We start from the raw sequence: 288,358 nt of genomic DNA, 5'->3' as shown, positions 1-288,358 counted from the left end.
TAAAGAGACAATGTTTTTATTGCGCTGGTGAACAATCATTTCATTTTCTGGAAAGCTTTGATCAGCATTGTGTAAAAACTGCACAAACCTCATTACACGCCGGTATATTAAACCTTCTGCGATCAGCTTGATCTGTAAGTCTAAATAAAAGCTTTACGTGTGGTGGGGGTAACCCTTGGGCAGAAGTTAACAGATTCATTTCGTCCTCTACTTCTCACATCATTATATATCCCGAATGATGAACTCCAATAACTTAATCATTGAGGTAGTAATTCCAGAATTAAGTGAATGGTTAACTCTTTCATTAACGGCTTCATCAGGGTCTAAAAAGTATAGTTGCCCGTACAGTGGCCATTCAAAGACACCAACATTATTTTGCGTCGGGTGAGCTGTCATATTCATTTTATGATATACTTGTCCGCAAACAATAAAACTATAAATGTCATGGCTATTTATTGTTCTGTCATCTTCTACATTGAAGGATGCTAGAGCAAAAGATGCGTTTATCTTTCTTATTTTTTTATGAAATTCTTCCTAATGTGGGCGACAGTTTAAAAAGATACGTACAAATTCATTTGAAAATTTTGGTTGCTCCATTAAAATTCGTCCATGCAAACAACAGTCACCAAAGAATTTCTATTTGAACGATTACAAACGCGTTCCTCAGGGAAATGCAATGCACCACAATGGATAAACAAAATTTCAAATGGTCTTAAGGCGTGATATTGCACAGCTGCAAGTCGGTAAAAAATTATTAAGTTCTAAAGCCCTACGACGTCTTCCGTCTCGACGTCTTTGTTCTTCTAATCGGTATTCTCGTTGTTCGTCATTTTCATTAGCTACACGTGCCGCACGCTGCCGCAAATCTCTCAGACGTCGCTCTCGTTGTTCGTCATTTTCAGCGGCCACACGTTGTGACGCACGCTCTCGTGAAACATCTAAATCATAAGACCTTTCTGCTCGTATAATGTTAGTCAACTTTGCAAGCATCTTACTTTAGCAGCACGCGTGGGACGAGCGGAAACCTGATTATTTTCATGAAGGTTTTCTTGAAATGAGTCTTCACTGTGTGAAGTTTGAGAAACCTGAACAGTTTGATGACGATGTTCTTCAAGGTGTTCTTGAGACGAGTTGCGGCTTCCTGAAGTTAGATTGTTTATAAGCGGTTTTTTTCAAAGATCGTTTAGGCATTTATAAGTGAACGCATGAGTTAAAAAGACACAAGTTACATGAGTAAACAATTGATTTTCTTGGTCTATCCTCAAACCAAACACTCATTGGCTTAGTGTTGCTTAACAACGCCATCTACTGGAGTAGCTTTAGTGTTGTTGTGTCGTTAAAGCAGTTAGCTGCTCCCAATTAAAAAAAATGGTATTATTACTTTCCAATAGATGTCAGGAAGAGTCGTTTATGTTTAAGTTGATTGCCGATAAAGTTGATTATTGAAAATATGGATAAAACGACATTTTCTAAAAATGAATCCTAGCTAGATCTATTTATCGCCCCCGAAACCTCCTGCATACTAAATTTCATGAACATCTTTGGAGCCGTTTCCGAGATTCAGATTATATATAGGTATATATATTATATATATATATACAAGAATTGCTCCTTTAAAGATTTAAGATAAGCATTAGTCAAAAAGGAGCATTCGTTTATAGGTTACACTATTCACCGTTTGTAACAATTTATTTAGCTTATATGACTGGTTCTTATATATTACTATATTGAGTCGTTGGTGATTAAATTAAATTAGCGACCCGCCCCTGCTTCGCACGGATGCGATCTACTAATGTGGCATCATTTACATTTCATTAGTAAGTACTTTTAATTATCAAGTTCTCGTAAGTGCCCGGTGTTTTCAATAATTAACTAAAAACATTATTTGTAAACAATGTTGACTGTTTTTTCTCATGAGACACACAAACAGATTTCGATTAGAAATCACTCAAGAAAAAGCTACATAGAGCAATCAAAGGTCAATATTATTTCTGCAACATTGAATGTTCGACCCTGCGTTTTAATTATTGTCATCAATAAAGACTGTTGTACTGGGAACTGAAGTCATTTAAATTGAAATAATAGTTCTGTTTATATTAATGGAATCCGAGGAATAAAAATTATGTATCACACATGATATGGTGTACAGATCCAATTTTAACTAATTTAAATGATAAGTTAACCAACATATTTAAACTGATAAATATTAATATTATGTTGGTCAAAATAGCTTCTAAAATAACTCATGATTTTTAAACCAATTTTGAAATAAATCAATAGTTACTGTGAGTCATCCTTCGAAGGTGTAAACATGCTATTGCGGAATTTTCTGGGGGTCTTTTTAGATCTCCAACTATGTAGTACTTCTATATTAAGTGCCAGTCATGTATAAGTTAGCGTAAATCATGTAAGCGACCTAAAAGCGTATTTTAAGACCTGATTTAAAAACATCGAGTTCTCTCTACTCTCTTTCTGTTTAATACTCTACACATTAACCTTTCGGAATAAATTTTATAAATGATGGCGAAAACCGCTTCAAAATCCATTTTGTAGTTTAGGAGAATAAGCGAACCAATAGACAGACACCGATAATGACTTTGTTTTTTTACCACATAAAGATAACTTTATGAATATTAACTTCAAAGGGTATATTTTTCTTTAAAAAAATCCCTGGTCATATTTCGTATCGATTCAGCGATTTGCCACGCATAGCGCTCGAGAATGCCCATATATGGAACTTCCTGCGCGACTCTCAGATGACGACCTGTTGCGCGGGATGTCCGTCGTTAAGGTTCATTTTCCCGCCCGAGCTGCCCGCGCCACGCGCCGACGCTGGTCGAGGAACCTCAATGGATTCACGCTGATCTGAACCACTCCGAGCACAGCTGTCACTCAACTCTGCAGCGAAGTCGGATTGGAATCAGGCACTAATCTCTGAATCGGTTCAAAATATAACAAGCAGTTTATTTTAACGAAATTACAATTGAAAAGATAAATTCATGAAGTTTTCTGTATACAGTAAAAAAGAAGTCTCTATCCGCGTCTATTGGTTTGCTAATTTCTCCTAAACTACAAAATGGATTTTGATGCGGTTTTTACTTTCATTTAGAAAATTTATCAAGGATATTTTTGGTAGTGTATTAAATATAAATATATTAGAGAAATCTCGATGGTTTTTTAATAAGGTCTTAAACAAACGCTTTTAGTACGCTTACATGACTTACAGACAAATTTTATTTTCTAGAGAATTGTATATTTTAAAAATGCCTGTAGAAAAGTACGCAATAGCGTGTGTACCTATATCTTCTAAGGATGACTCACGTTACCATACCTATCTTTCGGAATTGGTTAAAAAATTAAAGTTATTTGCTAAGATATTTTGAAAGACGTATTGATTACTATCCAATGATACTATTGCGTACATATGACTTGCGATTAAACTTGTATCGAGGCAAACAGTTAATAGAGGCATTACAAGGTAAACACGATTTACATACAAATAATTGATTTAAAAAGTATGTGAAAAGCTATATTTGACGATTTTTTCCAGACAGACTTTGAAGTAATAACACCATTCCAGGTTTACAGAGGCATAATATTGTAACTGGCAATATACACAGTCGCTTCGTCTCACGTCGTCACATCGGGACATTCCAAGAAATAATCCTACTACAAACAAACAGCGAAAGTTTCTGAATTACTGTGGTGCTATGTAATTGCTACGTATCCGAAAATAAACGATTTATGCTTTGTATCGAAAAGAATGGTAATTTAGTTGGTAACAGTAAAGCAAGGAGATTTTCTATAAGAAATACGGGGTCTGATATGTTGTACGCCTTTAATCACTGGTAAGAATACTGGCAGATAAATTATTTAAAACTAGCTGCAGTACCCGGCGTTGCCCGGGCTGAACACAGGGTGAAGGGGACCTTTTTCTAAATCAGATGTAGTTAGTAATTGTCTTATTAATTTGAATGTCAAGTGTGCAAAATAATTTATATCACTTTCAGATCCCGACAGACGTTCTGCCAGAGTATATTTATTTAACTGTATATATCTCAAAATTGGTGGCCTGTATGTAATATAGACTCTATAAAGAACTATAGAAAAAAGCTGAAAAATAAGAGATTACTAAAATAGAAAAGATTCCATTATCTAGCTAATGCTTGGCCTGCATTGCAATGCCTCATTCAGTTTTGTTTTGTAATATGTTTGACGTAGTTACGCATATTCAAATCATCTATCCATCTCTCTAAATATATATTTATCTCTATCTACATCTATATACATGTATGTCTCTATCTCTATTTATCTCTTTATATTTACATATATACCTCCCACTATATCTATCTCTTCTATTTATAAATCTCTTTATAGCTCTATACATCTATATATCTCTCTGTATCTAACCCATTTCATTCTCTATACCTCGCTCTATCTCAAATTATCTCTCTGTATCTCTATATCTCCATCTCTCTTTTATATTTAAATAAATTGTGTCATGCGTGAGCACTTTATCAACAAAAACAGACGAAGTGCCGCTATATAATATGAAATGAACAAATTTTTTGAAACGATTCGTGCTCCAACTATTGCAAAATAGTTATACCGTCTCAGAACCCTTCACGGGCATGCGCCTAACAACTCACCAAGATTTCATCGAAATCGGATGAACGCATACGGCACAAACAAACGAAAATTAAAGACATGACAAACGCATCAAACGATAGTGCGTTTAAAATTCAAGGCAACTCTATGTATTGACGCAGTTAACAACGAAACTGTTATTAGCGCCTTTATTTTGCTAGTCGCTGCGAGCTCGACTAAGCGGGCTGGTCTCACCAAGGAGAAAAATTTGAATTAGCCAGACCTTACTATGCGTATGATCGTATGTCAGACATAGAGAAATGACATTCACTCACTATTTGTATGTCTATGACCTATGTTTTTTTGGTTATAAAATGAAATTATCACTTTTTCACTTCCTTAGGGCTGGAATTTGATATTAATATGTGGCCAATGTGTTAATCCAGGTTATGAGCTCGCTGTAGGCCAAATTTCATCCAGATCCGTTCAGTCGTGCTGGCTTGATTGAGTAACAAACATCCATCCATCCATACTTACAAACTTTCGCGTTTATAATATTAGTAGGATGTCATTTGAGTTTTGTAAGTGTTTTATTTAGTAGTGACACTAACATTTTTACATAAGAGAAAACTGGTAATTATATGGAATAATTGCACACTTTTGCACAATAGCTTCTTTGAATTGGATTGGAAGTAATGATACTTTTGCCTAAAGGCAGAAGGGTTACATGCGTTAAGGAAATCTTCTCTAAGCAAGCCTTCGTGTGCTGTTTGTTTAACAGTGCATCAACTACTGCAGTTTTGAATCCTAAAGCTTAACCAAAGAATCATTAATATTGAAAGCTGCATTCAGTGAGTAACAAGCCGTTAAAGGATATCTGGATCCGTTCGTGTTAACACAATTTGGTTTACCAACAAATAAACACATTTTTTTTTAGTGTTTACAGATACTTCACACTTAGTTTTAAGGTAGTTTTCATTTTCACATTTTGGCGATTCTGTAAGGATACTCTTACTTTTTGGAAGGAAAACAAAAATGGTTGACATCCTACTAGGACACACTTTAAATATATAATTTAGGATACAGGGACTTTAGAGGAGAAATTCAGGAAAAGCCTAGATCACACAACTATGGTTCTTCGGGCCGTATGGCAGTCTAGTTCAGGGAAGAACAGAAACCTTCTTATCGCAAGCTCACGCGCCTCATATCGGTTATATAAGTACACTAGTTCACGTGCATTATGCATTTTTCAGGGTTGTCTTTTTGGCGTCCTGATTCCATTTTAAAACAGATAAAAATAAAATCGTATCGGCCATATAATATTTGTTTGAAATTTAACTTGTCACATGGTTTTAGTATATATTTTGTTGATGTTATAAGAACTGCTTTTTACGGAGTAAAACAATTATTTCTTTAATATCACTTACAAGTTATTTTTAATACACTTGAAAACTTACCTTAAAATACCATAATGTTGCTTGCTCTAAATTATTCGTATATTTGGTTAATTTTTAATTTATAGTTATTTTTACAACATGATAAAATAACGATTGTAGTGTTTAGCGAAAATGTTACAATCCTGTTCCTATAAACGAACTGAAAATAATTTTTTATCACATACATCTTCTATACTCAGGCTTCGATTTCCGACCACCCCCATATTTTTATTCAGTTCCCCCAAGATTCATAAAATTTTAACAAATTTAAGCTTATTTATTATCAGAATTAAAACTGAACATTATGCAGCTTAATACTATGTTTATTCAAAGACATGGGATGTTTGTCATTTTTCTTATTAATTTTTATATAAATGGTCGTTGCAACTTTAAACGGTTTTTGTAACTGCAGTAATAAAACATGAGTTATAGTAAACCGTTCTTGATAAATGAGTTTTAAATAAATTTCTATAGTATGGTGTTAAAGTTTAATATTTTTAAGCGCACTGCAATAGTTAGTATAAACTAACATTTCCCCTTTAATCTGTCAATGGAAATACTCGATTATAACAAATGCTATTTGTACAAAAAATAGAAGAAAATAAAAAAAATAATGTTTCTGTTTTGATTAAAGTTATATAATTTGACATGTTTTTCTGAAAATCAAATCATTACCGTACGATAAAAACAAAACTTATTTTTCCGGTTCCTCAATTTTTTTATTATTATTTTTTTCTAATACTCAAATTCTGGCGCCTCTCAAAAACTGGCGCTCTGGGAAAAGGTTGGCCTGTTTGTAAATCGGCCATTCCATACTAAGAAAACTTGACTCGGAAACTTTTTTTTTGAAAATTACTTCATATGGAGGAACATACAGAGATTGTGTAATGTAAAATTACTGTAACTGGGTCAGAAATCGTGGTACCTACGTAAGTTTAGATTCTCCGTGGTTTCCCAAGTCCAGCCAGGTGGAATGGAATCTTGCCACTGATCATGACTGATTTCTTACCCTATTTCTCTAAATAACTATTTTACAAATTTCGCCTTATGGACATTCTTTAAAAAATATTTCTAAAGAATTGGTTTGTTATTTTTTGTTATTTAAAAAGTGTGTTTTTTTTAACAAGTTATAGTTATTGCATTCTTTGAATGAATCTTGTTATACAAAAGATTTATTTAAATCATTATTTATGCCATTGCTAGTTTGTCTGTATGCATGAGAGAAAATCTGAAGAACTGACAAAGAAAAATGAATACACAAACACCCAAAAAACAAGCAAAAATCAGCCGATGTCGAATGTTAAATATATAGATAGCACAGATAATTCCGTGGACTTAATTAGAACAATATCACAGAACAGACAAAATCAGTGGGCTAACAGCAACAAAAAAATGTAACAAAAATAGTAAATGCAGGCAAACAACAACCTTGGACAACACAGCGACAGACACAGAAACCAAACGAAAATACTGAACAGATAATCTGGACAACACTCTGACAATACAACGACTCACATAAGAACCCAGCGATAAAATTAAAAACGACACAACGATGACAGCACAGACGAACATAATATGCTTCCTAAGACAAAACTGTTGCGACTTTTGGGGACTTGAGATCTGTTTCCGTTATCAGGAATAATAATGATTTACATAATTATTATTTCAATATCACCATAATATCTATAAAAATTATTGAAATAGTTTAAGTGTAGTGTTAATTACATTATGTCTGTTAATACTATGTAAAGTGTGGTTGTTTGGGAAGGATTCTATATAAAATTATTATATTTTTTTCAGTCATAAAGAGATGAAAACTCAGGAAGAAAAACACGCGGATGAACACCACAAAGAGAGGTAAGTAACTTAAAAACCATTATAATCAATACCGATTCCTATACATGTTAAATTTTGTTATTTCGCCAAATATTTACAAGTAATAGTTTTGCATTTTAAGAAGGCAAATGAAAAACAAATAGACATTAAAAATAATCAACCAACATGTTATATATAAAGGATAAGAATGATGGTAACGTAAGTTATGTCTACAACAATATATGAACTAAATATTTCTAAAATCGTATAAACTTATATATCTTTCTCTTTATGGAATAACTGAGTACAAACCGTCAAGAGATTTGTCAGTGCTTATGGAATATTGTTGAAGTAAACAGTAATTTATTTAATACCATTCAGTTCGTATTTATACACTGACAACACTCTAAAGAAAAAAAATGGTTTTATTTTACCGAACACGGTCCATCAGTCAGCTAAAATAGAAACAGAAAAATAATTTTTCTAATATATAATTTTGTGGCAATAATTACAACAATGCGTTGGTTTTTCCTGTTGTAAGCATGGCTATGTAGCTTAAATATTTATTTTAGAGTTTATGAACGCATAAATCGTATGCCGGAGAGCTAAGCGGGAGCGATTCACATAAACTAATCCTCAATATAGGTATGATGGGACCCGAACTTACAGTACACACATTCGATCCTTACAAACGAAGGATTGACTTCAAATAAACAAATTGTTATTGTTCGTGATTTTATTGGAATTTGCGTTTTTATAAACTACGTTGAATTCAGACGTCAGAGTCGTGTACTCTGTTGTAAAAATACATACATAGTTTGTGTAGGGCCGGCGCGACCATATAGGCGAACTAGGCAACCGCCTAGGGCGCCAAGTAGCTGGGGGCGGCGCAGCACGACTCATAACAGCTGATGTAATATGTTTAACGATTATTGAAACTAGATGAAAATGGATTTTTGTAACAGTTTGGAATGTTTATATTGATATAAGTAATTATTTAAAGTCCACGGTGACCTGTTTATGATTTGTAATAAGTAAAAAAGTAAAAAAAAAACACAAGCCTGCTTACATTTGATTGTTGACAAAATCTTAGGCTTACGTGATGTATTTTGAGGCAAGGAAAATTTTTTTTGGTGTATCCATGGGGGGGGGGGGATATAGGGTTTTTCGCCTAGGGCGACAATTTACCTTGCACCGGCCCTGAGATTGTGTAGATTTGGCAAGTCTCTGAAGGTTCTCTGAACGCCCCGTGATGATTCTTGCGAGTTTAAGTTCCGTAACTTTGCGAACATTTTTTAACCGTGTTCTTCCTACATTACAGGAGAACATTTCCAACAGTGTAGTAGTCAAGCACGCCTAACCGCTTCTGCCTTCCCATGAGTGATGACTGCGACCAGTCTACAACTCCTCGGGGATTGGTGTGTAACCGCCGTTAGGGACAAACCAAGATCTTTACTCAAGGAGATACCCTCCCCCCCAATAATGAATTGCGTCACCGAATCATCTAACCGCTGCACACCTCATTAGCATCTAATGATATCCGATTTGCTTGATTCGTGTTGTATATACCTCACAAGCAAGTTTTTCAAAGATCAGCTTTCCGTGAATGTCACAATGAACACACGTAAATATAATCCATTGACTTTTGAGGTTGAGCCGCACTGGCAGTGTTAGTGTGTGCCGACGTTTCGATCTGCGTTACCGCGGGCATCTCCAGGGTTGGAGATCCTCAACCCAGCAGATTTCTGCGACGCGGTTGAACCTGAAAAACCAAAATGAGATATGAGAAAATGGCAACGAGAACTTGGAATATACTTTGTGTGTATGTTTTTTTAGAAAATATATAGCATTCTTTTGCAGGAGAGAAGCAGTCGACAGCGACAGTGACAGTGACAGTGACGATGATGTCGAATCCCATGAAAGGTGTGTAAAAATTATTATATAGTGCATTCAAACTAAAGAACATTTAAAGAAATAGCCCGTGCACAAAACATTAACTCCTCCTCATAACTGCAAGTGATGTTGCAGCTGCGATAAATTTTTATTGATTTATTTTGAAGATAACGCTTTATCAGCGCCTTACTCGTCACAACTGTACGTTGGTATTTCTAAGAATAAGTATTGGTTCACATGAGCAGTGAAATAAATCGATATTTTTTTAGTCTGAGCTGGTACAGGTTGTGTGGTGTGTTATGCCTTCAAAAAAAGAAAGTGACAGTCTGATTCGCTGTTATCAGTCTGTTGAAGGAAGATTGATGTGATAGTACACGCTCGTATACAGCGTATGAGCTCTGTCAGTGCTGTGTTGGGCAGTTATCAGTAGAAACTACAAAATTCGAGTTATTTTCTGGTGCCAAGCTGGGTTTCACAAACTTGTGCATAATCAAGTCATAATGTATTATTTGACTGCTGCCTCATATTACGTTCTCTCTGGGTCTCACATGGTTAGATAAGATATTATTTCAGAGTTTTTCATTTACTTATAGACCTCCAAAGCGTGAAAAATAACCCGTTACCTTATGAGAATAGTCATTCGAGAGTATACACAGTTGCATTCTAAGCTGTCTCCAAGTATTAACGCGAAATTTTCAGGTCTCTAGTTATCAGTCGTTCGAGATTTGGGCAATTGGCGTAATCACGCTACAGTGCCGCTAGGAGCAGGTGTCATAGAATAAAATAAGTTAATTTATCTTAGTTAAGAACCAACATATCTCAAATTTATGCCATTCACATTTCAGCATGATCCTCATCGCGATTTTCTCAACTTACCGATTGTTTTTCCAATGAAGTCTTTCAATCGAGCAAGTGACTTGTTAATAAATTGGTTGAGATATTTACTATTCAAATTATTTTCAGGACAAATTATTTCAATAAATTTACTATCTCTTTTTGGGGCCGGAGTTGTTACTTAAAGATGACATTACTTTTAAGCATACACAAAAATAAAATTAAAATTTTTTCGGATAGTGAAAAGACAATACAAAACAAACGCCAAACTAGCCAGATAAAAATTAGAGATGAAACTTCTATAAAGAAAAAAATCTCGACTTTACCCAATATTTAATTTGTGAAACTGGCCCTAAAGGCTTGTTGTCTGTTCAAAACAAGGATCAAACCGATATTTGCGGTGGGAACCACGTCTGCACACGTATGTAAACGAAAGCTAAGCATGTATATTATATTTGTTAGACAAAAAAACAGTACCGCAGTGCTGTACGTGGGATGTTTGTGCATGCTACAGAATGTCCAGTGGCACTATGCTACATATATTACATGAATAAATATGGGTACTTATTAACCTTACCATCAGCTAAAATCAGAGATGTTAGAATAGAACATTGAACTTAAACTTAACAGATTTTTGCTGATTTCAAGACATTAAAATACAACGTATTTTTAAAGCCATATATATTTGAAGCTAAATATTTTGCATATTAATTTATTTTTATTTTCACGCTAAATTATACTTTTGTTTTGTGTTTAGCTATTGAACATGGTATTTATAATGCATTTATGAAATTTCATAATGTAGTAGCTTTATTTGCTAAAAGTTATTTTGTCTTCGAAATTAATTTTTTCCTGTAAAATCACTTTATTTCACTTTGATAGTATCTTTATTTCCTTCTCATTTGTACTGTTTTATTTCACTATATATATTTCTATAGATTTGCGACCAATTGAAGACTTTCCACATCCCTACAGAACACGACCATGTGATAATATTAATTACATTATGTTTTCCTAGTGTCCTTCCACTGTAAAAATTATTGTCATACAGTATTTTTCATCACCTTGCAATCATAATTTCCTATTTAAATCTAAATTAAGTCACACGTTTCCACTTACATTCCTGACACATCAATTCGTTCCCAAACCCTCACATTTTCTTAGCGTATATTGACAGATAATTTTCTCTTTAAAATTATTGCCTTCAATGTTTCTATTCGACTATCCTTCACATTTTACTTGTTACTTATAAAGAAGTGTAAAAATTAACGAGTGGAAATATGCTATCACCTGAAAGGTTCGTTTTGTTTTAAATATTTGATGCATTTGTATCTTAGAAAACAACTTAGATGTTTTGACAGGGAGTATAAGGTTGTAATATATTATTAAAACTAGACATACCTAATGTTGAAATGTTTCTGTTATCTTGTAGGCGCTAAACTTGAAACATGAAGACTCTGCCTGGTCATCAAGAACTGCCGATACTGCCGTCTTTGCTTCAACTCTTCTGCATTAATCAGTTCTTCTACAAATTACTTTCTCCTTGCTTTGTATGTTGTAGGTATTGCATGGTAAATTCAATGCATATGTATACATGCCTTGTAGATATAATGATTCGATGTAATTAAAAGTATGAATAAAAAGTTTTAAAAAATGATATAACCTGAAAATAAAATCAAGAAATTTAAACTTGAAGTAAGTGTTATTTACATTAATGGAATGCAAACTTTTTTAAGGGAAGAATAAAATTACACTTACATGATACACTGCACATGTTGTTACACGCAATGCAAAGTTTTCCTTGCTTCTTAATACTTAAACCGGGGGCGATTATTTTTCTCAAGCCGTTTAATTATAATGAATAAAGCAAAAGTTTTTAACTTAAGAGGCCTATCTAGTAACGGGCGTATTTTTGTAAGGTAGGACGCTCGCTGGTGTTTCTAGCGCGGTATCGTCCCTATGCACAAGGCTCTGAACTGGCGCGCAGTCTTCTCGTCGTGCATAGGGCAACTGGGAGATTTGAGCGGTGACCATAATATTTTATGGCGAAGAAATGAAGATAAAGTTACAATGCAAATCCCTTTAGTGCTTTCAAGAGTATGTACCGTAGGTTTCATGCCTAACAATTGTTCTAAAATCACGCATTTCAGCAATTTTTCATTCTTCTGAAAATATAGTTTGAAAACGAAATCCGAAAACAGAATTTTTTCATCCACTCTCAGCGTGTTCTTAAATAATTTTTGCAAACAGATCCTACTCGGATATTTTTAACCATTTTCAAATCACACGACTTCTTCTGAAGCTTTGCACATCGTATGTGTGTCCAGGTAGACGGGGCCGTTGATGTTATAGTAACAAATTTAACACAGAAGAATTGAACGATACTTTCATTTCCATTGAAAGTAATCTTCAAATAACTTCAAAGTCAATATGAATACGTAAGCTACTTCATACTGGTTGTTAGTCAAACAAGCCTACTACAGTAAGCTAACAGGCTGATAAAAATAAATGTTCACTACATTTTCCTCGAATTTACTTTAGGCCTACCACATAACAATAAATGTTCGCTACATTTTCTTAGAATTTACATTACAACGTGCGTAGAAATCATCTAGAGCCAAACACTCTCTGAATGTACTCCCTTAAAGTGGTGGAGTGACGAGACAATGTATCTGAATTCCAGAGGACACGGGTTCAAATCTTGGGCCGAACATAGTGATTTCGATTTTTCCACGGCGCCCCGAAATCCTTTCAGGAAAATGCTGGAGTGGCTCCTTAGGCTACCACAGGTCATTTACCGGGTCCTTCCCCAAGAGTCCTTGAACTGTTTTGTTAAGAATAACCGTCTCTGATGAACTAGCTGTTGACGAGAGTTGAAACCCAAATAAAATAAAAGTTTATTTATTAGGATAGTTACAAGTATAAACTATTATTTAAATACTGTCACATGCCAGTATTATGTATTGTCACTTACTAACCCTAACCTGAAATCCGGTAAAGAGAAATGCAAAATTAATCTTTAACTATTTTTCGTGCTGGAAAAACAAATAAACATTCGAAGTTGAGTGACTTTAAATGTTTGTAAATATTGCCTTTGTATTTGCAAGTAACCAATTTTGATAGTACATTTAACTAGAAAACAAATGTTAGTGGTTATTTTAACATAAATTTAGCCAGGCTTTTTAAACTTCTTCAACGATTTCATTAGAGACAGAAACACACAACACTAGGTGATTGATGTTTGGAAGCTGCTCATATCTTAATGACTCTACAGTAGTACCTAATACATATACCAACCATGCATAAACAAAATTTATTCACAAACGTCTTGGAAATGTTCTATGTAAAATTCATCAGAAAAGTTTGTGTGCATAAGGAATTGATATTTGAAATTTGAGTGACACCAGGAATTTTACCCGTGTGAGCGGCCAAGTTTTGATTTATTTCCCCATCAGAAATCGCAATTGCTACTGTGCTTAGTTTATGTGGCAATCTGGAACCGCAATCTATCATTGCTACATAGTGACGAATCCAAACCCTCGAATCGACACTACTGCCAACATTATTGCTCAGTGTAATGTAGGGTTACCATGCGAGTAGCTCATATAAAGAGGAATTTCCGAATAAAAGAGGGCATGTCCTAGTAAAGGAGTATTTTCCGGGTAAAAATTGGCATGTCCGTATAAAAACGGCATGTTCGTGTATTAGAGTATATTTCCGGGTAAAACAGTTCTTGTTCAGGTTAAAGAGGGCATGTCCGCATAAACTAAGACGTTTGCGAGTAAAGAATGAAACGTCTGGGTAAAAGAGGATGTCTGGTAACCCTGAGAAAAGGGTGATATGATAAGAATACCCATTGCTTTGGACCAATGACTTCGACGTAATGAACGATATGAAGTTTAGCGGTTATCTGGGAGAGTTTTATCCATAATAATTACAGTGAACCCCCAGATGAAATAATTGTTTTCAAATATGCGATGTCAGCATTGATTTAACGATAGCCACGGAAGGTGAGTAAAATTGATGATAACGATATGAATGATGTTTGACTCATAGCAGTGCATTATGTAATAACTATTTACACCTACATGAAGCTGTTTAACATACCAAATGTCTTTCTTCATACATAGCAGCTTATTATGTGGTCTACTTAAAAACTTTTTAAATATTTTATTTTCTCGAAAATGAAGAATCTTATTTTCACATTACCTTTATACAACGTAATTCGGTATTATACATCGTTCCGTCATTTGAAATCTAAAACTTTCGACCATTTAGTTTTCTATAACTTTCCACAATTTTGAATTAATACATTACACCCACGAACTCTGAATCGAGTGCCCCACTCATATGTGTTGCACTTTTCATTACGACGACATCATCATTATCGAATCCCATTCCTATCTGTCACACTTGTCGTTAATGTCGCCATATTATATTCTAGAATGTTTGACTTTTCGTTACAACCGTCATATTTGTTTTCATTTTATCATGTTCTTAAAGTTTCACATATGCAGCTTAAACTATATCATTATTACCTTTGACCTATAATATCATTTTCCGCCGGATTCTTAGAGTACGTCACTATTGATTAGCCCTGTGACTTGTATCTTCGGATTTAGGATTTTAACATTACCGTCACCATCTTGGATTCATTTTTCTCATACTCTATCATTCCACTTATTATGTAGTCATCATGTGTTATGCAATTTACGTCGGCCATCCTCGATTCAATTTTCACATGCTCTATCATTCCACTGATTTTGGAACCATCTTGTATATATGTAATTTTCTTCCGCCATATTGTACTCTAGAACTTTCTGACAATATTAATTAGGAAATCACACCCACCATATATATCGTAATCAAATACCCCACAACTATGTGTTGCACTTTTCGTTACAATGAAATCATCAAGCACCAAAACTCATGTGTGTTGCACCTTTTGTTATTGTTATTTCACCGTATAGATATAATCTGATGGAGGCAGTCATATTGAATTTTTTATTATAACGTTTTACTTATGACATCACTGACACCATTTTGGAATATATTGTCATACCAGTCCAATATTGACTTATGTCATTTTGGATGAAGTCATCAACACCCTTGACCTATGAAATCACTGTAGCCACCTTGAACTTGTCTCCATCTTATAGAACGTTTTCATCACCTTTGACTTATGACATTACTGCGGTCATCTTGGACTATGTCGTTATCACTAGCACCATATTTACCTATGACATCTTGGGCTATGTTATCATCACGTTTGATCTAAGACATCGCTGCCTTCCTCTTGGATTACATCATTTCCTTTATTTTGAATTCTATAACTTCCTACCATCTTGGATTACATCGTCGTAATTACCTTTGACTTGTATATCACCGATATAACCTCCTCTTCCTCTTCATAGTCATCATAGTCTTCCTCCTCCCATTCCGCTAATAAACCCAACATCTTGGATTAATTTATTTTATGCTCTCCCATTTAATTTATAAATCTACCATCTTGTATTTAATTACCTCATGCTCTCCCATTTCACTTACTCAACCAACATCTTGTATTACTTTTCCCAAACTCTCATTTTTATAACCACAATTTTGGATTATATAATCATAAACTATATCATGAAATTTTATTATTTATACGAGCAGAAAAAATACCTTCATGTATTATTCGTTCTTTAAGTACTGTTAGTTGAATAAGAATGTATTGCATGCAGTTATCAAATTTTACATACCAGAGATATTTAATTTCTTCTTTCACCAAAGCAGTGTATAAAATATGAGTGCATCACCTGATAATCCTAAAAACTTATTAAAAATCTTTTATACCAAGGATAGTAGGCTTAGATCACTTAACATCAAAACAAGAATAAGTACCAAGCATTTGACATCACAGAAAAACTTCAAAAATAATACAAAAATATTATTACATTATTTATTCGACTTTAATTAAAAATAATTCTTCACTTTAATTGAATTGAAAACCAGTGTCTCATTTTCTTTTCGATTGACATTTTAACTAGGAATCAAAATAATGTTTGAAAAATTACATAATGACTGTAGTAGTCATATATGTAAGTACATATTATACAGGAACACACCATTATTAGCTATTAATATCCATATATACATATATATTAATTAGTATATTTACTCATTTTGTATCAAAACTAAATATTAATATTTCGGATCGGTATAGGTAAACTGTCCGTCTGCTACACTGTACGCCACATTTTAGTGGTGGTTCCTGATGTCCAATAGCATTGAAGAGTTTTTAGCTCTCTTGAATGACCAAATAAAATAAAGGAGCGTGCAGTAAGCAATTTTAAGTAGTCAGCTGACCAAATAACACTAGTTCTTGATGTTGACGTCATTTATGTGTTCAAGTTAAAAAAATCCACAAGCGTCTTGTTATTTAAAGGCCCGGTGAACTGTTTAAGGCTAAGATACATAGTTTTGCAGCCACCAGGGAAATTATTTCTCCCGTGAATATCATTGTAGATAAACCAACGTAACAGCCATAGTTTTGTAAAAAAATCTTTGAATTATTAAAACGTGATAAAAATGTTCTCAAAAAATATTTTTTTATTAAATTTGATTTAAGAAAATTTTAAAACTAAATATTAGGTATTTTTAAAAACGTACAAGGCTTTTGCTTTGAACACAATGCAAATTAAGTATCCTGAACAATACTATGTCGCTTAAATGATTGCTTCCCGTACAGAATTTAAATTATTTAGGTTCAAAACTTGTTATTTAACCGACGCGTGCAGTTCGTGAAATAAACGAATGTTGTGTGAGTTCAGCATTACGCCGCTAGACGTCAGGCATAGTTTTCCACGATGGGTTCAAAGTTTGTCCGCTTATGTCCCAACTATCACAGAGGAGTTCTGGAGGGAATAACAATGTTTTGAAACGATCGATTACAAAACGGGTGTCGGTGACAGTAAGTCGTTGTATTTTGAAGATAGAAAGAAGCTGATCGACGGAAACTCTTCCATTTCCTTCGAACTATATTGAACACTGAAACATTTATTTCCTAATATTTCACTGATTTGATATGACGGTACTATTTAGAACTTTAATTTTTAACATTTTATTCTCTATCAGTTTTCACTATGGCAAGATTTATTGTATTTTAAATAATAGTCCTATTGCGTGAACCAAAGGTGACCTATAATATACATTCAAAATATATTATACGTAAGAGCGTAAATGATACCTATCTGTGAAATCTAGGCAAATTATGTGGTTAGGAATCTGATATATTTACTAGCAAAACCAATGTAGCAGTTGTACGCTTACAAGCGTGCAGGGTTTGCTAACTCATTTGAATTATTTAGTTTTAAAAGAGCATAAATGTATTTTCCTTATTTTACTTTTGACAGCAACACGCGTCCTCTTTCGCTCTATGGTCCGCTGTGTGAATATCAGGTCAAGCAATATTTTGAATGTTATTGTAATTTTGGCAATTTTAAATCTGTTATTTATGTGTAGTAAAGTAATTATTAATTTTTATAATTTAATTTTTTTTAGTTGGTTGGTTTTCTAATAGTATATTATGTTCCTTTATTTCATATAATAAACTCATATTTAACTACTGAAATATTTTTATAATATATTCAAACTGCAAGAACTATTTCTCTGCATAAGAAAGGTAATAAATCCAATATATAAAATTATCGTCTGATAACAGTTACATCTAGTTTCGCAACTATATTTAAACACTATGTTAAATTATATGTATTAAAATAATAAAATATTATCAAATATACATCAGCTAGAAGTACTGAAACAGCTTTTCCTGGTTTTCAATAAACGATACCGATACATAGCAATTGATGATGAATCACTAGGAATTTTTTGTAAAGCATCTAAGACATTTGACACTTTGAATCAAAATATAATGTTGAATAAAAAAAATAAATTTAACTGAGAATAGTATAAAAACACACAAATTATTACAATCTTATCTTAATGACATTAAGCATATAGTACCCATTCAGATCAACCTGAATGATTGGGTTCACATTGTCAATTCTGATATACAAAAAACAAATATCGGGGTTTCCCTTAGGAAGCATTCTCATTTCTGTCATATTAATGAATACCGTAAAACGGGGTGAATATAAACGGTCCATTTAGAGATTCAGAAAAACTAAATCTTCAATGAAAAATCATTCTTAACAATGTTGGCAAATTACTTTAAAAATATAAGGATTAAAAATTAATGGTTTTATTCATAAATACCTTCTTAGCAGACTGTTTCTATTCACCCCGTTTTACGGTACGTGAATGATGCGGAAGAACCAGTAAAAATAAGTACATATCTTATTATCTTTGCAGATGATTCCAACATAATTATTTAAAAAAATCAAATATTCTCAAATGTACGAAAGTTTGTTTCAAAGAAACGTTTTATATACTATTTAGTAGATTTACGATAAATTGTATCAGATTTGGTAGTATATTTAGTAAGGTAGTTAAGAAATGTTCTGTTCCTTAGCCACTGTTTTTTCAAATCCCTTACTGTATTGGTTGGTCGTATAAAGTATTATTACAGACGAAAGTTGTAGATAATATTTATTAAGTTTGCAGAAAATAAGAATGTATTTTATACTTTATATGGCAATAATATTATAATTTTTGTTTGTATTTCAATTCCAATCGTTTGAACTCCTTGCAAAAATATTTATACCTATCAAAAATCGCTTTATAAACATTTTTTAGATAACATCTAAAGTTTACAAACAATTTGAACTGATTTGATGGCGTGCCTGCTATTGAAATTAAGAAAACTTTTTTGACCTTTAACTCCTTTTATTATTCCTTGAAGTTATTTTGACAAAAGTTTTTGGTATGAATTTAACGAGGTATAATAACTTTTCATACGGATGCGGGGGTTATAGCAATGGTCCTATTGAAAAAAATAATACTTCCCCATTTATGCCCCATTGGTCGGACTTTTCCCATTAACAAAATCGACCGAGATTTCCCAATGCTTTTTTTTTTAATTAGTTTGGAAATGTTTTGTGCAAAATTACCTCAATTATCGTGTTCATTAAAATTTAAGTGTGTGTATATATATAGAGGAACTTCGGGTATTATGGAATACCAACTACTTTTTACGAAATATTTTTGGTTTATATTTACTTTAACTCAGTTTCGTTGCAGAGCAGTAACAAATAAGAAAGTGTGAAGCTGTTAATGACCATACAATGATTTCAACACTCTTTACTTTAAAGAAAAAAAATTATACCGAAAAAGGTAAATGGAGGCTAATATGGAATACAGCGGGTAATATGGAATACAAACATTTCTATTAGCAAAAAAATGTTTTTTATCACTATATTTATACAATTATACAAAGTGCATGTCTGGAACAACAGTTTTCAATTACTTATCATTATATTTGTCATTGCAAAAATCGCAAAGGTATGCTTTGTTGCTTTCCTCTTCGGATGTACAGTCCAAATGAGCTCCACTGATTGCACAGAATACACTGGACCCATGTTTCCCCTCTTGTGTCCTCAGAAAAATGTCCACAACAAAACATGCATTGTGCATCGTCGTCGTCTTCATTCCTGTTGGGGTTGTCACTGTCAGAAACTGAGGAGGCATCTGAAAGGATGGAATCGTTGTGACTACTACTCATTGGGCGTGCTTTCAGGAATTTCTTCTTTTTATCGTCTTCCTTAGATGTTCTGCTTGCTTCTTGTCTAGAGTGCTTCTTCTGTGATACCTTCGCCAGGGACTCTACAAGTCTTTTTTTAAATGGAGACCCAGTGATGACTGCTGATGTTCCGGGTCTTCTACCTCTGTTTGATCCCTTCTTTTTCTTAGGTGGAGGCGTGATATCATGTGTAAGGATAAGACAAGCACTTTTTGGAGTTTCTAACCTTTGTTCAAAGGAATACCTGTTTAAAGTAGAGGCTATTATGGAATACCTGCGGGTAATATGGAATAGTATTCCATATTGCCCTTCTCGCCATTTTGCCATTTGCAGCATTATTTACAAATTACAGCACACTCCTACATATTGGTTATTATATCATATTCTACATTGATCTTTTAACTATTTAACCCTATATAGCAGCATAATAAAATACATAAATATGTAGTGTAAAAATTACTCAAAATACATATACCTAATAAAGTTTTCGAAACATGAAAAACAGACAAACTGCAATAGAACAACTATACATTACCGCTGATTGTTGGCGCGTCTGCCGGCGCTTACTGGCTGTATGGGGAAGTAGTTCAGGCGGTTACCGCTAGATGAAGACCCTTGTACTACGAAACAAAGGGGTATTCCATATTACCCCCATATTCCATAATACCCGTAGTTCCTCTATACCTATAATATATAAAGTTTTCAGATAACGATTTTGGGGACACTGAACCATGTAACGAAAAACTTTATAAAATTTTTCGGAAGTCGCACAGTTGTAACTGCTACAATAGGGAGTCTTTCTCCGAAATCTACCTAACTATAAATAAATTGATTACTTTTATTTCAATGATTTAAAGGCTAGCAAAATTATGCCAATTCATTTGCTAATGAACAGCATATTTTTCTTTTATTCATTATATTAGTTGCGGCATTTATTTTTAGAGCTATAAACAAATTTAACTTTAATAAAAAAATGAACAGTATCTACCTAAGGATTTAAATGAATAAACCACCTCAGAGTCACTACAGAGAACTATTTAAATCTTTAAGATTCATCCTGTTCCTTGTATTTTAATCTTCGTATTAATTTTATATATCAAAACAACATGAAAAAAAAACTTCATTACCGAACCAGAAACAACCACAAAATACACATGCAGAGAACCAAAAATAATACTGCCTTTGCAAGTGTTTCTGCAGTGGATGTAAACTTTATAATAGCCTTCCGTGTTCCATAAAATGAATTTTAAACTCTATTAAATTTAAATTAATTATTCTAGATAAACTGAAGCATGTAAGGCCGTGTCCGTATTCGCTTGAAGTATATAATACTATAGGTACGTACTTTTCCCTGGAAGTGACATCAAAAGGGCTGAATAACGGGAAGTTAAGTATATACAAGTACGCAAGTAAACAAAATCTGTGTACTTCTCACATACTTCCAGTTGAAAACACGTCACCATTTTGAAAAACGTTTTCTAGGTTATATTTGATATTAAAAATTTAAGAACTCTTAAAATCCTACACCTTATTTTATTATAAATTTAATGAAAACATTAATTTATACACCTTTACAAAGAAGTTTAAACAAATACCTACATGCACATACACAGCCTACCGTTGGTAACTACAAAACGTAGGTAAAATAATAAATTAAATTGCCGTAAATTCGCGGGATAGCAATTAAGTGTTATAAATAACTATATTTTGCTAACAAAATTTTCTCAATAAAAATTGTGTCAAAAAATAAAATGTAAACATCCTTTTTGGTTGGATAGTATCATGTGAAGAGGCCAAACATTAAACCCGTCCGGATTCGTCAAGGGCAAGTGAAGTACCCAAAGTTGCAAGCACATAACGACTTAATTTAATTCGGATCGGCCTAAATAAACATGTTAGTAAAAGTATAGTTTGGTTCCTCCGAGCCCAAGCTTGATGCTCAGGAATGAGGATTGGATCACTGACCGATTGCTCTGACGTCACAAAAATTCCCAAAAATTCCTAAAAAAATGACTCCAAATGATTCAAAATTTAAAAAAAACCTATTTCGAGGGAAAATGTCCCATGTTAGTGCTCAAAACTATCATTGGCTTTCAAATTCCTAAAAGCGGCTTTAATTACTTAGCGTCAAGCCGCTCTAAGCTGCCGAGGTCATGACCTTGACAATTAGGATGACATCACCGCCATTTTTAATTATGTCGTAACTGTTGCAATTATCGTAATTATGTATACAATTTAAAGTAACACGATGGTAGCGCACTCTAGCAGACGTAAACAAGATGACTACTGTGATGTCTTAATCCAAAATGGTGGACGTGACGTCATACTAGCTGGCATTAGTGGTGGGAAGTCAGTCTGCCGGCGGCTTCCATGGAGGAAGGATCGGTCGCCATTTTGTATTTTTGTACTCACAGGGTTCGAACCAAGGATTCCGAGCTCCATGATGTAAGTACGTTTTTAAATAATAATTTATTAAAATTTTATTAATTACTTTTTATAATATGTAAACCTTTTCTTATTAAAATCTGAAAATAATTACAGATATTCTATAATGTGGTAGTGATCTCATAATCCAAGATGGCAAAATGATATTAATTAAATTTTTATTATTTTTATAATTTAAAAAAATTCCAAATTTTTGGATAGTAATTACGGTTTTTCAAGATGGCAGCCGTAACGATAATTGCAACGATCTATAATCCAAGATGGTAGGCATAATGAAAAGTGCAACGATAAAGTTATACACGTCCAATATGGCGGGCGTAAAGAAACATGCAACATTTCTAGAATCCATAATGGCTGCCGTAACTATATGTGAAACAGTGTTTTTAATTTTCTTTTAATTTTAAAGTTTTTCCCGATTTCCTAGCATAAAAAAACTGATTTTCAAGATGGTGGTCATAATGATAATTGCAACAGTTACGATATAATATAAAATCGCGGTGATGTCATCCTAATTGTCAAGGTCATGACCTCGGTGGCTTAGAGCAACTTGACGCTAGGAATTTAAGCAGCTTTTAGGAATTTTAAAGCCGTTGACATTTTTGAGGACTAAAACGGGAAATTTTCCCTCAAACGGAAATTTTCTCTTGAAATAGGGTATTATTTTTTTTTCTTTCGGAAATATGAGTCATTTTGAGTCATTTTAGAGGAAATTTTGACACTAAATATGGCCGCCGTGACGTCAGAGCAATTGGTCATTGACCCCATCCTCAATTCTCAGCCTGAAGCCTGGGCTCGGAGGAACCAAACTATAGTATTGATGTTGTAATGCTATTATAGCCTACTTCAATTTCAGAGTAATTTTAATAAAATTATGTTTACCTCCAAAAGAGTTTGTTCAAATTAGTATTGTATTGGTGTTTGTATGCTATGTAAACAGGGTAGATTTTAGTGTAAATCATTTAATATTTGTTGTTTATTATGCCTCATACGTTTATGCCCATATTTATTCTTGAATAAAAAGTTAAAATGTATAGTTGACAGGGCCCATAGTATAATTATGTGCACCAGTTGACGAAAATGAAATGTAATGATACTTGTATTTCTAAGAAAAAAAACTATTTTTTTTATTAATTTACAATGAATGCGTCATTTTTTTACATATTTTTTTATATTTAATACAGTGCTATTTAAATAAATAACTTGTCCTCAAAATGTTTTTTTTTTTATTTGGGCGAAGACATTTAATTACATACTAAGTTGCACAATTCATAAAATTTACAAACACTTTCGTGACTTAAAAAGTGTGTTTCCACTGAGGCGACATTTAGGCTGGACTCTGACCCCTTACCAGTCATTGGTTGCCTTCAGGTCGGTCCTGTGGGCTTTGCCGAGGGTGCGCAGTGGGATTTCTACCGGGCCGACTGGCGGCAGTTTCGTGCTGATTATTCTTGGCAATATTTTTTATGGTTTTCACTTAGTGCTTCTGATTATTCCCGACTAGACATCAATAGTTTTCTCCGAGTGCTTCTGATTATTCCTGACTAGACATCTGATGATTTTCTCCGAGAGCTTCTGGTTACAGATGAGAAATTGATCTCTGCATGAAGGATTTTTTACTTAATGAGACAAGTCATTTTATTCAAGGTTACATTTAATTAGTGAATTTCTGCTAGTTAATCAAAACTTGCAATATTTTTATTAGGTGGAAATTAAAAAAAAAAATCATTACTCAGTCAAATAATAATAAGCTCTGAGAAATCTGAGAAGCACTAACAGGAAGGATGAACTTCCTTCTCCTTGGAGTCTAGCGAAGCCATCCTTCTTTTGCGATCGTTTGTGAGCATCCTGCATCCCGCATAAAATAAATAAATATTATTGCCCTGCAAGAAACGCGTGGCATCATCTGTTGTTGAAAAGCATAACTACTTGCGACAAGTACCTTTGCATGAGATAAATTAACTCTAGCAGACGAAATAATTAAAAAATTCTATTTAAGTAATGGTTGCAATTTAAAACTCTTAGTTTTGCATCTAAAATTAGTCACAGAAGCTACCATGGATCATGGGTTGTTATTTGCAGCTGTATCGGAAGGCAACCGCTGTATATACCTACTGTAGCAAGGTGTTTACCTTGAGAAATAATATTAAACGGTATGAGAAGAATGATTCTGTTGAAAACCCACTACGCAAAATGTTAAGCTGTGATCGGTGTATCAGGTTGTTAACACGAATTGACAGCTTAAAAAGTGATGGTAGAACATGTAAAGCCAAGCCTACTTACGACATGGAGGACATCGATGGATCTACTAGACCAAAGAAGAATGATCTGTATTACGACAATAATTTTCCTTGTCCTGAGCGTGATGGTATTAGCTCACCCGATCGTGACGAAGAACATAAATTGAAGGATGCTGATGGCTTCGGGAAGACTAAAACTAATGGAAGTAACAACACCGTGAAAAGCGAGAATACATTCAAGCCCATATTCAGTAGATCCTCCATACTTTGTAATAATGATGGACTCCTAACAAGGAAGCATGAAGACGATGAAGACACTTCGACATCAACGATATCGAATTCTTACGGTAATCTGGGTGAAGACGATGACTTCTACGGTGATTGCTACAGTAACTCTGAAGCTGGTGACGTGATCGAAGACTGTGCTGAAGCAGCTAAAGCAGTCAAGATCGAAGACTGTGATGGTGTCCTGAGATCAAAACCTTGGAAACGTCGTGATATATTAAATAAATCTGATCAAGCTTGTGATGATCAGTGGCTCGATGATGACAGTTACTCTGAGGTTGGTGTTAAAACGGAAGACACGTGCAAGGAAGATGGTGGCAGAAGAGATTGATTACACATCATGGAAAGTTTCAAACATATTGGTTGACCGGCTTAGACTGTTGGTGGAATCTGTTCGTAGAGGAAACTACTCGCATATCGAGGAAGTATCGTCCATTCTTAAAGAACTGCGGAAAGCTGGCTACATATAATAATCATTTGTTTAACTGTCACGTGTGTACAATTGAAAAATTAATGAATTATTTATATTTAAAAAAAGTATGTTTTATTTCTTGTATTCTGATTTCCAACTAAGCCTGTGTTTCCGCTACTGTATGTGTGATCATTCCGTTTCCTCTATGTTCGTTCCGTTTCCTTTGTGTACTGTGTGTACGTTCCGTTTCCTGTGTGTACTGTCTGTACATTCCGTTTTTTCCTATGTGTACTATTTCTTCATTTCGTTTACTGTGTGTACTGTGTGATCATTACATTTATTGTGCGTAAATTCCATGTATTGTACGTACATTGCGTACATTGTGTGTTGGAGCTGATGGAGCATTTGGAGCTGATGGAGGTTTTGAGCTGTTGGAGCGGTTGGAGCTGATGGCCAATTGAAGCATAGGAGCCAATTGTGGATGGATCTGATGGCGCGAATTGTAGCTCTTGAAGCCAAATGTAGATGGATATGATGGCACAAATTGAAGCTCTTGGAGCCTAGCGCATATTGGTGAGATTGAATTCATGACACGAGAACGTACCATACTTCATCGAATTTTTACGATCATATGATCCTCTTTTTAAATGTTGTTTTGACTCGTGCATTATAGTAAATGTTTCTTGATTTGACTAGCGTATTATTCCATCGGGTGCATGTATATAAGCGAGTCCTAGACAGCAGGTCGCTGAGTTTGTTACTGTCATCGACGGTGTAGGGATCACCTAGTTTGTTTCATCTGGCGCATAAGTCGCGTAATTTCATGTTCTTGCGAACTCGATGGTATCTTTACTGACTTTAACGACGAACTTTATGGACGTTGTACCATCGTATACGGGTACCAATACGTCATCGACGACGGTGGTGGAGCAGATCCCATTGGCAACGAAGACGTCAACACTGGAGGAGACTTCAACAGTCACGATACCACCGTCAGAAGAGAGCTTAATGACTACAGAGCTGGCTGTGCAGGAAACCATGGTGAACGACGATTCGACCTCGATGGAGACTTCAATGGATGCTGATTTGACAACAACTAACGAACATCGGTGCTGTTACTGTGACAAGATTTTCTCAAACAACAGGAATGCTCGACGACACGAGGAGAGCGAATGTGCCAAGAACCTATATCGTTAAATTTTTGCTTGTGATAAATGTCATAAGCAGTTTGCCAGAAAAGATAATATGAAAACGGACATGAAGACATGTAAAGGTCATGCTGTGCGGCAGAAAGTAAAGGTTTCGGTGCAACAACGATGCATCAATGTGCAAAGGAGTATGTCTGGAAATGGTACTACTTTTGCAATACCAGTGTTCCTGTAGTAGAATATGAAATTATGTAATAAATATTATGTTCGTAAAAGAACTTGTGGTGTTTTATTTTCGAACCTGTAATTTTTGAGGTATTTTTACATAAAAATTTAGAATATTTGTATCGACCAGGGATCGAACCATGTTTCGAACCAATAATTACTTTAATGAGAGAATTTTTTTTATTAATTTTGGATTTTTCCCCGAATTTCTAGCATTAAAATTGTGAATTTTCAAGATGGCGGACATAACGAAACATGCAGCATTAATAGGATCAAATATGGCTGTCCAAACGTAAAGTGTAACGATGTTATCGTACTCACCCAAGATGGCGGGTGTAGCAAAACATTCAACAATTATATAATCCAATATGGCGAAATATAACGATATGTGCAACAGTGGTTTTAAGTAATATTTTAATTTTTTTAATGATTTTTAAAATTTTCCCCGTTTTTATAAAATAAAATGTACGGATTTTCAAAATGGCGGACATGACGTCATACTATGTGTGCCGCTATATATACTTTGACATAAGTGGCGGGGGTCAGTCTGCCAGCAGCCACTGTGAGGACAGGATAGGTCACCATTTTTTTTGCACTCATCGGGTTCGAACCGAGGACTCCGGGCTCTTTGCCGTAAATTATTGTTTTTTTTATTTTTTATTAAAATTTTATTTGAATTTTTTTATATATATTAATTTTTTTCATTAAAATCAGATACTAAAAAAACAAGTTAAAGATGGTGTGCGTAACGGAAATTGCAACGGTGATGTCATACTTAAAATTGGCGGAAAACACAACGCCGGAATGTTCGAGAAAACATGATGTCATCCAAAATGGCGGATCCAAGATGGCGGATCCAAAATAGCCGCTGGGGTCAAGGTCAAGGTCAAAGGTCAAGGTCACGACTATCCAAGATGGCCGCCATGACGTCACAATACAATATGGCGGTCGGCAACTCGTCACCTCACCCTAGAGCCTGTGCCCGGAGCCCCTATTCTATACTACTTATGTTATTTCGTGCTTGTCAGAACTGCAGTACATAAATAAATACAAGGAGAACTACTGGTGATGGTTGACGTCACCCATAGGGATATCATGAAGGCACTCTCCATTTCGTCAGACGCAACAGCTGTAAATTATATTTACCCCAATATTTATGTTGCAATAATAAATAACTACAGGATAGCTTATTTTGTAAATTTTAATTACGTATTTGTAAAAGAACAATTTTTGACGGATGCCAGGGTCATTGAGCACCTAATAACATATTTCAAACATCATACATCTATCTTCTATCTATCTATCTATCTATACTATAATAAAACAGTAGTTTTTTTCTGTCTGACTGTCTGTCTGTCTGTTTGTACGCGGTGTTCTACAAAACTACCATAGGAATTTTAATGGGGTTTTCAAGTTAACTTGAGCGTAGCAGAGAAAGAAATATAAGCTTTATTTCATCAAAATCGGCTCAAGGAAAGAAAAGAAATCTTAATTTTATGACATAAAATATAATCATTATAAGAAGCCATTAAGTTTTGCTATTGTAAGGAACTAAGTAGAGAGTAAGAAAAAATAAAGATCCTGACAGTTTGTAGTGTTGCCATATTTGTTTCAATTTTCAATACCCTTTTTTGTATATTACAATTTAAATTGCAGAAAAAAATCATGTTTCACAGACACATGAATAGTGAGTGTGTGTCATTTCTCTATGTCCACGAGGTCTCGCCGCGTCAATTTTCTCCTTGGGGCGAACCCGTCCGCTTGATTAAATAAACAGCTTTTATCATTGAATGATTTAATTATTTATTTCATGACAATCTGCTCTCATAAAAAAGTTAGTTTTATAGACATTCAATAGGTGTCTCTCTCGCTCTCTCTCTGAAAATCAATCTATGAATCATTACAAATTTATATCCTTTATTCATATCAGGATTATTGTTTGTTGTGATTGCGTGTTTTTCTGGGAATTGTTACAATATGTAAGGTTGTGTTAAGTTGCAAGTTTGTGTTTTATTATTGTGTAAGTTTTCGGGTTGGTTTCCATCTCTTCAAGCTGCCAGCAAAGATAAGAAATAATAGCTGAAATGAATGAGTACGTAAAGTATGTTTCATTGTTTAATATTCACCAATAATGTTACACATTATCTATTTTCCAATTCGATACAACCAAAACATTATGTCTAAGTGTTTTATCTTTTGTTTTAAAGCTTGAAATCTGCATAGCTGCTGAGTACATGTTGAGAATAACTTTAATAATATCTCACCAATAAACTATATACCTTGTAAATCTTTCTATAAATGTGGATGGTTACGAATTTATCTTTGTAGTTTTGTTAATTTTTTCTGGATTTAATGTAATATATTTTTAAAGGTAACATGGATTTATATATTTTTGGTTTGTTTTACAGGTTTGTAAAAAAAATTACTCGAAAAAGGTCTAATCTGTCTTCTAATACTAGAGCAGCAAAAAGATTGAAAACTATTAGATATCAAGAAACTAATGATGAAAGAAACGAACGACTAAGCTCTCAGCGGGAACGTCAGTCATCGTCTCGCGCCTCCGAGACTTTCACTGAAAGAGAATGCAGGTTGAGCACTGACCGTGAACGCCACAGGTTGTCTCGCACTTCGGAAACATTTACAGAGAGCGAATCCCGACTGACAGTTGACCGTGAGCACCAGTAGTATGTAAATGGGCATACTAGATCAGGGTTCAGGGTGTGGATTGAAGATTGTAGGTCCGCCATCTTGGATTCTGACGTCACGGCGGCCATCTTGGATGGTTGTGACCTTGACCTTTGACCTTGACCTTGAATTTGATCCTCAAAATCCGCCAAAATTGGGCAAAATTTACCCAAAATTCTTCAAAAATCGCCAAAATTTCCATTTCTGTGGAAAAAAGTTCCGCCAAAAAATTTCAAAAAATTCCACAAATTAAAAATTACTCTTTTCGAGGGAAAAATTTCCCGTTTCGAGGGAAAAATTCCCGTTTTTAGTCCTTAAAAATCCCAGCGGCTGAAAATTCCTAAAACTGGCTTAAGCATCCTTAACTCAAGCCTCAGTTAAGCCATTTCTAGGAATAAGGATACCATGACCGCCATCTTGGATTATGTCGCCACCGTTGCAATTTTAGTTACGGTCGCCATCTTTAAAATCTTCATTTACTATCCGATTTTAATAAAAAAAATTCAAATAATAAAATTTTAATAAAAATATTTCCAAAACATACATTAACGACACGGAGCTCAAAGTCCTCGGTTCGAACCCGACGAATGCAAAAAAATGAAAATGGTGACCGATCCTTCCCCCTAGGTGGCTGCTGGCAGACTGACCCCCACCACTTTTACCAATGCACATATACCATCAGGTAGTATGACGTCATGTCCGCCATCTTGTCTTCGATGCTGGAAGCCAACATCATTGTATCGTCGGCTAGAGTGCGCTGACACCATGCTAGTTTAATTCTTACCCACTAGAGTGCAGTAATCATTTATTACTGTGACACCCGCCATCTTGTCATTTGGCCGCCATCTTGAAAATCCGTAATTATTTAGCTAGAAATTCGGGAAAAGTTCCAAAATTCATTAAATAAATCACTCATTAATTTACATATTGATTCGATCGATTCCCGTCCTCGGTTCGATACCCGATCGTTGCAATAATGTTTAATCTTATGTAAAAAAAATAATTTAAATAAACCATGTTCAACATTCGTAAAGAGACTCTAAATCCTCTACGACCACCATCCTATCAGACATCAAGACCACCATATTGGAAATGTGTAATTTTAATGCTAGAGATCCGGGAAAAAGTTCAGAAATCATTAAATAAATTTCCGATCAATATACTGATTAATTTGAGCGACTAATGTCCTTGGTACGATCTAGGATGATGCAAAAAAAAATTAAATATAACATCAATTTAACATAAAAGTAACAGGTTCGAGGAATTAAACACCGCAAGTTCTTTTACAAACATAATATTTATTACATAATTTCTATTATACTACAGGATCACTTACGAAAGCCAGCAATCTTATAATCATTTAGTTCCGCAGCGGTGTGAAATGACTAATTCTTAGCTCCAATCGGTTTATACTAGACAGAGTCCAGCCAGAACCTTTACAGACATAGTCCACCTCTTCTTGACAGAGTTTCTGGATACCGTTTTTAACAGTTTGCTTCACATCGTTAGAACTGTAAATTACTGCAGCCGATGTCTTGAATGCACACTTCTTCACTTTGTCATCGAACGGATATGGCTTTCCATATATACAGTCCAACCACAAGTTATATTTCAAAGGTCCGTTTGTTGCTACATCATCAGTAAGCTGATTGATTATCTTCTGTCTGATATCGTCAAGAAAATTACAACTGTCCTTCGACTCACCGAACGTATTTAGATAATAGTAGTCTTTCAACGTTCCACGAAATGCAGACTGCGCCAAGTAGAAGCCATTTCGTTCACTTGTAATGCTCCGAACACAGTCTTAGGTTTAGTTCCATGTTCAGACGTCATAACAATCGGTTGCTGGGCATCTGTTTTTTTGGTTGTACACTTTCATGTCTCCAATCTAAAGCGAGGAGTCGAAATGTCGGCAGGTAGTTCAGCAGTAGGAGCACAGACTCCACCTTTACATTTTTTCGCATGATGTCGCAAACTATCGATTCGAGTAAACCATTCATGACAATCATCACATCGAAACTTTATACGAGAAGGATTCTTTTTGCATTTGCTCCGCTCATGTCTTCGTGCATCATGGAAAAATGCGAACGACGTATCACAGTAGCTGCAAGGATACCGTGCTGATGTAGACGAACCTTTCAGACCCGATCCAGATATGGACGTTGCAACAGTAGTACCATTTCCAGGCATACTCTTATGAACATCGATGCATCGCTGTTGCACCGAAACCTTTACTTTCTGCCGCACAGCAGGACCTTTACATGCCTTCATGTGCGTTTTCATATTATCTTTTCTGGCAAACTGCTTATGACATTTCTCACAAACAAACATTTTACGATATAGGTTCTTGACACATTCGCTCCTCTCGTGTCGCCGAGCATTGCTGTTGTTTGAGAAAATCTTGTCGCAGTAACAGCACCGATGTTCGCTAGTTGTCAAATCAGCATCCATTGAAGTCTCCATCGAGGTCGTATCGTCGATCGTCGTGGTTTCCTGCACATCCAGCTCAGTAGTTATTAAGCTATCTTCTGCTGGTGGTATCACATCTATTGAAATCTCCTCCAATGTTGACGTCGTCGTCGTTGCCAACGAGATCTGCTCCACCATTGTCGTCGCTGACGTCAAGGTTCCCGTAGACGATGGTACAACGTCCATCGAGTTCGACGTTAAAGTCGGTAAAGATGCCATCGAGTTCTCAAGAACAGGTAATTACGCGACTTATGCACCAGATGAAATAATCTAGGTGATCCTTACACCGTCGACGACAGTAACAAACTGACCGACCTGCTGTCTAGGACTCGCTTATATACATGCACCGGATGGAATAATACGCTAGTCAAATCAAGAATCATTTACAATAATACTAGAGTCAAAACAACATTAAAAAAAAATAGAAGGACCATCAACGAAAAGGCAGCACATTTGGAAGCACCGACAACGAAAAGGCAGCACCGTCAACGAAAAGGCAGCACATTTGGAAGCACCGACAACGAAAAGGCAGCACCGACAACGAAAAGGCAGCACATTTGGAAGCACCGACAACGAAAAGGCAGCACCGACAACGAAAAGGCAACACATTTGGAAGCACCGACAAAGAAAAGGCCGCACCGACAACGAAAAGGCAGCACATTTGGAAGCACCGACAACGAAAAGGCCGCACCGCCAACGAAAAGGAAGCACATTTGGAAGCACCGACAACGAAAAGGTCGCACCGCCAACGAAAAGGAAGCACATTTGGAAGCACCGACAACGAAAAGGAAGCACCATCAACGAAAAGGCCGCACCGCCAACGAAAAGGAAGCACATTTGGAAGCACCGACAACGAAAAGGCAGCGCCGACAACGAAAAGGAAGCACATTTGGAAGCACCGACAAAGAAAAGGCAGCACCGCCAACGAAAAGGAAGCACATTTGGAAGCACCGACAACGAAAAGGCAGCACCATCGACGAAAAGGAAGCACATTAATTTGTCATTGACTCCAATATTCATTGGCCCCAATATTCATTAGCTCCAATATTCATTGGCTCCAATATTCATTGACTCCAATATCCATGAGCTCCAATATCAATTGGCTCGAATTGCTCCAAAAGGTTCCATCAGCCTTTTGGCTCCAACAGTTTTTTGGCTCCGATAGTCATTGGCTCCAATAGTCTTTGGCTACAATATTCATTGGCTCCAATAATCATTGACTGCAATATTCATTGGTTCCAATATTCATTGGCTCCAATATTCATTGGTTCCAATATTCAATGGCTCCAATATTCATTGACTCCAATATTCATTGGCTCCATCAGTCATTGACAACTACAGTCTTTTGGTCCCAAAAGTCTTTTGGCTCCAAATATATTAGGCTAGAATTCTTCGAGTCTAAGAGACTATGAGACCACATGGTTACAGAACTACGTGACTACGAATCTTCAAGTTTACGAGACTGCGAGGCTACAGAGCTACGAAGCCTCTAGTACACAGGTTTACGTGACTGCGAGGATACAGGACTACCAGTCTGCATGAGTACTTGACTACGAAGCTACTCGTCTACAAGGCTACAATTACAGCATCTGTTTTCGTCAGAATTTTCTCTTTTGCTCCAACTGCACCACCAGCATTATGTTATAAGATTACAAGGCCGCTTGCTTACGTAGCTTCAAGTCTACGAGGATACTTGGATACGTAGCTTCAATTCTACGAGGTCCTAAGACTTCATGACTACGCGACTTCGAGCCATGAGGTTACGAGATTACGTGACTACGAATCTTCATGTTTACGAGACTGCGAGGCTACAGAGCTACGAAGCCTCTAGAAAACGAGTTTACGTGACTGCGTGGATACAGGAATACAAGTCTGCATGAGTTCTTGACTACGAAGCTACTCGTCTGCAAGGCTCCAATTGACACATCTGTCTTCGATGGAATTTTCTCTTTTGCTACATCTACACCATCAGCATTATGTTATAAGATTACAAAGCTACTTGCTTACGTAGCTTCAAGTCTACGAGGCTCCAATACATCATGACTACGAGACTACGAACCATGAGGTTACGAGACTATGCGATTGCAAGTCTTCAAGGTTACGTCATCGCGAGGCTATAGGACTACGAAGCTTCCAGAACGCATGGTTACGAGAATGCATGACTAATTGACCGCATGGCTACGAAACTTTATGTCTCTAACTGACTACAATAGCACTATTCAGTGGTGAGAGTTAATTTATTTCATGCAAAGGTACTTGCTGCAAGCAGTTCCGCTTTTCAACATCAGATGACGTCATGTTTTGCTTGCAGGTAAAATAATATTTATTTATTTTATGCGGGATGCGGGTTGTTCACTATCGGTCGCATAAGAAGAATGGCATCGATAGTCTTCAAGGAGAAGGAAGTTCGTCCTTCCTGCTTCTCAGATTTCTCACGGTCCGCCATCTTGGATTGCGACGTCACGGCTGCCATCTTGGATGGGTGTGACTTTGACCTTTGACCGAAACCGCAGGAATGATCGCAAGCACACGGATTAACCATCATAATATTGATAAGAATAATCAGGAGCACACGGAGAAAACCATCATAATATTAGCAAGAATAATCAGGAACACACGGAGAAAAACGACACATGTTTTCTTTGATATCATAAAATTACAGGAAAAAAAAATATTTAAAAATAAAAATAAATTAATAAAAAAAAATTAAAATAAAAAACAAAAAATACATAAAATTCTGGCTTGTACTAGAACTCTATCTTTGCTCAACAATGATAAGTTTACAAGCTAGCAGAATCAGTTTATGTATTTTTTGTTTTTATTTTAATTTTTTTTATTAATTTATTTTTATTTTTAAATATTTTTTTTTTCCTGTAATTTTATGATATCAAAGAAAACATGTGTCGTTTTTCTCCGTGTGTTCCTGATTATTCTTGCCAATATTATGATGGTTTTCTCCGTGTGCTCCTGATTATTCTTATCAATATTATGATGGTTAATCCGTGTGCTTGCGATCATTCCTGCGGTTTCGGTCAAAGGTCAAAGTCACACCCATCCAAGATGGCAGCCGTGACGTCGCAATCCAAGATGGCGGACCGTGAGAAATCTGAGAAGCAGGAAGGACGAACTTCCTTCTCCTTGAAGACTATCGATGCCATTCTTCTTATGCGACCGATAGTGAACAACCCGCATCCCGCATAAAATAAATAAATATTATTTTACCTGCAAGCAAAACATGACGTCATCTGATGTTGAAAAGCGGAACTGCTTGCAGCAAGTACCTTTGCATGAAATAAATTAACTCTCACCACTGAATAGTGCTATTGTAGTCAGTTAGAGACATAAAGTTTCGTAGCCATGCGGTCAATTAGTCATGCATTCTCGTAACCATGCGTTCTGGAAGCTTCGTAGTCCTATAGCCTCGCGATGACGTAACCTTGAAGACTTGCAATCGCATAGTCTCGTAACCTCATGGTTCGTAGTCTCGTAGTCATGATGTATTGGAGCCTCGTAGACTTGAAGCTACGTAAGCAAGTAGCTTTGTAATCTTATAACATAATGCTGATGGTGTAGATGTAGCAAAAGAGAAAATTCCATCGAAGACAGATGTGTCAATTGGAGCCTTGCAGACGAGTAGCTTCGTAGTCAAGAACTCATGCAGACTTGTATTCCTGTATCCACGCAGTCACGTAAACTCGTTTTCTAGAGGCTTCGTAGCTCTGTAGCCTCGCAGTCTCGTAAACATGAAGATTCGTAGTCACGTAATCTCGTAACCTCATGGCTCGAAGTCGCGTAGTCATGAAGTCTTAGGACCTCGTAGAATTGAAGCTACGTATCCAAGTATCCTCGTAGACTTGAAGCTACGTAAGCAAGCGGCCTTGTAATCTTATAACATAATGCTGGTGGTGCAGTTGGAGCAAAAGAGAAAATTCTGACGAAAACAGATGCTGTAATTGTAGCCTTGTAGACGAGTAGCTTCGTAGTCAAGTACTCATGCAGACTGGTAGTCCTGTATCCTCGCAGTCACGTAAACCTGTGTACTAGAGGCTTCGTAGCTCTGTAGCCTCGCAGTCTCGTAAACTTGAAGATTCGTAGTCACGTAGTTCTGTAACCATGTGGTCTCATAGTCTCTTAGACTCGAAGAATTCTAGCCTAATATATTTGGAGCCAAAAGACTTTTGGGACCAAAAGACTGTAGTTGTCAATGACTGATGGAGCCAATGAATATTGGAGTCAATGAATATTGGAGCCATTGAATATTGGAACCAATGAATATTGGAGCCAATGAATATTGGAACCAATGAATATTGCAGTCAATGATTATTGGAGCCAATGAATATTGTAGCCAAAGACTATTGGAGCCAATGACTATCGGAGCCAAAAAACTGTTGGAGCCAAAAGGCTGATGGAACCTTTTGGAGCAATTCGAGCCAATTGATATTGGAGCTCATGGATATTGGAGTCAATGAATATTGGAGCCAATGAATATTGGAGCTAATGAATATTGGGGCCAATGAATATTGGAGTCAATGACAAATTAATGTGCTTCCTTTTCGTCGATGGTGCTGCCTTTTCGTTGTCGGTGCTTCCAAATGTGCTTCCTTTTCGTTGGCGGTGCTGCCTTTTCTTTGTCGGTGCTTCCAAATGTGCTTCCTTTTCGTTGTCGGCGCTGCCTTTTCGTTGTCGGTGCTTCCAAATGTGCTTCCTTTTCGTTGGCGGTGCGGCCTTTTCGTTGATGGTGCTTCCTTTTCGTTGTCGGTGCTTCCAAATGTGCTTCCTTTTCGTTGGCGGTGCGACCTTTTCGTTGTCGGTGCTTCCAAATGTGCTTCCTTTTCGTTGGCGGTGCGGCCTTTTCGTTGTCGGTGCTTCCAAATGTGCTGCCTTTTCGTTGTCGGTGCGGCCTTTTCTTTGTCGGTGCTTCCAAATGTGTTGCCTTTTCGTTGTCGGTGCTGCCTTTTCGTTGTCGGTGCTTCCAAATGTGCTGCCTTTTCGTTGTCGGTGCTGCCTTTTCGTTGTCGGTGCTTCCAAATGTGCTGCCTTTTCGTTGACGGTGCTGCCTTTTCGTTGTCGGTGCTTCCAAATGTGCTGCCTTTTCGTTGATGGTCCTTCTATTTTTTTTTAATGTTGTTTTGACTCTAGTATTATTGTAAATGATTCTTGATTTGACTAGCGTATTATTCCATCCGGTGCATGTATATAAGCGAGTCCTAGACAGCAGGTCGGTCAGTTTGTTACTGTCGTCGACGGTGTAAGGATCACCTAGATTATTTCATCTGGTGCATATGTCGCGTAATTACCTGTTCTTGAGAACTCGATGGCATCTTTACCGACTTTAACGTCGAACTCGATGGACGTTGTACCATCGTCTACGGGAACCTTGACGTCAGCGACGACAATGGTGGAGCAGATCTCGTTGGCAACGACGACGACGTCAACATTGGAGGAGATTTCAATAGATGTGATACCACCAGCAGAAGATAGCTTAATAACTACTGAGCTGGATGTGCAGGAAACCACGACGATCGACGATACGACCTCGATGGAGACTTCAATGGATGCTGATTTGACAACTAGCGAACATCGGTGCTGTTACTGCGACAAGATTTTCTCAAACAACAGCAATGCTCGGCGACACGAGAGGAGCGAATGTGTCAAGAACCTATATCGTAAAATGTTTGTTTGTGAGAAATGTCATAAGCAGTTTGCCAGAAAAGATAATATGAAAACGCACATGAAGGCATGTAAAGGTCCTGCTGTGCGGCAGAAAGTAAAGGTTTCGGTGCAACAGCGATGCATCGATGTTCATAAGAGTATGCCTGGAAATGGTACTACTGTTGCAACGTCCATATCTGGATCGGGTCTGAAAGGTTCGTCTACATCAGCACGGTATCCTTGCAGCTACTGTGATACGTCGTTCGCATTTTTCCATGATGCACGAAGACATGAGCGGAGCAAATGCAAAAAGAATCCTTCTCGTATAAAGTTTCGATGTGATGATTGTCATGAATGGTTTACTCGAATCGATAGTTTGCGACATCATGCGAAAAAATGTAAAGGTGGAGTCTGTGCTCCTACTGCTGAACTACCTGCCGACATTTCGACTCCTCGCTTTAGATTGGAGACATGAAAGTGTACAACCAAAAAAACAGATGCCCAGCAACCGATTGTTATGACGTCTGAACATGGAACTAAACCTAAGACTGTGTTCGGAGCATTACAAGTGAACGAAATGGCTTCTACTTGGCGCAGTCTGCATTTCGTGGAACGTTGAAAGACTACTATTATCTAAATACGTTCGGTGAGTCGAAGGACAGTTGTAATTTTCTTGACGATATCAGACAGAAGATAATCAATCAGCTTACTGATGATGTAGCAACAAACGGACCTTTGAAATATAACTTGTGGTTGGACTGTATATATGGAAAGCCATATCCGTTCGATGACAAAGTGAAGAAGTGTGCATTCAAGACATCGGCTGCAGTAATTTACAGTTCTAACGATGTGAAGCAAACTGTTAAAAACGGTATCCAGAAACTCTGTCAAGAAGAGGTGGACTATGTCTGTAAAGGTTCTGGCTGGACTCTGTCTAGTATAAACCGATTGGAGCTAAGAATTAGTCATTTCACACCGCTGCGGAACTAAATGATTATAAGATTGCTGGCTTTCGTAAGTGATCCTGTAGTATAATAGAAATTATGTAATAAATATTATGTTTGTAAAAGAACTTGCGGTGTTTAATTCCTCGAACCTGTTACTTTTATGTTAAATTGATGTTATATTTAATTTTTTTTTGCATCATCCTAGATCGTACCAAGGACATTAGTCGCTCAAATTAATCAGTATATTGATCGGAAATTTATTTAATGATTTCTGAACTTTTTCCCGGATCTCTAGCATTAAAATTACACATTTCCAATATGGTGGTCTTGATGTCTGATAGGATGGTGGTCGTAGAGGATTTAGAGTCTCTTTACGAATGTTGAACATGGTTTATTTAAATTATTTTTTTTACATAAGATTAAACATTATTGCAACGATCGGGTATCGAACCGAGGACGGGAATCGATCGAATCAATATGTAAATTAATGAGTGATTTATTTAATGAATTTTGGAACTTTTCCCGAATTTCTAGCTAAATAATTACGGATTTTCAAGATGGCGGCCAAATGACAAGATGGCGGGTGTCACAGTAATAAATGATTACTGCACTCTAGTGGGTAAGAATTAAACTAGCATGGTGTCAGCGCACTCTAGCCGACGATACAATGATGTTGGCTTCCAGCATCGAAGACAAGATGGCGGACATGACGTCATACTACCTGATGGTATATGTGCATTGGTAAAAGTGGTGGGGGTCAGTCTGCCAGCAGCCACCTAGGGGGAAGGATCGGTCACCATTTTCATTTTTTTGCATTCGTCGGGTTCGAACCGAGGACTTTGAGCTCCGTGTCGTTAATGTATGTTTTGGAAATATTTTTATTAAAATTTTATTATTTGAATTTTTTTTATTAAAATCGGATAGTAAATGAAGATTTTAAAGATGGCGACCGTAACTAAAATTGCAACGGTGGCGACATAATCCAAGATGGCGGTCATGGTATCCTTATTCCTAGAAATGGCTTAACTGAGGCTTGAGTTAAGGATGCTTAAGCCAGTTTTAGGAATTTTCAGCCGCTGGGATTTTTAAGGACTAAAAACGGGAATTTTTCCCTCGAAACGGGAAATTTTTCCCTCGAAAAGAGTAATTTTTAATTTGTGGAATTTTTTGAAATTTTTTGGCGGAACTTTTTTCCACAGAAATGGAAATTTTGGCGATTTTTGAAGAATTTTGGGTAAATTTTGCCCAATTTTGGCGGATTTTGAGGATCAAATTCAAGGTCAAGGTCAAAGGTCAAGGTCACAACCATCCAAGATGGCCGCCGTGACGTCAGAATCCAAGATGGCGGACCTACAATCTTCAATCCACACCCTGAACCCTGATCTAGTATGCCCATTTACATACTACTAGCACCATAGGTTGTCTCACGCCTCCGAGACTTTTACTGAAAGAGAATGCAGGTTGAGCACTGACCGTGAGTGCCACACGTTGTCTCGCGCTTCGAAAACATTTACAAAACGCGAATCACGACTGACGGTTGACCGTGAGCGCCATAGGTTGTCTCGCGCCTCCGAGACTTTCACAGAAAGAGAATGCAGGTTGAGCACTGACCGTGAGCGCCACTTGAATGTTGATCAATTACGGTACTCGCTAACAGAATTTCCTTTTCATCTGAAGACTCTGATGATACCCAAGAAGCAGTAACGGAGCATGAAGTCCTTCATTGGATTGATTAAGAAAAGAGTTCATTTACTTATACAGAAATGATTAACTATGCTAGCTTTGCTTCAATCGGGGGAATGATTGTTATCTGTCCGTTTTGTAAAGCTATGAAGTGGCAAAAAGAAACAAGTGGGATGTGTTGCTCTAATGGAAAAGTGAATATCGAAATTTTTAACAACCCCCCTGAGATCTTGAAAGCACTACTAAATGGTGACCATCCACAATCACGACACTTTTTAGGAAATGTTCAAGCATTCAATAGTGACTTCAAATGACATCCTTTGGAGTAAAACAAATATCAGAGGGAAATTTCATGCCTACCTTCCAGATTCAGGGTCAGGTTTGCCATCTTATAGGTTCGCTGCTGCCTGAAAATGAGCCAAAGTTTCTTCAGATATATTTTGTGTCAGACTATAAAAACAGGCAAATATTAGGAACCAAAACTTTCCACAGTTAAATGGTACCCTTATAAATATTCTTCAAAATATGCTGCATCAAGTGAATCCATATATGCAAAATTTTAAATCCGCATTGGACTGTATTCCACCAGGAAAAAACAATTATTACAAATTTGTCATAAACGCAGACAACCGACCCACTACTGAACATCGTGGCAGATACAATGCTCCAGTCACAAATGAGGTTGCAGCTATTTTAGTAGATCAAGAATGTGAACATCGTGATATCGTGTTGCGCACTCGAGACGATTGCCTTCAACGCATCTGCGAAACACACCGGGCTTATGACACATTGCAGTACCCATTACTATATTGCCATGGCGAAAATGGATACAACTTTGGGATACCTCAATTTAACCCCAGCACAAGAGGGCCCAAGTCGAATAAAAAAGTATCAGCGCAACAGTTATATGCTTTTCTTCTGCAAGTAAGACACGATAGCTTTGTCTACTTGCAAAGATTTCGAGGGTTGTTCAGTCAGTTTATTGTCGATATGTATGTCAAAATCGAGACGGAGAGCTTAGTGTACATATGGACCAACCAAAAACAGTTGCGCGCTGAAGAATATGTGCATTTACGAGATGCTATGCAACAAGATGCTGACTTAGAGAATATCGGCCGTTTATTAATCCTTCCATCCAGCTTCACAGGCGGGCCACATTATATGTACGAGCGTACGCAAGCTGCATTCTGCTATGTCCGAAAATATGGCCGCCCAGATCTATTCATCACGTTTACCACAAACCCAAAATGGCCTGAAATCACACAAGAACTTTTGACAGGTCAAGCATCTTACGATCGTCATGATGTGGTGGCGAGAGTATTCCATTTAAAATTAAAATTATTGGTGGATTTACTCACTAAAGAAAATGTTTTTGGGTCAGCATTGTGTTTTATGTACAGTGTCGAATGGCAAAAAAGCGGCCTTCCTCACGCACATATCCTACTCTGGTTGCATAAAAAATACATCCCATTGATATCAACAGTTTGATAAGTGCCGAATTTTTTGATCCCAAAGAGAACCCAGTGCTTTACCACATCGTAAAAACACATATGGTGCATGGCCCCTGTGGTACCATAAAAAGAAGCTCTCCCTGCATGAAAGGTGGCCGCTGTACGAAAATGTATCCCCGCGCACTTACAGAGCACACACTAACAGGTGAAAATGGATATCCCATGTATCGACGTCGTTCCCCAGAACAGGGCGGGTTCACTGGAGAAAGTAGAGTATGCGTACAGTAAATTACAATCAATAATAGCTGAGTAGTATATAATAGAGCATCCGAGATCAGGCTTCAGGCTGTGGTGGTGGTGTCGGCGTCCGCCATCTTGGATTTGTGACGTCACGACGGCAAAAATTCCTCAAAATTCCTCAAAAATGACTCAAAATGACTCAAAATTACCCGTTTTAAGAAAAAAATTCCCGTTTTCGAGGGAAAAATTCCCGTTTCGAGGGAAAATTTCCCGTTTTATTCCTTAAAAATCCCAGCAGCTAGAAATGTCCTGATAGAGGCTTAAGCATCCTTAACTCAAGCCTCAGTTAAGCCTCTATCAGGATGTGACCTTGACCTTTGACCTTGACCCCGACGGCCATCTTGGATCCACCATTTTGGATGACGTCATTTAGTTTTCTAGAAAATTCCGGCATTGTGTTATCGGCCATTTTGAATTATGACGTCACCGTTGCAATTTCCGTTACGGCCGCCATCTTTAAATTTATTATCCGATTTTAATGAAAAAAATTTAAAAATTATAAAAAAATTAAATAATAAAATTTTTAATAAAATATTTAAAAAACAAACATTTACGACACGGAGCTCGGAGTCCTCGGTTCAAACCCGACGAGTGCAAAAAAATAAAAATGGCGACCGATCCTTCCCCCGCGGTGGCTGCAGGCATACTGACTCCCAACACTTTTTTTTTCAAAGCATATATATCTTCAGGTAGTATGACGTCATGTCCGCCATCTTGTCCTCGTCTGCTGGAAGCCATCATCAGTGTATCGTCGGCGATAGTGCGCTGACGCCATGTTAGTTTAATTATTATCCGCTAGAGTGCAGTAATCATTTATTATTGCTGTGACACCCGACATCTTGTCATTTGGCCGCCATCTTGAAAATCCGTAATTATTTAGCTAGAAATTCGGGAAAAACTCCAAAATTTATTAAATAAATTTGTAATCTATATACTGATTGATTAGGTCGACTAAGGTCCTTGGTACGATCTAGGACGATGCAAAAATATTAAATATAACATCAATTTAACATAATAGTAACAGGTTCGAGGAATTAAACACCACAAGTTCTTTTACAAATATAATATTTATTACATAATTTCTATTCTACTACAGGATCATTTGCGAAAGCCAGCAATATTATAATCATTTAGTTCCGCAGCGGTGTGAAATGACTAATTCTTAGCTCCAATCGGTTTATACTAGACAGAGTCCAGCCAGACCTTTACAGACATAGTCCACCTCTTCTTGACAGAGTTTCTGGATACCGTCTTTAACAGTTTGCTTCACATCGTTAGAACTGTAAATTACAGCAGCCGATGTCTTGAATGCACACTTCTTCACTTTGTCATCGAACGGATATGGCTTTCCATATATACAGTCCAACCACAAGTTATATTTCAAAGGTCTGTTTGTTGCTACATCATCAGTAAGCTGATTGATTATGTCCTCTCTGATATCATCAAGAAAATTACAAATGTCTTTCGACTCACCTTACGTATTTAAATAATAGTAGTCCTTCAATGTTCCACGAAATGCAGACTGCGCCAAGTAGAACCCATTATCGTTCACTTGTAATACGCCGAACACAGTCTTAGGTTTATTTTCCTGTTCAGACGTCATACCAATCGGTTGCTGCACATCGGTTTTCTTGCTTGTACGCTCACGAGCCTTCAACCTAAACCGAGGAGTCGAAATTTCTACAGGTAGTTCAGCAGTAGGCACACGGACTTCATGTTTACAGTTTTTCGCATGTCGTCGCAAATTATCAATTCGAGTAAACCATTCATGACACTCATCACATCGTAACTTCATGCGAGAAGGATTCTTCGTGCATTTGCTCCGCTCATGTCTTCGTGCATCATCGGAAAATGCGAACGACGTATCACAGTAGCTGCAAGGATACCGTGGTGATGAAGACGATCCTTTCAGACCCGATCCAGATACAGGCGTTGCAACAATAGTACCATTTCCAGGCATACTCTTATGAACATCAATGCATCGTTGTTGCGCCGAAACCTTTACTTTCTGCCGCACAGCAGGACCTTTGCATGCCTTCATGTGCGTTTTCATATTATCTTTTCTGGCAAACTGCTTATGACATTTCTCACAAACAAACATTTTACGATATAGGTTCTTGACACATTCGCTCCACTCGTGTCGCCGAGCATTGCTGTTGTTTGAGAAAATCTTGTCGCAGTAACAGCACCGATGTTCGCTTGTTGTCAAATCAGCATCCATTGAAGTCTCCATCGAGGTCGTATCGTCGATCGTCGTGGTTTCCTGCACATCCAGCTCAGTAGTCATTAAGCACTCTTCTGCTGGTGGTATCACATCTGTTGAAATCTCCTCCAATTTTGACGTCGTCGTTGCCAACGGGATCTGCACCTTCTCCATCGTAGCTGTCGTCAAAATCCCCGTAGACGATGGTACAACCTCCGAGTTCGTCGTTAAAGACGGTAAAGATGCCATCGAGGTCTCAAGAACTGCTAATTGACACGACTTATGCACCAGAAGAAACAAACTAGGTGATCCTTACACCGCCGACGTCAGTAACAAACTGAGCGTTCTGCTGTCTAGGACTCGCTTATATACATGCACCGTATGGAATAATACGCTAGTCAAATCAAGAACCATTTACAATAATACTAGAGTCAAATCTACAAATTAAAAAATAGGATCATTTGATCGAAAAAAATATCGATCTCTCCAATACACGCCAGGTTCCAAGAGCTACAATTCACGTCATCAGATCCATCTACATTTTGCTCCTATGCTTAAATTGACCATTAGCTGCAAGTGCTCCAACAGCTCCATCAGCTTCAACACGTAATGTACGCAATGTACACGCAATACATGCAATTTACACGCAATACATGTAATGATTACACAGTACACACAGGAAACGGAATGTACACACAGTACACACAGGAAACTAAACGGACACACAGTACACACAGGAAACTAAACGGACACACAGTACACACAGGAAACTAAACGAACACACAGTACACACAGGAAACTGAACGTACACACAGTACACACACCAAACTGAACGTACACACAGTACACACAGGAAACTGAACGTACACACAGTACACACAGGAAACTAAACGTACACACAGAACACACAGGAAACGGAACGTACACACAGTACACACAGGAAACGGGACGTACACACAGGAAACGGAATATACAGTACACACAGGAAACGGGACGTACACACAGTACACACAGGAAACGGGACGTACACCCAGTACACACAGGAAACGGAACATACACACAGTACACACAGGAAACGGGACGTACACACAGTACACACAGGAAACGGGACGTACACACAGGAAATCGAAATGTACACACAGTACACACACAGGAAACGGGACGTACACACAGTACACACAGGAAACTGAACGTACACACAGTACACACAGGAAACGGAACGTACATACAGTACACACAGGAAACGGGACGTACACACAGTACAACCAGGAAACGGAATGTACACACAGTACACACAGGAAACGGAACGTACACACAGTACACACAGAAAACGGAACGTACACACAGTGCACACATGAAACTAAACGTACACACAGTGCACACAGGAAACTGAACGTACACACAGTACACACAGGAAACGTAATGATCACACATACAGTAGCGGAAACACACACAGGCTTAGTTGGAAATCAGAATACAAAAAATAAAAACATTAAATTTTTACTTTCAATATTTTATTACTTCTCAACATTACACAAATACAAGTAAAAGAAGCCATTATTGTATGTAGCCAGCTTTCCTCAGTTCTTTGAGTATGAAGGATATTTCTTTGATGCACGGATAGTTTCCTGCACAAAGCGAGCCATGTAGAAGTCTTAGCCGGTCAACCAATATGTTTGGATCTTTCCATGATGTGTAATCAATCTCTTCTACCACCATCTTACTTGCTTGTTTATTATAAATACTTTTAATATCACAATCATCCCAGTGATCATAATAAGCATTATCAGATTTATTTATTATAACACGACGTTTCCATCGTTTCGGTCTCAGGACATCGCCACATTCTTCGATCTTGTCAGCTCTAGGTGCTTCATCACAGTCTATGCCTTTGTCAACAGCCTCAGAGTCACTGTAACAATCACTGTAGAAGACATCCTCTTCACCCAGATTACCGTATGAATTCGCTATCGATGATGTCGAAGTGTCTTCATCGTCTTCATGCTTCCTTTTTAGGAGTCCATCATTTTTACAAAGAATGGATGATCTACTGAATATAGGCTTGAATGTATTCTCACTTTTCACGGTGTTGATACTTCCATTAGTTTCAGTCTTCCCGAAGCCATTAGCATCCTTCAATTTATGTTCTTCCTCACTATCGGGTGAGCTAATACCATCACGCTCAGGACAAGGAAAATTATTGTCATAATGCAGATCACTCTTCTTTAGTCTAGTGGATCCATCGGTGTCCTCTATGCCGTAAGTAGTCTTGACTTTACATGTTCTACCATGTCTTTTTAAGCTGTCAATTCGTGTTAACAACCTGCTACAACGATTACAGCTTAACATGTTGCGTAGTGTGTTTCTAGCACAATCATTCTTCTCATGACGTCTAGCATTCCTTCTCATGACAAAATCCTTGCCACAGTATCTACAGCGGCTTCCTTCCGATTCAGCTATAGATAACAAACCACGATCCATGGTAGCTTCTGTGACTAATGTTAGATACAAACTGTCAGTTTTCTCCAATTGGAACCATTTCTTAAATAGAGTTTTTGAAATATTTCATCAGCGAGAGTTAAGTTATCTAATGCAAAGCAAATTGATGCAAGTAGTTCCGGCTGTCGTCAACAGATGGCGCCACGTGTTGCTTGCAGGTAAATAATATATATTTCATTAATGTGGGATGCGGAACGCTCACTATCGATCGCAAAGGGAGGTTGGCTTCGATAGTATCCAAGGAGAAAAAAGTTCGTCCTTCCTGCTAGTGCTTCTCAGATTTCTCACGGTCCACAATCTTGGATTACGACGTCACAGCGGCCATATTGGATGGGTGTGACCTTGACCTTTGACCGAAACCACAGGAATGATCGCAAGCACGCGGATTAACCATCAAAATATAGATAAGAATAAACAGGAGCACACAGAGAAAACCATCATAATATTGGCAAGAATAATCAGGAGCACACGGAGAAAACCGCCACAAGTTTTCTTTGATATCATTAAAATAAAAAAAATTAATAAAAAATAAAAACGAAAAAAAATTCAAACATTCTGCTAGCTTGTGAACTTCTCATTGTTGAGCAAAGATAGAGTTCTAGTACAAGCCAGAATGTTTATTTTTTTTTTCGTTTTTATTTTTTATTTATTTTTTTTATTTTAATGATATCAAAGAAAGCTTGTGGCGGTTTTCTCCGTGTGCTCCTGATTATTCTTGCCAATATTATGATGGTTTTCTCTGTGTGCTCCTGATTATTCTTATCTATATTTTGATGGTTAATCCGCGTGCTGGCGATCATTCCTGCGGTTTCGGTCAAAGGTCAAGGTCACATCCATCCAATATGGCCGCTGTGACGTCGTAATCCAAGATTGAGGACCGTGAGAAATCTGAGAAGCACTAGCAGGAAGGACGAACCTTTTTTCTCCTTGGATACTATCGAAGCCAACCTCCCTTTGCGATCGATAGTGAGCGTTCCGCAACCCACATTAATGAAATATATATTATTTACCTGCAAGCAACACGTGGCGCCATCTGTTGACGACAGCCGGAACTACTTGCATCAATTTGCTTTGCATTAGATAACTTAACTCTCGCTGATGAAATATTTCAAAAACTCTATTTAAGAAATGGTTCCAATTGGAGAAAACTGACAGTTTGTATCTAACATTAGTCACAGAAGCTACCATGGATCGTGGTTTGTTATCTATAGCTGAATCGGAACGAAGCCGCTGTAGATACTGTGGCAAGGATTTTGTCATGAGAAGGAATGCTAGACGTCATGAGAAGAATGATTGTGCTAGAAACCTACTACGCAACATGTTAAGCTGTAATCGTTGTAGCAGGTTGTTAACACGAATTGACAGCTTAAAAAGACATGGTAGAACATGTAAAGTCAAGACTACTTACGGCATAGAGGACACCGATGGATCCACTAGACTAAAGAAGAGTGATCTGCATTATGACAATAATTTTCCTTGTCCTGAGCGTGATGGTATTAGCTCACCCGATCGTGAGGAAGAACATAAATTGAAGGATGCTAATGGCTTCGGGAAGACTGAAACTAATGGAAGTATCAACACCGTGAAAAGTGAGAATACATTCAAGCCTATATTCAGTAGATCATCCATTCTTTGTAAAAATGATGGACTCCTAAAAAGGAAGCATGAAGACGATGAAGACACTTCGACATCATCGACAGCGAATTCATACGGTAATCTGGGTGAAGAGGATGTCTTCTACAGTGATTGTTACAGTGACTCTGAGGCTGTTGACAAAGGCATAGACTGTGATGAAGCACCTAGAGCTGACAAGATCGAAGAATTTGGCGATGTCCTGAGACCGAAACGATGGAAACGTCGTGTTATAATAAATAAATCTGATAATGCTTATTATGATCACTGGGATGATTGTGATATTAAAAGTATTTATAATAAACAAGCAAGTAAGATGGTGGTAGAAGAGATTGATTACACATCATGGAAAGATCCAAACATATTGGTTGACCGGCTAAGACTTCTACGTGGCTCGCTTTGTGCAGGAAACTATCCGTGCATCAAAGAAATATCCTTCATACTCAAAGAACTGAGGAAAGCTGGCTACATACAATAATGGCTTCTTTTACTTGTATTTGTGTAATGTTGAGAAGTAATAAAATATTGAAAGTAAAAATTTAATGTTTTTATTTTTTGTATTCTGATTTCCAACTAAGCCTGTGTGTGTTTCCGCTACTGTATGTGTGATCATTACGTTTACTGTGTGTACTGTGTGAACGTTCAGTTTCCTGTGTGCACTGTGTGTACGTTTAGTTTCCTGTGTGCACTGTGTGTACGTTTAGTTTCCTGTGTGCACTGTGTGTACGTTCCGTTTTCTGTGTGTGCTGTGTGTACGTTCCGTTTCCTGTGTGTACTGTGTGTACGTTCCGTTTCCTGGTTGTACTGTGTGTACGTCCCGTTTCCTGTGTGTACTGTATGTACGTTCCGTTTCCTGTGTGTACTGTGTGTACGTTCAGTTTCCTGTGTGTACTGTGTGTACGTCCCGTTTCCTGTGTGTGTACTGTGTGTACGTTTCGATTTCCTGTGTGTACGTCCCGTTTCCTGTGTGTACTGTGTGTACGTCCCGTTTCCTGTGTGTACTGTGTGTATGTTCCGTTTCCTGTGTGTACTGGGTGTACGTCCCGTTTCCTGTGTGTACTGTGTGTACGTCCCGTTTCCTGTGTGTACTGTATGTTCCGTTTCCTGTGTGTACGTCCCGTTTCCTGTGTGTACTGTGTGTACGTTCAGTTTCCTGTGTGTACTGTGTGTACGTTTAGTTTCCTGTGTGTACTGTGTGTACGTTCAGTTTCCTGTGCGTACTGTGTGTACGTTAAGTTTCCTGTGTGTACTGTGTGTACATTCCGTTTCCTGTGTGTACTGTGTAATCATTACATTTATTGCGTGTAAATTGCATGTATTGCGTGTACATTGCGTACATTACGTGTTGAAGCTGATGGAGCTGTTGGAGCACTTGCAGCTAATGGTCAATTGAAGCATAGGAGCAAAATGTAGATGGATCTGATGACGTGAATTGTAGCTCTTGGAACCTGGCGTATATTGGAGAGAAATATATTTTTTTATATCAAATGATCCTATTTTTTATTTTGTAGATTTGACTCTAGTATTATTGTAAATGGTTCTTGATTTGACTAGCGTATTATTCCATACGGTGCATGTATATAAGCGAGTCCTAGACAGCAGAACGCTCAGTTTGTTACTGATGTCGGCGGTGTAAGGATAACCTAGTTTGTTTCTTCTGGTGCATAAGTCGTGTTAATTAGCTGTTCTTGAGACCTCGATGGCATCATTACCGTCTTTAACGACGAACTCGGAGGTTGTACCATCGTCTACGGGGACCTTGACGACAGCTACGATGGAGAAGGTGCAGATCCCGTTGGCAACGACGACGTCAACATTGGAGGAGATTTCAACAGATGTGATACCACCAGCAGAAGAGAGCTTAATGACTACTGAGCTGGATGTGCAGGAAACCACGACGATCGACGATACGACCTCGATGGAGACTTCAATGGATGCTGATTTGACAACAAGCGAACATCGGTGCTGTTACTGCGACAAGATTTTCTCAAACAACAGCAATGCTCGGCGACACGAGAGGAGCGAATGTGTCAAGAACCTATATCGTAAAATGTTTGTTTGTGAGAAATGTCATAAGCAATTTGCCAGAAAAGATAATATGAAAACGCACATGAAGGCATGCAAAGGTCCTGCTGTGCGGCAGAAAGTAAAGGTTTCGGCGCAACAACGATGCATTGATGTTCATAAGAGTATGCCTGGAAATGGTACTATTGTTGCAACGCCTGTATCTGGATCGGGTCTGAAAGGATCGTCTTCATCACCACGGTATCCTTGCAGCTACTGTGATACGTCGTTCGCATTTTCCCATGATGCACGAAGACATGAGCGGAGCAAATGCACGAAGAATCCTTTTCGCATGAAGTTACGATGTGATGAGTGTCATGAATGGTTTACTCGAATTGATAATTTGCGACGACATGCAAAAAACTGTAAAGGTGAAGTCCGTGTGCCTACTGCTGAACTACCTGTAGAAATTTCGACTCCTCGGTTTAGGTTGAAGGCTCGTGAGCGTACAAGCAAGAAAACCGATGTGCAGCAACCGATTGGTATGACGTCTGAACAGGAAAATAAACCTAAGACTGTGTTCGGCGTATTACAAGTGAACGATAATGGGTTCTACTTGGCGCAGTCTGCATTTCGTGGAACATTGAAGGACTACTATTATTTAAATACGTTAGGTGAGTCGAAAGACATTTGTAATTTTCTTGATGATATCAGAGAGGACATAATCAATCAGCTTACTGATGATGTAGCAACAAACGGACCTTTGAAATATAACTTGTGGTTGGACTGTATATATGGAAAGCCATATCCGTTCGATGACAAAGTGAAGAAGTGTGCATTCAAGACATCGGCTGCTGTAATTTACAGTTCTAACGATGTGAAGCAAACTGTTAAAAACGGTATCCAGAAACTCTGTCAAGAAGAGGTGGACTATGTCTGTAAAGGTTCTGGCTGGACTCTGTCTAGTACAAACCGATTGGAGCTAAGAATTAGTCATTTCACACCGCTGCGGAACTAAATGATTATAAGATTGCTGGCTTTCGCAAATGATCCTGTAGTAGAATAGAAATTATGTAATAAATATTATATTTGTAAAAGAACTTGTGGTGTTTAATTCCTCGAACCTGTTACTATTATGTTAAATTGATGTTATATTTAATTTTTTTGCATCGTCCTAGATCGTACCAAGGACCTTAGTCGACCTAATCAATCAGTATATAGATTACAAATTTATTTAATAAATTTTGGAATTTTTCCCGAATTTCTAGCTAAATAATTACGGATTTTCAAGATGGCGGCCAAATGACAAGATGTCGGGTGTCACAGCAATAATAAATGATTACTGCACTCTTGCGGATAATAATTAAACTAACATGGCGTCAGCGCACTATCGCCGACGATACACTGATGATGGCTTCCAGCAGACGAGGACAAGATGGCGGACATGACGTCATACTACCTGAAGATATATATGCTTTGAAAAAAAAAGTGTTGGGTGTCAGTATGCCTGCAGCCACCGCGGGGGAAGGATCGGTCGCCATTTTTATTTTTTTGCACTCGGGTTTGAACCGAGGACTCCGAGCTCCGTGTCGTAAATGTTTGTTTTTTAAATATTTTATTAAAAATTTTATTATTTAATTTTTTTATAATTTTTAAATTTTTTTCATTAAAATCGGATAATAAATTTAAAGATGGCGGCCGTAACGGAAATTGCAACGGTGACGTCATAATTCAAAATGGCCGATAACACAATGCCGGAATTTTCTAGAAAACAAAATGACGTCATCCAAAATGGTGGATCCAAGATGGCCGTCGGGGTCAAGGTTAAAGGTCAAGGTCACATCCTGATAGAGGCTTAACTGAGGCTTGAGTTAAGGATGCTTAAGCCTCTATCAGGACATTTCTAGCTGCTGGGATTTTTAAGGAATAAAACGGTAAATTTTCCCTCGAAACGGGAATTTTTCCCTCGAAAACGGGAAATTTTTTCTTAAAACGGGAAATTTTGAGTCATTTTGAGTCATTTTTGAGGAATTTTGAGGAATTTTTGCCGTCGTGAAGTCACAAGTCCAAGATGGCGGACGCCGACACCACCACCACAGCCTGAAGCCTGATCTCGGATGCCCTATTATATACTACTTAGCTGGATTGTTTCTTAGTCGCCCTTACTCTCTAAAACTTTTGTGCACACTTCAACGTGGAAATTTGCAACAGTGTTTCAGCAATAAAGTTCATTTGTAAATATGTAAACAAAGGGAGCGACTAAGCGGCATTTGCTCTGCAAGGAACCGACCGAGACGAAGTTACCAGGTACCGAACCGGATGCTACATAAGTACCTCTGAAGCCATATGGCGAATACTAGGATTCTCTATACACGAGCGACATCCCACGGTCATGCATCTGGATGTTCATCTGCAAAATGGTCAACGCATATATTTTGACCCTGGAAATGTAAGTGACCATGTGGAAAATCCTAGGCAAACCTCACTTTTGGCTTTTTTCAAGCTGTGTCAAGAAGATGACTATGCAAAATCGCTAACCTACGAAGAAGAACCATCTTATTACACTTTTGACAAGCGAAGACGTGTTTTCAATCGTCGACGACGCGGTTAGCTGGTGGAGGGATTTCCAGGAGTGTGTAGAGATGCTGCTTTAGGGCGAGTGTACACCGTTCACCCCAACAATGGCGAATGTTATTACTTGCGCATGTTGTTGCATACTGTTCGAGGGCCCACTTCATTTACCTTTTTGAAAACAGTCAATGGCAAAGAGCATGCAACATTTCATGCAGCTTGCAGGGCACTCCATTTGCTTGAAGAAGACCAACATTGGGACGAAACTCTTGAAGAGGTCTGTGTCAGCGATAGTCCCAAACACTTGCGTCATTTGTTCGCTGTGATGTTGGTGTTCTGTGGTGTTTCAGATCCTTTGGCATTTTGGCAAAAATACAAGACATATCTTTCTGAAGACTTCATATGCCTCCTACAACACAATTCAGACAAGGAAATTGATACGAATGACGAAAGAGCAATCAATAGTTGCCTTTGTTCCATTCAAGATATTGTGTTTACGATTGGGGGCAACTCCGTAAGTGAATATGGCCTTCCTGTTCCCCAAATTCTACCCGATCAACCACGCCTCAATGGCGAATATGTTGCTGAGACTAGCTACAGTACGACCACCACAGTAAATGACCAGTGTGGTAGTTTCAATCTAGAACAAATGGATATATTTCAAACAGTCACACGAAGCGTACTTCATAATGAAGTGAAGCTATTTTTCTTGGACGCCCCCCGTGGTACTGGTAAAACCTTCGTGAAAACAGCAATTCTCGCTGAGATCAGGCGACAAGGTAAGATTGCCCTGGCAGTGGCTTCATCAGGAATTGCAGCCACTTTACTCCCTGGTGGAAAAACAGCTCATGCTATGTTAAAAATTCCAATAGGTTTAGACACTAATGAAATCCCAACATGTTCGATAACAAGAAATTGTGATATGGAAAAAGTGTTACAAGATTACTCTCTAATCGTTTGGGATGAATGCACGACGGCGAATAAAAAAGCAGTTGAAACTGTGGACAGGACACTACAGGACATTAGGCGCGATGAAAGGCCAATGGGGAATGTCACACTACTCTTTTCTGGAGATTTTCGGCAAAGTCTACCAGTTGTAAGTCGAGGGACTAGAGCCGATGAAATCAAAGCTTCACTGAAGAATTCTTACCTCTGGCCTCTAATAAAAAAACTGCAATTAACAATTAACATGAGAGCACAGCTGGGTGGTAATTCTCATGCGGAAGAATTTTCCTGTGTTCTATTAAGTAAAAGTTGGAGAAGGTGCCCTCTCTGAGCAACACGGTCAGGTGACGCTTCCAGAAATACTTGGACGAGTCGTATCTTCGGAAGACGAACTCATACGTTCGGTATTCGGTGATCTGTCAAACATACAATATCAGGAACATACGTGGTTATGTGAACGTGCCATACTCACTCCAAGAAATTACCAAGCTGCTGCAATCAATAAAAAAATTTTAAACGAATTGAATGGGGCTGAAGTGGTTTACACATCGTTTAACAGCGTCCTTAATCAGGACGACGCCACTAATTATCCAGTTGAGTTTTTGAGTTCTCTCACTGCAAGTGGTCTTCCTGTTCACAAAATTGTTCTCAAAGTCGGTGTTCCAATAATGCTTCTGAGGAACCTAACTCCCCCAAAATTGTGCAATGGAACCCAACTTAAAGTAACTGCTCTACAACGAAATATAATCGAAGCTGAGATTTTTACTGGATGTGGCTCAGGTGAAACTGTTTTCATACCACGCATACTGATCATCCCGAATAACTTCCTGTTCGGCTTCAAGCGCACACCGTTTCCAATAGCAGTTTGTTTCGCGATGACAATAAATAAGTCTCAGGGTCAGAGCCTTAAGGAAGCTGGTGTAGACTTAGGTCTTATTGTTTTTCCCATAGACAGATGTATGTGGCTTGCTCGCGGGTCAGTAATGCAGACAATCTTTACATTATAGCTCAAGAAGGGAAAACTGTAAATGGGTATTCTCATGGAAACTCGAAATTCCTGTCCTAGCGATTTTTACAATAATCCTAAGCGATTTAGGATGGTATTTTTTTTTTTCGGAAAGAATATCATCAAGGCTAAAAATGTTGGTCATAACTTAGGAACCGTACGGGCATTTGTGAAGAATAATAAATATATAGTACTCTGAAAATCATTCCCTCACTATGTCCCAAACTCCAGATTAAAACATTGTCTAAAGTTTTTATCGAAAATTTCTTAAAAAATCTGTTTGCAACTATGGCTTGTCTATTGTAAATACAACAACTTTTCAAAATTTCTCTGAGTTTAGGATCATAAGTCATGAAAAAGTTGTCTAATGTTGACTTAACATGTGTCCCATGAAAAATTATCATTCCCTCACATCATTACCAACAGTCGATAAGTATGTATATTCTTGAGGACTTTAGTAATAGTCAAATTAGTTTTTGATAGTTGGTAGTATGGTCACTTGTTCGAAATGGCAAATTGACTTCAAGCTTGTTAAAGTACTTGTTGGAAGAAGATGTCATTGTAATTTTTTAAAGATTACATTTTAAACAATCATTCCATCACAGCGAAGAATAAAGAAGGTAATTGTAATATTTGAATTTTGATGACGTAGTAAAGTAAGTTTTTAATGGTAGAAAGCGTAGAGAAAAGTTAGATGGTTACAAAAGGTTATGTTGCGAGATTTTTTAGGTTTTGGTTTATTTTGTCATTCCCTCACCGTAATTCCCTCACATTTGATTATTTTCAGTTATATTATAAGTTTGTTCAAAATAATGTTCAAGAATCTCACTAAGAGATTTTAAAAATCTCTAAAGAAGTACAACATTTTTGGTAATTTTATATTGATAGTTTATTGTTGTAATTGAACTGTGATTACTACTACGATAAGAAAAAGTTTTGGTTTAAGTATTGTTTTACTCATCTTCAAGTTGCAATATGTGTTTTAATTCATAATTTTTAAGTTAATGTAACCTAGTAGAATTCTAAAAATAAATAATATGATTTCATATGAGAAATGAATATAAACATCATTTCCTCACCTCAGTCATCATTCCCTCACATTTGATTATTTTCAGTGCTCATAAATTCGCTCAAAACATTTTTATTCTGGGGACCACGATATTTTTCACTTCTAGTAACATGAGTACTACAAATTTAAGACAAAACGAAGATGAATTTATTTAATTATTTTTCATTAATTTATTGATAGGTAATTACGGGATTTCATGAGAATCACCCAAATGTGGTTTACAAAGAAATTTTATGAAGTGTCTTCCCGACATTACATTTTGAAATTAGAAACATTTAACCAAAATTTAGGTAGTAACATATTTTTATTGCAAAGACTGAAATAGAGGTGAGAAAAATTATCATTTGTGAACATAAGAAAACTACTACAACTGTATCAACTGTTATGTTATAATGTTTAAATTTATAAATGGTGCAAGAAATACAAAATTTCATGCGGAAAAATTCGTGGGCAGCAGCTACGTAAGTTATAGGTATAGGGTTATGTATGCTGATTTTTCATATACTGCATGGATGCGAACATGTAAGAATAATCTATCTATCTTACTATAATAAAACAGTAGTTATTTTTTTTATCTGTCTGTCTGTTTGTACGCGGTGTTCTACACAACTACTATACGAATTTTAATGGGGTCTTGCATATAACAGTCATTACTTAATTATTTGTCTTCAATGCAATTACCTTATTTCACGTCCAGCTAAGCGGGTGGGTTCGGCTAGTGATAAATAAATAATGGGGTCATCGAAAGCCACAAGTGCAGGTCGGCTAAAAAAGCAAACCAAAAAATGTTCCAGCTCTATCCTCATGTATATATACTTACATGCATAATACATTCAAACAACTAAAATTAGTGCAATAAGTTGCAATATTTTGTGGACATATATTCAGCTACAAATATAAATTGATTGTATAAAAAGGTCACCTTTTATATCGTTGTACAGAAAACTATAAATTTGAATCATATTTCAAAAATTACCGTTTTACAACAGAAGGTCACGTAATTATATGTTCAATGATATAGCTGTGACAAAATGTGTAAAGCAAGAAAACCTGTAGAAGCGCAAAACTTTTATCGTACAGTATATAACAAAACATTTTTTTTGTTCACGGGAAGGAAAACTACATTACTGGCCAACCTCACTGATTGTAGTGGTCGGCTGTGTAAAAGAGTTCTTGTGTCATCTCGTGGATTAGCTTATTTAGTATAAGCATGCTATACTGGTAGAATATGTTATAATAAATAACTAAAATCTTTATCTTGCTTAACTAGCGGAAGAGACAAAATCTAAGAATATTGCCGCCAATCCACCGCGGTAAAACGTACAATATGGTTATCGTATAAGCGAAGTGTTCTTTATACGAGGGTTATTTTTTTTTTCAACCTCCGATCGGCTGTAATAAAAAAACGGGAATGAATTGGGAAATTATTTTAATGTCAAAAGAAACGTACATCTTTACTCTATTTTTTCACATAATCACCGTGCAGATTGAGGTGTTTGTCGTACCGATGCACCAGCTTTCCAATACCCTCAACATAAAATGATGCCAGTAGTATGTAAATGTTCCTCCTGCGCCAGGCGCTGGCGCGTGGATTGTGATTGTTGGTCTGCCATCTTAAATTGTGACGTCACGGCGGCCATTTTTGACTCAAAATTACTCAAAATTCCTCAAAAATGACTCAAAATGACTCAAAACTTCCCGGTTTCGAGGGAAAACTTCCCGTTTTCGAGGGAAAAATTCCCGTTTCGAAGAAAAATTAGGATTTCGTAAAACCACAAAAGTCGTTTTGCCTTAGAAACCACAAAATTCCTAAAAGAGGCTTAAGAATCCTTGTCTACAGCCTCTGATAAGCCTATGACGTCATCTAGGATTATGACGTCACCGTTGCAATTTCCGTTACGGTCGCCATCTTGAAAATCAGTAATTTTTATGTTAGAAAATCGGGAACATTTTTAAAAATCATTAAAAAATTAAATAATCGAATAAATAATAAAAATATTAAAAACCACTGTTGCACTTATCGTTACGGTCGCCATCTTGGATTATATAAATGTTGCATATTTCGTTACACCCGCCATCTTGGTTGAGTACTGTGTCATCGTTACACTTTATGTTATGACCGTCATATTGGATCATATTTATGTTGCAATTACCGTTATGGTCACCATCTTGAAATTTAGACGCCATCTTGGAAATCCGTAATTTTTATGTTAGAAAATCGGGAAAAATTCCAAAATCCATCAAATAATTAAGTTAATAGAATTCTGATTGATTATATCGATTCCCATCATTGGTTCGAAACCGGCGAGGGAAAAAATAAAAAAAAAACATCAGATCCTTCCTCCACAGAAGCCACCTACAGACTGACCTACCACCAATATCAAGGTATATATTGTCAGCTGGTATGACGTCATGACCGCCCTCTTGTCTTCGTCCGCTGGAGTCCGTCATCTTGTTTTCGTCTGCTAGAGTGTGCTGGCATCATGTTTATATAATTTTCTGATCAACATACCTTTAACCTTGTCTATTTGCATTGAACATTGTCATTGACCTTTAACTTTGACCTTGACCTTGAACCTTGACCTTGAACTTTGACCTTGACCTTGAAATTTGACCTTGTCCTTGAAATTTGACCTTGAACTTAGACTTTGACCTTGACCTTGCTATTTGACCTTGACCTTTGACCTAGACCTACACCTTGATCTTTGAACTTGACCTTTAATCTTTGACTTTGACCTTGACATCCATCATGGATCCGTCATTTTATGTTCAGTACATGCTACCAGGAGCTACCACCTGCTAGTGGTCATTGCAACCATCATGTTTTCGTCTTCTGGAGGACACCATATTGTGTGTACTCGTCTTACCATCATGATAGTTTTATTCTAACCTGCTACAGTGCAGAAATTATTATTACTTAGGTGCCCGCCATCTTGTTATTTGGGCGCCATCTTAAATCATGTAATTATTTAGCATGAAATGCGGGAAAAATTTCAAAAGTCTCCGAAAAATCTATTATTAATTTACAAATTGAATCAATGGATTAGTGTCCTCGGTTATATTCTTGACCAGTCACAGTTGTAACTAATTATTAAATAAATTTTAGGTTCTGTTTTCCGTTACCTTTCACGGAGTTTATTAATCATTCACTCTATGAAAATCAACTCAGGACAATATACCTGACCAACGAATTAAACACAGTATCGATTAGCCTAACATGAAAGTCTAATTTTTCATTAATCTGAATAAAATATAAGCCGTTCAAGTACAAAGCCACACATACAAGCCAATTGTCTTCATACCATGAGACCGAGTCATGTCAATATCAAACGTATTGGATAGTCATTTCAGGACTGCATAACCATCTTCTTCGTTAGCTAATTATATTCAATTAGTCCATCGTGACATTTTTTAGACATTGTATCCAAGTAGCCTCGTAAACTTGAAGCTACATAATCAAGTAGCCATGTAATCTTATAACATAATGCTGATGGTGCAGATGTAGCAAAAGAGAAAATTCCGTCAAAGACAGATGTGGCAATTGGAGCCTTGTAGACGAGTAGCTTCGTAGTAAAGAACTCAAGCAGACTTGTAGACCTCTATCCTCGCGGTCACGTAAACTCGTTTTCTAGAGGCTACGTAGCTCTGTAGCCACGCAGTCTCGTAAACTTGAAGATTCGTAGTCACGTAGTCTCGTAACCTCATGGCTCGTAGTCGCGTAGACATGATGTATTAGGACCTCGTAGAATTGTAGCCTCGCAGTCTCGTAACCATGCGTTCTGGGAGCTTCGTAGTCCTATAGCGTCGGAATCACGTAACCTTGAAGATTCGCAATGGCATAGACTCGTAACCTCATGGCTCGTAGTCTCGTAGACTTGAAGCTGCGTAAGCAAGCAGCCTTGTAATCTTATAACATAAGGCTGATGGAGCAGATGGAGCAAAAGAGAAAATTTCTTCGAAGACAGATGCGGCAACTGGAGCCTTGTAGACGAGTAGCTTCGTAGTCAAGTACTCATGCAGACTTGTAGTCCTGTATCCTCGCAGTCACGTAAACTTGTGTACTAGAAGCTTCGTAGCTCTGTAGCCTCGCAAGCCATGTATAACTCGTAACCAGCTATATCATTTTAGACTCGTAGACATGTGGCCTCATAGTCTCTTAGACTCGAAGAATTCTAGGCAAATATATTTGAAGCCAAAAGACTTTTGGAACCAAAAGACTGTTGGTGTCATGACTGATGGAGCCAATGAATATTGGAGCCAATGAATATTGGAGCCAATTAATATTGGAGCCAACGAATATTGGATCCAAAGAATATTGTAGCCAATGACTATTGGAGCCAATGACTATAGGAGCGAAAAAAATGTTGGAGCCAAAAGACTGATGGAGCCATTTGGAGCCTGTTGGATAATTTGGAGCAATTGGAGCAAATTGATATTGGAGCCCATGAATATTGGAACCGATGAATATTTGAGTCAATGAATATTGGTGCCAATGAATATTCGAGCCAATGACTATTGGAGACAATAACAATAGGAGCCAACGGACTGTTGGAGCCAAAAGAGTGATGGAGCCTTTTGAAAAGACTTTTGGAACCAAAAGACTGATGGTGTCAATGACTGATGGAGCCAATGAATATTGGAGCCGATGAATATTGGAGCCGATGACTATTGTAGCCAATGAATATTGAAGCCAACGAATATTGTAGCCAATGACTATTGGAGCCAATGACTATAGGACCCAAACGACTGTTGGAGCCAAAAGACTGATGGAGACTTTTGGAGCCTGTTGGAGCATTTCGAGCAATTGGAATCAATTGATATTGGAGCCCATGAATATTGGAGCCAATGAATATCGGAGGCAATGTATATTGGAGCCAATGAATATTGGAGTCAATGAATATTGGAGCCAATAAACTATTGGAGCCAATGACTATAGGAGCCAAAAGACTGATGGAATCAAAAGACTGATGGAATCAAAAGACTGATGTAGTCTTTTGGAGCCTGTTGGAGCATTTGGAGAATTTGGAGCCTATGAATATTGGAGCCAATGAATATTGGAGCCAGTGAATATTGGAGCCAATGAATATTGGACCCAATGAAAATTGGAGACAATGAATATTGGAGCCAATGAATATTGGAGCCAATGAAAATTGGAGACAATGAATATTGGAGCCAATGAATATTGGAGCCAATGAATTTTAGAGCCAATGAATATTGGAGCCAATAAATATTGGAGCTAATGAATATTGAAGCCAATGACTATTGGGGCCAATGACTATAGGAACAAAAATACTGTTGGAGCCTTGTGGAGCCTGTTGGAGCATTTGGAGCAATTGGAGCCAATTGATATTAGAGACCATGAATATTGGAGACCATGAATATTGGAGCCAATGAATATTGGAGCCAATGACTATTGGAGCCAATAAATTTTGGAGTCAATGACAAATGTGCTGCCTTTTCGTTGTCGGTGCTTCCAAATGTGCCGCCTTTTGGATGTCGGTGCTTCCAAAATTGTTGCCTTTTCTTTGGCGGTGCTGCCTTTTAGTTGTCGGTGCTTCCAAATGAGCTGCCTTTTTTTGGCGGTGCTGCTTTTCTTTGTCGGTGCTGCCTTTTCGTTGTCGGTGCTTCTAAATGTGCCGCCTTTTCGATGTCGGTGCTTCCAAATGTTTTGCCTTTTCGTTGGCGGTGCTGCCTTTTAGTTGTCGGTGCTTTCAAATGAGCTGCCTTTTCGTTGGCTGTGCTGCCTTTTTGTTGATTGCACGTAGTACAAAATGTAGTGATAGAATATTTACTGGTTTAAAACCTCTTGGCGTGACTAAAATATTTTTCAAGGTCACTTGGTCCTTTAGTATGTATAAAAAATGTCACGATGGATTAATTGAATATAATTAGCTAACGGCGAAGGTCATGCGGTCCTAAAATGACTATCCTATACGTCTGATAATGACATGACTCGGTCTCGTGGACTGAAGACAATTGGTCTATATGTGTGGCTTTGTACATGAACGGCTTATAGGTTATTCAGATTATTGAAAAATTAGTCTTTCATAATAGGCTAAACGGTACTGTATTAATTCGTTGGTCTGGTGTATTGACTTGAGGTGATTTTCGTAGAGTGAATGATTAATAAACTCCGCGAAAGTTAATGGAAAACAGAATCTAAAATTTATTTAAAAATTAGTTACAACTGTCACTGGTCTAGAATCGATTCGTGGACAGGAATCCATCGATTCAATTTGTAAATTAATAATTGATTTTTTCGGAGACTTTTGAAAATTTTCCCGCATTTCTAGCTAAATAATTACATGATTTCAAGATGGCGCCTAAATTTAAAGATGGTGGGCACTTCAGTAATAATAAATGATTACTGCACTGTAGAAGGTTAGAATAAAACTATCATGATGGTAAGACGAGTTTACACACAATATGGTGTCCTCCAGCAGACGAAAACATGATGGTGGCAATGACCACTAGCAGGCGGTAGCTCCTGGTAGCATGTACTGAACATAAAATGATGGATCCATGATGGACTTCAAGGTCAAATTCAAAGAATAAGGTCAAGGTCAAATTTCAAGGTCAAGGTTCAAGGTCAAGGTAAAGGTTCAAGGTTAAGGTTCAAGGTCAAAGTTCAAGTTCAAGGTCAAAGTTCAAGTTCAAGGTCAAAGTTCAAGGTCAAGGTCATTGACAAAGTTAAATGCCAACAGACGAGGTTAAAGGTATGGTGAACAGAAAATTATACTAACATGTCGCCAGCACACTCTAGCAGACGAAAACAAGATGACTGTCTCCAGCGGATGAAGACAAGATGGCGGACATGACCTCATACCAGCTGACGATATATATACCTTGATATTGGTGGTAGGTCAGTCTGTAGATGGCTTCTGTGGAGGAAGGTTATGATGTTTTTTTTTATTTTTTGCCCTCACCGGTTTTGAACCAAGGACGGGAATCAATCTAATCAATCAGAATTCTATTAGGTTAATTTTTGATGAATTCTGGAATTTTTCCTGATTTTCTAACATAAAAATTACGGATTTCCAAGATGGCGTCTAAATTTCAAAATGGCGACCATAACGGTAGTTGAAACATTAATAGGATCCAATATGAAGGATGTAACATAAAGTGTAACGATGACATAGTACTCAACCAAGATGACTGGCATAATGAAACATGCAACATCTATATAAACCAAGATGGCGACCATAACGATAAGTGAAACAGTGGTTTTTTAGTAATATTTTATGAAATTGTATTATTCAATTCGAATAAATAATTTTTTTATGTTTTTTTTTTAAATTTTTCCCGATTTTCTAACATTAAAATTGCGGATTTTAAAGATGGCGGGCGTAACGGAAATTGCAACGGTGACCTCATAATCCTAAAAGAGGCTTATTGGAGGCTGAAGACATGGATGCTTAAGCCTATATCAGGAATTTCGTGGTTTTTAAGGAAAAACGATTTTTGTGGTTTTTCGAAATCCTAATTTTCCCTCGAACCGGGAATTTTTCCTTCGAAAACGGGAATTTTTTTCTTAAAACGGGAATTTTCGAGTCATTTTGAGCCATTTTTGAGGAATTTTGAGGAATTTTTGAGTCCAAGATGGCCGCCGTGACGTCACAATCCAAGATGGCTGACCGGCACCAGGCACCACAGCCAGAAGCCAGTTTCCGGAGCCCCATTTACACACTACTGGTAAAAAAAAAGCGCAGGACTCTACTTGCGTTCTCACAAATTATGTCGAGGTTTGAAAAAGAAACGAATGAAAAAGTCCTAAATTGTTTACCGAAACGTCCGCTCACCAATATAGATTTAATCAAGTACGCACGCAAACTGAATATATCAAATTTCCGCTGCGTGTTTATGCGAGACACTTTGCCCAGCAAACCAAAAACGAAATAACGCGCCATCATTAATTTAGACACGTCGTCGGGTCGTGGCACGCACTGGGTGACGTAGCCTACATAAATTCTGGAAAAATGGCCGCCTACTACGATAGTTTTGGAAATTTACGGCCTCCGCCAGAACTAAGGCGGTACCTGGGCCGGACCACTACATTGTTCTACAATTACAAAACCGAACAGTCACCTAATCAAACCAACTGCGGACACTTGTGTCTTCGCTTTTTAACGAAAAAAAATTAGCTGACAAAAACAATTGCTACTTAAATGTTGTGCAGTGATGATAATTTATTAGTCATGTCGATAACACTAACCTTGACAGGTCACGCATCTGAGCTGCGGGCGGTTCATTTTCCGCCTCTGGATTTAGACGGAGAATGGTGTATCGGACTCGTAGATTTTCAAACGTATAATGCCATACCGAATATCAACGAAGAAAATTGCAAGATCTGCTTTCTGAAAAGCGATGTGACCGCTTATGTTGGCTCTTACGAAATTGACGACATTGCAAATTACACCAGGGATATGTTACCACAGGATGTAGACTTTCAACTGCGTGGAAATCCAAAACTCAAAAAAGCATTCTAACATTCAGTGAAAATGTCAACATTACGAAACCTGGGACCATAGGTACGATGCTCGGATTCGAATCAAAGGTATATGATACAGGAAATAAACTGTAATTTGGCAAGTGGAACGTATCTCAACGGAAGACTAAGCAACATGCTGCACGAGTTTTCGCCAATGGTCCCGCCAGAATAAACTGGTCGAAGTACCGCAGAGCATCATTTACGTTCCAGTTGACGTGAAGTGCGCACACGAAGTCATCGTCAGAATTGTTGAACAGCGAGGACGATTGGAGAATTTTCAAGACGAAGAAATTACATTACGTCTGCACTTGAAGCGATGGGCATACAGTTCGTAACACCGAACTGTTATAAAAGATATCGCATTGGCGTGAATTGGAACAGTTCTCTACCAGACATCGGTGCATTAACACCTGACAGCATAAAGTATCTTTTTAGTATTGGACAAGTGCCGAATAAATATGGAAGATGAAATCCTCAACGTGGAAGATCCGGTCATTTTTAATGACAGCATTATTAAAATGGTATTGCACGAGTACCAGCCTTTCCTGCTCGGACCATACGCACTACCATCAGAAGTATGCATTGCTGTACTACATAGGCTAATTACTAACTAATACGTTTTTCCAATGTACATTTATTGTGTGTCATTCTTCTATGTCGGTCTGGCACCTTCTCCTTGGAAAAAAACAAATATTTTTTGTTGTTGTTTATTTAGATATTAGAATAGTATTTTTTGTTAGTTTAAGAATAATGGTTAGTTTGGTTACATACTGTGCAGCATACTGTGACCAATAAAAGCAACAGAGAACAATCTCCGTCGGAGGATTATACAACCGGCTGAGGATATATAAGTTATGAACATAAATATGTTTTAAAAAAATTGTCAAAGAACATTTCGCCCTAAAATTGGTTAGTTCCTGCCTATTATAAAGTAGTTGGTTAGTTTAGTTGTGTGCTTTTGTAATTAAATTATTTTAAGGTTAATTAAATTTTCCGTGCCTACAGGTTTAAGTACATTGTTCTTAGGTTAGTAATAATTTGTGTGATTTGTTTATTATGTGGTAGTTTTTCGAAATAACCTTCACTCGTCTCCATTATTTTTAAAAGTCTCTATCGATAAATACGGACTTGATTTAGATTTATTATTTTGCTGTTTTGTTTTAGTTGTCGTAGTCTTTCGAAATGCCCCGAAAAGCAAATATAATCTTTCGCAGAGGAGTAATAAAGCTCGGGCTATGAAAGTAGCTAGAATTCGAGAGACGACTCCTCAAGCGGAGCTTAGAAGAATTGAGCAAGTGGAGCGACAACTTACTTCTAGATCAGCTGAAATGCCGGAGCAGTCAGAAATGAGGCGAATACAGCATGCTGAATATTTGGCAAGTGAACGTGCTGCTGAAACTCTGGAGCAAACCCAACTACGGCAACTACAGCACGCAGTATATTTGGCAGCTCAACATGCTGCTGAAACGCCGGAGCAGTCACAACTGAGACGGCTACAGCACGCACAATATTTGGCATCGCTACGTGCTAATGAATCTATTGAAGAGGCAGAAAATCGTCGACGAGCCATTGCTGACTGGATATAGGCTTATAAAAATGCAGACGGTAAATAAAGAGTGTAGGTTTTGCAGGGCACTTAAATGGAAGGAAGAAACTGCAGGAATGTGTTGTTCTGGAGGAAAAGTTTCTATTCCTTCAATAGAAGAGCCGGTAGAGCCTTTAAAACAGTTATTTTTTTTACGAGAATGAGGAATCACGACGTTTCTTGAATAACATTACTTCCATATATCTTTTGGTACTGATAGAGTGATTGCGATGCCAGGGTTTTCAGTGAATTTTACCATTCAAGGTCAAGTGTATCATAGAATTGGTTCTCTACGTCCTACCTCGAACATGCAACCACAGTTCTTATAGGTGTATTTCATGGGTGACGAGGAAGCCGTAATTGAAGGACGGTCTAGGCTTATGCAAGGGGTCGATAGAGAGACGGTCCGTAAAATACAACGAGTACTGAACGGCAATAACACTTTAGTCAAGGAATTAAAAATGGCACTTGAGAACATGCCCGATGAAAGCTGTAAGGTAGTAGTCCACCCCGACCGTGTGCCGGGCGGACAACACGAGCGACACTGCAATGCTCCAACGAGCAACGAAATAGCAGTCGTGATTGCAGGCAGAGAGCAGACCACAGCTTGGGACATTGTTCTATAAGCAGGCGATGGCACACTCTCCAGAATTACCAACACACACCGGTTCTACGATGCTTTAGAATACCCGCTCATATTTTGGAAAGGGCAGGAGGGGTATCACTTTGACATCCAATTAATTATCTAGCTACTAGCCGTCCAATACCAAACCAAAAGGTATCCTGCATGGACTTTTACGCATTCCACATGATGTTCCGGCAAAATGATTTTAATTTACTGCTGTGGAGTAGGCAACCTTTGCTTCAATTTCTGGTGGACATGTATGTCAAAATAGAGAGTGAGCGCTTGAGATAAATAGCGCTTAATCAGAGCACGCTTCGAGCAGAGAGCTATATACATTTACAGGACGCCATAAGAACCGATGGTAACATCGACCCTAACAATTTAGGACAAATGGTAATCCTGCCCTCATCATTTATATATAGCCCAAGGTATCTCCACTTGTACACACAGGACACATTCGTGTACGTTTGCAACTACGGGCGACCAGACCTGTTCATTACGTTGACGTGCAACCCTGCCTGGACAGAAATAACTGAAGCGCTTGTGCCTGGCCAGAAAGCAAACGACAGACACGATCTCATAGCTAGAGTGTTTTTGAATAAAAGTCCAAAAATTAGTCACTCTACTTACTAAAGGCCAAATATTTGGGGAGGTACAATGATTTTTGTACTCGATTGAGTTGCATAAATGTGGATTGCCCCACGTTTATTTATTGCTGTGGCTGAAAGAAAAATTATGTCCCAATCAAATTGACGACATTATAAGTGCCCAGATTCCTGACCTGAATACGGACAAAAACTTGCATGATATAATTTTGAAAAACATGATTCACGGACCCTGCGGTGTACAAAACCAATCGTCTCCTTGCATGAAGGACGGAAAGTGCACGAAAAAGTATCCCCGGCTACTATTGATGGATACGCAGACAATTAACAATGGATATCCCCAATACAGGTGGAGAGCCTCCGAGCATGGTGCTACGACTACTAAAATTAGAATTCGTGGTGGCCGTTTAGAAGTTGAAGTGGAAAACAGCTGGATTGTGCCTTATTTGCCCCTATTGTCTAAAATATTTAACGCACATTTAAATGTTGAATTCTGCAGTTCTTTTCAAGCTATTAAATACATTTGTAAATATTTTTGCAAAGGAAATGACCAAGCGGTTTTTAGTGTCCAACAAGGTAACGCCGGTATTAACACCAGAGATGAAATGCAAACGTTTAAGGCAGGTAGATACATTAGCAGCAAGGAAGCAGCGTGGATGATCTTGGTCTTACCCCTGCACGAGAGACACCCCACAGTCACCCATGTGGCAGTCCACTTACTCAATGGCGAGCGAGTGTACTTCACTTCGCAGAATTTCCGAGATATAGTGGAGACACCTCCAAAAACAACACTGACTGCATTCTTCCAACTGTGCAAAAATGAAAATTTTGCAAAAACTCTGCTCTATCCTGAAGTACCACGATACTATTCATGGAATACAAGAAGGAAGGAATGGAAGCGTCGTGTACAGGGAACACCGGTTGAAAACTGGCCAGGTGTGAAGGCAGGAGACGCATTGGGTCGGATATATACTGTGAACGTCAGCAGCTTTGAATGTTATTGCATGCGAATGTGGCTTAATGAGGTTCGGGGCCCATCAAGTTTCCAGATTCTTAAAATCGTAGATGGTCAAGAGCGAGTAACTTTCAGGGAAGCATGCGAGGCCCATGGGCTATTAGAAAACGACAAACACTGGGATGCGGAAGCCGGCCATTGTTACTCAGCGACCAAAGTTAGTGACCTGTTCGCAATTTTAGTGAGCACTTGAGGACTATCCAATTCCCTCCAGCTGTATGATAAATACAAGAAAGCTTTATCAGAAGATATCGTGCATAGGCTGGATGGCGGTCACAATGACTTAATCATTAAGGGGCCCGCCTACCTGGGCACACATACGGTGTGCAGAGCTTCAGGAAAAACAACGCGATTTCAAAACTACTCAAGATATCCGAGTGGGGCCTATTTACGAATAGCATTTAAGAGTTCGCTGAGGACCGAAAAGTACTTTTAATTTCGGATTAAGTTTTTAAACTGTATTTTTAGAAGCGTTAAAATGCCTAAAACGCGTGTTTTCAGAGTAATTTTTAGGCATAAAACAATCAGTACAGATTCTTGAAAGCACTTAAGGGGCTTGCATAACACCTTTATCTTCATTTCTCCGCCATATAATGTTACGGTCACCGCTCAAATTTCACAGTTATCCTGTGACGACGAGACGAATGCGCGCCAGTTCAGAGACTTGCGCTTAGAGGCTATACCGCGCTGGAAGCACCAGCGAGCGTCGCGCTTATCATCCCGCCTCACTAACACACATACACCCCTGACGAGGCGGGCCCCTTAACGAAACTTTGATATTGATTGAGGATAAAATGATTTCCATATCTGGAAAACGTCTTGCTGATTTTGGCCTACCCACACCGCAGCGAAGAGGGGAATTGTCAAGCGATGTTGTGAATGAGCTAAATTATGATACTGCCATTTTAGAAGCCCAGGTCAATGAAATGGCACCACGATTGCTTCCCGAGCAGAGTCAAGTCTACGAAACGATTCTGCGCCGAGTAAATAGAGGAGAGGGAGGATTATGTTTTCTTGATGCACCAGGGTGTACTGGTAAGACATTTGTGCTGAATCTTCTGCTGGCCCAACTCCGCAAGGATCGTAATATAGATCTGGCTGTGGCTTCTTTGGGCATCGCTGCAACTATGGTTAACGGTGGCAGGACTGCACATTCCGTTTTGAAATTGCCACTTAATCGTGCAATCGAAGATACCCCAACATGCTACATCACTAAAAGCAGCGGTCGTGGAGTCTTTTTGCAGCAGTGCAAGTTGATAGTATGGGACGAGTGCACAATGTCGCACAAGCATGCATTAGAGGCATTAAACCGCAGCCTTCAGGACATCCGCGGCAACCAGGCGCTAATGGGTGGCATTGTCGTTTTGCTCGCAGGTGATTTTAGACAGACACTGCCAGTTATAGAGAGGGGCACACCGGCGGATGAAATAAACACATGTCTTAAGGCGTCGCCACTGTGGTCCAGGATCGAGAAGCTACATCTTACGTGCAACATGCGCGTCCACCTGTACAACGACCACGAATCAGGTGTCTTTGCGAATAAGCTACTGCAAATTGGAGAGGGTCGTCTAGAATTGGACTCAAATAGGAAAATTCTATTTTCCGAATAGTTTTCCCATCCAGTGGCTACAGAGGATGAACTTATCATGCAAGTTTTTCCCAAAACTGGTTTGGAGGTTAATATAAATAACGAAGAGTGGTTGTATGAGAGGGCAGTGCTGTCGCCAAACAACGAGTGGGTCAATAAAATAAACAAAAAAATTTTAAACATGATCGTCGGCGATTCAAAAGTATACACATCTACAGACACTGTGATGGCTAATGACGATAATGCTGCCTACCCCATTGAATTTATCAACTCCCTGGAGTTAACGGGCGTGCCATCCCATAAGCTGGAGCTTAAAGTTGGTGTTCCAGTTCTGCTGATGCGAAAACTTGATGCACCCAGACTGTGCAACGCAACGTCACCAAACTTCGTATCACAGAGCTCGGCATTACTATTATAAAAGCCACTATTATGACAGGAGCTGCTAAAGGAGAGAGTGTTTTAATTCCTCGCATACCCATTATTCCAAATAACTTGCCGTTTCAATTTAAGAGGTAGCCATTTCCCTTAAAATTAGCTTTCACAATGACCATCAACAAATCCTAGGGCCAAACCTTAAAAGTGGCAGGCATTCATTTGGGCACTCCATGCTTCTCACACGGTCAATTATATTTTGGTTGTTCGTCATTTAATGTTTTTTACAGAACGGTATTGGAATCCTAATCCTATCTTCTTAACTCTGTTTTTAACATTAAACATTTTTACAATAAATAAATAATACTAAATTTAAATGCGACAGTGAGTTTTGTTTGTTTGTTTGTTTTTAACGCTTTCACTCCCTATACTACTCAACCGATCATCATGAAATTATGCATACAAGGGGTACAGAAAAGGACATGCTTTTAAATCGCGGGTAACACCGTGGGGCACAGCTAGTAAAAATAAATGCGAAAGTAACTCTGTCTGTCTGTCTCTCTGTCGCGCTTTCACACCAAAACTACTGACCCGATTTAAATGAAATTTGGTATACAGATAGTCAAGAGCCTGAGAAAGGACATAGGCTATTATTTAATGTGAAGAAAAAAAATGGTTGTAAGGTTTTGAAAGGGGGGGGATGAAAAGTTGTATGGAAGTATCGTCATTTTTAGAGTTAGAAGCTTGAAACTTATTTTTTAGGCTGTTGATTCGTTATAAATAAATATGACATCCAAAGTTTATAAAAGTTTTACCTTCAAGGGTGTAAAATAACAATAGGGAATAGAGGATGAAAGTTTGTATGGAAATATGTAAGGTTTATGTGAATATGTTATAAGTTTGCGACATGAGACAAAATATTAGTGAGTAGTATAAAATAGGGCATCCGAGATCAGGCCTCAGGCGGTGGAGCCGAGAGCCGACTCCGCCATCTTGGATTTGTGACGTCACGGCGGCAAAAATTCCTCAAAATTCCTCAAAAATGACTCAAAATGACTCAAAAATTTCCCTTTTTCGAGGGAAAAATTCCCGTTTCGAGGGAAAATTTCCCGATTTAGTCCTTAAAAATCCCAACGGCTAGAAATGTCCTGATAGAGGCTTAAGCATCCTTAACTCAAGCCTCAGTTAAGCCTCTATCAGGATGTGACCTTGACCTTTGACCTTGACCCCGACGGCCATCTTGGATCCACCATCTTGGATGACGTCATTTCGTTTTCTCGAACATTCTGGCATTGTGTTATCGGCCATTTTGAATTATGACGTCACCATTGCAATTTCCGTTACGGCCGCCATCTTTAAATTTATTATCCGATTTTAATGAAAAAAATTTAAAAATTATAAAAAAATTAAATAATAAAAAATTTAATAAAATATTTAAAAAACAAACATTTACGACACGGAGCTCGGAGTCCTCGGTTCAAACCCGACGAGTGCAAAAAAAATAAAAATGGCGACCGATCCTTCCCCCGCGGTGGCTGCAGGCATACTGACTCCCTCCACTTTTTTTTCAAAGCATATATATATATCGTCAGGTAGTATGACGTCATGGCCGCCATCTTGTCCTCGTCTGCTGGAAGCCATCATCAGTGTATCGTCGGCGAGAGTGCACTGACGCCATGTTAGTTTAATTCTTATCCGCTAGAGTGCAGTAATCATTTATTATTGCTGTGACACCCGACATCTTGTCATTTGGCCGCCATCTTGAAAATCCATAATTATTTAGCTAGAAATTCGGGAAAAATTCCAAAATTCATTAAATAAATTTGTAATCTATATACTGCTCGATTAGGTCGACTAAGGTCCTTGGTACGATCTAGGACGATGCAAAAAAATTAAATATAACATCAATTTAACACAATAGTAACAGGTTCGAGGAATTAGACACCACAAGTTCTTTTACAAACATAATATTTACTACATAATTTCTATTCTACTACAGGATCATTTGCGAAAGCCAGCAATCTTATAATCATTTAGTTCCGCAGCGGTGTGAAATGACTAATTCTTAGCTCCAATCGGTTTATACTAGACAGAGTCCAGCCAGAACCTTTACAGACATAGTCCACCTCTTCTTGACAGAGTTTCTGGATACTGTTTTTAACAGTTTGCTTCACATCGTTAGAACTGTAAATTACTGCAGCCGATGTCTTGAATGCACACTTCTTCCCTTTGTCATCGAATGGATATGGCTTTCCATATATACAGTCCAACCACAAGTTATATTTCAAAGGTCCGTTTGTTGCTACATCATCAGTAAGCTGATTGATTATCTTCTGTCTGATATCGTCAAGAAAATTACAAATGTCCTTCGACTCACCGAACGTATTTAGATAATAGTAGTCTTTCAACGTTCCACGAAATGCAGACTGCGTCAAGTAGAAGCCATTATCGTTCACTTGTAATGCTCCGAACACAGTCTTAGGTTTAGTTCCATGTTCAGACGTCATACCAATCGGTTGCTGCACATCGGTTTTTTTGGTTGTACGCTTTCGTGTCTCCAATCTAAAGCGAGGAGTCGAAATGTCGGCAGGTAGTTCAGCAGTAGGAGCACAGACTCCACCTTTACATTTTTTCGCATGATGTCGCAAACTGTCAATTCGAGCAAACCATTTAAGGCACTCATCACATCGAAACTTCATGCGAGAAGGATTCTTCGTGCATTTGCTCCGCTCATGTCTTCGTGCATCATGGGAAAATGCGAACGACGTATCACAGTAGCTGCAAGGATACCGTGGTGATGAAGACGATCCTTTCAGACCCGATCCAGATACAGGCGTTGCAACAATAGTACCATTTCCAGGCATACTCTTATGAACATCAATGCATCGTTGTTGCGCCGAAACCTTTACTTTCTGCCGCACAGCAGGACCTTTGCATGCCTTCATGTGCGTTTTCATATTATCTTTTCTGGCAAACTGTTTATGACATTTCTCACAAACAAACATTTTACGATATAGGTTCTTGACACATTCGCTCCTCTCGTGTCGCCGAGCATTGCTGTTGTTTGAGAAAATCTTGTCGCAGTAACAGCACCGATGTTCGCTTGTTGTCAAATCAGCATCCATTGAAGTCTCCATCGAGGTCGTATCGTCGATCGTCGTGGTTTCCTGCACATCCAGCTCAGTAGTCATTAAGCTCTCTTCTGCTGGTGGTATCACATCTGTTGAAATCTCCTCCAATGTTGACGTCGTCGTTGCCAACGGGATCTGCACCTTCTCCATCGTAGCTGTCGTCTAGGTCCCCGTAGACGATGGTACAACCTCCGAGTTCGTCGTTAAAGACGGTATTGATGCCATCGAGTTCGCAAGAACAGGTAATTACGTGATTAATGTACCAGAAGAAACAAACTAGGTGATCCTTACACCGACGACGTCAGTAACAAACTAAGCATCCTGTTGTCTAGAGCTCGCTTATATATACATGCACCGTATGGAATAATACGCTAGTCAAATCAAGAACCATTTACAATAATACTAGAGTCAAAACAACATTAAAAATAAAAGCACCGACAACGAAAAGGCAGCACATTTGGAAGCACCGACAACGAAAAGGCAGCACATTTGGAAGCACCGACAACGAAAAGGCAGCACATTTGGAAGCACCGACAACGAAATGGCAGCACATTTGGAAACACCGACAACGAAATGGCAGCACATTTGGAAGCACCGACAACGAAATGGCAGCACATTTGGAAGCACCGACTACGAAAAGGCAGCACATTTGGAAGCACCGTCACGAAAAGGCAGCACATTTGGAAGCACCGACAACGTAAAGGCAGCACATTTGGAAGCACCGACAACGAAAAGGCAGCACATTTGGAAGCACCGACAACGAAAAGGCAGCACATTTGGAAGCACCGACAACGAAAAGGCAGCACATTTGGAAGCACCGACAACGAAAAGGCAGCACATTAAAAGCACCGACAACGAAAAGGCAGCACATTTGGAAGCACCGACAACGGAAAGGCAGCACATTTGGAAGCACCGACAACGAAAAGGCAGCACATTTGGAAGCACCGACAACGAAAAGGCAGCACATTTGGAAGCACCGACTACGAAAAGGCAGCACATTTGGAAGCACCGACTACGAAAAGGCAGCACATTTGGAAGTACCGACAACGAAAAGGCAGCACATTTGGAAGCACCGACAATGTAAAGGCAGCACATTTAGAAGCACCGACAATGTAAAGGCAGCACATTTGGAAGCACCGACAACGAAAAGGCAGCACATTTGGAAGCACCGACAACGAAAAGGCAGCACATTTGGAAGCACCGCCAACGAAAAGGCAGCACATTTTGGATGCATCATCGAAAAAGGAAGCACATTTGGAAGCTCCATCAACTAAAAAAGGCAAAAAGGAAGCACAAGTTACGAGATCTAAGTCTTAGTAAGAAATCATAATACAAGAAATAAAAACATTACATTCTTATAATTTAAATTATTTTATTGCTTTACATTATACAAATGCAAGTAAAACAAGTCAATATTGTATGTAGCCAGCATTCCTCAGTTCCTTGAGTATGAAGGATATTTCTTTGATGCACGAATAGTTTCCTGCACAAAGCGAACCATGTAGAAGTCTTAGCCGGTCAACCAATATGTTTGGATCTTTCCATGATGTGTAATCATTCTCTTGTACCACCATCTTCCTTGCACCTTTATAATAAATATTATGATCTCTGGTGTCTTCCGTTTTACCACCAACCTCAGGGTAACTTTCATGTTGGAGACGGTGATCATCACAAGCTTGATCAGATTTATTTAATATATCACGTCGTTTCCATCGTTTCGGTCTCAGGACACCGCCACATTCTTCGATCTTGACAGCTTTAGGTTCTTCATCATAGTCTATGTCTTTGTCAACAGCCTCAGAGTCACTGTAACAATCACCGTAGAAGGAATCGTCTTCACCCAATTTACCGTAATAATTCGATGTTGATGATGTTGAAGTGTCTTCATCGTCTTCATGCTTCATTTTTAGGAGTCCATCATTTTTACAAAGTAGGAAAGATCTACTTGAATTCGGCTGGAATATATTCTCACTTTTCACGTTAAGGATTCTTCCACTGTCTTCATTCTTCCGTAAATCATCAACCTTCTTCAATTTAAGTTCTTTGTCGAGATCGGAAGAGCCAAGAAAATTATTGTCGTAATGCAGATCACTCTTCCTTAGGCTAGTAGATTCATCGTCCTCTAGCTTGTACGCAGGCTTGGCGCTACAAGTTCTGCCATGTCTTTTTAGGCTCTCTCTCCGCGTAAACGACTTGCTACATCGAACACAACTTATCATATTGCGCAGTGGATTTTTAACACAGTCATTCTTCTCGTGTTGTCTTTTATTCTTTCTCAAGATAAACTCTTTACTGCAAAACTTACACCTATGTTCTTTCGATACAGCGTCAGATCCCAAATCGGAATTCATATTAGTTACTGAGACTAATGCCAGATACCAATTGAGTGTTTTAAATTAGATTCAATACTTAAATAGAAATTTTTTCATATTTCATCAGCGAGAATTAATATATCTCATGCAAAAGTACTTTATGCATGTAGTTCTGCTTTTCAACAACAGATGTCGCCACATGTTGCTTGCAGGTAAATAATATTTAGTTATTTTATGCGGGATGCGGGATGCTCACTATCGATCGCAAAAGAAGGATGGCTTCGTTAGACTCCAAGGAAAAGGAAGTTCGTCTTGCATGTTGGTGCTCCACAGATGTCTCATGGCGTAATATTAATTTGACTGAGTAATGATATTTGTTAATTCCACCTGATAAAAATATTGCAAGTTTTGATTTAGTAGCAGAAATTATCGAATTAAATGTAACTCCAAATAAAATGACATGTCTCATTAGAACAAAAAAAAATCCATGCAGAGAGCGGTTTCTCAGAATAGTCAGAAACACTTGAAGAAACCACAGGAATGATTGCAAGAACACGGGAAAAACCATCAAAATATTGTCAAGAATAATCAGGAGCACACTGAGAAAACCACCATAATATTAACAATAATAATCGGAAGCACACGGAGAAAACCATCATAATATTGACCAGATTAATCGGAAGCACACAGAGAAAACCACCTCATGTTTTTACAAGAAAAAATATTTAAAAATAAAAATAAATTAATAAAAAATTAAAAAAAATAAAAAAAAAAATTATAAATTTCTGGCTTGTACAAGAACTCTATCTTTGCTCAACAATGATAAGTTTACAAGCTAGCAGAAACTGTTTATGCATTTTTTTTATTTTTTTAAATTTTTTATTAATTTATTTTTATTTTTAAATATTTTTTCTTGTAATTTTATGATATCAAAGAAAACATGTGGTGGTTTTCTCCGTGTGCTTCCGATTAATCTGGTCAATATTATGATGGTTTTCTCCGTGTGCTTCCGATTATTATTGTTAATATTATGGTGGTTTTCTCAGTGTGCTCCTGATTATTCTTGACAATATTTTGATGGTTTTTCCCGTGTTCTTGCAATCATTCCTGTGGTTTCTTCAAGTGTTTCTGACTATTCTGAGAAACCGCTCTCTGCATGGATTTTTTTTTGTTCTAATGAGACATGTCATTTTATTTGGAGTTACATTTAATTCGATAATTTCTGCTACTAAATCAAAACTTGCAATATTTTTATCAGGTGGAATTAACAAATATCATTACTCAGTCAAATTAATATTACGCCATGAGACATCTGTGGAGCACCAACATGCAAGACGAACTTCCTTTTCCTTGGAGTCTAACGAAGCCATCCTTCTTTTGCGATCGATAGTGAGCATCCCGCATCCCGCATAAAATAACTAAATATTATTTACCTGCAAGCAACATGTGGCGACATCTGTTGTTGAAAAGCAGAACTACATGCATAAAGTACTTTTGCATGAGATATATTAATTCTCGCTGATGAAATATGAAAAAATTTCTATTTAAGTATTGAATCTAATTTAAAACACTCAATTGGTATCTGGCATTAGTCTCAGTAACTAATATGAATTCCGATTTGGGATCTGACGCTGTATCGAAAGAACATAGGTGTAAGTTTTGCAGTAAAGAGTTTATCTTGAGAAAGAATAAAAGACAACACGAGAAGAATGACTGTGTTAAAAATCCACTGCGCAATATGATAAGTTGTGTTCGATGTAGCAAGTCGTTTACGCGGAGAGAGAGCCTAAAAAGACATGGCAGAACTTGTAGCGCCAAGCCTGCGTACAAGCTAGAGGACGATGAATCTACTAGCCTAAGGAAGAGTGATCTGCATTACGACAATAATTTTCTTGGCTCTTCCGATCTCGACAAAGAACTTAAATTGAAGAAGGTTGATGATTTACGGAAGAATGAAGACAGTGGAAGAATCCTTAACGTGAAAAGTGAGAATATATTCCAGCCGAATTCAAGTAGATCTTTCCTACTTTGTAAAAATGATGGACTCCTAAAAATGAAGCATGAAGACGATGAAGACACTTCAACATCATCAACATCGAATTATTACGGTAAATTGGGTGAAGACGATTCCTTCTACGGTGATTGTTACAGTGACTCTGAGGCTGTTGACAAAGACATAGACTATGATGAAGAACCTAAAGCTGTCAAGATCGAAGAATGTGGCGGTGTCCTGAGACCGAAACGATGGAAACGACGTGATATATTAAATAAATCTGATCAAGCTTGTGATGATCACCGTCTCCAACATGAAAGTTACCCTGAGGTTGGTGGTAAAACGGAAGACACCAGAGATCATAATATTTATTATAAAGGTGCAAGGAAGATGGTGGTACAAGAGAATGATTACACATCATGGAAAGATCCAAACATATTGGTTGACCGGCTAAGACTTCTACATGGTTCGCTTTGTGCAGGAAACTATTCGTGCATCAAAGAAATATCCTTCATACTCAAGGAACTGAGGAATGCTGGCTACATACAATATTGACTTGTTTTACTTGCATTTGTATAATGTAAAGCAATAAAATAATTTAAATTATAAGAATGTAATGTTTTTATTTCTTGTATTATGATTTCTTACTAAGACTTAGATCTCGTAACTTGTGCTTCCTTTTTGCCTTTTTTAGTTGATGGAGCTTCCAAATGTGCTTCCTTTTTCGATGATGCATCCAAAATGTGCTGCCTTTTCGTTGGCGGTGCTTCCAAATGTGCTGCCTTTTCGTTGTCGGTGCTTCCAAATGTGCTGCCTTTTCGTTGTCGGTGCTTCTAAATGTGCTGCCTTTACATTGTCGGTGCTTCTAAATGTGCTGCCTTTACATTATCGGTATTCCAAATGTGCTGCCTTTTCGTTGTCGGTGCTTCCAAATGTGCTGCCTTTTCGTAGTCGGTGCTTCCAAATGTGCTGCCTTTTCGTAGTCGGTGCTTCCAAATGTGCTGCCTTTTCGTTGTCGGTGCTTCCAAATGTGCTGCCTTTTCGTTGTCGGTGCTTCCAAATGTGCTGCCTTTCCGTTGTCGGTGCTTCCAAATGTGCTGCCTTTTCGTTGTCGGTGCTTCCAAATGTGCTGCCTTTTCGTTGTCGGTGCTTCCAAATGTGCTGCCTTTTCGTTGTCGGTGCTTCCAAATGTGCTGCCTTTTCGTTGTCGGTGCTTCCAAATGTGCTGCCTTTTCGTTGTCGGTGCTTCCAAATGTGCTGCCTTTACGTTGTCGGTGCTTCCAAATGTGCTGCCTTTTCGTGACGGTGCTTCCAAATGTGCTGCCTTTTCGTAGTCGGTGCTTCCAAATGTGCTGCCATTTCGTTGTCGGTGCTTCCAAATGTGCTGCCATTTCGTTGTCGGTGCTTCCAAATGTGCTGCCTTTTCGTTGTCGGTGCTTCCAAATGTGCTGCCTTTTCGTTGTCGGTGCTTCCAAATGTGCTGCCTTTTCGTTGTCGGTGCTTCCAAATGTGCTGCCTTTTCGTTGTCGGTGCTTCTATTTTTAATGTTGTTTTGACTCTAGTATTATTGTAAATGGTTCTTGATTTGACTAGCGTATTATTCCATACGGTGCATGTATATATAAGCGAGCTCTAGACAACAGGATGCTTAGTTTGTTACTGACGTCGTCGTTGTAAGGATCACCTAGTTTGTTTCTTCTGGTGCATTAATCACGTAATTACCTGTTCTTGCGAACTCGATGGCATCTTTATCGACTTTAACGACGAACTCGATGGAAGTTGTACCATCGACTGTGGGAACCTTGACGTCAGCGTCGACGATGGTGGAGCAGATCCCGTTGGCAACGTCGATGTCAACACTGGAGGAGTCTTCAACAGACGTGGTTCCGCCAGCAGAAGAGACTTTAATGCCTCTAGTGCTGGCTGCACAGGGAAACTCGGCGAACGCTGGTTCGCCATCAATGGAGACTTCAATGGATGCTGATTTGACAACTAGCGAACATCGGTGCTGTTACTGCGACAAGATTTTCTCAAACAACAGCAATGCTCGGCGACACGAGAGGAGCGAATGTGTCAAGAACCTATATCGTAAAATGTTTGTTTGTGAGAAATGTCATAAGCAGTTTGCCAGAAAAGATAATATGAAAACGCACATGAAGGCATGCAAAGGTCCTGCTGTGCGGCAGAAAGTAAAGGTTTCGGCGCAACAACGATGCATTGATGTTCATAAGAGTATGCCTGGAAATGGTACTATTGTTGCAACGCCTGTATCTGGATCGGGTCTGAAAGGATCGTCTTCATCACCACGGTATCCTTGCAGCTACTGTGATACGTCGTTCGCATTTTCCCATGATGCACGAAGACATGAGCGGAGCAAATGCACGAAGAATCCTTCTCGCATGAAGTTTCGATGTGATGAGTGCCTTAAATGGTTTACTCGAATTGACAGTTTGCGACATCATGCGAAAAAATGTAAAGGTGGAGTCTGTGCTCCTACTGCTGAACTACCTGCCGACATTTCGACTCCTCGCTTTAGAATGGAGACACGAAAGCGTACAACCAAAAAAACCGATGTGTAGCAACCGATTGGTATGACGTCTGAACATGGAACTAAACCTAAGACTGTGTTCGGAGCATTACAAGTGAACGATAATGGCTTCTACTTGACGCAGTCTGCATTTCGTGGAACGTTGAAAGACTACTATTATCTAAATACGTTCGGTGAGTCGAAGGACATTTGTAATTTTCTTGACGATATCAGACAGAAGATAATCAATCAGCTTACTGATGATGTAGCAACAAACGGACCTTTGAAATATAACTTGTGGTTGGACTGTATATATGGAAAGCCATATCCGTTCGATGACAAAGTGAAGAAGTGTGCATTCAAGACATCGGCTGCAGTAATTTACAGTTCTAACGATGTGAAGCAAACTGTTAAAAACAGTATCCAGAAACTCTGTCAAGAAGAGGTGGACTATGTCTGTAAAGGTTCTGGCTGGACTCTGTCTAGTATAAACCGATTGGAGCTAAGAATTAGTCATTTCACACCGCTGCGGAACTAAATGATTATAAGATTGCTGGCTTTCGCAAATGATCCTGTAGTAGAATAGAAATTATGTAATAAATATTATGTTTGTAAAAGAACTTGTGGTGTCTAATTCCTCGAACCTGTTACTATTGTGTTAAATTGATGTTATATTTAATTTTTTGCATCGTCCTAGATCGTACCAAGGACCTTAGTCGACCTAATCGAGCAGTATATAGATTACAAATTTATTTAATGAATTTTGGAATTTTTCCCGAATTTCTAGCTAAATAATTTTGGTTTTTTAAGATGGCGGGCAAATGACAAGATGTCGGGTGTCACAGCAATAATAAATGATTACTGCACTCTAGCGGATAAGAATTAAACTAACATGGCGTCAGCGCTCTCTCGCCGACGATACACTGATGATGGCTTCCAGCAGACGAGGACAAGATGGCGGCCATGACGTCATACTACCTGACGATATATATATATGCTTTGAAAAAAAAGTGGAGGGAGTCAGTATGCCTGCAGCCACCGCGGGGGAAGGATCGGTCGCCATTTTTATTTTTTTTGCACTCGTCGGGTTTGAACCGAGGACTCCGAGCTCCGTGTCGTAAATGTTTGTTTTTTAAATATTTTATTAAATTTTTTATTATTTAATTTTTTTTATAATTTTTAAATTTTTTTCATTAAAATCGGATAATAAATTTAAAGATGGCGGCCGTAACGGAAATTGCAATGGTGACGTCATAATTCAAAATGGCCGATAACACAATGCCAGAATGTTCGAGAAAACGAAATGACGTCATCCAAGATGGTGGATCCAAGATGGCCGTCGGGGTCAAGGTCAAAGGTCAAGGTCACATCCTGATAGAGGCTTAACTGAGGCTTGAGTTAAGGATGCTTAAGCCTCTATCAGGACATTTCTAGCCGTTGGGATTTTTAAGGACTAAATCGGGAAATTTTCCCTCGAAACGGGAATTTTTCCCTCGAAAAAGGGAAATTTTTTCTTAAAACGGGAAATTTTGAGTCATTTTGAGTCATTTTTGAGGAATTTTGAGGAATTTTTGCCGCCGTGACGTCACAAATCCAAGATGGCGGAGTCGGCTCTCGGCTCCACCGCCTGAGGCCTGATCTTGGATGCCCTATTATATACTACTTTAGTGCTACTCTGATGTAACATTTACGGAATAATTACAAAATGTGAAACTGAAGTGAATGCGAGTTAGAAACTTGCCAAGCACCGCGCCGTACACAATGAGCCCTTTGCATTATCGCTGGGGGGGGGGGGGGGAGGGTGGGTGGTGCGCTAGCGCCGCGTGGTACGGCACGGTGTAGGTGGGTAAATAGGCCTAAGTGTGCTTATCCGAACGGGCAGACACGTGAGGGCAGACGACTGTGCCACACGCATGCGGATACTGATTTTTTTCCGCTGCAAATTCATTATTATTCACTGCAAATTGATTACAACTCGATTTGCTTACACGATTTTTTGTTTATTTGATTAATGTTCTTCGGGAAATACAAAAAACTTAAAATAATTTAATAACCTCTTTGCAGTGAAACACTGTAAACAGCTCATTAAAGTATTTATACGTATGTGTCTTATTTGTAAAATAATTAGACTTAATAATTAAAAATGCTACCCAAAGACACTATTCAACGCGGACGAAGTCGCGGGCACAGCTAGTTTTTAATACGAAAGTAAGTACTTATAACTTCTAACTCAAGTACATAAACACACACACCTATTTTTTTATTCCTTACGGGATTCAACTATCAACATATAAATGTTTGTTGCAGCAACTGTAAATAAACCACCTTTTTCTCAATGCAGTTAATGTTTCTGATGGTTTGTATGTGAAAAACAGTCCGCCTGACCGTTCGAAAGATTTTATCTACACCAGAAAAGAGAACGATGCCTGGACATAGTTGCTGCTATCTAGCGGGAATACTAAAATGTAAAGTTCTTTAGTGTAGGTCAGTAAAATAAAATTCAAGTGTTTAGTTAATGTTCTCGCCTATAGGTGGTGCGTTGGTCCACCACTAAACCGTGGCGATCAGTTCAACAGTATAACAGTTTAACATTGGTATAAACTGTTAGACTGTTAAACTGATCACCTAAGTTTCCGGGTTCTTCTTAGCCCTTTCCTTAGGTGCTTCTTCCCCGGACTACTAGAGGGCATGAGTCATTGGTGAAGTCATTTTCATTGGCTGAAAAGATGAATACCCGCCCCATAAACTAGATCCCCCTAAAACGTGTTGAAGTGGGGGTTAACAGAGTCTCTGTTGGCTTACCAGAAAAAAACGTGTTGCTGGGCGGGGGCTGCCTGTCTCTATTGACTCGTAGAATAGTAGGCGTGTCTTCGAAACACTGGCGAACAGTTCAACAGTCTGACAGTTGGTACCGGCCCCATATTTCAACATAGGTATGGTAGAATATTCTTTATAACCATCATTATTATTCATAATAGTAATCACCGTAAATTATTAATCAGGCAAAATTAAGCGAAATAAAACAGTAATAACAATATGTAAATAATTGTACGAGCCCTGGGTTCTGGGTGTGGAGGCGGCACCGATATACCCCATCTTATTGTATTTGACGTCAAGGTGGCCATATTGGATGGCATTGACCTTGACCTTTGACCTGAACTTGACCCCTGATTCTACCATCCTAGATTCTGCCATATTGGATACAGCCATCTCTTTCCCGGCATCTTGGATTCCATCATCTTTGATTTCACATCCGTCATTTAGCTTTCTAGAAATTTCCACAATATTGATTTAACCATTTTGTTTTCTAGTACTGTCCACCATTTTCGATTATGACATCACAGTTGCACTTTTAATTATGCACACCATCTTGGATGTGTATAATGTCGTTGGTTTTTCGTTATGGCCACCATCTAAGATTATATAATGCTGTAATTTTCGTTACAGCCACCATATTGAATTCTAATAACATGTCCGCCATCTTGGTTCTGATGTCATAGCCACGTTTTTAGATTCTGACATCATGTACGCCATTTTGTTTTCGTCTGCTGGAGGCCGCCAACTTGGATGATGTCACTGCTGTCATATTTTTTTCTGTACTGCTGGAGGCCACCATCTTGGATACCGACATCTTTGTTTCCGCTGTTTACTCATAGAGGGTGCCAGCATCGCTCTGTCTCATTACATAAGGTCGGTGTAAACATTTACCTACTAGAGCTGTTATGGTCTTTAATGGCACATTACATTTATTTGTTTGCAAATTTAAATGGAAGCGCTGTGATTCGAACCAACACAGCTCTGACATCTAAGTTAGAAAACACACGCCTTTAACCACCCAGCCATCTTATTTATTTTTATTGACAAGTTTAGTGCTGGTACATTCACATAACAAACATAGTTAAACATAAGGGTATACAAAATGGTTACATTCTCTCATACCAACGAACCAACAGGTTTTGCCATTACAGTGTTCAAAACAGGAAAAGGTAACATCAAAATCGTCTTCGTAAGGTGTTGTTTTTGACCATCAACCATCTGTCACGTCGTAACTGGGCGATGAAGTCCCGTAGTAGATATGGTTCCGGCGTTTGGAGCACGAAAGCAATCAAGTTCGTCATGAGCCACACAGCAGACCACCACTGTCGGAAACGTTATTATGTCGAGGAACCACATCCTGTCCGCACACACGTCTCTCTGAAGTGTGCCTAGAAGTCCGGCAAGCATTCGATGACACCACTCCCACAACGGGCGCTAGAAAGGGAAGTCATACACTCGATGTATAGCAGTGTCACGATAGCCACAGAGTTCACAATGGTCGTCCTGGGTCAGCGATATTGTTTCCTGCGATATTTGGTGGAAGTCAGATCATTTACGAAAGAAAAGGCTGCTGCACGGAGATGAGTGGGTAATTGAGGGTCCGCGACATTTTTCCATATTTGCGACTAACGAAATGTGATAATCTTGGTCTGGATTTTCGGTATGTGGGTTGTTGTTCTTCGAAAAAATCATAGAGGAAACGAGTTGATATATTAGTAGTATGTGTGGTATGTCCTGCGCCAGGCGCCAGGCGCGTGGTGGTGGTGGGGTCAAAGACCGACCGACCTCTGACGGCATGGCGGCCATCTTGGACACAAAAATTCCTCAAAATTCCTCACAAATGACTCAAAATGACTCAAAATGACTCAAAATTACCCGTTCTCGAGGGAAAATTACTCGTTTTCTTCCTCAAATATTCGAAAATTAGGATTTCAAAAAACCTCAAAAGTCTTTTGCCTTAGAAAGAACACAAATTCCAAAAAGAGGCTTAAACATCCATGTCTACAGCCTCCGATAAGTCTCTGACGTCATGTAGCATTATGACGTCACCGTTGCAATTTACATTACGGCCGCCATCTTTAAAATCTTTATTTATTAACCGATTTTAATAAAAACATTTAAAATTCATAAAAAATTCAAAAATAAAATTTTAATAAAAATAAAAAACGTACATTTATGACTTGGAGATTGGAGTCCTCGGTTCGTACCCGGTGAGGGCAAAAAAAAAAATGGTGACTGATTCTTCTTCCACGGAAGCCACTGGTAGACTGACCTCCCACCACTTATGTCAAGATAAATATCGTCATGTAGTATCACGTCAAGTGCGCCATATTGAAAATCCGTAATGTTATAAAATTGGAAAAATTTTTAAAAATCATTTAAAAAAATAATAATTCGACTTTAAATAATAAAAATTTAATAAAATATTACTTAAAATCCACTGTTGCACATATCATCATGGTCGCCATCTTGGATTCTATGAATGTTGCTTGTTTCGTTATGGCAGCCATCTTGAAAATCAGTAATTTCAATGCTAGAAATTCCGAACAAATTCCACAAAATATTTTAAAAATTTCTTAATTCAAATGTTAAGTTCTTTAAACGATTTTGGTCCTCGGTTTGATTTCCGGCGAGAGTAAATCAGTAATTTATAAATATATTGTAAAAATTCTCAATAAAAGTAATAAATACATCTTACACCACACTCGACATTTTGAATTGTGACCACAGTATCAATTACTGTTACGGACGCCATTTTGAAAATACTTAATTACTATCCGATTTTAATAAAAAAAGGTTTGCAATTCATAAAAAATCACTTATTAAAATACTAATTGATTAGATCGATTCCCGTCCTTAGTTCGAAAACAGTAAGAGCAAAAATCAAAATCATGAGATCATTCCTCCCCACAAGCCACCTACAAACTGACCTCCCTCCACCAGTACCAAGGTATAAACATTTCAGCTGTTATGGCGTCACGACAGCCATATTGTTTTCGTCTACTGGAGGCCACCACCATCTTGTTTTCAGCTACTTAGACTGTGCCACCATCATGTTAGTGTAATTTTTACACCCTAGAGTACAGTAATCAATTATTATTACTGAGGCGCCCGCCATCTTTAAATTTGGAAACAATCTTGAAAATCCGTAATTTTTAAAGCTGGAGATTCGGGAAAAAATACTAAATTCATAAAAAATCCTTATTTATATACTGATTGATTCTATCGATTCCCGAACTTAGTTCGAACCCTGGGCGATGCAAAACATCTTAATTTTATATAAATTTATCAACTTCAATATAAAATGAATAAATTCCGAAAAGATTCATAGATTCCAAATCAACCATCATCCTATAAGCCATTACGATCACCTTTATTGATATTTGTATTTATTGACCTAAAATTCAGGAAAGATTCCAAAATTTACCGAAAAAACACACATTACTTTAATGTATTTAATCGATACTTGGTTCGATCAATGGACGAAGCAAAAAATAAATTTAATTTAAATAGCAGAAAAGTGTCAGGTACGAGAAATAAAACACCGCAAGTTCTTTTACAGACATAATATTTATTACATAATTTCTCTTCTATTACAGGATCACTTGCGAAAGCCAGCAATCTTATAAACATTTAGCCCTGCATAGGCGCGAAATTACTAATTCTTAGCCCCAATCGGAGACAGAGACCAACCAGAACCTTTAATGACATAGTTCTCCTCTTCTTCACAGAGTTTCTCGATACCATGTTTAACAGTTTGCTTCACATCTTCAGAACTGTAAATTACTGCAGCTGATGTTTTGAATGCACACTTATCTACTTTGTCATCAAATGTATATGGCTTTCCATATAAACAGTCCAGCCACAAGTTATATTTGAAAGGTCCGTTTGTTGCTACGTCATCAGTAAGCTGATTGATTATGCTCTGTATGATATAGTCAAGAAAATTAACAAATGTATTTCGACTCACTAAGCGTATTTAGATAATATTAGTCTTTCAATGTTCCACGAAATGCAGACTGTGACAAATATCTATCATTCACCTGTAATGCACCGAACACAGTCATAGGTTTAGTTCCATGTCCAGAAGCCATAGCAATCGGTTGCTGCACAATTGTTTTTTTTTTGCTTGTACACTTACGAGTCTCCAATATAAAGTGGGGAGTTGAAATTTCTGTAGATAGTTCAGCAGTAGGCACACGGAATTCACCTTTAGAGTTTTTCGCATGTCGACGCAAATTATCAATTCGAGTAAACCATTCATGACACTCGTCGCAGCGAAACTTCATGCGAGAAGTATTCTGTGTACATTTAATACTCTCATGTCTTCGTACATCATGGGAAAATGCGAACAACATATCACAGTAGCTGTAAGGATACCGAGGTGATGAAGACGAGCCTTTCAGACTTGATCCAGATACTGACATTGCCGCAGTTGTACCATTTCCAGGCATACTCTTATAAACACCAATGCATCATTGTTGTATAGAAACCTTTACATTCTGCCAAACAGCCGGACCTTTGCATATCTTCATGTGTGTTTTCATATTTCAAGGTCAAGGTCAATGTTCAAGGTTAAGGTCAATGTTCAAGGCCTATGCCAATGTTCAATACCAACAGTTGAGGTTATAGGTATGGTGAACAGAAAATTATACTAACATGACGCCAGCACACTCTAGCAGACTAAAACAATATGACGGTCTCCAGCGGACGAAGACAAGATGGCTGACATGACGTAATAGCAGCTGACGATATATACCTTTGTATTGGTGGTGGTAGGTCAATCTGAAGGTGGCTTCTGTGGAGGAAGGATCTGATGTTTTTTGCTCTTATCGGTTTCTAACTAAGGACGAAAATCGATCTAATCAATCATAATTCTAATAAGTTAATTTTTTGATGAATTTTGGAATTTTTTTCATTAAAATCGGATAATAAATAAAGATTTTTAAGATGGCGTCTAAATTTCAAGATGGCGGACATGATGTCATACTTGGAGTCTAGCGAAGCCATCCTTCTTTTGCGATCGTTAGTGAGCATCCCGCATAAAAGAAATAAATATTATTTACCTGCAAGCAACGAATGGCATCATCTGTTGTTGAAAAGCAGAACTACTTGCAACAAGTACCTTTGAATGAGATAAATTAACTATCGCTGACGAAATAATTAAAAAATTATATCTAAGTAATGGTTGCAATTTAAAACTCTTAGTTTTGCATCTAACATTAGTCACAGTAGCTACCATGGATCATGGTTTGTTATCTGCAGCTGAATCGGAAGGTAGCCGATGTAGATACTGTAGCAAGGTGTTTACCTTGAGAAATAATGTTAAACGGCATGAGAAGAATGATTCTGTTAAAAACCCACTACGCAAAATGTTAAGCTGTGATCGGTGTATCAGGTTGTTAACACGAATTGACAGCTTAAAAAGACATGGTAGAACATGTAAAGCCAAGCCTACTTACGGCATAGAGGACTACGAGGGATCCACTAGACTAAAGAAGAGTGATCTGCATTACGACAATAATTTTCCTTGTCCTGAGCGTGATGGTATTAAATCACCCGATCGTGACGAATAACATAAATTGAAGGATGCTGATGGCTTCGTGAACACTGAAACTAATGGATGTAACAACACCGTGAAAAGTGAGAATACATTCAAGCTGATATTCAGTAGATCCACCATACTTTGTAAAAGTGATGGACTCCTAAAAAGGAAGCATGGAGACGATGAAGACACTTCGACATCAACGTTATCGAATTCTAACGGTAATCTGGGTGATGACGATGCCTTCTACGGTGATTGCTACAGTGACTCTGAAGCTTGTGGCGTGATCGAATTCTGTGCTGAAGCAGGTAAAGCAGGCAAGATCGAAGACTGGGTTCGTGGCTTGAGACCAAAACGATGGAAACGACATAATAAAATAAATTATCCTGATCAAGCTTGTGATAATTACTGTTTCTATGACGAAAGTAACCTTGTGGTTGACGATAAAACGGAAGACATCAAAGATAATATTTATTTTATAAGTGCAAGGAACATGGTGGCAGAAGAGATTGATTATACCTCATGGGAAGATCCAAACATATTGGTTGACAGGCTACTACATGGGACGCTTTGTGCAGGAAACTATTCGAACATCAAAGAAATATCATTCATACTCAAAGAACTGAGGGAAGCTGGCTACATACAATAATGGCTTAAATTAAATATAAGTGTATAAACTTGAAGAAAATTTAATAATTTTTTTCAAGACGGTATCTACTATTTCTCGAAATCTTATTTCTAAATAAAACTTATAACTTAAAGGTGTAAAAAACGACACCACTGCCAGCCAAAATGTATACTAATAAAGACATGAAAATAATCATGTCAAGTTCGATAAAAAGTAATTGAAATCAGTTGGAGCCAAATGAAGATGGAGCATTTAGAGCAGTTCGAGCTGATGGAGCATTTGGAGCCTTTTGTAGCAGTTGGAACATTTGGAGCTGTTGCAGCATTGGGAGCCTTTTGTAGCCTTTTGGAGCAGTTGGAGCATTTGGAGCTGTTAGAGCAATTAGAGCCTTTTGGAGCTTTTGGAGAATTTTGGAGCATTTTGAGGCGGTTGGATCATTTGGAGCCTTTTGGAGCTGATGGAGCATTTGGAGCCTTTTGGAGCTGTTGGAGCATTTGGAGCTTTTGGAGCAATTGAAGCCTTTTGGAGCCTGTTTGAGCATTTGGAGCCTTTGGAGCCTTTTGGAGCCTTTTGGAGCTGTTGGAGCATTTTGAGCATTTTGAGCATTTGGAGCTGTTGGAGCTTTGGAGACAAGTAGACTTGTATCCTTGTAGCTTCATAGACATGCAGTTTCGTAGCCACGCGGTCTTTTAGCCATGCAGTCTCGCAGCCATGTATAACTCGTAACCAGCTAGATCCTTTTAGACTCGTAGCCTTGTAGCCTCATAGTCTCTTAGACTCGCAGCATTCTAGTCAAATATCATTGTAGCTGTTGAACAAAAGGCAGTTGGAGCCAATGACTGTAAAAGCCAATGACTTTTGGAGTCAAAAGACTGTTGGAGTCAATGACGGATGGAGACAATGACTATTGGAGCCAATGAATATTGAAGCCAATGACTTATGGAACTACAAACTTATAGATTCATAGACTGATGGAGATTTTATATCCTAACTTAACATTGACGATCGCATCCTACCGAGTTGAATGTACGTGTGAATGTAACTCCTTTTCGTTCAATGAGCTTTCGTTTGGTAAATGTGCTTCCTTTTTTTTTACGGTGCGTCCAAAATGGGCTGCCTTTTCGTTGATAGTGCTTCCTTTTTGTTGATTGCGCGTAGTAAAATATGTAGTGACTGAATATTTACTAGTTCATAACCTCTTGGTGTTACTAAAATATTTTTAAAAGTCACTTGATCCTTTAGTATGTATAAAAATGTCACGATGGTCTAATTGAATATAATTTACTAACGACGAAGAAGGTCATGCGGTCCGCAAATGACTAGCCTATACGTCTGATATTGTTTATGAGCCGGTCTCATGGTCCGGAGACACTTGGTCTATATGTATGGGTGGCTTTGTCATGAACTGCTTATGGGTTATTCAGACTATCGAAAAATTAGACTTACGTGTTAGGTATAATCGGCACTGTATTTAATTCGTTGGTCAAGTATATTGACATAAGTTGTTTTTCGTAGAGTGAATGATTAATAAACTCCGCGAAAGGTAATGGCAAACAGAATATAAAATTCATTTAATATTTGGTTACAACAGTCACTGGACAAGAATCTAACCAAGGACAGGAAGTGATCTAATCAATTTGTTAATTAATAATTGATTTTTACGGAGTATTTTGGAATTTTTCACGCATTTCTAGCTAAAAAATTACATGATTTCAAGATGGCGCCCAAATTAAAAGATGGCGGGCACCTCAGTAATAATAAATGATTACTGAACTGTAGCAGGTTATAATAAAACCTACATGATGGTAAGACGAGTACACACAAGATGGTGTCCTCCAGCAGATGAAAACGAGATGGTGGTAATGACCGCTAGCAGGGGGTAACTTCTGGTAGCATGTACTGAACATAAAATGTCGGATCCATAATGGTCGTCAAGGTAAAAGTCAAAGACCAAGGTCAAGGTCAAATTTAAAGCTCAAGGTCAAATTTCAATGTCAAGGTCAAATGTCAAGGCCAAGTCCAAATTTCAAGGTCAAGGCCAAAGTTCAAGGCCAAGGTAAAAATTCAAGGTCAAGGTCAAATTTCATGTTCAAGGTCAAATTTCATGGTCAAAGTTAAAGTTCAAGGTCAAGTTCAAGGTCAAAGTTCAAGGCCAATACCAAAGTTCAATATTTCAATCCTAACAGTCGAGGTTAAAGGTATGGCGAACAGAAAATTATACTAACATAATGCCAGCACACTCTAGCAGACTTAAACAATATGGTCTCCAGTGGACGAAGACAAGATGGCTGACATGACGTAATACCAGCTGACGATATATACCTTGGTATTGGTGGGGGTAGGTCAATCTGAAGGTGGCTTCTGTGAAGGAAGGATCTGATGGTTTTTTTTGCTCTTATTGGTTTCTAACTAAGGACGAAAATCGATCTAATTTATCAGAATTATAACAAGTTAATTTTTTGATGAATTTTGGAATTTTTTTCATTAAAATCGGATAATAAATAAAGATTTTCAAGATGGCGTCTAAATTTTAAGTTGGCGGACATGACGTCATACTACCTGATGATATATGCATGGTAAAAAGTGGTGGTGGTCAGTCTGCCTGCAGCCACTGTGAGGGAAGGATCGGTCACAATTTTTTGCCCTCACCGGCTTTGAACTGAGGACTCCAAGCTCCGTGCTGTAAATGTATATTTTTAAAATATTTTTATTAAAATTTTATAAATAGAATTTTTTATACAATTTAATTTATTTCATTAAAATTGGATAGTAAATAAAAAATTTAAAGATGGCGGGCATAACAGAAATTGCAACGGTGACGTCATAATCCTATATGCCAGTCATGGTATCCTTATTCCTATAAATGGCTTATCGGAGGCTGTAGACATGAAAGCTTAAGACTTTTTTTTTTTTTTTTTAGGAATTTTGTGGTTTCTAAGGCAAAACGACTTATTAGGTTTTTCGAAATCCTAATTTTCGAATTTTTGTGGAAGAAAACGGGAATTTTTGAGTCATTTTGAGTCATTTTTGAGGAATTTAAAGGAATTTTTGATTCCAAGATGGCCACCGTGACATCACAATCTAAGATGGCGGGCCGGCTCCCGGCTCCACAGCCTGAAGCCTGTTTCAGGACCGCCTATTGCACACTACTTACAAGACTTACAAGCTTACAGAACACAAGGTTACGTGATTACGAGGCTACAGGACTACAAAACTTCCAGGACACGAGGCTACGTGGCAACGAAACTATTTTACTCTGACTACAATAGTACCATTCAGCGGTGAGAATTAATTTATCTCATGCAAAATAACCGGTTTAAAGTAGTGTCGATTCTTGTCAACAGATGACATCACATGCTGCTCACAGGTAAATATTATTTAGTTATTTTATGCGGGATACAGGATGCTCACTTACGATTACAACAGAAGGATGGCTTCGCTAAGCGTCAAAGCGAAGGAAGTTCGTCTTGCTTATTAGTGATTTTCAGATGTCTCAGAGCTTATTATAATATATGACTCAGTAATGGTTTTGTCGTTTGAAATCCCCCCGATAAAAAAATATTACAAGTGATGATTTTGCAGCAGAAATTCAATAAATTAAATTTAAATCTGAATAAAATGACATAACTCATTAAGTATATAATCCTTCATGCATAGAATGGTTTTCAGAAACAACCATAAGCACTTGGAGAAAACACAGGAATAATTAGGAGCACACAGAGAAAACCATCAAAATATATTGTCAAGAATAATCGGGAGCACACGGAAAAAAACCATCACACATATTTATTTGATATCAAAAAATCACTGAAAAAATACAATAATAATAATAAAAATAAAACAATAAATTCAAAAAATTCTGGTTTGTGCTAGAAACTCTAAACTTGTTCTACAAATTAGAAGTTCACAAGCTGACAGAAGCGGTTTTTGTATATTGCAGCCTCATATCCTCGTAGACTCGTAGCATTCTAGTCAAATATCATTGGACCTGTTGAAGCAAAGGGCAGTTTGAGTCCTGTTTACTAGTAGTTTCGTGGTCAAGTACTCATGTAGACATGTAGTCCTGTAGTCTCGTAGCTTCATAGAATTCTAATCTTGTAGACAAATAGCGCTAGGCTTAAGACTATTTGAAGTCAAATACTTTTGACGTCATTGATTGTTGGAGCCTAAGACAGTTGGAGCAAATGACTGATGGAACGTAAACTTAACGAACGCGACCTACTGAGTTGAAAATGTGCGTCCTTTTCGTTAGGTGTGCTTCTTGTTTGTTGAATGTGCTTCCTGTTTGTTGAGTGTGCTTTCAAATGTGCTTCCTTTTTGTTTATGATGCTTCCTTTTTGTTGATTGTGCTTCCAAAATGTGCAGCCTTTTTGATTGTGCTTCCAAAATGTGCAGCCTTTTTGATTGTGCTTCCAAAATGTGCTGCCTTTTTGATTTTGCTTCCAAACGGTCTTACCTTTGTGATTGTGCTTCCAAAAGTGCTTCTTTTTTCGTTGAATGGACTTCTATTTTAAATGTTATTTTGACTCTAGTATTATAGTAAATGCTTCTTGATTTGACTAGCATATTATTCTATCCGGTGAATGTATATATGCGAGTCCTAGACAGCAGGTCGCTCAGTTTGTTACTCACGGCGACGGTATAAATCTCACCTAGTTTGTTTCTTCTGGTGCATATGTCACGTAACTAGATGTTCTTGTGAACTCGATGGCATATTTACCGTCTTTAATGTCGAACTCGATGGATGTTGTACCATCGTCTACAGGAACCCTGACGTCAGCGGTGACGAAGAAGGAGCAGATCCCATTGGCAACGACGACGACAACATTGGAGGAGACTTCAACAGTCGTAGTACCACCAGCAGAAGAGACTTAAATCCCGGTAGTGCTGGCTGCACAGGAAAACTCGGCAAACGCTGGTACGCTATCGATGGAGACTTCAATTTGTGGTGATTCGTCAACAACTAACGAACATCGGTGCCGTTACTGCGAAACGATTTTTACAAACAACAGCAATGCTCGTCAACACGAGAAGAGAGAATGTGCTAAGAACCCTCCTCGCATAATGTTGGCTGTGAGAAATGTCACAAGCAATTTGCAAGACATGATAATATGAAAACACACATGAAGATATGCAAAGGTCCTGCAGTTCGGCAGAAAGAAAAGCTTTCTATACAACACCGATAGTAGTATATAATAGATCCTCCTGGCACTGGGTTCTGGGTGTGGATTGAAGATTGTTTACATTGTGACATCACGACGGCCATCTTGGATGAGCGTAACGGGACACAGCGTAACGGGACAAGTAGTTCCGTGACCTTGACCTTGACTTTGACCCTCAAACTTGTCAAAATTGGGCCATATTTGCCCAAAATTTCCCTTTTTTTTTGAAAAAATTTCTGTCAAAAAAAATTTAAATTTTGATAAATTAAAAAAATTCTCTTTTCGAGGGAAAAATTCCCTAATTTTGCACTACAATGAGATGTTTACAAGATAGCAGAATTAGTTTTTTTTTTGTTTTTGCTATAATTTTTTTTATTTTTTATTTTATGATATCAAAGAAAACTTTTGATGGTTTCTCCGTGTGCTTCCGATTATTCTTGTCAATATTATGGTGGTTTTCTCCGTGTGCTCCTGATTATTCTTGACAATATTTTGATGGTTTTTTCCGAGTGCTTCTGATTATTCCTGACTAGACATCTGATGGTTTTCTCCGAGTGCTTCTGATTATTCCTGACTAGACATCTTATGGTTTTCTCCGAGTGCTTCTGGTTACAGATGAGATATTGATCTCTGCATGAAGGATTTTTTTACTTAATGAGGCATGTCATTTTATTCAAGGTTGCATTTAATTAGTGAATTTCTGCTACTTAATCAACACTTGTAATATTTTTATCAGGTGAAATTAAAAAAATATCATTACTCAGTCAAATAATTATAATCACTGAGAAATCTAAGAAGCACTAACAGGATGGACGAACTTCCTTCTCCTTGGAGTCTAGCGAAGCCATCCTTCTTTTGCGATCGTAAGTGAGCATCCCACATCCCGCCTAAAATAAGTAAATATTATTTACCTGCAAGCAACATGTGGCGACATCTGTTATTGAAAAGCAGAACTACATGCATCAAGTACCTTTGCATGAGATATATTAATTCTCGCTGATGAAATATGAAAAAATTTCTATTTAATAATGGATCTAATTTAAAACACTCAATTGGTATCTGGCATTAGTCTCAGTAACTAATATGAATTCCGATTTGGGATCTGACGCTGTATCGAAAGAACATAGGTGTAAGTTTTGCAGCAAAGAATTTATCTTGAGAATGAATAAAATACAACATGAGAAGAATGACTGTGTTAAAAATCCACTACGCATTATGATAAGTTGTGTTCGATGTAGCAAGTCGTTTACGCGTAGAGAGAGCTTAAAAAGACATCGCAGAACTTGTAACGCCAAGTCTGCGTACAAGCTAGAGGACAACGATGAATCTACTAGACTAAGGAAGAGTGATCTGCATTACGACAATAATTTTCCTGGCTCTTCCGATCTCAACAAAGAACAGAAATTGAAGGGGGTTGATGATTTATGGAAGAATGAAGACAATGAAAGAATCCTTATTGTGAAAAGTGAGAATATATTCCAGCCGAATTCAAGTAGATCTTTCCTACTTTGTAAAAATGATGGACTCCTAAAAAGGAAGCATGAAGACGATGCAGACACTTCGTCATCATCAACATCGAATTCTTACGGTAATCTGGGTGAAGACGATGCCTTCTACAGTGATTGTTACAGTGACTCTGAGACTGTTGACAAAGACATAGACTGTGATGAAGCACCTAAATCTGATAAGATCGAAAGATGTAGCGGTGTCCTGAGACCGAAACGACGGAAACGTCGTGATATATTAAATAAATTTGATCAAGATTGTGATGATCACTGTCTCAAAAATGAACGTTACCCTGAGGTTGGTGGTAAAACGGAAGACACCAGAGATCATAATATTTATTATAAACGTGTTAGGAAGATGGTGGTAGAAGAGAATGATTACACATCATGGAAAGATCCAAACATATTGGTTGACCGGCTATGACTTCTACATGACTCGCTTTGTGTAGGAAACTATTCGTGCATCAAAGAAATATCCTTCATACTCAAAGAACTGAGGAAAGCTGGTTACATACAATAATGACTTGTTTTACTTGCATTTGTATAATGTATAGAAATAGTTTAAATTATAAAAATATAATGTTTTTATTTCTTGTATTCTGATTTCTAACTAAGACTTAGGGCGGAATTCATAGTGGTGATATAAGCAATACTTGAAAAAAGTACTGCTTATATGCATGCTTAAGTATGGCATTAAATTCATAGCGAACAAAAAGAGCACTGCTTATTAGGACTACTTCAAGTAATACTTCACGAAGCACTGCGTCAAATAAGTACTGCTCAATACGAATTCACAGCCATGAAATAAGTTTGCCTTGTTTCGCAAGTATTCATAATCAAATAAGCCGTGCTTATTCATTGATATAAGTAATACTTCATGAAGTCGTCTATCTAGGTGACTCAAGTACTGGTACGCCGTCAAGATGGCGGACCCACGTGTTGCAATATAACCCCGTATATAGTCTGTATTGTCAACATTAAGGGACGTAACAAATGTAATGGTATGCCAAATGAAACTTTATAATAGTAAAACTACTATGGAATATATTTGTTAAGCTGAAATTGCCACAGAAAGAAGTAATCGGAAATTTTAAAATACGTTATGAAAATACGTTGCTTGTATATTACCCATTATCTCCTATCACATGAGTAGAAGTTGCGGTAGCGTAGTGGCGAAGGGCACGATGGCAGCGGTAGAAGGGTGATTTTGAATGTGGTTCGAATCCTCATCAGTCCAATTTTTTTTTAGTTTTTTTTTTAAATAACAGATAATTAAATTGTACATACTGTGCTTTCTGCAAATATAAATTATTATAATTAATTTATGATATAATATTATTAACTACATTTAGGTGTCTCAGTCCATTGATTTTATTCATAGTACTACGTACCTAGATTTATTTTTACTTTTAAAAAAGTAAAGTAAAATCACATGTTCACAAATAATTTAAACTAAAAGTTAATTTGATAATTAAAACGCCAACGTTTATTAAGAAACGAGTGTCCATAAATTAATAATGAATAAACTGATACTTCATAGCGACACACCTGTGAGGGTAAAAAAAAACATGCAACATGCAAAATGTTTTTCTTCACCTAAGATTTAAATTTATTACGCGGTATGTGCGTGTTTATTTGTCTCACTGGGTTACAAAAAATATTAGTTACAATTCCTCTAATTATGTAGTTAAATATATAAGTAATCAATAAATCTTATATATAACATATATGAATCGGTAGCATTTTTTTTACTATTACAATGAAATTAGCTTGATTAACTGTATAATTAAATAAATATTAGAATTTAAATCGTACATAAACTACATTTAGTAAACCTAATGTCCCTTGTATCATTTAAATTTATATATTTTTAGATTTTGAAATTAACCTACAACTTAAAAATATATTTGTAATTCCAAAATTTCTCTTAATTTGTTTTTAAATACTAAACCAATTTTGTTATTTATTTGCAAATGAAAAATATAAGATAAAATATCAAATAATATTTCCGCAAGTTACATAATTTTTAACACAAACAGGTGTAACTTTCACTTTTTTTTCTTCAGTATTTTGATAAGTTGACTTCGACAGGTTTATCCTCCCCTGATATGTTTGCTTTGGTCGGCAACTGCGTTGGCTGGTTTTCTGTTAGCATTCTAGGTATCGTGTGTATGGAGTTAAGAAATCTTTCTGCGGTTCTGCTATACAAATTTTTATGAAAATTTTTATACCCATGGGTATAACAGAAGTTATAGCAGAAAATGGGCATCGTGTGGGGTGTTGTAAGGAATAGGTTATGTAAGTTATTAATTCCCGTTAATTTTTCCATATATTTAATTAAAATTGAGAGAGTAAACAAATTCAATTTGGGGAAAGAAACGAAACAAATCGTTGCCGCTTAGTTTTGTAAACAATACAGGCTACATACATAACCTCTTCTGCATCTAGCGTGATGGATTTTGGTGATTGGGACGATTTTGAACAATTTGCGGATGAAGTTTACGAGGACCATGTCAATGTACGGACACCAAAGCGCTACGTACAAGATGCATTAAACCCTTTCGAATGGTATAGTGATTCTGAGTTCAAGCGACGTTTCAGGTTCAGCAAGAACACAGTCATCCAAATTATCATGCCGTTAATTGAACCTGCACTGAGGAAAGAATCTACTGCTTTGTATTTTAAGACCAACTGCTTAAACAAAATTCTTTCCGAATCAGTATAATGTTTTCCTCTCTTTTCTTTCCCACTAGCCATCACGAATCATGAAAGTTGTTTCGCTACCACGTGGTTAACTTCACCTGCTTATAGATCACAAACACAATATGGCCAACATAATTTAACAACACAAAGATTCAAAACATATTTATGTAGTTGTAAGTTCGTTTTTAATACATGTTCATATTTATGTTATTCAAGTTCACTATCAAATAAAGTATAAATATCATCTTACGTATTAATTTCATTATTTTAAACGCATATATGGTTTGAAACTTGGGCATTTTTATTTTCAAACAGGTAAACTATGTATTTACAGCGGTATATTTGCTTGCGTTACTTTGACACCAAATTCGTCCTTTACTTTTTGAGATACTTCATCAAGTACAGCATGGCCAATATAAGTAGTGCTTGTTCAAGTATTACTTCGTCAAGTATAGGTTTATGAATTCATTGCTGGAATAAGTACTACTTGAAGAATAAGCACTACTTTATAAAGTATTACTTATTCGCCAAACAAGCCTTCGACTATGAATCCTGCCCTTAGTTCTCGTAACTTGTGCTTCATTTTTGCCTTTTTGTTGATGGAGCTTCCAAATGTGCTTCCTTTTTTGATGGTGCTTCCTAAATGTTATGCCTTTATGGTGGTGCATCCAAAATGTGCTGCATTTTTGATTATGGTGCTTGTAAATGTGCTGTCTTTTTTGTTGATGGTGCTTCCAATTGTGCTTCCTTTTTTGATGGTGCTTCCAAATTTGCTGCCTTTTTGTTGATGGCGCTTCCAAATTTGCTGCTTTTTTTGATGGTGCTTCCAAATGTGCTTCCTATTTTGATGGTGATTCCAAATATGCTGCCTTTTTGTTTATTGTGCTTCCAAAATGTGCTTCCTTTTTGTTGATGGTGCTTCCAAAATGTGCTTGCTTTTTTGATAGTGCTTCCAAATGTGCTTCCTTTTTTTATGGTGCTTCCAAAATGTGCTTCCTTTTTTGATGTTGCTTCCAAATGTGCTGCCTTTTTGTTGATGGTGCTTCCAATTGTGCTTCCTTTTTTGATGGTGCTTCCAAATGTGCTTCCTTTTTGTTAATGGTCCTGCCTTTTTGATTGGATTCTTGGTCCTCTTGCAAGCGTAAAAAACATGATCCGTTGGTTCAATTGAATATAATTAGCTGACGATGAGGACGGTCGTGAGGTTCTGAAATAACTGGTCTATACGTCTGACATTGATTATGACCCGGTCTCTCAGTCCGAAGACGCTTGGTCTATATGTATGTATGGCTTTGTACATGAACGGTTTAGAGGTTATTCTAAGTATCGAAAAAACTAGACTTACATGTTAGGCTTATCGGCAACGTATTTAATTCGTCGAACATTGTCGTACATTGACTTGTGTTTTATTTTTGAAGAGAGTATAATCTATACACTCCGCGAAAGGTAATGGAAAAACAGAATATTAAATTTATTTAATATTTAGTTGCCCTTGTCACTGTTCAAGTATCGATACGAGGCAGGAATCCAGTGATTCAATATGTAAATTAATGAGTGATTTTTTTGATAAATTTGGGATTTTTTCCCGAATTTCTAGCTAAATAATTACACGATTTCAAGATGTCGCCCAAATTTCAAGATGGTGGGGGCACCTCGGTAATAAATGATTACTGCACTGTAGCGGGTTAGAATAAAATCATCCAGATGGAAATGTACTCTATAAGACGAGTACACACACAAGATGGTGTACTCCAGCAGGTGGTAGCTCCTGGTAGCATGTACTGAACATAACATGTTGGATCCATGATGTTCGACAATGACAAAGTCAAATTTCAAGGTCAAGGTCAAATTTCAAGGTTAAGGTCAAAGTTCAAGGTCAAGGTCAAAGTTCAAGGTCAAGGTCAAAGTTCAATGCCAACAGTTGAGGGCAAAGATATATTGACCAGAAAATTATACTAACATGGTATCAGCACACTCTAGCGGACGAAAACAAGATGGTGGTCTCCAGCGGATGAAGACAAGATGGCGGACATATTATCATACCAGCTGATGGTATATATACCTGCATACCTTTGTATTGGTGGCGGTAGATCAGTCTGTAGGTGGCTTCTGTGGAGGAAGGATCTGTTGTTTTTTTGCTCTTAGCGGTTTCGAACCAAGGACGGGAATAGAACTAATCAATCGGTATTCTAATAAGTAATTTTTTTGATGGTTTTTTGGAATTTTTTACTCGAATCTCTAGCATTAAAATTACGGATTTTCAAGATGGCAGTCGTCACGAAAAGTGCAACGGTGGATTTAAGTATTTTTATTATTTAATTCGGTTGATTAATTTTTTTTAATGATTTTTAAATTTTTCCCGATTTTCTAACATAAAAATTTCGGATTTTCAAGATGGTGGACATGACATTATACTAGGTGACGATATATACTTTGACATAAGTGGTGGGGGTCAGTCTGCTAGCGTCTACTGTGAGGGAAGGATCTGTCGCCATTTTTATTTTTTTGCCCTCACCGGGTTCGAATCGAGGACTCCGAGCTCCGTGCCGTAAAAGTTTGTTTTTTAATATTTTTATTAATATTTAATTAATTAATTTTTTATACATTTTAATTTTTTTCCATTAAAATCTGATAATAAATAAAGATTTTTAAAATTGCGGCCGTAACGATAATTTCAACGGTGACGTCATTATCCATGATGACGTCAGAGTCTTATCGGAGGCTGTAGACATGGATGCTTAAGCCTATATATGGACATTTCTAGGCGCTGGGATTTTTAAGGACTAAAAACGTGAAATTTTCCCTCGAAACGGGAATTTTTCCTTTTAAAAGAGAATTTTTTAATTTATCAAAGTTTTGAGATTTTTTGGCGGAATTTTTTTTCATAAAAATGGAAATTTTGGCGGTTTTGGAGGAATTTTGGGCAAATTTGGCCCAATTTTGACAAGTTTTGAGGGTCAAAGTCAAGGTAAAGTTCACGGAACTACTTGTCCCTTTACGCTGTGTCCTGTTACGCTCATCCAAGATGGCCGTCGTGACGTCACAATGTAAACAATCTTCAATCCACACCCAGAACCCAGTGCCAGGAGGAACTATTATATACTTACTACTACCGATGATTTTATGTTCATAAGAGTATGCCTGGAAAGGTTTGAAAGGCTCGTCTTCATCACCTCGGTATCCTTGCGCTACTGTGATATGTTGTTCGCATTTTCCCATGATGTACGAAGACATGAGAGTATTAAATGTACGAAGAATAGTAGTATATAATAGTTCCTCCTGAAACAAAAAAAAAAATACATACAATTCTGGCTTGTACTAGAACTCTTTCTTTGCTCAACAATGATAAGTTTACAAGCTAGCAGATTCTGATAATGTATTTTTTTTATTTTTTTTATAAATTTTTTATTAATTTATTTTTATTTAAAATGTTTTTTTCCTGTAATTTTATGATATCAAAGAAAACATGTGTCGTTTTTCTCCATGTGCTTCTGATTATTCTTGTCAATTATGGTGGTATTCTCCGTGTGCTCCTGATTATTCTTGCCAATATTATGATGGTTATTCCGTGTGCTTGCGATCATTCCTGGGGTTTTGGTCAAAGGTCAAGGTCACACCCATCCAAGATGGCCGCTGTGACGTCACAAACCAAGATGGCGGACCGTGAGAAATCTGAGAAGCACTATTAGTAAGGACGAACTTCCTTCTCCTTGGAGACTAACGAAGCTATCCTTCTTATGCGATCGTTAGTGAGCATCCCGCATCCCGCATAAAAGAAATAAATATTATCTACCTGCAAGCAACACGTGACGTTATCTGATGTTGAAAAGCGGAACTACTTGTAGCAAGTACCTTTGCATGAGATAAATTAACTCTCACCACTGAATAGTGCTATTGTAGTCAGTTAAAGACATTAAGTTTCGTAGCCACGCGGCTAATTAGTCATGCAATCTCGTAACCATGCGTTCTGGAAGCTTCGTAGTCCTATAGACTCGCGATCACGTAACCTTGAAGACTTGCAATCACATAGTCTCGTAACCTCATGGATCGTATTGTCGTAGTCATGATGCATTGGAGCCTCGTAGACTTGAAGCTACGTAAGCAAGTAGCCTTGTAATCTTATAACATAATGCTGATGGTGCAGATGTACCAAAAGAGAAAATTCCGTCGAAGACAGATGTGTCAATTGGAGCCTTGTAGACTAGTAGCTTCGTAGTCAAGAACTCTTGTAGACTTGTATTCCTGTATCCACGCAGTCATGCAAACTCGTTTTCTAGAGGCTTCGTAGCTCTGTAACCTCGCAGTCTCGTAAACTTGAAGATTAGTAGTCACGTAATCTCGTAACCTCATGGCTCGAAGACGCGTAGTCATAAAGTCTTGGGACCTCGTAGAATTGTAGCTACGTATCCAAGTAGCCTCGTAGACTTGAAGCTACATAAGCAAGTAGCCATGTAATCTTATAACATAATGCTGGTGGTGCAGTTGGAGCAAAAGAGAAAATTCCGACGAATACAGATGCTGCAATTGGAGCCTTGTAGACGAGTAGCTTCGCAGTCAAGTACTCGTGCAGACTTGTAGAGCTCTATCCTCGCAGTCACGTAAACTCGTTTTCTAGAGGCTTCGTAGCTCTGTAGCCTCGCAGTCTCGTAAACTTGAAGATTCGTAGTCATGTAGTCTCGTAACCTCATGGCTCGTAGTCGCGTAGACATGATGTCTTGGGACCTCGTAGAATTGTAGCTTCGCAGTCTCGTAACCATTCGTTTTGGAAGCTTCGTAGTCCTATAGCCTCGCGATCACGTAACCTTGAAGACTCGCAATCGCATAGACTCGTAACCTCATGGCTCTTAGTCTCGTAGTCATGATGCATTGGAGCCTCGTAGACTTGAAGCTATGTAAGCAAGTAGCCATGTAATCTTATAACATAATGCTGATGGAGCAGTTGGAGCAAAAGAGAAAATTCCGTCGAAGACAGATGCTTCAACTGGAGCCTTGTAGACGAAAAGCTTCGTAGTCAAGTACTCATGCAGACTTGTATTCCTGTATCCTTGCAGTCACATAAACTTGTGTACTAGCAGCTTCGTCGCTCTGTAGCCTCGCAAACTATGTATAACTCGTAACCCGCTAGATCATTTTAGACTCGTAACCATGTGGCCTCATAGTCTCTTAGACTCAAAGAATTCTAGCCAAATATATTTGGAGCCAAAAGACTTTTGGAACCAAAAGACTGCTGGTGTCAATGACTGATGGAGCCAATGAATATTGGAGCCAACGACTATTGGAGTCAATGACTATAGAAGCCAAAAGACTGATGGAGCCTTTTGGAGGCTTTTGGAGCATTTGGAGCATTTTGGAGCATTTGGAGCTTTTTGGAGCAATTGGAGCTTTTGGAACATTTTGGAACATTTTGGAGTATTTGGAGCTTTTTGGAGCAATTGGAGCCTTTGGAGCCTTTTGGAACATTTGGAGCCTTTTGGAGCATTTGGAGCATTTGGAGCCTTTTGGATCATTAGGAGCCATTTGGAGCATTTGGAGTCTTTTGGAGCATTTGGAGCCTTTTGGAGCATTTGGAGCTTTTTGGAGCAATTGATATTGGAGCCCATGAATATTGGAGCTAATGTATATAGGAGCCAATGAATATTGGAGCCAATGAATATTGTAGCCAATGACTATTGGAGCTAATGACTATAGGAGTCAAAAGAATGTTGGAGCATTTGGAGCAATTAAAACCAATTGGTTTTGGGGCCCATGAATAATGGATCCAATGAATATTGGAGCCAATGAATATTGGAGCAAATAAATATTGGAGCCAATGAATATTGTAGCCAATGACTATTGGAGCCAATGACTATAGGAGTCAATGAATATTGGAGCCAATGACAAATGTGCTACCTTTTCGTTGATGGTGTTTCCTTTTTGCTGTCTGTGCTTCCAAATGTGCCGCCTTTCGATGGCGGTGCTTCCAAATGTGCTGTCTTTTCGTTGGCGGTGCTGCCTTTTCGTTGTCGGTGCTTCCAAATGAGCTGCCTTTTCGTTGGTGGTGCTTCCTTTACGTTGTCGGTGCTGCCTTTTCGATGTCGGTGCTTCCAAATGTGCTGCCTTTTCGTTGGCGGTGCTGCCTTTTCGTTGTCAGTGCTTCCATATGTGCTGCCTTTTCTTTGTCGGTGCTGCCTTTTCGTTGTCGGTGCTTCCAAATGTGCTGCCTTTTCGTTGGCGGTGCTTCCTTTTAGTTGTCGGTGCTTCCAAATGAGCTGCTTTTTCGTTGGCGGTGCTGCCTTTTCGTTGTCGATGCTTCCTTTTTGTTGATTGCGTGAAGTACAAAATGTAGTGATTGAATATTTACTACTAGTTTAAAACCTCTTCGTGTAACTAAAAATTATTTCAAGGTCACTTGGACCTTTAGTATGTATACAAAAATGTCACGATGGATTAATTGAATATAATTAGCTAATGACGAAGGTCATGCGGTCCTGAAATGACTAACCTATACATCTGATAATGACATGACGAGTATTCACAAGATGGTTTTCTCCAGCAGACGAAAACATAATGGTGTCAATGACCACTAGCATGTGGTAGCTCCTGGTAGCATGTACTGAACATAAAAAGACGGATCCATGATGGACGTCAAGGTCAAAGTCAAAGATCAAGGTCAAGGCCAAATTTCAAGGTCAAGGTCAAAGTTCAATGTCAAGGTCAAAGTTCAAGGTCAAGGTCAAAGTTCAAAGTCAAGGTCAAAGTTCAAGGTCAAGGTCTCATTTCAAGGTCAATGATACAGTTCAATGCCAATAGACAAGATTAAAGGTATTTTGAATAGAAAATTATATTAACATGATGCCAGCACACTCTAGCAGACGAAAACAAGATGACGGACTCCAGCGGACGAAGATAAGATGGCGGTCATGACGTCATACCAGCTGACGATATATACCTTGATATTGGTGGTAGGTCAGTCTGTAGGTGGCTGATGTGGAGAAAGGATCTGATGGATTTTTTATTTTTTTTCCTCACCGGTTTCGAACCAAGGACAGGGATCGATATAATCAATCAGAATTCTATTAAGTAATTTTTTCGATGAATTTTGGAATTGTTACCGATTTTCTAACATAAAAATTACGGATTTCCAAGATGGCGACTAAATTTCAATATGGCAACCATAATGGTAATTGCAACATTAATAGGATCCAATATGATGGTCATAATATAAAATGTAACGATGACATATTACTCAACAAAGATGGCGGGTGTAACAAAACATGCAACCTTTATATAATCCAAGATGGCGACCGTAACGATAAGTGTAACAGTGGCTTTTAAGATTGTTATTATATTATTTGATTATTTAAATTTTTTATGATTTTTAAAAATTTTCCCGATTTTCAAACATAAAAATTGCGGATTTTCAAGATGGCGGACGTAACCGAAATTGCAACGGTGACATCATAATCCTAGATGACGTCAGAGGCTTATTGGAGGCTGTAGACAAGGATTCTTAAGCCTCTTTTTAGGAATTTTGTGGTTCCTAAGGCAAAACGACTTTTGTGGTTTTACGAAATCCTATTTTTCTCTTGAAACGGGAATTTTACCATCGAAAACGGGAAATTTTTCCTCAAAACGGGAAATTTTGAGTCATTTTGAGTCATTTTTGAGGAATTTTTGAGTCCAAGATGGCCGCAGGGACGTCACAAATCCAAGATGGCGGACTAGCACCAAGCACCACATCCTGAATCCTGTTTCAGGAGGAACTATTATATATACTACTATTCTTCGTACATTTAATACTCTCATGTCTTCGTACATCATGGGAAAATGCGAACAACATATCACAGTAGCTGCAAGGATACCGAGGTGATGAAGACGAGCCTTTCAAACCTTTCCAGGCATACTCTTATGAACATAAATTCATCGGTAGTAGTAAGTATATACTAGTTCGTCCTGGCACTGGGTTCTGGGTGTGGATTGAAGATTGTTTATATTGTGACGTCACGACGGCCATCTTGGATGAGCGTAACAGGACACAGCGTAAAGGGACAAGTAGTTCCGTGACCTTGACTTTGTCTTTGACCCTCAAAACTTGTCAAAATTGGGCCAAATTTGCCCAAAATTCCTCCAAAACCGCCAAAATTTCAATTTTTTTGGAAAAAAATTCCGCCAAAAAATCTCAAAACTTTGATAAATTAAAAAATTCTCTTTTAGAAGGAAAAATTCCTGTTTCAAGGGAAAATGTCCCATTTTTAGTCCTTAAAAATCCCAGCGGCTAGAAATGTCCATATATAGGCTTAATCATCCATGTTTACAGCCTCCGATAAGCCTCTGACATCATCATGGATAATGACGTCACCGTTGCAATCATCGTTACGGCCGCCATATTTAAAATCTTTATTTATTATTGGATTTTAATGGAAAAAAATTAATATTTATAAAAAAAATTAATTAAATATTAATAAAAAATATTAAAAAAACAAACTTTTACGTATATATACTTTTATATACTTTGTTACGTACTAAGGACGGGTATCGATCTAATCAATCAGTATTCTAATAAGTTTTTTTTAATTTTAACTTCTTTTTCATTAAAATTTGAAATTAAATGAAGATTTTCTAGATGGCATCCGTAACGATAATTGATACAGTGGTGACAATTCAAAATGTCGGGTGCGGTGTCAGACGTAATAATTACTATTAATTAATATTACTTTTTATTAAGAACTTTTTAAATATATTTATAAATTACTGATTTACTCTCGCCGGAAATCGAACCGAAGACCGAAATCGTTTAAATAACTAAACATTTGAAGTGAGTAATTTTTAAAATATTTTTTGGATTTTTTTCGGAATTTCTAGCATTGAAATTACTAATTTTCAAGATGGCTGCCATAATGAAAAAAGCAACATTAATAGAATTCAAGATGGCGGCCATGATGGTATGTGCAACAGTTGATTTTAAGTCATATTTTATTTAATTTTTATTATTTAATGTCGAATGATTAATTTTTTAATGATTTTTAAAATTTTTCCCGATTTTATAACATAAAAATTACGGATTTTCAAAATGGCGCACTTGACGTGATACTAGATGACGATTTTTATCTTGACATAAGTGGTGGGAGGTCAGTCTGCCAGTGGCTTTCGTGGAGGAAGGATCAGTCACCATTTTTTTTTTGCCCTCACCGGGTACGAACCGAGGACTCCGAGCTCCAAGTCGTAAACGAAGGTTTTTTTTATTAAAATTTTAATATTGAATATTTTTATGAATTTTAAATTTGTTTATTAAAATCGGTTAATAAGTAAAGATTTTAAAGATGGTGGCCGTAACGTAAATTGCAACGGTGACATCATAATCCTAGATGACGTCAGAGGCTTATCGTAGGTTGTAGACATGGATGTTTAAACCTCTTTTTTGGAATTTGTGTGCTTTCTAAGGCAAAAGACTTTTGAGGTTTTTTGAAATCATAATTTTAGAATATTTGAGGAAGAAAACGAGAAATTTTTCCTCGAAAACAGGTAATTTTGATTCATTTTGAGTCGTTTTTGAGGAATTTTGGGGAATATTTGTGTTCAAGATGGCCACCATGCCGTCAGAGGTCGGTCGGTCATTGATCCCACTGCCACCATGCGCCTTGCGCCTGGCGCAGGACATACCAACACATACTACTTTCATTCGTTACATCTGGGAGCTCGGAGATGGTGTTCCTTAGATGCTCTGCGTCGCCCTGTAGTGCCGTGGAAGCCTCCCCTAAAGCATTCTACGCTTCTGTCTACAAAGCTGATGAACGTCCACCCTTTAAGACATGCTGTATGATGGACTTCTGGAATAGAGCTCTCGCTATCTTCTTTTGTTCAATGAGTCCTAGACCTCCTTTGAGAGCAGAAATTGTTAGTTGATTTATGCTGACTTTAAAAAGGGAACCTTTCCAAATGAACCATCCGACATACTGCCTGATGCGAGCTTCAATAGATACTGGCAGTGGGAACACCTGCCCCATGTACCATAGTTGCGACAGTGAGTAGGTGTTGATAATGTATATTCTCTGAATAATATCAAGATTTCGGAGGCGGGATTCCAACAGGCTGCCACGGACCTTTTGAGCAACTGTACCCCAATTCTCTTTAATTGTCTGCCCTATGTTGCTGTTAAGGAGTATTTCAAGTGCTCGAATTGCATCCATGGATTGGAAAGGATGCGGTGGAGTGATCACATCGGATTCTGCTTTCAGGTTAAGTACGTGCGTTTTCGAGAAGTTGCATCGAGCCTGCGTAGCTTTGTGATATCCGGAGAGAATATTATGAACCGATGCTATTTCCGCCTCATTGCGCACAATGATCGTGACGTCGTCGACGTAGCCAATGCATATTAATTTATGCCCAGTAATACTCAGGCCCGAGAGAGTGGCAGAGAACATCCTTATAATGGGCTCGATGTATATCACGAAAAGCGCCATTGAGAGTGGGCACCCTTGTCTCACCGATGACAGGATCGGGAATGAGCCACCAAATCTGCCGTTCATAGACAACCTCGAAGTTAGATCCCCACGGAACGTACGTAATGTTGTCAAAAGCATTGGGGGTAAGCGTAGATTCTCAAGTACCCTGTCCAAGAACGTTCAAATCACCCTGTCAAAAGCCTTCTCGAGTTCAATGTTCAGTAGAGCTACAGCACCCGGTGTATTCTGTGCCAGCATCTGAACATCCCAAAGAGCGGTGGTGGCATGCGCATTGGAAGTTACCAGAACTGCACAGTGTTGATCAGGTCCAATAAAATCCGAGAGTACTGTTTTGATTCAATTAATATATACCTATGCAATTAATATGTAGTCAGCACAAAGAATAGTGACAGGCCTGTAATGAGTGATCTCATCCTTAGGAAGGAGAACAAAAATTCCTTCTGCCTGTGTGCGTCCCAAGTGTCCTCGTCGGACAACTGTTCGAGCCATTTCGCAGAATTGACCCTCAATTATCTGCCAATAATGCTGATAAATTTCATACAGTATACCATCTACACCAAAGGAACTTTGTTTTCGGAGCTCGACGAACAATGTGAGTGATCTCTTCCTCTGTTGGTTCTGCCACCAGTCCATTCCATGCTACGTCCCTGAGGCCGCTGTCCTAGACTTCGAGAAATCAATTTCCTGCATCAAAGTCAATGGCATGTTCGGCATAAATCTCCTTGAATAAACCCGTACATGCATCTAGAATTGCTGCTGAATCCCTAATCACTGTACCATCCGCATTCGTTATAGCGCCTATGTGTCTTTTGGTCCGCATCTTCCGCTCCCGCATGAGGGAGTGAATACTAAGCCGTTCGTGTTGGAGGGCACTCTGGGTGTTATTGAAGCTTAGTCGACTCTCCATGTCAGCTCTGTGTATAGACAATACTTTTTCCTTCAGTTGATGGGATTTCTCCCTTACGTTCGTATCCAACACTGAATGCGCACAGAGTTCTCTCAGTGCCCTTTCGTACAAGTAGAGAAAAGAGTCTAGTTCCCGACGGCGTCGTGCGCTGTGGTATTTAAACAATCTGGTGATGCCCAATTTTGACACAGTTTTCCCACCACTCAACCGCGTCCGCATATCGATGCTTGTACTGCAACCATTGTTGCCATCGCCTTCGGAAATCATCGTCCACTTCCGTTTGCCCCAGTAATCGCGTCTGTAGTCGCCAATAATTCCGTCCTGGCATTGGAGAAAATTCGGGGGCCGCCACTGTGCATACTACCGAGGCATGATCAGTCACCACCTCCAGTACCACATCATAAGTTCTGCATTGTGCCGCTGAGTTCGTGACAAATAAAAGCTGTCCAAGAGGGAGCTAGAAGAATATGCATGGAACAAATAATGCGGTGTTGGTATGTAGAGTATATCTACCATGTCTACCACCTCTATAGCTGCAACAAGTTCTTGCAGTGCGGTGTTTATTGGATAGTGGCCACCAATGTGGTCAATGGGGTTAATAATGCAATTGACATCCCCGCCTAAAATAAATCCCGTGCCATCATTCTGGATAAATGGAAAAAAATTCTGTTCTAAAAAATTCCTGCCGCTCCGCTCGGTGTTGCGTATCTGATGGAGCATAAACATTGATGCACTGACCGATAATGCTCTGTCCGGACGCACCTGAAGAGTTCAGCGCTACGAGCGTGCCAGCGATTATTCTACCGGACGTATGCTCCCTGATGTGTGTAAGCTCTAAGTGCTTATTCGTGACAATGATTGTGCCTCGACGATGAGTGCCAATGTTGGGGTAGACATTGTATTGATCAAAATATGGAAGCTGAGCTATGGCGCATTCTTGTAGAAATGACATGTCGATAGCTTGTGCACGTACAATGCAGTGTAGCACCAGGAATTTATATGAAGCTTCGATTGCGCAAATGTTAACCATCGCAATCGTTAGAACTCTGGTCTTTTACCTTTTCTCTAGTTGACATTCTTCCACTCCTACTCTGGCCCCTGGCATTGTGAGAATTGTCTTTGCATTGCTCGATCGCTAGTTTGGCAATGTGGAGCGAATGTACACGTTGTGACCGCGGACTATCTGGTGTAATGTTTTCGCAGCTTGTGGGGCTGTGACTCGCGTGAAGAGCCTTCTTATCCTTGCGCTCGCGCGAGGGCCTGTCTCTGCCACCTGCCTTCCTACGTGTGTTAGGCTTGCTTGTGTGAATCTCCTGGGAGCACTCGAACATGTCGTCACCCTCTACTTCAGTGGGTGTTCCTATGTGGGAGTCAGGGGTGGCGTTTTCGCGTTCTGTTCGGCCGTGAGGCTGTGTTGTGGTTGCGGGAGTTAGGTTGTTTAATATGACCGTCTCGTGTTTCCGTTCCATCCTATCATCCAAACTCAAAGTTTGAACCGGCATCGTTAGTGAGACGCCAAAAGTGGAGGGCCTGTCCTGTGTCTCATGCGCCTCTATAGAGTGATTGCTCTGTGCGCCACCCTGCAGTCGCTGTGCCCACGTGAGTGGCTTTGCCGCCCGCTCGCGCGGCAAAGTGGGGCAGGCCGCGCGGTGGTGGCCCGCCTGAGAACAGTTGCTGCATGTTGATATTTGGCCATCGTAAACAACAAAGCCTTTATGCCCATCGACTGTCATCGTGAGGGGAGGTGTTTATCATGTTCCATTTTCACAATGCGGACCCCGGTCTTTACTTTGAACTTCCGGTAAACACCCCACAGTTCGTAGGTTAGCGAGTGAATTTTTCCCATATGGTGTGAGAGAGTATACAATCTGTTCGTTAACTACTTATACTGGAATGTTGACTACGCGGACCAATTTCAAGTTGTCCAGAGCTAGGTCAATGTCGACATTAATGGACTCACATTAGCAGTGTGGATCTGGGACATTCCGCCGGTGTCTCTGATAATCCATTCGCAGTACAGCATAGGCGTTAATTTGACGGAGATCATCTTTGGCGCCCGTCAACTTCTACAGCATCTAACTCGTCGTCGTGAAGGCCGAGTACCTCGTTCATCCATCGTAGCAGGTCCACCGCGAGTGGCTTGGTGTGGCACTTCACCTGTAGAGTATTGGTACGCGGCGTATGCTGGCATGTGTCCATGATGACACGTAAAAATACTTGACGTTTCTGAGCGTATACTACATGTCCGGTCGCACGAAACTTAACCCGGTCTTGCACTCACAGTACGAGAGACCAGTCAGACTGAGAATTAAATAAGGTATATAAATATAAGACACATATTTAAAATTGAATATTTTTAATTTGAAGGAATAATAGCGTCACTTGTTCGAGACGGAACCGCTATTTTTTTCAGAACTATGAGGATCATGTTTCTTCGAATTGGTTCCTAAAATATCTAAGTAGTGTTAGCAGCATCATATAAATATGGGATTAATGAAATAATAACTCGTTAATATTGTGTTATTAAATACCTATATATGTAAGAGAGCTCTGCTTCCTTTGATTGGTTAATCTAATGTGATAATGGATTCAGAAGTAAATAAAGTCCAATGCCAATTGCAATCCATCAGTTTGTTACTGGACTTTAAGTAGTGCAGACTCTTTGGAATAGCCTTCTCGGGTTAATTTTTTCTGAAATGGGCCAAACATTTAGGTGTAGATCATTGACGATGAATCATTATACTTCACCGGAAATAAAGTTTAAGTCATCGCGTCCATCATCAACTAAACCCACATCACATATAGAGCCGCCAATAGCAACGCATGCTGAAAAACATGAGTGTGTGAATAATTTATCCGATATAATACTTCTATGTGACAGCTGTGGAATGTTGTTGGCGCGACGAGAACATTTTAATATCCATTGTGTGAGTTATTTCGGGATAGCTAAATGCAAATCTGAAATTTTGCGTGAATATTGTGGGCAGAAGTTGGCAAGCAGCAGTAGTGCTAGGCAAAATGAAGAGCATCATTATCTTGTGAATCCTACGTCCAAGTCACATCAGTGTGACAGATGTGGAAAGCTGTTTATACGAAAAGAAACAGTTTTAATGGACACATGAGTCACTACAATGTGTAATTTTATTCTTATTTGAGAATAACATATCTATGAAAACATCCAGCAGTTACTTATATAGGACTAGCCTTCAGTTTACGAGATATCTTCGGCTTTCAGATAATTACGACATGATATATAAGTGATGCTTTTGGAAATTATTGATCCTTAACAGCATTTAATAGATATTTACCTAAAGAGTTTATGCTCGTCGATTCATCACATGAAGTAATGTCTGACTACAAAAACCTACCAAAACACTGATAAAAATATTGTCTTCTAAGATATTTATGTTTTCGCAACTGCACTATAATTCCATAATCACCGAAGATCGACGGTCGTAATAATAAGTGTAAGAACTTTTTCCTGGTAACATGTGAGAAAACTTATTATTGGTTGTATCATATATATATATATATCGTCAAATAAAGCAGATTGTTAAATTTCTGCATTTGTTGATTCTAGCTCCTCTCATTTCATCTTCTTCTCCTTGGCTGACATCATAGCATGTAAGAATTCTATTAAATTGATTAATAGGAAATTATCACTTTATTTAAGATATGACTTCAAGACTAGAATGTTTTTCAATAATTGAATGGGAACTTTTTGGGGGGAAATGGGAAATTTTGAGGAAAAAAGGGAAAATTTCTAGGAAATTCAGGGAAAATAGTGAAATTTCCGATTAAGTGGTGACATTAGAAGTCAAAGGTCATGAGTCCTGAATACTGCTCCTGGCTCCTATGACCTCGGAGGTACATAATCATACTACTCACCTTATTAGGCGATTGTTGATTTTTAAATTTCATTCTTTCACATGGCTACTGTGCAAGAATCCGAGACGGCTCATTAATAAGCTGGTGGATTCGGAAGATCGTAAAGCGAGAAGGGGTTAATGTTTATGTTGTTTATTGTTATATTTTTTTTCAGATATCTAACTTATATATCCTGCTCGAAAGCAATCCCAAGAATTAAAAGGGATGCAGTCCATCAAGGGGCCACCTAGTCAGGTATTTGTGTTAGTGAGGACTGGTGATAAGATCGTCGCTCGCTGGTGCTTCTAGCGCAGTATCGCCCTGAGTGCAAGGTTGTGGACCGACACGCCGTCTTCTCGTCATGGATAGAGAAACTATGAGATTTCAGTGGTAATCATAACATTTTATGACAAAGAAATTAAGATGAATTTGTAAAGCAAGTCCCTTGAGTGCTTTCAAGGATTCTTTAGCAGGGTTCTAATGGCTAAATATTATTCAGAAAACGAGCTTTTTATTCATTATCAATCTTTAAAAAATACCGTTTAAAAACGAAATATGGAATTATATATGTATTCACAGGGCCGGTGCAAGGTAAATTGGCGCCCTAGGCGAAAAACCTTACTGGCGCTTCCTCCCCCCCCCCCCCCCCCGGGCCGACCACCAGCAAAAAAATTTTCCTTGCCTCAAAATACATCACGTAAGCCTAAGATTTTGTCAACAATCAAATGTAAGCAGGCTTGAGTTTTTTTATTATTTAGCTTTATAATTCTTACACACTTCAATGGAAAATACTATTTTTTTTTTTTTACAAATTCATAATTTAAAAAAATATATAACATATTAACTGCCAGAGAATCACAGTAAAGGTAGCGGCAGTACATCAATGGTTGAACTCTTAAATTACTAACACGATTACGTGCAAAATTAAAATGATCCATTTTTCATGTTCCAACAACCGTAACGTTAGTTTAAAACTGTATAAAATCATAATATTATACCGACTCTCTCTTAGTAATAGAAAATGAAAATGAAATAAATGTATTATTTAAAAATATTCCACTATAAAACATTAAGTCTATTTAAGTATGTGAGTGAATGACAGATTTTTGTTAGTGCCTAAGCGGCCCGCCTCCCTTGCTTTTGAGCTGCGTTGCAGTTGGTTAGGAATATCAGTTTATTTAGAGAGTTGCTATACTTTTTTTCAATGTACCTGTATATAAAAAGAAAACACATTCCAGAGAAGGGTTATTAAGTACATTGAAAAAACTTAATGGGCATTGGAAATGCTATTTCCGAGCCCTCCAACATGACTAGAAATTACCTTTCGCGCAGCTATATCACAAAATCTCTTATTGAGGTTGATACGATATAATTTAAACCTACAGTGAACTTTAGTACATACTTTTTTTCCAGCAATAAAATTATAGTATGACCGCTTTTCCAGCGATACAATGGCAACAATGCATGCCAGTTTAGCACCTTGCGCATAGGGGCGAAATGACACTAGGCGCGCGCGTCTGGTGGTTCTTATTGCTGCCTCGAATCTGAGCCTCCAACGTGTAAAACAGCACGAGGGAGGCAGGCCTTAGGCCTGTAGCGTTGGTGTGATGTGACATGAGATTAAGTACTGAGCAGCACTGGAATTAAAGGGTTAGGGTAAATGGGGAGATCCCCGAGAAAACCAGCACGACCAACGGCACACCTTTATGTTATAAATTAATAAATTCAAGTGCAAGAATAAATTGACAATGTTTTAACCAACCATGCATAATGAGTAAAATTTAAACCAACCATACCTGTTCCACTGTACGAAAATGTCACGTCTTCAGAGCTACTTCCATCTTGGCTTAATACACACTAAAATACGAAAACAGCCTAAACAAAATAATTTTGGATGTCAAAATTGCCTTAGGTCAACCAGTGGCACCTAAATGTACCTTTTAGGAAGAATAAAGCTCATCGGCAACTGAGAAAACTGGATGCGCATTCACTTCAAAATACAGACTGAGTCTTGTGTAGGAGCTACAGCTGGCAGCCTGGCAGTGATAACACGTATACAGTTACTGTTTGAAGGGTGTTATTCAAGATTCTGATAAAAATGTGTGATACTCTATCACGAGAAACACGAGAAAAAGAAAGGTAGTGGGGTGCCTCGCCGGTACACCTGCTGCTGCGACAAAGGACAGCACATTTAAAGTCACAACCGATGAGGGGGTGGAGGGTGGAGGCTGGAGGTATTGCCCTCCTTGGCGCCCATCCTCTAAGTTACACCATGCCCCAGTCAATTAATACCTACCACGATAAATGAGTAAAATAAGCAAAAAGAGTTCATAATTACCCCCGTCCTTGCTTTCCGGCGCCGCTTCCTGCTCGAATTACTACCCTCATCGTCTTTCAAGCATATTGATATTCATAGCCACCCAAATCACTCTCAACTTTACTTTTTTACTTATTACAAATAATAAACAGTTCACCGTGGACTATCAATAATTACTTATATCAATATAATTATTCCCAACTGTTACAAAAATCCATTTTCATCTAGTTTCAATAATCGTTTAACATATTATATCAGCTGTTATGAATCGTTCTGCGCCGCCCCCAGCTACTTGGCGCCCTAGGCGGTTGCCTAGTTTGCCTATATGGACGCGCCGGCCCTGTAGTATTCATACTCCCGCAGTGTATTCTTAAATTACTGTCGTAAACTGTCTCTGTAAGGTGCCAAAACATTATGTTTTATTTTGTTTTGTCTTATGTTTAAATATTATCTTTATTATTTTAATGGGAAAATGTTTTATTTACAACTTTTCATGGGAATAACATAACCTAATGTGTAAAATTAATTAAAAAGAAAAAAAAACTATCTCGGCATCGTGGACGCTCTGCTGTTACTAAGGGGAAGAGGAAGTTAGCGGAGGGCTGTGATTGGTCGTCAGTCGGGGAGAGGGGATCAGCCCTCGGAGGGCCTGGTATCCCAGCTCTGACGCGGCTGGCAGGATGTCAGAGACATAACTAGACTAGTTTCCACCCGGGGCAAGAAATCATCTTAGAGGCCCCCACCCCCTAAAAAAAAAAGAAAAAAAAACTAAACCAAATCCTTTTCCGACAACACCTCATATTGCCACCACATATTAATTCCACCATTGAATTAAAAAAAAAAATAGATGGTAATAAAGAGATTTGTTTGTAGTCATTTAGTTATTAATTCATCGAAAATTGGATAGTAGGCGAAAAATACAATTTATTTGACGATAAACATCTATGAATCTTTCAATAAAAATAATTATGTTCATCTGTCTTCCAACCTTTTTTTTTGTGTTCTAACACTACGATATTCAAGTAAATATCTAAATAAAAATGACTCTGCCAGTTTAACCCCCCCTCCCCTTCCTCCTAAAATGCGACTCCCAGAGCACAATCACCCTCTGCCCTCCTCTAGGACGTCACTTAGTGTTCGTCGGTGAAGGAGCTGCATGACTGGTCCGGGGCGTGACGTCGCTGTGTGTTGATGGGAAACGTATTGGTTTTCTCATCGGCGAGCTTCGCCGGACACCCACGACGGGGCGACGGCCAGGCAGTGGACTGGCCTGTCGCGACGAACTAAATATTTTTCTAGTAGCAACGGTGGAATGGATAAATTGGTGAAATAGAAACTTTTTAAATTTCGACTGTATGTAAGTTCAAAGCCCCGAAAACAGCCATGCGCATCCGCGTTTCCGTGGTGCAAAACCGAAACAATTTATTTATTTTTATTTTCCCGACTTGCACCAACTCCACGCGGATATTTTGAGCAGTTGTCAATTCAAAGGGGTTTTTATTTTCTGAAGGTCTGCACACCGTTTGTGTGACCCGATAGGGCGGGTTTTAAGGCCCTGTCTTCTCGATTGTTTGATTTTACATTTTATTGTCATTATTATAATTATTATTTTTTAAGGGCTCTTTATGCAATTATAATTCACTACTTCTCATGCATTTGTGTTCCGTCACTAACATTTTCAACATATATTGCGACACGTTTTACTTAGCGGATATATATTTAAAACAGCAATGTCCAAACAGCAAATGCATGGGATGTATCGAGATAGAATTTCAGAAAGAGCTTTCAAATAATAATAAAATGTAAAAAAAATTCAACATGGCATATCAGACCATTCCTTAAGGCCATTCTTCTTGGCTCCCCCACTGCTCATGTCCGAGAATTGTTTGGGGAGTATATCCCAGGGAGGAGGGGAAATTGGGTAAGGGGGCCTCCGTCCCCTAAAACAAAAAATTTCTCTACCTGGGGAGAGGGGGGCGCTGCATGTAAATATTTATTTTATCTCCCCTTTTTATGGTTACTAACAATTAATGGTAAAAATAAATGCTCTTATGTTTATTTTACACAGTCAACATAAAGCGTGCGCAAATTGTGTTATTCTAAAAACAAGGAAAGAACACACTATTCAAGCATCCTATCCACAGATGACTTGTTTCGGATGCCCCCACTGTGCAAAGCATCCGGAGCCAAGATTCCGCGGCCCATCGTGGGAATCCTAACAAAAGTTTAAGACCACAGGCTTAAATCAGATAAAAGTACCCTAGTTATCGAATTTCTTAGTTATAATTACATTAACATTTTGTGAATAGAGTAGACTATGACATATATATATATATATATACATATACATATACATATATATATACATATATATACACACACACATACAAACACCCAAAAAGCATTGGGATACGACAATTAGTTTTTAAATACAATTTCTTTTGAAATTAACAATGTTAATTACAAATACTTAGGGGTACGTTTTTAATAATAAAATATTTTGTAAATATTAAACTGTTTGGTTAGTTTTAGTTTGAATTTTTACCAAGTATTATGCGATACCTTATTTTTTTCCACATAATTATTTTTTCGTACATTTTGAAAACTATTGGGTATAAAAAATTAAGTAAATGATACAGATATACGCCCCTAAGGAAACACAGGAGTAGTGGAGTTGTAATTCGGGCGTGCAGGTGAACACCAGTGGACGCTGGGACCGGATTTTAGAGTTACGAAACAAGTCTACCGTCTCTCTTCTGGAGTCGCCTGTTTCTTCCCTCCAACCCTGATGAACACTGTGCTCTAATTGGTCAGGAGACTGGTTGGGCCATCCAAGTTTCAGTGTTACGTGGTTTCCAGAGTTCACTCTACAATCACGTACCGGGTCTGAAGTATGAGTTACTCTTCAGTGGGATGCGGTAGTTTATAGTGACTGGCTTCTCCCGTGAAGTCTGGCGTTTAGTATTGAGTTCATTTTTGGGAAACTGTTATACTGTAGAAAGACAATTCTTTGCTGTGGTCACTGAAAAACTTTTAGTATCAGACCCCTGTTTTAACAAAGGAAAATTTTTAATACTAAACTGAAAAAAATAAATTTTTGGCATAAAAAACAGTAAAAACCAATATGGCACTTTTATGTTTCTATTATCCTCCCTTAATTAACCATTAATTTTAAGCACGAACAGCCGGATGTGGCAATAAAACCCCAACTGACTGAGTTCGGAGTGAAACGAGATTTTTCAAGAGCAACTTTGATAAACGGTGGGATACCGTTATCTGCTTCATACGAAGCGTTATCACGCGTCACTGGGGGAAGGAAACTTCACAGATACGTTATCTGCGGCACAATGCAGCAAGACACAAGAAGCGGCGTGGCGTTGCCAATGGCAGACCAATAAGCGACAACATGTGCTGCTGTTGCGGCCTGCGCGTGACCACCATATGCGCTTCCGTCTTCTCCCTGGTGAGTGCTGTTCTAGACTGACTTCTCCCTGGTGAGTGCTGTTTTAGACTGCCTTCTCCTTGGTGAATGTTGTTCTAGACTGTCCTCCCTGTTGAATGTTGTTATAGAATATCATCTCCCTAATGAGAGCCGTTCTATACTGGCTTCTCCCTGATGAGTGCTGTTTTATACTGTCTTCTTCTTGGTGAGTGCTGTTTTATACTGTAGTCTCCTTGGTTAGTGCTATTATAAACTGTGATATACCTGGTTAGTGTTGTACTAGGATTTCTTCTCCCTGGCGAGTACTATTCTATACTGCCCTATCCCTGGTGAGTGCCATTATATACTGTCTTCTCCCTGGTGAGTGCTGTTTTAGACTGTCTTCTCCTTGGTGAGTGTTCTTCTAGGCTGCATTTTCTCTGGTTAGTATTGTTATAAACTGTCTTCTCCCTGGTTAGTGTTGTTCTAAGCTTTCTTCTGCCTGGTAGGTGCCATCCAATAATTACGTTATGCGTTTAGGGGGGAATGAGGTGGCCGAGCTGAATCTCACCCAATATCTCGTGGGAGAGAAAGAAGGTCTCGGCAAATATCATGTAATTGTTTTCCCGCGAGGAACAGGGTAAAATTGCGAAAAAACTGGATTAAATTTAGCAAAACATATTTCTCCACTAAAATATGGCTAAATACTACACAACAATATTTATCTCGGATATGCGAACGCCACAAAGACACTCTTAAGACCATACATGAGTTCCCGTGGACTGAATTAGAATTAATATTCTTTTACGAATTTTAGTAGTTCCTATTTAAGTATTTTATTGTTCGTATTTTCACTGTGATTCTATACTATGTTCAGTCTTAAATAATAGTCTTAACTAGTCAAATAAAAATAATTAAGCAAATTATGTTTCTTTTATAAATCCAACGAAATCAAGTACATAATAACGCATTTACACTAAAAATGTACATTTTGAAAAATCTTTCATGTGGGAAAAGGGGGGGGGGGTGAAAAAAAAGTCTCTTTATCCCTCTGAACATCAGCCCTCCGGGGTTTCTGTGTCATATATTTTGAGGTATAATTTATACCGTCAAAACTAGGGAAGATTTATTTGTTTAACCGGCGCTCTTGCAAGTCCCGGGGCCCCCAAGGGCAAGAGTAACGGATCACATAATACAAATAGGGGGAGGGGGTCGAGCCAAATCTCACGACAACTAACCAAGGGGGAGGGGGTCGAAAAATTGCCAAAATCGCCGCACGTAATTAATGGAAGCCTCCATATTGCCTTCTTCCTCGTGAGTGCCATTCTATACTGTCTTCTTCCTGGTAAGTGATATTTTAGACTGTCTTCTTGTTGAGTTTTAGACTTTCTTCCCTCTTATTTGTGGTGTGCTAGACTTTCTTCTCTCTGGTGAATGCCATTTTATACAGCCTTCTCCCTGGTGAGTGCTGTGTTAGACAGTCTTCTCCATTGTTAGTGCCGTTTTATACTCTCTTCCCCTGGAAAGTACTGTTATAGTCTGTCTTCTCCCTGGTGAGTGCCGTTCTAGGCTTTCGTCCCCCCGATGAGTGCCCTTCTAGGCTTTCGTCTCCCTAGTGAGTGCCGTTCTTTATTGTATATTCCCCAGTGAGTGCTGATTTAGACTGACTTCTCCCTGATGAGGGCTGTTTTAGACTGTCTTCTCCTTGGTGAGTGCTGTTCTAGGCGTATCGTGGGTCTTTGTTTGCTTACCGCGTGCGGAGTGCGTCGGCATGGTAAGGGGGGCGTAATAGAATTTCCACATCGCATGGACTACATGAATAGCCTATTAGTCCATAAACACAAATGGTGAGTCTATATTTGGCAAACAATGTTTGGCTGCAGTTTTATAGAGAAGAAAAATGTTAAATTTGAAGTGTTCCACAATCTTATTTGAATTTGGAGTTCAAGAAATGCGTTATTTCAATTAATAGAAAAATTATTTAATAGGGAATACTAATAGTCTGGATGATGTTTTGTTAAACAGAGTTCAACAACTACTACAAGAAAATAATACAAACAAAACCTTGTTTTTTATCGTGGTATGCATATAATGCAAATAAAGTATGATGTCCTGAAAAATTATTTAAAAATATTATGTAAACTTTGTATTTAATAAAAACATCCCTGAGTTTCTGTTTGGTATATTTTTACTGTGTAGCCAAGTTATATTTTTTCGTCCTAAGCAGTTGTTATTAATACATTCGCTTAATTATTAATTATATCGTTGCTATAAATAATATAAATTCACCATTGAAGGGGATTTCGAGCACAACCAACATTTCCCGAAACCATACAAAAAATTCTGAGATGATTCCTTATCATAGGCCATGCCAATGAACTTCCACAATATTCTTGATTTATCCTGCGTGTCTCCGTGTCAGCCTCAAACATGACAGGACATCCAAGACTATAGTGACACCCTGACCTGCGCGGGTCTTGTGGGACCGAGTCACGGGCTCGTCACGCGAGCCTCAGCGAGATCCCAGAAGTCAAGGCCGTCCACACGCGGGGCGACCTGCAGTGACTTGCAGTCCGTGCAACGCGTTTCTCGTATCACCATTTTGGTATGAAGACTTAATATTAAAATCATGGTTACTGTGGAAATCACAGAGTTTTATATTATTTCACTCTCACCGGGTCTTCGTAAAAACATGTGATTGACAAAGCATGGCATCAGGTGGCAGCATAAGTCAGTTTGTCATGTAAACAGGGGTATTTTATTATAAAAAATTGTACACAGTTCTACACAAGTCATATACACTATTAGAATCACAGTAAATTTACAGATATTTCAATGAAGAATTTTCCGAAAATAAACGAAGGGTACTTCGTAATTTCAGGTAACCGGATATTCGTATAAACTACGCGGTATCTTTAGCTTTTGAGCTGCGTTTTTAGTTATAAACACGGTAAACAGACAAGTGGAAGACATAACAGTGTTATTGAATGAAGTCTATACACATTTTGGACGTTTTCCTGATATTCCAAAATTATTCTTCTGGATTCATGCTCAAAGTAAGTTTACTTATACCCGCAAATTTACGAAGATAAGGATAAATTTCCAAAGATCCTAGGATAATTTATAACTAGTGGTCTTTGTAATTTAATGTAAAAATGTATACCAGTATATAACACAATATTGATTGTGTGATGAAAAAAGATAAAGAACCTCCAAAATCTTTTGTAAAAAGAAACACACTACAATAAGTAGTATATAATAGTTCCTCCGAGCCCAGGCTTACATTTGCGAAAAATTCGCCAAATTCCAACCATTAAAATTTCCAATTTTAAGCAAAACATTTGGCTCAAAAACTAAAAAAAATAAACATTTTTGCTACTTCGAGGAAAAAAATTCTCGTTTAGAGGAAAATTTCCCGTATTAATCCTCAAAACTGCCCGCGGCTTAAAAAGTCTGCAATAAGGCTTAAGAATCCAAATATACAAACATCCAAAAGACTCATTGACAATTAAGATGTCATGGCCGTCATCTTAAATTATGAAGTTAACTGTTGCAGATATAAGTTACGCCCGCCATTTCAAAAATTAGTATTTTATGTTAGAAAATCAGGTAAATTATTTAAAATTTATAAAAAAAAATTATTTAATATTAATTAAAAAAAAACACCGCTGCTCATATCGTTACGGTCACCTCCTCGGATTCTAGAAAAGTTTCATGATTCGTTACGCCCGCCATCTGGGATGTGTATGATGTCATCGTTGCACATTTAGTTACGACCATCTCATTGGATTCTAGATCGTTGCCATTTTAATTGCAGCCACCATCTTGATAATTCCATAATTATCGTCGAAAATTTGGAAAAAAATTTAACAATTTAATAAAAAAAATTAATCAAATTTTAATAAAATATGATTGAAAAAAAACGCATTTACGTCATGGTGTCCTCAGTTCGAACCCGGTGAGGGCAAAATAAAAATAGCGACAGATCCTTCCACAACAGTGACTGCTAGAAATCTGACCCCCCACTAATAAAACCATTCCATATGTGAACTACCCCCCTCATCGTCCTACAACCCACCACCCTTCTAACCCACCACCCCCTAAACATTTACCTACTAAAAATTATTTTTTCTTGGAATTTTCTCCAACCACCTTCTTCCCAAACAGCACTTCTGTAAATCATTTTGTCCGCAGTAAACCCCCACCCCTTCCCACAATCCCATTTCTCCAAGAAATTGACAATTCTCCCTTTATCCTATCTTTTTCGACATTCCATCAAATTTTCTGAACCGCCTTTTCCCTCACATTCCATTTGGCTATAAATACCGAGCAATGTCCCGAGAGCCTTCAGTTCTGGACAATTTCCCTAACCGACTTCGGTCAATCTGAGGCTCTGTCCACTCCTGAGTGCTGGCTCGATGTACCAGCTCGTGAAAAAGCACGAATTAAATTAAAGCTACCCCACTCAAAATATTCTAATGTTTATTTTTATGTTAATTTATTGTTTATTTACATTTTTATTAAATTTCACAGCGTACACGAATTTTTCCCCTTCTTAACTTAGTTTAGGCTGGCTGGCAGCCTGGTGGGAAACTACAAAGTCGCCCCCGAAACAACCAGTGCCACCAAACCAAATGCAGACAAAATGTCCAAGCATTTGCATAGTAGTCTTTCTACTCTGTCCATCTATTCTTCCAGAACCATCTTTCTGTTTCCTGTAACCAACCTGCTTGTAATTAATGCATGAAATTTTTCATCCCGTTTGTCAGTGCCCAGGGTTTTCCCTGCGTGTATGCAGGTTTTGCCTGGGCCCAACTTATCTAGTTTTTAGTCTAAAATAGTCAGTGAGGGGAGTTAGTCATGGCTAAAACGTTGTAATGGCTGGCCAATTCCCACCTAGCACATCATGCATGCGTCCTCCCCTGCATAGTTCATAACCTGAATTCTTAGAGTGTATAGGCTTCGGCCTGAGACGCACTTAGAGTCTTCCCTACCCAGACCCCTTCCAAATACACTTTGTTATTAGTTGGGTTAGGAAAAAAACGAGAGACTTCAGTTACCTGCAGTTCCTCGCCCGCACTAGTATTCTATCGAGGAGGCAACGAAGGTCGCCATATCGGATTGTGACATTACAGTCGCCATTGTGTTTTCGTCTTCTGAATGCCGCCATCTTGGATCATATCATCATAACGTCATCTGATTTCGTCTGTTTTAGCTATTATTAATAAATTATGACATCACAACTGCTATATGGTTTTCATCTTCTGGATGTCATAATGCCTACTTGGATGACATAATGTCTCTTTAGCATAAAAAAAAAGGGCCAACCTTGGAATGAGAGATAATAAGCTGAATTTTCGTATATAGTTACCTTCATTTTTGCGTTCCAAAAGTTGTCTCAAAAATCTCATAAAATCTCTTGTATTCGTCGTAAGTTATTCAAGGTTAAAGATAAAAAGAACTGTTTTTTCGCGATTATCTCGGTTTGTATTGCTCCAATGATGTTAACATTTATATAAAAATTGTAGAGCATAAAATGTGCGGCATATTTCATTTGAAGCATTTTTTTCATGCGCTCAAACGGTTTTGCGATAGATGGCGGTGAGCGCGCAGTACTCAGCCATACGTAATGTAATGCAAGGTCAACCGTGAATATATGTGAATACTACCTTGAATTTTGAATTGTTTGTATTATTTATCAGTTAATATATTGTATTTAATAACATTTTTCATATTTTAAACATATATTTATTAACTAATACGTACCTACTTTGTGTAATTAAAAATTCATTAAATTAAATACTCATTGTATGTCTTAATTTATTGAAAGTAGATTTAAAGAAGAAAAATAATAAAGTATTTGATCTCGTTTCAGATCTCGGCAACGAAAGACGTACAAGTTTGAAAATTATGGCTGATTTGTGTTTTATGTGTGAGAAGCCACTTTCAGAAGGTGATTTTGTCAATGTAGTGGGTGGCTTGAAAACTTTAAAAACTGCTAGTATCGACAGAAATGACGGTCACATAGACTTCTTAAATACTTTAACTTCTGTCAATGTGCATGTTGAGCGTCGAAAAGTATACATCAGAAAAAATTCCATAGCGGCATCGAAACGACGCTTATAAGAAGATCAACCTTTACCATCACCCAGTGAACCTCGTAAAAAAAAAAAGAATGAAGTGTTTGATTTCAAAAAACTGTGATTATTTTGTTTCCAAACAGCTGATGCAGCAACAGTCAAGAAAAAAAGAAAACTACCAATGCACGATCAGTAATGTAAGTACTATGGAATTGAAAGACAATGTCATTAAAAGGGTAGAAGAACAAAAGGATTCCTTAGGATATTCAGTCAAAGATCTTGTACTATGTGAATTTGACTTGATCGCAGTTGAATTAAAGTACCATAAATTTTGCTATACTAATTACTTGAATCAAGCACCATCTACTGAGAATAAGCCTCATGAAGCTAATCAAGTTACTGAAGCAATGAAGGAGATTTTTTGTTGTATTGAAAATCATGAAGATTCACAATTCACATTAAAACAGCTTAAAGATGTCCTTATGGTTTATGTTCCAGATGACAAGACTATCATAGCAAGACTTCAACAAAAATATTTAACTGACATAGTAATTACAAGACAAGTAGGATCATTCACTACCATATATTTTTGTGACACACACACTAATATATTATCAAAAACTTGGTACGAAAATAAAAAAAATACTCCGAAAGAATAACGATTAAGAATTGTCGAAGCTGCAGCAACTATTGTTAGGGAATATATTCGAGCGTCGGTAGTCGATACAAAGTCTTATCCACCCCCGAGTAAAATGTTAGATAATATTAATGGAGAAATACCTAAAACTTTAGTGCATTTTTTACACGAAATCATTTTGAAAAAAAGAAGAGGAAGAAAGGATCATTTAAAATCGAAATGCACATCGATCAGTCATGCAATAATGGCTTCGATACGAGAACGTTAATTTTCATCACAGCTTCTATCAGAGCTTTCTGTATTTCTTCATAGAAGATATCGATTCAAAAGACTATTAGATATTTTATCTAGCTTGAGATTTGCAGCTCCATATATAATACTCTTCAGTATTAAATTTCAGCAGTTTACCATCCACAACCTCGTATTTTATCATCAGAGTCAGGTGCACTAGTACAATATGTTGGTGACAATGCAGATATAAATGTCCAAACTCTTGAGGGTAATAATACTCTCCATGTTATGGGAATGATTAAGATTGTTACGCCAAAAGAAGCTGCTATTTATAATGAACGCTTACAAAAATGTACAACTAAACCAAATGCAATAGAGTTGGCTGCAATATCACTGTATCTCTTCTAGCATACGAAAAACCAGTTGTGCCTGGATACAGCAGAATTCAAGTCGAGAATCTACATGAAGATCTAGCACTAACAGAAAAAAACTTAGATGCAGTTGATTTTTTGAGGTTATGGGGAAAGTGGAGGACTTTTTCACCATTGCCAAGATGGAATGGCTATCTTAAACAGATAACCAATACTAATAAGAATTTTCCAACTCCTCAGGTTATGTTTATTCCTTTTATTGATCATCGTGCCAGTAATTTAGACACGATTTATACCACTTTACATTGCGCCATGAACATTGCGAAGTCACATAGACAAAAAATTTGTTTGATTACTTTTGATAAACCTCTTTTTTATAAAGCACGTGAAATATCTGCGTCAGATGCTAACTCAGAAATATCTCAAATAGTGTTTTAACTAGGAGGATTTCATATGATTACGTTATTTGTGGATGCATAGGGTATATAATGGACGGAAGTGGCCTCAAGGAAGCTTTGGGTAAAATATATGCTACTAATTCTGTCGACAAAATGTTGGATGGTCACGCATATTCAAGGAGTATCAGAGGTCATACTTTATTACGACTTGCATTATCAATTTTGAAGACATGAAGATGAAAGATTGTGTCTTAGATGAGTTAGCAGAACAAATAACTTACCGGTACCGTGATGTTTCCTACGAAGATATAGAAGGTTGAGTAGGTAATTAGGAATCATTTGTTGGTCAATTTCATGATAAACTGAATGAATTAAGAGCTCGAGGCCCTAAAGCACAGTTATGGAAACAATATTTTGAAATGGTATCGATAGCTGAACAACACGTTGATGCAAGAGATTCAATAGTAAAAAGAGATAACATTGATGTAAGTAACTACTTCAATGGCTTACACTTCATGATCTCTTTCCAAAAAACAAAGCAATTGGTATCCTTAGCTTCTAGAATTTTTGGAAATTACCAAATTAATTGTCACAAAGCCCATGAAATTGGATTACAGTCTATGGAGAAAATAACTGTCTTGAACTTTAATGAAATAAAGTTCAAATGCACCGATAAAGTTTTACCACTTTCAGTTGTTAAAAAATCAGTCAAAATGAATGATTGTAATGTCTCTGTAGATCCATTGTTACTCTTCCAAAGGATAACTGTAACTAAACAGTTTTAAAGTAATCTCGAAGAATATCGTCAATATGATTTATGTCCGTATCCAACATCATTATTTGATAATAATGGTATGAGAAAAACCACGAAAACAATTTTATATGATAATATGAGACCGGTTGATATCGAACTTGATGAAAATAACGTGACGTATATCATATATGGTGGATTTCTTCTGCATCGCCTGTTTGGAGTAAAGACGATACTTTTTCCTGTTGTTTTAGATAAATACGTTAAGTATTTACGAACACATTATGCATAAAAGAATGTTGTATTTAACGGATACTCGGACTACACTAAAACATTAAAGCAATGGAACAACAACGAAGAAATGCTGCTCTTTCGAAATCTTATGAAGTTTGTTTCGACGAAACAATGATTGTGCCAATCAGCCAAGATAAGTTTTTGTTAAATCGATTTAATAATAAGAAACTTATTAGTATGCGCATTGAGAAGTTTGAGAGTGTAAATATCACAACAAAACAAGCGAGAGATAATGCTGATGTTCTTACATATAAACAGCTATCGAAGAATCTAAACGTGAGAAGACATAGATTTACTAGTTATTTTAATTGGACGCACTCAATTACAACAAGAAGACATTTTATTTTAAAAAAAAATGGCAAAGGCAATGTTAAAACACAAATTTATTCTTCAATAAGTTTTGACAAATATCCCCTTCCTAAAAAAACATGTTTTATTTTATACATGCATTCAGTGGATTTGATAGAACTTTTGCGCTGTTTAAAAAACAGAAACATTTTTTTTTCATATAATCACTAGAAAAACTTGCCAATTTCAACGAACTATCTCAAGATTTTCTACAAGAAAACTGCCGTGTCCAACAATTATACTAAAAAGGAATTCGGATCTTACTATTACTATCTATATACAATGCTCCAAAATCTGAGGATAGTATCGATCATCTTCGATATACTCAGTTCTTTAATTCTACAAAACTTCATAAACCTGTACAGTTATCTAATCTTCCACCGAAAAGTGCAACAGCCCATCAGCACATAAACCGTGTCAATTACCAAGTTAAAAAATGGTTAGGGCATGATTTAGAACCCCAGGAATGTGGTTGGGTGCTTCAAAATATATTTCTGGAGCCAATAACAACAATATTTCCACCAGCTCCCGATAAATTACTTAATACTGTATTTTGTAATTTTAAGAATGGATGTGGTCCACGGTGCGGGTGTAGAAAGTCGGGGTTGCAATGCACTTTAGCTTGTGGCCAGTGTAATGGGCAAGCTTGCCTCAATGCCATTTCATTGCAAAGTAACTGTGAGGAAGAGAGTGTATTTGACCCTGAAGTTCTGGAAACGTTTCAGGGCAACAAAGATGATGACGATGGAACAGAAATTCCCGAACATCCAGAAGATGACGATGAAGAAGAAGAAAATGAATACTTATGTTCTTTAAATTATTAATAATTTATAGATTTTCGCTGCAATTCAATTTAAATCGCAAGAATTCTACAGCTGTTTAATAAAGATAAAATTAAAATATATTAACTAGTTTTACTTCTACTTAAAATTTACTTTGAATAAATTAATAAAACTTTAAGATATATAATATTGTAATAAATATAATACATTATCAAATATCTAAAAACTTACACATTTTAAAGATAAACCACTTAATTATTTTTCTACTTAAAATCTATTTTCAATAAATTAATATATACAATAAGTATTTCATTTAATAAGTTTTTAATTACACAAAGTAGGTAAGTAGGCCTATTATTGAATGAATATATTAAAAATATGTAAAATGTTTATAAAAACAATATATTAACTGATAAATAATACAAACAATTCAAAATTCAAGGTAGTATTCACATATATACACGGTTGACCTTGCATTACAGTACGTATGGCTGAGTACTGCGCGCTCACCGCCATCTATCGCAAAACCGTTTGAGCGCATGAAAAAAATGTTTCAAATGAAATATGCCGCACATTTTATGCTCTACAATTTTTATATAAATGTTAACACATTGGAGCAATACAAACCGAGATAATCGCGAAAAAACAGTTCTTTTTATCTTTAACCTTGAATAACTTACGACGAAGACAAGAGATTTTATGAGACTTTAGAGACAACTTTTGGAACGCAAAAATGAAAGTATAGCTATATGAAAATTCAGCTTATTATCTCTAATTCCGAAGTTGATCGCCAATTTGACTGAACTATTATTTTTTTTGTTTTGCTGGAGGCCTCCATCTTGGATACTTCATCTTTGATTGTTCTTAGAATGCGTCAGCATCTCCATGTCTCATGCACGTAAGGTCGATGAGTCATTAACTTACATTGTTGTTACGGTCCTTATCGACATATGAAATGTATTTATTTTTTCATACAAAATACATTGTAAACATAGTGAGTCTAACCATACAAGCTCGTGGTTGGAAAAAAGGTACCCCTTTAACTGGACGACATTCGAGACATTTGTCAAATAAGATCAATAAAATATAATACACATATTCGGACATGTAATGTTTTTATTTATTTGAAGGAATTACCCGTTTGAGACCGAACTGCCATCTTTTATTTTTCTATACTTGCTACTAGGAGCGCTCGTGTTGTGTAGTACACACGTCTAATAAAGTCCGCTGCCACGTTATTTGTTTAATTGTTACTCACTATAGTTCATTAGTATTAATTACCAGGGTGGCCACTATATTGACGGTCATCTTGAACGCCATCTTGAAATTTATACTTGGCTAGCAAAATGCAGACGTTATATACATCAACAAATAAACATGTGCTAAGTAGTGCGGGTTTATAGAATAAAAACAATTTTTTTTATCTGATGTATATTATTTAGAAATAAAATATACTATTTAATATGAAATAAATATGACTTTTATTTAATATCATTCTTAAATATGTACTATCATATTTTGGTGCCTAGAGTTTTCATGAAGTATGTAAAACATTAGCATACCTGGTTCTTTGATTTAGGTTCTAAATTTGATTTTGTCCTAGGTCAATGAATGGAATGATGCGTGTTATCAAATATAAGTCCTTCTATAATTGTTGGGATTTAGAATACTGCAAGTTTTTGAGGATAGTATAATCAATAGGTTATTAATATGTGACATTGGTTTGAATAAAATTAGTGGAATTCATTGCTTAGTTGAGCTCAAGGATACATCGAGAAAACGGAACAAAGCAGTATTTAGCTTGGTTGGTCTCGGTAGGTCAGAACAAAAAATGGGGCAGTGGAGTATTATGATTTGTTGGCGTAGGTAGGATACAACGAGAAATGTATCGATGGAACACGAAAGGTGGGATACGATTGGCAGGATACGGTTAGTAGTTTGAGTCACTATAAAATACTTTCGTTAGAATATGATTGGGGTGCAATGATAATTTTTCTGTATTTCAAAGATATTTGCTGTAAATCCTTGCAGTATATTTTATAGTAATAATTAAGTACATTAGGTTTAGTTTTAACTTGAGTCTGGCGACTGTAATGTCACAATCCGAGATGGTGACTTTCGTTGCCTCCTCGAAAGACGAATAGTGCGGGCGAGGAACTACAGGTAACTGAAGGCTTTCGGGATGTCAGTTAGGTATTTATAGCCTAAAAGGATTGTGAGGAGGTAGAGAGGGGCAGAATCTAAGATGGCGGTTGGAACCTCTACTCCACACCCTGAAGCCTGGGCTTGGATGAACTATAATTTACTACTACAATATATATTTAGATATTCTCTCAATGGAACGCCCCGAATTGACTTAAAACGTTGCCCCATGTGTACATGCACTATCGTTCTGATCACTGATATTGCCGATATTGCTAATATTATCTAGTGGCTTTAACTGTTTTCGAGTTTCCCTCGTGTGGACGGCCCAAGAGGCTTGGCCTCGAGACTGCCAGTGCACCGTCACGTATGAGAAGCACTGCAGACACCCCGGCTCTGCTAATCGGTGGGCTCATCGGTGGCCGTGCGTGCCAGGGCTCCACTTTCAGGCAACGAGGATGCTGGAAGCTCCACAATGACTCATGTAAAAGAGGCAAGATTATATGGTGAATAGAAATAAAACGGATAAACAAAACCGAAACACAAGTCAATAAAACATATAACACCGAAATGCAAGGCAAAAAATAAATAAAACAAATACAACTGAATTATTTTGATTTTCCTATTTTTGTTCTGTATAAGTGTTAAATAAACAATTATTAAATCATTTTAATTAATAATTTATTTCAAAAATTACCAACTATAAATTTTTTAGTATCTAGTTAATGGTTTTCTCTAAGAAAACAAAAAGAGCAGGAAGTAAATAAAGTGTAGTTTTGGTTACGAAAAATTCAATTAACTGATAAGTAAATAAAACTCGTCCATATCTGATAAATGACGAAGAAGTGAATAAGGAAACTGGTTATCCAAAATTGAATATTTATTTTTTATTCATAATGATAATATTAAAACAATATAACAGTGACAAAGGTAAAATTGAAATTTAAAATTTTGTCTGCAGTATAATGAAATAAAACCCTTGACATCAATATTATACAGAATGTATCAAAATTCACGTTACAACGCTTGAGGGAAGAAAGCTCTTATTATTTGCAACCATTTTTGCCAATAAACATATTGCCGGAAACGCGTAGTTATGCCCCTGTAGCCTTAGAAAGAGTCAGCGTAGGCAACCCGTTGTAGAGTGTTATGTTGTGGATGTGCGGGCGTTCGAGTAGAGAAATAACCTTTTTAATCGTGGCACAGATTTTAATTTCACTCTGAAATCAATCACAGCTTCGGCTTTGTTTCCCAAAATTGAAATTGTTGCATATCTTTTAACAACGTGACAGCCTAAAGCAACGGCTCAAAAACACGCCAACCTTGAGCGACACAGAGGTGGCAACGACGAATCATGTTTTCATGGATACACTGGAGCATGTGTGGAGTCGACCTTATGATTTCGAACGCTTCAATGATTCGCTGTGTAATTCTTCTACCGTTTCTACTGGCGTAGCATAGATAAGCCATTTTATGTAACCCCACAGAAAGAAATCTAACGGGGTTAGGTCCGGTGACCTTGGTGGCCATGCGACAGGGCCAGCTCGTCCAATCCATCGGTTTGGAAATGTTTGGTTTAAATACTCTCGCACTTGCAGGGAAAAATGAGGTGGTGCCCCGTCATGTTGGTACCACATCATACGTCGGACATGCAATGGAACCCCTTCAAGAAGACCTGGTAGTTCGTTCTGAAGGAAGTGGAGGTATCCGGCGCCGGTAAGTCGTGGTGGAAGACAAAAAAGGCCCGATGAGTACGCCGTCAACAATACCGGCCCACACATTAACTGAAAAACGTTCCTGGCGAGCTGTAACACACATTGCATGCGGATTGACATCATTCCAAACATGACTGTTGTGCGAATTGAGAATAGCGTCTTGAGTGAACTTGGCTTCATCGCTGAATAAAACCGCTAACTCGGGGTTCCTCCATACTCTTTGAATGTACCAACGAGAAAAGGTCATGCGAAGAGGATAGTCCGCTGGACCTATGTGTTGCACTTTTTGAAGGTGGTACGGGTACAAGAGTTGCTCATGAAGAACTCGCCAAACAGCCATTTTGTCAGCGTCCATATCGGAACCTTCTGCCCTTGTGCTTGTATCCGGACTCTCCTCAAATCTCTGAAGTACATCTTCTTCAAAACTGGGAGTACGAACACTGCGTGGAGCACCAGCATTTGGTCTTGTGATGGCACATGTACCAGTATCACGCATTCGCTGAGTAAGTCTTGTAAACATGGTGTGAGCTGGAATCCTACGACCCGGATATCGTTCTTCGTACAGGCGATGGGCGGCTCGTCCATTTTGTCTAGCTTCCCCGTAAAAAATCAGCATGTCCGTGTATTCACTAAACGTGTACTCCATTGAGCTCCACTAAAACATCGCCCTTTTTAGAACCACAGCGAAAGAAATGACACCACGAGTTTGCTTGTATGACAGAACAGTCAACGACAGACTACCAGTGATATCAAAACACACTGCGACACTGCGATGTCACACTGCGACACTCGATGTCACACTGCGCAGTGCTATGGCATGGCATGAACGGAAGAAAAGAGGTGAGGGTGCCACCAACGGAAGTAAAAAGGGGCGGGGGTCAGCATTCGACATCGTACAGTCCTCTCGAGCGCTGCCCGGCTTCGTAAACACGTAATTCACCACAGCATCGTCTGTCTCCCACAAAGACCAACGGGTTGCCTACACTGACTCTTTCTGGGGCTACAGGGGCTTAACTACGCATTTCCGGCAACATGTTTATAGGCAAAAATGGTTGCAAATAATAAGGGCTTTCTACCCTCAAGCGTTGTAACATGAATTTTGATATACCTGTATATATATTTTTTTCCCTTGTTGAGCTCAGCTAAAAACATAAAGATATTTGAAAAGCTCCAATACCATGCATATAAAATGGGATATTAGTATATATTTAAACACTATGTTAGTGATATCTACGACATTCATAAAGTATGTAAAACGATAAAAATTAAAACATCAATTATTGCAAAAATAACTGTGAAAACAAAAGTAGAGGGAGCAAGCTGGTTCTGGGACAGTGTAAACATTGATGACACAATGATGACACCCCCCAACAGTCATCTGCTGAAGTCAGCTATCTGTTGACGTTTGCATCTTAATTATACCTTTTGCTCCCAGAGTGCACCACCATCGTTCCGAAGGCAGGAATAGTGTACAAAAAGCCATGTGGCAGCTGGGATTTGATCGGGAGGATGTGAGCATGTCGCGGTTAGAAAGCAGTCCATGAGACCAGTAGAGTGGTAGAGAAAGAAATAAGGAATATAAGCTACAGTACTAGCTACCACCTAAATATAGTACTAGCTATATCTAAATTCCGAAAGACTGCTCCGAGTATATTACAAACTATTTTAAAATTTTTAAAATATAACATGTCTGCTCCGAGAGAGTGCCACAGAGTAATAGTTATGTGTAAAATAAATACTGCCATACTGCAATTTTTAAATTCAGCTCCCAAGGTAGAACTGTCATTTTTAATGGCAACATATGCCACCAGAGTGCACTATCATCTTTAATAACAACAATCACCACCAGAGCACTCCACAGAGAAGAGCACCACAGAGCATGCCATCTAGGTGTCGTCTGCTGAGACTCCACACACACAGTGTGCAGCAATAATCCCCACATTATATTTTATAGTAATAAAACACATAGTAAGTACTAGTTCATAAAATAGCATAGCCATGTCTTTAATGTGTGAATTGCTAGTAAAAATTTAATATAAATAAAAAATGTAAAGTAATTGTTCACATTCAAAGATTATTAATTTACAGTTCTAGTTCAAAAATATATATAAACTACTAGCTCACTTGAGTAGCATTACAATGTGTTATAAATAGTAATATAAGTTCTATAGTGCTAGTACTGTGCTGTATGTTATGTTCAAAACCATATAGTAAGAAATATTGTAATAAAATGTATAGTACTAGCTCTCTGCCAGTGTGTCGAGAAATAAAAATAATCATATGTTCAGTAATTATATTTAAAATAAAAGAAGCATATTTAAAATAAGCACTATACAAATGCTGTTTAGGAAAGACTCCCTGAGATGGAAGACTGCTCGTGTGCCATGACCAGCACTGTAAAATTGGTTGTTTACCTGTGGGGTGACAGCGAAAGCATTTACCGCTGCGAGCACAGGGCTGGGCCACCGCCTACCGCAGCTGCTGTCAGAGTTAGCCCAGGCCACTGAGTATAGTAAATGAGCACGCATAAGGAACATATACAGCAGAGTGTAAAAAGAAATAATGTAGACAACACAAGGGTAATTAAAATAATGTTGTGTTTTTTATTAATACCCTCCTAGGAGGGTGGAAGCAGTCTGTAGACCTGTATCTTGTAAAGGGTTAGTGGACGACCCCAGGGAAACATCCCCAAAGGCCCTGCCAACACCACCACTCCCTCTAGTAGACCCATGGAAGAGAAGTGCGCACACGGAGTCCCCTCAGACAACTCCTCCGCAAATAATAGCACCACTATCTCGGGTGGTAGTAACACCGCCAACTCCTCGGGTATGATGTTATCCATTGAGCCTGGGGGAGACCTGAAGAACATCACATAGTTCAAACAAACACAGTCGCTACAACACAAAACAGGATAACACATAAAAACAATCTAGCCTGAAAATATGTAAATGCTGTCTAGCCTGAAAATAAAAAGGCAATCTATCCTGAAAATATTCAAGCATGAGAAAATAAATTATATTAACTCAACTTAACTTTTGCAAAAAGCAATTCAGCCTGAATATAAAAAAGCAATCTAGCCTGAGAAAATATGTAAAAGCATTCTAGCTTGAAAATAAAGCAATCTAAACTTATAAAATATACTTGCATGATAAAATTAATTATGTAAACTCAAGATATCATTTGTAAAAAAAAAACTAGCCTGTTAAAAATCAATCTAACCTTAGAAAAATCAAGCTAACATGAGAAAAATCAATCTAACCTGATCAAATATACAGAGATCTGAGAAAAAAAAACAATGTTTTAAACAAACCAACAGGTTATTCTCCACATGCAGTGGTGCAGATTGAAACGCGACCGAGGGGTGGGAGGACCAGAGTGCTAGTGTTTTCCTACAACAAACCACTTGGGAGCCAGTCGGGGAGGCAGCATGCAGAGAAGCCATGCTGAATGTAATAAAGGATAGGTTATTCATGGTCTGGGGAAAGGTGTAAGTCTTTGTGTCCTCAAGGCAGAGTACTGACACCATCTTCAGCAAGCCAACACTTACCATCTCCTGAAGACAATGCTACCTAGATCACATGCTCCATAAACACAGTGTGGCCTCGCGATCGGAAATGGTATTGGGTCGCGAGAACCCGTGAATTTTGAAGCAAACAATCCAGAAATTGAGGAAATGGGAGTGAATGCAGTACCTTGGCCTTGAAACCCTTGACCTTACGCATAGAAGAGCCATCCTCTATCTTAAATGTGTAAAACTTCGGGCAAAGACCCACAAACTCTGAAATGATTTTGCCAGCAGCTTCATCCTTCATCACTCCTGTATACAGCCTTGTTTACTAAGGGGAAGCATTGCTCACTACCTGGTGCATAATTGGAAGTGTCAAAATGTGAAGCTAAATTAGAGCGAAATGAATCGTAAATGTTGTCACACACAACATGATAAATTAATGAATCTGTATCCGAATACAAGAGATGCAGAGACTGCAGAGGGAATTTACTCTGGATATAATTATAATGGAAATCGTATAAAACCAATTTTGACAAATCTAAAATGGCGACACCCTTGAACAAAGGTTTATCAAAGGTAATAGACAATTTCTTCAACTCTATGAGAACAAAATTAACATCGATGATTTGCTGAGCCTTGAATGTTGGACGACCAATCAGCTCAGCTGCCTCATAAACAGAGTCATACTGCGAAGAAATACTTATATCTCTATGTTTGCATGTATTCTCCAAACTTTTACAATACATGCTTTGGAAAGTAATTTTAAAAAAACGATTTTTCGAAGGGGTTTGCAGCCTGGGCGCGATGCTCAGCATTAAAAGCTATGCATTCCCTCATCCAGGCTGCCTGTTCAAACTGCAACACACAGTGAACGTGGCTGATGACCGCCCCATACTGCACATAGTGCCGCAGTGTTTTAGCATGGACAACATATTTAATACACGGCGCGAGAGTTAACAGTAATTACCTCTTGTGCCCATTTGGCAGTATGCCATTAACAGGGGCCAGAGGCAGATCTGATAGGCGATCATGACAATCAATGGGAAAGGTCAAATCCACTTCCACGAAATATGATGTATCACCATCGATGCCAATCGTATTGAAATCCCAACTCGAATACTCATCACTGGGAACCCATTGGAAATTACCCACAGATAGCTTTTCCAACATCGTTTGAGAATGCAGAGCATTTACATCGAAATAGCAGATGTAAGAAGATGGAAGGCTAGGGTCGTGACTGGACATGTAAACATTATTGGATTTACGTGACATCGACTTACATTGGTTATACCCCCGCAAATGGCAGACTATAGGAAGAGGTATATGTCCGGGTCAGTTACCAGCTCAAGACATGCACTGGTTTTAATGAGTAGTGCAGTCCATGTAAGCAAGGGAGTGGTGGTGTAATGATCGGTAATGTAATGAGCAGGATCAAGTGAATAATACTGTAAAAAATTAAACGAAATGACTAGAATATGTCGGCCAGAAAACAAGTATCCACCTTAAGGTAACTAAGTGCATACTTTTGGAATGTGGCACAATGAAAGATGTCCCAGGCTTTTTAAGCATGAGTATAGTCCAGATCACTTATGTCCATGCTACTAATTACATTATGGAACCCTTCCTTTGGTAGTAGCGAGGCACTCTGCAATTGTTCACTATATTTAACAAAATCATAAGTAAACACACCTTTACACATAGTTTACTGAAACTGTGCATCATCTGATAGCATTGAACATGTGTGTTTCAACTGATCCGGCATGCGATTGCCAGCGAGAGTTTCCAGAGATGAATTTAAAAAGTTAAGTGAATCAATAAATCTAAGCTGCACAGTGTGAATGTCTCCTTGCACATTACCTGAGACAGGTATGTATTTGGTAATACACTTGTAACTCTCTAGAGTTACGCCTAGGACTTTGACCTCGCCCGTGTTCTCCACAATGAAGGAGCTATCCCGCTGTTCAATCCATCGCAAAACTAAATGCTTCATTGGAAAGTGTGCATCATAATTTTGCAAATTATGAAAAACCATGAGGAGTTGTTTCTTTTGGATCCTTAAAGCCAGGTTGTATTTCGAATGGGCAAAACCACGTATTTCGCCAGTGATCGAGCACCATCTGCCCAGCCAATACTTTCTTACATATATAGCAATGTGTTTGACTTGCAAGCCTTGCAGAGACAGCCGGTGTCTTAACAGCAATGGTCTTTGAATAGATATTACAAAACACACTTGGTCATTGAAACTAATTCTGCGACCATTTCAGAAATACAATTGTCACCCTCGAATTACACATACTTGGTCGAAGAACTATCGTACCAACACACTTACATAATGCTACATGTGTAGGGCACATGTTCTTTTACTCATGTTGTATTAGATGACGCATCACCGGGCAAACACGTGGAGATCGGCTTAAGGTATGACTCGGTGTCATAGTATGCAATAAAGCCGAGGTGATCCTGTTTTGCAATGATTGTATACTGTAAATACTTGCTCTCCTCTGTATGGAAACAGGAATGCACTGCTTGATGCTGGCTGCAGAGAACAGTGTGTGAAGTTAACCTGTCTTCACTTGTGAAGTATTGAAGATAGCACTCGCAAATCCATTTCTTATGAGTACACTTTGACAATTGTGACTATACTATAATAATCTGGACAGACTCTTAATTGTTACAAAGTTTAGGTGTTCTATTGTTTCACTCGAACAAATCGCTAAAATGTTTACATGCCTCACTGTACGTTCAGAGGATATGAGAAGTGTCTGGATAGAGGATTCAGATTTGCCACTAAAAAATTCACCAACAATATTCCCCTTACTGTCTATGCATGCATACTCGTTAATGGAAATTTTATTTTACCTCTCTAATGTTTTGTTCTAATGGAGAGTGGGTGGGAAAGTCAACCATGTCGTATTAAAAACCACAAGTGGATTCTGATACGAACTGGCCTGGCTAACGTAACCTTCCGTGGTCGTCACACCTGCTATGATGGCATACAGAAAGCAGTGCGGCTCGGGACAGTCAATATTAACACAAGCTTTGCTATTAGACAAAAATGCCACCAATTTCGTGTGTGGCACGCCAACCGTGAAACTCTATAGCTTAAGACATGTACATCCATGTTAATAAAACTCTTTAGAGCCCAGCCACTGCCACGAGCAGCGAAATCGCTAACATTCCTATTAATTTCCGGAATGAGCAATAAATCATAGAATTCCCCTACCTCATCAGAGAGCAGTACCACTGCTCAGTGGGTTGTAAAATGAAATGTTTCACTCTAACCCCCTCCACAGTTTCTTTAACAAATGAAGCCGAGAGTGAAATGTAGTCTTTAAAGGGGCGAATGAGGTCGGAAGTTAATGCCAAAAAGGGAACACTACATCTCTATAGAAACTGGTCCAAATTGGGGTCAACCGACACAATGTCATTACTGATATGAAAGTCTACTATCGGGTTAGCAAATGCAGTGTCCAAGGTACTGCAGGGGAGGCAAGTCGTCAGCTTCATGTGGCTCCACCACAGATGCCAGCGCGCTATCGCGAGAGTCCGATGTGGAGGCCTCACTAGGACACGATCACTTCACCTCGAGGGGAGTAGACATGTCGGAGAGGGGAGAGACAGGAAATTACGTACAGCAATACAAAAAGCTATCTGGAAACATAAAAAAAGAATACCATTTCATGTAAACAGTAAAGGAAACGAATTTGTGTAATGGGTAAACACATATGTGTATACTGAGTGAAGCCCAGGTAAGGCTCAACCCAAGCTATATGACCAGCCATGACCATGTTACCTCACACATGCCGAAAGCGCGACTGACCTCATACCTCATTTCCCCTCCAATCTCCACCCACCGCACCACTTTCTCATAACAACAGGCCTTGCCCCACCCACATCCCGCAGTCGGGGAGGGGAGCTAGCTATAAACGCCCCATGTAGAGAGGCGTCTTCATGAGACTTGATAAATACTAGCATGTAAAGATAGCGTGTAACAGCAATTTCTCTAGCGTGCAATAGAAGTTACGTTAATGTGTAATACAACCATTATGCTAGTATGTAATAGAAGTTATGTTGGCTTGTAAAATATTCTGTGTAAAACAATTACACTGATTCAAGCGTGTTGAAGTACAACAAGAGATTTTTTACCTCTCGTAGCATGTGCGGACAGCAAATCCATGCAAGCAACACTAGCGGGGTCAGTCCGGGCCGGCCACAATGTCACCAAACATCTGTAAACATGTACATGACCGAAACAGAAGATGTGCGTTAACTTTAGTCTTAAGAACCACCGAGACATCAATTATAATATATTGTTTTACCATGTGAACACATTATTTCCTAAAGCCTGGAAAAAATCAAACTTTTATCGTATTGTGCGATTTTTCAGGGTAAATTAGAAAGAAAAAATTCGAGACATTCGTTTGCATTAAATAGTCAAAAGTAGCCCACACCCGTAGGGAACAACACAAAGAAAAACCATGAAATATTGTAAAAAAATTAAATTACACTTACGTATTAAATTATAAAAGTATATATTAAAATGTGATAACAGTTACTGAAAACAATAAATGTATTAAACTATTAAAGTACTTATATACTGTAGGTAAATGTATTAAAATATAAAAGTACAAAATTAAGTGTAAAATGAATATACATAGTGAAATTAAATTACTAAGAACAAATAATTTAACGTAAAAACAATTTATGTATTAAACCATAAATGTATATAATTCACAGTGAAAATGGTATTAAAGTTAAATTACATGTATGTAATAAACTATGAAAGCATATATTTGGGTGCGAAAACGGTATTAAAATCAATTACATGTACATATTAAATTACTTATAACAAGCAATTTAATGTGAAAACAGTAACTGAAAACATTTTAACGTATTAAAGTACAAAAGTATATACTGTAATCTTTGTTGTTAAAAGTACTCGGAAAAGTAATTGGGCTAAATTACAATTACTGTGTGGTGACAATGTAACTAATTACAAGTAAAAATTACTTTACATAGATGTAATCAGTAAAATTACAATTACATTTACTTTCCGCTACCATTTTAAAACTGACTTACAATTCAATTTTTTACACACTGTCATATTAATAAACATACATACATATATGTTTTGCTAAAAAAATGATTTCATGTAATATAATTAAATGAATAATATTTGAGGACAAACTTGCAAACATCAAAAGACTTCATACAAATAGCTACCTGTAATAAAAGTAACACTCTTTAAATTTTGGAATTGACCTTACAAAACAATTGCATTTTAAAGTTCTCATCCGATGGATTCCCTCTCTTGATGGCAAAAATATCTTTACCAACACTAAAAAGACGCTCAACAGGAGCACTTGGCAGCGATGTGTTAAATTTTAAAAATGCAGATTTTAAGATAGGGTAATGTTGGAGACACTGCAAGTCACTATGGCTGTTCATTAAGTAGGAATTTACTTTCTTCAAGAGAGGTGAAACTGATGTAGTCAAATGTTGTGAAAAATTGCCTCTTCGTCTCTGCTCACATTTTCTTCTGTCATAACAGAAGCAGAACTTACACCACTAGCGAAGGCATCAATTTAATTTAGGAAGGAGGATACAACTTCCTCATTCTGTTTTCCTTCCAGCCAAGAAAATTTCAGTGATGGAATGAGGCCGGCAGCTGTTGTCAATTTATTATCTTCCAAAATTGAACTGAAACGATTGTCTACACCCTCATGCAATGCTTTGGCCAAACGTCTGCAGTAAACAACACTGCTGTCGTTCATATTTTTGCCAAGTTCCCTTAAAATACTTGTTATTGTTGGCTGCAGGTAACCAGCGAACATGTTTTTTTTTCCGCTTGAAGTATGTTTAAGACAAGTGCCAGTGGTTTCATTACCTGCAAAAATATTCAAAATATAAAATATTGCAAGTGACACAAGTCGTCATATGATATGTCATACAAAAAGAAACAAACATATACAGACACACACGTGTCTGTATGTATGTATGTATAATATAATATATATCAAAACAGTACAGTTTTATAAAACATCAACCTAAGACGAAGAGAAAATAAATCAGCTCGGTTAGTTAAATACTAATATAACTGACAATCCCAGTTTTCAGTCATTATGACTAGGCTATAAAGCTATTTGTTAAAATATTCAACTAAAAACAAGTTTATTTTGTTAGCACACCAACTGTCATGTATATAAGCAAAAGATAAAACAGTATGTACAATGTCATCTTGAGATTTAAGTTTTTCAAATGATCTAGGAAGGTAGTACTAGCATAAATAATAATAACTTTAATGAGTTAATTAGTTGACTGATGATGAAATAGAACTACAGAAGTTAAACTCTCGCAGCAGAGTCAAATTATTTGGTAAAACAATAACACATTTATAATTTGTTAGAAAAAAAAAATTTCCATAGCATACTCTACCAAAAAAGCCAATTCCGCATGCCGAAATCGTGGCAATCCTAAACCATCTACAAGTTTGTCAAGCATGTATTCTCCATATTGCTGAACAACAGACAAGAGACACTTTACACTGTCATACAAACTGTTCCATCTAGTAGCACAAGGAGTGTAAAGCAATTTTCCAAATATTTCCTTTACTAAATCAGCTGCTTATTTATTTGTTTGTTCCACAGGGCTTGACAGCGAGCAAATGTAGATCTGGTCACTTTTTTGAACGCTGGATCACTTTCTGCATTTTGGCTATCCTAAACAATTAATAAAAATGTTTAAAGGAAAATTACTAAATTATAAACTTATAAAACTGTTTACATAAACTAGCAATTTAAATTTTTAATACTCATTCAAATCATACCTTTACAGCGACTAAGTTCAAGGTTTGTGCTGCACAACGTTAATGGGGAGGTAGACCATAATGGAACTCGTTTTGACATTCATCCAAAATACTTGACACATCAACAATCTCTATATAAATCATCATTATCTTTATCTTCTTTAACATCTGTCTGCGAGTATAAACCAAACACGCTATAAATAAATTAAACCACTCCACTAATAAATATGAAGTAATCATTATTTCAAAAATGTAATATTAAATAAATGAATATAATACATACCTGAAAGCCTTTATAAAGTTGGAGCCGTTATCAGTGACACAAGCCAACACTTTATTGTGTATATGGAATTATCTGAGTGCCTTGTGAATGGCGACAGCCAATACGTCATAGGTGTGTCTTCCAACCAGTCTTTCGATTGTTAACATGGCTGATTTACGTTGAAGAGTTTCCTTGTCTATCCAGTGGACTGTTATTCCGAAATATGCTCGGCTAAAATGGCTCCAGCAATCTGCTGTGATTGCTACATTAGAAACTAAAGCTAGTTCCGCCATTAGCTTCTTCTTTAGCGTTTCATAACATTCTTTGAGGTGTACAGCCATTGTCTGCCTACACATTACAGACCGACCTGTTGCTAAACATTGCACACGATTCACAAATGACTCATCTTCTACAGCAGAAAATTGTTGGAGAGTACTGCATACAAAGTTCAAAATCAGCCTGTCCACAGTTGTATGACCTGCACCAGAGCCTTTTTTTGAACATGTCAACAAGGCTTGTTTCTTGGAGTTAGGCAAATTTGATGCCTCGTTGATGGCCTTTCTTTTATTGGTTACTTCCTGCAAGATCTCCATTTCACATATTTTTGTAGGGTGAACTCTCTGAAATTCACAGTGTAACCAATGTCAAAATTATAATCTCGTGATAAAAAAAAATGTAATGTGAATATGATCAATGCAAGGTAAAACAACCCATTTTCAACATATTAAGAGCGTTTAGTGTTACATGCCGTATTTCTGCAATTATAAGCCGAACAATTTTACAGAATTGTTAGCCTAAAAACAAGGGTGCGGGCTACATTGGAAGAAAATTTATTTTGTGTTTACAAATGAAGTTGAAATACTGTTTCTCATTGTTTAAAAACTGCTATCGTATCTCGTAACACCAACCTTTTTAAGTGCAGTCGAAAACAAAAATAATATTCTTATAAATCTTATAATATTCTTATAAATCTATCTTATATTCTTATAAATCTATCTAGTTCTTTTCTGTGACGCGGCGTGCGTGGGTGTGCGCTACAAAGGAATATTCAAAGTGTTGCTGGAGCGGAATTTTACAATAGACCTTTTCAAGTCTAAATGCATAAGTATGGAATTAATCATTACTCCAGTTATAGTAAGGTCAAGGCATTTGTTGAAGGTGGGTTCCTTTGTATGTATTTCAAAACACATGACACAAAACGATGTTTGAGAAAGGTTTTAAACCAAGGTGGTCACATGAGGTTTTCAGAGTAGTCAGTATTATGCCTAGTTTTCCATGTGTGTTTCATATGAGTGATTTGGATGGCAACGAAATTAAAGGAGGCTTTTATGGTCCTGAGATTCAAGTAACCGCATACCCTGACACTTATTCAATGAATAAAATTCACAGAAAATGTGACGGATGTTTCCTAGTGTCGTGGAAGGGGTTCCCTGTATCGGTAAAGACGTGGATAAATTCCAATGCTATTCAACAGTAATTCCACACTCGTGTGTCATCTCTTCTGCCTCGCTGACAACCGTGCGGGCCGGTGACCATAATAGGTTTCTCATCCAGCCCCCTTGGACGATGGTCCGGCCTTGTGATCGCAGCGGTATACATTTTCCCTTCCACCCACTGACCCGGTCTCGCGGCAAACAGATGTCAACAAGACTGCAAACGCGGGTCCAATCTCCGGTTGCGGTAAACACTTTCACAGCGCTGGTTGCGGCGTGTGAGCAGCCTTCCATCTCAGCATTTGTATAATGCTTATTTTAAATATGCTTCTTTTATTGACGTGACAACGTCTAATAAATCGATGAACGCCGGCTGCACGCACGAAAAAGTGTCCCACTACGGATGTCCCACTAAGGATGTGTTCTGTTTTCTCATTGTACGCATGCGTGGCATCTCTCTTCATGCTCATTGTACGCATGCGTGGCATCTCTCTTCATGCTCATTGTACGCATGCGTGGCATCTCTCTTCCACTCGATTGGAAAAACCATCGAGTTGACTTTTCAATCATATTTTCGTCGTTTGAATTATTAATATTATGTAATTTAACGATCGTCCATCGATTTTCAGCACAATCGGTACGGTTATTTAAAAGTAATGTTGAAAATTCAAATATGTTTTGAACCAACAATGGTGTTTTACAGTTACACATAATAATTCAAATTACACCCGGGATCTTTTGCACAATGTTTTAAAAAATATTGTAACACATTATAAATAAGTTAAGTGTATTTGGGATGCGTATTTGTTATAAAATCGTGTTAATGTTATACCCCTACTGTGAACAAAGTTTTTATATAAATAACATTTGAAACTACATAACCTTAGTATGGCCTCGTGGGCGTGAGGTTAGCTAACTATTAATATAAGGTTGTCGGTTCGAAACCCGTCAGCTGCGAAATTTTTTTTGTACTTGTAAAAATAAATATGGCGCACGCAACATTTCAAAAGTAATAAATATATTTGAATTGATGAATGCAAATAAAAGTAAATTTACTAATTAAATTGCACATTTCATTTCAATCCTTTGTATCCAAATAAAATAGTGATAATTCAATAAAAATGATTGAATTTTATTCATAAAAGTATGCAGAGGTAGATTTTATCATGCAAAAGATTGAAAAATTAAAAAAAAATTCTTCCTCAAAGAATATAATATTTTTCATGCCTAAATGGTTTGGTTGCAAAAACCTATTACGGCTCAGTCTCAGGCCGAATATGATATTTCCTTTTCTTCTGGATCAATCATTTCATCAATGTTTTGTTATGACGTTGTCACGTTAAACTATCGTCCGTAAACCGACTTTACAGACAACCAATTTTTTTAAAAATATAATTACTGAGCATATACTTATTATATTAAACTTGACACATTGGAAGAGAGTGAGTACTATACATTTTTATTACTATCATTCCTACTATATGGTTTTGAACATAACATGCAGATCAGTGCTCGCACTATAGTGTTTATATTATAATTCATAACACAGTGTTATGCTACTGAAGAGAGCTAGTAGTAGGTATATATATTTTTGAACTAGTACTGTAAATTAATAGTCTTTGAATGTGAATTATTACTATACATTTTAATTTATATTATATTACTTAGCCTTTTACATATTAAAGACATGGCTATGCTATTTTTATGAACAAGTACTATATATTTTTCTTACTATAAAATATAATGTGGGGGATTATTGTTGCGCACTGTGTGCGTGGAGTCTCAGAAGACGAGACCTAGATGGCACGTTCTGTGGCGCTCCCTCCTGTGGAGCGCTCTGGTGATAATTGTTGGCATTAAAGATGGCGGTGCACTCTGGTGGCATGTGTGGACATTAAATGTCAGCGCTCCCTGAGAGCTGTATTCAAACATTGCAGTATGACGGTATTTATTTTAAACATAACAAGTACTCTGTGGTGTTCTTTCGGAGCATAACGTGTTATTATTTTTTGGCATTTAAACATAGCTAGTACTATACTCTGAGTGAGATTTTGGAATTTAGACATAGGTAGTACTATACTCAGGGGGTAGCTAGTACTGTAGCTTATATTCTTTATTTCTTTCTCTACCCCTCAATTGGTCTCGTGGTCTCGTGGCTAACCTCCATGTGCTCACGTCCCCGGGATCAAATCCCAGCCGCTGCCTGGCTTTTTTGTGCACTATTCCTGCTTTCGGAGAGATGGTGGCATTCTCTGGGAGCGAAAGGTAGAACTAAGATGGCAGACGTCAACTATATGGTGGCCTCTAGCAGACGACGTCTGGTTGTCCTCATTACGTCAACATCGACAGTGACGCGATCTGGGAGTGAAAGATGTAACTAAGATGGCGGATGTCAACAAGATGGCGGCCTTTAGCAGACGGCGACTGTTGGGGGCTGCCATCATTGCGTCAGCAATGTTTACACTGTCCCAGAATCGGCTTACTCCCCAAACAAAGAAGTACAAAATATTGGCTCTACATATATATCAGCTCGTTGTGGAGGTATTCAAGCAGTTCAAAATCCACGACAATCTTGGAATACCCGTCACTTTAACTTCCCAGTGCACGACGTAAAGCAATTCTTTGTACGTCCTGCTAGACTCCCCGAATGATGCTGCAAGGAAAAATTTTCGCCAGTTATTTAATAAATTCGTAAGCGCATAAATTACACTTTTAATAAGGTGTCAGGATGTAGACTTCTCAACTCGATAAAAATATAATTGAACATAATTTAACTTAATTTAATTTAGGTTGTGCTCATTTGTTAAAGAAAAAGTGTTACTATTAGCGGGACGTGCTGAAGCTTTATATGTTACACTGGTGGTGTATTGCCACTGAGCGAAGTGGCTCTATGGTAAAAAGTTGGCCTTACATTAAGTGGAACCTTTGTTCGAATCCCAGTTTATCCATCCTGTTGTCAGTTTTTGAATGGTTTCTCGAAAACACTTAGAAAAATTCTGGGATAGTTCTTTACAATTGGCCAGGACCATTGCTTCCTCGGTTTTCCTGGCTTGTTTGGAGTTTGTCTGCCTCTATTTTAATGTGTCTACTTTAAAATTCCATCACCCTTAACCTCATAACTTTCAGTTTGTTGCTTGGAATACCTAATTTTGTCTTGCAATTTGATATACCGTGGCTGATTAAAAACATTACCTCATCTAATTGCAACTTATTTTTAAGTGTCTAGTGAGACAACTAGAGTAAGTACGTAAATTCGTACATACTTTTATGCATTAATGATTTAGGATTGTTTATCGTTTCTTGGACATTCGGTACAGTTATTGCCTTTACTTTTTAAGACGTGTTTTGTGAATTAATGTTTGGCGCTATAAATTTTAAACTTCAACTTAAATTTCACTCTGATACTACAGAACTGCTTTCAGTCTCAAAAACCCTAAAAGTATTTTTCAAAGCCTTTTTTATTTAGATCACTTAAGGTTTATAAACGTTTTAGGGAACAGGTTATAGAAGTAAATTAAAGTTACAAAAATGGTACAATGAAGTACTTTTTTGAAATAAAACAGTGGTGGTATATTTATACATTTACTAACAGAACATAGATCTAATTTCAGTGGGTACTATGCACTTCTCTAAAACTAATACTCAAAAACACTATAGCTGTCACTGAATTAGGTTTTCAGCGCAGATAATTACATTTAAACTCTTCCAATACACAAAGTTATATGTTGTAAAATATGTAAACCTTACTATTCACTAACCCCAAGTCAGACGTCCGAATAATCCACGTTCGTGCGTCTTTCAGTTATTATATTGTGTTTTTACTAAAGTAAATGTTATTTTGGGTTAGGTATGTTACATAAATACAATTCTTGTCAAATATATATTTTTTAGGGTAGAGTAGGTATAGGGTAGGTTTCCGCACTTATAGGTGAACGTAACTAAAATCAAAGATTATTTTTCAAATTCCGATACTGAATTTACAGAAGCAAGCGGCGAACTTCAAATTATGTTCGGGACTGATCGGGGGTTAGTGAAACTTAGGTGTTGAATTCCAGACTTATGTGTGTTTGGTTGGCGTATTGTCGCACAAACCTGTATTTATGTTTTGTATTTGAATTCCAGGTGCAAAGCTTGATAGGCATCGCTTTCTCGGTCTTTATCATCGTGAACTACAACAACTGCTTTAAGTGGTTCCAAATTGACAACACATTTTATATTTTCTACTTTTACAGTGAGTACTCATACAAGTTTTTGAAGTAGCCTATACGTGGAACGTGAATTTTTTTTTTTATAAAATATGCTGAAAGTAATTGTGTTCTTTAGTATGAAAACTTGCCTTACATTTTACAAGTAGAAATAAAGTCTAGAATATTTCTGGCGATAACATTTGAAATGAACCATCACATTGAAAACCTATTAAGTGAAATATACGCAGCACTTAAAAAAAATCTCATACAATAATAACTACATTAAATTTATTCATCCAACATTATAATAAAAGCTAGATCTTGAGAAAAATTTTTCAAATTTTTATGAATGTCTTTAAATAAAAAGTCCTACTATGTAAGCTTTGAGGTCATCATAGCAGTTTATTGCTGAAAAATAGTTACCTATGTTTTTAGCCTGACAGTTTATATTCGTGATATAGGCACATAGACTAGGACAAATACTCAATTTATAGATACTAAATGTTTTGTTAAGGCCTTCCCTAAAAAAAATTGCTTCTCATTTGAATTTCGTTTTCGGAAGTTTTCCACGTAAAAAAAAAATTCTTTAAGTGTCAGTTTTTGCACTAAAATCATTTATGAATTTCCAGAGGGTGGTGAAACTGATAACTGATGACGATGGTGAAACAAATTATGTGACTTTATTATTGGCCTGACTTTAACGATCATTTGATAAATAAAATAACTGATTAAAATAGCTGATAGATTTGATTGTTTACATTTTCATCAATCATTCGTGGTTTGTTTTTTCTACACCATGCGTTCTCTCCATAAATATAATTAAATAAAATATGTTGCACGACAATCGGATTAATGATCAACCATTAAATTATATGTTATTACTTGGTAATTTTATTTTATTTCAGCAAATGTTATACCTATTGTAGAAGAGAGCAAAATAGACATTGAGTTGCATGGTACTGAACAGTACTAAGCATTTCAAAAAGTAATTAAGATTCCTTCTGTACACACTTAACCCCTTTACCTGTCCATTACATTTATAAATAATTTTGATTTATTATATATATTAATAAATGTTATTCACGTATCGGTGAAACATTTTTTACCATTACCTTAATGGATAGCCTACTCTAACGATGATCATTTGAAAGTAAAAATTTAGTTCGACCTTAAAATTTGTACGTTTTAGTTACATTTGCCTTAGTATTATTTTAAGAATGTTTTATAATGTTTATTTAAACATTTTAAAAATATTACGTTATTATATTGTTATATTTGTTACTATGAGAACTAATTTTGGTTATATGTTTAGAAAACATAAATAAAGTACCACAGGAAACATCGATAGGTATTTCCGTATTTTCCAGTATTTACAGTATTTACAGTATAACAAAAAGTTTGTTTTGCATTTTTTCTTTATTTAAAATAACATACTTGATCATTCAGGTTCTACATTTGTGACAGCTAGCAGTTTTATCTACGTATAATGTAATCCCTGAATAATAACACTATACAAGTCTGAGTATGAACACACTTTGAAACGCAACCGACGTCTAGCACAACAACAATATGTACTTACGTAAAATAATATGAAAATATAAATAAAACTATTGATAATAATGCATTATTGAAAGTAAAATTACAGTGGATTTTAAGGTTGGGATGAGAACTGAAGATAAGTTACAATATTAACATAACTAATTAATTATGCACATTTCACTAAATTTACTGTTTGAATGTATTTATGGAGTACTAAATAAATAGAAACTTAAGAAATTACACATCTGACACCAATAAAATCGACTTTTTTTACTTTTTTATTGTTTGACTCTGAATTAATATTTTCTATAGTATGCTATTCTTAGAGTATTTTTCTCTGAGATTAGAGATGGTTCTAAAAATATTTTATTTTCCACTCGCATGTGATTACCTAAATAAATATTGCGTGCTCAGTGTCATTTACAGAGCCATTACCATAAAATTTGCTATCTTAAGCTTTAATATATAAAATTAACCAATCCTTAATGCGCCATTTATAACTCATCGGAATGAAAAAAATAATACTGTATTTCATACGCTTGGCGTATTTTCAGCCCTGTGATAACATTGTTCTATGGTTATTTGTACAAACTTTCTTTAATTTAAATTTAAATGAATATCTTTGTATTCATCTAATTAACTATTCTAAAGAGAAGTGTTGAATAGGGCTTAAGTAGACCACACGTTCCTGGAAAGGCACCACTTACTAAATATAAACATTACTAATTTTATTATTCTTATGAGCACATACTATTTATGCACAAGTATAAATATTAAACGGAAGAATATGGTGGATAATCTTAGACACTTAACTAGCTTAAGTTTAACCTATAAATAATCTCAACCGTGAACTTTAAATTAGCACTTAAATGACTTCACTATATACGTCATAAAATTAAAATTTTTAATTTTTTTACCTTATTAAATATATAGATAATATAATGCTCTAAAGAGTATAGTCCCTTCAAAGAAATATGAAATTGCCGTTGTGTTCTGATATCTATAATTGTAGCAAGAAAATACTTAAAGCTCATTTTTATCAATTGACATCTTAGATAGGCCTAATTGTTTCTTCTAAATTAAAGATTTTTGTGGAAAATTATTTTTCTTTTTAACTCAGCCTGTGTAGCTTTAGTTTTGGGTATAACCCAGTTATCTCAACAACTGCGGAGTAGCCACAACTCAGTTAAACACGTTATTGTTATGAACACGTGTAGACACGCTTCTGTTCACCAGTTCGACGTGTGCATTTACCCTTGAAAATGATTTTAGGTCATGTAGCATAATACGAGCTGCTGGAAACACATGATAATAAATCATTTCACAAGTATTAGCTGCGTATTATGTAGAGGGCTTCGTATGGAATGGTTTCAATGCCAGATGAACGGAGACTAATTTTGCGTTAATTGTAGATAAGCTGTTCATTTCAGCGGCGAATCAAACTCTGTTTCGAATAATATAGTAAGTAAATGTCTCTTACCTAAGGGAGAAACTGTGAATGAACTGAAACTATTTAATGAAATTGTGAGCCCCGCAAACAGCAAGAAGTGAAGGATGTGTGTAATTTCAACAGCTTCCGAATCTAAGGTCCGTTCTACAATGGCACAGAAACGGAGACGAAACATGTAAACGGAGACGGATCTCACAAAACAGAGTTTCTACAGTAGCATGCAGATAGAGACGAACCCGTACGGATTAGCCCGGCAATGCTGAGCTCTTCCGTTTACGTTATTCCGTGCGACCAATATTTGGCTGCAATGGTAACCATGTTTGTTTATTTTCTAAACATGTTAATTTTTTTCTAGTACGTGCATATCTAGTGTTACATTTTTAGTTATTGGATTATTTGTATTCTGTTGTAAATATGTGTTTTCATAATTTTGGAAAATCCCACATTCAGAGGAATAAATGGCTAAAGAATTTTGGAAATTGTTCCCAAATTTTAAGACATGTAGCCAGTTAGCAGCACTCAAGAGAAAAAAATATTGTGATGTAATTTTTTTTGCGTTTTTTCTTTGATTGCTATATCATACATTTTAAATTAAGTTCTAAATTTGTGTCAGCAGTTTTATTTACTTGTGATGTAAACCCTGAATAATAACACGATACAAGTCTCAGTGTATGAATACGCTTTGAGACGCAACCGACATTCAGTACAGCAACAATATGTAACATGAAAATAAAAATAAACTAATATCAAATAAAAATAGTATAATATAAAAATATAATTACAATACAACATTAAAAGTTATATTTATTAATTAAATTAATATTTTTACGATTTATTACAATGAAAATTATAAATCGTTGTGTGGGAAAAACTACCGGGTTCGTAAAGGATAGCCCAATTAAAGGTTTTACTACCACACATTTTTATTTATTGCCACAATTTACTTCATTAACAAGTAATCTTAAAATACCAAATAATCAATTGCACTTAAAAATGTTGCTTCCCCAGTCACTCGTTTTTACACACCGCACACCTCGCTGGGCGGCACCTCGGGCGCAACTCTCGCCGCAGCACCCCTCGCGGATCACCGTCGCGGGAAAACTCCCGACTGAACTGAACTCGGAGGCCAGCGTCCCAGGCATATATATGCCCAGACACCCTTCTAGAATTCTCGAGCGTGGCTGTGGCTAGTCGCGTCATTCCGCGCCAACCCGACGCGAGAAATCTCTAGACACACGTCGGCAGCTACCAGGTGGCTTGCGGAACTCCCCAGCTGTCAGGTGTCAAGTGTCAGGTTATCGGCGCCGCGCGGTGAGCGTTGGGAAGGAGGGGGGAAAGCGGCGACCCTTGTAATCTACAGACGCGCGCGACGTGACTCATGTTGCGGCGGCCACATGATGTCAGCCAGCTGTGCACCTGCACGTGTCGCGGCCTTGCTCACGTTCGTAACATTATTTTGTAAACTTTAAGAGACTTGTATGAATTAGAAATCATATTTGCGAACAGAAAGAATAATAATAGGACATATGTATAGAATACATTTTATCTCGCTCATTTAAGTAGTTTCCCAGAAGCACCAATGACATTTTGCCAGGAAGTTTTTGATAGCGCTGCTACATATCTGAAACCATTGTTAGTTATAATATTTTCAATATTATTTCCAATAAGTAGTTTGTGAAAGGCAAGTCCATGAAAGGCCTCAGGCTGAAGTGCGAGGTGCGAGCCAATGGCTCAAAATTACACAAAATTTTCTTTTTCATATAAAATTCCCACAAATGGGCTTAAATTACCCAAAAAAACCTAAATAAAAAATCAAGCCACTCGGTTTGGATTCTGACCTTCAACCTCGAGTGAATAATGACAACTGAAGTGAAATATTATACCTAAATTATGTTCTCAACTTAAATAAATGAAAGTTAAAAAAATAATAACAACAGCTTTTCTTACATCACAAACTTCAGAGTCCTAATTCGAACACACTGAGGTAAAATTAGTAAAATATTAATTTAATTTTTTTTAAATTTCAAATAAAATACACTTAATAATAAAAACATATATTATGTCATCGAGCTTACAGTACCCAGTTAAAACCCGCCAACAGAAATTCTAATAAAATAATTCACAAGTATAGCCTACTTCCTCCATAATATTGACCAACGAAACCACTACTACCAAGTGGTGTATTACTCCTGACAACGTGAAAACCCGTCAGACATGTTGGCCACCATTTAAGATTCGCATTTCTCTGCTGGAGTATTCTAGTGTCTATCGTCATCCTTCTTTGCTGATATCCGCTAGAGCGCACAAGTGTCAATCCTAAAATATTTAGACACCTGGGAGACCACCATCTTACATCCTTGTTGACCACTACCTGAAAATTTATTAATATCGCCCTAAAAATATATAAAAATCCCCAAAAACTAAAAACCAAAATTTATCAAATTTGATTCGATCGTATGTGATAAAAAATATTATTCTTTACTTTCATTGCTTTTAATTAAATATCCCTTCAATTAATGAATTTCCGCTTTTGCCATTAAGTCAAGGCCATAGGTTAAATATAGGAGTGGTTAAACATACCATAATAAAAATACTACTCAAACTTAAAAAAAAAAAATGTGTGGTATGTAAATTCTACACTGCTACATTTATATATGCAAAATTCAGCAGTCAAATCTACTCCTTCTTCTGCTAAAAAATAACTAAGTCTCGGCTCCAGCTGGTTCACTTGTCAGCATTCTGCCAGAAATGTTTCCCAAGTAGTAGTTTTCTTACAGACAGAGATTCTCAAGTCTATGTTTTACACACTGGTCTTCTTATTTGAAATAGTAAATGGGATTTTAATTTCTTGAAAGAACAATTCTTCATTTGGTCCTCTAATGGCTTCAGTTTACCCTATACACAGTCCAGTCATAAGTTATACGAGTATTTAAAAGCTACTTGTGTTGCTACTTCAAGCGTAAGATAATTTATTATGTTCTGCTTAATATCACCAAGGGAAGTGCATATGTCTTCTGACACAATAAAGGTATATAAATAATAACGGTCATTCAAAATCCCACCAAATGCAGATTTCGCCAAGTAGAACCCATGTAATTTACCGGTCATGCGCCTAGCTCAATCCAAAGACAAAGCGATGAAGCGAGCGATAGCTGTAGATCTGTTTTGCTACTAGTACTGGTACGCATGCGAATTTCCAATTCAAAATTAGTTCAAATGGTCGCAAGTAGTTTCACAGTAGGCAATCTAACTTCACCTTTACATTTCTTCACATGAAGTCTAAATTATTAATGTGAATACACCACAGATGACACTTATCCAGGGGTGCCCACAAGGGGGGGTAACGACGCAGACTGCGTCATTAAAATTTCAGGGGGGGGGGGGTGTTTCAAAGACGAGAAAAATGTATATATTATTTACATACTTATAGCTTCTAATGTTAAAATACGTTTCTGGTGCTTTGATAATTGAAAGGGATCTTGTAAATCAAATTGGCAACCCCGCACTTTCCTCAACAAAAGCAGTTTGGCATCTGTCGGTTCAGGATGGAAATATTACCTGATATGACCAAAATTATTATTAGAAAACCAGTTTTAATTAATGCAAAATGTGACAAAATATTATACTAAAAAAGTATAATATTATATACCCTAATCATTGAGTAAATCATTGAGAAAATGGCATAAAAAATTTCGGAGGGGGGGGGGGGGGGTGCCGCATAATTAGGTTGGGGGGGGGGTGAGTCATAGTGTTTGGGGGGGGGGGGCACCTCTGACTTATCACAGCGAAAGTTATACGAGAGTTATTCTTCGTTTGCTCTTCTCGTATCTTCGAGTAAAATGGATGAATGGAAACAACACATAAAGTAGCGGCAAGGATGTATAGTCGATGACAGTGAACCTTTTAGTTCCGAGCCAGATGGTATGATGATGCTATTGCACTAATTCTGGGTGTATTCTTAAGCGCATCGATGCAATGCTGGAGAGGTGATTACTTTACTCTCTGACACATAGCACGACCTTTAAATGTCTTAGAGTGTATTTTAAACTTTTCATTTCTAGCAAACTGCTTGATGTATTTATTGAAGCTAAACTTCATGCAAGGTGGATTCATAGGATATTAGTTCTTATTATTTCGATGAGAATAACTGTATTTTGAGAATACTTTCTGCAGTGACGACATCGATGCTCGGAAGATGTTTGAACCTGTTGTCACCTATAGGTGTCATAAAACAGAGGAATTTTTCCGATTTTATTTTTTGGCCTGTATGCTGTTGGCAGCCTTGTTTATAGTTTCCATCAGTTGGCAAGCGCTGGTACTACCTATATGAAATTTCTCTGTGGCTTTTCTTTATGTATAGCTGTAAACAAGATGGCTGAAAACTGTTCCAACAGGAGTAATCGACGGTGTGTTGGTAAGTTAGTTTTCCCACTAATTATTTTTAAGTTTATTTTTTATTAGATAGCTGTATTTCTTTCTTAAAACTTATTTCGACTACATGCCTTTGATAATTTTAACAAATTCAGTTTATTTACCATTTTATGGACTTCAAGAGTTGCATGTCTCCTATAGGAGACATTAGGGCATAGGCTTTTATTTTCTGCTAGTTTGATCAGTGAAGTTTTCATAGCATTTTCTGTAATTTTATTGTGATTTAACATTTAAAAATCATTGCAAAACTAATTTCTTGTTTGAAATAATGTGTATAAAGTTTTATTTAGTACAAAAAATTCACGGTGATTCCCGTACCTCAAAAAACATTCATTTCTCTTTGTACAAAATACTAAAATATAAACATATTTTTTTTTGTTTTGCAACTTTTATTCAGTATTGTTCGAATTAATGTTTTTACCTGGTGCATGGCTTAAATAATCAATTTAACTGGCCTTAAATAAAACAAAAACCTTTACATTTTGAAAAAAATATTAAGTTTCCTTCACTACATGTATGTATTATGTTTGTTTCAGTATCAACATACTCCAATAAATTTATGGGTTATGACTTCAATGGAAACGACAGTGAAATGGAGCTATCCGACGAAGACGACCTCGATAATGATAACTATGAACCTGAAAGTGAATGTGAAGCTGGCCATGATGAAGAGGAAGAGGAGGAAGATGAGGATTAGGAAGAAAAGCAGACACAGCCATTCAAAAATAATTACATGGATCCAGAATCAGTAAGAGAAAGAGTATACTGGAAAAAATTGGAGAATTTTGATCCTCTTCCACCAGCACCAACTTATGAACCAGAAGAAACCCAAGCATTAAATATGCCACCCCAGGACTATGTGGGAAAATACCTACCAGATGATATCTTCTCTTTGCTCAGCGATCACACAAACAGGCGATTTTTCAAAAAAAAACTGGTAGAGAATTGAAATGTACTCCAGAAGAAATGGAGAAATTCTTTGCAGTAACTGTATTGATGTCATATCTTGGTTATCCACGCATTCGAATGTACTGGGCAGTAAAAACCAGAGTAACTGGCATAGCTGAAAAAATGAGTAGAGACATATACCTCACCATCAGAAACAATCTAAAACTTGTTGACGATGATGAAATCCCTAATGATGAAAAGAAAGAAAACTTTTGGAAAGTTAAGCCTTTGGTACAAATGGTACTGAATGGCTGTTTGTTGAACCCGAAGGCAACAAATATCTCCGTTGATGAACAAATGGTGCCATTTTGGGTTCGTATGCCTGCTAGGCAAGTTATCAAATCAAAACCAAACCCATGTGGTATGAAGATTTTTTTTGGCTGCTGTACCTGATGGACTGCTATTGGATTTCTTCTTTTATCAAGGACGAGGAGATCCAATTGTTGAAGAGGATAATCTTCAGTGCCTTGGAGTTGGAGGAAAGGCGGTGATGAGACTGGTAAAGAATCTGCCCGCAGAAGTTTTATTTACATGGACCGGTTCTTTACTTCTGTGCACCTGCTCGACCTCCTGCACTTTGAAGCACGATGTACAGGTACAGGCACTGTGCAGCGATCTAAGATACCCAAAAACACCAAACTGAAGACTGATAAAGTTTTAGCGAAGGAAGGAAGAGGGGCAATGGATCAGTGTGTCAGAAGTGATGGTCAGATTTCTGTCACCAAATGGTTTGACAACAAGGCTGTTGTGATTTTGTCCAACAAAGAGGAAATGTTGCCAACCGACAAGTGTCAATGTTGGAGCAAGAAAGAGCAGAGAAAAATTCAAGTTGATCGTCCATTTTCTGTTCGTGAGTACAATAAGAACATGGGAGGTGTGGACATGATGGACAGGTTGATGAGCCTTTACAGAATCAAAGCAAAGACCAGGAAATGGACTGTCAGAATAATCATGCATTTTTGACTTTGCAATCAGTGCCGAATGGGTAGAATACCGAAGACACCACGTTGCTCTTGGAACTCCCCAAAAAGACAAACTCGACTGCCTCAGCTTCCGAATGAAGTATGAAGAGTTCCTCAATTTCAATGAAAAAGAAAGTTCGACTGATGAAGATGATCCAGACTTTCAATTTCTTCCTTCTGTCTCCAAGAGATCGAGAGTTCGAGTTCCTCATCCACCAGATGCACTTCGCAAGAAACATATGCTTCACTTGCCAGAGTTCCCAAAATGTTCACAAAAAAACAGATGTCTTCCAGGTTGTGGGTTCAACACAGCAAGAATATGTTGTTCAACATGTAACGTCTTTCTTTGTGTGCTGCCTAACAGGAATTGCTTCAAACTTTACCATGATTTATGACTGACAAGTGTAGTGACAAAGTTTTTTCTGTGAGAATTTTGTATATTTATTTTAAATTTGTTACCAAATGCATATTTGTACTTGTAAAATATGGTTTGATAGACAGAAATTATTATGTATCCATTTGTTGTAAATGGTTAGTGAGGGACAGCTGCAAATTATTTCGTTCATGTCTAATGCAACAAAACTCATGATTTTTATAATTGGATAAAAAGAGGAGACTTATGTGGCTGAAAGACTAATGTATCCTACAGGAGACATAGGATTGTGAGATAAGGAATAAATAATTAAAAATATTACTTGCATTTGTATGATTACCAACCATTTTTTCAACAAAAAAATATATTGAATACATTTGAAGAAATTAATATATTAACTAAGCTCTAACTGGTTAATGGTGCTGCATCATCGATGTATTGTCTTATAAGGAAATTTCAGTTATTAAAGACTCCTGTATTGACGTTACTGTAGGCGATGTTAATGCAGTTACCATTGATCTGAACTGTTGTCGACATCGCCGTCATCAGGATCTCTGCCATCGAGGTCTACACTAGCAAATTTATTCACTAACACCAACTTTAAGGATATGTATATTAGCAGGTTGATCCTCGTTCTTTCAATAGCAGAGGTAAACAAACTTAAAGCTAAGTAGCATAGAAAAGTATTAGCTGGGACATGGCGCTGGAGTGTGGTGCTGGTGCCGACCGAGCTCTGACGTCACAACCATCTCTGGCGTCACGGCGGCCATCTAGGATGACCTTGACCTTAACTATGACCTGGACCTTGACCTTTGACCTTTGACCTTGACCTTTGAACTTCAAATTTGCCCAAATTTGCCCAAATTTATTCAGACTTTGTCAAAATGTATCAAAATTTGCCAAACATCGCCAAAATTTCCATTTTTTTTTAATATCCCGACAAATATCTCAAAAAATCCTACAATTAAAAAATTAGGATTTCGAAAAAACCTCAAAATACTTTTTGCCTTAGAGAGAACCCAAATTCCTAAAAGAGGCTTAAGCATCCATGTCCAAAGCCTCTCCTAAGCCTCTCACATCATCTAGGATTATGACCGCCATATTGGATTATGACATCACCGTTCCAATTTCCGTAATTTTATAATAGAAAATGCGGACAAAATTTTAAATTTATAAAAAATTAAATAATCTAAATAAAAAATAATATTTAAATAAATAATAAATAAAAAAATAAATGTACAATTACGCCATGGAGCTCCGTGCCCTCGGTACAAACCCGGTGCTGTCAAAAATAAAATAAATAAATGACGACTGATCCTTCCTTCACGGAAGCCGCTGGCAGACCGATCTCCCACCACTTATGTCAAGGTATATATCGTCAGCAAGTATAACGTCATGTCCGCCATCTTGAAAATCCTTATTTATAATCCGATTTTAATGAAAAAGGTTTAAAATTATAAAATAAATAAATATTTCTAAATAAAAAAATCTTTAAAAAACCATTGCATGTTTTGATACGACCGACATCTTAAATCAGTACTTTCAATGATATAAATACCGAAAAAATTCTAAAACTTATTTTTAAAAATTCCTACTTCAAATGTTTAGTTATTTAAACGATTTCGGTCCTCGGTTCGATTTCCGGCGAGAGCAAACCAGTAATTAATTAATGTATTTAAAAAATTTCTCAATAAAAAGTTATACAATCGTCTCATGGCACACCCGACAATTTAAATTATGTCACCACTGAATCAATTATCGTTAAGGACGCCATCTTGAAAATCTTTATTTATTATCCGATTTTAAATAGTTCAAAATTCATCAAAAAATTAAAATATTAGAATACTGATTGATTATATCGATTTCCATCCTTGGTACGAAACCGGTAAAAAATAAAAAAATGACAGAACCTATATCCAGGGAAGCCACCTAGACTGACCTCTCACCACCAATAACAAGGTGTATATCGTCAGCTGGTATAATGTCATGTACGCCATTTTGCCTTCATCTGATAGAGTCCACCATCTTGTTTTCGTCTGCTAGAATGTGCTGATGCCATGTTAGTATGAACATATCTATTCACCATACCTTTGACCTCGACTGTTGACATATAACTTTGACATTGACCATAAATTTTGACCTTGACCTTGAAATTAAAACTTAAACTTGAAATTAGAACTTGACCTTGAAATTAGAACTTGACCTTGACCTTGAAATTTGACCTTGATCTTTCAATTTGACAATGACCTTGAAATTTAACCTTGACCTTGAGATTTGACTCTGACCTTGAAAATTGGCCTTGACTTTCAAATTCTACGTTGACCTTGAAATTTGACTTTGACATTGACGACCATCTAGGATCCGACATTTTGTGTTCAGTACATGCTACCAGTAGCTACCACCTGATAGAGGACATTGCCAACATCTTGTTTTCGTCTGCTGGAGGACACCATCTGTGTGCGTACTCGTCTTATAGAGTGCATTACCATCATGCTAGTTTTATTCTAACCCGCTAGAGTGCAGTAATCATTTATTATTACTGAGGTGTCCCCATATGGATATTTGGGCGCCATCTTGGAATCGTGTAAATATTTAGCTAGAGATTCTGGAAAAAATCCAAAATTCATCAAATAATTTACTCATTTAAGTAATGATTGATTCGAAACTTGGTTTGATCCCTGGGCGATACAAAAAAAATTATGTAAAAATACCTCAAAAATGACAGGTTCGAAAATAAAACACTACAAGTTCTTTCACAAAATACATTTTATTACATATCTTCTGTTGCAATACAGAAACACTATCGAAATTTAACAATTTCATAAGCATTTAGTTCCGCATCGGTGTAAAATGATCAATTGTAATCTCCAATCGGTTTATACTAGACAGAGACCAACCAGAAACTTTATTGACGTAGTCTTCCTCTTCTTGACACAGTTTCTGGATACCGTGTTTAACAGTTTGCTTCACATCGTTAGAACTGTAAATTACTACAGCTGATGTCTTGAATGCACACTTCTTCACTTTGTCATCGAACGGAATTGGTTTGCCATAAACACAGTCCAGCCACAAGTTATATTTTAAGGGACCGTTTGTTGCTACGTCATTAGTAAGCTGATTTATAATATTCTGCCTGCCATAGCTCTAAAGCTCCAAAATTTCCAACAGCTCCATAGCTCCAAAGATCCAAAGCTCCAAAAGCTCTAATAGTCCAACAGCTCAAATTCTCCAACAGCTCCAAAGCTCCAACAGCTCCGTAGCTCCATAGCTCCAAAGCTCCAAAGCTCCAAAGCTTAAAAAGCTCCAAAGCTCCAAAAGCTCAAAAGTTCCAACAGCTCCATAGCTCCAACAGCTCCAAAAATCCAATTCTCCAACAGCTCCAACGCTCCAAAAAATAATTGACCATTTGTTGCTACCTCATCAGTACACTGATTTATAATATTCTACCTGATACCGCCAAGGAAAATAAAAATTGTATTTGGCTCCAAATACTTCAACAGCTCCATAGCTCCAAAGCTCCGAAGTTCCAACAGCTCCATAGCTCCAAAGATCCAAAGCTCTAAAAGCTCCAAAAGTACAACAGCTCCAAGGCTCCAACAGGTCCATAGCTCCAACAGTTTCAAAGCTCCAACTGCTCCAAAGCTCCAATTCTCCAACAGCTCCAACTCTCCAAAGCTCCAAAGCCCCATATTACCAATAGTTCCATAGCTCCAAAAGCTCAAGAGCTACAATATCTCCAAAGCTCCAACAGCTCCAAAGCTCTAATTCTCCAAAAGCTCCAATGCTCCAAAGATCCAAAGCTCAAAAGCTCCAAAGCACCAATAGCTCCATAGCCCCAAAGCTCCAATGCTACAATATCTCGAAAGCTACAACATCTCAAAAGCTCCAACATCTCCAAAGCTCCTACAGCTTCATAGCTCCAACAGTTACAAATATCCAACATTTCTAAAGCTCCAATTCTCCAACAGCTCAAACGCTCCCAAGCTCCAACAGCTACATCGCTCCAAAGCTCTAAAGCTCCAACAGCTCCAACAGCTCCAAAGTTTCAATAGTCATTGGCTCCATCAGACTATGACTCCAACAGTCTTTTGGCTCCAAAAGCCCATAGCTCCAACAGCTATAAAGCTCCAAAACTCCAACAGCTCCAAAGCTCCAAATGCTCCAACAGCTCCAAAGCTCAAAATGCTCCAACAGCTTCAAAGCTCCAAATGCTCCAACAGCTCCAAAGCTCAAATTGCTCCAACAGCTCCAAATCTCCAAATGCTCTAACTGCTCCAAAGCTCCAAATGCTACAGATCCAAAGCTCCAAATTCTCTAACAGCTCCAAATGCTACAAAATCTTCAATTCTCCAACAGTTCCAAATGCTCCAACAGCTCCAACAGGTCCAAATTCTCCAACAGCTCCAAATACTCCAAAAGCTTCAATGCTCCAACAGCACCAAATGTTCCAAATCTCCAACAGCTCCAGATGCTCCTAAGCTTCAAAGTCCCAAAAGCTCCAAAGCTCCAAAGCTCCAACAGCTCCAAAGCTCCAATGCTCCAACAGCTCCAAAGCTCCAAAGCTACAACACGCAATGTACGCAATGTAGACACAGTACGCACAGTACACACACTTAACTGAATAAACACACAGTACACACAGTAAACTGAATGAACACACAGTATACACAGTAAACGGAATGAACACACAGTACACACAGTACACACCGTAAACGGAAGGAACACGCAATGTTCACGCAATTGACGCACAATACACGCAATGTACACGCAATTTGCGCAGTTTACACGCAATGACTACGCAACGTTTACGCAATTAAGCATTTAATGAAAAAGAAACACATTTGGGCGGAAATTCTACAAAACGGAAGCGCATTTAACGAAAAGGACGTGCATTATCACGTACATTCAAGTCGGTAGGATGCGATAGCCAATGTTAAATTAGGATATAATGTATCCAACAGTCTATGAATCCAACAGTTTCTTGTTCCAAAAGTAATTGGCTCCAATAGTCATTCGCTCCATTAATCTATGAAATCAACAGTCGTTCGGCTCCATCCCTTATTTGTTTCAACAATCTTTGGCTCCAAAAATCAATGACGTCAAAAGTATTTGACTCCAAATAGTCTTAAACCTAGCGCTATTTGACTACAAGACTAGAAGTATACGAATATATGGGACTACAGAACTGCACGTCTACATGAGTACTTGACTACGCAGCTACAAGTCTAAATGGCTCCAATTGCTGCATCTGTCAACAGCGGAATTTTCTCTTTGACTCCAACTACTCCAGCAGCATTATGTTATAAGGTTACAAGGCTACTTTGTTTCGTAGCTACAAGTCTACGAGGCTCCAAGACATCAAGACTACGCGACTACGACTCATAAGGTTACGAGACTGCGAGTCTACTAGGTTACGCGACTACGAGCCATGAGGTTACGAACCTACGCGATTACGCGTCTACAAGTTACGAGCCTGCGAGGCTACAGGACTACTAAGCTTCCAGAACACAAGGTTACGTGATTGTATTGTTACAGGACTACGAGGCATTTAGGGCACAAGGTTACGAGGCTAAGAGACTACGTGGCTCTTACTGACTACAATAGCACCATTCAGTGGTGAGAGTTAATTTATCTCATGCAAAATAGCCTGTTGTCAGTGGTCCCGATTCTTGTAAACAAATGACGCAACGGGCTGATTGCAGGTAAATAATAATTATTCTTTTATGTGGGATGCGTGGATGCTCACTAACGATCGCAAAAGAAGGATGGCTTCGCTACACACCAAGGAGAAGGAAGTTCGTCCTTTCTGTTATTTTGTTTAAATTCCATCTGATAAAAATATTGCAAGTGCTGATTCACTAGCAGAAATTCAGTAATTAAATGTAACCTTGAATAAATTTTTATGTCTCATTAAGTAAAACAAGCCTTCATACAGAGATAAGTTCTCAGAAATAATAAGGAGCACACGGAGAAAAACCATCATAATATTGACAAGAATAATCAGAAGCACACGGAGAAAACCGTCACACATTTTCTTCGATATAAAAAAAACACAGGAAAAAAAACCTATAAAATAATAAAGTTAACATAAAATAAAAAAATAAAAAATAATTGATACAAATATTACAAAAAATTCTGGCTTGTGCTAGAACTCTATCCTTGTACTACAAATGAGAAGTTCACAAGCTGACAAATTTTTTTGTAATTATTTATCAATTATTTTTTTTGGAGCGTTGGAGCTGTTGGAGAATTGGTACTTTGGAGCTGTTGGAACTTTTGAGCTTTTGGAGCTTTGGAGCTTTAGGAGCTTTGGAGCTTTGGAGCCTTGGAGCTTTGGAGCTATGGAGCTACGGAGCTGTTGGAGCTTTGGAGCTGTTGGAGAATTTGAGCTGTTGGACTATTAGAGCTTTTGGACCCTGTTGGAAATTTTGGAGCTTTAGAGCTATGGCAGGCAGAATATTATAAATCAGCTTACTGATGACGTAGCAACAAACGGTCCCTTAAAATATAACTTGTGGCTGGACTGTGTTTATGGCAAACCAATTCCGTTCGATGACAAAGTGAAGAAGTGTGCATTCAAGACATCAGCTGTAGTAATTTACAGTTCTAACGATGTGAAGCAAACTGTTAAACACGGTATCCAGAAACTCTGTCAAGAAGAGGAAGACTACGTCAATAAAGTTTCTGGTTGGTCTCTGTCTAGTATAAACCGATTGGAGATTACAATTAATCATTTCACACCGATGCGGAACTAAATGCTTATAAAAATTTTTAAATTTCGATAGTGTTTCTGTATTGCAACAGAAGATATGTAGTAAAATGTATTTTGTGAAAGAACTTGTAGTGTTTTATTTTCGAACCTGTCATTTTTGAGGTATTTTTACATAATTTTTTTTGTATCGCCCAGGGATCAAACCAAGTTTCGAATCAATCATTACTTAAATGAGTAAATTATTTGATGAATTTTGGATTTTTTCCAGAATCTCTAGCTAAATAATTACACGATTCCAAGATGGCGCCCAAATATCCAGATGGGGACACCTCAGTAGTAATAAATGATTACTGCACTCTAGCGGGTTAGAATAAAACTAGCATGATGGTTATGCACTCTATAAGACGAGTACACACACAGATGGTGTCCTCCAGCAGACGAAAACAATATGTTGGCAATGTCCTCTAGCAGGTGGTAGCTACTGGTAGCATGTACTGAACACAAAATGTCGGATCCTAGATGGTCGTCAATGTCAAAGTCAAATTTCAAGGTCAACGTAGAATTTGAAAGTCAAGGCCAATTTTCAAGGTCAGAGTCAAATCTCAAGGCCAAGGTTAAATTTCAAGGTCATTGTCAAATTGAAAGATCAAGGTCAAATTTCAAGGTCAATGTCAAAGTTTAAGGTCAAGTTCTAATTTCAAGGTCAAGTTCTAATTTCAAGTTTAAGTTTTAATTTCAAGGTCAAGGTCAAAATTTATGGTCAAGGTCAAAGTTATATGTCAACAGTCGAGGTCAAAGGTATGGTGAACAGATATGTTCATACTAACATGGCATCAGCACATTCTAGCAGACGAAAAAAAGATGGTGGACTCTATCAGACGAAGGCAAAATGGCGTACATGACATTATACCAGTTGACGATATACGCCTTGTTATTGGTGGTGAGAGGTCAGTCTAGGCGGCTTCCCTGGAGATAGGTTCTGTCGTTTTTTTATTTTTTACCGGTTTCGTACCAAGGATGGAAATCGATATAATCAATCAGTATTCTAATATTTTAATTTTTTATGAAATTTGAACTATTTAAAATCGGATAATAAATAAAGATTTTCAAAGATGGCGTCCTTAACGATAATTGATTCAGTGGTGACATAATTTAAATTGTCGGGTGTGCCATGAGACGATTGTATAACTTTTTATTGAGAAATTTTTTAAATACATTAATTAATTACTGGTTTGCTCTCGCCGGAAATCGAACCGAGGACCGAAATCGTTTAAATAACTAAACATTTGAAGTAGGCATTTTTAAAAATAAGTTTTAGAATTTTTTCGGTATTTATATCATTGAAAGTACTGATTTTTAAGATGTCGGTCGTATCAAAACATGCAATGGTTTTTTAAGGATTTTTTTATTAAGAAATATTTATTTATTTTATAAATTTTAAAACCTTTTTCATTATAATCGGATAATAAATAAGGATTTCCAAGATGGCGGACATGACGTTATACTTGCTGACGATATATACCTTGACAAGTGGTGGGAGGTCAGTCTGCCAGCGGCTTCCGTGGAGGAAGGATCGGTCGTCATTTATTTTTTTAATTTTGACATCACCAGGTTTGTACCGAGGACACCGATCTCCATGGCGTAATTGCACATTTTTTTTTTAATAATTTGCTATTTTATTTTATTATTAAGTTCGATTATTTATAGTTTTATAAATTTTAAAATTTTTCCCGATTTTATAACATAAAAATTACGGCAATTGGAACGGTGACGTTATAATCCAATACAGCGGTCATAATCCTAGATGACGTGAGAGGCTTATCAGAGGCTTTAGGCATGGATGCTTAAGCCTCTTTTAAGAATTTAGGTTCTTTCTAAGGCAATAAGTATTTTGAGGTTTTCCGAAATCCTAACTTTTGAATTGTGGAATTTTTTGAGATTTTACTGGATTTTTTTCAAAAAATAAATAAATAGAAATTTTGTCGATTATTGGCTAATTTTGAGAAATTTTGACAAAGTTTGAGTAATTTTGGGCAAGTTTTAGCAAATTTGAATATCAAAGGTCAAGTTCAAGGTCAAAGTTCAAGGTCAAGGTCATCCAAAATGGCCGCCGTGACATCATAGATGGTTGTCACGTCAGAGCTCGGTCGGCACCAGCACCACGCGCCAGCGCCATGTCCCAGCTAATACTTTTCTATACTACTGAGCTACATTGGAAGATGGTCTTTTTTTTACAAGAATGTTCGAAAATCATGTGGCATTGAGTAACCAATCATATTATACTGCTCAATTTGTAGATGTACTAATTTTGGTGAATCTGTATTTTAGGTTTATCAGGTCTAACGGCTATTAATAGCTCCCACTTGCTACGAATATAGCTACAATTGGCTACATATAGTTACAACTGGTTACATATGGCTTCAGCTGGCTCCATTTGGCTAACAGAATAAATGATTGGATACAATTAGATATACGCCCGATACGATGGTATATGATAGATGTATCAGTGAAATACTATGGGGTACGATTTCTCGTAGGTATCTTTAGGATGATACTATAATAGAATGATCAGTGGGATACTATGACAGAAAGGATGTTCGCATTGACATGATATAAAAAACTGTAACATGTAAGGGATGAGGAGCCAGGAAAATTTTTGTTTCGAGACCTGTTGTCTTTGTAAGACTGTAATTTCCTTGAGTAGAAATTTGTTTTGGTTTCTTGCTTGCCAAATGATAAAATATTACAAGATGAATAACCTGAAATCACATTGCTCAGAATAAACTACGTAAAAATGAGACAAATGAGAAATGAATAATTTTAATAACCAATTATTAATAACAATATCTTAAAAAAACATCGGAAAATGTTTAAGCAGGCCAAAACAACACAGTAAACTATAAAATTAAAATTATGACTGATGAAACAGTCCACCATTTATTTCGTACAGTTAGACAAACCTAGTTTCTATAACAAAGCATCTACAGTGAATATTAGGCACATGCACGTTAGGCATATAACTAATTGAAGACACTAACAGGCAGGGCCGCAAGAAAAGTGTTTACCGTAAGCTATTGTCATAGCGGGTATTTGATGTCATGACAGAAAAATATTTTCTGTATTTTTTACAAAAGATTCCTTTCGAAAACAGTTCCCAAGAAATAGTTGTAATACTACAAGAAAGATTGCAATGAGTAAAACAAATGGCTATGGTATTTTAGCATGTATGAAATAGATTTTACGAGACATTACTGGGTAGGTTATACTTACAAAAATTGGCGCATAATTTTATATTTTTATTTATGTTTCGTTCAATCACAAGTTATTGAATCCATGGGAAGGATAATTGAACATTAAATAATTGTACATTTTTCGTTTTACTGTGCTTATTAATGTGCGGAGTTAATACTGGAAAGCTATTTATTTTTTTACATGTATCTTGAACTACTAAAGGTACTTGGACAACTCAAAGCATAAATGCCCAACTTTTACTACTGGTGGTACTGGGACAACACAAAGCATTAATTCCCGGGTAAAAATCAGAACCCAATCTAACTGCGAATACTATTTTGAATTGATGCAGTTGTTTTCATGTAAATGTAAGGTACCACTGTAAAAATATCTGCAATGTTCCTGTTCTGTTAAAAAAAAATGTACAGAGCAGGGGTATGTACCTCAAGATGGATGTACCTACTGATTTTTGCTCAAATCTTTGAAAAATTTCTTTACCGGTGCTTATCTGCGTATGATCTTGTCTGTACACACTACATCAGGGCACCCGACTTTGTCTCTGATGCCATGCTACTTTACTGATTCCATCTTCCACGAACAAGTATTGGTCGTAGTTGGTTAGCAGTTACAGTTCATCAAAAATTTTGGCTGAAATCTTAATTCCCTACCCAAGGGGAAAAAAGTAAGCTTGTCTACGAATGTAATTAGAGAAAAAAAAATGAAAACTGAAAATCTTTTGAAGAGATTTTTTCATCCAATGAGATGTTGAAATTTGAACATTAATGATGTAGTATGTTGTCAGTTGAAATAGGTCTAATACAGGCTACGGTTAAGTTGAGTTTTGTGTAGTTATAGAAAAAAATGGCTGTCAGACGTGCAGGTTCCAATAGTTTATAGCTTAATGGTAATGCACTATATATAAAGACACTTTTCCAAGGAAAACAGATTTTTTGTGCTTTTTAGCAGCAGTTTTCTTAATTCGTGGCTACCTAAGATTAAACAGAATGCAGTTATTTACAATTCATAAATATTAGCAAATGAGTGTCATAAAAATTAACAGTTTACTCTTCGCATGCAAAGACATTATGATAAAACTTTCAGATTTTACTCAAGCACATTAATAACATTTGGTTTGAGGATAGGGGATGTCCACGAGAGAGACTAATATATTTATGCTTCTTTAAATCGTCACATCAAAAATATTTTGGTTACTTGCGATATTACTTACTTAAAAGCATATGCATATGCAGCAGTATATTTTTACTTTCAAGTGAAGTTTCGAGCAGAAAACAAAACATTAGTAATGCTTTCTAGTTTCATTTCTGAAAGTTTAGCTACACGAGAGTGAAATCGAGTCTGATAGTTATACGTACCTACTTTTGCCTTTGATAATTTTATCATTTTCCTTACAACTTATTTATCTTTGTTGCAGACAGTTGGAGTGCTATATCACCTATTATCAACAGCGAATAGATTAAATAGATTTCAGATATGATTCAAAACGGGACAAACAAATTCTCCACTTATTATCACAATTTTCAAAATTTAACACAAAAATATTTCTATAGTATTTTTTTTAAGATTTGTGTTATCACAAAACCATCTGACATGATAGATAGGCAAAATAAGTCTGTAATTATAATGCAATATAGGTATATGCGAAAATGATTACAATGTCATTATAGTTAAAGGTAAAAAAAGTAATCTGGCCACGCTACAGGAAATTATCAGAAAAATTATATTGTTAATGACTGCATGGGAATGGGCGGGTAACAAAAATGCTCTGAAGTAAATGTCCAGTTCTCTGATAACCACTAATTACCAACTACTAAGACACGGATGATTTCAGAAATGCTTGAAAAATGCTGTTTTATTACCATAATACAGTTCTGCATACAATTGTCTACAGATTATTAAATAGTCAAACGTTTATAATTCAAGAAATTAATTTATAATACACGTCCTTTCAATAATGTATGTCTGCATTGAATCGTGCTCAAAAAATATCTTGCAAGAACTGTCTGCTCTATTTTTAAAAGTATAAACGGAAAATACTAAACTTACAGTACGTCTTGGTTGAGATGTTGGTCATAGTTCTTCCATAAACCGAACCAAGTAAATGGCGTGAATACAGTTTATCAGCGCGATGCACGAAGACAGGGGTGACCATGTCCGCATGATTACGTGGTAACTGGGTGAAGCCTTTTTTTTCAGCTCATGATCTGCGCCATGTTGGTTACACGCCAAAAACTTTGGCTTAAGAATAGTATTTGCATTATGAAAATTTTTTACAATGACTGTATTGTAAGTGACGTGTTAACGATGGAAATTCAATTTCGTAATTACTATCATCGGACGAGGTCAAACATCATTTCCGCAATGTTTTGGGTGTTACAAGATGATGATGGTGAGAAACAAATAAATAGGCAGACATGGAAACTGTCGAGAGAAGTTAAAACTTAAAACTTTGTTTGTAAATGTGTAATATGATACCATTTCTACGTCAAATGTACGACAGGAAATAATTTTGGAATTATATCAGTATTATGACAGCATGATATAATTTATCCTTACATCATATTTTAGTTACAACAGATGTCAGTGGTATGTAAAAATTACGTAAAAAATCATTACTTAGCTAAGACTTACAACTGATGTGAGACATAGGTCATGTGTTTACTGAGCAATGCACAGTATACATAAATTAAACTTTTCACGTGGTCAATTTAACTTACTTACTGCTACTACAGCATGTCGATGACGCGAACTCACAAGACTTTACCCATCCAAAATGTGTCCAACACGCACATGATACAGTCGAGTATTAAAATGTATTATTGTATATATGCATATACATGTACACAGCCCTCTGTGCGTCGCCAGTATGGCGCAACACGTCACTAGCTTGTCGGTGACGCGAACCCATTCGTTTTGCCGCTACCAAAAATCACTCAACGCGGCTAAGAAGTTTTCACTTCAAAAAGCGGTACAACTAGGCCACAACATGCCATTTGCTAATTCCTAACCCCGCGCAAAAAGGGCAGTTCGTTTGCCCCACACGCTCGGCGCTACGGAACCAGATGACCGATCGCACGCATTCGTAACCAGGGCGCTGTGACTAGACAGGGCCTACGCTGCTCTTATTGTAAACAAACGACTGACTCCCTTTACTCCAAAACCTCAAGAGGTCATTCACATTTAAAGCTTACTTATATATGTTTACTAGCTGAAACACACGGCGTTGCCTGGGCCAAATCACACTTGGAGGCTGGTTTTCGGAAATCCTCGTTTTGAGTTGATGGCTATGTAAAGTAAAGTACATACCTGGTGAGTTTAATGTTTGTTGGACATTTAGGTGCTTGAAAAACGGGAATTTTTATCTTAATCTCCCCCGCAACACCCTCCCAAACCACCTTAGGGAGCTGATTTTTGTACATTCCATTATTACGGGCGTTTCCGCAGCTCGTTGCTTATGATCTGGACCTCGTCGACAATTTTCGGTAACATTCGTCTTATTCATCCGCAATCTTGAACAATGGTCCGCTAGATGGCTAGTGTCGCCTGCGAGGCACACTGCCGTTGTCAGTCGTCATATTTTATGTTTTCTTCAGTATTGGCTACTTCTACTGTAAAAACAGTTTTAGGTATGTTCTAGTGGCAGTTTCTTAAAATATTTAAATAAGTTAAAACTATTTAGAAGGTTGGCGGATTTGAACCAACAACCTTCAGTTTATCAACCTCTCGCCTACTGTGTCGGTCATATCTAAATAGAGATTATAATTATATGATAAAGTATTTTAAAATTTGCTAGCTCGAACCTCTGGATTTGCAAACATATAACCTTTGACCGCACGGCCAACGAGTCATTTTCCAGAACGAAAATTAAATAAGTTATGTAAATAAACAATACATATTCGGACTTGTATTTTTTAGGGAATTATAGCATTTCTTGCTAGAGGGTGCTACCCACATATTTTGGCTTCTATTTAACCCCCTAGAGTGCAGTATTACCATACAGTCAACTGACAACTTATCGGTCGTCTTTGACGCTATCTCGACATTCTGTAATTATTGACTTAGATAAATGAAAAAATTCTTAAATACATCGAAAAATTGCTTATTAAAACAATTAGTTATTCGATCGCATACAGTGCATAGTTCGAATCCCGGGAGAAGCAAAAAAAAAACGAAAAACACATTTTAGGTTTTAAAAATTGGCGAAATATCCTAAAATAAACAAATACCTCATTTACCAGCCACCAGTAAGCTAACAGGCTATATAGTCATCCATCTTAGAAATTTATAATTATTAATCCACAAATTCGGGAAAAATTACAAACTTCATCAAATAAATCGTCACTTAATGTAAGATTGACTGGATCAATATCCGTCTTTGGTTCCATAATTACTGGATGCAAGTAAAAGATGATTTAATTAAAATAACCCAAATATTTTAGGTTCAAGAAAATAAAAACAAAAAGAATTGTTAGAGAAATTTTTTAGTACAAAAATTAATCAATTATAAGCGATTCTCGATGTGTACAGACTTCTTAGAAGGGGAAGCGAGTCCTTTGCATGTCTTGACATGTGTTTTCAGGGCATCTACACATAGCCGATTAACTAACAATGTACAATTAGTGGCCAAACATGAAATCAAGGGCCAGGAACATTCAGTTTGTTGCCAGGCATGTCTAGTCACTGACCAGAAACGTCCAGTTTTAGGATAGACATTTCCAGTCAGTGGCCAGAAACATCACGGACTTGTTGTAAGCTAGACAAGTTTATTCAGTGTTCAGGAACGCATATCAAGTACGTAGCCAATCACATCCAGTTGGTAGCCAGGGGCATCAAGTAGGTGGTCAAACACAACCCTTCAGTAGCGAAGAGGTATTTTTCGTTGACACTTGGCAAACATTTTAAACAGTTTATGTATAAAATCATGCACATAGTCCTAACATCTCTGAACCAAGACGTATTTTTCGCCGATATGAGACCAACATTTCAAACTTCATGCATATATACGAGTCTATCCGAACCACGAGGCCAATCATGTTCTGAGACCAGATGCTCATTAAAGGTCAAAAAGGAAGCACATTCTTAAAAGAAAGCACATTTGTCAGAAAGGAAGTACACTGAAAAATGAAGGATATTTAAAAATGAAGCACGTTTGACGAAAAGTAAAACACATTTGTACGAAAATTCAACTTGATAGGATACAATCTCATCAGAGGTTTTCGATCTCATCATCGGATGCAAGTTACCATGTAATACAAAGCCTCCAACAGTATTTAGCTCAATAAGTCATTGCCTCCAAACGTCTCTGGCTACATCAATCTTTGACTCCAAAAAACATTCCTGCAAATGCCTTCGGTTCCAAAAGTCATTGGCTCCGAAATCATTGGCCTCAACAGTGTTTAACTCAGAAGTCTTTGGCTCCAACAGACTTTGTCTCTAAAAGTCATTTCCTTCTAAAGTCATTTTCTCCGAAAATCTTTGCCTTCAACAACCATTGGCTTCAAAAAGTCTTTTTCTCAAAAAATCATTAGCTACAAAAAAGTCTTTGTCTCGAAAAACGAAATAGACTCCAAAAGTCTGTAGCACTAAAAGTCTTTGGATATAAAAATTAAATAATCCATTAGTCTTTTACACCATAAGTTTTCGGATCCAACAGTCTTTGATTCAAAAGTCAACTACTTCAAAAGACTTTGGCTCCAAAAATCTTTGGCTTCCACAGCCTTTGACTTAAGAGGTTTATTTTTGCTTCAAACATTTATTTTCAGCAGCCTTTGACTCCAAAATACATTGGTTCCAAAAGTCTTTGACTGCAAAAGTCACTAGTTCCAAACATTTTTTGCTCCAAAAACCTTTTGGCTCCAAACAAATTCCTCCAAAAGTCTTTGTTTCCAAAAGTCTTAGATTCCAAAAGTCTTTGTTTCCAAAAGTCTTAGATTCCAAAAGTCTTTGACTCCAAACATATTTTTGCTCCAACAGTCATTGACTCCAAAAGTCTTTGGTTACAAACGTTTTTGGCTCCAAAGTTCATTGACTCCAAAAGAATGTTACAAAAAGTCATTGGTTCTTTCTATCATAGGCTTCACAGCTTCAGCGGCTTTTGGCTAGAAGGCGACATGGCTACGAAGCTGCAAGACCACAAGGCTACATGGCTTCAAAGCTACGAGATTAAATGAATACAGAACTAAGACTATAAGACTACGAGACGACAGGGCTACAGGCTTCTTAACTACGAAGCTACAAGTCTATGAGACTACAAGGGTGATACGTTAAGAGGCTACATGGCAATAAAGGCGATTTGGCTACATTGCTTCAAGTCTATGAGTTTACAAGGCTCCAAAGCTACGAGCCGACGAGGCTACGGGACCACAATACTACGAATCTACAAGTCTATGAGGCTACAAGGCTCCAAGGCTACGAGCATACGAAGCTACAGGACTACGAATCCGCAAGGCTACCAGACAACTAGACTATGAGGCTACTAGACTACGAGGCTCCAACTAGCTACGATACTACGAGGCTACAAGATTACGAGATTACATGGCTAAAGACTTCTTGGCCCCGAAAATACAAGTCAACTGTTGGAGGCAATGACTATTAGAGTAAACGACTGCTGTAGCCAAAGTATTTTGGAGCAAAAAAATCTTTGGAGCTAAAGGCTGCTGGAGCAAATACTTTAAGAGCTAATGAATTTTAAATTCAATGACTTTTGGAGCCAAAGACTCTTTAAACCAATGAACTTTGTAGCCAATTACATTTGGAGCTAATCACTTTTGGAGCCAAGGACGTTTTGAGCCAAAGACTTTTGGAGCTAATGACTTTTGGAGCTAATGACATTTGGAACCAAAGACTTTTGCAGCTAATGTGTTTTGCAGTGAAAGACTGCTAGAGCCAAAGACATTTGGATCCAATGATTTTTGAGCGAAATACTGTTGGAGGCATTGTACTTATCATATGATATCTTGCATCCGATCGTATCCTAATGATGAGATCGTAAGCCTCTGATGAGATTGTATCCTACCAAGTTGAATATTCGTACAAATGTGTTTTATTTTTCTTCAAACTTGCTTCCTTTTTAAATGTCCTTCCATTTTCAATGTTCTTCCTTTTTGACAAATGTGCTTTCTTTTAAGAATGTGCTTCCTTTGTGACCTTTAATGGTCATCTGGTCTCAGGACACGATTGGCCTCGTGGTTCGGAAAGACTGGTATATTTACCTGAAGTTTAAAATGATGGTCGCATATCGGCAAAGAATACCTCTTGTATCAGAGATGTTTGACCTGTGTAAATGATTTTGTACATGAAAATTTTAAAATGTTTGCCAAGTGCCGACAAAATTTACCTCTTCGCTACTGAAGGGTTGTTTTTGGCCACTAACTGGATGCCCCTGGCTACCAACGGGATGTGGCTGGCTACCTACGGGATATGCGTTACTGATCACTGAATATACTTGTCTAGCTTACAACAAGATGTAGGTGATCACAGTCTGTGATGTTTCTGGCCACTGACTGTTAATGTGTTAGCCTACAACTGGACGTGTCTGGTCACAAACTGAATGTTCCTGGTTCTTGATTTCATGCCTCGCCACTAATTGTACATTGTTTGTTAATCGAATGTTATGTGGATATGCCCTGAAAATACATGTCAAGATATGCAAAGGAGTTTCTTCGCCTTCTAAGAATTATGTACACATCGATAATCGCTTGTAATTTGTTTTTTGTACTTGTATAATTTACAAAATAATTTATTAATACGGTTATCGGTCCAGTCAATATATATTAAGAAACGATTTTTTAACTGAATTTTGTAATTTTTTCCGAATTTCTAGGTAAATAATCACTAGTTTCCATGATGGCGTCATATTAACATCGGTAGCTTACTGGCTTTTGTTAATTTAAGTTTTTTGATGATTTTTCTCAATTTTGTTATTTAATAAGTATTTTAGTTCCTAAGATATTTTTTTTTCATCATGCGGGATTCCAATAAAACACTGTATGCCATAGAATATATAATATTTGTAATAAGAATATTTTTGCGAATTTGGGAATTTTTACGTCATAGCGGTGAAGATGACCGACAAGATTACGGTTGTCATGTCAGTTGACTGTGTATTGGTACTGCACTCTAGTTGGTTAAATTTAAACTATTATGTGGGTATCGCTCTCTAGCAAGTGATTTAAAATTCCTTTAAAAAATACATCTCACAATATATGTGTTATTTAATATATACCATTTTTATTCTCGTTCTCGCAAATGTCTAAATTGCCGTGTGGTCAAAGTTATATGTATTGCAATCCAGAGGTCCAAGATATCAAATTTTGAAATTACTTTTGTGATATACTAATACACTCGGCTTAGACACGATAGACACAGTAGGTGAGAGGTTAATAATCTGAAGGTAGTGGGTTCAAATCCGCCAACTTTCGAAATGTTTTTAACTTATTAAAATATTTTAAGGACATTAGAACTAACATAATACAGTTTTTACTGTACAAGTATCCAATGCCGAAGAAAATAAAATATGACGTCTGACGACGGCAGTGTAGCTTGCAGGCGACATGACAGTAGTCAACTAGCGAACCATTGTTAAGGATTACGGATGAATAAAACGAATGTTACCGAAGATTGTCGACAAGGTCCCGATCATAATTAACGAGCAGCATAAAAACCCGAAAATGGCCATATATTTACGATTAACAAGCCGCCACAAGAAGCCACCTCAAAATCGAAGTTGGATAAGAATAACATGGGGCCAGACTCGCCTTTTCTATACTACTTGGGTAAGATTCATTTAGAATAATTATATGGGCATACGTCATCACTGGGTGACATTGTTTACCATAGTAAAACCTTAAAAATGAACTTCAAATATAAACTCAAATACGGTTGAAAAAAATCCATATCGGCTTATGTCAAATGGAAAATGCCCAGATAACACAATGAACCCAGTGGAAGTAACTTTTACAGTAATATAGTATGGCACATAATAACACTGTGGGCTGTTTCAACAAGAACAGTAAATACAGGTAACACCTCAAACTTGTACAACATAGCCACGTGCAGACGATTCCAACGATGAGAATAAACAATTAATTTGAACAACACAATGTGACAGAACAGACCAACTCAGTAGACTTCGTTCGACGAAACAGTTCCCAAAGCGTTGCAATGGTTTTGTCGTAGGAATAATTTTGTGTTCGTATGTGTTTTCGTCATTGTGTTTTCCAGAATATCTGTTTAGTTTCATTGCTGGGTTCGTTTGTGCATTGCTGTGTTGTCGTTGTGTTGTCCACGTTATCGGTTTAGTACAAACGTTGGGTTATCTGTTTATCGCTGTGTTGCACAATGTCGTTGTTGGTCTGTATTTACTGTTTTTTTTGTTGCATCTTCGTCATTGTCAGCCCACTGTGTTTGTCTGTGCTATATATTTTTTTCTGAATAAATTCCTTCAAATGATTTCTCTTTGCTACCAAAACATTTAATATGCCACCAGCAGTTTTTTATTTGTTATTAGTATGTTTATTTATTTAAATTTCTCTGACCATTATTGAGTTTTTTTTTCTATGAAATATAGTGAAAATCAACAAAGGTATATGTATAAAAATAATAATTAAAAAAACTAAAAAAACTCTGCTTTTATCGTTGAATGAACTAAAATTTAACAAAAATTAATTTTTTTTGTCCAACAGTAAAATAATGCACCACAACTCTGTATAACTACAAACTTGTGCTGCTTGATATAATTTGTCTTAAATTTTCTATCAGTAATAACAATATGATTTGTAATAGATTTTCTATCACTAATTTCAGGATGCAATCAATACAAAAATTTTAGAATATAGTCATTTCAAAATTTTAGTATATAGTCATTACGAAAATTAATATATGAACTTAATAACATCAATGAACTTAAAATTAGTAATGCAGTACTTGAGAGGCGCAAATCTACAGGGGAAAATTTGGGGGGGTTGGGTGATTTGGGAGGGGGGGGGGGGGCAAGATGGCCCGAAAATTTGGCACGTGGGGTTAACCGACACGTCATATCTTAATGCGAGGCCTGTATGCTGTGCACTGCCCATATTTCCGCCTACATGCATGCAATAAGAAGAAAAATTTAAAATAAACACAGAGTTATCCAAAATACATAATTTTGACATCAAACACGTTTCAGTCACGTTTTTGCATGTGCAGGCAGGGCCCCATTTGTAAGAGGCTTCTTAATTCCAGGGAGTACTTGATATAATTTGTCTTAAATTTTCTATCACTAATTTTAGGATATAGTTATTACGAAAATAAAAGAATAGATCACTCCATACTTTTAGTTATAGAGAGCTGTGGTGCATTATTTGACTGTTGGACGAAAAACTTAAATTTAAATAAAATTTTGCAATTTTCAGTTCATTCAATGATAAAAGCGGTTTTTTGAATTTTTTTTACTATAAGATTGTTGTCCTCTTTTTAGTCTCAAAATAAAATAAAAATATTCATAATGAGTAATTGAAACAAATTAAAAATAGTAAATATGAGTGATTAAAGTATTTATTTGATACAATGGACGTAAAATTAGTAATTTTTGTTCACATAATCTACTCATTTCAGCTAATGCGTCAACATTATATGGAACTTTTCTTGTTATCTTAGAGAAATCAAGTTCTTTTACTTGGAGACCATCCAGTGACTGTACGTGACTAAGAGCTACATAAGCCTGTCCGGCAGTAAAGAGACGCAATACCAAAAAAAACACCTGCATAATCTACAGTGCAGACTTGACTTTTATGAAAGTTAGCTAACCAACTCAGTTTAAATGGCAAAATTCGCCTTTCAGCAGTATCATAGCTGTATTTATCTGGAAACTAAATGGTTGTAGGTATAATTATATGTACAGCATCTGTGCCGAAAACAACACGGATTGATGGAATATCCGTTTCATACACTTGATCACGTCGGAAGAGTGACCAGATAACTCCAGATATCACATCCATTTTGCCATTAACGAACCCCGGGAACATTGTCCATCATAACTCGACCTCGGAAACACTCTAAAACAAAATAGATATATATTTAAAATTTTCGAAGTTTAGGGGCCTTCCCCCTCCGAGGAGGAAAAACTTGAACCCCGGATACATTTTACACCATAACCCAACCTCAAAAACACTCTAAATTTAAGAAAATATATAAGTAAGCTTAGTATGTAAATGGGTCTCCTGGCACAGGAACCAGGGTGTGGTGCCTAAGGTGCCTACCGCCATCTTGGATTGTGACGTCACGGTGGCCATCTTGGATGTGTGTGACCTTGACCCCGGCGGCCATTTTGGATCCGCCATTTTGGATGACAATTTTTTGTTTTCTCGAACATTTCGGCATTGTTTTTTCCGCCATTTTGAACTATTATGTCACTGTTGCAATCATCGTACGGCCGCTAACTTTAAAATCTTTATTTATTATCCGATATTAATGAAAAAAAATTTAAAATTTATAAAAATAATTAAATTATAAAATTTTAATAAAAAATATTTAAAAAAACCAAATTTACAACATGGAGCTCGGAGTCCTCGGTTTGAACCCGGTGAGGACAGAAAGATAAAAATGGCGACCGATCCTTTCCTCATAATGGACGCTGGCATACTGACCCCCACCACTTGTTACCATGCATATATATCATCAGGTAGTATGATGTCATGTCCGCCATCTAGAAAATCCGTAATTTTAATGCAAGAGATGCGGGAAAAATTTCAAAATTCATTAAATAAATCACTGATTAATTAACATATTGATTTGATCGATTTCTGTTCTACGTTCGATCCCTGGATGATGCAAAACATTTAATTTTATATAAAAAATAATAATTTCAATAAATTGTGATCAAAATCCTAAAAGAGGCTTAAAATCAACTACTACCGTCATTCTATAAGCCATTACGACTGCCATCTTGAATATTTGTATTTATTGACCCATAAATTTACAAAAAAATCAATCTTTAATCTACCTATAGAATCGATACTTGGTTCGATCCCTGGGTGATACAAAACAACTTTAATGTTAGAAAATACCACAAAAATGAGAGGTTTGAGAAAATAAAATCACCACAAGTTCTTTAAAAAAAAACAAATACTTGTATTACATAAATTCTGCACTACAAGTACAAAAAAAACACAGACAAATTACTAAAGCCTTTTGGATTTCTCGATTTCTGCATCAGCCACCCACGAATTAAAGCGAGGTGGAATGCCCCACCACTTGATGTAGGACCGTCCTTTTCTTCGTTTTATAATCTTCTCCGCCAAGTATGTATCGGGATACAATGTAGGCTGAATCTCTTCGGCATAAAAGCCACCACGAATAGGTTTGCTGTCCAAATCTTCGAGGTAGTAGATCCTAGGCTCTGATTCACGAACATGTGTCACACGGAAAAGTTCAGGACTCCAGTTCGCAGAGAAACCTTTCTCGAAGATACCTTTCTGCATGGAGATTCGCACAATGTCACCGACGTTAGCTTTAAGCCATCGTGGATCTTTCATCTTCGTGTTGTAAAACACTGTTTGAAGCAGACGATTGTACATTACGTCCTTTGGCTTCATTTTCGTGGTAGAATGCACGGTGGAATTATACTCGCTTATTAGTTTCGGCAAGATGTCAAGCCACTTATAATTTCCGTTGGCCGTGAACTGTCGCCACATCTCGGAACTCAAAGTTCTGTTATACCTTTCGACAACGGAGGCTTTGACGTTACTAGATGTAGAGTAGTGTTTGATGCCATACTTCTTCATCAAAGCCTTGAACGTTGCAAGTTCGTCTAGCAAGTAGATATTTTTCACGAACAGACTGTATAGCTCGATGAAGGTCACTGGCCAGGTCCGGCATTGAACTGGCTGAAAACATATTGCAAGACCTCCTTTAATACTTTTTTTTTTCGTTCGCAGAAACTTCTTTCTTGTGTTTGGCTAAATCTGAATTTGTTGACAAGTGAGATAGAGATACTTTCAGACCACTTTGAAAAGTCCTCAAATCATCACGTCTTTGTGCATTCGATACTTCGATCATGTAATGAATGCGAGAATCCGAGGCTTCCACACGCTGTCCGATGGCAACGAGATACTCTAGTAATTCGTTTTTCACACTTTATACTTTTTTAGCCAGTAGCGAAATGTATTTTCAGATATCGCCGTCATGAGACTTGAGAGCAGTACATAAGTCTCGACTGCTACGACCGAATTTCGAAATGCTATGACTCATGTTTGACGATAAACTGATCGAAACCTCGTCTATACCTGCCCTTATATAGAGGCCAGTCTTTGACTATAACTAGGAATCCGTGTTACTTTTTCCAACACAAAGAGCACATGTCTTTGAATTCCTGGAATGTCATGTCGGTGTTTACGTGATCTATATAAGCGTAACGTAAATTAAGTTCGTCCATGCGAAAAAGCACTATGAAATTTGCGTTGTACCGTAGGAGATGTTTTAGAATACAACTGTACGTCTAACACAGGTAAACGCAGTCTACGTTGGCGTGTCTGCCCATGGAAAAGTACTATTGTATTATGCCTTGCAGTAGGGGGAGTAGGCTGTTACTGGACCAATGTAAACATAGAAATGTAAACACAGTCCCAGTACCAGCCTAGGCGCCGCCATCTTGTCTCACGGAGGCCGCCATTGTTGTTGACGTTGGCTACCAGGGCGCGCCAACGTCTGCTGGAGGCCGCCATCTTAGTTCAGGCTTTAGTTACCGGAGCACGCCACCGTCGCTCCGAAAGCTGGAATTGTATACAAAAAATCCTGGGCGCTGGGTGGATTCGATCCCGGGGACGCACCAACGTCGTGGTTAGGAGGCGGACGCCTTGACCACTAGACAACGGGACCAGATGAAGTATGGGGAATTAAATAACGTACATATGCTATAAAGAAGCTATGCTTAAAAGAAGCAATGTCTTTAAAATCTCGAAAAAATATGCTTAAATTTCGAAAAAAAAATATATCTATAAACCCCACACCCCAAGTATGCCTAAAATCCCCGCCATTATCCTTAACCGCCATGTCTTTAAATTTCGAAAAAATATGCAACCATACTAGCTATGTCTAAACCGTTAGCAAATACCGCAACCCCACCCCCAGCGTATGCTTAAAACAAACACCACCATAATAGCTATGACTAAATACCTGAGAGAAACATAACCTCAAAAAAGCGCCATAATAGCTATGTCTACCCCACCCCCACCACCAGTATGCTTAAAACAAACACCGCCATATTAGCTATGACTAAATACCTGGGAGAAACATAACCCCAAAAAGGCACCATACTAGCTATGTCTACCACACCCCCACCACCAGTATGCCTAAAAAAAACAAACACCGCCAAACTAGCTATAACTAAAGAAACATAACCTCAAAAATCCCGTGCAGAGAGCGAGATGTTGTCTGCTGGAGCTTCACTCATAAACTGCGCAAATATAACCCCCCCCCCCACATCATATTACAAGCATAATAAAGGCGCCATGTAGTATGCTTAAAACCCCTGCCATACTAGCTATGCCTAAACAGTCATATTTAAATTTCGAAAAGAAATAAATCGGAAAAAAAATATATGTCCATAAACCCCCACCCCAAGTATGCCTAAAACCCCCGCCATTATGCTTAACCGTCATGTTTTAAATTTCGAAAAGCAAACCTCCACATTGTTAAATTACAAAATATGCTAAAATCAATTACCACCATATTATATATGACTAAACCCCTCTAACCTTACTACAAGTATGCTTAATCGCAATGTTTAATTCCCAACCACCAAATTTCGAAAAAAAAATGTTTAAATGATACAATCATTCTAGCTATGTCTATAAAACCCCACCCCTATATTAGGTATGACGAAAACCCTCCACTCCGAGTATGCTTAATCGCCATATTTATATTTCGAAAATAAATAAAATACCGCTATATTTAAATTTAAAAAAAAAATGCGTAAAGGCCCCGCCATACTAGCTATGCCTATACCACCATGATGTAAGCTTAAAACACACACACACCAAGTATGCCTAAAAGAAACCCCCGCCATACTAGCTATGCCCAAACCGCCAAATTTAAATTTCCAACAGCCATATTTAAATTTGGAAAAGAAATAAAATACCGCCATGTTTAAATATCGAAAAGCAAATACCGCAACCCCACCACCCAGCGTATGTTTAAAACAAACACCACCATAATAGCTATGACGAAATACCTGAGAGAAACATAACCTCAAAAATGTGCCATACTAGCTATGTCTACCCCACCCCCCACCACCAGTATGCTTAAAACAAACACCACCATACTAGCTATGACTAAATACCCGGAGCAACATAACCTCAAAAATGGCACCATACTAACTATGTCTACCACACTCCCACCACCAGTATGCGTAAAAGCCCCGCCATACCAGCTATGACTAAAGAACCATAACCTCAAAAATCCCGCGCAGAGAGAGCGAGATGTTGTCCGCTGGAGCGTCACTCATAAACTGCGCAATTATAACCCCACACATCATATGATAAGCATAATAATGTCTTTAAAAAAATGCTTTAAGTAATAAGCATAATTAAATTATATAATATTAGGAAAACAGAAAATAAGTATAGTTAGGACCCCTGCAGTTAACACGTAGCATTAAGTAATTAAAAATAAAATGTTGCTGCGGCATGATCGACATAAGTTACCGAGATAATAAAAAAAATAGCAAATAAGCATATATAAAATAAAAACTCACCGGAACGCATCCCGCCCACCCCGGCGATATGTAACAAATAAAAACGCAGACGAAAAGATATATTTAAAAAAGTAACACCTATGTACGCCGTGTGGTGTCCAACCCGCACAACCGACAGCGTTTAACGATAAGTAAACCTATAAAATATATAACAATGCGGGAGCGGCCCGCTCACGAATATGTTTTAGTGTTATAAGCATAGGTAAAACATAAAAGTATGTAAAGAAAGTTAAGTATTAAGCAAAGTTACTATTATTTTACGTCAAGTAAAAAATAAATATTATACAAACAATGTGTAGTAATCGACTCTCGGCCAATGTGTTAAGCATTACGTTACGTCGAGTACAAACGCCGTGCTGAGAGCCCCGCTCGTGCGACCAGGAAAGTATTAAGGGACCCCTGCAATTAACACAAAGCGTTCAGTAATTAAAAAATAAAAAGTAGCTGCGGCACGATCGTCAGAAACAAATTACTTATGTTACCGAGGTAATAAAAAAAATAAACTATAGGTGTCACCCCCACTCCTAGTATGCTTAAAACACCCACCCCCAAGTATGCCTAAAAGAAACCCCAACCATACTAGCTATGCCTAAATCATTTGCAGCCATGCTTAAAAACCCCCGCCATACTAGCTAAGACTAAATGGAGTGCCACATACACACACCTCCATCTTTAATGTCACAGAGGAGAGCGAGAAATGTAACGTAAAATATGCTTGAAGTAATAAGCATAGTTAAAGGTATAATATTGTAAATACATAAAAATAAGCATAGTTTAAAAACGTAGATCACCATTTAATAGTACTGTACCAGATAACATATGCCATAGCGATAGCATGAATAAGCATAGTTAGGACCCCTACAGTTAACACGTAGCGTTAAGTACTAAAAAATAAAATGTAGCTGCGGCACGATCGTCAGAAACAAATTACGTATGTTACCGAGGTAATAAAAAAATAGCAAATAAGCATACATAAAAAACTCACCGGAAAGCATCCCGCCCACCCCGGCGACTATAACAAATAAATATAAATAAACGTTGTACAAACGACCGTGTAGGGGAGCTGTAAGCCTGTTCGCGCACCGCAAATGAGCATACATAAAGGAAAAACTCACCGAAATGCACCCACTCCACCCCGGCGACGTGTAATTAAAAATAAAAACGCAGACGAAAAGATATATTAAAAAAAATAGTAACACCTATATACGCTGTGTGGAGAGCAACCCGCACAATCGTCAGCGATTAACGATAAGTAAATTTATAAAATATATTACAAAGCGGGAACACACGTCTGTACTCCGTACACGCACTCTGAAAACTGTTGACAAATTCCTCGTGCGACGAAAGCCACCGAAAATGTGAAAATTATTTTTCGACCCTGGCCCGCTGTGTGCTATAGTAGCTTGCAGGAGAGCCTAAGCGTGGAACATAATAAAAAACGTACAGCCCAGTAATACATGAAACCGCCTAACAATATCTGTGACAAAAAAATCACCATAAATCAAGTGTAAATAACAACCAAAATGATATAGCAGACACTCACAAACGCAATACTGCGCAATGCAGATAAAACCTCAGCAGCGAAAACTCCCACGAAATAATACTCGCTTAATGAGACACCATGATGCAAAGAGTAAAAAAGACATCTCTATACGTAAATAGGAAAAATAAAAACGCGGAACCGCGAGAAAAACAATTTAAAACAATGGACAACAAAAGCAAGAAAGGTAATAAAAATACTATTCCAGTAAAACATTGAGGAAATAAATAAGGACGGACCCCCAAAACAATTATACCACTAGGCTAAACACAACCTATAAGTAAATCACAATAAACCAAACCCAGTCTTTAAAAAAATCTATCTACGAGAACAATATCATAAAAAATACCACACTCTCCAACATACCAAATGGCATGGCCCGATAAATGACAATACAAATAAATATCAATAACCATAAATACCTACATCCTCAAAATATGTTATTAAGCAACCGAAACATAAGAAACATACACTACAACCCACATAAGACCTCGCGAACAAACGGCACAACACCAGAGACAAAACATGCTATTCCCATTTGTTAAAAAGACGCACATACGAGTCTTTAGTGCTAGCCCAGCTAGTATACATTAATAAATAAAATCGGCTATAGTATTTGTGTAGTCATTAAATAGGAAGTACAAAGCGTTATAGCCACAAGACGTTAATAAATATAGTAATAAAGTGTATGTATAGCTATTAAATAATAATATATGTAAGTAAAACGTGTTATACCCTAAACTAAATATGTTAATGTTTAAACTCTTATAGTCAAACTTTGTAGGAATATAAACATAAGTCGTTTGAACGGTCTGTGTAATACAAATGCTTATCATCAGCTCTGAGTAATTTGTCCTTCATATAAGTAAACATAGCATGTTATTCTAATAAACTATGTATCATTATAAAATAGTTATACCATCGTTACTAAATAATGAAACAAAAAAATAATTAGTGTTATCCATCCCTCCCTTTCGCTCATGCCCTAGTGTGTGGTGTTCTAAATAAGGAGTGAAAGAATATTATATGAGTCATGTTGTAAATGCTTATAAGATTATTGTTAACTTTCCATCAAGGCTAGATAAAACACAATCTCTATATATGGTAAATGAATAATCAGAGACCAACTATAGTCTTCATACTAGTAAATAATAATAATTAAGTATACATCGGGGTAAATAAAAAACCTATATAACTACACCCAATAAGCATAGGAAGCTCTGGCGTTAAATACAAGACGTAAAATAAAAGTTTACTGGTTCAGTTTTAAATAAGAATCTATATTCTACTACTATGCATTCTATTAAGCATAGGAAGCACTATAATCCCATTCCGACGAAACCTGAATAGAACACACCAGTAATGTTTGTGAAAGAACACACGAGGATATTCATATTAATAACCACATAGCCAAAATTCGTTTACAGACATAGCAAACACCGCTTCGACGATGGTCAGACGCCTCGGCGGACCACTAGTAACTTTCACTTGCCGGAGGGCAGACGGTAATAACACACACGCAGCCGCCCTCCAAACACAAGCCTCCAGCTGTAATGCTGTATAAAATAACATATTAAAATATGTAAAACAACAAGGATGCCTTGCAAACTATTAATTACGCCACCCATGCCTTTTAAACCATATATCGTGAACGACGAAGCCCGACAACGACATTCAAGTGACAAGGAGTAAAGAAGGAAATAATAATTACAAGTGGTGTACGAATACTCATTGCCAACCAACTATTTACTACCTACTAGTGCTAATCCATTTATTGCCAGACATAAAATAAACAATTTTTTTTCTATAGAAAACATCTTTACATTAAAATAAATAAGTATTGAAGTAACTGAAGCGTGTTCACAAACAAAACTGTATATTTCTCATCATAAACGTTCCTTGAATTTGTACCCCCACATATATAATTCGTTAATATTACCGTAATATCGTTATCTAACTGAAGCGTGTACACAAACAAAACTGTATATTCGGCATCATAAACGTTCCTTGAATTTATACCCCAACATATATAATTCTTTAATATTAACATAATATAGTTACCAGAAATAACAAGTCAACTCGAAAAAACCAAACAACGCCTACAAGCATATTGCAACCTACATCGAAACGAGCACAAGACGCAAACCCAGACACTTCATAAACCCACAGAGATGGCTAGGAGAAAATACATTCCACATACTACAGATGCTGTACTAAAAAGACACGAATGTGCCAATGAGAACAGGTGTAACCACCATAACTGAAAGTATTATATAAAAGAAACAATACATTAATACCACAGCCTCAAAAAACACAAAACAGGAGAATGAACTAAAAGAGCAATGTCAAAAGCCTAAACTAAACAGAAAATTAGGTTAATATTGATGTATACACATGAAAGTACAATTAAGTAGACATATATATTAAAAGAATTACATTACCTAGCGTAAGAAAAACGCATTCAGAAAGACTAGAAATCGCTTCCCCTCGCAAAAATGTTCAATGGCAATAGTCACAATCCATTATAACATACATGTGAAATAGAAAGAGTTAGACACCGACTTTAAAGAGACAACCAATCGTTAAAGACGCGTAAAAGTTAAAGGACTAAGCTAAATGAATATAATGAAGCCACATAAACGTTTGCGACAAAACACGTTTTCTATAATAAATGTCACATCCCAAATAAATTAAATTCATCATCTAAAAGAAAAATGTTTTTTTTTGTTCACCTAAACGAAACCTTAGTTCAAAAACACATATGGAAGAGAGATACCGCATTATAATTAAGTATATTGAATGGAATTGTGAACTCATGTTCGCACAAATCATTTTAATTATGTATGTTCGCAAACAAGTTGAGAAAAATGGATTAGTGTAAGAAATTTGATGTTTGCTCAAGTGCTATGTAGTGACAAGAAACGATAAATACGGAATTATGTATATTTAGATACCAACCATACAATTATAACAATTTAAATACGAAACATATTAAAAAAAAATCCTCGGGTATGTCGTATATCTAGAACCATACTGTCATCACTAGTTGCCTGTACACATAATGAAGTAATAATAAAATATCCAGTGGTTACAAACAGAAATATTACAAAAATATGCACTTAACAATGACTTAGGTTATCCAGAAGCATATACTTATAAATATACAATTAAAAAGCAAACGAAATTACCAATAATATGGAATCACTTCAAAAATTAAACAAAGTTCAGACATTACAAACACAGAAAGGTGAAAAAACGCAAATAGATCAGTAAGATGAAGCTTCAAAGACCAATTCCCTCGCGGATAAAGAACGATAATCATTACAGTAGCACACATTGTCCCACATATGTATCAAAACACAGGGTTAGATCGTAACACACACACACACACACACGACTTCCAGGATGTTTCCACCATCATGTTTGGAACTTTTATACTTATTTAAAATTTAAATTTACATTGATTAACAACGAGAACTCTAATATATAAACAACAGCACTGATAGTAGCTAAACACAGCACACTTAATAGAATATTTTTCCATCACTTTCACAAACCAATCCGTGAAATAAAAAATGAAGCAGCCAAGAAAAAAGTATCGATATAAAGACCTTAAACTCTGCCGTCCACCGCAACCCAGCATTAGTTGCCAGACGTATCCTTCACAGACAGAAGAGGTTTCCAGTGCGCAACCAATATGTAATTATTGTAAAAGACGCATCTAAAAAATCAAACATGTACGTTAAATCTGGCTAGCTTTTTCATAGTTTAAGTGAAAACAGGCCGGAACACAACTTGGTAACATAATATTAGCTATTCCTAAACCTTATAAATACATACAATGTAAGAAATCCGCACTAGCCAACTTAACACTCATATTCCACAAAACATAAGTTCACCGAGATACAATGACACACGAATATATGCATGAATGATAGATAAATACTATACAAGACACAAAAATTCAAAACATATTTATCAAAGAACCCTTTCAATACTAACCCCAATGAAGCAGAAAATTCCATTACACCCCAAGCATTGTATATGAAAGTAAGCACAATTGAACTAGAAAAAATAAATATAAAAAAATGCTAGCGAACACACAGACAAATATTCATCATAGCACCATTGGGTGGAAAGAAGATAGTACCATCAATTTCATCTTTACAGCCACATGCATTAAGAATATATATATATATATATAATTATACTTTTATTAACCACACAGGAATCTTTTAGTGTATAATCGTTGTGGAGCAAAATTAGGAGGATAAAATTACAATGTATTTAAAAATATATATATAATTACAACTATTAAAAAGTATGTGCGCTAACTCACAATTGTATATTCTTAATGCATGTGGCTGTAAAGATGAAATTGATGGTACTATCTTCTTTCCACCCAATGGTGCTATGATGAATATTTGTCTGTGTGTTCGCTAGCATTTTTTTATATTTATTTTTTCTAGTTCAATTGTGCTTACTTTCATATACAATGCTTGGGGTGTAATGGAATTTTCTGCTTTATTGGGGTTAGTATTGAAAGGGTACTTTGATAAATATGTTTTGAATTTTTGTGTCTTGTATAGTATTTATCTATCATTCATGCATATATTTTGTGTGTCATTGTATCTCGGTGAACTTATGTTTTGTGGAATATGAGTGTTCAGTTGGCAAGTGCGGATTTCTTACATTGTATGTATTTATAAGGTTTAGGAACAGCTAATATTATGTTACCAAGTTGTATTCCGGCCTGTTTTCACTTAAACTATGAAAAAGCTAGCCAGATTTAACGTACATGTTTGATTTTTTAGATGCGTCTTTTACAATAATTACATATTGGTTGCGCACTGGAAACCTCTTCTGTCTGTGAAGGATACGTCTGGCAACTAATGCTGGGTTGCGGTGGACGGCAGAGTTTAAGGTCTTTATATCGATACTTTTTTCTTGGCTGCTTCATTTTTTATTTCACGGATTGGTTTGTGAAAGTGATGGAGAATATTCTATTAAGTGTGCTGTGTTTAGCTACTATCAGTGCTGTTGATTATATATAACACTTCTCGTTGTTAATCAATGTAAATTTAAATTTTAAATAAGTATAAAAGTTCCAAACATGATGGTGGAAACATCCTGGAAGTCGTGTGTGTGTGTGTGTGTGTGTTACGATCTAACCCTGTGTTTCGATACATATGTGGGACAATGTGTGCTACTGTAATGATTATCGTTCTTTATCCGCGAGGGAATTGGTCTTTGAAGCTTCATCTTACTGATCTATTTGCGTTTTTTCACCTTTCTGTGTTTGTAATGTCTGAACTTTGTTTACTTTTTTGAAGTGATTCCATATTATTGGTAATTTCGTTTGCTTTTTAATTGTATATTTATAAGTATATGCTTCTGGATAACCTAAGTCATTGTTAAGTGCATATTTTTGTAATATTTCTGTTTGTAACCACTGGATATTTTATTATTACTTCATTATATGTACAGGCAACTAGTGGTGACAGTATGGTTCTAGATATACGACATACCCGAGGATTTTTTTTTAATATGTTTCGTATTTAAATTGTTATAATTGTATGGTTGGTATCTAAATATACATAATTCCGTATTTATCGTTTCTTGTCACTACATAGCACTTGAGCAAACATCAAATTTCTTACACTAATCCATTTTTCTCAACTTGTTTGCGAACATACATAATTAAAATGATTTGTGCGAACATGAGTTCGCAATTCCATTCAATATACTTAATTATAATGCGGTATCTCTCTTCCATATGTGTTTTTGAACTTAGGTTTCGTTTGGGTGAACAAAAAAAAAAAACATTTTTCTTTTAGATGATGAATTTAATTTATTTGGGATGTGACATTTATTATAGGAAACGTGTTCTGTCGCAAACGTATATATGGCCTCATTATATTCATTTAGCTTAGTCCTTTAACTTTTACGCGTCTTTAACGATTGGTTGTCTCTTTAAAGTCGGTGTCTAACTCTTTCTATTTCACATGTATGTTATTAGGGATTGTGACTATTGCCATTGAACATTTTTGCGAGGGGAAGCGATGTCTGGTCTTTCTGAATGCGTTTTTCTTACGCTAGGTAATGTAATTTTTTAATATATATTTCTACTTAATTGTACTCTCATGTGTATACGTCAATATTAACCTAATTTTCTGTTTAGTTTAGGCTTTTGACATTGCTCTTTTAGTTCATTCTCCTGTTTTGTGTTTTTTGAGGCTGTGGTATTAATGTATTGTTTCTTTTATATAATACTTTCAGTTATAGCGGTTACACCTGTTCTCATTGGCACATTCGTGTCTTTTTAGTACAGCATCTGTAGTATGTGTGGAATGTAATTTCTCCTAGCCATCTCTGTGGGTTTATGAAGTGTCTGGGTTTGCGTCTTGTGCTCGTTTCGATGTAGGTTGCAATATGCCTGTAGGCGTTGTTTGGTTTTTTCGAGTTGACTTGTTATTTCTGGTAACTATATTATGTTAATATTAAAGAATTATATATGTTGGGGTATAAATTCAAGGAACGTTTATGATGCCGAATATACAGTTTTGTTTGTGTACACGCTTCAGTTAGATAACGATATTACGGTAATATTAACGAATTATATATGTGGGGGTACAAATTCAAGGAACGTTTATGATGAGAAATATACAGTTTTGTTTGTGAACACGCTTCAGTTACTTCAATACTTATTTATTTTAATGTAAAGATGTTTTCTATAGAAAAAAAATTGTTTATTTTATGTCTGGAAATAAATGGATTAGCACTAGTAGGTAGTAAATAGTTGGTGGGCAATGAGTATTCGTACACCACATGTAATTATTATTTCCTTCTTTACTCCTTGTCACTTGAATGTCGTTGTCGGGCTTCGTCGTTCACGATATATGGTTTAAAAGGCATGGGTGGCGTAATTAATAGTTTGCAAGGCATCCTTGTTGTTTTACATATTTTAATATGTTATTTTATACAGCATTACAGCTGGAGGCTTGTGTTTGGAGGGCGGCTGCGTGTGTGTTATTACCGTCTGCCCTCCGGCAAGTGAAAGTTACTAGTGGTCCGCCGAGGCGTCTGACCATCGTCGAAGCGGTGTTTGCTATGTCTGTAAACGAATTTTGGCTATGTGGTTATTAATATGAATATCCTCGTGTGTTCTTTCACAAACATTACTGGTGTGTTCTATTCAGGTTTCGTCGGAATGGGATTATAGTGCTTCCTATGCTTAATAGAATGCATAGTAGTAGAATATAGATTCTTATTTAAAACTGAACCAGTAAACTTTTATTTTACGTCTTGTATTTAACGCCAGAGCTTCCTATGCTTATTGGGTGTAGTTATATAGGTTTTTTATTTACCCCGATGTATACTTAATTATTATTATTTACTAGTATGAAGACTATAGTTGGTCTCTGATTATTCATTTACCATATATAGAGATTGTGTTTTATCTAGCCTTGATGGAATGTTAACAATAATCTTATAAGCATTTACAACATGACTCATATAATATTCTTTCACTCCTTATTTAGAACACCACACACTAGGGCATGAGCGAAAGGGAGGGATGGATAACACTAATTATTTTTTTGTTTCATTATTTAGTAACGATGGTATAACTATTTTATAATGATACATAGTTTATTAGAATAACATGCTATGTTTACTTATATGAAGGACAAATTACTCAGAGCTGATGATAAGCATTTGTATTACACAGACCGTTCAAACGACTTATGTTTATATTCCTACAAAGTTTGACTATAAGAGTTTAAACATTAACATATTTAGTTTAGGGTATAACACGTTTTACTTACATATATTATTATTTAATAGCTATACATACACTTTATTACTATATTTATTAACGTCTTGTGGCTATAACGCTTTGTACTTCCTATTTAATGACTACACAAATACTATAGCCGATTTTATTTATTAATGTATACTAGCTGGGCTAGCACTAAAGACTCGTATGTGCGTCTTTTTAACAAATGGGAATAGCATGTTTTGTCTCTGGTGTTGTGCCGTTTGTTCGCGAGGTCTTATGTGGGTTGTAGTGTATGTTTCTTATGTTTCGGTTGCTTAATAACATATTTTGAGGATGTAGGTATTTATGGTTATTGATATTTATTTGTGTTGTCATTTATCGGGCCATGACATTTGGTATGTTGGAGAGTGTGGTATTTTTTATGATATTGTTCTCGTAGATAGATTTTTTTAAAGACTGGGTTTGGTTTATTGTGATTTACTTATAGGTTGTGTTTAGCCTAGTGGTATAATTGTTTTGGGGGTCCGTCCTTATTTATTTCCTCAATGTGTTACTGGAATAGTATTTTTATTACCTTTCTTGCTTTTGTTGTCCATTGTTTTAAATTGTTTTTCTCGCGGTTCCGCGTTTTTATTTTTCCTATTTACGTATAGAGATGTCTTTTTTACTCTTTGCATCATGGTGTCTCATAGAGCGAGTATTATTTCGTGGGAGTTTTCGCTGCTGAGGTTTTATCTGCATTGCGCAGTATTGCGTTTGTGAGTGTCTGCTATATCATTTTGGTTGTTATTTACACTTGATTTATGGTGATTTTTTTGTCACAGATATTGTTCGGCGGTTTCATGTATTACTGGGCTGTACGTTTTTTATTGTGTTCCACGCTTAGGCTCTCCTGCAAGCTACTATAGCACACAGCGGGCCAGGGTCGAAAAATAATTTTCACATTCTCGGTGGCTTTCGTCGCACGAGGAATTTGTCAACAGTTTTCAGAGTGCGTGTACGGAGTACAGACGTGTGTTCCCGCTTTGTAATATATTTTATAAATTTACTTATCGTTAATCGCTGACGATTGTGCGGGTTGCTCTCCACACAGCGTATATAGGTGTTACTATTTTTTTTAATATATCTTTTCGTCTGCGTTTTTATTTTTAATTACACGTCGCCGGGGTGGAGTGGGTGCATTCCGGTGAGTTTTTCCTTTATGTATGCTCATTTGCGGTGCGCGAACAGGCTTACAGCTCCCCTACACGGTCGTTTGTACAACGTTTATTTATATTTATTTGTTATAGTCGCCGGGGTGGGCGGGATGCTTTCCGGTGAGTTTTTTATGTATGCTTATTTGCTATTTTTTTATTACCTCGGTAACATACGTAATTTGTTTCTGACGATCGTGCCGCAGCTACATTTTATTTTTTAGTACTTAACGCTACGTGTTAACTGTAGGGGTCCTAACTATGCTTATTCATGCTATCGCTATGGCATATGTTATCTGGTACAGTACTATTAAATGGTAATCTACGTTTTTAAACTATGCTTATTTTTATGTATTTACAATATTATACCTTTAACTATGCTTATTACTTCAAGCATATTTTACGTTACATTTCTCGCTCTCCTCTGTGACATTAAAGATGGAGGTGTGTGTATGTGGCACTCCATTTAGTCTTAGCTAGTATGACGGGGGTTTTTAAGCATGGCTGCAAATGATTTAGGCATAGCTAGTATGGTTGGGGTTTCTTTTAGGCATACTTGGGGGTGGGTGTTTTAAGCATACTAGGAGTGGGGGTGGCACCTATAGTTTATTTTTTTTATTACCTCGGTAACATAAGTAATTTGTTTCTGACGATCGTGCCGCAGCTACTTTTTATTTTTTAATTACTGAACGCTTCGTGTTAACTGCAGGGGTCCCTTAATACTTTCCTGGTCGCACGAGCGGGTATCTCAGCACGGCGTTTGTACTCGACGTAACGTAATGCTTAACACATTGGCCGAGAGTCGATTACTACACATTGTTTGTATAATATTTATTTTTTACTTGACGTAAAATAATAGTAACTATGCTTAATACTTAACTTTCTTTACATACTTTTATGTTTTACCTATGCTTATAACACTAAAACATATTCGTGAGCGGGCCGCTCCCGCATTGTTATATATTTTATAGGTTTACTTATCGTTAAACGCTGTCGGTTGTGCGGGTTGGACACCACACGGCGTACATAGGTGTTACTTTTTTTAATATATCTTTTCGTCTGCGTTTTTATTTGTTACATATCGCCAGGGTGGGCGGGATGCGTTCCGGTGAGTTTTTATTTTATATATGCTTATTTGCTATTTTTTTTTATTATCTCGGTAACTTATGTCGATCATGCCGCAGCAACATTTTATTTTTAATTACTTAACGCTACGTGTTAACTGCAGGGGTCCTAACTATGCTTATTTTCTGTTTTCCTAATATTATATAATTTAATTATGCTTATTACTTAAAGCATTTTTTTAAAGACATTATTATGCTTATCATATGATGTGTGGGGTTATAATTGCGCAGTTTATGAGTGACGCTCCAGCGGACAACATCTCGCTCTGTCTGCGCGGGATTTTTGAGGTTATGTTTCTTTAGTCATAGCTGGTATGGCGGGGCTTTTACGCATACTGGTGGTGGGAGTGTGGTAGACATAGTTAGTATGGTGCCATTTTTGAGGTTATGTTGCTCCGGGTATTTAGTCATAGCTAGTATGGTGGTGTTTGTTTTAAGCATACTCGTGGTGGGGGGTGGGGTAGACATAGCTAGTATGGCGCATTTTTGAGGTTATGTTTCTCTCAGGTATTTCGTCATAGCTATTATGGTGGTGTTTGTTTTAAACATACGCTGGGTGGTGGGGTTGCGGTATTTGCTTTTCGATATTTAAACATGGCGGTATTTTATTTCTTTTCCAAATTTAAATATGGCTGTTGGAAATTTAAATTTGGCGGTTTGGGCATAGCTAGTATGGCGGGGGTTTCTTTTAGGCATACTTGGTGTGTGTGTGTTTTAAGCTTACATCATGGTGGTATAGGCATAGCTAGTATGGCGGGGCCTTTACGCATTTTTTTTTTAAATTTAAATATAGCGTTATTTTATTTATTTTCGAAATATAAATATGGCGATTAAGCATACTCGGAGTGGAGGGTTTTCGTCATACCTAATATAGGGGTGGGGTTTTATAGACATAGCTAGAATGATTGTATCATTTTAACATTTTTGTTTTCGAAATTTGGTGGTTGGGAATTAAACATTGCGATTAAGCATACTTGTAGTGGGGTTGGAGGGGTTTAGTCATATATAATATGGTGGTAATTGATTTTAGCATATTTTGTAATTTAACAATATGGCGGTTTGCTTTTCGAAATTTAAAACATGACGGTTAAGCATAATAACGGGGGTTTTTGGCATACTTGGGGTGGGGGTTTATAGACATATATTTTTTTCCGATCTATTTCTTTTCGAAATTTAAATATGACTGTTTAGGCATAGCTAGTATGGCGGGGGTTTTAAGCATACAACATGGCGCCTTTATTATGCTTATAATATAATGTGGGGGGGGGGAGTTTATATTTGCGCAGTTTATGAGTGACGCTCCAGCGGACATCTCGCTCTCTCTGCGCGGGATTTTTGAGGTTATGTTTCTTTAGTCATAGCTAGTATGGCGGTGTTTGTTTTTTTTAGACATACTGGTGGTGGGGGTGTGGTAGACATAGCTAGTATGGTGCCTTTTTGGGGTTATGTTTCTCCCAGGTATTTAGTCATAGCTAATATGGCGGTGTTTGTTTTAAGCATACTGGTGGTGGGGGTGGGGTAGACATAGCTATTATGGCGCTTTTTTGAGGTTATGTTTCTCTCAGGTTTTTAGTCATAGCTATTATGGTGGTGTTTGTTTTAAGCATACGCTGGGGGTGGGGTTGCGGTATTTGCTAACGGTTTAGACATAGCTAGTATGGTTGCATATTTTTTCGAAATTTAAAGACATGGCGGTTAAGGATAATGGTGGGGGTTTTAGGCATACTTGGGGTGTGGGGTTTATAGACATATTTATTTCTAAATTTAAGCATATTTTTTCGAGATTTTAAAGACAGCTTTTTTTAAGCATAGCTTCTTTAAAGCATATGTACGTTATTTAATTCCCCATACTTCATCTGGTCCCGTGGTCTAGTAGTCAAGGCGTCCGCCTCCTAACCACGACGTTGGTGCGTCCCCGGGATCGAATCCACCCAGCGCCCAGGATTTTTTGTATACAATTCCAGCTTTCGGAGCGACGGTGGCGCGCTCCGGTAACTAAAGCCTGAACTAAGATGGTGGCCTCCAGCAGACGGTGGCGCGCCCTGGTAGCGAATGTCAACAACAATGGCGGCTTCCGTGAGACAATATGGCGGCGCCCAGGCTGGTACTGGGGCTGTGTTTACATTTCTATGTTTACATTGGTCCAGTAACAGCCTACTCCCCCTACTCCTTGCTTCTCGCACATTACATCGTCGAAAATAAACACGGATTTGGCTTTTGTTTCGCTTGGAGGTACCACATCCGCATTATCATTAAACAGGAAATATTCCATACCATCCACCGATTGTAAAACCGTAGCTAGGCGCTGGTATTTTGGCTGTTGCAACGATTTGGAATAGAGGTACACGTTTTTGAACCTAAGACCGTTTGGCTCCTCTAATAAACCCAGTAGAACGCACGTTTTGCCGCAGTTGGACGGACACACCATTATGAATCGTACGGCAGAAGGCAACACTAAGCCATGTCGTGATTCACGCGCACTAAATACATCGTCTTGCGTAATGCGCACGGGCAAACACACTTCTAACTTGACGACTTGCATTGTACTGAATAAATTGTATAAAATCAAACACATTTATACTTTCCGGTCAGTTGTGCGCAATGACTCGAAGAGGTAAGAACAAAAAACACATCGGTGCAGGACTCGTGAACTCGCTGATAAACAATCTGCCATTCGAGCTACACATTCCCGGCTACTGATTCTGCGGCCCCGGCACTAAACTATCGAAAAGGTTAGCTCGCGGTCACGTGGGCATTAATTCTCTGGATACAAGTCTACTCGACTCCAAATGACTGCAAGGCAACATGGCTACAAGACCACTTGGATACAAAGCTTCAATTCTACGAGTCTTCAAGACTCCACCAACTACCTTCGAGTGTATAAAGCTCCAACAACTCCAGCAGCATTATTTTATAAGATTACATGACTACTTGTTTACGCAGCTACAAGTCTTAGAGACTACTTGCCTACGTAGCTACAATTCTACGAGTTCTTAAGACATCACTACTACGCGACTACGAGCCATGTGGTTACGAGACTACGTGACTACGAATCTTCAAGTTTACGTGACTGCGAGGATACAGGACTACAAGTCTGCATGAGTACTTTACTACGAAGCTACACGTCTACAAGGCTCCAATTGCCGTATCTGTCTTCGACCGAATTTTCTCTTTCCCTCCAACTGCTCCAACAGCATTATGTTATAAGATTACAAGGCTACTTGCTTACGTAGCTTCAAGTCTACGAGGCTCCAATGCTTCATGACTACGAGACTACGAGCCATGAGGTTACGAGACTATGCGATTGCGAGTCTTCAAGGTTACGTGATCGCGAGGCTATAGGACTACGAAGCTTCCAGATCACATGGTTACGAGACTGCATGGCTAAAAGGCCACGTGGCTACGAAACTACATGACTCTAACTGACTGCAATAGCACCATTCAGTGGTGAGAGTTAATTTATCTCATGCAAAATATCCTGTTTAAAGTAGTGTCGATTATTGTCAACAGATGACACCACATGTTGCTTACAGGTAAATATTAATTATTTATTTTATGCGGGATGCGGGATGCTCACTAACGATCGCAATAGAAGAATGGCTTCGCTAGACTCCAAGGAGAAGGAAGTTTGGTCTTTCAGTCAGTGTTTCAACGATTTCTCAGAGCATATTATTATTTGACTGAGTAATGATTTTTTCTTTAAATTCCACCTGATAAAAATATTGCAAGTGTTGATTTATTAGCAGAAATTCTCGAATTAAATGTATCTCCAAAAAAAATGTCATGACTCATTAGGTAAAATTAATCCTTCATGCAGAGAGCGGTTTCTCAGAATAGACAGAAGCACTTGAAGAAACCACAAGAATAATCAGGAGCACACGGAGAAAACGATCACAATATTGACATGATATCCAGGAGCACACGGAGTAAACCGCCACACATTTTCTTTGATAACATAAAATTAAAAAAAATTATTAAAAAAATTAAAATATTAATTACAAAAAATACAAAAAATTCTGGCTTTAACTAGAACTCTATCTCTGCTCAACAATGAGAAATTCACAAGCTAGAGGAATCAGTTTTTGTATTTTTTGTGATTTTTAATTATAAATTTATTAATTTTTTTTAATTTTATGTTATCAAAGAAAATGTGTGGCGATTTTCTCCGTGTGCTCCTGGATATCCATGTCAATATTGTGATGGTTTTCTCCGTGTGCTCCTGGATATCATGTCAAATTATGATCGTTTCTCCGTGTGCTCCTGATTATTCTTGTGGTTTCTTCAAGTGCTTCTGTCTATTCTGAGAAACCTCTCTCTGCAAAATTCTCGGGCCATCTTCCACCCCCCCCCCCCCTCCAAATTTCCACGGACCAAAATTGGGAATCCTGTAGATTTGCGTCTCTGAAGTGCTCCATTACTAATTTTAAGTTCATTGATGTTATTTAGTTCATATAATTATTAATTTTCGTAATGGCTATATACTAAAATTTGGAAATAACTATATTCTAAATTTTTTGTATTGACTGCATCCTGAAATTAGTGATAGAAAATCTATTACAAATCATATTGTTATTACTGATAGAAAATTTAAGACAAATTTTATCAAGCAGCACAAGTTTGTAGTTATACAGAGTTGTGGTGCATTATTTTACTGTTGGACAAAAAAATTTAATTTTTGTTAAATTTTAGTTCATTCAACGATAAAAGCATAGTTTTTTTTAGTTTTTTTAATTATTATTTTTATACATATCCCTTTGTTGATTTTCACTACATTTCATAGAAAAAAAACTCAATAATAGTCAGAGAAATTTAAATAAATAAACATACTAATAACAAATAAAAAACTGCTGGTGGCATATTAAATGTTTTGGTAGCAAAGAGAAATCCTTTGAAGGAATTTATTCAGAAAAAAATATATAGCACAGACAAACACAGTGGGCTGACAATGACGAAGATGCAACAAAAAAAACAGTAAATACAGACCAACAACGACATTGTGCAACACAACGATAAACAGATAACCCAACGTTTGTACTAAACGGATAACGTGGACAACACAACGACAACACAGCAATGCACAAACGAACCCAGCAATGAAACTAAACAGATATTCTGGAAAACACAATGACGAAAACACATACGAACACAAAATTATTCCTACGACAAAACCATTGCAACGTTTTAGGAACTGATTCGGCGAACGAAGTCTACTGAGTTAGTCTGTTCTGTCACATTGTGTTGTGCAAATTTATTGTTTATTCTCATCGTTGGAATCGTCTGCACGTGGCTATGTTGTACAAGTTTGAGGTGTTACCTGTATTTACTGTTCTTGTTGAAACAGCCCACAGTGTTATTATGTGCCATACTATATTACTGTAAAAGTTACTTCCACTGGGTTCATTGTGTTATCTGGGCATTTTCCATTTGACATAAGCCGATATGGATTTTTTTCAACCGTATTTGAGTTTATATTTGAAGTTCATTTTTAAGGTTTTACTATGGTAAACAATGTCACCCAGTGATGACGTATGCTCATATAATTATTCTAAATGAATCTTACCCAAGTAGTATAGAAAAGGCGAGTCTGGCCCCATGTTATTCTTATCCAACTTCGATTTTGAGGTGGCTTCTTGTGGCGGCTTGGTAATCGTAAATATTCGGCCATTTTCGGGCGTTTCTGCTGCTCGTTAATTATGATCGGGACCTCGTCGACAATCTTCGGTAACATTCGTTTTATTCATCCGTAATCCTTAACAATGGTTCGCTAGTTGACTACTGTCATGTCGCCTGCAAGCTACACTGCCGTCGTCAGACGTCATATTTTATTTTCTTCGGCATTGGATACTTGTACAGTAAAAACTGTATTATGTTAGTTCTAATGTCCTTAAAATATTTATAAAGTTAAAAACATTTCGAAAGTTGGCGGATTTGAACCCACTACCTTCAGATTATTAACCTCTCACCCACTGTGTCTATCGTGTCTAAGCAGAGTGTATTAGTATATCACAAAAGTAATTTCAAAATTTGATATCTTGGACCTCTGGATGGCAATACATATAACATTGACCACACGGAAATTTAGACATTTGCGAGAACGAAAATAAAAAAGGTAAATATTAAATAACACACATATTTTGAGATGTATTTTTTAAAGGAATTATAAATCACTTGCTAGAGGGCGATACCCAACTAATAGTTTAAAATTAACCCACTAGAATGCAGTATCAATACACAGTCAACTGACATGACAACCGTAATCTTGTCGGTCATCTTCAGCGCTCTGACGTAAAAATTCCCATATTCGTCAAAATATTCTTATTACAAATATTATATATTCTATGGCATACAGTGTTTTATTGGAATCCCGCATGATGAAAAATAAATATCTTAAGAAAAAAACATTATTAAATAACAAAATTGAAAAAAATCATAAAAAAAAACTTAAATTAACTAAAGCCAGAAAGCTACCGATGTTAATATGACGCCATAATGGAAACTAGTGATTATTTACCTAGAAATTTGGTAAAAATTACAAAATTCAGTTAAAAAATCGTTTCTTAATATATATTGACTGGACCGATAACCGTATTAATAAATTATTTTGTAAATTATACAAGTACAAAAAACAAATTACAAGCGATTATCGATGTGTACATATTTCTTAGAAGGCGAAGAAACTCCTTTGCATATCTTGACATGTATTTTCAGGGCATCTCCACATAACATTCGATTAACAAACAATGTACTATTAGTGGAGAGGCATGAAATCAAGAACCAGGAACATTCAGTTTGTGACCAGACACGTCCAGTTGTAGGCTAACACATTTACAGTCAGTGGCCAGAAACATCACAGACTGTGATCACCTACATCTTGTTGTAAGCTAGACAAGTATATTCAGTGATCAGTAACGCATATCCCGTAGGTAGCCAGCCACATCCCGTTGGTAGCCAGGGGCATCCAGTTAGTGGCCAAAAACAACCCTTCAGTAGCGAAGAGGTAAATTTTGTCGACACTTGGCAAACATTTTAAAATTTTCATGTACAAAATCATTCACACAGGTCAAACATCTCTGATCCAAAAGGTATTCTTTGCCGATATGCGACCATCATTTTAAACTTCAGGTAAATATACCAGTCTTTCCGAACCACGAGGCCAATCATGTCCTAAGACCAGATGACCATTAAAGGTCACAAAGGAAGCACATTCTTAAAAGAAAGCACATTTGTCAAAAAGGAAGAACATTGAAAATGGAAGGACATTTAAAAAGGAAGCACGTTTGAAGAAAAATAAAACACATTTGTACGAATATTCAACTTGGTAGGATACAATCTCATCAGAGGCTTACGATCTCATCATTAGGATACGATCGGATGCAAGATATCATATGATACAATGCCTCCAACAGTATTTCGCTCAAAAATCATTGGATCCAAACGTCTTTGGCTCTAGCAGTCTTTCACTGCAAAACACATTAGCTGCAAAAGTCTTTGGTTCCAAATGTCATTAGCTCCAAAAGTCATTAGCTCCAAAACTCTTTGGCTCAAAACGTCCTTGGCTCCAAAAGTGATTAGCTCCAAATGTAATTGGCTACAAAGTTCATTGGTTTAAAGAGTCTTTGGCTCCAAAAGTCATTGAATTTAAAATTCATTAGCTCTAAAAGTATTTGCTCCAACAGCCTTTAGCTCCAAAGATTTTTTTGCTGGTTCCTGTGCCAGGAGCCCCATTTACATACTACTAATATATTTTTTAAATTTTCGAAATTTGGGGCATTACGACCCCACCCCCCCTTCTTTCGAGGGGGAAAAAGACGAAGCCCAAGCACATTTTACACCATAACCTGACCTCGGAAGAACTCTAATTCAAAAATAATATACTTTTAAAGTTTTTCAAAATTTAGTGGCATAATGACCTTCTCCCTTATCTGGGCACAGTTTCCACTAAAACACATTTTGAATTGCAAACACTCCAAATCGAAAAAGCATTGAGTTTTAAAATTTTCAAAATTTTGGGTCTTTAACATTACCTTCTTCTCCTCCCCCCCAGGGTGAGTCGACCCCGGGGCAAATTCCCACCTTACCCGACCTCATGGATACACAAAACCCCTGCTTCAAAATAGTGTTTTTTTGACCCTCTGAACCCCTACTTCCCTTTAACACTAAGGTCTTAAGTTATCGAAATATTGTATTGTTAGATGTTCTTTATATGTATGCAAATTTTCAACACATTCGGAAATCGTTAAGTGGGTAAAAATTGGATGAAAAATCTTATTACATAGTCCATTCATATGTGCACACAGATGAAGCTAATAATAGCTTGGTAAAAAAATAGAAGTAACCTGTACAGACTAGTATTCATCTTCTTTTCTAGAACTATTTCAAAATGTTTATTATCTTTAGCAGTATATAAAAGGGGTTCCGGAGACAGGAGTACGAGTGTGGAGATTGGAACGGTTCCATGAACGGTGACCCTGGCATCAGGGCGGCCGTTTTAGATTACCTTATGTTTTGACCTTGATCTTGAACATTATCCTGACATGTGACCTTAACTTTTACCTTGACCTTTTTCCTTGTGCTTTGAGCTTGATCCTGTCCTTTGATCCTAGATCCATCTTACATTCCACCATCTTGTCATCGAGAACCCCAATCCGCTAATGTTACAATTTTCGTTTTGGTTGCTATCTTGATATATGACAACCTGTCAGGCATCTTGGATCCGATGCCTCAACCACTTTTTTCAAATTCTGACGACACATCCGCCATCTTATTTTCATCTGCTGGAGACCGCCATCTTGGCTGACAACACGACCACAATTTTTTAATGTGGAGGCTGCCTTCTTGGATTCTATCATCTTTGTTTCTGCTGCTTGTTCTTAGAGAGCACCAGCATTCCACTATCTCATGCACATAAGGGCGATGTTCTATTACCTGCAAATGTTGTTGTGGTTCTTATCGATACAATAAATTTATTTATTTTGACAACATATAATGGAAGGGCAGTGATTCGAACCATCATAGCTCTGACCTCTGGGTATTTGACCGCACGGCCATCGAAACAATTACCAGACCGAGAATTAAATAATGTAGGCCTATATACAAAAATAACACACAAATACGGACTTGTAATTTTTTTAAATATGAATAAATAATATCATTGCCTGATAAAATCCGTTGACCCCATAATTTTTTCATTACAGGCTACCACTAGCGCAGTTAACAAATTTAACTATAAGAGAGTGCTGTAGCCATATTGTTTTCAGTAATCGAAACTAGGAGCTCAAGTGTCATGTAGCACACGCGCCATCTTCTAGAGTACATTTCTGTCATATTAGTTTAATTTTTGCCATCTAAAGTGCAGGAAAAATCAATTGCCAGGACGCCCACCATCTTGATATTCGTCTTAGCAGGCATCTTGAAAATCTGTAATTAATAAGCTAGAGATTCTGAAAATTCCATAATTCGTCAAAAAAATCCCTCATTAAAATAATGATCGATTAAATCGATTGCAGTCCTCGGTCCGAACTCTGGTCAATGCAAAAATAGGTAATTTTAGGCATAAAATATTTATTCAATACAATATGACAAAAAATCATAAAATAAGCTTAGTGTAGCTACTATTCTACCAGTCTCCAGTAAGCCGTTGATGACAAACTGGCAACAATCTTGGAAACATGTAATAATTAACCTAGAAATCCGGGAAAAAAATACAAAAAAATTATCAAAAAATCGCCTATTAAAGTAAGATTGACACGATAGATATTTGTGTTGAGTTTGATTCTCGGTCAGTGATAATATTAACAAAAGCTAAATGAATTTATATTCAGTTTACAATTACATTTCATGGAGTTTATAAATCATTCTCTCTACGAAAATATACTCTATAGAAGGTACCTGTTTTTACGATATAAGTATGTTGTCGCTATGCCTACCATGGAAGTCTAATTTTTCTATACTTAGAAAATGTTCCAACCAGGCCTTGTACAACGTTAGGTGTAGTATAAATCATACGTCTCTGAACCAAGAGGTATTTTTCGATGATACTCGGTGCATATTTTAAACAGGCAATGTCCAATGTCAAACGTTTAGACAAGACATCTCCGAAACAAGAGGTCAATCTTGACCTGACTACAGTCTTGAATACACACGTTTTACGAAACGATACACATTCAACAAAATAAAGAACACACAATTCATTCACAGGACACACAGCACACGCACTGTTCACACAATGAACACAGTTCACACACAGGTCACGAAATGGACACACAGCACACACAATGGACACAGTACACAAACTGGACATGCAATGAACACACAGCACACCCAATGGACACAGTACACACTGGACACGCAATAAACACATAGTACACACACAGGTCACGAAATGGACACTCAGTACACGATTAGGACACAGAATGGACACACAATAGTCACACAGGACACACAAAGGTGTTACACATACTCTCTCTTTTATTCACTTGTGTAACTTAAATGTCCACTGAGAATGACTTTGGGAGAACGGTGGATCTTTTAATTTCAAAGGTAAAACAATAAAAAAGGGTGATTTCTTCTGAGTGCCTCTATATTTATTTAAAAATTAATTAACTTAACATCAATAAAGAAAACATGGATTTCACAAACAGGTTAAAGAGGTAACTTAATTTATGTATACACATTGTCTAAGTATATTAGAATTATACCATTCCATGAGTTGGTTGACAAATATTTAAAACTTATTAAATTATATCATGAAAAATATTAAAATTACATCATTTATCGTATGGGCCGGCCTGAATTAGAATATTGCCATTAAGTTTACATTTGGCAAAATTAGAACGGAATCAAAAACATTCAGTTAACATAAACAATTCCCAGTATTTAGAGTTATCAATGTTCTACAATAAATATTTTTGGATATTCCAGTCTCTGTAACGTAGTTATCTACTTGACATGCTGAAGACAACAATAAAACCTGGATGAAGGAGTCGAGGGTGGTTTGGTCAAGTCCACATCCACCTCTTGGACCCAGAGAGGGAGGTGGCTTCTAGCATCAGCAGGGTATACCGCCAGGGTGCGAACCTCGCAAACATGCGCGGTTGTCTTGGACATTTCCAAACCTTAAAATCATTATTAAATTTAGCAAAGTTTAACTAGCTCTACCAGGCACGCAGACTGTCTAATTAACGATTAAAAATTAGTTATAGGGAGAACATCCGTTGCCTAGTTGACTACATATTTGCACGACGACCAGACTGAAATCTTGTTGTGCGGTGCGGATGTTGTCAGTCTGCTCTCGTGACGCAAAGTATTTTCGGGCGGCAGCGACTCGTAATTAAAAAGGCGAAGTCAATTCAAAAGAAATGGGAGAGACTTCGGCTTCCGGAACGAAGGGTTACGAAGATTTCCGACTTCGATATCTCAAAGTTGGTAGTACTGGCCGATGTCATCGCGACTTATTGAGAGGTGCCGAAACAAGAAAAGATCGACTCGCACGAGGCGACTGCTAAAGCATTGATCTTATGGAGGGGACTAGTGCAGTGCTCTGGTGGCTTGGAAATGAACTACGGGGCACTGTTTGTTGCGTGATGCGCCAGGGGGCAGGCGTTTAGTGAGCGTTCAAACACCCAGGGAAATAACTCACAAATCTGCCACGAGAGGGCAGAGGCAGTGTATTTGCAGACCGATAGGTGTCCATCTATTCAGCTGGGGTTGATGACTGGCCAATGAACTGGGCATGGTTCCCTGGAAAGGCAATAGCGATTGGGGGAGGGGGGTGGAAAATGTGCTAGGGAAGTACGAAACTCTCTCGGCAGAGGCCGGAGACGTGCCGAGGGCTTGAGCAAAACGACCCGTGCTCGTGTCTGAAATTGCTCGCATAAGGCTGGCTCTCAGAAGAGCTCCGAGAACACAGTGCCCTGGGAGAACGCCGACATAAGCTGTCTTCATCACGGCTCGGGGGAAAATTACAGGTGACGGACGTGCACCAAGGTGGAGATAAAATGAGCCCACAGTTTGACTCACACTGGCTTGGCTAAAATCAGATGTAGTGCTGGGTACAGATTGGGAAGACTGGCCTGACAAAGATTAAATGGGAGTGTACAGTAGACGGAAAACGTTTAAGTGTTGGCATAAAAAATGACTGGCGAAAATATTTTTCATAATTCCAATTAATAATTTTGGCGAAAAATGCTCATTGGTGGCAGAATGGGGACATAGTACACACACTGGACATGCAATGAATACACAGTACACAAACAATGAACACACAATGCACACACAGTACACACAAATGGACACACAATTCACAAACAGGACACGCAATGGACATGCTATTCACACTCCAAACACGCAATGAACACACAATACACACACAAAACATGCAATGAATACTCAATACACACACCGAACATGCAATGAACACACAATACATTTAGCCATCAGTAGTCTCAGACGGTCGACCAATATGTAAAGATCTTCCAATGATGCGTAATCAATCACTTCTGCCATTTTCATATTCCTGGAATTTTTTTACTACTATTCTTAAGATCTCTATCGTTCCAGTGATCATCGTAACTTGATCAGAATAATTTATTTCATCACATCGTTTCCATTAATTTGGTCTCAGGGTTGAATCATGTCTTAGATATTGCCAGCTTTAGGTGCTTCATCACATTATTTGGTCTTGTCACTTGTTTCAGAGTAACTGAATTAATTTTTATTATTATTTGTATTGTGATTCACTGATATTGATTTAGGAAAACGGGAATTATTTTTCTCCTTGTGCTTCTGATGATTCCTGCTTATTTTGATGGTTTTCTCCGTGTGCTCCTGAGTAATTATGCCGAAATTTTATTGGTTTCTCCTAATTATTCTGGTCATTCATGACCACGATTCTATTGGTTTTTCTCCGCGTGCTCCTGTTTATTCCTGGCGAGACTTCTGCTGATGTTCTCCGAGTGCCTCTGGTTATTTCTGAGAAATCAATCTCTGCTTGAAACTTTTTTTACTTAATAGGACATACAATTTTATTAAGAGTTACATTTAATTAGTGAATTTCTGTTACTAAATGCGCACATTAATAATTTTTCAGGTACAATTAAAACAAATGAATTAGTCAAATAATATGCCTTAAGACAGTTGAGAATCACTGTCATGCAAAACAAAATTCCTTATCCTTGGCGTATAGCGAAATCCTCCTTCTCTTATAATCGTGAATGAGACTACTCCAATTAAACATGAAAAAAATTATATTTACCTCCAAGCAACATGTGGGGACATTTGTTGTTGAACAGCAAAACTACTTGGCCATGAGTTTTTCAAAATTAAAAACTTTCTCTAGCTGATGGATCACTCAAATTCGTGTTTAAGTGTATGTATTGTGTGTTCATTGTGTGTGTAGTGTATGTTTATTTCGTGTCCAGTGTGTGTACTGTATGTAAATTATGTGTCGTGTGTTTGTATTTTGTGTCAATTTTGTGTCGGGTGTGTACTGTGTGTCTATTGCGTGACCGTGTGTGTACTGTTTGTTCATTGCGTGTGTACTGTGTGTTAATTGCGTATCCAGTGTGTGTACTGTGTGTCCATTGCTGGTCCTGTGTGTGTGCTGTGTGTTTACTGCGTGTACTGTGTGTGTACAGGGTGTTCTTTTCTTTTGTTGAATGTGTGTCCTTTCGTTAAATGTGGGTAGCCAAGACTATACAGGTCAAGATTGACCTCTTGGTTTGGAGACGTCTGGTCTAAACGTTTGACGATTAAAATATGCGTCGAGTATCATCGAAAAATACCTCTTGGTTTGGAGACGCATGATCTATACTATGCCTAATAATGTACAAGACCTGGTTGGAACGTTTTCTAAGTATCTAGAAATTAGACTTCCTTGGCAGGCACAGCTACAATTCCTTATCTTTTATAGAGTATCTTGTATAGAGTTGATTTTCTTAGAGAGAATGATTAATAAACTCCACGAAATTTAATGGGAAACCGAATTTTAAATTTTTTTAAGCTCAAGTTACTCATAACTGGCAGAGAATCAAACTTTACAAAAATATATTGAGTCAATCTTTCATTAATAGAGAATATTTTTTGATGGTTATTGATATTTTTTTTTTCCGAATTTCCCAGATGGTAGCCAATAATTCACCAACGACTTACTGGATGCTGATAGACGAGAGACCTACGCTGCTTTTAAGATTTTTCGCCATATTTTATTGAACAATAATTTTATTTTACCTAGAATTACCTTATGGTGGCAGTGTCGTCAGAATCTAAAAAAAAAAAAAAAAAAAAATGTGGTTAAGACAGCACATTCAAGTTGCTGGACATGTTATTGTAATTCAAGATGTCGACCGTAACGAAAATTTCATTCAAGGATTGGATTCTCGATACATGAGGGTGGAATCCAAGTTGGCGACTGAGTTCAAAGGTCAATATCAAGGGCCAGGTTCAAGATCAAGTTAAAAATAAAATTCACGGTCAAGGTCAAAGGTCATCCAATATGGCCGCCGTGACGTCAGGGCGGTCGGTTCATTGACCCACTCCAAGCTCCACACTCCTACTCCTGTTCCCGCAGTCTAAACATATGGATATTCACATACGTGAGGAAGTGAGATAGACGACTGCAATTAAAGTTGACACCGTCTTTATAGTTTCACATTTACACACTGCAGGCTGGAACTATGCGTGCCACTGAGACATGCTCATGGAGGTTTTACTATCTTTGGTACATCATGGATTCTATGAGATACACTTCCACATCTCCTGTTGGATGAAGCTTTTGAGGGGCCCGCTTTGCCCGGGATGCATTTTGTGTAAGTGAGGTGGGATGATAAGGTTGACGCTCGCTGGTGCTTCTAGCGAGGTATCTCCTCTAAGCGCAAGGCTGTGAACTGGTGCTTTGACTTCTCGTAGTGCATAGCGCATATTTAAGATATAAACGGTACCCATAACATTATGTGGATGAGATATGAAGATAAAGCTCTAATGTAAGTATCTTGAATAATTTCAAGATTCTATATCGTGAGTTTCGTGCCTAAATATAATTCTGGAAACAGGTTCTTAGGCCATTTTCACTCTTGTTAAACTTCAGTTTAAAAACGAAATAGGGAACAGAACAACTCATTCGCCGTCAGCGTATTCTTAAATGCTTTTCTTAAACAGTCTCCACTCGGATTTCTTGAGCAATTATCAATTCGCGTGGTTTTTTCTGAAGCTCTGCACACCGTTTGTGTGCCCGGATAGGCGGGGCTCTTAATGCGCCTAGCGGTGTGCTGAAAGGATAATGTGATTACACATCCTGACTGTAGAGGGCTACATACTGGCGCTCAAACTCTGACTTCCCAAGTTTTATGTACTTATTCGGCTTACTTGCAAAACAACGCATTAGCAATTACATTATTTTTTTTATATAAGTACAACTAGACCCAGATTTTAAACATATAAATGCTTCTCGCTTTATGTTAAGTTTCATTGTAATAAAAATCATCTCCGAAATATATATCACGAAATTTGATTTTTGTAAAACATAATCGTTTATAACTGCACAAGTGTTCCTAATTTTGCTTATTTATTTTAAGAATGTAAAATAATTGAGGCTGATGAATCGTACATTGCGCCAAAAATAAAAAACTAAAGGAAAAGGAAAATTACATTTCACTTGTAGCGTAACGGTTGGTATGGTTATCAAAGTTATCATTTTATGTTGGTATAACCGGTCACACGAAGAAGAATTATAATATTTACAAGAACAAAGTACAAAACTCAAGAGTAAAGGAAATAAATACTATATATTGATAATTCTTAATAAAGCATACTGACTGCATCTTGCTTTGCAACAGCAGAAAGCGGAATGACACCTCCCTGCTCTCCAATACACTGATATGCCTGTTCAGGGCTCAGTGAACTTTAGGAAGAGTGAAGTCACGTGTTTAACGTCATGCGGTCACGCGCTGAGCCTCGGGGTGACGGGACCTACGAGACGGCAGTAGGCTCCAAGCCTGCGTGGAGCTCATACATGAGTCGGACTCGAACCCGCAACCACGCGGGCATGTCGTCTCAGTGATCACCACCGGATTTTGAAGCAACGGATTTGAAACGATACATAAGGCCATTCATTTCGCGATAAGTTTTCCAAGCTAGCCTGTGCGTTAAAACTTTGCAGCATTGTGAATGTTTTGTTCTTTACTGGTGCATGTCTACTTTCAGCACTCCAACCATAGCTATCTAGTACGGAAGGAATCGCGTCCTGAATTGACCCGCCAAATAGGGCAATGGCTTCTCTTGCAGACAGTCGCCAATTAAAAGGAAAAAATCCCATACCATATTGTAATCTAATGTAATGAACTATCAGATTATTGCACGAAAAATGATGCCCCTAACGATAAATACTTCAAACGTATTGGCTAAATTAGCCAAAATCCGGGGACTACTTTATTTTAAATAATGTGACTTAACTTTTTCTTGCAAAGTCCATTTGTTTGTGTGTGCAGTGGCGGATCCAGGGAGGATGAGAGGAATGGGGAGTCTGCTTGGAGACACTAAAACCTTACCCTCCTCTGATCAAGGCTTACTTAGGATGAAATAAAATATGCTGGGGAAAATATTACTGGGAAAAAAAAATAATTTATTAATACGAAGTATTTTCCCCTGTTTGCGCACAGTGCCATTATTCTGAAAATTAAATGATTTTAAGCCTCCTAAAACCCTTAGAGATATATAATTAGCTGAAAGTTTGAGTAGGAAGTTTAATTAATATCATTGTCCTCTAGTGGGAACACTGTCAGTACTTACTTTATTACTACTATAATTATTTAATTCCGATGCTGTGGAGCTCATGCCTGGTGGTAGGCATTCCAACCTGCTCCCCTTATCATGCTCCTTATCTGCCCCGCATTACTCGCTAACAGACACACCTCGTCCAAACTATGCCATACACCAACCGTACGTACATAACTTTAAACTTTTGGTGAAATAATTGTTAACTCAAAATACATTCAGAAAGGCTAGTATTCTTATTAACCTGCTAATCAATATAGATTTTTATCATTGCTCAAAAAAAAAATCTTTAGTCTACGTTTTGGCAGTTTGGTTGAACGAATGTCTAAATATTATACTCATTTTAAAAATTCACACGATTACTTGCATTTGACTGTATTAAAACCACCTTTAATTTTTCTGAACGAAGATAAACAAAACCTGATTCGGAAAAGTTACGGGTTTATTATGTATTTAGATACATTGTGTATTTAGATATATTGTAACCAAATTTAGAACATGGCGATCGTGAAAAGATTTTAAATGAAAACGTAAGTCGGAAAAGTTTCTGAGTTACGCATTTCCGTTTGTTCCCTTAGTGCATTCCTCCGGCTTTAGTCTTGACTACAACTTCGTGCGAGAAAATAATCATGATAGCCTATGTCTCTATTTCGGATTGCCACTTTTGTTTTTCCTTTTGAGTCCTATTTGTGTTCACCAAAACTGGATAGCAGTATACATTCAATGAGAGGAAGAAAATACAACTTCTAACACGTACATTACTATATACATATTTTTTAAAGACCCCTAGCACTGTAAGCATTTCACTCTCTAAAAATGTAACTCAAACAAAAATTATAGCTTGAATTATTAAAAATAAATTCATAATTTTGCACTGATAATCACCGACTACTTTAAAGTAAGTGAGTGTTAAAAAAGATTTATTACGTATTTCCAAATACAGGTTTTTATAATCTTATATGCCAAACGCTGCTCTCAAAAGAAAGTTAATTTACAGGAAGCACAAACCAGGCACTCGTATGCAAGTCTACATATTCTTTAAAAAAATCAACGTGGAGCATCAGGAAACATTTATTTCTTCTTCAAGTCCTTGAAAACTTCCGTTGGCGTCTCAAGCAGTTGAGGATATCCTTTAACCACCATTTCGCGCCAATGACTTATACTCTTCTTTGCTAAAGTACGTTTATCAAACACTTAGGAAAGGATTAACAGCGTAAATAACTTAAGTGTTGTGTTGTTTATTCCTAGATTGGTTCTTCTGCACACGTCGTAGTTTGAAAATCAATAGAAATTAGAAAATAATTTTAATTGAAAATCATACATTATAAGTTAATATATATTTTATTTTTCATTGAATTATACATTAACATTGAATTACAAAATAAAGTATTATAACCAATTTTTATTTATGAAGTTAGTATTAAGTTTGTTTGTTTTACATAGATGTAATTTTTACAATACGTATTAGTAGTATATAATTTCCCGTTCTATGTTGAGGTCCCGTTGTGCCAAAATGACCTCTGATGGCAAATATTTTAAAATTTATAATAAAATCAATTAAATAAATTTTATAAAAAGAACCTATACCATTTTAAAATTTGTCTGCCAACTTGAAAATCCGTAATTTAAAAGCTAGAAATTCCGGAAATTTTTTTAATTTATAAAAAAAAATACGTGTTAAATTTTGATGATGAAATTTAAAAAAAGTTAATGGATTAAAACTCGGCAAGTTCATTCAACTATAAATATAGACGGATTCTTCCTCCGCGGAAGCCAAAAGCAGACTGACCTCCACCACTCCCTAGGCAAATATTACGGCAGCCATCTTGTTTTCGTCTGCTGGAGGCCATCATATTGGGTCTGACATATTGTTTTCGCCTTCTATAGGGCGCTGTCGCCAAATTAGTTTAATTTTTACCTGCTAGAATGCAGTAGTTATTTATTTACAGGGCCCAGTCATATTATCAACCACTTGGACCGCCAACTTGTAATTCTGTAATTTTTTAGCTATAAATTCAGGGAAATTCCCAAATTTATGAAAAACATCGCATATTAAAATTATAATTGATTCGTTTTCCTTGGTCCGAACATTGACTGATGCAAAAATATATAATTTATTTTAAAAAATACATATTTATGAAATCATGTAAATAATCATAAAAATAGGCTTAAAGTCATTATATACCAGCCTCCAGTAAACCAATGATGACATATTGACCACCATCTTGGAAATTCGTAATTATTGACCCAGAAGTATGGAATTATTTAAAAAAAAATAATAAAAAATATCTCCTATTGATGTAATGAATGATTAGACAGATTTTCGTCCACGGTTTGATACAAGGGAGTAGAGAGTTCATTAAATTGATTTATTATATATTAAACAGTATAAGGTGTGGGATAAAATACCCCAAAAAATAAAAATATTATATGAAACAGCAGGACAGAGGAGTTAGCACTCATCAAGTGCCAGTCACTTATGCAGTAAGGACGAATTGATCGAAACCCATCAAGCAACTTTGTATATTTTCTTGCCTCATATAGAAAATAACTCTCCAATGCATGTGAAGTTAAAAATATTCATGTACGACTAGTCAAAGTAAACAAATTCAACCAAGTAAACCACAAAGTTTTTAATATATTCTTTAGACTAGAGGCAGGCACTGGCTGAAAGAGACTCCGTCTGCCGGCACGCGGAGAGAGATTTTCAAGTTTGCAGAATATTTAAGAGACCAACCACCTACCTGCTCGCTCGAGGCATGCAGGCCTCTCTTCCCCACCTCTTACTAAAATTTAAAAACTCTGATGAAATCATAACCCTGTAATTGAAAAGTATTTTTGTAATCCTCTCAAAGACCGAAAAATGGAATGGGAATAGAAAACGCACCTAACAAAGTAACATTGCAAGCCGAAAAATTGTCTAGTGCATACACCAGAGTCTAACCCAGGCCATTTACCACAAAAAAATCATTGCCACAAATAATAAACTATAAATATTTTACATGACAAGGGAATCTGAACCAAAGGGTAATTTTCGGCGAACGCGACAAAATTTTTTTAATAGGTCACGTTCAAAGTCAGCCGCATAGATCAGGCGTCTCCGAATCACGAGTTCTTTTTCGTTGCTACTTGTTATATTAAAAAAAAATTATTTCAAGCAGACGAAACAAGATAATCTAAATTGTCAGAACTACATTATGGATATAACCTATTACAAGAAAAAAGGCAAAATAACTAAGCATGCCTTACACTTATTGCAGAATAAAGAATCCCTGAAAAATGCTTTACACTTATAATAAAACCAACAGATTCTAAAACAGTAATCTTCAGTCATGACTACAGCGTTGACTATGCATATTTTAGGAAAAGGTCACACGTTTAAAAAAACAAACATTCAATTGATTTAGGGTGTGATCTCATCAGAGGGAGACGACTTCGTCAAGGGATACAATATCGTCACAGGGATACGATTTCATCACAGGGATACGATCTCATCACAGGGATAAGATATCATCACAGTGATATGGCGCAGGGATACGATATCGTCACAGGGATGGGATACAATCTCATTAGAGGGATACAATCTCATCTCACGGATCCCATTTCATCATAAGAAATATGAACTCATCAGAGGGATACGATCTCAAGATAGGGATACAATCTCATCACAGGATGTACGATCTTATGACAGGGATTTGATCTCATCAGAGGGATACGACTGATACGATATGACTGCTAGGATATGATAGGATACTACTAGAACTCAGTTTTAAGTAATAAAACAATCATTTTTGAAATTCAAAATATAAAAATGTATTTTAATTTTATACACAAGCAGGTAAAACAGTAATTAATGTATGTAGCCTGCATTTCTTGATTCTTTGAGTATGGTGGCAACTTCGTTGACGTGCTAATATTTTCCTCCACTAAGTAAAGGAACTATAATTCTTAACCTGTCGACTAATAAATTATGATTTTCCCATGACGTGTAATCATTCTCTTCTGCTGCTGTCATATTCGTTTCATGTTTATTATTTTTTTAATACCTGTGAAGTCTTCTGTTTTAACAGAAGCTTCAAAATCACTGTCTTCGTCATCTCAATGACCATCATTAGCTTGATCAGAATAATCTATTTTAAAATGTTATTTCTATAATTTGGCCTCACTGCATTATCATTGGTAGCTTTAAGAAATTATTTTATGTTCTCATTTTCTGTTAAGCTTTTGTTGCTGCCATTATTTCAAGTAATATTGTTTAATCCTTCAGCATGAGTAACAGAAATTTACATTTGAGAATTCTGTAGGAAAAACTTATTATTTTCTTCCTGTAGTACTGTATCTTGGTGCCATTCCTTTCATGCTGGAATCCTACACATTTCAATGCAAGTAATGCAGATGTCAAATTGTGATTATTTTTGCCAATTAAACATAAATTCGGTCCAAACTTAGATTTTTTTTCAGTAGACGATAAAATTATACTTTCGGAGGTTTTGATGTTTTTTTTTTTAATCTATCACTTCGTCCAAACTGAAAACTGTATTTGTCGCAACGTATCATTTTCCGCAAAGGACTCTATGCACAATTGCATTTCTCATGACGTCGAGCATTGGTAATTTTAGTGAACGAAATGTCACAGTACCGACTCATCTATGCCATCGATGAAATTACGGTTTTGATATGTCATCAAAATCATCTTCCATATTTTGACAGAAAATGTTCAAATTAGAGTCGAACACTATCATTTTCGAAATAGCTTCTGCGTCTAATACCACGTACATACTGAGATTTTTAATTAGAAACAGATACTTAAAAAAAGAATTTGATTTATCTATTAGCTAGAGTTAATTTTCAATTTTGAAGACTCGTGGCTAAGTAGTTTTGCTTTTCAACAACAGATGTTACCACATCTTGTGTGGCTGTAACTATTATTTATTTTGATTGTGTTATGAGAAATGCTCACTCTTGATCGAAGGAGAAAGAGGGCTGTGGTGCCATCCGCCATCTTGGATTGTGACATCACGACGGCCATCTGGATGACCTTGGTCTTTGACCTTGACCTTTCCTTCGATATTTTCCAAAATTTGCCAAAATTTGCCTAAAATTCGCCACAATTCGTCGAATTTGCAGGTTTTAAGAGAAAATATTCTGTCAAAAATAAAAAAAAATAAAAAATACATATTTAGAGGGAACTTGTTCGTTTTGAGAAAAAAATTTCCGTTTTATTCCACAAATTCCTAAAAGTAAGCCACCCCTAAGCCACCGAGGTCAGGACCTTGACCTTGACATTGATCGTAAACTTTAAACGTTTATAGAATACAAGATGGTTGACCGTAACAAAATATGCAACGGCGATATCTTTATTCAAGAGGACGAAATTTTCATTAAAATTTATTAATACATCTTTATATGATTTTTAAAATTATACTATAATATAAATTTTGGATTTTCAAGATGTTGGTCGTAACGATAATGGCTACGTTTCTAGAGTTAAAGATGGTGGATGTGACTTAAGAAATTTTTATTAATTTTTAAAAAATTGTTATTAAAATTGTTGTGTTTATTATTAATAAATTCATTATTAACTCTTGACGGGAATCAAACAGAGGACCTAAATCTATTAAGTAACTAAACATTTGAAGTAAGCAAGATGTTTTTATTTTTGGAATTTTTTTGGAACTTTTTGGTCAAAAATGAAAGATTTCAAGTTTATGGTCAAGGTCAAGGTCCTTACCTCCGTGGCTTAGGGGCGGCTTACTTTTAGGATTATTAAGCCATTTTTAGGAATTTGGGTTCTTTCTAAGGCAAAGGTCCTTTGAGGCTTTCTGAATTTCGAATTTTTGAATTTTTGAGGAATTAAACGGGAAATTTTCCCTCAAAACGAGAATTTACACTCGAAATAGGGACTTTTTTTTTAATATTTTACGGAATTTTTTCCTAAAACTGGAAATTTGACGAATTTTGGCGAATTTTGGGCAAATTTAGGCAAATTTAGAGTCATCATGGGCAAATTTTGGCAAATGCTGAAGGTCAACAGGACATGTCTGTTGAGGAAATTTAAGACGATACAAAATACCTTTGAACATTATCATACGTTACCTGGAAAAGTCATCATAATTATAATAGTAATGACAAGGAATTAAATTATCAACATGGAATGTGAGACCGAGTATTGAAAGTGAATTCAAAATGTCTTTCTTATGGAATTAGTGTCGGTTTACGAGGGGCCCAGAACAAAGAAGGGACAATCACCTGTTATTAATACGCGAATTTTTTGTTCACAGAACCAGAATGCTTTTACACAGGGAAGGTAATGATCAGCGTGGAGTACAACTTCGTGGATCGAACCCTCACGTGGGGGATAGCTTACCTAGCGCTGAACTCTGCTTGGTTGGTATCATCCTTTTTAATGGCAGGTAAGTTACCCTTGATGTTAATAAGCCTAAACATATTTATTTTTTATAATTATCAGTTTCTAAAGTGTTTAGTTGATTCGTTAGTAGAAGGAGAGATCCTTATATGCGTTACATTGCTTTAGAAATGTGTGTGATGAAATTTCATGTCGAAGATTCACTTAATATAGTTATACGTATAATTAATTTTTTGAAAGTGACGGTAAATAAGTTTGGAATTTCCTATTTTATGAAATTAATTTAATAAATATAAAATTTAATGAAATCATATAGCTATTAACATTTAAAACCTTTGATTTCAGTTTGCTCCTGTGTTGATAACCCAAAAAAGACAGTGACGTACTTCTTGTACAGTCCGTGGATGATGGCAACTACTGCCATTGTCATAGCGGACTTGGCAGCTGCAATTGTACATTTCGCTGACATCAGTCAACTTCAGGTAATATCGGCAACTATAAAACAATTAAAAATGTGAATTATCTCTTTTTACGTTTCAAAAGTTCATTTAAATTACATTATTTTACCGGGGACTTAACTGAAACAGCATAGAAACTCGCTTAATTCTTTCTCAGACCAATTATTTTTTTTGAGAAGTTATAAAAACTTTTATTGCATTCCTAAATCCTGGAAATTGAAGAGTTGCGTCTCCATACATTTTGGTAAATGAATAAATCAATTAGATTTGTGATTTGCAGTCACAATGTCTATTAGTCATTTGTAACATACCCGCAAAATTAACCTTTTCATAAAAAAAATTTGGTTGTCTGTAAAGTCGGTTTACGGACGATAGTTTAACGTGCCAAAGTCTTAAAAAAAAAATGAAATGATTGCATACTTTTATGAATAAAATTGAATCATTTTTATTGAATTATCATTATGGATACAAATGAGTGAAATGAAATCTTTAATTTAATTGATAAATTTACTTTTATTTGCACTCATTTATCAAAATATGTTTATTACTTTAACGAAGAGATTTTTTTAACTATAACTTTTATATATGTTTGATATTTAACTTCAAGATCGTCGAGAATGTTTTACGCTTTTTCGCAATTACACATTTAACGACGATGTTTGTTCGTCGTGAAATTAAACGTAGAATTTAATAAAAATACCCTTGCAGTTAATAAAATAAGTATTAGTAAGTTTAAGAAAGAATTTCGGCTTGAATACCCAACCCAGACGCTCGTGGTGCGCTGGGGCCGAGATTAAAATTCGTCAAGAATATTTTACGTTTTTATGTCTTCCAGTGCTCAAAATTATATGCAATTGCACCCCGGGCACGAAATTTTATTTATAATTCATTAATAATAACGCCCCTCGCGATAAACAAAGGAAAATATGTATTAACGAGTGCCTGGTTTCCGCGGAAGGGGATAGATAGAGCGATTCGTTCGGTTCGCGTCCGTCACCGTAGATGAACGCACCATAGGGGAATAATATTATTTCGTTTTTATAATACGATTTTATAACAAATACGCATCCCAAATACACCAATCTTATTTATAATGTGTTACAATGTTTTTTAAAACATTGTGCAAAAGATCCCGGGTGTAATTTGAATTATTATATGTAACTGTAAAACACCATTGTGCGTACAAAAACATATTTGAAAATTCAACATTACTTTAAAATAACCGTACCAATTGTGCTGAAAATCGGTGGACAATCGTTAAATTACATAATATTAATAATTCAAACGACGAAAACATGTTTGAAAAGTCAAATCGATGGTTGTTCCAATCGAGTGGGAGAGAGATAGATGCAGCGAAAGCGTACAATGAGCGTAACGGGACACATCGTAGTGAGACAATGTGCGTTACGGGACACTTTTTCGTGCATGCAGCCGGCGTTCATCGATTTATTAGACGTTGTCACGTCAAAAATCATTCAAAATTACAATCGAATTACAATGACTTTAAAAAAATTGAGTTTCAGATTAGGAGAATATGGCTTTGGACTAATTTATGTATTACTAGCTGACCCGCAGACGTTGTCCTGTCTAAATTTCAATAAAAGGGTTGGTGATATTTTTGTGAATTTACGAAAAGCTATCGATAATGTGTAAATATGGTGAACATTAGAAGAAAGAAGTTATCTGATTGATCATTGTATTTATTAATGAGTGTGGCCATGGATATTCAATTTAAGGAGGACCACATTCAGAAGTATGCCAATTTATAAATTTTACATGTGAGAATAATACGATCGGCAATACACCGCTGGAATGCTGGAAATGTGTGATATGCCTGGAATGTGATCGTCTTGGAACTATGTGGTTTTGTTTCCAAATGTTTCAGAATTGAAAGTATACAATAAAAAAATAGAAATACTTTTATTCGATTGGTTTGGTGTGTCATTACAATTTCGTTCACTGCAATGCTTCCAGGCCGTAAACAAACAAAGCTGATGGTTTTCCGACCCGGGAACAGGCAACATACAACTGACCATGCGAGAAGCATGAATTTAAAGGTTAATGCCGCAAACATGATTCAATTATAAAAATTGCAAATGCAAGCCGCACCGGAAACTGCAAGCGTTTAACGTATAATGGCATGATGATCGGAATCATTAGAATTTATGGTATCAAACGGTCTTATACTTTCTCCTTCCTTTAAGAATGGTTCATTTGATGACTTTCATCAGTTTCTTCACTTCAAGCCGGGTGCCATTACAACGACGGGGTTGGTTGATATTTCTCAACATTATGATTACCTATCCGACTTTCAATTGGAGATTGCGAGGTGGCAAAGCAGGCAATTTCAGCGAGTTTAAAAATTCAGTTGGATAGTTGACGACATAATCTTGGCTAGTAACAGACCACCGAATTGTACGTCATCAATTATCCAGCAAATTTCACTTTGAATCTTGAAATTCAATTCCTTGAAATCAATGTTTTTGCAGCACGTTCGCTCAACCAAACATGATTTTTGTAATTTTGAGCAATGTTTGGGAATACCTTTCTGATGAGTTCGAGTTTTTGAATCGGTGAATTGGCAAAAATTGGTGGGGAATGTAATGCAGCCAGTCGAAATGTCCATGGGGATTTTGCCATTGCCAGTGTTCAGTAATTGTTTTGAAAATACTTCTCCAGATTGGTCGTTCTGCAACTCTACACACATGTTCATACTTAATTTGATTGTCTTGACATATTTCCACAAAACAGAGGACTTCAAAAATGCATTAGTTCATCAGCTGGCGTTGAACGTGGAATTACGAGCGATGTTAAGCGAAAATCACCTGCCAAAAGAATTATCGCACCACCAAACTGGTTTTGATTTTTCTTAGATCTTGCATCGTTCGGTCTAATGCCTCCAAATATTTTTTATGTGCCATCGTACATTCATTCCAAACGATCAATTTGCATTGCTGCAAAACTTTGGCCATCGCACAGGTCTTCGAGAGGTTGGACATTGGAGTTTTATTGATTTGCATATTCAATGGCAACTTAAGTCCTGAATGATCAGTTAAACCACCTTCCAATAACATAGATTCGATTCCTGATGAAGCAAGCGCAAGTGCAATTTAATTCTGAGAGCGAATCGTTGCCAAAATCAATGCAATCAAAAATGTTTTTCTAGTTCCACCAGGAGCGTCCAAGAAGAAAATACCTCCAGTTCCATAGTTTACAAATTTAATGAATTTTGTACACATATTTTTGTTTCCGATATAACAGCGGAACGTTCGTTCGAACTGATTCTCTCAATGCATCGCAATCATATTGTTTTTAATTTTTCAACCTTGATTAAACGTGTCATGCATCGGATGACTGGACAATGTCATGTCTAATAGATATAATACCTTATTCGATATTATCAAGCACATATTCTCATTTTATTAATATAAATGCATCGTCAATTTCCTCGCTCAGTTGCAAATATGGATTTGATGTTATATTTTCATCTTATTCAAAATATCATCAGACATGTTATATTTGTATTTGTTCCACAAATAAATCGGTTTCGATGGGAAGCATGCTGAGATAATTATCGAAAACAATGTTTGTATTTGGTGAGCATTTGTCGAAATCATAGCGTCTCTGAGGGTGTAATGCCAATGATTGTCATTCTCTAGCAACGCACACTTTGACAGGCTTCTCTATATGCGTTACACAATTCACCATTAACAGTTCGTAGATGTTGGAATGATGTTGGGCCACGAATGTTGATTAATAGCAAAAGCAAAAAAAAATTGGTTGTCTGTAAAGTCGGTTTACGGACGATAGTTTAACGTGACAACGTCATAACAATAAATTGATGAAATGATTGCATACTTTTATGAATTAAATAGAATCATTTTTATTGAATTATCACTATTTTGTATGGGTAAAAAGAAGTGAAATGAAATCTACAATTTAATTGATACATTAACTTTTATTTGCACTCATTAATTCAAATATGTTTATTACTTTAACGAAAAGATTATTTTAACTATAACTTTTATACATGTTTTCTATTTATCTTCTTCCAATCTGTGTTATTCTGTTAAGGATACGACGATGATAGGAAAAGTAGGAAACGAATGAGAGTGTTTCAATTTTAATGTGCCTCGAAAAAGTCAAATCAATGGTTGTTCCAATCGAGTGGAGGAGAGATAGATGGAGCGCAAGCGTACAATGAGCGTAACGGGAACCAGAGTAGCGGGACAATGTGCGTAACGGGACACTTTTTCGTGCGTGCAGCCGGCGTTCATCGATTTATTAGACGTTGTCACGTCAATAAACACTCGTTATTGCTTGGATGAACTGTGTAAATGCTACCTAGTACATCGGTGGAAAATACATGTGAGTAAACTGGAACTGGATTTCATTGTTTCCGTCGCTGTAATTTCTTTGACCGTTGATTCGAAACATATCTTGTTATTTCGGAGTATATCAGAGTTCTGGCGAAGTAATCATTCTGGCACATAAAAAAAACTGGCCAATGTTGTATCTAGTGGTCTATTAGCTCGTTGTAATGTGTTCTCCACAGTGAAGTATACTCTTTTCCCATTTTCCAGGACAGCCAAGTGAACATCAGCTGGATGTCTTTTATGTATGGCGAATGAAAAATGCGCCACATTGCTTCGTTACTGTTAATACATATACGCCAAAATGATATTGAGTGACTTCATCGTTCGAATTCTTTGCTCCAACTCCAATCACAGCCATGTCACTTTCTTTGGTCACATACTTGCAGATGTATTTGATGTAGTTCTCAGAATGTCAAGATTCGATGTTGATGTGCGCTTTGGCGCTTTGAATGTCTTTGAAAGAAATGGCGACTGATGGGTGATTGGCCAGGGAATAACTCTTGTCGAATTTATATCCACTGCGGATTGCACGTGAACGTGATGAACAAATATGATTTTCCATAATGGCGAACATACGTCATGGCATCTTGAACATATTCATGCATTTATGTCGCGGGCTTCCAACATACTTTGCTGGGTGAATCGTCGTTCGGCCGAAATTCTCTGCGTTTCCGTCAGCATTGATGGCATCTTGAAGGTGGATATACTCTTCGAAACGGAGTTTTGTCTGGTTCAAACTGATGAATGTCAATCGCCCAATTTTAATTTGGATGTACATATTGGGAGCATATTGGTGAAATAGACTCCGACATTTCAAGATGTGAATGTCCTCATTTTCACGAACCATCAGTCGATATGAATAATAGTTCATTGAACTAACTTTTTTGTTCGTTTCAGCACTTGTAGCCTAATTATTTTTTGTGTCAATTAAAATAACTAATCTAATTGAATTTGATGTATTAGCAAAATTATACATTTGTTACTTAACCGTAGTGAATTTATCATCTTTATCGAGAAATGATAACCATCTTCACCTTGCCAAAATATTATGGAATATTGCAATCCATCAAATGATCAAGACGTTTCATACACATGCTGCAGCTGATCGTTCCGCCGATGTAGAACATTAAAACGAGATGCCATATTTTCACCAAAGTAGTATGTAAATGGTGTTCCGGCGCCAGGGTTCAGGGTGAGCAGCCGAGGAGCCGACCACCGTCTTGGATTGTGACATAATGACGGCCATTTTGGATGACCTTGACTTTGACCATTAACCTTGACCTTTGACCTTCAAAATTTGTCAAAGTTGCCCAAATTTCATCAAAATTCGTCAAATTTCATCAAAATTTACAGTTTTGGACAAAATTCCGACAAAATACCTCAAAAATTTTGAAAAATAAATATATTCCGATTTTGTGGGAAAATTTCTCATTTTAGTCCTTAAAAATTCCAATGGCTTCGAAATTCCTAAAAACAGCTTAAGCATCCATGTATACAGCCTCCAATAAGCCGTTTCTAGGAATTAGGATGCCATGACCGTCATCATGGATTATGACGTCACTGTTGCAATTCACGTTACGGCCGCCATCTTGAAATTTTATGATTATCATCCGATTTTAATGAAAAAAGTTCTAAAATTTATAAAAAAAGTATTAACATTTAATTAAATATTATTTAAACCATGCACTTTGGCCATATAGCTCGGAGTACTCTGTTCAAACCCAGCAAGATATAAAATAAAATAAATGACTTCAGGTCCTTTTTCTAAGGAAGTTACCGGCAGACTGGCCTCCCACCACTAATGCCAAGGTAGGCCTATATATCGCCACCTAGAATGTCACATCCGCAATCTTGGAATTGTGTAATTATTGACTTAGAATTACGACAAAATTCCCAAAATTCATTAAATAAATCACTCGTTAATTTACTGATAGATTCGATTAGTTGCTGTAGATGGTTCGATCCGTAACCTACGCAAATATTTTAATTTCATGTTAAAAATAATAATACCAATAAAACATGTTTAAAAAACCTAAAAGAAGCCTAAGTTCCGCATAAACCAGCTTTCCGTACGTCTTAATGTACGTCATCTTGGAAATCTGTAATTATGTAGCTAGGAATTCCGGAAAAAAAGTTCTAAATTCATAAAAAAAATCACTCGATAAAACAATGATTTAATTGATGGATTACCGTCCTTGGTTCGATCCTTGGTCAGTGCAAGAAAAATAAGTTCAGTTAAAAGCAAACTAATTTAATTAAAAACACCACAAAAGCGATAGGTCCGAGAAATAAAAACACCACAAGATATTTTACATACATAACTATACTGCAAATAGTCTATTATACTACAGATACACTTGCAAAAGTTAACAATTCGATAAACATTTAGTTCTGCATCAGCGTCAAATGACTAATTCTCAGCTCCAATCGGTTTATACTAGATAGAGACGAGCCAGATCCATTACTGACATAGTCTTCATCTTCTTGACAGAGTTTCTGGACACCATGTTTAACAGTATGCTTTACATTGTCAGAACTGTAAATTACAGCCGATGTCTTGAAAGAACACTTCTTCACTTCTTCCTCGAACGGATACGGCTTACCACATACACAATCCAACCACAAGTTATATTTCAAAGGTTCGTTTGTTGCTACGTCATCAGTAAGCTGATTGATTATGTTCTGTCTGATATGTCAAGAAAATTATAAATGTATTTTGACTCACTAAACATATTTAGATAATAGTAGTCTTTCAATGTTACACGAAATGCAGACTGTGCTAAGTAGAAGCCATTATTATTCACCTGTAGAGCACCGAACATAGTCTTGGGTTTAGATTCATGTCCAGACGTCATAGCAATCGGTTGCTGCACATCATTTTTCTTGCTTGTATGCTTATGAGTCTCCAATATAAAGCGAGGAGTAGAAATTTCTAATGGTAGTTCAGCAGTAGACACACGGACTTCACCTTTACATTTTTTCGCATGATGTCGCAAACTTTCAATGCGTGTAAACCAAACATGGCACTCATCGCAGCGAAACTTCGAACGAGTAGGATTATTCACACATTTGCTCTGCTCATGTCTCCGTGCATCATGGGAAAATGCGAACAACGTATCATAGTAGCTGCAAGGATACCGTGGTTATTATAACGAACCTTTCAGGCCCGAACCAGATAATGACGTTGCTGCAGTTGTACAAATTCCTGGAATACTCTTATGAACATCAATGCATCGCTGTTGTAGCGAAACCCGTACCTTCTGTCGTACAGCGCGACCTCTGCATGTCTTCATGTGCGTTTTCATATTATATTTTCTGGCAAGCTGCTTATGACATTTCTCAGAACCAATCATTTTGCGAGGAGGATTTTTAGCACATTCTCTCTTCTCATATCATCGAATATTACTGTTGTTCGTGAAAATCTTGTCACAGTAATGACACCGATGCTGGAAATTTGATGCTGCAGTCAGCACTACCGGCATTAAAGTCTCTTCTGCTGGTGGTACCACGACTTTTAAAGTCTTTTTTAATGTTGACACTGACGAAGACATACATTCCATCGAGTTCTGCGTCGACGTCGTCACGCCCGTCGAGGTCTCTGTTGTCGTCTAGGCCTCAGCTGTCATCGACGTCTCTGCCGCCAGGTTCTGCACTGCTGGTAGTAAACCATCCAGCAAGGACGTCCCCAGCGTCGTCGCGACCATCGAGGTCTCCATGGATGCTACAACTTCCATCGAGGCTGACATTAAAAATTCTAAAGATGCCATCAAGTTCTCAAGAACAAGTAACACGACTTATGCATCAGATGAGACAAACTAGATGATCACTATACCGTCGACGACAGTAAAAATACTGAAAGTCCCGACCTCTGAGACTCGCTTATACACCCGCAACCGACGGAATAATATGCTAGTCACAATAATATCCATTTACTATAATGCACGAGTCAAAACATCATTTAAAAAAGAAGCCCATTCGGAAGCACAATCGGAAGCACAATCAAAGAAGAGGAAGCACATTTGAAAGCTCAATCAACGAAAGGAAGCACAATCGGAAGCATAATCAAAAAAAAGGAAGCGCATTTGGAAGCACAAACAACGAAAAGGAAGCACAGTCATATGCACAATCAAAGAAAAGGAAGCTCATGTGGAAGTTCAATCACAAAAAGGAAGCCAAATTGGAAGCACTATTAAAGAAAGGAAGCATAATCGGAAGCACAATTATCGAAAAGGAAGCAAATGCGGAAGCACACTCACAAAACTGGAGCACATTTGGAAGCACAATCAACGAAAGGAAGCACATTTGAAAGCTCACCCATAAAATAGGAAGCAAAATCGGTAGCACATTCAACAAAAAGGAAGCACATCTAACGAAAAGGACGCACATTTTCATGAACATTCAATGTTGGAAAATGTACTTCTATGAACAAACTCTTTGGATATATCGATTGTTGTCAATACCTTTATTCGCTTCAATATTTTGTTTCTCTTGTGTTTAAGTATGTTGGCCATTGTTCGTGATCTCATATTTGAGATTAAATGCGTTTATCTTTAGTATATAATGGTTTTTTTCTTTTTCGTTTAAAATTTGACACTCATTCTTATCAAAGTTAACTGTTAGTCCTTTTTTGGTCATTTGGCTAACTGATAATAAATTATGTGAAATGTCGGGAACATACAAAGCATCACCTATTTTTAAATCACCAGTTAATTGGACATCACCTTCTCCAGATGATTGTATTTTAGTATTGTTAGCCACTGTTATATCTCACTTTTTAGGTTTTATTTCTTTAAATCAATCCTTTTTAAGAGACATATGGGTGGTCGCTCCACTGTCAATAATCCATTCATTTTCATTGATAATAATGAGGGTTAAATTGGGAAAGGTTAATTTTAGATTGCAGAACTATTTAAATTCTAGAGGAATAATTCATCAGAAAACAGTTGTCTACTCACCCGATCAAAATGGTGTGGCCGAGCGCTTTAACAGAACACTGATAGAAAAAGTTAGGTGTATGCTACATGATGCTAACCTATCAAAGCGTTATTGGGGTGAAGCAGTAAGTACAGATATTTTTTTGAAAAATAGGACACACACTAAAACTTTAATTGGTAAGACGCCGGAAGAAGCCTGGACCGGGAGAAGAATTAATTTATCGCATTTACGTATATTTGGATGTGAAGCATATTTATGAGAATTAATGACAATAAAAGGAAGAAATTAGACTTCAAAAGTAAAACATATATATTAACTGGTTATGCTTAGGATAGAAAAGGGTATAGGTTGATTGATCCTGACGATCAAACTGATATTACAATATCTCGGGATGAAGTATTCATTGAGAATGATGCCCAACCACTTACGTTTGAAAAATAATGAAAATCGTAACCATAAATATGATGATGCCCGACCAACTACGTCGAAGAATAATGAAAGTCATAACGATAGGAGTGAGGTTCCCATAAGATTTAGGAAATACTGAAGATGAGGACTAAAATGAAGACGTCGATAATCAAGAAAGTTCTGACGAATTTCTCGACTTTGAAGAACCAAAAGAGGCTGTGAGGAGGAGATATACGGCAAGGGAGAGACGACCACCAAATTATTTTCATGACAGTGAATACAGTGCTTTGATTATAAATGAAGAATATCCCACTTAGGCATTGTTCACTCAGATTACTGTTTGCGTTATCAGCAGAAAAGGGATTGGAGATTCATCATTTTGACATAAAAACAGCATTCTGGTACGGTGACTTAGATGAAGAAGTTTATATGTCACAACCGCAAAACTTTGAAGTTGAAGGTAAAGAAAATTTTGTCTGTAAATTAAAAAAATCAATTTATGGCTTAAAACAAGCCTGGATCATGGCATAAGAATATTGATGAATCAATATTGTGATTTAATTATGTGAAGTCGGCTTATGACAGTTGAAAATATTACATGAAAGAAAGAGTGAAAATAGTGATTTTTGCCCAATACGTTGATGATTTTTTCATATTATTCAATGATTTAGAAGAAGTGAATCAACTTAAAAATTCGCTAAGCCAAGAATATAAATTGAAGGATCTTGGAGAAGCTAAAAGATGTCTGGAGATTAGCATAAGAAGTAAAGGGAAACATGAGATATACTTGGACCAGGAGGTTATATTGAAGAGGTAATTAAAAGATTTGGTATGAAAGCTTGCAAACCTGTTAGCACTCCATTAGAACCAGCAGCTAAATTATAAGATATGAATGAAATTTCAGGCCAGCCCTACCAACAGTTGATTGGAACATTAATGTATTTAGCAGTGTTGACTAGACCAGATATTTGTCATGCTGTCAGTAAGTTGAGTCAGTATAACATGAAATATGGTCAACCCCACTGGAACGCTGCAAAACGCGTAATAAGATACTTAAAAGGATCAAAAGATTAATGTTTGGTGTATAGAAAAAATAATTCTTAATTAACCGGCAATGCAGATGCAGACTGGGCTGGTGAGGAGAACGATAGAAAATCATACACCGGATTTATCTTTACTCTGGCTGATGGAGCAGTATCCTGGGAATCCAGAAAACAGAGGACAGTGGCTGCTTCTTCAACGGAGGCAGAATACCTCGCATTGTCAAAGACGATGAAGGAAGCTGTATATTTGAAGAAGCTGTACTCCGAATTGGAAGAATTTCACGAACCAATTACAATTTTCAATTACAACCAAGGAGCAGGAAAGCTTGCGGTTGATCCGGTCTCACATAGAAAAACGAAACACATAGATGTTAGGTATCATCTTGTCCGGGACGCCGTAGTGAAGAAAGAAGTGGAAGTGAAGTATCTGCCTACGGAGGAGATGGTTGCCGATTGTTTAACGAAGGCTCTAACTTATAAAAAATTGAAGTTTTGTATGGACAGTTCTGATCTGAAAATTTTTTGAATTAGATAATATGTGTATATTTTTTTAAAGTTTGCATTTTTGTTTAATTATTTTGTCATGTAATTAAGGGAGGGTGTTGGAAAATGTAATTGTATGAACAACCTCTTTGGATAGATCGATTGTTGTCAATACATTTATTCGCTTCAATATTTTGTTTTTCTTGTGTTTAAGTATGTTGGCCATTGTTCATGTTCTCATATTTGAGATTACATGCGTTTATCTTAAGTATATAATGTTTTTTTTTCTTTTTTCAACTGTTACCCTAAATATCCATCATTCAACTCAGTAGGTAACATTCGCTATTTTTACGTTAGGATACAATGCCTCCAACAGTCATTGGCTCCAACAGTGTTTTGGGTCCAACAATCAATGACGTCAAAAGTATTTTACTCCAAATATTCTTAGGCATAGCGCTCTTTTACTACAATACTAGGAGGCTAAGAATATACGAGACTACAGGACTGCTTGTCCACATGAGTAATTGACTACGCAGCTACAAGTCTACAAAGCTCCTATTGCTGCATTTGTCTTTGGCTGAAAATTATCTTTGGCTGCAACTGCTCCAGCAGCATTATGTTATAAGAATACAAGGCTACTTGGTTAGGTAGTGACAAGTCTACGAGGCTCCAAGACATCATGACTACGCGACTACGAGCTATGATGTTACGATAATACACGTTGATACAAGATGGCCGCCGTGACGTCAAAATCCAAGTCGGTGGTCGGCTTTTCGGCTCCACACCCTGAACACTGACGCCGGAGCCCCATTTACATTCTACTCACCAACGACGACAATGGAGACATCATCATTTGTTAGTGCATTGAAACATATTGCGTATTCTCCTGCAGGTGTCTTATCGGCTCTGATTACAATTGTGTGAATATCAGTTGGCATGCAGTCCGAAGTGGTTTTGAACCATACAATCAGTTCATTATTTTTATGAAAATTTTTTGTGGTTGTTGCACAATTGGTCTTATCACCGAACTGTTGTGTGTACAACACTGATATACTTATTGTGGTGAATTGCCCATTAAATAAATCTGTACAAATTTATAGTCTGCATCCTGCAGTGGAAGTAGCGAACCTGCTTGATGATATATTTGATCTTGAATCTGTAAAGGGGAATAAAAATTAATAACAACAGTAATAATAGTTTTACAAATACCTTGAAAGTGAGCATGATATTGTCACGAACCACATTTGTTGCGCCAAATGAAGTCATTTGTAAACAACTGTTGTGTTTCTGTATTTGTGTCAGGAAATATGTGGAATCTGATCCTGTTCCAGAAACCAATAAGCGCAATGGCTCTGGTGGCGGGACTAATGGAGCCAATTTGACTTTGCCACTTGCGCAACACAATCCAGGAGGTTCATTTCTGTATTTCAATGCCTTACAATGTGGGCACACAGCGCTCATCGATCCAATAGCAACGTGTTGTTCTGCACTGTAATCAATTGTCACGTTGTAACGGAATGCAGCTCGATGAGTATTCAACGCAACATTTGTTTGTCTTCTTGCACGATTATTCAAATTCATTGTCTCGCGATAGGTTTCTACTAACGGATGATGTCTCATTCGATGCATATCAGCTTCAATTGCATTTTATTTTCCTTCTTGTGTACGAGCTGAACGTTTGATTCCGTTCAATTTCATTTAGTTCTTCGCGTTGCTCTGAAATTGATTAGATCGAAAATTCGTTTTGTTTGTAGCATTGCTAGTTCTGCGACTTAAATTGCTCCGACTTATTGGTAACTGGCAAAACAATTTAAATGTGTCAATTGAATTTAATTGTTTCAATAGTGACACAATGAGCGTTGAGAAGAAATATAATTCAAGTAAAAATGGACCATTTATTACTTTAATGATAATTTATAAATGATTATCACCTCAAAACTCACCCTATTTCGTAATTAAATATGTAAATTTGTTTTTGTGATAAAACAATAAAAATTAATTCTTTTCAAGAATACCTTCCGATAAACTAACAACAAAACAATATTTAAACTTATTTTCGTATTATTAACGTATTTTCGATAAAGGAAACATAATTCTCTTTGGCTGAGGTCACAGAATAAAAAAATCAGAAAATAAGATTTTGGCTATATAGGAAGGAATAATTCTTTATAACTGAGTTCGCAACACTGTTGCGGTTAAAATAATATAATGATACTTATAAAGGTAATCGCATAAATAAAAATAAAGCTAATTCCACAAAGAAAATACAGAGCACATGAAAGTAATTTAAGTTGACGCTGAAGCTATAAAAATACCCCTAGACTGGCCCGGACATGGCGTCGAATAAATGTAGGATAACATATTCTTGTCCCTCTATTGATTAAGGAATGCTGCGCTAACTCAATATTTAAATGTTAACTAATGATTCTCCCAAAAATAAAGCCATATCCTAAATGTAGGCTATTAAATGCTTTTCCCCCTTTAACGTCTAAAAATAACCAGAAAAAAATACATTTTAGTTTTCCAATAAGTTTCCAATTATCCGGGCAGTTTTTCCTATTTTTTTTACATTAAAACCAGATTCTAATTATAATGAACATTGATAAAAATTAGCCAAATCGGACCAGCCATTCTTAAGTTATGCGCTTACCAACAAACAAAATTTCATTTTTTATATATACATTATTCGAGAAAATTTTGGCCAGCCATGCAGCTATTGAGCTATTTATGCAAATACATAAATGGGAGAGTTCAATTTTTTTTTTAAACTAATGAAAATAGACAAACATTTGGAGGTGTTTTACCCCCAAATTATATCAAAAAAATCATTTAGCAATAACAAATTTTGCAGTAGTCGTAGAAATTTCTTCAACTAAACATTATTCAGACGCTCAGTGCTTCATGTTAAATATTATAGCCACTATTTTCAATAAAAACTTTGCTCATTTGCTCAGATCCAACTTCAAAGGTGCAAGTTAACCCAGCCTTGGTGACACACTCAAGACCATAAGTTATATATACTGTGCATATATAAATATAAATATATGTGTGTATAATTTCAACTTATTTTAAGATGTGGAACCTACAGCTTAGTTGGTTGGTATAATTATGACTCATATATATGGTTAAATCCGGATGTAACGCCAGATTGATGCTTAAGTACGTTCAATAATTGTTCTGTTCTAGGGTTTGTTGGACCAAGTGAGTGACGCTGCCACGTGGTGGCAAATAGTCCTCGGTCCTTTGGCGATGGGTTTAATCTTCTCCCGGTTCATCATCGGTTGGATTATAAACCTCGGCATGCTGATATGCGTCAGTATAGCTATCGTAATATTGTGGAAGAAATCTGACAATCCTAAGGTATGACTGTAAGTAATCACAGTGACTATTTGTTTATCAATAATAATTTAGAAAATAATTATACTTGTCCCAATCTGACGTATGATGCACGTGAATTTGCATACGGCAGTAAACAGTGAACTTTACTTTCCAAACACACCTTTTCTAAACTCGCCCATATTATTTCTTGAGTTACTTAGCTCCTGAGTTGTAGCCGCGTTGAAGGCGAAGATATCACATACATTTTGGTTGACGTTGCAATCTCCATCATCAGGGAGCAGTTACTTACTGATGTTGATGGTGGATGCAATGTCAACCGAAACGTCGGTGATATCTTCGCCTTCTACGTGGCTACAATCTAGAAGCCAAGGAACTCGAGACAATGGCTGCGACAGCCTGCAATCTTTATTATATTCTTTCTTACCAATACTCACTACCAACCAAATTTTGCACCCCACAACTAAAGGTAAGTTATTTTTGGATACATTTGTTTTAAAAGATTGTTGTTCAACAGTCATTTTATATGAGGCTGTTTGATATTTTAAAAAAGTTTTGATGCTAAGGTAAATAATTTTAGGGTTATAGACACGTCTCTGCTATACTGCTGTCTTGTCACTCGCTTTTACCTGACTCTTGTGGAAACATTTACAGTTTTGGACAACTGTTTCACTCAGTGACCTTGTTGCAATTGTGGTTGACAGTTGCAGGTGTGGTCAACACGCATTACAAAAGATGCTGACTGTAGAAGAAATTACCGAGAGTTGCAGAAGTATCTAATTTTGTTTCAAGTTTTTCAAATGTTAAAATATTTTGCAGTTGCTGCCATTTTTGCCAATTATTGGAGATGCAGCCCAATTTTTCAAGTTATCACAAAAGTTGAGTAACGTTGCAACTAACACTAGCTTTTGCGGATGCTATTGATTGCTACAGAGGTTTCCATACGAAACCTAAATGTAGAAGCGTTACCAAAAGTATCCATGTACCTTGCAGGCATTTCCTACAGTTGCAAGTGTAGCTGACTGAAGCATACTGTTGCAGGTGTCACCGAATGTTGTGGGTGTTAATGAATGTTGCATATTTCGCAGGTTGTTTCATGTGTTACATGATAGGTTGTAGGAGTGACTGTCGCCGACTGCTGCAGGTGTCGCCGCCTCGGCCGGGCGCCCCGCCGCTTGAGGAGTCCGACTATGTCGCGGGGTGCGGCCCGCGCCAGGTGGAGCGAGCCCAGCCCGGCCGGCGAGAGGTCCACCTCGAGGACCCCGGCGGCCACTTCGTGGGCTCGCGCGTGCAGAGCCTCATCAGTCAGCAGCCCAGAGTCATCGTGCCCGACCCGCGGTACAGGTGACACTTCACGGAGAGATTCATTCGAATAATAACAACGTGTGCAAGTACATATGAGACTGAGCAAGTATGCGAGTTGCCAAGAATGCAAGTGCGCAAGTTTGCGAATGTGCGATAAGGCGAACATATCATCAAGTGCTTCAATCCTAAGCCCTCCCTCTATCGACCTTTCAAGTGCCGCACTCCTGATTTTTGCCCTCTGTTGACGTCATTGCCTTGACATACCCTACTGGCTGTAAAGAAGTTTCACTTCAAAAACCATTAAAATATATAATTTAATTTGGAAGATTATTAGGAAAACATGGTTATTTAAAGCATTTATGTATGCTGGCTACATAATAAAGAAAATATATACCTGGTTTTGGTAGATATATAAAAAAATTCAATTGTCACAGTTAATTTGTATCACACGAAGGTAGTGGAGTTATACTGTGCAAAATGTACCATATTGTAATTCGTTTAAATGTAAATGCTTTACTATGTATTTAACAATTTTTTTTATTTTAATAAAACTCTAAAATCGCGTATGTATTTTAAATAAAAGCAAATGATTTTTAAACAAACAGATGACACAGGATAAAGTTATATTATTATGTAACATACAATCTATAAAATATGTATAGCTAATTCGTTCTCTTTACTTAATTCGTGTAAGTTAAAATTAAAAAAAATATTTTACCAAATGTTTAAACTTTTCAGATCATATAATTAAACCATTAGCGTATCGAGTATCATTTATAAGTGCTTAACTAGACTTTCTTAATTTAATTTCTAATAAAATATTTGCTTTTAAAAGGGGAAAAAAAACTAATATTTCACAACCAACAGGCGTATGTAGATTTTGAAGTATGTATTTCTCCTGGAATGTTCTGTAAACTTTTAGAAAATTCTGGAAATCTATGTTCTCTCATATTCCTTAAAAATTTATTTATATTCCATCCAATGAAAATGTTTAGAATATTTAAAAACTCAAAAATAATTTCATACTAATCCTAATAAGGTAGTTATGGATTTTTTGGACCTTCAAATCTTGGACTAAGACGAGTTCGTATAAATAAACAATTTGGGCCTAGGTATAAGATGATATTTAAAAGGTTTAAAATCAACCTGAGCGAATTGGATAGTAAAGTTAAAGAAGATTTGAATGTTTTTATTATAACCCTGTTTTTAAACCCTTGCAGTAATGGTTAATATCATCAAATAATTTTTTAACAAAAATTTAAGATAGATTTTATGATTATTACAATAATTATAATGGACTTTATAGAATACCTACTTAAGTTCTTATGATTATTTTGTTCTATAACCTCGATAATCTTTGTTATTTCAATTCCTTACTGTAAATCACTTTAGACAAATGTTTTAGATAAGATTTGGAAGGTTTAAAATAAATAAGAACGAATTCGGTAGTATATATACCTAGTATAGAGGTTATAAAATTATTTTTATTTCCATCCCTGTTTTTTCAAACCCTTCGTGGTAATGGTTCGTTCTTCTAATAAAACTTTGTTCAGACTAAGGGTAAAATAGATCTCGGTACTGTTCCACACAGTTAGCTACCCCCGTCCCCACTCTCCGACTAGGCAGTTTCGCCATAAAAAATACGTCTCCAACCAGATGCTGGGAACGGGCAAACGTAAATAGCACAGTAATTAAAATTTAAGGCTGCGCGGTTATCAGTGAGATATGAGAAGTAATTCCAAGCCAACAAATTATTATTTGAATTCATGAAATTTATTTAACCAGGTGCTCACACGCGAAAACATACACGAACATTACATTGAACAAGGTGCATGAATAATCAAAAGAAATTACAGCTAAAATATGAAAAGGTTTAAATTTATTTTTTACTAAGACAAAAAAAAAATGATTACGCGCGTGATCTCTCTATCAAAAAGAAAGAGACCTCCAATTTAGAAGCAAAGAACATAGATTAATAACTACGCGGAATTAACCACATCAAAAAAATATTTTATAACCGTATATGATAGTCTTTTAAATAGGTAAATACGAGTTTTGGGGCGCAGACAGGAAAAGAACAGCAGTTTAAATTCTACAAAGTTAAAACGAGACATTAAGCTGGCCGGAAAAATAAATTTAAAAAACAGTTCCTCGTAAAAAAAAATTGTAAGATTCGCACACAGTCCTGCACTTTGATGACAGTTCTAAGATTCACGTTGAGGACGTTCAGGAACAGGTGACGTCACTGACGGAGCACTCAGAAGTCGAGAGGGCCAGCGAACGTGCGAGCTGCGGGCTGACAGCGCGGTGTAGAGCGAACTACGAACTGCACCATGGTCCGCCTTCTTACACTTTCACACTTCATGATCCTTGACTAGCATGCCTGCGAGTGGAGCCATGGCGAAGTCAACTTGGCTCTCCCTCTACTGCATCACCAGTACACAGTACACACACCTCGTGAATAGCCGATGCGCTGGCACCATAAACTCTCATGCACTCGTAAAGTCCTAAACCACCGTGCAGCTCCAAAACCGTGTAACAAATTTCATGTGAACAAAACAAGAGGCACGCCCAGTAAAACATTTCTACTCGCACCTCGTGATGTTCCGCGCGCGGAGACCGATGTGTACAGTCCGACCGGCGCGACTCGACTCCCAGTTCCAGTCTCTCTCCCTTGCCACTGCTGCGCACGGGCGCTGGTGTCACACGTCACTCGATGAAGACTCAAATCAAAGTTCTCACAAGTAGAATAAATATTCAAACAGGGATCTGCGCCCCATACAGATAATTATGAAAAAACAAAATATTACCAAAGACTGATATAAAACGTTACAAACTTACACAGTCGTTAAAATTAAAAAAAATCTATTAGCGTCTGCCGGCGCTATATCCGATGTTAGATAAACAAAAGCGCAAAGAAAATGGTAAAATAAAATACTAAAGGTAAAATAAATTAAATTAAAATTGCTAACCAACGATTTTTAAAGTAACAAGGGAATTTAAAATATGTTAAAATTAACACTACAGTATTAAACAACAACAAAAATTATGCCAGTGACAAGATGATGCCACTAGACAAATGTTAGAAATAATATAATATTTATAACAAGTTTTTAAGTTTTAAAACAATGTTAACGGATTCGATGGATCCTAACTCAGAGTTATGAATTTATGAATTTGTTTGTCCTTCAACCCCTGTTTTTTTTTCCACCCCTTGAAGTTACAGTTAGTCGTATCAAAAATTGTCTAGAGTAAGATTTTTTGTTGTTACTCCAACGAGATACTTTAACTTAATACGGATGCGATATTTAAAATATTAAGATAGTTAAAACAGTTTTCCTGTTTTTCTAAACAGAAAATCCCCATATGCCTATCTTCCTCTTTGGTCGGATTTTTGCCCATTAACGAACTCGACTGAGATTTTCCATTACTATATTTTATGTATCAGTTTGAATTTGTGTAAAATTACGGCAGTTATCATGTCTATAAATATAAGTGTATATATATATATATATATATATATATAAACTTTTGAGTTGACGATGATTTTGGGGACTCTGGACCATGAAACGTAACCTATGTAAATTTTCTCGGAAGTCGGAACATGATAACTGCTACAATAGGCAACTACTAGTTATATTAGGTAATACTAGAAATATGTGCTAACAGCGAAATGTTTTACTAAGATAAAATGTGTTAAAGAGTCAATATTGTGCACATTTATCTTGGAACTTGTTATTTTACTTTTATTTCAGAGAAGCGTACGTGAACCGCGAGGAAGAGAAAAATCAAAGTAAAGCTCCCAAAGGTTACTTTCCGGACGAGTCAAGTTCGCAGCTATATGACAAGGACGAGTAAGTTTGCGCGCATTTTTTTAAAAGTAAATTACCCTTACAGCCCGACGTAATATTTTTACGGAAAGTAACTGGTTTTTGGTGGCAATGCACGACATGTTTTCTGTAACCTCTTAAAAGAGTTTTACAGGGTTTAAGGTCACAATGGTTTTAACTTTTGCTATGGCAGAACACTCCTTGGAAACCAAACACAGCATTGATTTCGAACAATTTCACACCATAGCCAACATCCGACAATACAAGAAAAGATACATTAGAGAATCTGTAGAAATATTAAAACATCTAGCAAACATAAATATAGAAGATGGCTACAAATTAAGCAGAATATGGGTACCACTCTTCATAAAAACCTCAAAACCTTGCTCTGCATCTAACAAATCACAGGTCGCCTCTGGTTGGCCAAAAAGCCCAGCTAATAAGAAGAGAAGAGGCCACTGATTTGCCAGCACCCCCAGCTAATCACATAAGCCCAGCTCCGATTGGCCAAACCAACAGGCCAACCAGACGAAAGGAAGGCTGTGATTGGCTTACAGCTGCAGCCAATCGGGAAACACTACTCTCAGGCGGGAGTATTAAAGGCAGAAGAACTTTTAATAACCTCAGTAGGTAACTATACCCTGATTTTGGCAACTGCAATGTTGACCGAAACGTCGGCGATTTATTTGCCTTGGACACGGCTACAACCCAGCAGCGAAGCCTGCGATTTACATAAATAGTCAAAAAGGTTCCACATATGCTGCAGGAATATTTGTATATTAAAGCTTGTAAGTGAATTTTGCAATTAAGACATTGCATTGCTTTGACGACACAGGAAACCTACAATTCAAAATTTTTAACATTCATTTAATAGTCATAAACTCCCATTTCAAGAATATTTCGAAGATAATAGTTATAGTATGGTACTTACTAACCATGTTTTGCTAATACAGACCCTCTCCTCCCTTCCAATTACATACTCTCGCACATATATATTTATACATCACGCTGTTACCGCGCGTCCTCTCAGCTACTGGAGTATTGCCTTTAAGCCCGCGAGGTTAGAACTCGCGGGCTGCTGTTGGTTCCCGTTAACGTTTCAGGGTTGCGTTTCCGGACACACGTTCACTAAACAAAAATTAATTGTTGGCAGATTCCCTAGACTATTTATAAGCAAGCTGCCGTATGGTAAACTGTGCGAAAGAGAGGATAACAAATTTACAAAAATTACTTTTTGTATTGGTCAGAAGGAAAATAGTTTTTTTTATACCATGATTGCCCAGGGTGTATTTAATTGGGTGCCACAGGGACTCATGCTACTTCCCAAAACAAATTCGAAACTAGTATTGGTTATACATGACATTGAAGATCCACACATATAAAAACCCAAACACAAACATGGAGAACCATTCGAGCGGTGAAGAATCGATTCCCCAGTAACAGGACAAGCGCTTGGTTCTCAGTCAAGTAGATATTTCCCACTTAAACTACTTACGCTGTGCCACGTCCATGTCCCTGTGCTCCAAATTGAATGTTACTGATTAGTTCGCAACATTTATGTAATCTTCATTTTGGCATTTTGATACAGCAAATATGTGAACAGACATCCTGAAACATGAACCGTGATACGTGAATGTGCGGACGTGAGAGGCGTGCGACTGGCGTGCTTGCAGGCCGCGGGCGAGCTACGGCGGCACCGCGGTGCGCAACCAGCTGCCGTGGTCCTACTTCCAGAGCCAGGCCGACCCTCGCCGGCCCATCCCCCGGCAGCCCGGCGCAGGGGAGGGTCTGGACCGGCCCCCCGTGCCCGTGCCCGACTACACGCTGCACATCGGCAAGCGGCCCAAGGACAGCCGCCAGCGCCAGCGGCGGTCCTCCCGTGAGTAGCGGCGCAGCACCACGCCGCTCGACAATACAAAGAAGCAATTTAGAAACAAATGCGCTAGAAACACACAACTTGGAAACATTCACCTTAGAAAAATACCATTTTAAAACATAATATTTTAAAACAGATGATTCAAAAAACCAAATTTAAAAACACTCAAATTAAGAACACTCAAATTGGAGCATTACATGGCACAGCTAAATATTAGTTTAAGCGGCAAAAGTTAAAAATATGTATTTGACTGCCAACTAAGCGTTTGTCATGTTGTTGGGGAATCTATTCTTTTATTCTCGAATGGATCACTGTGTTTGTGTTTTTTAGTTTTTATTTGTGTGGGTCGTCAATGTCATGTCCAAACCACATTAGTAAAAAATTTGGTTTGGAAAGTAGCATAAGTCCCTGTGCAACCCTATTAAATACACCCTTGCTCATACATAGCTTTAAACTCGTGAAATACAAAAATGGTTGATATATCCAGCGTCGCCATGCACAATAAGCCACAACTTTTAGATCTAGAGCCGGGAAGGAAACTTTCCCCAAGACTAAAATCCCCGATCCTGCTAGTTATCGAACCTAAACTATAAGATGTAATCACTGGACCAACAAATGTAACTCATAATCGAAAAGGAACTCAAATCTTTTTGGTCATTTATGAACATTTTTGGATATTTTTGACCTCTGGTTGACTGACTGTTGGATGACATGGCTTGAATAATCCTCAGCAGTTGGTTGCAAGCATTCGCCTTGCTACCATCTACTCGGAGAAATGCCAAAGGGAGGATAAGAGACAACTCTTGGCTTAATTAAAGTACTGGTGGTCTGCAGCCCTGGCTCCAAACATCGTCACTCTCTGTTCACAATCGAGTCGGACAGAGAATATTATGCTACCCTCCATATTGCCATAACTCCGTACGAGTTAGCAGGATACTCAAATGCATTGAAAATGAATTGCATGGTCTTCATAGCACGTCTCAGAAACTTTCTTTCCTAGCGTTATCATGCTTTTGAAGTTATTTTATGTGAAATATTGGATTAGTGCAAAAAATGTAATGTCCCATGCAATATTGAATAAATGTTGTTAGATAACGATTAATGATGAGGAAACCTTAGAGCTTTAAAACTTTTCTGTTTTCTTCGTGCTTTATGCAGAGCTTTAAAAAATATGCCACTTGTAGAGAGAACGCGAAACCCTGCTTTTTTTTACTGAATGTCTACTGCTGCATTTAAATGTTATATTTTAAAATACGGAAACATGCCTCATCAACCACCAACTAATTATAAAGCAGAGGGAGGCACTACACAACATATATAATAATTATGTTCGATCCACTCAAATTTCTTTTTTTTTTAACCCTTCTGGCACTGTTACGAAGGCTTCATGGAAAGGGAGGTGTATTTTAAAGGTTATAGGTTGTAATTGAAACCGACTCATTCCTAACAACAGTTGACTTGAGTTTGAATGAGTGAAGACAAATGTTCAGAAATATTACCTTAAAATTATGAATTAAGTCTTACATAACAGTATCTATATTTTTAGTACATGCGCATTAATGTGCATTTCTTCAATATAATTTTCAAATCAAACGATATTCTGTTCGGGTAAGGCCAATTACCTGACCAATGATTTTGAAGTTTTATTCACTACGAGGTAAATACCGGATGTACAATTTTGGTTCTTCTTGTACGTATAATCCGCTTTTGATTAACTGTAATTTCCTATGTTTATAAAGTTACATGTGTGTTTAAGTCTTACAAACTCTCACTATGTTAAACATTCCCTTTTAACATCTATGAATCTAACCCTGGGTAAATACTACTTTATACTTACGAATTGGACAATACCATCTACAGTGAAATATTGTCATTGAGTACCTTACAATATGATGTGGTTGTACACAGACTTCCGGAGCAGCTGGTTACTACATCCTATACTTTGATGGTTCTGTACATAGTTTTGTGGAAATGGTTAATGAGATTTTCTCTCTGTTCATCCTTTTGTGAAAGTCGAAGTGAGAAGAGCATTTGTATAAACTTGATATAGAAATTATCTGGGAATAATATATATTTTTTCAGGTTTACACTGTAGAATTTTTATTCTAAATATGCCCAAATTATAAAAGAGTGCTAAATTTCGTGACCCTCAGCATAAATTAATGCATTCGTAAAATTTAGTGATGGTTGCTAATTAAGTGGCATATTTAGCAAATATTTTTGCGTGAAAATGATTTTCAAATACTCATGATAATTAATTACCGAAATAAACACAATACAAATTTTTCCAAATGAATGTAATACTCTTTTGTTACACATTTTAAAACTCATGTCAATACTACCAAACCACATAAAATATTTTTATAGTTTGTCTCCTTCACCCAAGCATTGCTAATAATTTTATTTTTTGCAGGTGAAGCAGATGTCCTCTACTGAAAAACTGGTGACGAAGAAATAGTGAAGGCAGCATTTTATAAGCATTTAATATACCTTATGCCTAAGTACATAAGAAAATTTTACTATTCATGATGCAAAATTAATTCCACCGTCATGTATGCTCATTGATTGGCTGCAGGAAAACTTGAATAAAATAGATGCCCAAACGATAACCTAATGATGCAAATAACTGCAGTGAGATAAAAAGTTACATGTATGTGGGACACTTCTCGCTGATAAATTAATTGCTCGTACTTATTACAAAATAATAGAACTAAAAGAAACTTAACTTATTAGATGCCTTCATGTAGATTCTAATATTTTACAAGACAAATACGAGAAAATTTAAAAAAAAATAGGCCTGTGTGTAGTTTAAGGCATTCTACTGAACGATATATACAAGGCAATAAAGCCTGGTACGATTAAAAAAAAACGTAAAATTAAAACTTCAAGATTCATTAATGCCTTGCTACAATAAAGAAAACACGTCATTTTACGAAGAGACTGAAAACTCAATTTGTTAAATATTAACAATAAAGTAATATAATGTTGCCTCACTTCCTATGTTTATCAATTAAAAACGCAATTCTTATAAGTACAAATATATATAGCGATTTCATTTCAATTTATAGCAAAGTTTATTTTTTGGGCGAGTAATCAATCTATAATTCGTTAAAAGTGTGCGAAAAATAGCTTTCACGTATATTTTCAAAAGTAAAATACTTATAGCAACATTTCCAATTATTATAGCAAGGATATTATTAAGAAACGTATATGATGGAAAAATAAATGTTACACCAAAGATTAATTGAATTGCGGATATAAAGAGAAAAGTGTGTTTCGTTAGCAATAGTAATGAAATAGGTAGTTACAAACTAAGCACACCTTGACCAAACTTCTCATACTCTTTGATTATAAATATACAATGGATCCCAGGTGTTTAGATATCTGTACACGTAGCAGAGAATCACATTTTAATTTAACATATTTACCATCGTACTAATAAGATTTAAAATATTATTTTTATATAATAAGTAATACATGACTATTTATAATTATGTAAATGTTTACACAGTAAATTTACAAATTTATGAACACATAAATATATATCAGCATTGTGTTACAAAATAAAACTAAATAAACATGCCAGTTCTTAAAACTGAAAGTAACTTCGCTAACCCACAGTTTTTTCTTACACTTCATTAAGTGTTTAAATCTGCATCACACTTGAATAGTTTTTGCCTTATAATTCTTGATACAAAAACCACATATAAAACAAAATAATTTAAATTTAATACATTATTTCAAATTGAGAAGATTTCACATAAGTTAAACAAATTTTTACCCACATCTACCGTTCACGAGTTACTGAGGCATAAAACTGGCAATACAATCACGAACCAAATGTCCTTACTAGCCTATAACTACTTTCCGTAATCGGTTTTTTTAATGCTTACATTAACCTTAGATAATTTTTTTAAAACGATGTTTTCAATTTAATTTTCAGTTAACAAATAAGTGTTAATTTTAAATACACATATATGCATACACACATATATTATAGATATGCATATGGTAACATGAGTCAATTCTTTCAAGAGAAGCCTGATCATTCAAATATTATACATGCTTGGGCAGAAAACTATTAGTTTATTAGGAACGTTTTGCTCTTAAATATTTTTTTAACATTCCGTCTCTGTTTAATATCAGCAAAACCATCAAACTACTACATTTATTAATATAAAAAATTTTTAACTTGGTAATCGCTATTCTTTTAAAAGTAAATGTTAATTCAGGCTATATACAAAATACTAAAAAAAATTCGCTGCAATATAAAACTTTTCTTGTCTCAAAAAATTCACATAAAAAAATTCTCTTAGCTCAAATTTAAATATTCTATGTGAAATAATAACACGTGGAAACTATTTCATTACTGCCCTCACGAAACTTGCCTAGCCCTTCCATTCAGAAAATAATGGTTCAAAATTATGTGTCACAAAAAAATGAAACACAGAAACATTTTTGTATTAAAACAATTTTTTGAACTGTCTTCAAATGCATTGTTTTACACGAAAATATGAATACTGGTCAATTTAAAGCATTATTATACTATTTAACGGAAACTGCACACAGACAATGAAGTTTGTGCCATTACAATTTTTTTGGAGCGTGCGTTTATGTTTATTCATACTTCTTTGATTGTAAGGATGTAAAATACTCTTTTTGTCAATTTCCGGATTTTGAAAAATTCCAAAATGTTTTATTTTTGTAAAATTTACATAAAAAATATAATTTCATTTATACAATATTTTTACTATTATTTTTGTTATATATCTTGAAACGCCCCTCGTGCCTCAAAATTAAATTATTTTAATTTAATAAAAAAACTTTGGAAACTGCTGGGCAAAATATTAAGAAGAATAAAGTTATTTACCAGAGGGGGCACGAGGTGGTGAACAAAGCAAGTTTATACTCCTTGCACACAAGCAACTTGGGAGCTAGTGGATAATTAAATAGAATAAGGTATATAATAAATAAACACTACATAAGTAGCTTGCTCTATAGATTCCCTGTTTTATTTAAAAATAATTAAATGCATCTTTTGTTTTGGTTTAACAATAACATGGTGTACACAATATATTAAAGTTATTGAAGGGTGCCGGCCCGATATTATTTAAAGAAGTTATACAATACTTTTGACAACAAAAAAATCACAGAAACAGAAATTTGAAGTATCTCTCCTGACATATTATAGTTATTATTATTACTTTAAATATTCTTATTGGTTAAGTTCTTTATGTCACTGCTCGCTGGTATATAATTTGTTTCGTTGGCGGCAGGGAGAAGTTATCTTTAAATATCACCCGGGACTTGAAGTTGGACGTCTGGCCGGGAGGATAGCTCTTCTTAGGGGGAAAAGCAGCTGTAGGTCCTACACAACATGATGGGTGTAATTTCGGCACCCAAATGTTGAACCCTGTCTGAAACACAAGCCAAATTCCAAACGAATTAGACCTGCTTCCAGACAGTCAAACACAGTCGGCGCGAAGGCCAACAAACGGGAATTCGTGGAGGAAAATATCGAAATCACTCACCGAACAGGGTGTAGCTCCAGGGCTCAGGAGATGTCTCGCGCCGACATCGAAATGGCGCAGGCCCAGAGTAGCGCGGATGACGCGACCGAAATCATCGATAAGTGAAAATAAAAAAAAATAAAATTTTTTAACTAAGATATGATTTGTTCTAAATGTTTCTACTGACTGGCTACTGAATTTTTTAGCTGGGATCACATCCCTTAAGACAGATGACTACATTCTTTATTCGAACGAGTACGTCGCTGCCGAAGACCAGACTCTTAACACAGAGGACGCCGAGATGACGCGGTAAGTAGCCGAAGTCAGAGTACCAAGTGCCGGCGATGGCGGACAAAGCTTCTAATTAAATCGGGCGGTCGGCCCTAGGGAAAAGAGGGGGAAGATTCGGCTCAGGGCCGAAAACATCCAAAGGTGACCGAGCGGTCGTAAGCACGATTCAGTTGTTCGCGCCGAAGAGCGACTGCTGCGGTCTCTACCGGCAGGTACAGAAAGCAAAATACAATCTACTATTACAGGCCGCGAGGAGGAAGCATAGTGCCTTATGGCGTAGCTGGGGGTGCACTCTGGTGGCCTAAAGGGGTCATAAAGGGGGGAGTTAACAAGATCGGCCACAGGTGTCGCGGGCGTCAGCTCCACGAGCTGGCGCCAAGAGAAGACGTTACAGTTTCTGCCGCTAGATGTTTTTTTTTTTGGGGGGGGGGGGCAAGGGAGAAAGTCCTTGGAGTAGGCCATCGTCTTGCCGTGTTCACGTACGGTCAATGATCCATGGCAGAATTCTTAGAAACAAAGGTGGGTAGAGAGAGAGGGGAGGGGGACAAAAAACGCCACCAGGCTGGGAACGGAGGTCCACGGGAGACTCGGTCGTGCCGAGACACACTAGTCTCAGCAGGCCTCTAAGAAGTAGAGCTTGCAGGCCAGAAGCTGCTCTATGCAATTTTAGTCATACAGTGAATTAATATTACAAACCCGGGACGTAACTGCAGGCGAGAGAAATTTCAAACGGGCTGCTAACGTCCACATTAGACTAGCAAAATATCAAATAGGTCCCTGAGAAAGGTGCTTCGGTCCACTGGCACAAAGTTTAATTACGTACCGTACACCAGCCTAACAAAGTTTCAATATCCTACAGTAACCAGTCAATTTGAAAAATAAAATTTCCAAAAACAAATTAAAAATTATAATAACAATAAAAAAATAACGTGCGAAATGCCTAATTTCCGGCACAATCTGCTTATTTGAGTCGAATAGCACATAAACTTTGCGTGAGCAATAGATTTTATACGAAAAGTCACAGTCATACAAAGAATTAAAAATATATTAATGGTATCAAAATTAATTGTAAACTATGACAATGGATTAATAAAATTCACAAATATATATTTTATTGGTCAGTAGAGTCATAGAATCAAACAGTGTAGTTTATGCCTGTTAAAAATACAATTTATGTAATATATTTTTGAATTTTTGTTTTATGTTTTTCTGGAATAAAATTATGTTAAACTGAAGACTAAACACTTTTTATTTTAATTTATCAGGTCCTTTTTATGACACAGAAAACATATCTGATGCTATTCATTAATTAATATTAATACAAAAATATACTAAGGTTTAAGTTTCTGCGAAGATACATATAAAGATTTATGCGTTTGAAGGGAAACCAGATATTGGAGAACAATTTTATTTAATTTCTATGTTAGTTTTTATTTAAACTGTCATATATATTTTTAAGTATTTTATATGTTAAAATCAATTGTCATGTACTGTCACTAACATCAATTATTTGCAATACTTATTGAGACATATTTTAACATGTTATAATGTACCGGAACGGATAAAAAAAACTTAATAAACTTAATTAAACTTAAAGTATCCTGGAATTATTTATAAGATATGATTTATTTTGGTCTCTAAATAATACAATACACTTTACAAAATTTTTTAAAGAAATAAGTGAATATTTTAAGATATATATATATTTTTAATGTCATTTAGATATATTGCTGACAAAACCAAATATGGTGTTAAATAATAATATACTGGAAATATTATTTGGCGAATAAAGAGTGGTATGCTTATGTGTAAGATTAAAATTGACGCAAAACGACCATTCTTTCATATTATATTACACTTAAAATCGAGAGAAGTATTGTACTGTTACCATTAGATATAAATAATTAAAGATGTTCCAACTAGTCGGCGACTAGTCGGTAAAGCCGACTATCCGGCCACTTTCGTATTCGGCGACTAGTCGGCGACTATTCGGCGACTGTTCGGCAAAGAGCGCCGACTCTCCGGCTTCTTACTTTGTATGTATTTCTCAATAACATGCATATAGGGGGATAATAAATTAAATAAAAATCTTGATTGTTTATTATTATTTTTATTTTATAATTTGTCTTACATATTTTGAAATGTAAAGCAACCTCAACTTTGGTAATCAGTTTCTAAAATTATTTATTCGTAATGAAAAAATATCAATGACATTTATCAAGCAAAATTAGTATCTTAATTAACAAAAAAAACAACATAACATATTCTTATCTTCAATAAACTTTTATAAATATTTATTCTTATTTAAATAAAAGAGTAGGAATTTTTTTTATTAACAGACTAAGTCATACTTATTAAAACAAGATTGCATGTACATGATGTACAGTAAAAAAAAAATTTTAAACATTAACTTCTTCATAAAAACAAAAACAATCAGTCTAACGTACTTATATGATTTATAATCGTACATAACCAAATAAAATAAAATTTGTGACTAACAGAAATGTCATCTCCTTATATGTTTTATTACTCACTTATATTTTTTAATTAAAGGTTAATTATGATGTTAAATGACTACAGTTTCTGCCCTATCAGCCGCTCACTGTAAACGGAACTTGCGGGACAACAAAGGTACACTTTAGCGATGCGCGACATTTCAGGATACCTAGAACTATTGCAGCTCCACCACTGAAATGGGTCATCATTGCGCTTTATCACCGGTAACGCACATTAGGACTGCAGTTCATGAGCTGCCCTTGATCTGCCATCTTGAATATCTTCTATTTTTTTAATACAAATTTTTGGAAGCATTGCCAAAAATTCCGGTGTGTTGCTGTTTCTCTATCGTCTTCATCGATGGAGGTGCAGTGTAGATCATCTTTGCCATTGTCGCTCTCGTCATCACTAATGCTATTTTTCTGAGTTTCTAATAAAAATTGAAACCAAATGGTGATGAGATCCTCTGTCTCGAAAAACTGTTGCTAATATCTTGGATCCAACAATGTAGCCAGTGATATGCTTCAAGTCGAACCTACTCTTCAAATCATTTTCCTGCAGGACTTTCATTTGCATGATTTCTTTGTTTTTATCATTGTAAATTTCTAGATATTTCTGTAAGGTTTTCAGATATATTAGTAGTATGTAAACGTATGCCCGGGGACAGGCGCAGGCGCGTGGAGCTGGAGCCGATGTCCTCCATCTTGGATTGTGGCGTCACGGCGGACATCTTGGATGACCTTGAACTTAGAATTTGACATTGACCTTGGTGGCCATCTTGGATCCACCATTTTTTTCCCGCCATTTTGAATTATGAAGTCACTGTTGTAATTTCCGTTGCAGCCACAGTAGTATATAATAGGGGTTCCGGAAACAGCCTCTAGGCGCTGGTGCCGAGAGCCGGTCCGCCATCTTGGATTGTGACGTCACGGCGGCCATCTTGGATGGTCGTGACCTTGACCTTAGACCTTGACCTTGAAATTTGACCTTCCAAAAAGTGCCAAAATTCTCCAAAATTGGACAAAACTTGCCCAAAATTCCTCAAAATTCACAAAAATTTCCATTATTTTGGAAAAATATTCCACCAAAAAATCTCAAAAAATTCCACAATTCAAAAATTAGGATTTCGAAAATCCTCAAAAGTCGTTTTGCCTTAGATAGAACCCAAACTCCTAAAAGAGGCTTAAAACTCCTAAGAGCTAGCCGCTTTAAGCCTCTGACGTCATCTAGGATTATGACGTCACCATTGCAATTTACGTTACGCCCGCCATCTTTAAAATATTTATTTATTATCCGATTTTAGTTAAGTTTTTTTAAAAACTCTAAAACATTAAATAATAAAATTGTAATAAAAAGAGTTAAATAACAAACTTTTACGGCACGGATCTTGGAGTCGTCGGTTCGAACCCGACGAGTGCAAAAAAATTTAATATGGTGACCGATCCTTCCCCCGTGGTGGCTGCTGGCAGACAGACCCAACCACTTGTTTCATAGCATATATAAGGTAGTATGACGTCATGTCCGCCATCTGGAAATGTGGACACCATCTTGAAAATCTATATATATTATCCTTTTTTAATGAAAAAAATTCCAAAATGCATCAAACAATTAACTTATTTGAATTCTGTTTGATAAGATCGATTTACGTCCTTGGTTCGATTCCTGGCCAGAGTAAACGGTCGAACTTCCTCCATGAAAGCTACCTAGACTTACCTACCACCAACAATAACAAGGTATATATCGTCAACTGGTATGACGTCATGTCCGCAACCTTGTCATCATCCGCTGGAGACCACCATCTTGTTTACATCAGGTAGAGTGTGCTGATACCATGTTAGTATAATTTTCTGTTCACCATACCTTTGTCCTCAACTGTTGGCATTGAACTTTGACCTTGACATTGAACTTTGACCTTGACCGTGACCTTGAACTTTGACCATGACCTTGAAGTTTGACCTTGACCTTGAAATTTTTCCTTGACATTGAAATTTGACCTTGACCTTGAAATTTGACCTTGACCTTGAACTTTGACCATGATCTTGACATTGAAATTTAAACTTGACCTTTGACCTTGGCCTTTGATCTTGACTTATATGGCTATCTTCGATCCACCATTTTGTGTTCAGTACTCGCTACCAGGAGCGATATGTAACATATATCACCTGCAAGATGACATTAACGCCATCTTGTTTTCGTCTGCTGGAGGACGCCATATTGTGAGTACTCGTCCCATAGAGTGCATTACCATCATATTAGTTTAAGTTTTACCCACTGTAGTGCAGTAATAATTTATTATTACCGAGATGCCCGCCATCTTGAAATTTCGGTGCTATATTGGAATTATGTCCAGGTAGCAATTCGGGAAAAATTCCAAATTCATTAAATAAGTTTGCAATCAATATACAGATTGATTTGATCGATTCCTGTCTTTGGTTCGATCCCTGGGCGACGCAAAATCAATTAATTTTATGTAAAAAATACCAATTCAATAAATAAGGCGGTAAGACATAAAAGAGGCTTAAAATCCTCTACTACCAGCCTCCAGTAAGCCGTTATGACCACCATCTTGGAAATTTGTATTTATTGACCTAGAAATTTGGGAAAAAATCTTAATTTCATCGGAAAAAATCACTCATTAATTTACATACTGAATCGATGGATTCATGTCCTCGGTTTCATTCTTGACCAGTGACAAGTGTAACTAAATATTAAATAAATTTTATATTCTGTTTTCCATTACCTATCGCGGAGTTTCTTAATCATTCACTCTACGAAAAACAATTCAGACAATATACCTGTCCGATGAATTAAATACGTTGCCGATAAGCCTAACATGAAAGTTAGTTAGGCTGTTGGAGCTTTTGGAGCCTTTTTTTGGAGCTGTTGGAGCATTTGGAGCTGCTGGAGACATTTGGAGCTGTCAAGCATTTGGAGCCATTTGGAGCTGTGTTAAGCATTTGGAGGCTGTTGGAGCATTTGGAGCCTTTTTTTGGAGCTGTTGGAGCATTTGGAGCTGCTGGAGACATTTGGAGCTGTCAAGCATTTGGAGGCCGTTTGGAGCATTTGGAGCCATTTAGAGCTGTGTTAAGCATTTGGAGGCTGTCAAGCATTTGGAGGCCGTTTGGAGCATTTGGAGCCATTTGGAGCTGTGTTAAGCATTTGGAGGCTATTGGAGCATTTGGAGCCTTTTTTTGGAGCTGTTGGAGCATTTGGAGCCTTTTGAAGCATTTGGAGCTGTCAAGCATTTGGAGCTGCTGGAGACATTTGGAGCATTTGGAGCTGCTGGAAACATTTGGAGCTGTCAAGCATTTGGAGGCTGTTGGAGCTGTTGGAGCCATTTGGAGGCCGTTTGGAGCATTTGGAGCATTTGGAGCCTTTTGAAGCATTTGGAGCTGTCAAGCATTTGGAGCATTTGGAGCTGCTGGAAACATTTGGAGCTGTCAAGCATTTGGAGGCTGTTGGAGCTTTTGGAGCCTTTTTTTGGAGCTGTTGGAGCATTTGGAGCTGCTGGAGACATTTGGAGCCGTCAAGCATTTGGAGGCCGTTTGGAGCATTTGGAGCCATTTGGAGCTGTGTTATGCATTTGGAGCTGTCAAGCATTTGGAGCCATTTGGAGCTGTGTTAAGCATTTGGAGGCTGTTGGAGCATTTGGAGCCTTTTTTTGGAGCTGTTGGAGCATTTGGAGCTGCTGGAGACATTTGGAGCTGTCAAGCATTTGGAGGCCGTTTGGAGCATTTGGAGCCATTTAGAGCTGTGTTAAGCATTTGGAGGCTGTCAAGCATTTGGAGGCCGTTTGGAGCATTTGGAGCCATTTGGAGCTGTGTTAAGCATTTGGAGGCTATTGGAGAATTTGGAGCCTTTTTTTGGAGCTGTTGGAGCATTTGGAGCCTTTTGAAGCATTTGGAGCTGTCAAGCATTTGGAGCTGCTGGAGACATTTGGAGCATTTGGAGCCGTTTGGAGCCGTTTGGAGCATTTGGAGCCATTTGGAGCTGTGTTAAGCATTTGGAGGCTGTTGGAGCTTTGGGAGCCATTTGGAGCTAAGACGTAGTCGTTGCACGTCTATGCAGGGCTAAATGTTTATAAGATTGTTGTTGGCTTTCGCAAGTGATTCTGTAGTAGGATAGAAATTGTGTAATAAATATTATGTTTGTAAAAGACTTTGAGGTGTTTTATTTCTCGAACCTTACACTTTTCTGGTACTTTTTTAAAATTAAAGTTGTTTTGTATCGGCCAGGGATCGAACCAAGAACCTTAGTCGATCTAATCAATCAGTATATAGATTACAAATTTATTTAATGAATTTTGAACTTTTTCCCGAATCTCTAGCATTACAATTACGAATTTCCAATATGGTGGTCTTGGTGTCTGATAGGATGATGGTAGTAGAGGATTTAAAGTCTCTTTAAGAATTTTGAACATGGTTTATTGAAATTATTATTTTTTATATAAAATTAAATGTTTTGCATCATTCAGGGATCGAACCAAGGACTGGAGCGGATCGAATCAATTTGTAAGTTAATGAGTGATTTATTTAATGAATTTTGGAATTTTTCCCGAATTTCTAGCTAAATAATTACGGATTTTCAAGATGGCGGCCATATTTCAAGATGGCGGGTGTCACAGTAATAATAAATGATTACTGCACTCTAGCGGATACGAACTAAACTAACATGGTGTCAGCGCACTCTCGTCGACGATACAATGATGATGATGGCTTCCAGCATCGAAGACAAGATGGCGGACATGACGTCATACTAGGTGACGATATATATATGCTTTAAGAAAAGTGGTGGGAGTCAGTCTGCCAAAAGTCACCACGGGAGGAGGATCGGTCGCCATTTTTAATTTTTTTTTGGCCTCACCGGGTTCGAACCGAGGACTCCGAACTCCGTGTCGTAAAAGTATATTTTTTAAATATTTTTTATTAAAATTTTATTAAATGGATTTTTTAATAAATTTTAAAAAATTTTTCATTGAAATCGGATAATAAATAAAAAAAGTTAAAGATGGCGGCTGTAACGAAAATTGCAACGGTGACGTCATCGTCCAATATGGCTGCCATGGCATCCTAGTTTTCAAGGTCATGACCTCGGCGGCTTAGAGCTGCTAGCTCTTAGGAGTTTTAAGCCGCTTTTAGGAATTTGGGTTTTTTCTAGGGAAAAACGACTTTTGAGGATTTTCGAAATCCTGATTTTTGAATTGAGGAATTTTTTGAGATTTTTTGGCGGATTTTTTTTCACAGAAATGTATATTTTGACGAATTTTGAGGAATTTTGGGAAATGTTTGCCCAATTTTGGGAATTTTGAGGGTCAAAGGTCAAGGTCAAACTTGTCCCGTTACGCTATGTCCCGTTACACTCCTCCAAGATGGCCGCCGTGACGTCACAATCCAAGATGGTGGAAAGGACACACAGCTCCACCGCCTGCCGCCTGTGCCAGAACATACTAACCTATACTACTGGCAACATTTAATAAATATATATATAAATACACCATAATATCGTTTCATCACAAATGAGCGCATACATCATAAAATTCATACCCTATTACTACTTATAAAAAAATGCTATATATTAATACTAAAAATAAATACATTAACAATTCCCCCAAAAAAGTATAATTAGGATCATATACTTCGGAGATCCGAAAAATTAAATGTAACTACCAAAAAGGTATTAAAATATATAAGAACATATTAATACAAATACAAATATAGATACGCACCGGGCGTAGCACTACTGTAAATACCAATTAACAGAATTTACCATAAAATAGGCGAAATCTAGCAAAAATTTGACACACATTATCATCCAAATCAAAATATCAAAAATTAACAAATTACAAATTATGGGTTAACAAGCCCTTCCCAGTTAAGTCATTTTCTAACGGTCGACGCCTTTTTTCTTCCACGTCTGGAATGCATTGGGTGAACACGCTGAACGTAAAATCCCAGTTTCAGTGTTATTAGTCCGTTAATTTAAATCTCAAAAATCCACAGATTATAGTTTCGCACCAGGAGTCAAAGGGGTCAACGGGGCAGTGGCACGGCTGGGGCACTTACTTGCTTTTTTGACGTCTAGATGTCCGGTCACCAAATACACTCGTTTGCTCACGAGTGTTTTTAATGGCAAACCCTTGCCATAATACGTTACCGTAGCTGCGGGTAATTGTACGAATATGACGAATCCTTCGCCATACCGTCTTGGAGTTTTGTTTGGCGCACATAATTTATCCTTGGAAAATCCTCGCGACATTCACACACGCCTCACCAACCACTCGCGTTTCATCGTACCAACGCGTTCTAAATTATATATATATGAACCCCGTTCATATTCAAAAGGAACACTCATATTCAGACATTCGACCGGCAAGTCACTTCGACGTGGAACCATCACCATGGCCAATCCGCGTTTAACTCACGTCCGCGCCCACCCGGGCCCACCAGGCGACTCCGCTCGCCAGTCACCCCTGACGTCACACACTCAGCTGTTCTGCTCGCGCGCCGCCCAGCGCAGCGATTACCAAAATATTCGGTAGTGTCCTTGAACGTTCCAGACCAATTTAATAACTTAAAATCTTAAAATTAAAAATAATAAGACTAAACAAGAATTACAATTTCCTTTTTAAAAACAAAATATAACAAACTTAAATCCAAAATAACTCTTATTACCAGGGCATCCGAAAAGGTTAATAAAATAAGTTAACCATTTCTACCAACATAAACATTATCAAAGGTAGAGGCTGTAGCACACATGATACAAAGACTCAGGGGTTTTGGACTAGTAAACATTCAGTGACTACATATTTTACTAAGCACAATCATCGAAAAGGAAGCACATTTGGAAGCACAAGTATAAAAAAGGAAACACAATCGGAAGCACAATCATCAAAAAGGAAGCACAATCGGAAGCAAGGAAGCACATTTGGAAGCACAATAAAAAGAAAAGGAATTGTGTTACGAGAAATAAATCTTAGTTAGAAATCAGGATACAATAATAAAATATTAATTTTTTTAAATAAATTATTTATTTTGTTTCTCATCATTATACACGTCAAGTTAAACAAGTCATTATTGTATGTAGCCAGCCTCCTTCAGTTCTTTGAGTAGAAGGATATTTCTTTGATGTGCGAATAGTTTCCTGCACAAAGCGATACATGTAGAAGTCTTAACCTGTCAACCAATATGTTAGGATCTTCCAATGTAGCATAATTAATATCATCTGCTATCGTCATATTCCTGGAATGTATGTTATTAATATTTTTAAGATCACTTTCTTTCCAGTGTTCATCACTAGCTTGATCAGGATAATTAATTTTATTACGACGTTTCCATCGTTTAGGTCTTAGGATACCATCACAGTCTTCGATCTTGTAGGCTTTAGGTGCTTCATCACATTCTTTGCTTTTGTCATCAGCCTCAGAGTCTCTGTCGCCATCACCGTAGAAGACATCGTCTTAGCCCAGATAACTGTAAGAATTCGATATCGTTGATGTCGAAGCTTCTTCATCGTCTTCAAGCTTCCTTTTTAGGAGTCCACCATTTTTACAAAGTACGAAAGATCTACTTGAATTCGGCTTGAATGTAATCTCACTTTTCACGTTAGGATTCTTCCATTGTCTTCATTCTTCCATAAATAATCAATGTCCTTCAATTTAAGTTCTTTGTCGAGATTGGAAGAGACGTGAACATAATCTCTTCCAAGACAAGGAAAATTATTGACGTAATGCAGATCACTCTTCTTTAGACAAGTAGATCCATCTTTGTCCTCTGGCTTGTACGCAGGGTTGGCGTTACAAGTTTTTAAGCTCTCTATTCGCCTAAACGACTTGTTACATCGAGCACAGCTTATCATATTGAGTAGTGGATTTTTAACACAATCATTATTCTCGTGTTGTCTTCCATTCTTGCTCAAAATAAATTTGTTGCTGCAAAACATACACCTGTGTCCTTTCAATACAGCGACAGATACCGAATCGGGATCCATATTAGTTACTGAGACTAATGCCATATACAAACTGAGAGTTTTAAATTGGATCCATTAATTAAATAGAATTTTTTTAATATTTCAATAGCGAGAGTTAAGTTATCTCATACAAAATAATTTTTTTTAATTAGTGTCGATTCTTGTCAACATATGAGGTGACGTGTTGCATGCAGTTAATCATTACTTAGTTATTTTATGTGGAATGCGGGATGCTCACTGACGATCGCAAAATAAGGATGGCTTCGCTAGACATCAAGGAGAAGGAAGTTCGTCCTTCCTGTTAGTGTTTCTCAGATATCTCAGAATTTATTAATATTTGACTGAGAAATGAGTAGTATGTTATGGGGGCTCCGGGCACAGGCTTTAAGGCTGTGGAGTCGGAAGACGGGTCAATGACCGATTGCTCTGACGTCACATCTATCGACATATTAAATTTATTTTTTGTATGCAAAATTCATTGGAAGCGCTGTGATTCGAACCATCGCAGCTTGACCTCTAGGTTGGAAAACATACACCTTAAACCGCATGGCCATCGTGGCATTTACCAGACTGAGAATTAAATAAGGTACCTATATATAAAAATAACATGCATATTCGGACTTTTATTTTTTTTAAATTTTAAGTAATAATAGCAATACCTGATCGAGACAGCACCGCTATCTTGTATTAAGACGTAACTGTTGCAATTATCGTTACGGGCACCATTTTGAAAATATTTATTTATTATCCGATTTTAATGAAAAAAGTTCAAAATTAATTTAAAAAAATAATTTATTAATATACTGATTGATTATATATAGCTGTTAGTCCCGATTTTCGAGGTTGATTAGCGAAATACTTAAAGCACATCTAACACACATAAATCTTACGTCCATGTTTTGTAACCTGAGGTCTCACAAGTCGGGAGAAGGTTTTGATGTAGCAGTAGTGAGCAGCACTGCTTTCATTTGTCACAAGCAACAAATCGAAATAATTTTTTCTTTCTTGTTTAGTTACCCGAATCGGACACACCTCAGTATCCTCTTTTAGCGCATACACATTAACTCAAACTTCAGGGTTATTTTAATGGTGGTGGATAGTACAGACCATCAAAGTTGAACTTATTCTCCAAAGCATAATACCTCTTTTAAACACGGTTTTGATGACTTCCCTCGACAAATCTTGCCAAATTACTCCATTTAAAACAAAACTGATCCTTCAAGTTTTGGCAATTGACTACTGCGATTTCTTTTATAACTGTTCGGTGTTACGAACTTTATGCCCATCTCTTCAAGTGCAGACGTAATGTAATTTCTTCATCTTGAAAATTTACCATTTGACCTCGCTGGTCAACGATTCTGACGACGACTTCGTGTGCGCAGCATGTTGCTAAGTCTTCCGTTGAGATACGTTCCACTTGCCAAATTACAGTTTATTCTTATGACATTCACTGGCAAAATGTTTACTGCACGCGTAGATTTGTTGGTTCTTCCTGTATCGTACACCTTTGATTCGAATCCGAGCATCGTACCTATGGTCCTAGATTTCGTAAAATCGACATTTTCACTGCATGTTAGAATGCTTTTTTGAGGGTTTGGATTTCCATGCAGTTGAAAGTCTACATCCTGTGGTAAAATATCCCTGATGTAATTTGCAATGTCGTCAATTCCGTAAGAGCCAACAGTTAACTGTATTTCATGGACGGTCCCATCGCTTTTCAGGAAGCAGATCTTGCAATTTTCTTTGTCGATATTCGATATGGAATTATACGTTTGCAAATCTACGAGTCCGATACACCATTCACCGGCTAAATCCAGAGGCGGGAAATGAACCGCCCGCAGCTCTGATGCGTGATCTATCGAGGTAAGTGTTATCGACATGACTAATAAATTATCATCACTTCACAACCATTAAGTAGCAAATTTTTTGTCAACAAATCTTTTTTTAGTTTAAAAGCGAAAGCACAAGTGTCCACAGTTTGTTTGATTAGGTGACTGTTCGGTTTCGTAATTGTGAACAATGTAGTGGTCCAGCCCAGGTACCGCCTAAGTTCTGGCGGAGATCGCAAATTTCCAAAACTATCGTAGTACTCGGCCATTTTTCCAGACTTAATGTACGCCACCCAGTGCGTGCCATGACCCGTCGATGTATCTACATTAATTATGGCGTGCTCACGTGTATTTGGCTTGCTGGGTAAAGTGTCTCGCATAAACATGCCTCGGAAATTTGGTATTTTCAGTTTTCGAGCGTACTTGATTAAATCTATATTGGTGAGCGGACGTTTCGGCAAAGTACTAAGGATTTTTTCATTTGTTTTTTTCTCTTGCCCCGGCCTGATTTGTGAGGCTGCAAGTATAGTCCTGCGCCGTTTTTTTTTTACCGATGGCAATGACTTCCATGCTGGCATTGTGTCTTTTAACTGCTTGCGCTCATTTTTATAAGTGTTGACTGCCCGCACTATACCGCTCGTTGCACCGATGAGGTCGCCGAGACCACCCAATGCAGGCAAAAGCAAAGGAAGAAAACCTCCTTTAATCTTCTTGTCGATAGTCTGTATTTTTTGCTTGACTTTTTGCACGCCTGCACCAGTCTTACGTTTGGTCTTGCGTGAATTAGTCTTTGAGTTAATGGAGCTGGCTCGACGAGCACCCAGTCCTAATTTGGTCTTTGCCTTAATGATTTTGGAAACGCCCCAAGCCGCGATTTTCTCTCCTAGTCCCGCGTTCGATGATTTACTTATATCTTCGGCTTCCTGTGGCAATATCTCGTCGGCCCGATGCCTGGATTCCAGATCCTTGCTGAGTGAGTAATCGTGCTGCTTGCACTTTTTGTCGAGGGAATTAATGCCGTCACATTTAGCTAACCTTTTCGCTAGTTTAGTGCCGGGGTCGCAGAATTTATAGCCGGGAATGTGTAGCTCAAATGGCAGATCGTTTATCAGCGAGTTTACGCGTCCTGCACCGATGTGTTTTTTTATTCTTACCTCTTCAAGTCTTTGCGCACTACTGGCCAGAAAGTATAAATGTGTTTGATTATATACAATTTCGTCAGTACAATGCAAGTCGTCAAGCAAGAAGTGTGTTTGCTCTTGCGAATTACGCAAGACGATGTATTTAGTGCGCGTGAATCATGACATGGCTTACTTTTACCTTCTGCCATACGATGCATAATGCTGGGTCCGTCCAACTGCGGTAAAACGTGCGTTCTATTGAGTTTATTAGAGGAACCAAACGGACTTAGTTTCGAAAATCTGTACCTCTATTCCAAATCGTTGCAACAGCCAAAGTACCAGCGACTAGCTACAGTTCTACAATCGGTGGATGGTCTGGAGTATTTTCCATTTAATGATAATGCGGATGTGGTACCTCCAAGCGAAACAAAAGTCAATTCCGTTTTTGTTTTCGACGATGTAATGTGCGAGAAGCAAGGCATAACACAAGAGTACTTTTCCATGGGCAGACACGCCATGATAGACTGCGTTTACCTGTATCAGACGTGCAGTCGTATTCCAAAACATCTCCTAAGAGACAACGCAAATAGCATTGTAAGTTTTCGCATGGACGAACTTAATTTACGTCACGCCTATGACGATCACGTAAACACCGACATGACCTTCCAGGAATTTAAAGACATGTGCTCCTTGTGTTGGAAAAAAGAACACGGATTCCTAGTTATAATCAAAGACTGGCCTCTCTATAAGGGCTGGTACAGGCAAGGTTTCGATCAGTTTATCGTCAAACATGAATAATAGCATTTCGAAATTCGGTCGTAGCAGTCGAGACTTACGTACTGCTCTCAAGTCTCATGACGACGACGTTATCTGAAAATACATTTCGCTACTAGCTCAAAAAGTAGAAAGTGTGAAAAATGAATTACTAATGTATCTCGTTGCCATCGACCAGCGCATGGAAGCTTCAGATTCTCGAATTCGCGACATGATCGAAGTATCGAATGCACAAAGACGTGACGATTTGAGGACTTTTGAAAGTAGTCTGAAAGCATCACTTACACACTTGTCAAAAAATTCAGAGTTTACCAAAGACAAGAAAGAAGTTTCTGCGAACGAATAGAAAAGTATAAAAGGAGGTCTTGCAATATTTTTTCCAGCCGGTACAATGTCAGACCTGGCCAGTGATCTTCATCGAGCTATACAGTTTGTTTGTGAAAAATATATACTTGCTAGACGAACCAGACTTGCACCTGAGATGGAAAATGAAGAGATATTTAAACCAATCACTAGTTACCTCGACGAACTTAAAAATAAGGAAGAACCAGCTATCAATGTGAAGACAGAAGTTGAATATAAAATGCCAACTGTAAAGAAGAGAAAATATGAACCAAATCGAGAATAAGAGGAATTAACAAGTAAGTACTTGCGGGTAATAAGGCCTACCTAAGGGGGAATGACTATAAAATTAAACATATAGCAGATAATCAGTATGTTTAAGTGGCAATAAGTGCTTCATTATTTTAGTAAGAAATGTAAAATGGAACATTGTGAATTCTCCATGAAACGAAATAAAATTAGCACATTTGCCAACACAATGCAAATAGGCCTTATTATACTATGGTAGGGTAATAAGGCCTATAAGGTAAGATGCCCATATATCGTCCCCCATTAGTTTTTTTGTTATAAAATCCAAAAACGTGGCTGGAAAATTGTAGAAAAATTATGAACTGGTAGCTTGGTTACCTGCCTATTACATATGTAAGCAAAAATCATTTTAAGTGAAAATGTAATAAAAGATAAACAAAAAAAGAAAAAAAAGAAAATTTGCATTTTCGAAAATGGGGTCCTAATTTCGTCCCTCTATTTTTAAATGGTAAAAACTTAAAATACATTCGGAAGTCATCATCAAAACACTTATAAATGTTTTTTTACACATAAATGATACAATACACGCATTTATAAAATTTGTGCCATTAATATAACTTGCAAACAAAACATTGGAATTGAAATACAAATGATCTATTTTAAAATAATTTGCAAAATGTCGTAGCTAAACATTTAAAAATGAAGGAAAGTACAAAACATTGTTAAGAAATGTATTAAAGCAACACACGTTATTGTATATTTGTATAAAATAGAAAAGAAATATTTTAACTGAATATTCAAAATACTAAAATCTGTAAAAAGAAAACTAAATCCATGAAAATTCGAGACAAGTGGTAAAAATGAATAAAAATGTGCAAGTTTTAACTTACTTCAAGAAATAATTAAAGAATTTCATTTAACTGTCAAGGCAAAGATTACAAATGAATTTTGCATATTCAGAATGGGATGTACAAAGTTCATGGCACCACTGAAAACATTTTGTACTTTTTACCCACTTCTCTCCATGACGGTCAGCAGAAAAACGGTTTGCAACGAAAAGGACAATTAACATCGTTCTCACTGTCTTCGTCATAAGTTGAAACAAGTGAAACACAATCACTATCCCAACTAGAAGAGTCAGAGACAACTTGTTTCTTCTTTGATCGTTTAGCTGTTTTCGCTGTTTTCTTGGTCTTCTCTTTGAGAGTGGATGTAGATGCCTGTACTACTTCAACTGAAAATTTTGATGTAAGCTTACCCTGTTTAGATGATGGATCACATGAAGAAAGATCCAAAGCAAGTCTCTTTCGCGATTTGTTTGGTTCCTTGTGTTGTGATGTCTTACTTGCATTTCGTTTCTTTTGCTGATATTTTTGTACGTTACCCTTATGTGGAGTTCCTGTCACCAGAATTGCTGTCCCACATTGGTAGATAGCTGGATTATTGGCACATCTCGCAAGTCCTATTTTCAGTTACGACTTCTGGGTTTAGGGTTGGAAACTGGCCCTCGGTAAATATTTCTAGATTGAACGGAAAGATTCCTGTTTTCTTGAATCCATTTACTGCGGTTTGCAAGGTTGCAGCACGTTGGTAACCCTCTGCAAACAGTTTCGCGACCTGCAGCTTTCGAACAACCCTGTTTGGGTTGTTGGCTAACCAATATTCAATGGCTTTGGCGTAGTACGACTTTAAGGGAAACATGAATGCAACATCGAGTGGCTGCAACTTATCTGTCGAGTGAGGAGGGAGACACACGATTGAGACATAATTTTCACGAGCTTTATCAATGACGTCTATGTTCCGTGTATGCGTAAAATGCCCGTTGAGAACAAGTACCACTGGTTTCTCCTTCGATGGCTCAACAATTGAAATGAAATGGTCAAACCACTTAGAAAATAGAGCTGTAGTGATCCAGCCCGACTCACTACACCCACCAATCGTCCCTGCAGGAGCTCCATAAAGTAGTTCAATTTGCCAGTTTTTTTTGGGGAATATAAGCAGTGGTGGAACATACTGCCCTGCAGCAGACATGCATGTCACAACAGTTATTGTCACTCCTCGTTCGGCTGAAGAAAGCTTATGCACTTGCTTCTTTCCTTTTGATGTTATAATTCTACTTGCCTTGTGCTGGACGATGGAAATACTTGTCTCGTCTACATTAAAAATTCTTGTTCCATCGAAATATATTTTTTCCGTTTTTGTTTTCAAAATGCAGAAGAAAGTGTCTACATTTTCTTTTTTTAAACCTTGGATTCTTGCGATTGATAAATTCTGAGGTCGCCTTATTGTAAGGCATGGGTTCCTTTTAAAGAAAAGTCTCTTCCATTTCAACCCTGCGCTCTATGTCTCATTTGAAAAGGGATGTGGTAGATTATTCTTTAGTGCTAACTAATAAGCCATTCTCCTCATATCACTGACCGTCAATCCATAGTAGTTGTTTTCCATCTCCAAGCAGTATTGGACTAACAATTTTTCTATTGCTTCTGGTAGCACTGGGTGTCTTCCAACTTTCTTTTGTGCACATTCCTCAACAGACAGCTCTGATTTGACATAATCTTTCAGAATCGCTCTTGGAACATTAAAAAACTTAGATGCTGTTTTATAGCCCATAGTCTTCTCTTTTACAGCTTTCACTGCAGCGATCATAGAGTCTTTATTCCATGTTTTCTGTTTCCCCATCTGAAATGTATGAAATAGGCCACAAATCGCAATTCAAGCTGTGTAAGGACATACAGTGAAGAGAAAATAAACAACCGTTAATATAAGATATAATTTCCCCTTAAAAATACAGTGCTGCTGTCTATTAACAGATAAAGAAGACAAAATTATAGTTATGAATGTAAAATCCTTATAGCTTGTAGAGAAATTCATATTGTTATATATAACAAATGCAGTTCTGTGCTGTTTAATAACATTTAAAAAAACACTTCAAACACTTCAAAAGCCCATTAAATAATGTATAATTCATAATTATTTATAAAACTTATTCTGGAACATAGGTCTGCGTGATATATGGCACAGGATTTATTTTTTAACAGCCTTTGAAACACTGGTCTGAATTTCGTCCCCAGGACGAAATTAGGCACTGTACATGGGGACGGAAATTGGACAGGTCGAGTCTTTCAAAATGGCCGTCTGTCTTTCCCAACACAAACACGAACAGAACGAAATGGCACATGAATATGAAAATAGAGGTTATAAGTGATGCATTGCTATGTTGAAGAGAAAAAAATAACTTACCTTTCAATGTAAAATGTCCTTGAACAAAGTACAATTATCAGGTTTTTCTCTTTGCTATAAAATACAAACTTAAATTACTACCCAGCGCAGAAAGCGACCCGCTTGCGCGCCTTACTAGATGTCTAATGCGCTGTTCTCTCCAAGTTCCATCCACTGCCACTAGAATGCGGCTTTTACTAGTCCGGAAACCATAGGGGACGATATTAGGTCAGGGGACGAACTTCGAGCATCTTACCTTAGCTATACCATGTAAATACATACAAAGCAGTAACTTTATTTGGTGCAAATATGTCAAAAATGAGTCCTATAGTAAATTCAAAATGAAATTCAACATAAACACGATAATTTTGTCTCACCTAACAGCAATTTGCACACTCAAAGGCATCATAATCTTCTGCTGTTAATCCTATGCACTCTTCATGATACCACTTGCCGCAACTGAGGCACTGGCGCATATCAGCCACCCTATCATTCCCACATTGATGACAATACCATCCTGTTTTCATTAAAGAAACATCATTCTTGCTAGTGTCCGATTTTACAGAGTTGTCTTTTGTATTATTTCTCTCAAAAAGCTCTTTTGTGACTGGTGTTCCTCCGTAATTTATGGATTTTTTTCCGTATTACCGGTGTTTTCTCCATTGTTTTGATAGGTGTTTGCATGAGTTCATTATAACTATTATTTTGTTCTTGCAGTTGTGAGAGGGGTACATCGTCGTCATCATCTTCATCATCATCAGTATCAGAAGCAATCACGTGGTGCGATAATCTTCCAGTCAGCTTGACTGATGTTTCATTGAGCTGGACTTGTGCTGCAGAGGTAGATGCTGATGAAAGGAAACATCTTCTACGTGGTATTGTACTATTGGTATCTGAAGTCTTCTGGTCTGTTCCTGATATCAACGATCTCTGGGAGTTGGAAGGCAGCATCGGTTCGTTGTCGGTGGGATCCAGTGCCAGTCGCACAGGATCTTCTGTCAAAATGGATGGAGCAAAAGCTGTTTCAGGAATTGCTGCAGAATCCAAAGGAAACAGGCCAGTTGCCTTGAAGCCACTTGTAATGTTCTTGTGTGTCATACATTTGGACCAGACATTCGATAGAATGACATTAAATCGTGCTTTCGTGAGTTGCTTGTGTGGATTCTGGTCCAAAAATGACAAGACTGCGGCATCCCAGTGGTGTTCAAAAGATCAATATATCTATCTGTAGACCAGATGACGCAGGGTCGGTGGTGTCACAGGCAGGCCTATGTCTGCATATCTGATAATTCTACTTACCAGATCAGCTTCTTGATTTTCGGTTAAGATAGATTTTCGTCCCAGAGATTTCTTCATACTTCCACTCTTGAGATGATTTCTAATCGTTTTTCTAGGGATCTTGTACTTCTCTGCGGCCGCATACGTACTTAGAGATCTCCTTTGCACGGCACTAACTGCAGCCGCAAGATTGTCTCTGCGCATAAAGCAAATTCCAATAATTGCACACATGTCCCCTTTTAAATAAGCACAGAATAATGCTGCCTCCCAAATGTTGTAAATACACAATGATTAAAAAGGTTTTAAAAAGGTTTTAGAGTGCATTTATATTGTTAGCATGTGTTACTACCATTTATTATAAATCAAACATAACTTTTTAACAGCCTTTCTTGCTCCTCAAAAAGTTTCACATATAATTGTTTATTACGTGACAATTTAAGCATGCTCCATTGCACTTTAAAATTTGATCACCAAATAGTAATGTTTAATTAACATCCTTATATAATAACAAAAGCAATGGAAATTATTCAGTCAACATTCAGTAGGAAAGTACAGTATGTTGAAGGGCAAAATTTGTGAAAACGTATAAAGTAACCATTCATTGGAAAAAATATTATTTTAAGAAAAATATTGTTTTAAGAAATGCTAATCCTAATCAAATCATAGATAAAGAGTCATTTTAGTACATTTTATTTTAAATAGAAGTTCTCATCACAACTGAGAAACAAAGTAAATAAGTTAAAAATTTGTTTGCCCCTACTCGACTTGAACCCATGATCTATAGCCACTTTTACTATAGTCATTAGGTTACATTGATATTGCAGATGCTAGTGTAATGCCATAGTATATTGACAAAAGAATATCAACATCATCGTGAATGCAAACAGAGGACAAAACCTATCCGGAGGGTAATAAGGCCTATCGATTATTTTGATAGGCCTTAATACCCGCCTACCTCCTTATTTAAAAACAGACCCTTTACAAATCCTAACAGCATCAAAACCTTATCAAACAACTTGGTTCGTAAAGAGCATGAACTGGGGAAAATATAGAGCATACATTAACATAGTTTAATGTTACTGTACCAAAATTACTTACGATTGTTTCTGACGGATATTTGTTACACTCTCTGCGCAACCTTCTTCCGCACAAACTGGCGCGCCACTGGTGACTGGGAGCGGGGTCACGAGGGCCCGTTTGCAGGTAACAACTTGTCTGCGCCTAATGAGTGTATGCCAGGAGCGAGCAGGCATTCAGACATTCCCAATACATTTTTATCGATCGTAGGCCTTATTACCCGACAGGCCTTATTACCCGCAGGTACTTACAGAGTCCATGCACAAGAAAAAAATACCGAAAAAGGGACACTAAGTTAATGCAATGGTCCGACCATACCTGATATCGTTTACAAGTCGGAATAATGAAACGACCTATGGAGTGTACAAACAACATAATAAGTGTGTCCCCGGTGCTAAAGAAATATACTTATACCAGGAAATATCGTGCGCGTAGAAGAGTTCAAAACGCGCGGGACTCCCGGTCTGTACGAATTGCTGTTTCACAGGGAGCCTAAAGGATATTATCACAAAGACTTACAAGAGTACTAAAAACTGCTAGAGCTAACCAATGCACATTTTCGCGATATCGATCCGGATAGTGGCATATATAAAGACGAAGATCATGAGAAAATCGACATTCTAGCTAAGCTTTTAAGTGAACTAACAATACATGGTGAAGGTTTAAAAAATCTAGAAAGTGGTCGGAACTTTGACTATGTGGATTGGGACGACCCTAATGAATTGGTTGATTGTCTTAGACTTCTACATGAGTAGGTAAGTATAGTTCATATGGGGACAGGGGCTGGGGGCTGGGGAGCCGGGGAGCCATGGCCACCATCTTGGATTACGTCACTTCCGGCGGCCATCTTGGATTACGTAACTTCCGGCCGCCATCTTGGATTACGTCACTTCCGGCCACCATCTTGGGTTACATCACTTCCGGTCGCCATCTTGGATTACGTCACTTCCGGCCGCCATCTTGGATTTGACTTTAACCTTTGACCCCGACGACCATTTTGTTTTCTAGAACATTCCACCTTATTATGACGTCATGTCCGCCATCTTGAAAATCCTTATTTATTATCCGATTTTAATTAAAAAAAATAAAAATTAATAATTGAATTTTAATTAAATGTTACAATTATCTAGCACCACACTCCTATACATTACGTTTACATCATCGAGCGCCCCACTCTTCTACATTACGATTACATCATCGAACACCCCACTCATCCCTGTCGCAATTTTTCGTAACACCACCATCTTTAAAATAAATGTATTATAAAAACAATAATCTAAACCATTATCGTCTGCTGGAGGCAGCCATCCTAGATTCCGCCATATTGATTTCAACCGATGATGTCATCACCATCCTAAAGCACCTTAGTGTATGAAAGGCCGACTTTCTTTCCCGTACCAATGTTGTTATGATCCTTATAGACCATAAAATCCTCAGTCATTTTGTTGTTGTGACAACCATTTATTCTTAAAGGCATAATCATTTACAGGTTCTAACTAACATATATGTTATTATTTCATTGCTGCGGATGCGATAGTTAAAGTAATTATAATTTTAAAAAATTTATATTTATTACTCCATCTTAGCGGACCAGAAATTTTTCAGAGTCCGTGTTTGCGTACTCGTGTTTAAAAGCTGCATGGAAGCAGATATTTTAATGTTTGCGTACAATTTCACATTTTTTAAATTTTGATTAACTTGAATAAAGGTTCTATATTTAAAATAATAAGCAGTATGTAGGTATTATCATATTTATTTAAATAACCTCGAACGCTACAAAAACAAATTCTGGATTAAAGAAAAATACATACACATCAAACGAATCTATACAACAAAAATGAAACCATATAGCAAAAATGAAACCATATAGCAAAAATGGAAACTATACAACGAAAATGAAAACTATAAAACAAAAAACAGAAACTATAAAACAAAAAACGGAAACTATAAAACAAAAAAAGGAAACTATACAACAGAAATGGAAACAATACAACAAAAATTGAGACTATACAAAAAATTGAAACTATACAACAAAAAAACTAAAACTATACAACAAATTGAAACAGCAACACCCAAACTATTCGCAAAAAAATATTTACATGTCATCTCCGACATACCCGTGGGGGACCGTGCGGATACCATCTTCGCAGATCAGCCGTTTGTCGTCCTCCCACGTTATGGCCAGCTTATTACTTTACTCAGTATAGAGTATGTGCTGCCTCGACCGTATGGCCCTAACGCCAGCCCTCCTAGTGCGGTGGTCTTGCAGGGCATCCAGGTAGTCACCGAATGTGATGCGGTTTTTGACTACACAACGCTGGATGCCCTTGGCCTTTTTCTCGACCATGCCACCGCACTTGTAGGCATAGAGTTTGGCCCGCAGACTGACAAACTCGCTCATTACTTCGCCCCCACACTCGTCCTTGAATTTGCCAACAACTTTTTGTTGACTGGGGAGAAGCAAGGGTGGTCGGGCGGGTAGCAGCTGGTGTCGAACTTCCCCATCTGTATAGGGTCGGCTTTGAGGTCATGGTAGAAATCATCGGTTTGTATCTCATAGACAAAACTATCAGTGTCCATGTAAGCTAGGTGAATGTTTTCTGCATATTTGGGTTTCATTGTGCTGTAATGGAAGTCGTACATCAGGGTCTTTGAGAGATCAAGTACTGTGAGTCCGGCATAGATCGGTTTGTCGAAAATTATGGTCTCGTGGTTCAGGTGGACTAGAGTCAAATTCGGTTCGTACATTGTGCGGTCCTTGAAGGACGGGCGACACACCAGTTTCTTGAACCGCTTCTCGGAACACACCAACTCCATTTTGAGCCTCCGCCTCTTGTTCTCCATCAATTTTCCGAAGGTGGAGTTCACAGCCAACTTGAACTCCTTCTCGAATTCGTTGGCTGCTGCTTTACGCTTGTTGGTGTTCAGTCGTATATAGGGCTCCAACCATGCCGACTGCTCAAACTGGAGGACTCGGTGTATCTTAGTCACTCTCAGCCCATGCGATACTGCTTGCTGGAGGTTTTTGTAGTGGACAATGTAGTGCTCTTTATTTTCCAACGTTGTCATCAGCTTTGATTGTTTTGAGCCGGGAGGACATTGATTCACGGGGAGAAACGGAAGGTCTTTGTGACTTTCGTGGAGCTCGTGAGGGTACTCCACGTCACACTCAATTATGTAGCCAGTAGGTGAATTTTCCGGAATAGACATAACATCAATGGACGTATCCGACCATTTGAAATGACGAATTGGAAGCGGCAGAGACATCGCCCACCCGTACAAATTATTTGCATCAATATACTCTAGAAATATGGATGGCTTGGAAGCATCATATGTCTCAGGCACATATGAATTATTCGCAACACAATGACGTTTGATGCTTTGTGCTACGCCTCCACGAATACCGGCTTCCACAAACATGTACATATCATAATCGGTAAGAAGCTCTAGCTGTACACCTGTGGTTCGAAGCATCGCGTCGAAAGCGAACCCAGGACAAGAAATGTAGTGAGACGGGTCTAAACTATATGTCTCCAAACATATTGAACGGAAATTCTCGAATACATCTGCTAGGATCAGAACATCCGTCTTCAGGTACAAGTCAGCATACTCTCCTAAGGTAGCACACTGAAACTTGTCCCAGACTTTCATTGCATGAGCGTAATCCGTCTCTGAAATCCCAGTATCGGTCAGACTGTTGTAGAAATCGCGGATAGGTTGAAGACTAGTATCATCCAAACGAGCAAAAGAATCCACAAAGTCGTAGGGGAAGACTCCCTTGCGGGTAACCAACTCCAACTCATCAGGAGCGAAAAACTCAGCAGTACTGACAAACTTGTCTGCAGGCAAGAACTCAGCGAGCGAAGCAAGACCCCGACTCATAAAGCGGAACGTATCAACAAACTGGATGCTGAACTTATCATGCAACTTCTTGGAAAAAGTTTTCAGCTTCTCTTCCGAATTAGGAATTATGAAGATGTCTTTAGTGTCGTACCCCAACTTCCTGATAATAAAGTTCTGGTCGTACGCCAGGTTGTGGAAGAACACAATCATCTTTTTTGGTCTGCGCCTGAGAAGGTTGCAGTCATTACATGCAGGTCCAATAAATTCGCCAGTGAAGTGATTATGGTCACGGACTTTCTTTGAATTTCCTCCGAACTTTCCTCCACAGTAGCAACACACACTTGCTTGCAGAAAAGCAGTGTTCTGTGCATGTGTGAGCGGAGTCATAGGAACAGACGTAGAAAATATTTTCTGTACATCATGCCCAATCTCCACAATGCGAGAAATGAACTTATCCTCTGCGTCACAACCACGATACACTTCAGGCTGTGAAGGAAGTGAAGAAGTGAGGTGTGCTGGAATGACGGAGTTATCTGCTTTCACGTAAATGCAGTAGCTGTACGCTTTATGCTTTTGGTACTGCAGCGTGTATGACTCATCAGGATTCGGGTGACATGTATGGATTTTCTCCAGAATAGCTTCAAAGTCGCAATATACCACGATGGGCATCTTATCACTGTGATGGAAGTTTTTGAATTTCAGAACTGGAGGCTAACCGTTCTCATCAAGCTGTGGCATTTCCATTCTAACAGCAGCATGCTGTTTGCAGAGCTCACTGTGTTTTGCCAAACACTGAAGACCAGTGAGCTCGCTAACCCTATCCTGATCATCATAATGCTTGAAGCATCTTTTGCAAACGTGGATAGCATCATGATGTGTAGTTAGTTGGGACCGAACCAGGGCAGAAAAATTTTTAATGTAGGCGAAATGGGACGAATTGTCATTGACCAAGAGCAGAAGGTCGAAATGATGTTCTTTTTCTTCAGGAGCGACTCGTGCAGGAACAACATTCAGGTTCTCGTCGATACTGTAAATGTTGATGGAGACTCCAGGGTTCTGTTTTTCAAACAGCGGTATTTGCCTGATTGGAGTAGGAAACTCGACATTGTTGAAATTGAATTTATCTTCCAAGTCATGGTAGCGCTGGTTGACACGTTCTGGGTGCTCGCCTTCCACGTACTTCACAAGAATTGACCACTTGAAGCACATGTGATCATCCAGGTTTTGTGGATTTATCACTGCGAATTTGTCTTTGATGGAAGTAGGTAGTTCGATGTAGGAGCTGGCACGGAGTGGATCAAGCTTGTTGATTCGTAGTTGAAGTCACTTAACGGCCGACAAAGTCCATCCGGACCCCTTACCCATGTAATCTCCCTCCTCCTTGGAGATGGACTCGGCAACTGCTTCCTCCACCTCGTAAACTGCGTAGAGGGGTACATTAATGGTTTTGAAGGCCCTCTTGTCTTCGCTGGCATCCGTAGGTTTTTCGTAGTCGCACTCCAGCATTATGTTAAACTTCAGCGGCCCATTCTCCTCTATCTCCTCTATGAGCTGGCTTATTATTTTGTTCTTGATAGAGTTGAGGTACGTACAGATATCCTTCTCAGAACTTGAGGTATTTACAGCAACGTACGTCTTCAAGTTACCCCTGAAACCTACTTCGGCGGTGATGAAGCCGTGGGTATTGGCCAAACCCATGCCGGTCACCACCTTTGTACGATTTGGTTTAGGTGTAACTGCAGGCTTAATTGCTGCCATCCTCTGCTTTTTGGTGGGAGGTGGAGCAGGTCCCTTGCATACCTTGATGTGGGCTTTTAACTTATCTACCCTGGAAAACTCCTTAGCACAGTTTTCACATGAATGTGCTTTGCGGTTAGGGTTTAGTCCGCAAGCCGACTTCTCATGACGTCTGGCATCATTAGCATAGGTGAAGGTCTTATAGCAGAAGCTACACCGGTTGCCTGATGTCGTGGCGACAGCTCCAGTGCATGATACAAGGTGCTGGTGCATCTTGTCGCTGCGTGCGACCATCTTCCCACACAGGTGGCACTGCTGGAAGTCACGAAGCTGATTCTCAGCACACTGACGCTCGTGCCGGTAGCGGTTTTTGCCTGCCGTGAAGGTAGCAGGACAGAAACGGCATTTCTGCACGGTAGACGTCATCATAGCAATCGGTAGTCCGGTCTCAACGTACGGAACACGCGAAGGAAGCTCGACGTACGGAGAACTATAACAAAATAATTAACATAATCAATGTAGCAAGATGTTAACACGAAAACAAACATAACCTCAAAACTCTAGCCCTCAAGCTTACTAACCTAAACTGATAGTGATGTTACTAAATAAAAAAGTTTCAAACATAACCTCAAAACTCTAGCCGTCAAGCTTACTAACCTAAACTGATAGCAATGTAACTAAATAAAAAAAGTTGCAAACATACCCTCAAAACTCTAGTCCTCAAGCTTACTAGCCTAAACTGTTAGCAATTTTACTAAATAACAAAAGTTACAAACATAACCTCAAAGCTACTCCTTCATGTACAATCCTAAAAAATGGTAGAATATTTAAAGTACTGATAAAAGTTAAAGCTGAAAAATTATTCAATGTTAACTAAACATGTTCAAAACTAGTCTAATGCACAACCTAACTATGCTAGAATATTTAAAGTACTGTTAAAAGTTTAAGCTAAACAATTCCTGGTTACCCACACATAAGTTTAAGTCCAAGTCCTGCTGACATACACTAAAGTTCAAGTACAGAGAAGTAGTAGCTGAAAAATATTACTGATAGCTTATACAAAAGTTCAAGTACAGAGAAGTAGTTAGCTGAAAAATATTCCTGCTAGCTTATACAAAAGTTTAAGTACAGAGAAACAGTTAGTCGAAAATCCAAAGCTGAAAAAATATTCCTGCTAGCATACATAAAAGTTAAAGTATACAGAAAAAATTAGCTGATAACCTAAAAGAAGTTTAAGCTGATAACCTACAAAAACGTTTAAGCTGAGAAACTAATGAAACATGTAGCATACCTCAGAAAATGGTGCAGTGGAGCTGTAGAAGGCGATGTAGCGTTGGCGGTAGGAATCGTGGTAGCAGCGAAACTAACACACGAACTAACTCACTCAAACTCCAAACTCACAATGAAGATCCGACCCCTAATCCTGTCCTTTTATAGTCGCGGACCTCCCAATACAGCCAATAGGAACAGAGTATTTTTACCGAACCTACCAATAGGAATGTATCTGTGGGGAAGTACCATTGTCTTCTGAAAAACCCGGCATGACTCATGCGCAGGTCGTGGCAGGTCTATGAGAGGTGTGGAGCAGATGCCCTACCACTCGCGAGTCGGGTAAAACCACTAATGACCTAGGTGATAAGGCAGCGAGGCACTGCATGCATCGTGACTCATCACTCAGGAATGTCGTCTCGCAGTGCTGAGGGGGCCCAAACAATATACGTGACCGTGCATGTCTTAGCAGGTCCATTAGTCCGCGACTTTGTGGCGCCATGAGGTGCTCAGGAATGTCTGAGCCTGCCACAAACAGCTCGTCAACAGTCCAAGCACTCGAGCTGCAGTCATGACGCACATGCTACAAAAGGTCTGCGACTTTGTGGCGCCAGCTGACACTCGAGCAGCTAAATGATAATACAGGTAATGCAAGGAAATAAAATAAATCGGGTAAGTTTAATACATTTATTTTAAAGTAAGAACACATTACAGACATTTTACAAACAATAAACTTATTCAACATTTATTAACTCCGACATTCTTTTAAATATATTTTGCATTTCATTGCGTACAATCAGTTGAACATCCGCAGTATGCAGGGCTGCTGGTTCGAGACCGAAGAAAGTACTTGCAGTTGCTTGGACCAAGTACAACCACTATTGGCTTTGCCAATTAGAAATGGGGTCGCGAGGTACTTTCACAATCATGACTCATCTCTCAAAAATGTCTGAGAGCCTGAGCTATCCACAACAGTGTCAAGCAATTCACGGCATCGTGGACCCATGAGTCCCTTACCACACAACCATTATCTACACACACAGTTAAACTTCTACATGACAATACTTGACATGGTAAATGTTATAGTTGTGAAAGGAAATAGTTAGAAAAATTTAAATCTAATACTTTTTCGGATTCAGAACATACACATACATGTGTGAAACTAAGCATGGGACTTGAGCGAAAACATTCGTTGCTCACGAAACATTTTGTGTAAATAACTTCATACCTACAAACCCACATTAAATCCATAATTCATAGTGATAAATTATCAAACCAACCCACAACACCATCAAATTAATCCGCACATTAGCATTTTGCAGCTACCCCCACAACCCTTTGAATTCAATCTAACATAAAAATCACTCAAATAACACCAATGTAAGTAAGTAAGTAAGTAAGTAAGTCGAAAAATTATGCATGAGTTCAAGTATGGAGGTGATCTCATCCATATCGGTATAGGCTCCTACACAAAAAGAAACAATTAAATGTATCACCCCGGCCACCTAATCATTTAGACCATCCCAAGACACATACAATATCTCTTATGCTGCCATTATTCTGAAAATCACAAAATTCATTGTTTTTAACACCAGCTACAAAGTCATTATCCTCATCATCTTTTCAGATATCATCGACACAGCCATCATCATGATCAACATACTCATCCAGATTACTGTCATATTTCGTAATCATAGGCTTCGAAGCTTCTTCTTTGTCTTGAAGCATCCTTTATAAGTGTCCATCCATTCTCAAAGTTCGAAGGCTCTGGAGAAATTGGCTGAAACATATTCTCACTATTCACAATAATGATACTTCCACCATCTTCGGTCTTCCTTAAACCTTCAACATCCTTAATTTCAAGTTCTTTGTCGTAATCAAAAGAGCTACGAACATTCATCCCAAGGAATAACATTCATCTGTGAGCATAACTTTACAAGTCTTGCAATGTCTTTTTAAGCTCTCTCTTAGAACAAAATACCTGTCACACCGATCAAAACTTTGCATTTTATATAGTTGGTTTTTGACATGATCATTTCTTCTCAATGTAAACCCCTGTCACAATAAGTACACTAGTGACCTTTTCATGAAGTTAATAGCACCGATCCAGAATCCATATTAGTTTCTACGACAAATGTCAGAAGCAACCTGAAAGTTCAAACACAAACACTAAACTTAAATATAACATTAAAATAAACTATCAGCGAGAGTTAATTCCGAATTTTAAATAATACATGGTTAAGTAGTTCCGCTTCTCACCAACATATTTTGCAACATGCTGATTCAAAGTATTTAATTATTTATTTATATTGAAGTAAACCTTATACAAATTACATAATATTAGTTAAGCAAATATAAATTTTACCGACATATGACTACAAATGTAGTCAATTCGGCAGCAAATGTAACCAATTTTCTCCATCTGTCTGCAAATGTAACCCTGTAGCCTATGTATTCCGATCTTCAACCCACTTCATTTCAGAGTATGATGGGTGGATTCATACTGTTTATAAAGCTATGTTATTATGTAGCATGCAGGATGTATACTTGGTGTTCGCAAGAGAAGTAAGGATTCGATAGGTCTCAAGGGAAAGAAAATCAAATTTGTGTTGTCCTCGTAACAAGCTACCTTTTGCTTATATGTAACAAAATAGTGAATTTTAATCTAGTGTCATCGTTATTTTCATTTGTTTTAAATAACCGAAATTCTCAGCACATAACCAGTCACATGTAGACACAATCTGACTATGGTGGATTATTACCACAGAATTCACTGAAAAATGCTATGTGAGAATCAATTTTATTTATAAATAAGGTCACATTCGCCAGTTCTAAGAGTAAACATTATGGAGGATGTATACTTGGTGTTCGCAAGAGAAGTAAGGATTCGATAGGTATCAAGAGAAAATCATCAAATTCTTGTCAGGTAAAAAAGCATAAGCACACGAGAAAAAAAATTCTGACACAGTAAAGTTGAAGCAAACGTAGAAATCCATCGAAATTTCACGTGAAAAAATAGGAGCACTCAGAGAAAACCAAGTATACATCCTCCATAATGTTCACTCTTAGAACTGGCGAATGTGACCTTATTTATAAATAAAATTGATTCTCACATAGCATTTTTCAGTGAATTCTGTGGTAATAATCCACCATAGTCAGATTGTTTCTACATGTGACTGGTTATGTGCTGAGAATTTCGGTTATTTAAAACAAATGAAAATAACGATGACACTAGATTAAAATTCACTATTTTGTTACATATAAGCAAAAGGTAGCTTGTTACGAGGACAACACAAATTTGATTTTCTTTCCCTTGAGACCTATCGAATCCTTACTTCTCTTGCGAACACCAAGTATACATCCTGCATGCTACATAATAACATAGCTTTATAAACAGTATGTATCCACCCATCATACTCTGAAATGAAGTGGGTTGAAGATCGGAATACATAGGCTACAGGGTTACATTTGCAGACAGATGGAGAAAATTGGTTACATTTGCTGCCGAATTGACTACATTTGTAGTCATATGTCGGTAAAATTTATATTTGCTTAACTAATATTATGTAATTTGTATAAGGTTTACTTCAATATAAATAAATAATTAAATACTTTGAATCAGCATGTTGCAAAATATGTTGGTGAGAAGCGGAACTACTTAACCATGTATTATTTAAAATTCGGAATTAACTCTCGCTGATAGTTTATTTTAATGTTATATTTAAGTTTAGTGTTTGTGTTTGAACTTTCAGGTTGCTTCTGACATTTGTCGTAGAAACTAATATGGATTCTGGATCGGTGCTATTAACTTCATGAAAAGGTCACTAGTGTACTTATTGTGACAGGGGTTTACATTGAGAAGGAATGATCATGTCAAAAACCAACTATATAAAATGCAAAGTTTTGATCGGTGTGACAGGTATTTTGTTCTAAGAGAGAGCTTAAAAAGACATTGCAAGACTTGTAAAGTTATGCTCACAGATGAATGTTATTCCTTGGGATGAATGTTCGTAGCTCTTCTGATTACGACAAAGAACTTGAAATTAAGGATGTTGAAGGTTTAAGGAAGACCGAAGATGGTGGAAGTATCATTATTGTGAATAGTGAGAATATGTTTCAGCCAATTTCTCCAGAGCCTTCGAACTTTGAGAATGGATGGACACTTATAAAGGATGCTTCAAGACAAAGAAGAAGCTTCGAAGCCTATGATTACGAAATATGACAGTAATCTAGATGAGTATGTTGATCATGATGATGGCTGTGTCGATGATATCTGAGAAGATGATGAGGATAATGACTTTGTAGCTGGTGTTAAAAACAATGAATTTTGTGATTTTCAGAATAATGGCAGCATAAGAGATATTGTATGTGTCTTGGGATGGTCTAAATGATTAGGTGGCCGGGGGTGATACATTTAATTGTTTCTTTTTGTGTAGGAGCCTATACCGATATGGATGAGATCTCCTCCATACTTGAACTCATGCATAATTTTTCGACTTACTTACTTACTTACTTACTTACATTGGTGTTATTTGAGTGATTTTTATGTTAGATTGAATTCAAAGGGTGGTGGGGGTAGCTGCAAAATGCTAATGTGCGGATTAATTTGATGGTGTTGTGGGTTGGTTTGATAATTTATCACTATGAATTATGGATTTAATGTGGGTTTGTAGGTATGAAGTTATTTACACAAGATGTTTCGTGAGCAACGAATGTTTTCGCTCAAGTCCCATGCTTAGTTTCACACATGTATGTGTATGTTCTGAATCCGAAAAAGTATTAGATTAAAATTTTTCTAACTATTTCCTTTCGCAACTATAACATTTACCATGTCAAGTATTGTCATGTAGAAGTTTAACTGTGTGTGTAGATAATGGTTGTGTGGTAAGGGACTCATGGGTCCACGATGCCGTGAATTGCTTGAGACTGTTGTGGATAGCTCAGGCTCTCAGACATTTTTGAGAGATGAGTCATGATTGTGAAAGTACCTCGCGACCCCATTTCTAATTGGCAAAGCCAATATTGGTTGTACTTGGTCCAAGCAACTGCAAGTACTTTCTTCGGTCTCGAACCAGCAGCCCTGCATACTGCGGATGTTCAACTGATTGTACGCAATGAAATGCAAAATATATTTAAAAGAATGTCGGAGTTAATAAATGTTGAATAAGTTTATTGTTTGTAAAATATCTGTAATGTGTTCTTACTTTAAAATAAATGTATTAAACTTACCCGATTTATTTTATTTCCTTGCATTACCTGTATTATCATTTAGCTGCTCGAGTGTCAGCTGGCGCCACAAAGTCGCAGACCTTTTGTAGCATGTGCGTCATGACTGCAGCTCGAGTGCTTGGACTGTTGACGAGCTGTTTGTGGCAGGCTCAGACATTCCTGAGCACCTCATGGCGCCACAAAGTCGCGGACTAATGGACCTGCTAAGACATGCACGGTCACGTATATTGTTCGGGCCCCCTCAGCACTGCGAGACGACATTCCTGAGTGATGAGTCACGATGCATGCAGTGCCTCGCTGCCTTATCACCTAGGTCATTAGTGGTTTTACCCGACTCGCGAGTGGTAGGGCATCTGCTCCACACCTCTCATAGACCTGCCACGACCTGCGCATGAGTCATGCCGGGTTTTTCAGAAGACAATGGTACTTCCCCACAGATACATTCCTATTGGTAGGTTCGGTAAAAATACTCTGTTCCTATTGGCTGTATTGGGAGGTCCGCGACTATAAAAGGACAGGATTAGGGGTCGGATCTTCATTGTGAGTTTGGAGTTTGAGTGAGTTAGTTCGTGTGTTAGTTTCGCTGCTACCACGATTCCTACCGCCAACGCTACATCGCCTTCTACAGCTCCACTGCACCATTTTCTGAGGTATGCTACATGTTTTATTAGTTTCTCAGCTTAAACGTTTTTGTAGGTTATCAGCTTAAACTTCTTTTAGGTTATCAGCTAATTTTTTCTGTATACTTTAACTTTTATGTATGCTAGCAGGAATATTTTTTCAGCTTTGGATTTTCGACTAACTGTTTCTCTGTACTTAAACTTTTGTATAAGCTAGCAGGAATATTTTTCAGCTAACTACTTCTCTGTACTTGAACTTTTGTATAAGCTATCAGTAATATTTTTCAGCTACTACTTCTCTGTACTTGAACTTTAGTGTATGTCAGCAGGACTTGGACTTAAACTTATGTGTGGGTAACCAGGAATTGTTTAACTTAAACTTTTAACAGTACTTTAAATATTCTAGCATAGTTAGGTTGTGCATTAGACTAGTTTTGAACATGTTTAGTTAACATTGAATAATTTTTCAGCTTTAACTTTTATCAGTACTTTAAATATTCTACCATTTTTTAGGATTGTACATGAAGGAGTAGCTTTGAGGTTATGTTTGTAACTTTTTTTATTTAGTAAAATTGCTAACAGTTTAGGCTAGTAAGCTTGAGGACTAGAGTTTTGAGGGTATGTTTGCAACTTTTTTTATTTAGTTACATTGCTATCAGTTTAGGTTAGTAAGCTTGACGGCTAGAGTTTTGAGGTTATGTTTGAAACTTTTTTATTTAGTAACATCACTATCAGTTTAGGTTAGTAAGCTTGAGGGCTAGAGTTTTGAGGTTATGTTTGTTTTCGTGTTAACATCTTGCTACATTGATTATGTTAATTATTTTGTTATAGTTCTCCGTACGTCGAGCTTCCTTCGCGTGTTCCGTACGTTGAGACCGGACTACCGATTGCTATGATGACGTCTACCGTGCAGAAATGCCGTTTCTGTCCTGCTACCTTCACGGCAGGCAAAAACCGCTACCGGCACGAGCGTCAGTGTGCTGAGAATCAGCTTCGTGACTTCCAGCAGTGCCACCTGTGTGGGAAGATGGTCGCACGCAGCGACAAGATGCACCAGCACCTTGTATCATGCACTGGAGCTGTCGCCACGACATCAGGCAACCGGTGTAGCTTCTGCTATAAGACCTTCACCTATGCTAATGATGCCAGACGTCATGAGAAGTCGGCTTGCGGACTAAACCCTAACCGCAAAGCACATTCATGTGAAAACTGTGCTAAGGAGTTTTCCAGGGTAGATAAGTTAAAAGCCCACATCAAGGTATGCAAGGGACCTGCTCCACCTCCCACCAAAAAGCAGAGGATGGCAGCAATTAAGCCTGCAGTTACACCTAAACCAAATCGTACAAAGGTGGTGACCGGCATGGGTTTGGCCAATACCCACGGCTTCATCACCGCCGAAGTAGGTTTCAGGGGTAACTTGAAGACGTACGTTGCTGTAAATACCTCAAGTTCTGAGAAGGATATCTGTACGTACCTCAACTCTATCAAGAACAAAATAATAAGCCAGCTCATAGAGGAGATAGAGGAGAATGGGCCGCTGAAGTTTAACATAATGCTGGAGTGCGACTACGAAAAACCTACGGATGCCAGCGAAGACAAGAGGGCCTTCAAAACCATTAATGTACCCCTCTACGCAGTTTACGAGGTGGAGGAAGCAGTTGCCGAGTCCATCTCCAAGGAGGAGGGAGATTACATGGGTAAGGGGTCCGGATGGACTTTGTCGGCCGTTAAGTGACTTCAACTACGAATCAACAAGCTTGATCCACTCCGTGCCAGCTCCTACATCGAACTACCTACTTCCATCAAAGACAAATTCGCAGTGATAAATCCACAAAACCTGGATGATCACATGTGCTTCAAGTGGTCAATTCTTGTGAAGTACGTGGAAGGCGAGCACCCAGAACGTGTCAACCAGCGCTACCATGACTTGGAAGATAAATTCAATTTCAACAATGTCGAGTTTCCTACTCCAATCAGGCAAATACCGCTGTTTGAAAAACAGAACCCTGGAGTCTCCATCAACATTTACAGTATCGACGAGAACCTGAATGTTGTTCCTGCACGAGTCGCTCCTGAAGAAAAAGAACATCATTTCGACCTTCTGCTCTTGGTCAATGACAATTCGTCTTATTTCGTCTACATTAAAAATTTTTCTGCCCTGGTTCGGTCCCAACTAACTACACATCATGATACTATCCACGTTTGCAAAAGATGCTTCAAGCATTATGATGATCAGGATAGGGTTAGCGAGCTCACTGGTCTTCAGTGTTTGGCAAAACACAGTGAGCTCTGCAAACAGCATGCTGCTGTTAGGATGGAAATGCCACAGCTTGATGAGAACGGTCAGCCTCCTGTTCTGAAGTTCAAAAACTTCCATCACAGTGATAAGATGCCCATCGTGGTATATTGCGACTTTGAAGCTATTCTGGAGAAAATCCATACATGTCACCCGAATCCTGATGAGTCATACACGCTGCAGTACCAAAAGCATAAAGCGTACAGCTACTGCATTTACGTGAAAGCAGATAACTCCGTCATTCCAGCACACCTCACTTCTTCACTTCCTTCACAGCCTGAAGTGTATCGTGGTTGTGACGCAGAGGATAAGTTCATTTCTCGCATTGTGGAGATTGGGCATGATGTACAGAAAATATTTTCTACGTCTGTTCCTATGACTCCGCTCACACATGCACATAACACTGCTTTTCTGCAAGCAAGTGTGTGTTGCTACTGTGGAGGAAAGTTCGGAGGAAATTCAAAGAAAGTCCGTGACCATAATCACTTCACTGGCGAATTTATTGGACCTGCATGTAATGACTGCAACCTTCTCAGGCGCAGACCAAAAAAGATGATTGTGTTCTTCCACAACCTGGCGTACGACCAGAACTTTATTATCAGGAAGTTGGGGTACGACACTAAAGACATCTTCATAATTCCTAATTCGGAAGAGAAGCTGATAACTTTTTCCAAGAAGTTGCATGATAAGTTCAGCATCCAGTTTGTTGATACGTTCCGCTTTATGTGTCGGGGTCTTGCTTCGCTCGCTGAGTTCTTGCCTGCAGACAAGTTTGTCAGTACTGCTGAGTTTTTCGCTCCTGATGAGTTGGAGTTGGTTACCCGCAAGGGAGTCTTCCCCTACGACTTTGTGGATTCTTTTGCTCGTTTGGATGATACTAGTCTTCCACCTATCGGCGATTTCTACAACAGTCTGACCGATACTGGGATTTCAGAGACGGATTACGCTCATGCAATGAAAGTCTGGGACAAGTTTCAGTGTGCTACCTTAGGAGAGTATGCTGACTTGTACCTGAAGACGGATGTTCTGATCCTAGCAGATGTATTCGAGAATTTCCGTTCAATATGTTTGGAAACATATAGTTTAGACCCGTCTCACTACATTTCTTGTCCTGGGTTCGCTTTCGACGCGATGCTTCGAACCACAGGTGTACAGCTAGAGCTTCTTACCGATTATGATATGTACATGTTTGTGGAAGCCGGTATTCGTGGAGGCGTAGCACAAAGCATCAAACGTCATTGTGTTGCGAATAATTCATATGTGCCTGAGACATATGATGCTTCCAAGCCATCCATATTCCTAGAGTATATTGATGCAAATAATTTGTACGGGTGGGCGATGTCTCTGCCGCTTCCAATTCGTCATTTCAAATGGTCGGATACGTCCATTGATGTTATGTCTATTCCGGAAAATTCACCTACTGGCTACATAATTGAGTGTGACGTGGAGTACCCTCACGAGCTCCACGAAAGTCACAAAGACCTTCCGTTTCTCCCCGTGAATCAATGTCCTCCCGGCTCAAAACAATCAAAGCTTATGACAACGTTGGAAAATAAAGAGCACTACATTGTCCACTACAAAAACCTCCAGCAAGCAGTATCGCATGGGCTGAGAGTGACTAAGATACACCGAGTCCTCCAGTTTGAGCAGTCGGCATGGTTGGAGCCCTATATACGACTGAACACCAACAAGCGTAAAGCAGCAGCCAACGAATTCGAGAAGGAGTTCTTCAAGTTGGCTGTGAACTCCACCTTCGGAAAATTGATGGAGAACAAGAGGCGGAGGCTCAAAATGGAGTTGGTGTGTTCCGAGAAGCGGTTCAAGAAACTGGTGTGTCGCCCGTCCTTCAAGGACCGCACAATGTACGAACCGAATTTGACTCTAGTCCACCTGAACCACGAGACCATAATTTTCGACAAACCGATCTATGCCGGACTCACAGTACTTGATCTCTCAAAGACCCTGATGTACGACTTCCATTACAGCACAATGAAACCCAAATATGCAGAAAACATTCACCTAGCTTACATGGACACTGATAGTTTTGTCTATGAGATACAAACCGATGATTTCTACCATGACCTCAAAGCCGACCCTATATTGATGGGGAAGTTCGACACCAGCTGCTACCCGCCCGACCACCCTTGCTTCTCCCCAGTCAACAAAAAGGTTGTTGGCAAATTCAAGGACGAGTGTGGGGGCGAAGTAATGAGCGAGTTTGTCAGTCTGCGGGCCAAACTCTATGCCTACAAGTGCGGTGGCATGGTCGAGAAAAAGGCCAAGGGCATCCAGCGTTGTGTAGTCAAAAACCGCATCACATTCGGTGACTACCTGGATGCCCTGCAAGACCACCGCACTAGGAGGGCAGGCGTTAGGGCCATACGGTCGAGGCAGCACATACTCTATACTGAGTACAGTAATAAGCTGGCCATAACGTGGGAGGACGACAAACGGCTGATCTGCGAAGATGGTATCCGCACGGTCCTCCACGGGTATGTCGGAGATGACATGTAAATATTTTTTTGCGAATAGTTTGGGTGTTGCTGTTTCAATTTGTTGTATAGTTTCAGTTTTTTGTTGTATAGTTTCAATTTTTTGTATAGTCTCAATTTTTGTTGTATTGTTTCCATTTCTGTTGTATAGTTTCCGTTTTTTGTTTTATAGTTTCCGTTTTTTGTTTTATAGTTTCTGTTTTTTGTTTTATAGTTTTCATTTTCGTTGTATAGTTTCCATTTTTGCTATATGGTTTCATTTTTGCTATATGGTTTCATTTTTTGTTGTATAGATTCGTTTGATGTGTATGTATTTTTCTTTAATCCAGAATTTGTTTTTGTAGCGTTCGAGGTTATTTAAATAAATATGATAATACCTACATACTGTGCCGGAAATTAGGCATTTCGTCACTTTTTTTTAATTTTTTCTATAATTTTAAAATTTTTCGGGGTATCTATTTTTTTTAAATTTATCTGGTTGTTAATGGGGGTGATTTACTTTTTGTTAGGCCGGTGTACGCCACCGATTTAAACTTTGTGCCAGTGGACCGAAGCCCCTTCCCAGGGGGCCAATCTGATATTTTGCTGTCTAATGTGGACATGGTCAGCCCGGTTGAAATTTCTCTCGCCTGCAGTCACGCCCCGAGTTTGTAATTTTAATTCCCTGCATGACCAAAACTGCTTTGAGCAGCTCCTGGGCTGCAAGCTGCTACCTTGTAGAGGCCTGCTGAGAAAAGCATGTCTCGTCACGAAGCAGTCTCCAGTGGAGCTGCGTTCCCACCTTAGTGGCTATTTCTGCCCCCCCTTCCTCTCTCTCCTCCTCACTTTAGTTCTGAGAAATTAAGCTAAGAGCAGTGACCGGACGGGACGATGACCTGATGCAAAAACCTTCTCCCGGGTCCGACAGACACATCCCTGACATCTAGCGGCAAAAAAAAGTAACCGCGGGCCTGGTCGCCAGCGTGCAGAGCTTACCCTCATGACACCGAGTGGCAAGTCTGCTCACCACCTCAAGTAGTTCCCCCTTACGCCGCTAGAAGGCAGCGTCGCGGTGCCATAAGGCACTATGCTTTCCTCTCGCGGCCCGGAGAAGTCGATTGTTCTTTGTTTTCGTTTCGGTCCGGTAGAGAGCGCGCATGTCGTGTTGTTGCCACGACCGCCTCGGACTCCTTCGGAAATTTTCGGCTTAGAACCGAACCTACCCCCTCCTTTGACCCGGGGCCTTACCGCCCGATTTAATTAGGGGTTTTGGCCGATTAAGGGGCACTCAGCCCTCTGACCTCGGCTACTGACCTCGTCTCACCTACGTCCTCTGCGCTAAGAGGCTTTTTGCGGGAACGGTGATTTTCGCGTGCACGAGAATGTAGTCAGTTTGCTTAAGGGATGTGATCCCGTTTGTACAGTAGCCAGGCAGAGGTAGTTTTTAGAAAAGTCATGCGTAGTTAAATTTTTATTTCTTCTTATTTAATTCTAAAAATTCCGGTTTCGTCCGCGCATCCTGATTTCTCGGTCCGCGGCATCCTGATGTCGGCGCGAGACACCTAGTGAGCTCCGAACTCTACACCCTGGTTGACAGGGTCGAAGTGCTGGAGAGAGAAATCGCTCCCAGCTCGTGGTCCTGCACCTCCACTGCGGGTCACGTTAGAAGAGAGGTTTCCGCGACCCGACGTTATTTGTTGAAGACCCGGGTGGTAATGTGAAATCAACATCCCCCCCCCACTTTCTAGCTACGAACTACATAAATCGAATGAATAGCCTACCAGCGAACAGTGCTTTCCTCAAGAATATGTAGAATCAATAAAACTAATCAGCGATGTAATTGTTGAGACATTCAAATTTGGTGCAATTTTTAAATTTTAATTATGTAATAATTTTTGCTAAGGTGTAACATGTACTGTTTTAATTACTCCTGGGGCGCCCCCTTTAACTTTGTTATTTACTAAGATTTTTATTGTCAGGTTTGAATAATACGAACACAAAATTCCTTAATAATAAACCAGGGAACCTATAGACCAAGCTACTTGTGTAGTGTTAATTTATTTATGATATACCTTCTTCCCTTAAAAGATCCATACTCCTCCCAAGTTGCTTGTGTCAGGGAGATCCAAATTATCTTGTTCTCCACCTCGTGCCACCTCTGGTCAATTACTTAATTTTCTTATTTTTTCTTGCCCAGCAAGTTTCCAAGGCTCTTTTTAATTAATTTAAAATAATTCAACTTTGAGGCACGAGGGGCGTTACAATACTGCTTATTATTTTAAATATAGAACCTTTATTCAAGTTAATCAAAATTTAAAAAATGTGAAATTGTACGCAAACATTAAAATATCTGCTTCCATGCAGCTTTTAAACACGAGTACGCAAACACGGAATCTGAAAAATTTCTGGTCCGCTAAGATGGAGTAATAAATATATATTTTTTAAAATTATAATTACTTTAACTATCGCATCCGCAGCAATGAAATAATAACATATATGTTAGTTAGAACCTGTAAATGATTATGCCTTTAAGAATAAATGGTTGTCACAACAACAAAATGACTGAGGATTTTATGGTCTATAAGGATCATAACAACATTGGTACGGGATAGAAAGTCGGCCTTTCATACACTAAGGTGCTTTAGGATGGTGATGACATCATCGGATGAAATCAATATGGCGGAATCTAGGATGGCTGCCTCCAGCAGACGATAATGGTTTAGATTATTGTTTTTATAATACATTTATTTTAAAGATGGTGGTGTTACGAAAAATTGCGACAGGGATGAGTGGGGTGTTCGATGATGTAATCGTAATGTAGAAGAGTGGGGCGCTCGATGATGTAAACGTAATGTATAGGAGTGTGGTGCTAGATAATTGTAACATTTAATTAAAATTCAATTATTAATTTTTATT

General features: G+C 37.4%; 2 protein-coding genes across 7 annotated transcripts in view; both read left to right on the top strand.

The window, feature by feature from the left end:
* LOC134529693 (sarcoplasmic reticulum histidine-rich calcium-binding protein-like) overlaps positions 1–12,260 on the top strand; it is an 18,973-nt gene extending 6,713 nt beyond the window's left edge. Inside the window, exons 6-8 of the mRNA XM_063364056.1 lie at positions 7,824–7,880; positions 9,699–9,761; positions 11,998–12,260. Of these exons, the coding sequence (XP_063220126.1) occupies positions 7,824–7,880; positions 9,699–9,761; positions 11,998–12,004 (127 nt within the window). The 3' untranslated portion in view covers positions 12,005–12,260. The remainder of the gene's footprint in view (positions 1–7,823; positions 7,881–9,698; positions 9,762–11,997) is intronic.
* A 107,324-nt stretch (positions 12,261–119,584) lies between these two features.
* Positions 119,585–244,435, top strand: LOC134527117 (uncharacterized). 6 transcript variants are annotated; one of them, XM_063359479.1, is made up of 9 exons: positions 119,585–119,709; positions 149,547–149,655; positions 219,691–219,822; positions 220,122–220,258; positions 234,666–234,839; positions 235,960–236,153; positions 239,876–239,974; positions 241,624–241,829; positions 244,240–244,435. In XM_063359479.1, exons 1-9 carry the CDS (start codon positions 119,653–119,655, stop codon positions 244,260–244,262), a joined length of 1,131 nt encoding a protein of 376 aa, XP_063215549.1. In that variant the 5' UTR covers positions 119,585–119,652; the 3' UTR covers positions 244,263–244,435. The 6 variants fall into 6 exon arrangements, with proteins under 6 accessions (XP_063215549.1, XP_063215548.1, XP_063215553.1 ...); XM_063359478.1 differs by having other exon boundaries at positions 235,960–236,159; XM_063359481.1 differs by having other exon boundaries at positions 119,669–119,740; positions 235,960–236,159.
* The last annotated feature ends 43,923 nt before the right edge of the window (positions 244,436–288,358 follow it).

This window comes from Bacillus rossius, chromosome 1, assembly GCF_032445375.1.
Source record: "Bacillus rossius redtenbacheri isolate Brsri chromosome 1, Brsri_v3, whole genome shotgun sequence".
NCBI lineage: Eukaryota > Metazoa > Arthropoda > Insecta > Phasmatodea > Bacillidae > Bacillus > Bacillus rossius.
The sequence above is the reverse complement of the archived record's forward strand: the minus strand, read 5'-3'. Positions and strand labels throughout refer to the sequence as shown.

Bases quoted from the DNA above. Each gene is read 5' to 3' on its own strand.
- LOC134527117 (XM_063359478.1), top strand. From the start codon at position 119,653: ATGTGCTGCTGTTGCGGCCTGCGCGTGACCACCATATGCGCTTCCGTC. The intron at 119,710-149,546 runs GTGAGTGCTGTT...TTTGAATTCCAG, and splicing joins GCGCTTCCGTCTTCTCCCTG to GTGCAAAGCTTGATAGGCAT. The intron at 149,656-219,690 runs GTGAGTACTCAT...TTTTGTTCACAG, and splicing joins TTATATTTTCTACTTTTACA to AACCAGAATGCTTTTACACA.